The 272,522-nt window shown below is 48.8% G+C and overlaps 13 protein-coding genes and 1 long non-coding RNA gene across 49 annotated transcripts; 6 read left to right on the forward strand and 8 right to left on the reverse strand.

Annotated features, from left to right (window-relative positions):
* The first annotated feature begins 3,258 nt into the window (after nt 1-3,258).
* On the forward strand, nt 3,259-10,165 carry FSCN1 (fascin actin-bundling protein 1). Its single transcript, XM_015876616.3, has 5 exons — nt 3,259-4,115; nt 7,604-7,760; nt 8,148-8,269; nt 8,395-8,562; nt 8,683-10,165. The coding sequence occupies exons 1-5, from the start codon at nt 3,293-3,295 to the stop codon at nt 8,883-8,885; spliced, it is 1,473 nt and encodes a 490-aa protein (XP_015732102.1). The 5' UTR covers nt 3,259-3,292; the 3' UTR covers nt 8,886-10,165.
* A 602-nt stretch (nt 10,166-10,767) lies between these two features.
* On the reverse strand, nt 10,768-75,986 carry RNF216 (ring finger protein 216). Of its 15 annotated transcripts, none has more exons than XM_085513882.1 (20): nt 70,276-70,348; nt 67,620-67,731; nt 66,892-67,443; nt 66,483-66,582; nt 62,935-63,063; nt 61,847-61,992; nt 60,633-61,481; nt 59,343-59,419; nt 55,993-56,095; nt 55,201-55,365; nt 54,073-54,187; nt 53,660-53,799; nt 52,930-52,980; nt 51,761-51,898; nt 50,632-50,780; nt 50,115-50,193; nt 22,355-22,452; nt 19,656-19,878; nt 13,857-13,926; nt 10,768-13,441 (listed from the first exon to the last, which is right to left on the reverse strand). In XM_085513882.1, exons 5-20 carry the CDS (start codon nt 62,999-63,001, stop codon nt 13,122-13,124), a joined length of 2,790 nt encoding a protein of 929 aa, XP_085370008.1. In that variant the 5' UTR covers nt 63,002-63,063; nt 66,483-66,582; nt 66,892-67,443; nt 67,620-67,731; nt 70,276-70,348; the 3' UTR covers nt 10,768-13,121. The 15 variants fall into 15 exon arrangements, with proteins under 15 accessions (XP_085370008.1, XP_085370011.1, XP_085370010.1 ...); XM_085513885.1 differs by lacking the exon at nt 66,892-67,443 and adding an exon at nt 67,487-67,537; XM_085513884.1 differs by lacking the exon at nt 66,892-67,443 and adding an exon at nt 67,487-67,537 and having other exon boundaries at nt 66,483-66,585.
* Nucleotides 70,658-73,629, forward strand: LOC107320729 (urotensin-2 receptor-like). The gene has a single exon (XM_085513892.1). It carries the CDS (start codon nt 71,912-71,914, stop codon nt 72,962-72,964), a length of 1,053 nt encoding a protein of 350 aa, XP_085370018.1. The 5' UTR covers nt 70,658-71,911; the 3' UTR covers nt 72,965-73,629.
* Nucleotides 75,630-117,735, reverse strand: SMURF1 (SMAD specific E3 ubiquitin protein ligase 1). Of its 6 annotated transcripts, none has more exons than XM_015876900.3 (18): nt 117,528-117,735; nt 93,596-93,634; nt 92,841-92,949; nt 92,097-92,230; nt 91,913-91,978; nt 90,973-91,048; nt 90,392-90,630; nt 89,515-89,599; nt 87,152-87,298; nt 86,046-86,250; nt 85,238-85,341; nt 84,706-84,820; nt 84,027-84,205; nt 83,055-83,192; nt 82,578-82,698; nt 80,919-81,120; nt 80,039-80,114; nt 75,630-79,297 (listed from the first exon to the last, which is right to left on the reverse strand). In XM_015876900.3, the coding sequence occupies exons 1-18, from the start codon at nt 117,580-117,582 to the stop codon at nt 79,198-79,200; spliced, it is 2,190 nt and encodes a 729-aa protein (XP_015732386.1). In that variant the 5' UTR covers nt 117,583-117,735; the 3' UTR covers nt 75,630-79,197. The 6 variants fall into 6 exon arrangements, with proteins under 6 accessions (XP_015732386.1, XP_015732385.1, XP_015732384.1 ...); XM_015876899.3 differs by having other exon boundaries at nt 80,039-80,123; XM_015876898.3 differs by having other exon boundaries at nt 90,392-90,645.
* Nucleotides 117,736-118,777: 1,042 nt separating this feature from the next.
* KPNA7 (karyopherin subunit alpha 7) lies at nt 118,778-124,800 on the reverse strand. The gene is given in 11 exon segments (XM_015876901.3): nt 118,778-118,944; nt 118,946-118,966; nt 119,578-119,727; nt 120,218-120,400; nt 120,730-120,963; nt 121,312-121,575; nt 122,339-122,421; nt 122,739-123,007; nt 123,614-123,699; nt 124,224-124,358; nt 124,735-124,800. Coding segments are annotated over 11 exon segments (1,542 nt in total). The 5' UTR covers nt 124,792-124,800; the 3' UTR covers nt 118,778-118,884.
* Nucleotides 124,801-135,283: 10,483 nt separating this feature from the next.
* On the reverse strand, nt 135,284-151,653 carry LOC107320634 (uncharacterized). 9 transcript variants are annotated; one of them, XR_014933807.1, is made up of 6 exons: nt 148,274-148,408; nt 146,968-147,188; nt 146,578-146,639; nt 146,342-146,461; nt 136,381-136,524; nt 135,284-135,622 (listed from the first exon to the last, which is right to left on the reverse strand). It is a non-coding gene; the product is annotated as an uncharacterized LOC107320634 (long non-coding RNA). The 9 variants fall into 9 exon arrangements; XR_014933808.1 differs by lacking the exon at nt 148,274-148,408 and having other exon boundaries at nt 146,578-146,648; nt 146,968-147,103; XR_014933809.1 differs by lacking the exon at nt 148,274-148,408 and having other exon boundaries at nt 146,578-146,657; nt 146,968-147,102.
* On the forward strand, nt 151,017-165,820 carry ARPC1A (actin related protein 2/3 complex subunit 1A). Its single transcript, XM_015876666.2, has 10 exons — nt 151,017-151,156; nt 153,833-153,914; nt 154,485-154,589; nt 157,227-157,449; nt 159,346-159,453; nt 162,357-162,569; nt 163,347-163,422; nt 163,609-163,802; nt 164,473-164,563; nt 165,427-165,820. The coding sequence occupies exons 2-10, from the start codon at nt 153,851-153,853 to the stop codon at nt 165,463-165,465; spliced, it is 1,113 nt and encodes a 370-aa protein (XP_015732152.1). The 5' UTR covers nt 151,017-151,156; nt 153,833-153,850; the 3' UTR covers nt 165,466-165,820.
* Nucleotides 165,821-168,006: 2,186 nt separating this feature from the next.
* Nucleotides 168,007-173,417, forward strand: ARPC1B (actin related protein 2/3 complex subunit 1B). Of its 2 annotated transcripts, none has more exons than XM_015876668.2 (10): nt 168,007-168,106; nt 170,022-170,131; nt 170,765-170,869; nt 171,185-171,407; nt 171,801-171,908; nt 171,994-172,200; nt 172,480-172,555; nt 172,627-172,823; nt 172,898-172,988; nt 173,148-173,417. In XM_015876668.2, exons 2-10 carry the CDS (start codon nt 170,068-170,070, stop codon nt 173,184-173,186), a joined length of 1,110 nt encoding a protein of 369 aa, XP_015732154.2. In that variant the 5' UTR covers nt 168,007-168,106; nt 170,022-170,067; the 3' UTR covers nt 173,187-173,417. The 2 variants fall into 2 exon arrangements, with proteins under 2 accessions (XP_015732154.2, XP_015732153.2); XM_015876667.3 differs by lacking the exon at nt 168,007-168,106 and adding an exon at nt 169,337-169,540.
* Nucleotides 173,418-174,168: 751 nt separating this feature from the next.
* On the reverse strand, nt 174,169-181,416 carry PDAP1 (PDGFA associated protein 1). Its single transcript, XM_015876674.3, has 6 exons — nt 181,357-181,416; nt 178,737-178,828; nt 176,779-176,883; nt 176,263-176,384; nt 175,741-175,892; nt 174,169-175,059 (listed from the first exon to the last, which is right to left on the reverse strand). The coding sequence occupies exons 1-6, from the start codon at nt 181,367-181,369 to the stop codon at nt 175,001-175,003; spliced, it is 543 nt and encodes a 180-aa protein (XP_015732160.1). The 5' UTR covers nt 181,370-181,416; the 3' UTR covers nt 174,169-175,000.
* Nucleotides 181,417-181,694: 278 nt separating this feature from the next.
* Nucleotides 181,695-183,865, forward strand: BUD31 (BUD31 spliceosome associated protein). Of its 5 annotated transcripts, none has more exons than XM_085513895.1 (5): nt 181,695-181,939; nt 182,163-182,308; nt 182,737-182,859; nt 183,099-183,265; nt 183,608-183,865. In XM_085513895.1, exons 2-5 carry the CDS (start codon nt 182,215-182,217, stop codon nt 183,656-183,658), a joined length of 435 nt encoding a protein of 144 aa, XP_085370021.1. In that variant the 5' UTR covers nt 181,695-181,939; nt 182,163-182,214; the 3' UTR covers nt 183,659-183,865. The 5 variants fall into 5 exon arrangements, with proteins under 5 accessions (XP_085370021.1, XP_032303635.1, XP_085370020.1 ...); XM_032447744.2 differs by having other exon boundaries at nt 181,695-181,788; XM_085513894.1 differs by having other exon boundaries at nt 181,695-181,767.
* Nucleotides 183,866-184,172: 307 nt separating this feature from the next.
* PTCD1 (pentatricopeptide repeat domain 1) lies at nt 184,173-188,689 on the reverse strand. The gene is made up of 8 exons (XM_032447690.2): nt 188,270-188,689; nt 187,382-187,522; nt 186,971-187,189; nt 186,596-186,697; nt 185,473-186,231; nt 185,178-185,294; nt 184,710-184,892; nt 184,173-184,510 (listed from the first exon to the last, which is right to left on the reverse strand). Exons 1-8 carry the CDS (start codon nt 188,660-188,662, stop codon nt 184,316-184,318), a joined length of 2,109 nt encoding a protein of 702 aa, XP_032303581.2. The 5' UTR covers nt 188,663-188,689; the 3' UTR covers nt 184,173-184,315.
* A 99-nt stretch (nt 188,690-188,788) lies between these two features.
* On the forward strand, nt 188,789-195,260 carry CPSF4 (cleavage and polyadenylation specific factor 4). Its single transcript, XM_015876672.3, has 8 exons — nt 188,789-189,058; nt 190,382-190,432; nt 190,822-190,974; nt 191,768-191,863; nt 192,014-192,107; nt 192,546-192,618; nt 193,088-193,180; nt 194,192-195,260. The coding sequence occupies exons 1-8, from the start codon at nt 188,956-188,958 to the stop codon at nt 194,258-194,260; spliced, it is 732 nt and encodes a 243-aa protein (XP_015732158.1). The 5' UTR covers nt 188,789-188,955; the 3' UTR covers nt 194,261-195,260.
* A 933-nt stretch (nt 195,261-196,193) lies between these two features.
* Nucleotides 196,194-197,304, reverse strand: ATP5MF (ATP synthase membrane subunit f). The gene is made up of 4 exons (XM_085513896.1): nt 197,269-197,304; nt 197,087-197,194; nt 196,656-196,772; nt 196,194-196,363 (listed from the first exon to the last, which is right to left on the reverse strand). The coding sequence occupies exons 1-4, from the start codon at nt 197,282-197,284 to the stop codon at nt 196,335-196,337; spliced, it is 270 nt and encodes an 89-aa protein (XP_085370022.1). The 5' UTR covers nt 197,285-197,304; the 3' UTR covers nt 196,194-196,334.
* A 41,887-nt stretch (nt 197,305-239,191) lies between these two features.
* Nucleotides 239,192-267,208, reverse strand: LOC107320769 (ATP-sensitive inward rectifier potassium channel 12). Of its 4 annotated transcripts, XM_032447653.2 has the most exons (3): nt 250,734-250,750; nt 248,784-248,851; nt 239,192-244,542 (listed from the first exon to the last, which is right to left on the reverse strand). In XM_032447653.2, exon 3 carries the CDS (start codon nt 244,382-244,384, stop codon nt 243,095-243,097), a length of 1,290 nt encoding a protein of 429 aa, XP_032303544.1. In that variant the 5' UTR covers nt 244,385-244,542; nt 248,784-248,851; nt 250,734-250,750; the 3' UTR covers nt 239,192-243,094. The 4 variants fall into 4 exon arrangements, with proteins under 4 accessions (XP_032303544.1, XP_015732461.1, XP_015732462.1 ...); XM_015876975.3 differs by lacking the exons at nt 248,784-248,851; nt 250,734-250,750 and adding an exon at nt 266,166-267,208; XM_015876976.3 differs by lacking the exon at nt 248,784-248,851 and having other exon boundaries at nt 250,734-250,822.
* Nucleotides 267,209-272,522: the final 5,314 nt, after the last annotated feature.

Here is a 272,522-nt window from a genome sequence, read left to right on the forward strand (position 1 = left end):
GCTGGGGATAGGGTCCCAAGGAGGGGATCCTGGGGATGGGGTTGCCTTGGTCGTGTTGGGGCTTGGCCTTGCTTGGTTTCTCCCCCTGTTGCCCTGCTGCAAGAGAGGTTTGCACACAAACCCACACATCCCCAGGGTTCAGGCTCCTTAAAATAAAGGAGGGTCTTTGTGCCCACCCCTGCAGCAGCAACCTACAGAATGTGCCCCAGCCCCAAAGCTGGATCTGCTGGCGAGATGCAGGTATCAGCTCCATCCTTTTTCTCCTCCTCCTCTTCATCCTCCAAACCCAGCAGCTTCCTCCAGCCATGCAGGAAGTGCTGGCATCCTCCTGCAGCCCTGACTCATTTCCAGCCGCTTTGAGGCTCCTCTGTTCCTCCCAGCTCCATTTTGGGATGCAGCACACCATGAGGATGGGACCCCCTCACCATGAGCAGTGACAGGGCTGTGATGGGGACCAGTGTCTGGGATGGAGACTGATGCCTGGGATGGGGTCCCCAGTCCTGGCCGTGCTTTCAACCACCCCACGAGTCCCAAAGGAATGGGTTTAGGGCATGGCAGCTCTGCCAGCAACCCCCATCCATGGGGGCTGGGTGCTGTGGGCTGTGGCCAGGAGGAGCTGAGCCTGCAGGGCCGCCTGCTTTGGGGTGCTGCGTGGGCAGGTGCTGAGCACACACTGCAAATTCTTCTGTGCTGACTCCTTGATGCTGCAGTGCATTGAGAGACGTGCACGACAGAGTGATGGGAGCTGTGAGAAACCCTTCCCTGGCCGCCTGGCAGTAGAAATGGAGCTCTTTCCTGCCTTTGTGTCCCTATCAGAAAGTGTTCTCCCATGGGACTGGGGGCACCCAACTCCCATACCAGGGGATGCACAGCCCCACCCCACCTGGGGTCTTCAGGAGCAAGGGATGCAGCCATGCAGCACTGCCCCATCTTCCTTCCCTCATTTGTTTGATGTGCTTCAGCCAACCAAACTGCATCATCCCCGATGCTCCCAGCATTTCCCTTGCTGGATGCAATTACATTAAGATAATGCAATAAACCTGGTTAATAAAGTGTGAGCAGAGCCCCGGTTGCATCACAGCTGGGAGGGGGCACAGCGTGAGCCCCCACTGCCCCTTAACACCTCGTGGGGCTGAGTGATCCCGATGGGGCTGCATCCCCGGGGAACCTCCACAGCACAATGCCAGCCTCTGCTCCAGGACCCCCCCACCCTGGGGCCACCCTTTGTTTTCCTATTGCTGCTGCTTTTTGTTGTTGTTTTGTTTTGATTCTGCCTAATACAAGTTTAATGAGGCCGGACGCCTGCCAACTGTCAGGAGAGCCTCTGCTGGGGGCATATGGCAGCAGGATGGGGCTCCCGGGTGTCCCCAGCCCTGTGTAGTGTAGGCATTGCTGGAAGGAGCAGCTTCTGTGCTGGGTCTGCCCAGAGGGACTCTGGGGACACCCCTCCACCTCAGTGGCACACAGGAGCGTGGTACCCCCACGCACGATCACCCAGTGATGCTCCTCACCCAATAATCCCACTGCTCAGCTCTGGGTTTTAGGGCTGGGGGGGATTGCAGAGGGCTCTGCAGCTCCCAGCAGTGAAGCCCCCATGCATTGCTGCATCCCCAGTGCTGGGGGCACTGCGGTGACACATGGGGACATCTCGCTGTGTGCTCAGCCAGGCACTGCCACCCTCCCTGCTGCTGGGGAGAAAACTCCTTTTTTTTCCTCCCGTGCATAATTGCTTTTTTTTTTTTCTTTCATTGAGCAGAAAAGCCGTTTCTTTCCCATCCTCACCATCTGCCCTCTGCAGTAGCAGGAGATCCCACAGCTGCACAGCCCTGTGCCCGGGTCCTATTGCCCCTCTGCTCCCTGTGAGAGGAGCAGAAGTGCTCCCATATCCCAGCAGTGGAGTTTGCTTCCAACCACCCTCGGGGCTGGGAGTGAGCTGGACTTGCAGGAGCAGAGCAGGGCAAAGCCAAGCAAACCCATCCAGGCCTGCCCACACATCCTATGGGCGCAGCCGGGGGGGCAGCTGGAAGCAGTAAGCAGTGCTCCTGGGGCAGAACCAGTGCGCCCAGTGCAGAACCAGTGTGTGCTGTGGAGGTGAGGAGGTGGCTGGGGGTGTGCCCCCCTGCAGCCCATCCCTTGTTCCCCTTCAGGCAGCTCAGTTCCCTGATCCACCCTTTGGTTTTCCATCCCAGTGCTGCCCCACTTGCCTTGCAGTACCCCCATGCTTTGCTTCAGCATGGATGCTGGGGAGCTGGAGGAACCACTAGTTCCCAGCCACCCCCTGCCCAAGGGGGGATAGATCTGGGTCCCCCCACTCCCAGATGCTTCAGCCCCAGTGGTGCCTGGCACAGGGCTTTGGGGTGGCTCTGTTGGTGTTCAGCACTCACGGTTCTCTGCTTCAACCCTGTTGCACGGCTGGGGGGTGCAGAGAGGTATAAGGGGGGCATGCAGTGTAGCACAGGTCCTGCAAGAGGAGGGGGCCTTGCATTTCAACAGGGAGTCTCGCAGCGCAGGGGCTGGTGCTATAGAGTGGAGGCGGGAGGCTGCAGAGCACTGTGGGCTGGTCCCACAATTCAAGGAGAGCATTGCTTTGCAAGGAGGGGTCTCCCAATACCGCGGGGTCTTTGCATTGCACAGGGATCCCTGCAACGTGGAGAGGGCCTTGCATTGCAGAGAGGGGTCATGCACTGCAGGAGGGGGGTTGTAGGATGCCACGGGGTTCATGCAACGCCGAGGGATCTTTGCAATGTAGAAATGAGTCTCATGATGCAGAGAGGGTCTTGCGTTGCAGGAAGGGTCGTGCACTGCAGGAGAGGGCAACCCTGAAATGAATTGGGAGGGGTTGCAGTGCTGAGGAATCCTTGCCACGCAGGGTGGGCATTGCCATGCAGGGGGTAGTCCGGCAGCGTGGGGGTGATCCTGAGATCTGGGTGGGCTCTTGCTCTAACAACAGGGGGGCTATTGCAAGGAAGGGGTGTAATGCAGCAAAGGGCCACTGCAGTCGGGGGGTATCGCAGTGGCGGTACTGCGGGGGGTGTATTGCGACATGGAGGTATCGCAGTGCGGGGTTATGGCAGCGATGGGGATGGCAGTGGGTACCGTGGGTGGAGGGTATGGCAATGTGGGGTTATCGCATTGATGGGGATATCAGTGGGTACCGTGGGGGGGCTCCGGCGGCGCCGGGGGCCGCGCGGGGCGGGGAGGGGTCGTGGGGGCGGCGCCGCGCGGTGCTATAAAGGCGGCGGAGGGGGCGGGAGCGGCGGCGGCAGCGCGGAGCGGAGCCGAAAGTGCCACGATGACGGCGAACGGAACGGCGGAACCGGTGCAGATCCAGTTCGGGCTGATCAACTGCGGCAACAAGTACCTGACGGCGGAGGCGTTCGGCTTCAAGGTGAACGCGTCGGCCGCCAGCATGAAGAAGAAGCAGATCTGGACGCTGGAGCAGGACGGGGAGGATTCCAGCGCGGTGCTGCTCAAGAGCCACCTGGGCCGTTACCTGGCGGCCGACAAGGACGGCCGGGTGAGCTGCGACAGCGAGGAGCCGGGACCCGACTGCCGCTTCCTGGTGGTGGCCCACGGCGACGGGCGGTGGTCGCTGCAGTCCGAGCCGCACCGCCGCTTCTTCGGCGGCACCGAGGACCGGCTGTCGTGCTTCGCCCCGTCCGTGTCCCCCGCCGAGAAGTGGAGCGTGCACCTGGCCATGCACCCCCAGGCCAACCTCTACAGCCTGGCCCGTAAGCGCTACGCTCACCTGGGGCCGCGCCGCGACGAGCTGGCCGTGGACCGCGACGTGCCGTGGGGAGTGGACGCGCTCATCACGCTGCTCTTCGTGGATCAGCGCTACAGCCTGCAGAGCTGCGACCACCGCCTGCTGCGGGCCGACGGCCGCCTGGTGCCCGACGCCGAGCCCGGCACCGCCTTCACGCTGGAGTTCCGCTGCGGGAAAGTGGCGTTCCGCGACGGGGAGGGCCGCTACCTGGCGCCGTCGGGGCCCAGCGGGACGCTGAAGGCGGGGAAGAGCAATAAGGTGGGGAAGGACGAGCTGTTCGCGCTGGAGCAGAGCTGCCCGCAGGTCGTGCTGCGCGCTGGGAACGACCGCAATGTGTCCACCCGGCAAGGTGAGCGACGGGCGGGGAGCGGGACGCGCGTGGGTGACTCGGGGACGCGGAGCGTGGCGGCCCCGCGGTGCTTCTGCTCCTCCCTCGTCCCTCGGGCATCGATCGCTGCTCACGGTGCCCCCCCGCGGCACAGCGGCCCCCTTCGCTCCTCTCCCGCGGGGTCCCCGCTTCCCTCCTTTGGATCTCTGCCCCCTGCGAACCTCCCGTCTCTCCATGACTCCCCCTCCTCCCATTCGCTTCCAGTACGGCGCTCTGGGTTCCACCAACCCCGCATTCCGCAGCCCCCCGTCTTTACAGCACAGCATCCCGGACGGGGCGAGGGGCACGGGGAGGGGGTGCCATGCTGAGGGTGTATGGGGGTCTCTGTGGAGTCTCCCATGGCCGTGGCGGAGGCAGAGCCGCTCATTGTTCACCAACAAAGCCTCTCCCAGCCTCCACCCCCCCATCCCTGAGCATCGTTCATCGCACGGAGCGGGGCTGCAGGATGCTGAGCTCCCCCATAACTGCGGGCCGCAGTGCCGCCCCCATCCCCAGCTCTGCCGGCGTTACACGGGGAAAGCAAAGCTCTGCCCGAGCGGAACCCGCACAAAGGCGCGGTGCCACCGCTGTGTCCCCTCCGTCCCCTCGAGGCCACCGCCATGTGCTCGGCTCCCCACGGCCGCGTGGCAGCTCCGCTCCACGGGCACCGAGCCACAAACACGGGGTTGGGAACGTGGGGGGGGGGCAAACCCGGGAGCCGCGGGGCACAGAGAGCAGGGATGGGTGCGGGCACGGGGCTGCTGCACAGAGAACAGAGCCCGGATTTTCTTTATATATATATATATATATATATATTTAATGATGTAACATTTCAAGGTTGCAGCATAACCCTGATCTGCACGCGGGGAGCTCAGCACTTTGCTGCGGGAGAGCGAGTGCTGCGTGCAGAGCAGCCCCTGAGATAAAGGGGTTTGGCTGCGGGGGGGACCGATGTTGGGATTGGGGGAGAGAGGATGGGGGATGGAAATGGAGGGAGGTGGAGGGGGGATGGAGGTGAAGGATGGGGGGAGGATGGCGGTGATGGGAGGCTGAGCAGGAGGTGGTTGGAGGAAGGAGGGGGATGGAGGCAGGATGGCGGTGGCGGGAGGAAGAGGAGGGTGGAAGGAGAGGAGGATGGTGGGAGGCTGAGCAGGAGGGGGATGGATGGAGGAGGTTGAGGATGGCGGCTGTGGGAGGCTGGGATGGATGGATGGATGGATGGATGGATGGATGGATGGATGGATGGATGGATGGATGGATGGATGGATGGAGGACAGGGGGGATGATGGAGGCAGGCGGGCGCTGCCGCAGCGCAGGGGGAAGGGCTGCTGCAGCCCTTTGTCACCGGAGATGGGAAAACCAGATGTGGGGTGAGGTGCGGGCTGGGGGCCCCGCGCTGGGATGCAGGGAGGGGGGGAAGCAGCCCGGCCCCATGGCTTTGTGCTGGGCGATGGGGGCGGGGAGGGAAGGGGGCTGCAGATCTCCCCAGCAACGGGGGGGTCCCTGCAGTGCGAGGGCTTTTTCTGAGGAAAAATACTGCAGGGAGGGATCCGTAACAGTGGGGCTCAGTGTGCCCAGCAATGGGGCTGCATCCATCCCTTCGGGGTCCTGCTCAGCACCGGGGCTGGGGGCTACCGGGGGGTCTCTCCCTGCACCCAGATTGATGCAGAGCCCCTGGCCATGCTCAGAGTGGTGCTGAGCCCCACACTGGCCCCATTGCATTCATAAAAGAAAAAGCAGCAGAGCAGCGTGCAGCTTCCTTCCCTGCTGAATGGCTGCTGGTGGCTGCAGCAACAAAGAGCCCTTTGTGGGATGGAGGGTCCCCGAGGGCAGAGCGCTGCCATCCTCCTGCCCTGCCCCCCTCCCCTACAGACCCCACACCCTAAAGGTGGGCACAGGGTTGGGGAAGGGATGGAGTTCCTGTTGTCCCTCACTGGGCTGCACCCCTGGTGCTGCTTCTCCCGGATGAACATTGGTTGGGATTTGTTTCCTGGTGCAGTGTATTTCTGCTGGAAGGATGGGGAGGGGACGTGCAGGGCTCTGCAGGGGGATCTGAGCCATCCTGCTGGCTCCCAGCAGCATCTCAGGGCACACAGCAGGGCATCCTCTGAGCAAATGTACATTTATCCAGAGAGCCCTGAATGTGCTGCCCTTCCTTGCAGTTCTTCCCACAGGGCAGCACTGGGATTTCAGTTGCTTTGGGAGAAGGCAGTTGGGTGAGGGTTTGGCCATCAGTCCTGAGATGCTGGAACCATCCACGTCCCTCCCAGCTGCCCTTGCTGGGGGCTTAGCAGAATATGCTCTGTCTTCACCTCCAGCCTGGCTCCATCCATGGTCATACATGTGGGGGCCCTACAGCCACCCTTTGGGTTCCTCCCCAGCCGTTGGGTGCCCACGCAGGGAATTTTTTGGGGCCCTCCCCCCTCCTTGCCTCCAGCTGTAATTAGCAGCTTCGTCAAGGTCAGGGAGCGTCGTGCTGGCTCCAGACTCTGCATTTACCAACAGCAGTAATTAAAGAACGCCCGCAGCGGGGAGCAGAGCAGTTCTGCTGGGGGCAGCAAGTGGGGACACGTGGCTGGGATGGGGGGGGAGGGAAACAGAGGGACATGGTCGGGTTGCATCCACCCCCTGCAGCCCCAGCCCTCCTGCTCCCTCACAGCCCTTTGAAGCCTCCCCCCCTGCAGCCCTAATTGCATTCCTTTCCGCTGACATGCAGTAACCCAACCCTGCATTTGGGCTGGGGGGTGGTGGGAGACCCCCCTCCCCCTCCACATCCCCCCTCCTCTCTGTGGGCCCTGCGGCTGCTCCCCCGCCTGGCAGAGGATAAAGCAAAATCCCTCCCCAAACCCAGCCCAGGTGGGAGCTCGGGGGCACCTCCTGCTCCTCCCTTGCAGTGCAAAGCAGCTCCAGGCTGCGCACTGTGTCTGCAGGCCCAGGAGCCAGCAAAATACCCGGCACAGATAGAGCATGGAGGTGTGCACAGCACAGGGTCTGTGCAGGGGGCTGGAGCTGTCCCAGCATCCCGCTGGGGGCTGCAGTGTGCAGGGGGGGCAGCGAGGTTTTGCTCTCAGTGCTGAACAAAGGCAGTGGGTTTGGCACTGCTTTCCATGCTGGGAAAGCAAACATTCCCTTCCAACAGGCAGCTCCTGCATGCAGCGTCTGCAAGGCACAAGGCCGGTCCTGTGGCAGATACACAGAGTGGCTGCCCCATCTCATGGTCCTTAAACACAGCCCTGAAGTGGGGATTCATGGTGGCACTGCTTTAATGGCTTGAGTCACCCTGCTGTCACCTCCCACGGCAAAAACAACACACGGCCTATTTGCATGTGAGATAGGCAAGTCTGTCTCCATTGGATTGTGTGCTGGAGCCCTGAGCTGGGGGCTGGCCCTGTGCATGAGCATCTGCATGGGAAGCTGGGGTTGGACCTGGATGCTTAGAGGGAGACCAACCTGTGTGCATATGGCTGCAGGGATGGACCTGTCGGCCAACCAGGATGAGGAGGGCGACCAGGAGACCTACCAGCTGGAGATCAACAAGGACACCAAGAAATGTGCCTTCCGCACCTACACGGGCAAGTACTGGACCCTCACCTCCAATGGGGGCATCCAGTCCACCGCCTCCACAAAGTGAGTCCCTGCCTCGTGCCCCCCCGCTGCTCTGGGACCCCTTTGCCTTCTCCATTGGGTGCAGGGATTTGGGCAGCAGGGAGGAACCCAGGTGCTCACCCCAAAATGAGAATTCCCAGGGCCTTGGGGAAGGCTGGAGCTGCCAAAAACATGGAATCATTGAGGTTGGAGAAGATCCATTTCCTAATAGCCAACCTGAGCCTCCCCCTGTGCATCTGAAGGCCATCATGTCTTGTGTTGCTGTTACCTGCTGTCCTTGGGGTTGGGGTCTTTTCTCACACAGCTTCCCCCATCCACCATAATCCCAGCCAACCTGGACACCCCCCTTTGGCTGTCCCCAACCCCCAGGGGTCCCCATATCCCCGCTGAGCCACTCTCTGCCCTTAGGAACGCCAGCTGCTACTTCGACATCGAGTGGTGTGACAAGCGCATCACCCTGCGGGCCGCCAATGGCAAATATGTGACAGCAAAGAAGAACGGGCAGCTGGCAGCTTCCATGGAGACAGCAGGTAAGGGATCCGGGGCTCTGAGGCACCCTAAGGGGGCGGGTGGGTGACAAATGGGAACACCACTCACCATGTCTATGGTGCCACCCATGGGACCCCGCACTCACGGCTGCTGTCCCCCGGTGCAGGTGAGACGGAGCACTTTGTGATGAAGCTGATCAACAGACCCATCATTGTGCTGCGTGGTGAGCACGGCTTCATCGGCTGCCGGAAGGTGACCGGCACCCTGGACTCCAACCGCTCCTCCTATGACGTCTTCCAGTTGGAGTTCAACGACGGAGCCTACAACATCAAGGGTGAGCCTGCGGCCTGGGGTGATGTGTGACTGTCATTGCTTGGAGGGTCTGGGGGGATTTTTGGGGTTGGATGCCCCATCTGGGCCCTCATGGTGGCTCACAGCTCCCATCTACCCACAGATACCACTGGGAAGTACTGGATGGTGGGCAGTGAGTCGTCCGTCACCAGCAGCAGCGATACACCCGTGGACTTCTTTTTTGAGTTCTGCGACTATAACAAAGTGGCCATCAAAATCAATGGCAAATACCTGAAGGGTGACCACGCCGGGGTCCTCAAGGCATCCGCCGACACCATCGACGCCTCCACCCTCTGGGAATATTGATGCACTTTAGCGTTACCTCCCATTGCCAACCTCTCTTTCCCCCTGTCTGTTTGGTTGGGTTGGGTTTATTTTGGGGGTTTGGTTCTTTTTTTGGTTTAATTTCTCCTCTCTGTGCAAGGATTTCCAGCCTGGCTCGCCCTCCCCATAGAGCCCAGTGCGTTGTGTTGGAGGTGGTTGCCCCCAGGGGCTGTTGTGCCCACTCTGGCTCTGAGCATCACCCCAGTCCTTCTATTTTCCCTTCCCCTATTGGAAAACAAACAAGAAGGAATAACTGCCCCACATTGGTGATAAGAGGACGGTGTGGGGGCACACAGCCCCCATTCTCTCCCCATTGCTGGGCATGGGCACCAGCTGGCAGCAAACCTGCAGCTGTCCGTATGCAGAACAAATTCCTTCACAAACGTTGCACAGTGAGATCTGCTCAGTACTTATTTTGGGTTTTTTTTGGGGTTTGGGTTTATTTTTTTCCTTATTGAATACTGGAACAGTGATGCCAATCACTGAGTGCCCATTGCCGGGCTGGGCGGCTCCTGTGGGTTCCTCCCAGGCTGCGGCCGTGTGCCACCTCCTGACTGGAAACAGCAAGAAAGATTAATGACCAAAACAGTATTTTTGTTAGTCCGTATTTATGTACGCTGTCGGCAGCACTGTGCTCTGTGCTCATGGAACGATGCTGGCGATGCCCAGCTGTTCCTTAAGGTGTTGGGGCACTTCATCCTTCGGGCTCCCTGCAGACACCGCAGCCTTCCACCCCCAGCTCCAACCCGAGGGCTGTGGCGGTGCCACCGCTGTGCCATAACCCGGGGCTCTGCAGCCTTAAAGCTCTGCCATCCCTCCAACCAGGGCTCGGTGCTACGCTCCCGCCGCCCCATCCCCAGCATGGGGACACCGCCTCGGCTCCAGCACCCGCTGCCTCCCAAGGAAGAAGTGTCCTGATGGAGCCCGGGTGGCCCCTCACCCTGGCACACACTTTGCTGCCTTGTCACCCACTGTGTCTCCTTTGTCCCCCCCCCCACCCCGCTCTGTGTGACTTTAGGTCCTCACCTCCCGTCTCCTGTTGTGACCCTCCGTAAGCATCTCACTCTGAAGTTTAATTCCATGGGGGGGTTTTTGTTTGTTTTGGGGGTGTTGGTTTTAGAACTTCTTGTTGTTTTTTTTTTTTTTCCTAATTATTATTATTATTTTTTTTTGTAAGTGCCATTTGTATAACTTAAACAACAACAAATAGCTACAAACTGGAGAAAAGTGAATAATAAAAAGAAGCAAGACCTGCATTCGGATACGAGCGGTGACGTGTGGTCTGTTGGGGCTCCGGGGTGGGGGGGTCCTCACCCCATTGGCATCTATGGGGCACAGCCTGTCAGCTGGAGCTGTGGGTCTGGGGCCAGGCAGTGCTGGGTGATAGTGGTACCCATTGGCTCCTTCCTTCAGCCTCAAAGCAGTTGCTGGATGGAGGCTGGGGTGCATTTTGTGATGCCCTGCAGCCCCCTGGATGCTACAGAGCTGCTGTGGGTCAGAACTGCTCCTCCTGTGCACTGGGGAGATAAAGAAAGGGGGGGAAGCAAAGCACTCAGTGCAGCACATCCCAGAGCATGTGCAGGACCCTGTGCTGCAAACAAGGGCTGAGCAGAGGAAGGATGCGATTCCGCTGTTATAAACAAGGCCAACATTAAAGCTGTGCAGGAAACGTCAGCACTTCTCGCCTTCAGCCCCGCGCCCCGCTGAGCCGCGCTCACACCTCCTGGTTTCCATTTACAGCAGCGACTGGGAACCATTTTCTATTCCATTTCTCCCGACAGCATTTGGAGAGCATTAAGTTGAGAGGGGGGGAATGGGGATGTATCTGCTCCCCCCCACCCATCCCATAAGCACAGCCTGGAACTGGAAACCAGAATGCACAGATTTATTTACAAAAAAAAAAAAGAAGAAAAAAATCCAAGTTACAATATAATACAGGGCAACCTCTGTACACACCGGATATGAGAAGGGTTTTTACTACCAGAAGGTAAATAAAAATATTCCTTTATTTTATTTCAATAAACCAACCTATTTGCTTTCGGCTTAATGTTATACAAAGTTGCAGAACATGCACGTCTTTACAGGGTTTGTTTCTCTTAACAGGACATTTTGCTAAGTGCAAATACTAAGGTTTCTCTTCCCACCTTTAAGGCAAGTTAAATGGGACACCGCAATTAACCATAATGAGTACCTGGTAAAGGATGCAGCCACGGCTCCTCCAGGGCACGAGGGGACACAACCAGACCCAGGGCTCTGCCAGCTGTGCAGGGCTTTTGCTTTTGTAACAGAACAACCCAAACCAGCAATGGACTCAAACATGATCAGGAAGCACCGCTGGGCATCTCCCAGGCCAGAGGGAAGGAGCAGCCCAGGCACAGGGCACCATGGCCATGCAGGGGAACAGCCCCATCCCTGCCCCTCTCTTTAACCCACCACGGCTCTCCCTGCAGTGGGACATCACTCTGGGGCAGCAGGATGAGCCCTGTGCCCCATGGAGGTGATGGTGCTGACCCACAGACATGGGGACAGAGCCCCACACTCCTGTCCCTTCATCTCTGCGCTTCTCCCTGCCCAGGCTGAGGTTGCAATGCAGCCGTGCATCTCTGCAAAGCATCAAGAGGGAATGGAAGCCCAACTTTTGCTCCCCCTGCGCTGAGGGGGCACACAGGAGCTGAACACGAGAGCAGCAAAGGGTGACACTGTGCCTGCAAGAGATCCTGCAGTGCTGCACCAACGCAGAGCAGATGGAGCCAGATGAGCTGCAGCAGAGCACTGAGTGCCACCTCCACCCCCAGGGCAGAGGCACTCTGAGCTCCCACCACCCACCTGTCAGAGAGGTGGGCAGATCTCAAGCACATCGGCCTTGGGGCTGCCTCTGGGAATTAACTAAGGAGGAAAAATAACACAAATTATATTAAAAAAATAGATATAAGTGACAGCAGCAAGTAAATGCCACTGAGTTATTAATGTTAGAGACCATGGCACTGAGGGATGGGAACGCTTGGTAGGATACATTCAACCCACAGGAAATGTCTGAGAACAGACTGAACTCTGCAAGGCAAGGAAATGCTACCTGACAAACAAACAGCCTGGGGACACCTGGATGGTGGGACGTGGGGGAAAGGCAGCAGGGAGCTGCAGGCTGGTTCTCAGCAGGGGACAGCAGGATGCAGCACAGCCCAAACAACCCGGGAACTACTGCACACGGGGTGGGTAAGAGCCAGCCTGGAGCTCCTGCTGGGTTTGCCCCTCTTGTTGGGGCTGTCCCAGACACAAAGCACAGCCACTGTGAGCAGAAGATGCTGGTGGTTACCAACACTTACACCACAGCACACATCACACACAGCTGCCTATTACCTATCCCTGACTGATGCCAGAAACTGGCATGTTCCGCATGGGAACAGCAAAAGGAAGGGCATGTGCTGGATGCTGGGGGCAGCTTCCTGCTGGGGAAGAACACCTGAGCCCCCAGGAGGGGCAAACTGTGCTCTCAAGGATCGGGGTGGCCGAGTTTTCTGCTTCCTGGAGCCCTGAGATGGGACGTGGCTGTGGGCTGCAGGACAAGAACTGAGCAATGAAATGGCTGCTGCATCCCCTCACTCCTTGCAGAGTGAGAAATGCTAAGTACACTACGTTAACTTGGTTTGGAACAATTTATTTCTGCTGGGAGGTGTTAGCAGGTTACAGGGATGCTGGAGAAGATGGGAACCCCAAACCTTGGGCTTAGGGCAGCCGAGTCCCATTACCTTGTTCCTGAAGGTCTTACTCAGGTGCCAAGTCCCTCCTCCCTTCCCACAGGACTCAGGCTGTTGCAGCTGCTCTGGCCAGCAGGGAGGTTGGAGTTTTGGAAGACTCCCAAGGATCTTCTGTATCCCCTGTGCTCCATAAGTCTCATTTTCCCTCCCAGCAGCTGTCTGAATAGTCTTTGCCAAATAAAAATAAAAATAAAAAAACAAAAAAAAAAAAAAAACCCAACAAAATAAAAAAGGACTCCCAACATAGGAAGAGACCTTGGAAATGCAGCACCAAGCCCTGTTGCAGGACAGGTTGAAATGTTTGATTGTAAAGGTCCGGAGAAGCTATAGATAAGGGTGTAGTGCAGGTGTGTGTGAGTCACAGCAGCTCCCCTTGCAGCTGGTTATGGTGGGGGCTGCAGCAGGACGGGGTGATGTTACTGGGGGGCTTCGTCCTGCAGTGACCAACACTATTCAAACCAGGTCAGAAGCGGTGCCGAGGCTGAGGGCCGAAGTGCATAGGCAAGTTGTGCTCCAGCTGAACGTTGATCTGGGGAAAATCATAGTTCACCCTCATGTTGGGCAATGGGGGCACGTAGGGGGCGGGGATGGGGCCGATGTTGAGGGGGATGTTGTTGTACATGGGACGGACGGGAGGCAGAGGGAAAGGAGGGTGCACAAAGGGGTAAGGAGGCATCCGTGGCTGATGGAGGTTCTGAGGAACAGGTCTGGGGATGACTTCAATTCTCTGCATTTTCTCCATGGGCTTTTCCACCGGAGGGCCGATCCGCTTGAAGCTGTTCTCTGCAGAGGAAGGAAGCGGAGGAACCAGTCATCCTCCTCACCAGCCTTGGCCTGCAGTCTCACACCCACCATCCCCAGCACGTTCCTCAAGCACTCTTGCCCCTTCTCCTCCCAGAACATCCTTGCTCTCACTCCCTGCATGGAGCATAGGCACGAGGTTGGAAGGTTGGCTCCTTCCATCAGCAGCACAGCACGAGCACACTCATGTAGGGCTGCCCCCTGCGTGCCTCTGTTCCCTTTTCTCCCCACTGTCCCACCAACACCTGCAAGCAACACCACTTCAAAGCCAGGCAGGTTCCCAGCAGGAACAGTGCGATGGTTTGCATGCAGTGTTCAAAGAAAACAGCAAACCCAGAGCTGGGAGCCCCACACTCTGCAGTCATCCTTGGTCTGATCTCAAAGCAAAGCAACTTACCTCCATTTTTCTTCCTCTGCTCCTCTTCAGCCTCCTTCTGAATCTCTTGAATTATCTTCTCGTCATCCTCCTAGGAATCAGAGCATAAAGAATCAGAATAATTCCTGCTGAAGCTGCTTTCTATTCTCTCAGCACAGCTTTTGGCATGAGTTTGTACAGGAAAAGAGACAAATTCAGCTGGGTTGTCTTTGTCCAGGATGCCCCATGGTCAACCCAAAGCAAAGCTGTGACAAGGGACTGCCATACGAGCAACGTGCACAGAGCCAAGCTGGCTCCATGGAATATACCTAAGAGGCTTAGATCAGCTTTCCAGGGAGATCACTGCTAAAATTCATTGCCTTGATGGAAACCAGAGAGCTGCAACCCAGCTCCGCCCATCCAAAGAGTTGCTGGAGAGCCGTTAATCTTCTCAATGGCAATCGTCTATTAAATATTTACACTGTGCGAGCACTTCTTGAGTTTTTGGCCCAGCAGCTGGAATTAACACAACTTAAATCCTGGCTCTAGTAGCTAAACGGTGCCGTAACGAGGCCATTTAGATCTTATCTGTAACTGTGAGGAGGACATAAATCACAGCACGGTGCTGTAATATCTATCCAGATGTCATAGCTGGAATATTCAGACCCATTGCTCAATGGGAAATTGAAAGCATCCCTCTGCACATCACCTTTTCCTTTTTCTCAACCCAACATCTCAGCAGTCAGACCCAGGGTCACTGTTAAGCATCAGGTGGCTGCAGGGACCCAGCACTGATGCTGGCACATCCTTGATCAAGTGAAGGGAGCACGGAGAACAAAGCACTGGAAGAACACCATGCAAGTCCTGAGCTGGCCAAGAAGGACACCCATGGGTGGCAGAGCCCCATTTTGAGCAGTGCTCTGGGACTACATTCAAAATATGCTGCAGGTGCCTTTGGCACAGCCAGCCTTCCCAGCCCACTGCGCAGCCCCACACATGTCCGGCAGCACCAGAACCTTGCTGCTCTGTTCCCACCACAGATAAGGTTTCCCCGGGAGACAGAAGTTATCTTCATCTGCACAAAGCCACTGAGCTCAGCACCTCCCTCCCTTGGATTGCTCTTTGAATCAATGGTTAAATGAAGGCCTTCCAGCACGCGGTATTTCATCCAAGCGGGTTGTTTCCATGGCCCGTTAATTACAGCCTATCCATCTCCATAAAAAGTGCTGAAGAATGGCTCTTGTGAGCCTGCACGGAGCTTCTGATCGCCCTACGAGCATCAGATTGCAGCTGGAAAGCAGCTGAGCCAGACAGCACAGCTCCTCACTGTCCAGGCAGTGCAGGGATGGCCCCGAAGCTTCAGGATCTGTTCAGTTTTGTCTCATGGATATTGTTTTTCAACACCATTGGAAACCAGATTAGCTGCCTCTCCCACCCCACTGCTCTTAATGGAAACATCCACCTGTGGGTTGGTTGTTTTTTAGGCTCTATGGAAAGAAGATAACAAGCTCAACAGAACACTATTCCCTCCATTCCCTTTCCTCACACAGAGGTAAAAATCTCACCTCAAAGCCTAGAAATATGCAGGTTCTCTTCTACTTAAAGTCTGAGTCCAGAATTAGCTTTCTAAAGCAGTGCTTTCCAGATGCTGCCATCCTACTGCCATCAGAGTGCTACCAGCCACGGGTCCATCCCATCCCATCCCATCCCATCCCATCCCATCCCATCCCATCCCACCCCATCCCATCCCATCCCATCCCATCCCATCATCAATCCCTGCAGAAATCTGAGGGCTCAGACCAGCAACAGCCCAGCTCCATAGGATCCTCCTGCAGCAGGGGCCACTTGACCCCGCGTTACCCTGCAGCTGACCCCTGCACCACATTCAGCCCTACAGAGCCATCTGCCCGCACCCCCGGGATGCTGCTCCAATCACTGCAGCTCCTGGAGCGGAGCAAAGGCACAAAGCAGCAAACCCCCATCTGTCAGAGCTGCAAAGCGAGCCCTGTCCGCAGGGATAACATAAACCACATCACCTTAAGTGCAGAGCCCATCTGCAGAAAGGGGCAGACCTTGCAGGCTGGGACCCATTAATATCAAGGGAACAAAAATACACCGCACAACATGCACCTTCCTGCTTAGAAGCAGGAGCTGACACACACTGGGTTTGGCACAACACACTGGGTTCAGTAGCTGCGGTATTTCGCTAAGACCCACATTCCAGCTGGAACAGAACAGGGAGGGGGATGCATGCAGTGAGGTAACTGGGGGCTACTTGGAAGGACAGCTGATGCCATGAGACCTGGCTATTGCATTCTGCACCGTCAGGAGCAAGAAATAAGCCTGACCCCTCTGCATTTCTAGGGATTCATTTAGGAGCAAAGGGCCCGCACCAAAAAATAAGGTTTTCTTTGCCACACTCGGGTTGGTTTGGTGCTAATGTCACATGGGGTGGAGGCACCATTTCAAAAGCCTCCTGTGTCTGTTTGCTGAGAGGATTCCCAACCCTTCATAAGGGCTGGATTATGATTTTCATCACCCGCTTGCAAGGAGGCATTGATCCCATCGAGTTCACAGTCATCTTCCCGTCAGCTGCCATCGCCTACAGCAAGAAGAGATGAGGAAGGGAAACGGCAGAGCCCTGAGTGCTGGGGGGTTTGAGGTGTCAGAGCAAGGAGGGGTCCTTTGGCTGTGAGGGACAACATGAAGGGTGATGCTGCAGCACGGGAGGAGGGGAAAGGCGAGGGCTGCTACCCCTCCCTATCTGCAAGGGCTGCAGAAAGCAAGTGAGGTTATTTGCAGCACCTGCCACAGCACTGACTGACACAACAGGGCCGTGCGTGCCCACGCTGTGAGCAGCATCACACAGCAGTGAGCTGGGCAATGCCTGGTGCTGGGGGCTGCACCCAGAGCAGAGCTGGGCACGGTCACAGAGCTGCTGGGAAACATGGGAGGAAGGAAATGCAGCAGTGAGAGATAATGAGAGCACTGCCAGCCACGCAGGGCCAAGCCTCAAACAGGACCCCCCTGCTCAGAGCAGCATACCCACAGAGCTTTGGAAAGCGCTGCTTTTAGCTGTTGTGCTTCTCACTGCCTTCCTTAGTTATTAAGTGCTGGAGGAAAACGGCTGCTGCCTCCTGGGATGGAGACCAGGACTGGGGCTGTTTGGGCTGCACTCCCTGCCCGGCCTTCAGCAAGAGGCTGGGGGTGTATCTGCCACCGTTACCTCCTCCCACTTTCTGCCATTCCACATATGTGTGGCCACAGCCGTTCCCAATCAACTCGCAGTGATTTTCAGGCCAAAGGACTGCAGGGTTTTGTTTCAAATCATTCCCAGATCGGCTGCAGGGCGGTGGGGGCTGCTCCTGCAGTGCAGAGTGGGAACAGGAGCAGTGCTGTGGGGGGGGAGCAGAGAAACACAGTCCTTTTAGCAACAGCCGTTGCTATTGGTGCATCTTGATGGCTTTCTGGGCATGCCATGAATTCACCATATGCTTCTGATTAAGGCATTATAGAGCATGTTGGAAAGAAACTGAGTTTGGAGGGTGTTTCCCCACCATTGCAGACTTCCCTTCAAACACTGAACTCACTGCATTCCATGCACTTCCTCGATGCAGCTGCGTTTTGTCAGTCTTTGTTCAGCAGCTCCTGGCAGCAGTGCTGGAAAGAGGGATAACTGCATGGCTGCAGCAGAACATTGATCGTGGTGCGATGGCTGAGCACGGCTGCAGCTCATCTCCGAGCCTGCAAGCATCGCCCAGTGCTTGTGAAGCATTACAGTGCAGGCAGCAGCCTCTCCTTACAAGCAGTCAGAAGGGTCTGCTTTATTCTCCCAAGATCACGGCAGACAAAGACGCACAGATGCTGCTGCTCCCTGAGTCCTTCATTCTGAACCCGAGCCGTGAATAGGTCCATTGATCCTCCATCAAGAATCGCTTCAGACTCAGAAAACCTTAAACGGACGGTGAAGAACAAAGCTGCCCTATTTTAAAGGAACTCAAATTCTGCCTTCAATAATGAGGGATTAAACCCAGGCAGATTTTGCCACCAAAGTGTGAAACTACCCAGCCCAGGTCTAACAAAGCTGCAGCCTGTGGCCGTGAAATAGAAACAGACGGTGCTCCTGTGACTGCACCATGGTCTGCTGTGAGCACAGCTCTGCAGAACAGCACCAGCCCATCACCCTCTAAAAGCCACATTTTGGTGGCAAATGTGTGCCCTCCCCATCCTGCAGCAGGAGATGCTCCTGGGCAATGGGCTGCAAAGCCCACCATGGGCAGGCCTGTGTCCTCTGCCTTTGTGCACACACTGAACAGGGCTGCAGCTATAACAGATGCACTCACACACGGACAGCACAAGGCATCCACTGACCTCAATGGAATGAAAGAAACGGAACAAAAAGAGGAAATGGAAGCAAGGAAGGCCCAAGAAGATGCCATGCCAACAGCCCCGGGGTTGGACAGCATCACCCCAGACAAAGGACAGGACACTGCAATGGCATTTTGCAGGTTCACATCCCCACGTGCAGATCCACACTCACATCTCCCACATCACCTCCTGCTCACAGAAAGCAGATCACCAGGAAGGACTGCACCACAGCCTCTAACAGCACCACTCACAATGGACAACGCAAACCGAAGCTCATCATTGCACCCTGAGAAGCCAACAGCTGAGTTTCACGTTATTCTCTGCACTGCAGCGAGGGCACTCACCCTGCTTCAACTCCCCAGAGGACCAAAAGCAAAGCAGGCAGTGCCAGCTCTTTGCTGACGGTGGGAAATCTTTCTCTGCCACAATATTGGTTAATTAGAGAGCTGGAAAGGGCCCGGTGACAGTGCCTTCTTTGTGCTGCCTGCTTATTTATTTATTTTAAAGTACAGTATGAGCTTTTTTGAGAGGCCCCATGTTTTCTCTGGCTCGGAACAAATGCCATTACTGAGCACAATCAGCATCCTGATGGGAACAAAGGACTCAGCACCACGTTGTGTCTCAGTGGGAAACAGGGAGGGGCTGTGGGATGGCACAGCCATGTGTCCCAAATGGGGGTACCTGGAAGCAGGTGCCTCTGTTTAGAGTAACACTTATCACTGACAGATAACACACAATACAAGCAGGCAAGAAGAGGACTAAGAAGCTTGCTCTGGTAGAAGGAAGAGATGCAGTGCCTTTGCTTTTTGCTCCATATGAGCTCAGGATTGTGCACGTTCCCAGCAAGAGATGCTGCGAGCAGGCTGGCAAGATGCAGCATCCTGAGACAAAGGAGCATTGGAACAAGTGAAGCCCAAAGAAGCTCTGAGAAGGCAGATCCACACTCACACTGCTCTGCTACTCTGCTGAAATCGGGAGATTCAGCCCCTGCCTTTGGATTTCTGGTACGGACAACCTCTACTCATAGAGCTGCTGCATGAAATCGCCCCATCCCGCAGCTACAACAGCATTACAGTGCAAAGTTTCAAGTTTCTTACTACAGCTTCCCTCACAGCACAGTGGTATTTCAGTTCTTCCTTTGCAGCTGTTGACAACAGCCGTGAGAACGGACACAATTGCAGCTTTGGCCCTTTGGCTCACAGGGATTGGCAGAGAGAGAGAGAAGCAGATAAGCAGAGCTATGGGGCACCAGGAGGACAGCAGGTGCAGAGCCACAGCAAACAGCAACCCGGATGCAGAGCTAAGAACAAGTTGTGGTCAGATGGGACTCTGTGCTGATGTGGGCTTAGAGGAAAAATGTCACACTGCCTAAAAACACTCGCTTCTCTTCATTGGAAAGCATGCATTGCAATGGCACTGAACGATAACTGAAATCAGAGTGCAAACTGCTCCCCAGCATCTTCCTTCACTTACTGTGGGATCCGTCCAGAGAGAGCACTTGGTGCAGTCCTGGCAGGGAGCACCAGGTGAGCGGGGGTGCTGGCAGAAGTGGTCGTAGCCATTGATGGCAGCCCTGCACAGGTAGCACATCTGAGCTCCGCAGCGGCACGACATGCGGTTGCAGCCCTCTGATTTGATCAGGCCGGTCCCACACTTGTGGCATTTTCTGATTCGAGCTGCTGTCATTTTCTCTTCTCTGCGACACAAAGAGGAGAGGAAGGAGGATTAGAGAAGGAGTGTCTGCGTTCACCAGTGCACTACCATTCCTGCCACTACATCCCAGCAGCCCCACAGCCCCGCTCCCACTTCTTTCCTCCTACACCATCTCCACAGTCCGATGCTGTTCCAAGGAGGTCTGGGCTCAGCTCCACTTGGAGCCAGCCCATGACAACTCGAGAACAAATTAAGTGAAAGAAAGTCAATGGCAGCCTGCGTGCTACAGCCCTGATTCTGGTTTCCATGCGAGCCAAAACACAGCGGTGCTGGGCTCCGGATCGGGAGGAATTCACACCATAAGTCAGGAGACCAAAGGGCACACAGATTCCTGCCTCGGCTGGGAAGAAATACAGTCAAGGAGATAAAGCTTGGGAAAAGCAAACTGCTGTGGTCATCTGCCAGCTAGTTTAGTGCCCGGCTGTTGCTGCGGCTACAAAGATGCCATGATCGCATAGACTGCTTTCAATCCCAGCTGCTGTGCTACAGATTTATTTGGCTTCTGTTAAGTTTAAATCAGTGGCTGAAAAATAATCACAATTTTCCCCACAGAAACTCAGCTTTCCCAAGAAGATGCTCTGCATAATTTTTCCAGAGGTTATTCCTTTAGGTGTGCAAGACAGGGAGGGGTGGGAAGGCAGCGCAGGGCACGGTCCCTGTCCCCAGCCCCTGTCCCCAGCAGGCAGCCAGGAAGGGACACGCTCTGAGCAAAGGTTTGGCTCGTGGCAATGCTGTTTTGGCACAGAACTGGAGGAAAGCATCGGTCACTTAATTAAAAGACTTAAGAATACAAGTTGTCAGCCTGAGGGCCAATTTTATGACCGCTGGGGATCACGTTACAGTTTAATTCGCAGCCGAGAAGTGAAATTTGACGACAGCAGAGGGAAGGGACTGCATTTGGACAGAGGGAGGCACGGCCCCTTGGCTGCGCTGACCCTGCAGCACAGAACCAGCAGCCAGCATCTCCACCCAGCTGCTCCAGGGGATCAGCAAAGCCTGCACGCGTTTGGGAGATGACAGGGTGGGATTTTTAAGGAGGATCCCAGCAACAGAGCAGGCAACAGCACAGCCCCTCAAACTGCTTCATACACAAAGCCAGAGGAGAAGTGAATGGCGAGCAGAAAAACGAGCAGCCAAAAGTGGGGATTTCAGCTGCCTTGCAGCTACACCAAGCTCCCCTGCAGCTATATCCAGCACGATGCGTGCCCAGGCTTTGGGAAATGGGCTAAGAATAGACAGGAAGGAAAAAAATCAACTTGAGCCTGACTGCTCTGAGCAGCAGCTGCTCTTCCCTCCTCTGCTCAACAGGATGCTGCTGATGCAGACTTTTTTTGGAAACTCTGAGCGAGGCAGGAAGCTTGGCCTGAGCTCCAGCTGTGCTTCCCTTTCCTTACGCAGGGCTTCAAAAGGAAGCTCTCATTGTATGGTGCAGTGCAGCTCACCTATCTGCTGCAATGATCTGCCAAAAGTTTTCAAACCGATTTGCTTTTTGTGTTTTTTTTTTCCATATTAGGGACATGACAACTTGTTTCTCCTCCTCCTCACCCCTCTTTCCTATAGGGAAAGGAGTGGTGAGAGAAAGAAGCCATATCAAATCTGTAACAACGTTCCGCTCTCAAGTACAGGCTGTGGGATGAGCAAGCAACAGTCATTCAGCTTCACAGCGGTGGAGCTTTCCAACCTCTACTCATACCAGACAGACTGAATCAGAGAGGAAAGGATTGGGCAACACAGGCAGTTCCCGTCGGGCTGTGCCAAACATGCTGAGCCCCGCGGCTCAGCCCTCACTCGTTTCCTAAAGCCAGCGGATTTTGTCATGTACTGCAGCAAGGAGAGAAACGAGGCCTTCCAAAGACATGAGGGACACATCTGGGTATGTCAGAAAGCGACTCTATTCCGTAAAGATTCCTACCAACCAGTTAATAGCACAGATGAGCACCTCCGCTTCCACAAAGCCAGAAAGCCGTGGCTGAGTAAGCCACTCTTCAGCATGTTGTCACCAGTTGAGATTTTCAAATGGTCCTGAGCTACTCTGACTCAATACACATCCCTGCCTCTCACAACACCTCCCTTCTGCCCCAGGCGAATGGAGGCAAGACTCAGCGGGCTTTCTCACCTCTGTGAGGCTCTCCAGGTGCTGGCCTGTGAGACATGGGGCCAGCCAGAGCAACAGGCCACGCTGCCAACAAGTCTCCCACGTTCTCAGGTTACCACCTGGATCCGCTGCCAATTACCTTTCACAGAAAGAAATCCCATCCCAGGGGCTGTCTGCCCCCTCCAGCTTGATGTCTTCAGAACACAATGGAAGGCATTGACACCCAGCAAGGCTTCAGGGCTTCCAACATTTACAAGAACAGCTGAGTTTCTTATCCCTTCCTCCACACCAGTTCTGTGCCTGGTGTATCGCTGTTATAATTTTACCCACTCCCCATCTGTGCCAGCTTGCGGGGTTCACTTACATGGATGTCCTATACTTGATGTCGTCCTTCTCAGCCAGCTGCTCGCAGGTGAGGTTCATGTGCTCCTTCCACAGCCCCTGGCACTTCCGACATGTTTCCTGAGGAAGACAACAAGCATTAAAGGATGAGAAGACCCAGCACACCACTAAGAGCATCAGGGACTGGAAGAATTCCCATCTTTTCCCAGTACATTGCAGATTCTTACTTGAGGATGGGGCTGGCAAATCTGTGTAGAAATACGAGGGCCCAGAAGGTCTGTCCTCCAGTATAGACCACAGCGAGTCCATCAATAATAGGAGCAATGGGGTGGTCTTCAAGGCATGAGAACCCAGGAACAAAACACAACTGGAGCTACCAACAACAGTGCAAAACAAGTCCATCCATACCAGTCTACCTAAGACTCATGGAACAGCCAACAGCTCGGCTGCAAACTTGCAGCAGCAGGCTGCAGACATGAAAACACGATGCTGAAGGTCAGCAGGCCTGTGGGTTTCCTGACCCAAACCTTTCACCTTCACACAAGGGCCTTTCAGATCAGCACACGCTGCAAAGCTTGTCAGTGTTTTGCTGCTGCATTGAGAACTGCTTCATCCCACAGGCATGAGAGTCTACACTCAGCTTGGTGAAACCTCACTAAATAAAGTTAGGATGGCTTACATGAGTAAACAGCTGAAAAGCAGGATGTGGACACACATCCACAGAACAGAGGTGGCATAGCAACAAATATTTATGAATTGAACCAGAACAGCTGAACTAAATTTAAAGCAAGTGACCAAACTCTCTTGTTCCTATAAACTCTCCAGCTAAAAGGCTCAGCCTGGCTGGTAGAGCTGCACGGAGCAGGAGCTGTGGAGGCTCTGCTGGCAACAGAACTTGGACCAGCACTGGGACATGGTTGATTTTCTTCATTGGCCATCCAAAGAAAACATAATTTTGTTTTGGGTCAAACAAGAGATTTTCCTTTAATTTGAGAGAGATTAAAAAACATCCAAATCAAACTTGGAAGAAGCGCGTGTTTTGTGATCCAACTGTTTCATCTTCAGGATGGCTGGGACTCAGCCTTTAAATCCAACCTCCCCTGGCAGGAAAACCATCTGGCTGCAAAGCATCCTCCCTCCCTCCCTTCCTCCACCACGCGGCCCCACCAGCCTTGCCCTGCTCCAGTCATACAACCAGAGCACTGAGACAACCCCCAGTGTGCTTTTAACAAAGAAACTGGACATTCAGTGAACATATATCACCATTTGCTGCTGTCTGACCAAGTTCTCCTCTGCTCAGAGACACACGTAGGCAGCAGAGAGCTTTTGATCAGCCATCAGACAAACAGGACGGAGACCAAAGCTCCCAAGGAAGCTGCCCCTAGGAGGGTGACAAATGTTGACTTGTTTGTGCTCACCAGGAGATGCCTCACAGCTTGGGCTTTCATCTCAGGAATTAAGGGCCCCTCGTGCAGCTTAGCAGACAGGATACTTCCGCACCTTGCAGGGCACGGGGCTGTAAGAAGGCGAAAGCCATGCATCCCAAAGCATCGCCAGCCCTCCTTCCCCTTTCAATCACCACTCGGGCAGTTTCAAGATCAGAAGTGCTGGATGTCCAGGCACAGCAAGGGTTAAAAGCAGCCCTGCTACACGGAGCCACTTTCACATGCCAGCAACAAAGATCTAACAGCTTTTTGCCAGAAGGGTTGGCAGGCTCTCCAGCCAGGAGCCTGCAATTCCCAACTACTTCACTCCAGGAGCCTCTTTCGCTGCCCAATTAGATGCCCGTCCGCAGCAGATGGTGCTGCTCAGGGTTTGGTACCAAGCCCCCCCCTTTGCCTTTTGCTATTACACCACCCTCATTTCCAACACCGTGGTTAAATAATGCCTTCCCCTTGAGCTGTTGCTGCTTGCCCAACATTTGTCTCCTACACTTGGGAAAAAGGATTCCTTGACAGTCGAGGAGGAAGAAAACAGGCACAGCACGCAGCCTCATGAACACCCCACATTCCTCCCTTTGGGGTGAGCACCGTGCAGTCAATGCCATGGGTGCTGGGCTACGTGTGGATCACACGTGGGGTCCTGCCCATAGGGAGCTGTGGCTGAGCACTACAAAGAACAGACCCCCACCACTTCAACTCCTGACCCCAGCTGGGTTCATCCCATTCCAAGTACAGCCCCTGACCCCGCTGCCTCCTCCCAGACTGAGATAGGACGGATGTGAGGATGCAGGAGCTGCTAACAGATCTGCACACAACTCCCCTCCCTGCTCTCCCAACACAATGGGCCATTGTCTGTGGGTACAGGAGCTCCCATTGGATCCCTCTGCACAAAGGCCTATGGTTCAGGCAAAGGGAGCTGCTCCAACGCCATAACCGCAGTCAGAACAGCAGAACAACCTTTTGCATTTCTATGCTCCCCTGATTCAAACCTGCTTGGCCGATGGGAGGTTTTGCACCTCTCATGCAATAACAATTCTAATCTCGACAGAACTTCCACAGAGGGTTCTTTCATTTCAGGAGCAGCTTTTTGCTCGATAAGGAAACGTACTCCACCATTTCCATATTAATGAACCTAAACACACAGTAGGACGGCTGATTTTCTCTATTGTATAACCTTGGCACCAAGACAGGCTACCACACAACAAGGCAGCTCTAAACCCACATAGAGGGGGAATGCATCCTTCCCACCCCCCGCAGCTTCCACACCCACCCCAAACCTAAGAGGCCTCCGGCTTCTCCTTCAGTGCTTGGTGAGCAATAGGCAGTGCTGCAAAGCACGCTTCACTTGGCTTTTAGCAGCACGTCAGTTCAATTCCTCATGAACCCACTGCATTTCCCCTGCAGTTCCCAGCCCACACCTACAGGCAGGTACAGATATACAGCCCACACTTCAGGTTTGGAGGAGCTTTGGCACTGGGAACGGTGCACGGATGCAGGAGATTAAGCATCTCCCGCCTGCTGCATCTGCCCCAGCCTGGCAGGCAGCCTGGGACAGCCCACAGGGCACCGGGCCGGGACAGCAGAGGGGAGGATGTGATGGAGAGGGTGTTCCATGGCTCTGTAATCTCCTCGCCATGCAGCTGTTGGAGGCAGAGCTCTGTTTCCTCTCCCCGGCCGCCAGGAAGCAGCCGGGATTAACACAAACAGTTTGGGTTCAGGAGGATCCTTTGTTCCCAGGGTCAGCAGCTTTCTGTGCTGGTGCAGCCTGAGCTTCGGGCATCACAACCTTTGAAGGCCCTTCTTAATTGCCCCTGCACCTAACGAAGGCGGAAGGAAACACCTTATGGGAATGGCCGTTCCTCAGCACTTCCACTGCTCCTCGCACTGCAGACGCTGCAGTTTTAAAACACAGCCCAAACTTATTTTCCTTGTGCCTCCACCCTCCACTAAAAATAACCCTGTGAGCTCCAGCCCACGGATGGGGGGAGGGGGGGGGGAAGCCTCAGCATCCCCCCGACCCCACATTGCTGCCAACCTGGCCGAGCTGCATGGGTAGAAACAGAGGATGCAAACAGATGAGAGGCTGTTTGCACGGCCCACGGCATTCCTGTGTGCCTGCTGCTCCTGGAGGAGTTCACACGAAGCCATTTACTGACTGAGCAAAATGCAAAGAGGGGCGGCCAAGAAATAAAAACACGAGACAAGCTCAGTGTAACCAACAGGCAGCACACGGGGCTGTCATCGCCGCCCTCCAGCTCGCAGCGGTGGCTCTGAGCAGAGCCCAGTGCTTCCTTAACTCTCCATATGCTGTTAATTAAATCCTCCTGCTGCCGCCCCACGGGTCCCCCCAGCCCTATGGATGGGCACACGGGGATGCTGGTGGCTGTGCTCCCTGCTGGGAGCCAAGGGGAGGCGAAGCACATTGCAGCCCTTTGACGCTCGCTGAGACCCAGATCGATTCCCTGCTCCTTCCTGCTCTTAGAGACACAATAGTGCAGGGCTAACCTCAAATCAGCCAAGTTTTACTCCAAACCAGATGTGAATGCAACAGGCTCAGAATAGCAACTCCATACTGTGCTGGTTTAATTAAAGGGCGGCAGCTCCCAACCAGAAGAGTTAATGGGAAAGCACAGAGAAGCACTCAGCCTTCCTCCCCACTGAGTGCCCACTGCAATGCCCTCATCTACAAACGGGCACAGAAGTGGCTAAACAAGGGCACAACAAGCACGGATAAGCTGTTGTGAGCAAGCTCCTGTAGGGCTCTGCATGGGATTTCCCATACATTAAGCTGGGATTGAGAGGATACAACCCAGCCCGAGATGATCCACTGAGGAGAGAGCCAGCTTTATGGGTGTACGAAGAGAAGGGACCGCAGCTCTGCAGGCACGGCTCCAAGAAGTGGCACTGCTCCCAGATGCACAAAAGCCGCGGTGGTTTCCTGCTCCTCCTCCTCCCAAAGCCCCGTTCCTCGGGCAGCGCTGCCGCTCAGTGGCTGCTGCTCACACGGCAGCACTGGGAGAAGCACCGGGACTCAGGTCTGCCTGCCTTGCACAGCACTGGTTCAATGCAGCAGGAGGAATACAGCAGAGATGCAAGCATTGGACTGGTCTGCTGGTCTCTGGATGTGCCAGAGGGCAGGTAAACAGAGTGCTGTGGGTGATGGGGAGTCAAACCTGGATAAGGAAAATCCACATTGATACCCGAACACACGTCAGCTGTGCTGCATAAAGCTCTTACAGCCACATAGCAAACAACGCTACCAAATGTGACAGATCCAGCCAATACTCTTGTTAAACTGAGCACCTTCAAAACACTGCAGACACATGGTGCCCTTCTGCTTCCAGCAATGCACACGGAGGGTGAAGATACCTACAAGCTTATGAGGTTTGTGCTGTCCAAGTCAGCGCTTGGCAGCTCCTTCCCTGTGCCTGCCTGAGGTGGTGGCATCTGTGTTATCCACAATTTAGAATCATGAAGGTCAAAAAAGACCTACCCAAGATGGCCAACCCCAACCCATCCCACCACGACACCAAACCAGTTTCCTTTGGAACTGTTCAGCAGTGCCTGAACGCTCATCCAGAAAAGAAACGTGTCCCTAATACCCAACCTGAACCTCCACTGCTGCAACTCAAGGCCGTTCCCTCCCATCCTGCATTTCCCAAAACATCTACTGAAAACCCAAGCAAGCCTTTCCTCCCCCAGAGCTCAGCTCTAAAGGCCGGATTAGCTGCAGTTTGGTTGTGGTAGTCAGGCACCCAGAACAGAAATATCTGCAGCTTCACACAGGACGTGCTGTTCTGCACCAGTATCACAGTGCTGGTCACAGGGGAAACTGCTACACGAGAACCTGCTCGCCTACCAGAACACACTGAGAATAAGAGGAACAGCCCTTCTGTTGGTGCTTTCATTTCATCTATAAAACCTTGAGGAATTGTGCAGGCAGGGGAGCCCAGCCCTCAGTCGCTTTACCAGGGTGGGTTAAACACAAACCTCATGCTGAAGATGGTGTTGAAATCAGCATACCTGAATGCCCATCGCTCTGTCTTAGGGCAGGAAGCCAGAGAAACTCAGTACGTGCTATTGGAGCCCTGCGTGTAGCTTTAACCACAGGTTGTAGACCTGTAGGACTGACTGCAGATAACAGCTATACGCCTTCCTGGCCACAGTCAATAATTAAATAGCAGCGGATGGGTTCAAAGCTCCCAGAGCTGACCCTCCTGTATCACCCCCCGCTGCAGATTGCCTCTCTCCATTTGGCAGAGGAGATCTACGAGGTTATCTGCTTAATCCTATACACAGCCCTGCACAAAATGGGATGCTGCTTCCAACAGCTTGTGCTCTAAATCACAAAATCTAGCAGTGCTAAATAACAGCAGTGAGGAAAGCTGTGGGGTTGGTGGAACAATGGGACAGGGATGCATTCAGCATCAGGTGTTAGGATGGTAACACCTTATCTTATTTGCAGTGCTATCTGCTAAGGAAGCATTGTGACACTGCAAGGAGGAACAATCACTGAAGTGAATTTTGAAACTTCCCTCTTGCAGCACCACACAACAAAATAATCCCCCACCTCCTCACCCCATGCAAATCCCCAGCCAAGACTGCACAGACCACCTCTCCCAGCCCTGCTGCCCATCTTCCTTGCTGCTCCCCAGGACTTCAACATGGCAATCCTGGCAGCAATTTAGCAGTGCCAGCACAGCTCTTTGCCAATTCAGAGCTTTTCCTTCTTTTTAAGAGTACAGCAGAGATGAATGCTGCAGGTCACTGTAACACATGGGATGAGAGGTGAGAACTTTGTGAGCAGGAATGCTACACCAGCAACTCGGCACAATGGAACCTCAGGAACTGCAAGGCCAGCTTGTTTTGCCAGGGAAATTAACCTTGAAGGAGGGAAAGCCCCACCAGTACGGCGCTCCTACCTTCAAGCCAGTCATAATAAGGAAAACAATAAGATACAGAGAACCAGCAAGGATAAGAACTACAGGAAAACATGAGCAAAACGCTCCGTGATGTCTCAGAAGTTTAGGAGGCTTGTTTTGCTTTCATGCCTACATGGCACAAAGCTCTCTCCTACCCATTCCTCTCCATACAGGCTGTGTGCTGCCACTAACAGAGGAGGACACACAGCCCCTGAATTTGGGCTGTACAACAGGCAGGGCATAACAGACAGCCCTGCAGCATTAGCAGCTATAGCACTTACAGCAGTGAAGCAGAGCAGCCCTCCGACCTGCACACCTCCATCTTCCAACTTCTCCACCATGACAGCAAATCACCCGCAGCCCATCTGCCAAGCTACAGTAAGCTGGTGGTAAAAGCAAAGGCTGAACCCTGCAAGGCTTCATAAAACCCAAAGTATAGAGCACAGCAGCACAGGGACAGGCCATACCAGGCTGCCTCCCCCCAGCACTATTCAAATGCCTGCTAAATGAGAAAAACAGACATCAAGCAAATGAGCATGCACCACAACAAAGCCCAGCAAAGCATTAAGGACTAATCAGGGAAATGGATGTGCAAGCAGCTGACCAGTTCCTCTTTCAGAGCCCTCAGATGTCATTTTCACTTGCTCTTCTTGTGCCTAAAGCACCCATGAGTCCACACCAACAGCTGGACTTGGGTTTGTTCTCCATTGGTGCAGAGGTGGCAAGGAAGCCCCAGCACTAAAGCCTCAGGATGGCTTTCCAGGCTCTGTGACAGCCAGGTGCTGCTCCAGAGCTTTGGAAGATGCAGCCCCTGCAGGAGCAGGGCACTGGATGGGAGCTGCTGCCACGGATATTAAAATCTCTCATGCTAAGCTGAGTTAGCCCTAAAACAAAAGCTGGTAATGCAGCAAGGCAGCGTGCTTCCCTGCAGCCAAGTCAGACCATGGAAGAGCTGGGAAAACGAGACCAACACTGAGCTCTGCAGTGCTCAGCATCACTCCGGGGAAGGCTCAGCTGAACAGAAGTGAGAAGGGAAGAGAGAGCTGCAATGCTTTTCATTGTGAAATCCCAAGTAAAGCACTTCCCTTCCTGTTATGCCTACAAACACTGATCAGAAATGCTGGTTCCCCTCTTCTCTCCTGGTTCACTGCAGCACCGAAGCAGTTTAATTAAATGCACTAATTATTTGCACAGCCTGACTGCTCCATGAAGCAGAGATGGTGCAAGCCTGCTTGCTGTTAAAGACAAGAAAAAATGTACAAGCTGCCTCATCTCCAGTGAACTGCTTGAGAAACAGCACTAAATCCTGAGCAGCAGCAGCGGCAATTCCTGCCACAGCCCAACCACATCAGCCAAATCAACCAGCATATTTCACACTGCACCATCACTGTGAGGTTTCCATGGAAGGGTCCTGCCTTGCTCAGCAGGAAAGCAGCTCCCACTGCCCTGCAGATGGAGCGAGCACTGATGCTTCTGCTGCTGGGGTGGGCCCAGCTGTGCTGTGCCCTCAGAGGGTAACCCAGCACCAACACAACCACAGCGTGGGATGCTGAGGGATGAAACCAATGCATTTGGCAGCACAGATGAAGCATTTAGAAACAGGATTGGTTGGGACCATCTCCCCGCAGCCCTAGAGCAGTTTACAGATTCTGTACTCTTTTTCCTCGGATCCCTATTGTATAGTTAAGGGGGAAAAAAAATGCACTCACAAACACACTATTGTTAAAGCAGAGCTGAAGAATGTGCATTTGCTACTGAAAACCATTTCCAAGCTGCTTCGCCATCACAGGGGGAAGCATTTAGCTCCTACAGACCAGCTGGCAACCACGAGGACGAGGTTCTCCGTGTGAACAACCCTCCCTGCAGCCGGCTGGGAAGGCATCCAGCCCTGAGACACCTTTCTGAGAGCTGTTATCTACCATTCAACATGGGACCTGCAATGTGCTGAGATATGTGAGCCTACATCCACTGCTGCCGCCTTGGATACCCAGGTCACTTGTTCAGAGATGCACACAAAGATGACACAACCTGTTGGGCCAGCTGAGAACAGCCCTCCTGCTGCCTGCTGGGGGAATGGGGATGGGTTCACTTACCAGGTTCCATCTTGCTAAGGTCTGCAGCCACTGGAAGCAAAGGAGCTCACCAGCAGCCCTGGGAACTGGCTCTCCCAGCCAGGTTGCCTTTTGTCTCCCAGTTTCAGAGTTCAAGGGTTGAATAAGAACTGAAACTACAGCAGCAGCCAACGTGTTTCGCTGAGAAGAAACAAGAGCTGCACCACTTTAAAATGGAGCAGTTGAAACAACTGCCAAATAAACCATTTGCATTTGAGTCGTGAAACGGGATACAGAGCTCTTTGTAGCAAGAAACAGGAGATTCACTTTATTAGAAAAATACTTTTAAGGCTCAAATTTATCAAACCATTCGTGGCCATGGGTGATTTGTAAAAGACATTATTGGCTGAGAAAGTTGACTTTTGGCTCACCAGCACCATCTGCAATTACCACCCAGAGGGACGTTACCTTTCAGCTAAGGAGTGAAGCCAGTGCCCATGGCCTACACAAAGAGCACATTAAATTCAGTATAAAACAGCTCCTTAGAGGCCAGGAATAAAACTATTGAGATGTCCATAGAAGGCTGGGACACCTCACTTGGTGCAAAACACTGCACGTAACTGTCACAAAGAAGGTATTGTCCTCATATCTAGATTCAATCAGAGTTACCTAGGCTCAAATCAGACCACCCAGGATGGGCAGATAAACTTTACCCCATGAAACTAAGGGTAGTCAGGATTCCTAATTGCTGTCTTAAGAAACAAGGCCAAAGCTTAAGTGCACTCCTCGAGCAAACAAACCCAGCACCTCTGGGTAGATGTCGTAACTGGGTTTATTTTAGCCCAGAATTTGCTGTGTTGCAAATCCCATCTCCACCCAGCGGGAGCGGGCAAAGCCATCCCCTTCCCTGCCCGCATCCACCTCTGACCCAGGACTGTACTGGGAGGAGAAACCAGCACTACTGGCCATAAAAGGAAAAGACCCATTCTGTCACATATCTACAGAGGAGAGTCAGCGAGGAGGAACTTCAGCCACTTCCTGAAAACAACGGAAACACCGCAGGCCACCACCGGCACTGCAAGGATTGAAGGGTTTTCCCCACTTCCCGCAGGGATGCACACTGACAGGGCCAGCAGGGAGGCACAGCTGGCTGCTGCAGGGGAGACAAAAGAGGAGGAAAACAAAAGGGACAGCAGCAAACAGGCAGTGAGGACACCTGGGATGCACAACAAGGACACTTGGGATGCACATCATCAGGAGGGGACCGAAAACCTCCTTCCACGCAGCCCTAACTGTGCATTCTCCATTTAACAAGCTGAGAATTTCATCCACATCAGGAATGTGTTTGTCCTTTTAGATAGGGCATGTTTGCGTTTGCTTAGCAAGCCCACGTTTCTTCCATCTGATATCGGTCTGAATTCCTCAGCTCTAAGCAGGCAGGCTTGTTTCACACATAAGAGCAGGCAGGAAGGCTTTGATTTAGAAATAGTTTGGTGGGGGTTTTTTAATGAAAAGGCAAAACAGCATTTTCTTACCTTTACAGCACACAAGACAAGCACATGTTAACCTGCCTACACAAAATGAAGGCTATATGGCTGGGCTGTGCGCTGCATTTCAGACATACCCAGAAGCTGATGGCACAATTCCATGTTTTGTTCAGCACTGGTTTCACTTTCAGAATCATCTCAAACAATGCAGCAGGAGTTGGGTGAAAGCCATAAAACTGATTCCGAATCCAGAAATAAAAAGGAGCCTGAGCTTCAGTTTGTCAAGTCCCATTAGCTGAGCTAACATAAACATGATGGCATTTGGGGGAGAAAAAGCAGCATGAAGACTCCACGACATCCACACTTTGTGGGGGAGGCTGCTGCCATCGCTGCAAGAACAACACAGCTGAAGCTTTGTATGAGAAAGGCATTTTGAGAGAGAAAGGGAAAGCAGCACAGCTTCATTCTCAGTGTCTCAGAGCTTCCCCCCTACCGTGGTTCCCATGCACACGATTGAGGTGCAGCCCCTCGCCCAGCACAGCCTCCCAAAGCAGGTGCTGTACCTCATCTCATCATCTCCTGCCCCAAAACTCCACTAAACTTTTGTCACATGAGGCTGCTAAAAATAAGCCCTTAAGAAGCCCTGTTATTTTTACACAGTCACAAGAATCACTGGATTGCTTCTAATTATCCCATCCTTCCTTGGAATTTCTATTTGTGCCTAACAAGACACAACAGGCTGCCTCAGCAGCGCAATCAGCCCACGTCTTGATTACAGGCAGCTGGATAACTTTGGTCTCTCCTCGTGAACAACTCTGGGAGAACAACAGCTACAAAAAGGCAGCTTTAATGTGTTCCTTGGGGTCCGTGTTAGAAAGGGAGAAGCCCTACAGCCAGGTGCCAGAGCTAAGTGGAAACGTGCTTAAAAATACAGCTGGAGTTGGACTCCATGTTCCTCATGGGTCCCTTCCAACTCAGGATATTCTATGATTCTCAATAAGAATCCACTTCACCTACACACAATCAACGAGCAGACTCCTAAAGAGCCCCAGGAGTAGAACTGGGTCTGTTGGTGTTGCCTCTCCTTCCCATATAACAGCCCTGCAGACGTTGACTTTCCCTCCAGACAGTGGCATCATGGAGGAATCTGCTCCAGGCACAACAGCAGTATAAATAGCAGACCATCTGCACTGTGCTGGTGTACCAGCCTGGCAGCTGGAGCCTTGCTGGTAAACACGCTATCAGAATGTGCACACTCTCACAATATCTCTGACGTTGCAAGTCAGCAGAGAATTATTACTGGAACTCATTACTACACGGCCAGAAATTTGCATGGAAGACTTGCTGGATGCTCACTCACATGATTAGTGGCTCCTACACAATATCCCTAATGTTCCCTCAATGCCCCAAAGGGAAAAACATTTCCAGAACCGATCTCTGCAGCCCCACATCCTGCAGATGGAACTCACCCTATTCCCACTGCTGCCATTTCATACAACCCTTCTGCTTTGAAAACCTCGATGCTGGTACCTGAAAAGCCATCCCTGGTGACTGATGTTATGGCAATATGCACACCTGGCTATTGGGATGGATGCTGCCTCCCACCTGTCCTGGGCACCACCTGCCTGCAGCCATGCTGACGGCTCTGTGACGTGGGTACAGCCAAATCCCCTCCTTTCTACCATTGCAATTACGTCAAGTTTCTCCATTCAGGCAAAGAAGGGAGCTTACAAAGCATTTCTGTACTGTTTTCAGTGATACCTGTTGAAATAAAGAGGTTGGTTTGCAACAAGTCTGAGCAATGCAAGAAAGATTACAGCAGGTGTAGAGTTATCATTGGTGGTAAGGCTTTTTTTTGTTTGAAAAGACAGCTTAAGAGGAAGATTGCTCAAGGAAGAGCAGGGCTCTGGAGCCCTCTAATGGCAGCTTCCCAGAGCAGAACCCCATGCCCACACCCATAGCAGTTCTTTGTATACAAGGGTGCAACGCTGTTCAGATAGGATGGGAAAGGATATAACCCAGCTGAGGCTGGATTTTGATAACACAAGCGTTTAAATAAGAGACAGAGCACGCTCCCAGCTGCCTCGCTGCTCCTGGTGTGTGCATGAAGGCAACCCGTGTGTCTAAGAGCAATGACAGAAGGCAGTGAGATTAACAAAAAGCAACACATGAGCAGTGCTAAGGCAATTCCAACACTTCCTTCTCCATTGCTGACCACCTCGGGCTGGTTAATGGACTGGTTTTGAACAAGCCCCATCTCTGCAGAGCCACAGAGCTGCCAGCAATGGCTGGAAGCCGAGTATGGCACTGAAAGAGTTACAGCGATTCAACAGCAAGGAAATATTTATGGAGGGAAGATGCTGAGCTGTGCACGTTTCCAGGCAGGAGACGGTTTTAATTTACCTCTTGCAAAGGCTGTGATTATTTGCTGCTGGTTTTTCTTGACAGCAACGCTTGGAGGCTCACTTGCTCCCTCTGCTGCCACAGCTCAGCAGCCCATTTGGAACAAAACACTCCTAAACACAGAACTACAGGAGCAGTGCTGCTACATGCACAGACATCTGTAGGAGATGCTAAGTGGAGAGTTGCAAACAAAAGTACAAAGAAGAACCCAGCATAGGACCTCCCTGCACACCCACACCTGCATGCACCAGCTCATAGCAGGGAAACAACAGATCCTAGCTAACGCCATAACCTTCCCCTCAGTATACACATGCAGAAATGACTACCCGTGGTGTGCAACAACAGCTGCTTAAAATAATGTGCTGAAATGAAGGCTGTTCTGCAGAGTTCAGGCCCGAAGTGGAGGCACAGCCATTATCTACAGCCCTCTGCACAAAGATCTGATTTCTGAGCATCAACACGCTGCTGGATTTTTAGCAGCAAAAATCAGTGTGACTGAGAGCACAGTGTGTTCTGCTAGGATGCTGCTGCGACTGTGTTGTTTTCAGCACAGGAAGACAAAGGACACACAGCAAACCCGCTGTGGACAGGGCAGGCATTCTGCACCATTGGTGGCACTTTATCTCAGAGCTCCCCACACCTTTCTCCCTGAGTTTGTCCTGAGGCTTTTCCATCACACGGGTTCCAAGACCTCTCTTGTGGCAGCACTAATTAACACACTGTAAGGTCCCCAGGAGAGCACTGCCTATGGGATCCAGGCTCCCACCTCCTGCAGCCCTTGGCTGTCATTCATCCATCCTCATCTGTTCACACCTAGGCTGGCTCAGCCTGGACAACCTGAGAAGCAGCTTGAAGCAATGGGGCTACAAATTCTAATGGTGCTAAAACCATCGGTTTCAACCCAGAACAAAGACAAGAGTGACCATCAGACCAGGGCATCGCATAACACCGTCTTCTCCCTGCATCAAAAGCTCCATTTACAACTAGATTTAAGATTTCCCTTCTTCTTCCTTAACCAAGGTACCCAACTCAATCCAAAGACACCAGGCTGACTCCAAGCACAGGTTCACCCCATCTCAGTGCTGCCTTGCTGCTACCTGCTGTGTGCAGCTCTGATGGTGCTCATTCACAGACTCCCCACTGACCTCACAGCATTTCTCTTTCAAGAGTTGGCTCCAACAGCTTAATGGCAGGCAGGATTTCTACATCCCACAGAATACATTCTAAAGTTGAAGAGTCTTCTGGCTTCCTGTCATTCTTAACTAAGAACCAGAACAAAACAGTGTAATTAATGCCACTATACAAAGAAAGAAAGACCTGCTTCCTTTGACTCCATACACCCCAGAACGCAAGTCCAAGGACTCCAGCAGCTTTCCTGCTAATTAAGCTGCTCTCTTCCACTTCTCCACGGTGATGTGTTGTGCTTCAGAGCAGTTGCCCAGCCCAGATTTAAGGACAGCACCACGAAGAGACCTGAAGAAGGCAGAGCACAGGGCCTGCGGTACTCCAGGCATTACCAGGCAGGTGCTCTGAACAGAAAGCAGCCTGGAGGAAAGCAAACATTGTGGGGATGCTGCATCTTCCCAACAAATATTTGTAACGAACCCATGTGGGAGACAAGTGAGAAGACATGGGTCTGTTCTGGTACATTGCACAACTTGCTGTATACAAGCACTGTCCAACCAGAGCATTGAGTAAATACTTTCCAGACCAGTGAAGCCAGCCTTTGCCCCACACCCTGCAGCTCTCCTTTGGGCTTTGTGGCACAGAAGTTGCATATCCAGCCTGAAAAACAACCAGAAAATCAGAAGAATGGTGCAGAGCCAGCGGGGCAGCACGTGGTACAGACACACTGATAGTCACAGTCCTTCCACTGGGTGCCAACAGATACCCATTGCTAAAACAAAGTGAAGAATAACACTCACTATCTCAGTAACAACATCTGACCCGTGTCTGGCCATGGCAACTCCCCACGTATAACAGGATGCTGGTGAAGGACAACGCCTTGTATCTAACAGCCACATCATTTAACTCTCAGGTCTCACAGGAGGGAATGGCAGAGCTAAGAGCCCCAACTAATGCACAGCAGCTTCTGCAGCTCTGGCCACCCCATTGCTCACCCAGCCCTATCCCAGCACGATGCTCCAGCTGCCCTCATTGTGACGGATCTGAGCTGGCTGTGATTGGAGAGCACGCGTGTGTGTTCACACGTGGTCAGGCACAGCTATTGATGCCCAGACACGTTCCTCCTTTATGAGCTGCATACACTGGGAATGAGATCTCTGATTTTACACAACATGTTTTATCTGCTTACAAAGGTAATGTGTAAGGAAGGCAACTGCAAGTGTCACTGCGGTAAGAGCTCCAAATGCAGATGAAGAACCCGATCCACATTTCTGGGGAGCACCTGTATCAGTGACTGGACCAGGAAAGGCCACCTTGAGAGCAGCGCCAGTTTCTGAGCTCAGGGTCAGTTCTGCCTCTGTGAGCAGGGCTTTGCTTTCAGAGGAGAGGCTCAGGCAGCTGCATTCGGCCTCCAGCACAGAGCAGGGTTTAGTCTGGCAGATGGAGATGCTCAGCAAAACTCATTAATCTGTTATCACTTTCACCCACCCACAAAAATCCCAGTGGTCTGAAGTCATGGTTTTCTGACACAGATCTTCAAATCTATCGCTCATACAACAGCTGCAACCAGAACCAAGTTCCAGGAAGGAGAAAAAAAAAAAAATCAAGTTTCATTTCATTACACAGGTCAGAGCTGTTCAAGATGGATCTCACAGAAAGACAAAGTTACCTCTGAGAGCATCCAAACGGGTCGGCTGAGGTACCCTTTGCTCCACACACCTGAACCACAACACAGGGGGCCCAACAAAACACTCTCCAGGAGCCTGCCTTGAAAAACAGCCCAGGTCTTGAGTGCAGGCAGAACAGCACACAAACAAATCCCATTCACATAACCTCATCTCACCGCCCTCCGCACAGCCCCAAACACGGGAAGGGTGAAAGCCAGGGCTGAAAACAACTGCAGAGCTGCAGAAGTTGGCAAGCTGCTGCTCAGAGCGAGTTGGTGTCGTGCCTATCTCCATATCTAGAAAGGTTCGATGCGCTCATTCCGGGAGGCCAAGGGAAACTAAATATAGCAGCAGGAGCCAAGTGCTGGCAAACAAAGGGGCACGGGATGCAGCTACCTGAACTCAGTCCTGCTCCAACCACTGCAATCCCTTCCCTTGTTTGGGGGGAGCACCGGGATTGCTCTCAGAGGGATAATTGCACACACAAACTTTAGGATGGAGGTATTACAGTAACACCAACACGCTCAGTGGTGGATCAGCTCTTTCAGGCTGTTTGTATCTTTCTCCCCACTCTGACATCTGCTCGCATATAGGTGGGAGCATCCTCATTTCACATGCTGGGAGCCAAGGGCGGCCCCCAGCAGCATTCTCAGCAGAAGAGCAGAGACGTGTCCAGGAACATCTGCTTTGCTTCAACCTCTGCCCTTCGAGGAGGGCCTAGAAAGGGAACAGCCTCCAGATGCAGCAGGCTCTGCTGTTTTGTGTGGGGCTGGGCATCATCGCGGGGAGGCTCTCAGTATAGAAGATGCCTTGGGGCAGAGATGCTCACCTCCGTGTCTGAATGGCACCTCCACTTCTAACAGCCCACGGCGCTGTGTTTTCAGCAGCAGCCCCAAAGACAGACCCTAATTTTAACGGGGCTTTGAGACGTAGCTTAAAGGCATGAAGGCTTCCAACAGAAAAAGGAAGTCAAAGCAGCTCCTTTTGAAAAAAATAAATAGAGCAATAAAGCATTATCTCGTTGGCAAAGAGTAGGTTACAGCGTTTGGCTTTATGGGAAGTCAGTCGGTTGGGCTGGAAGGCAAACTGCCTCCTCATTGTCTGGAAAAATGCTGCTCTTTACTCTTCTGCTTTTTTTTTTTTTAAATACAAGATTAGTTTTTAAGAGCTGTATGATCTCAAAATGCTGCCAAGTGTGCTTCGCTTCCGACCCCTCACCGCTTCCCTGCGTGCCCCGGGAGGTCCCAGCAAGCCAGCAGCCAAAGCCTGACTGATGCCATTTCCCCACTGATACCCCCTGCCATATCCCAATGGACAGACCCACAAACCTATGGGGATGGCAGAGGCAGTGCCCTCCCTGCACTCAGATGAAAACCCTCCTTAAGCCCCCCACCCTCTATTGGCCCCTTTTAAAGCTGCTGTGAGGCAGCTGAGCAGCTAATGGGTGGCTGCAGGATGCAGCTCCCCCCGCCTCGAATTTCGGCACTGATTTATGACAAGTGGACTCACGTTTCCATTAGCTGCAGCTCTCTCGCCTGACCCTTCTGCTTCGAGAGGCGGACTCGGCATTAAACTCCCATCAGCTTTCAATCCTGCTGACCTCAGCCCCGAAATGCGCGGTGATGTTTTACATCAGCCCAGCACATTCCATTAATGCTCCCCAGGCTCAGGACCAGCAGCTGCTCTGCTCACACCAGTAGGGGCACAGACGCCATTAAGCATCAACTCTGTTCCAAAACTCAACCTGCATTTACTGGCTGTGGCTGGAGGTGCCCAAGGCCAGGGTGGACAGGCCCTGAGCAGCCTGATGTGGTGGGGGCACTCAGCCCACAGCAGGGGTTGGGGTTGGATGATCTTTAAGGACCCTTCCAACCATTCCAGCATCCCAGGATTCTTACCAGGGAAGCCCAACAGCTCTTAAATACCTCTTCATGTAGGGGATGCTCTCTTGGCACTGCCATGTACCAACTGCTCTCAGCGAGTTCCCACAACCTCAAAGTGGCGCTGCTATAAAAATCACAAAGATTAAAAAGAATCACAGCGTCATTAAGTTTGGAATACATCACTGAGATCACCAAGTCCAACCATCAACCCGTCCCTACCATGACACCAAACCAGGTCCCTCAGTGCCACATCTCCATGGCTCTGGAACACCCCACTGCCAGTGCCTGAACACCCTTTATGAGAAGACATTTTTCCTAGCAGCCAACACCTCCAAAAGGAGCTAAGCTGTGGCAGAACTCACACGACATGTTACTCCCATTGTTCCAGCATTAGATGTGCATTAAATTAACCCCAACTCAACCCCGCTGGTGGTGACTGCAGTGGCAGCTATTAGGGTGGGAAGAGAAAACACTCGCATGCACTCAGCCTTCTGTAACACGCTGGGGATGAGTGACACAATTTGCAGGATCCCTCCAAGGTGGCAGCAGCTCTCAGATCAGCCAATTCCATCACAGAGTTCAAACACCGACTTAAAGCGTTTTTCTCATCTAATCCCCTTTTCAACCAAAGGTGAGAAATAAAAACGAGCAGAAGAGGAAGAAGCTGGCACAGGGTGAGATGATTCAAATCACTCCTTTCCAGTTCCTCAATTCACCTGTTAGGGGACTGAAATTGGGAATTTCAGTCTCTGGAGCAATTAAAGGAAATTAAATTCAAGGAATGAGGCCTTATGCACTCAAAGCTTCATTAACCCTGTCACCTTTTAATTAAATACGTGAGCGTGAAATTTTGGATAGAGGAAACGTTTGCCTTCCTGACACTGCTCAATTTTAATGGCAAGTCAGTGCTTACCTCTTACAGAAGAGTGTTGGGGTTGCAAACTTTGGACCTCTCCAGCTCCACAATGATTATATTAAAAATGTAGAAGGAATTACTGCGCTGAACGGAGCGCAGCCCCACCACCTGAAATAGGAACCAGGCTCCAACCCCACATGTTGGTTCATCAGTGAGAAAAACAAAGGTGGGCAGCCCCATCAAGGGAGATGCTTCAGGTTGGAAGGGACCTTTAAGATCATCCAGCTCCAACTATGGGCTGGCTGCCCCCCACCAGGCTGCCCAGGGCCCACCCATGGCCTCAGTCACCTCCACAGATGGGCACCCATCACTTTGGGAGCAGTGCCAGCACCTCAGCACCCTCTGAGTGAAGGATTCCTTCCTAACATCCAACCTAAATTTTCCCTCTTCCAGTCCACAGCCATTCCCAGCAGGCTGCCACACTGGTACCAAAGCCATAGAGAAGGAAGCAACACAAAATCCCCTCCCCAGTCTCCACGTGGCTCTGCAAAGAGCTTACCACCCTGTGCTGGCTGCCTTGCCAAGCCACACACCTCATACCCATCACTGGGTGAGCTTATACACTCCCATTGTTTATCCTTTTCCCCTTCCTCCAAGCACCTTTTGGGGAAGAGGAACTGCCTCCTTTTGCCAGCACACACTACTTGTATCTGCATCTCAGTGCTGACCTCTGTATTTCAGCTGTTTTAATTATTTCAAAGATGACACCAAGGAGAGCATGCATTTAAAGAGACTGCCTTCTTCAAGACCATCACATACCATAAGAGCCACACACTGTACAGCCTGTGACACTTCCCTTCCCACATGCACCCCACGACACACAGACATTTGCAGCAATGCCTCCAAGGGATGTCACAGCCCTGAGCCGACGCTCTGCCCAATGGAGTGAAAAAGCACAGCCCCATTAAGCAGCAGTAGGACGGACAGGCAATTCCTTATGCTTACAGCAGCCCATTATTTGCAGGTTAATTGCTGCACATCCAAAATAATGTTCTCGTTCTGATTTCATAGCAGCCATATTCTCTTATATGGAGCATGGAGAGACGCTTGCTGCTGTAGGATGCCCTTGGTATTACCAAGGACAATTTAAATGCATCGAGCGTGACAGGCTCTTGCTGAATGTGAAAATAAAACATCACTTATGCTTCCTCAGCCTTTGACACCAACAGAAGGGGCTTCGTACTACAGCCCTGCCAACAAAGAGCACATGGACGCTGCGATGTTTGAAGCACACCCAGGCAGAACACAATACAGCCCCTGGAAATCTCAGGTCTATTAACCCTTAGCTGTGTGCAAGATGGTCATCACAAGTAGTAAAGGAGAGAGAAGGACACATGGTGAGCACACATGGGTGTGTTGCAGCCAAGGGAGGCTGCTTCCAATGCAAACCTGCACACACATGGAATTCTGCTCTGCACTCCTGATGCTATCATTTTACAATGACAGTATTTACCAACCCAGCTTCTATCTTGTTCCTCATTCCTCTGCTCCACGTAGTAATTAGTAATGCCAGTGTTCTGGCTGAATTGCTACAGCCCCATTAATAATGCAAGAGTAGTAAGGGAGAGAGCAGAAGAAGAGAGGCTTGAAGGTTAAAAGCAATAAGAGAATGCGTTCTGGGGGGCAGCAGAAGGGAGGGAGGAGGAAAAGAAGGAGTGACAGCCTTCTGAGATTATCAGCCACATACCTCCAACATACCATTCCTTTCAGGTGGAAACAGTGGGTGAGTCAGTCATGCCTAACTAGGAGATAACATGTGAATGCCAAGTGACACATCGAGGAGATTTTTACTCAAGGATTAGAAACCTTCTGTTTCACCTTCCCTTTCCCCTGGCAGCTATGCTGCCTCACCACTCGCTGCCTGCATTTCTCCGTTACTCACCATTCCAAGGCCAGAGGCACTGGGCAGCCCAGTGATGACACACGCTGACGTTTCACCTCTCTGGAGGGTGTTCTGCACAGATCAGCCCACACCTGCCCACCTGCTGCCAGACCTTTAGTGCCGCAGTCAGGCTGCTCGTGGTGCACCTTCACCCTGTGGCTCTGCTGAAGCTTTTTATCTCATGTGCTCTGGACCTGAAATAGGTGCTGGATAGTGGTAGACAAACCAGCATCCCCTCCTGCTTCTAAAGCCAGGGAGTCTCTTCCAACACAGGGGGCAACTCCCTCAACACCAATGGCCCCCATCCCTGTAAGGCACCAAATGAAGCTGTCTTCCGCTGGCTCAGCTGGAAGCTGCTCCTCACCTACATACAGCGCAGAAATAAAAGAAAGCAGGAGTCTTTGTGTCTGGTATTGATTCCTCAGCTGCTCATGCTGAGTGGAGGCAGGCCATAGAGGCAGCATTGCCTGCTGCATGCCAGGCATCCTCATCCTCAGGCAGCTCACCTGGGGCTCATTCTGCTCCAGCACAGCACAACACGCCTCTTCTGAAGGGCAGTTGCAGTTTTCTGGAGGACTTGCACAGCACACTAACTCACTTAAAGGTCATTCAGCAGAACTGACCAGCCACACCATTCCTCCCCCAGCATTTGGCATTTCCACTTCCCTAAGCAGTGCCAGGCCTCTCATTAGTACATCTGAAACAAAACAACATGGGTGCTGCTCCCATTAGCCCAGGCTGGACTTGCATCGCTCTCCCAACATATATTCCCATACATCCACATATCAGTTATTACTTCACACCAGTACAGCTCTCTCTTTCAGTTCAGAGAATTATTTCCCAGACCTCCAGCTCAAAGGACTGCCCAGGAGGATGGAATGCCAGCAGGCTTAGTGGGATGAGCTCATGAAAGAGGGACAAAGAAGGAAAAGGCTGAAAAGATCAGCTTCAGAGCCGCATGGCTTCGTCAAAGAGCCCATTCAAGTATCACTTCCTCTGCAGGGAGGAAGTGAGAAGGGCTGGAGGTCCAGCTTCCCCTCCATGACAATGATATAAAAGGGACCAGTGTTTGAGAAAAGAGGAAAGCAGGCCAGCCCTGAGCATGCTGTGACCAAATTAGGAAACAAACTCAATTGACAGCCTCCAAAATGGACATCAGCTGCGGCAGCGCTGCGCTAGCCCAGGAAGTCTGATGACTGTGTCATCTGCTGAAACCCGTTTATGCGCAAACAGAAAGGAGAAGCAAAACATCTCCTCATGCTGCATAGCTCAGGTTATGGCATCTGGGCGCTCTGGCCCCAAGGAAGAGGCAATCATTCAGCCACCCTGCCACAGAGCTATGCAAAACCTCTGCTGCTGACTCACGGCCCTCCAAAGATAACTCTGCCCTGGAAGCATGATGGTACAGGACAAGGTGTGTGCACAAAGTCTTGTTTCTGTTGGATTGGTGTGTTTTTCATTTTTTTCCTAGTGCTTAACTGCAGCAGATGAAGCTGAGGTTAGAGATCAGTGATTACTATGAGAGGAATGTGAGGGGGAGGGAAGAGAGAGGGAAGATGCAGCATCTTGAGTAAGGTCAGAACAATGTTTTTCAATTGGCTTTGAGAGCAGCCCTTTTCCATGCCCTCCAACCTCCATTTCCACCACAGCAGCAACATGCTGACCCCACCGTGATGCTCTGCAAACACAGGTAGCACTGGGCAGGGCTCTCACCCCAAACTCACTCCTGCTTCCCCAGTGGCACAGGGGAAGACACCCCTCCAGGAGTTGGACTTATCCCCTCCAACTCAGGATACTCTATGCCCTGTCCTGAGCTGACCCCACAGTCCCAGGGCAGCTCAGCACCATCGCTACCTGTTGTGACACAAGGGGCCAGGTTACTTCACTGCTTAAAAATCAAACCAACCAAGCAACCTGAGTGCTCTGCTCCATACAGAGGTTTAGGGTTTCTCCCTGTTAGTGATCATCTCACATTACTCCCCCTCTTCTTGTTGTTCCATCTCATGCTGGGAATAACACTCCTCCCTTTCTCTTTCAAGTAAACCCAGGAGAAAAAGGCCAAGTTCACATCGCTGGCAGTGGGTCCCTGAACTCTGTTCTGCCCCCAGCACTGCCTGCAGGTGGGGGCAGCCTGATATCTGTTCTCATGTTCTCATATAAATGGGTACAAAAAGGGCTGTGGGAGAGGGGTGAGATGCAGCCAGGTGCCATCATACAACCCAGGCTGAAGTTCTCAACCAACACAAAGTCACATCCAGCCCATTTAGCTCTGGCCCTTTCCTTGGAGAAGGGACAAAGCTGTGAAGGAGAACAGCACTGCCTCTTATGGACCTGGACGAGGTACTCACCGGCCAGGAAACAGCAGCAGAATTGCCTTTTCCCTGAATGGATATTGCTATATAAGGCAGAAATGAAGCACAGGAGTGAGCTTTGTTGCTTGAAATTGCACTGACTTGCACAGTCTATTTTTAAGAGAGACCACTTTGAGCTCTTGCTTTCAGCAGCTCTTTCCTTTGTCTCCTTTAAGAAACAGATATCCCATTTACACTGACCTCTTTCTCAGGGCCACTTCCAAGCGTGGCTTTGCCCTCTCCTCTGTCAGACCCATTTATCACATGAAACATTTCCAGACACTGGTGCACAAATGGACCTGACCTTGTAAAAGCAGCAGCACCTGAGCTCCCATGGTGGAACCTTCCAGGTGAGCTGCTGGCACAGCACCTGCAGCCCACTCCCATGCAACCCAAAGGATGGTGGTAGGGACACTGACAAGGCAAGGACTGTCTTGGGTTCGGGAGACAACTTGGGTGCAGATTCTTTTCCTAGAGGCTGCCAACACAGCAACACACCACGATGCTGGGAAGCAGCAAGAGCCCTCAGCACACAGCTTCCCTGCAGCCCCCTACAAGGGCAGGGCACGGCTCAGCACAAGGCTCGGGATGAGATCTCCTGACTCTCAGCACTCCCCGTGTAACTTTGACCCTACACACCCCAATGGGACAAGCCACGTGGTTGGGCACGCGCATATTTCCTGAGCGGGCCTGTACTTTTAAGGCTTTGCTGCATCAGGAGCACCCTCTTCTTATCTACCTTCCTTTAAGGACTTGGCAATGAGGTCTGACAGGGCGTTACCTGTTGCCTGCAATCACCTCAGCACCCGCAATCACCTTCGGCCTCAGTCTCTCCCTCTTGCCCATCCCTTTGGAAAGAGATACGGAGATGACAGGCGCTCCCCACCGCAGCACTGCCGCTGATAGCATCGCCGCTCGCCCCGCTGCAGCACAAGGCTCCTGCTGATGGCTTTCAGTGTCCTTTTATGGAAGAAAAATGAATCGCCTGCCCAGCCACGAGTGCCTCCGAGCCGAAATGACAGACGGAAAGTTGCCATTTGTTGTGGTTTTGGCAGCGAGCGAGCACAGCGCATTCCCATGCGCCGCGCTTGTTTAAAAAGGGCGCAGCAGAGGCACTGAGCTGGAGGAGAAAGCTGGGAGCTGCGGGTTTCCAGGCATGCGGAGCTGAGGGGGAGGATGGCAGAGTCCTGTAAAGAGCCCCGAGCCTTCTGCTGGATCACATAAGATAGGGATGGGCTTCCAGGCAAAGGCATACAGAGGTGTGAGTGCTCCATTCCCTAACCCCACCAGTAAGAGAAGCAGCAACACCATGCTTCCATTTCTCCCCCATCCCCACAATTTCTGCTGAACCACATTCACACAGACATGGGAGGAGGGGAGCTTAAACATGGGAGGTGGGCCCTAAGGTTATTGCCACCAGGGGTTTGCCATGAGCAAATGCCATCGTCAGCCCTGCTCTCCACTAAAGCTGCAGGGCTAAGCCATCAGCAACGAGCAAATCCAAACAACCAGGCTTCAAGGAATAGCACACAGACAGCGGTGATCAGAATGGCTGAACAGCGAGCGAGACAGGACCAGGGGGCCTCTGAAATGTTTGCAGTGCTGTCAGGAAGCTGAATGAGACAGCAAGACTCCCAACAGCTGGGAAAACATGTTGCAAGGCAAAGAGAACCAAGTAATTCTCCATATGCAAATCTGACACTGAAACATTTGGGATAAGCTCAGTTTCCCCACAACACCCCATAATACACCTGTAGCTGGATCCTAGGGGGCAGGGGTTGCCTTGTTTTGTGCCTCTGAACGAGGAACCGCTGTGTGCCCTGTTACTGCAACAGGTAGAGAGACCACAGAGCCTACAGCGCACTTCATCAGCTGCTTCTGTAACCTCAGATCTGGTATGCCATGATTTCTTGTTTCAGCAAGAAATGCTGCTCTCATTGAAGTCACTGTGAACCATGCAACGTGACTTATTAGCATGGGCTGTGGATGCAGCGTTAGCACCCTGCTAAGAAAAGCCATGTTCAGGCACAGCTTGCTAGGCAGAGCTCCATACAAGCTTAAACCTGTCTCACTACCAGCAGAAAATGAAGGTGAAGAGCAGCTGGGTGCATCTGCTCCTAGCCAGCACCTCACAATCAATCCTGAGAAATACCAGCAGCTTGCAAAGAAGTCCTTAAAACATCAAACCTCCGTTCTGCAAATTACAAGCGCACACAAAGACTGCTGTGCTCAGAGAGCCCAAGCCAGAGACACAGAGGTGATGGAGGGGGTCCATCCCACAGGTGCATTAACACCCACTCCTCCAGCACAACAGCAGGCAAACTCAGTCCCTAAGCACAGCCTCATTAGCAGGATGCACTGCAGAGCCCTGAGAACAGGAGAGGCAGCTGCCCCATCCAATGCAATTTAACACTCTGCAGCCATGTATAATCACCTCTTTGCATCCACCCAGCAGACAACTCGGTTCAAATTAGCAAAAATCCTAAAGCGTGCAAAGGAGCTTTAAGGAAAAGTGCTGGAAATACAAGCCCTTGTGATGCGGCTGTAGGTTTCAGCTTCAGGTTTTGAGCTCCCCAGCACCCAGAGGGCCAGCACTGCTTCATGCACACACCATTTCCATAGCAACAGCAGCTCTCACCTCCCCATCTCCAGGCTGGCTGAAAGCCCCGCAGTGCTTTGTGCTGAGACTGCAAAGAGGGGAGAGCCCTTCCCAGGCCACAGCACTGCGCTGGGATGGCTGCGAGCAGCTGGGAACAAAAGCTTTGTCTTCCTGAACAATACAGGAGCTGGGGAGGAGGGAGGCAGAGCAGAAGTAAAGGGTTTCCTTTTCTGATGGGAAACAGACCTTTTCCCAGTGTGCAGAAGTGCACGCTCACTTCCCAGCACTTCAAGCCAGCAAGCAACCCCTGCCTTCCATGGTTTTACCCAACTGCCAGGTTTACTATGTCAGAACACAGGGAGGAGAAATGTGCATGGTGAAGCAATGACAAATTCATGGTAAGATGGAAGTTGACCGAGCTGGCCAGCAATCCTGCTGCTGGGAACCTGCTCAGTGCACACAGTCCTTCTGGGAACAGAGGGACACTGAGCAAAACCCCAGAGCTCCAGCAGACCCTCGTGTCAGCCTGTGGAGTGACAGCTGCCTCCCTCCCACCCCAGCTCAGACAGCAAACACAGCAGGTTGTATTTGTGGGGTAGCTGAGGCAACAGCTCTCCTTGACTAATTAAGCTTCTCCTCCAGCCCGCAGTTAGTGACATTAAGATTCAAGCCGTGGTCACCTCAGAAAGAGCCAAACTTCCCTGGGCACAGCTGGAGCCTCAATGGCCCCAGCAGATGGCATGGGCTCATCTGCATGCTCCACAGGGATCCATCAGCCACAGACAGTGACCAGCAGCTCTGCCCATGGGTGAGGCTCTAACAGCAGAGTTCTGGTCCCTGCAAGGTACCATTGGGTCAAACTATAGGAGATGTGGGCGAGATGCACAGGGAGTAACTTGTGTATGCCTACAGCTCTTCCTCTGTTGAACCCAACCTGTGTTCAGCCAGGACTGCTCCCAGCTGGCTTCCATCACTTATTTTACAGCACATCCATATCTGCCCCAAATATCCTATGCAAGACTTAAAGGAAAGCCAGAGCATGAACACAAAATCTTCAAGCAAGATGAAGGATCCAGGTGATGGAGCACAGAAACACAACAGGACCACCACCTGGTCCCCCCTCTCCCCACCCTATAAGAGCCTTGAGGCTTCCAGAGGCACCTTCTGACCTTTTGCTTTCTGTACCTCCCCTCGCTGTAGGTTCAGCTGTGCAAATGCAGCCCTTTCAGCCAGAGAGAGACTCCTTCTCCTTCCAGGATCAGTCATCACCACCCCAGAGTCTGCCAGAGGCACTGCTAGTAAAGCCAATGCATCCTCTCCAAACTCCGTAAAGCTCCCATAGAGGAAAGGGATAATCTAGCCCTTTCCTCCCTAAAGGCAGTGGTTTCCTGCAAGCAAGAGCATTGGCTTAAATTCCTCACTCTGGAAAGAGACAAGATAGCAGAGAATGAGAAGAATCACCAAAGTTGCTGCTATGAGAAAACACCACATCCTGCTGTCCCAATTCTTCATCCTCGCCTTCAAATCCTAAAGTCGTTCAGACTTCTAAGAAGAGCCCTAAGCTACTCAGCAGATTTTCAGCTAATGAATCAACACAAGCTGTCCAGGAAACCAGGAATCCAGCCCACTGGAATGCTGCAACCCCAGGGCAGGGGGAGGGGAACGGACAAGCAGCATCCTTCCCAGCATAGGAAGGAAATGAAACAGCAAACCAGAAGGAAAGGAACATTTCAGCACTGACCTCTTATCCCAGTTACTGTGCCACACAATGCATTTTAAGGGGGAAAAATACATAAAACCTTCAACTTATTTTTTTTGCCCATTTGGAACATTTGCATTTCTCGAGCCTGGATTCTGTTCCGTGCTGCTGACACACACACATTTTTAAACCAGTTTGGGTTTTGCAAGAACAGATTTAAAACAAACAAAAAAACCCCAACACGCTGATTTGAACGTGAATCCACAGTGCCACCTAGTGCCCTGCACAGCTCCTACCTGCATTTCTTCCTGCACGGAGGAGGGAGGCACTACAAAACGAACCTGGATCTCAGGTCTGTGATAAGGGATCTGTGTAACACTAAAGAGCATCCTTCCCTCACCCCGACCCCCCCCCACCAGGAAAGCAAAGTTCACTGCTGGCAACTTCAGCCTCTACAAACAACATAATTGACTTTCTCTTGCTTTCCCAGCACAGGCAAATGGCCGTACTGCTTATGGGAGCCCAACATTGCAGCAGCTACATGCATCAAAGTCCAAAGCACCCACAAACTCTTTGCTGCATGAGCATGCAGCTCTCTGAACGCTGCATGAGAATTAAGTGTCGTGGTTAACAGCACACACGTTGCCTTGTAGCTTTGTGACAAACACCAATAGTGCACTGGTCACCACATACGTGCACCAGCAGGACTCTGCTTATGTTGAGGAAACTCAGAAGCAGTTTTTACCCATCTGATCTTCCCCAGAACAGACAGTTTAGAAGCACAGCAGCCAGTTTTCCCCTCTCTGTACCCCCTTTGGACCCCATGATTCTTCTTTGATGGCTACTAGCAAGCTTTGGGAAGAGCACAATGATTTTCTGCCCTTTGAATGGACTCAGACAAGTTTCTGTCCCTTCCAATCAAACACGTATTCAAGTGGTAGCACAAAAGAAAAAGGTAAGATGTTAAGAATAGTGTTTAGGGTTGTCTCAGCCCACTCACCAGAAGGTGTAATAGACAAAGGATTACAATTTGCCTTTAAAACACCTGGCTCCCTGCTCACTTAAAACATTCCTGTATGTGCAAGACAGCATCCTAAGGCTTTGTAGAAGCTTTTGTAGCCAACATCTTTCAAGCCTGCCACATAAAAGGGATTCTGTTGTCTATATCAACAGTACCCTGAATACATCTGTCCAGGCACAAAGAACATCAGCAGGATCCAACAAATACCTTGACCACAGCTCCATGCAGCCACATCAGATCCTCAACTCAGCTGGGGCTGTGCTGAGTGAGCTGCGCTCAGCTCTGCTCATAGCCCTCCAGAAGAAACCCCCAAGGGCAAATGTCACCCGATTACCTTTCTGCAGCGGGGATTAGGGCAGCTGAACCTCTTCACATCGCTGTCCAGTAAAGCTGGGAAGTTACAGAAGGGACACCTGCAGCCCAAAATAAGAGGCTATTAATGCACAGTGCCAACAGTGGATTTAGTCAAAAAGCTCTGTGGTGCTTAACAGTGCTGCCAAGCAAATGTCTGCTGCAAGGATATGCTGACTGCTGTCCTTTTCCCTCATATTTCTTCGATCACTTCCCTGTTTGCAATCAAAATGTCATATACTCAGCACTACTCCAGATTGTATAATATAAAGGATCAGCAAAGAGTTTGCAAGCGAGTCTTAAGGGAGACAGCTCTATTGAGTTTTAATCTGCTCCCAGTCAAAGGCAGACCAACCTGAGTAAAAATAGCCCTGGCAGGCACAAGTCTGAGATAGCAATGCGGCTCTATCCCATAGCTGGCACATATTTAGGGGCTTGGGGAGCCATTTTTTCCTTTTTACAATGGTTAGAGCAGTTTGCACCTTGCACTGGGCACTGACCTGACAAGCTCATCTGCACAGGCAGCAGCCACCTCCTCCTCGGCTTTCCGCTCGTAGTATTTACACAGGATGGTTTCTGGAAGCACCTTCTCCAGTTCACTGGTGGGGAACGAACACGTGCAACTGCCTTCCATGCAGCTGAGCTCTGACTGCGGGTGGAAGAGAGCTCAGTTTCAGTACAATGCCAGTGACAAACCAGTGAGTGCTTGGAATATCCCATGTAAACCAGAGCAGAGCCGTGCTTAGAGATGACAGAGCTTTAACCAGCAAGTGACTGCCAGAAAGCAAGTGTACTATGGTACAATCACGGCTGCCTCATCAAAGCAGATCAGAACTCAAAACATGTACTGGATATGAAGATACTTGCTGATAGTTTGGATCACAGTCCACAAAATCCACCCTGACCTCAAGGCAGCCTGTTATTTCGCTGGGATCTAACGCTTTGTTTGTGACCAACACGTTACATTCTTGGCAATACGGCCATAGAAAACACAGCTAGGTTCACATATAACAGAGATCCCAGAGTACCAAAGTACCCTACGGTGTGATTATTATACCCAGCACAAACGAACATGCACACTTTGGAGCAGGTAATAATTCACATGTAGCTCAGCATCAGGACACCGCTACCATTTGGACCAACCCTGGTAACTGTCCCATTCCTAAGTGACACTGTGGTTGAGGAAACAACCCCCAAATTAAGTTGGGATCACAAGGAAGTGATGAAGGACAAATATTTTTACCTAGGAAGGGACTGGTCAAGTCAGAGGTCACACCACACAGAGCAGACACCACTGGTTTATTAAGTAGTGAATCAGAACCAGATGAGTTCAAGCTATTGTTACTATGAATGCTGTAGAAAGTTCTCCTAGCGATCCATTTCAGTTTGTTCAGCACGAAGCACGTGAGATGGAGGTCAACAAACTAAAATCTTACAACCCAAATCCCATTGGAAAGTTGTTAATGGTGTGACTGACTCATTGGATCGGCATCTCAAGACAGTTCTGATCAAATACTTCCCAGGAAGTGCGGCTGCATCTGGTTTAAGCTACAAAACTATGCAAACAGCAACGTGATCACCCAACAGCAACTCATCCATTTTCCCCTCATCCAGTTGGGAAATTCTTACCTTCCCAGAGCCAAAGACTGCCTCCTGAGCATATTTAATTAGGCACTCCTTGCAGAACAAGTGACCATCTGCACACTGGGTTAGCTCTTCAAAAGCAAACTCCCCATAACAACAGCGGCACTCTATCATCTGACCATCCTGCAACACAACAGAAATATTAGCAACAGCAAGAAATAAATAGAAATCAATAGCTACAGCAACATACCAACACACTGCTGCAAATAAACACCCCGTGATGCGGGGTACAACTGTAAGCCATAAACAATGACAACATTAATTATAAAAAGGAGCCATAGTTACACACCATTCCATCAGATATCCTGCTCAGCGGTCAGAATCCACTAAGCAAAACCAGAAACTCAGTTTTAAGTAACTTAATACCTACACGTCCGGTTTGGCAGATTCCAAAAAGCCAGAGAACACATGGTGTTTGAGTAATTCTTAGCTCACAGGCACAAAAGCATCTTGAGTTGGGGAAGCTGTGATCGCAGAGAAGCAACAGAGTACACACCATCCACATGGGGAAAAGCGAGCTTCAAATCTGTTGCCCTCTAAAAGAACAGCTACCCAGCTGTCTGCAGAAACCCTGCCTTGGCCTCCTCACCACAGTTATGAATGTATACCCGCTTTTTCAAACATCCAATATCTTCTCTGAAGTCTGAAGAGAAGCAGGAATTGAGAAAGAAAAGGCAATCAATCCACGGCAGCTGAACCTACCTTTAACTTTTCTCCACTGAAAAGGAGAAGCCTGATTTTCAGGTTTTTAAAGAGCCTTTTCTGCAAAGGAGAAAGGCCTTTCCGCTGGCAGAGCTCCAAGAACAACAGCAAATCTGCTTCAAAGTCTCAAACAGCCATAACAGCAGTAGCAAGAGCAAGCCTGGTGCTATTCTATTGCAGTGTTTGTTCTGCCCGGTAAAGATACAAGTAGTAGCTGACTGAATTACTGCAGATCATTATGTGCATCAATACAGTCTTTGCTGGACTCAGCTCATCTACTCTGTCCAAAAGCCAGCTAAGAAATGCTATGCCAGCTCAGCAAAAGCAGCACAGTGCAAATGCAGCTGGTCAGGAAAGCTCCCTTCCAGAAGCAAGGAAATTCTGAAGTGGTAAGTGCAAAACAACACCTATACATGAGCCGAAATCAAGGATCATGTTATATATACACTGACCTTCTGATACTGCTCCTCATTCATCTGCAGAGCAAGGAGAAAGTCTGCATGCTGTAAAAGAGATGTGCACCTTTATTTACAGAACAGATAAAGCAGTTTTCCAGCCTTTACACTCTTATGTTATCTCAAGATTTACAGCCCACCACAAAAGACACACTGTCTGCTCCCAACATCACTCAGCCCATCCCTCCAGTCCATTAAGATATTTATGATTCAGCTAAAACAGATGGGGGGGATGGCAAAGGCAGCAAGAACAAAGAACCAAATTCTACATTACGAGGGGCTACTTTTCATGTTCCTATGGGCAAAGCTCAACCCAACGGGCCTCTCCAGTGAAAGCCCCAAGAAACACTATCATTGCTTTCAAAAGGAGACTCTAACTATTTGATTAGCAGAAGCTGATCTTTAAGAAGCTACTTCAGAAAGGAGTGTATGTGCAGAAGGGTGAATTCCCTATGGAAGATAACACTGCAGCGGGTGTTGTAGGGTTCTGCTTTGAAAGACACAGACCTCAGCAAGGGAGGAGATGTTCTGGAGCCTGGAGTGCCAAGCTCTGCAAGGCAGTGAATGAGCAGACTGCCCTGGGCCTGGCAGCAGGGAGGTTAACATGGTGAGTGACTCTAAGTTCCATTCAGTGTCTGAGTTTCAGTAAGAGGCAGATTTCCATGTTCTGGGCAAAGAGCTCTGCAGCCGTTTGCACTATCAAACCAAAGTGGCTCCTCCCACTCACCTCTGCCATCTCTTTAACTTTTTGCTCATAGAATTCCTGCTCCAGTAGCACTGGTGGGAGAAGTGAGAGCTTGTCATAGGTCCTCCAGTGCCGCCTCTTATTCTCCAGGAAGAACATCCGCTTCTCAATCTTCACGTCACCTAAAGCAGAGTTACAGACACCATGAGGCAGGACAGAGCAGCGAGAACAAAGCTCAAATCCTTCCTCCTCTACACAACTTCAAAACCTCATGCACCACAGTACCAAGCAGATGTACTAATGAAGAGCATCTCCAAAACAAGATAGCAGACAAGGACAGAAACGTTGCTGTTTTGGGAACATATCCCCTTTCAAGGACAGCCCTTCTTAGAGTAAAGCCTGTTCTGCTTACAGTAATCATGCAGAGAGAACAATAAACACTGCTTGTTATTTACCTTGCTCAAATTTGAAGTCGATATATGAATACTGATTCATTTCTTTTCTCCTTTTTCGTTTCCCACTGGTTTCTGGAGACAGCTCCTGCCATTTTTTGATGGCATCTGAAAAGGCCTGAAAACAAAACAAAACAAAACCCAACATGCAGATTTTAAGTCCCTTCTGTTCTCTGGGAGAAATCAGAAGCACACAACTCTGTACAAACAGGAGAGCCAGGCACCACACAGAGGCATGCAGACCTCTTCCCTTTGTCCACCTTGCTGCTTTATGTACTCATAAAGCAATCATTCCACTACAGCAATGGAGCCACCAGGCAGAGCTGAATGGTACCTTGCACTGCCTCAGCTATTAACACTACTATGGCTGCCATCCACACTGGTGCAGAGCTGATCTTTTTTTCTTCAAATTGAATTCCTTTTCTGAAGGTCTATAGTTAGAACCTGGTTTTGTTCAATTCAAGTACTCAGTGCTCAATCAAACAAAGAGGAACAGTGGGTTTTGCTTTAGTCGAGTACAGAGAGAAGCTCAAGCAAGAGAAGCATAACAGAGCACATCCAGTCACAAGCTTCAATCTATATTCATGTTTAGCCTGGTGATACTCCAGAACAAATTTCTTTGCAGTTCCATTACTGTGAAAACTTCCACAAAGAATTTAATGATTCATTTCATAAGTCATAATTGTAAGAAACAGGGCAGGGAGACTTGGCCTTCTCCTCAATTACATGCTGTCACTTACAAACTACTAACAGCAGTTGAATTAAATGTTTTAAGACTTGGCTAAACGTCTTGGTTTTATTGGCCATTCCACCCCATTTCCGCAAAGTACAGGAGTACCTCTGAGTTTAATGCACCATTTATCATCAACTAACTATCATTTCATCAATTATTCTGTTACAGAAAAGTAAAAGCTTCCTGCAGCGTTCTATCTGGCTGATGAGCTTCGCAAGAGTCTACTAAGCAAAGACTTCTCGAAAAGAAAGGAGGATGATTAAAACAAAAACCCACAGAGAAACCCCACATAACCACACAGCCACAGAAGCAAGTGGCACAGTAAGGCTAAAAGACATCACACTGCTCCCCACAGACAGCACAAATAACCCTGGGAAAGAAAACAAGAACAGGAGAACCTTTCGTGTGATTGCATAGTGTCCCTTGAGTTCATGTAGTGCCCACTTAATGTCTTGGCTGCTCAGCATCTTGAAGTCTGCCATGAGAAGGTCAGCTGCCTGAATGAAGCACCGCTGATCGAGCGGGGCAAGCTTGGAGAAGTCAAAGTAGTCCACTTTGGGCACCTGAGAAGGAAATGCAGAAGATGAGGGAGGATATAAAAAGACTTGCTATACGTACACACACATCTCAAACTACTCTTTGCAGGATAGGAGCCTTCTGCAGGGCACCCTGTTCTGAGCACACACCTAAGCAGCAGCTGGGAGGACAGCATGGGTGTGAAGGCGTATGCTGTGCTCCAGGCAGGACACAAGACAAGTAGCTTAAAGCCACTGTGTGCATCAAGCAGGGAGACTTGCACTTCAGAGGTTGAAAAGCAATGCATCAAGGTCACACAAAACAGTCCTCAGGCCAAAGTACTTCATGTGACAGAATGACCAAGAATTCCTACAATGGATGTCACATTGAGTCCTTCAGCCAGCGGGTGGCTGACAGGCAGGCAAGCCTGAGGGGCCTGCTGATGGCACAGAGCAGACAAGAGGCAGCTGTGCAACAGCAAAACAGGAGAGTCTTGAAGTCATCTTGCAAGCAACTACTGCCATTACACACCATCTGAATTGCACCCAGAGGCCTCCTACCAAAGCATGGCTCAACCAGGACACTCTGCAAGTACACACAGAACCACACACCCCAAGATCACTTCACATTGGACAGGCTGGAGGTGTGCTGTAGGTGAGGATATTCTCACTTGCCTTTGTCTCATCTTGGCTGGCAAGCAGGCTGCTGCTGGGATTTAAAACCATCCTGCCTTCCTTCTTCGGGTAATCTGGATTTTCCAGAAGGAAGTTACAAAGCCTGGAAAGAAAACTACAGTTAGTTCAAGTTTGGGGAGCTCAGGCTCATTCCTCACTGCTACAGTTGTTAGCATCCTCTAACCAAGAGGCTGGGCAGGCAAGCCACGGCCTGCCCTGTGACAACCAAGAGAGGTCTCAGGCTGGAACAGACTGAAAATAAATGACTGAGAATTAAGCAAAGAATTATGTGACTCCATCCTGCACCACTGCAAGTTGAGGAGCCCTCATGTTCTGCTATAAGGAAACTAACATTGCAAGGGCTAAACAAGGAACAATGGCAGCACAGCAGCATTAACTGAAGTAGCTGACATAAAACATGCCACACAGATCTATGGAAAAACAAGCACACAAATCCCTATAACAACTGCAATAGGCCGAGATCTTCCTGGTCAGAAGATTACTGCATCAAATTTTAATTGAAGCCTCCGGTCTTTAACTACTTTCCCATAAGGGCAGAGGCAGAAATATGCTTAAAATTGTTTACATCAGATACATACTGCAAACACAGCTCTCATTGTCACGGAGCCTGAAATCACAACGGCGTTGTCCAAGTGACACTGCAAACTGCTTTAGTGGGAGCGGCGTTCAGAAAACCATCACTAAAAATAGTTGGGAAATGACATCCCAGACAAAGCGCCGCGTGCCTGAGGTCCTGCTGCAAACAATTCTAACTCTGTCAGGAGAATTCAGCTGAACTGAGCATTTCAGCTCCGGGAACCCTCCAGCAAGTGGTTTTGGAATACCCCACTGCTGAGATCCACACCCACTGCACACAGCCCTGCCAAGGGGCTCTGCTTGTTAGCAGCCCCCAGCCCCTGCTGGCTGGGCCAAGGAACTCAGGTCCTCAGTTTCCCCTGCTGCAGAACAACCTCCTTCTGAAAAGAGCTAGGAAGAGCAATTAACATTCATAAAACTGAATAAGAAGGTGCATGGTTGCAGCTGCTAATTTACATCCCTGATGTCAGAAATCAGTCCCTAATTAAGAGATCTGATCCACCATCAAGGCACCATTGCTTCAGGCCTGCACTCACACTCAAAGCGGAGGCATTGCTTTCTGTTTAATCAGGTATTGACATCTTGAGCTTCTGGCCAAGCTGAAGGCTTCGGCACACAAAAGCTGAATGGATGATACCCAGCTGGGAGCAGCTCTCACAGCACATCTTTCACATCAGCTGGAAGTTTTAAGACCATCCTATCGGAAAACAACAAAACATCCTGGCACCGAGAGTTTAATAGCTTCCATCTCCCTGCTTTTGTCAAGGATAACTGTTCTAATCCAGCGAAACAAACCTCAAGGAGCTCAGACACGAGGGCCTCAGCTGCAGCACAGCACATTTGAGCTCTCCTGCATGCTGCCTTTTGGAGCTTGGGATTTTCAAAGATGTTAACCCTCAGCAACCAACAATGAGTTCAGTGGGCCCCAGCACACACACACTTGTGGCACTGCTCTGTAATATCTGCACCCCGGGACACAGAACCAGCTAAAAGCCTCATCCCTGGCCAAACCCAGCCACCCCCAGTTATTATATACCTCGAGCCTGATTCAGCTTGACACGCCGTGGAGATCAAAGAGCCCCTGCCAGCAAGGCTGCCCAGTGCCACGACCCATTTGTTCCGATACAAAAGACACGGTGACAACTCAAAAGACAGTTTGGTTAAAGGAATAAAAATATGGGGAAGAAATCTTTATCATCCTGCAAGTCCGCCACGCGCCACTGAGCAGACACTGTGGGCAGCCTGCGGGGCAGCCTGGAAGCACCTTTTCATCTCTCTGGTTCTGCAGCACACAATAGCAGAGAAGAGATTCCGAGAGCAAAAAGGGAAGGAACGCATTAAGACTTACAGAAGCCAGGGTTTAATTCCACCAGGCTTCACTAAATCCCTGCAGGATACAATAACGGGTTTCACATACAATCCCTGAGAGGGTCCTGCAGCCACACACCTAACTTCAATGGCCCGACTGCCCCAGGGATGAGTGCTGTGTGCCGCCTGCATTTCCAACACACCCACCCACTGCTGGGTGCAAGTGCACAGCGTGGGCACCTGAGAGCTTCTCATCACTGCTGCAGGGAAAGGAGAAGGGCTGCGACCTGATGAATTCCCAACCAAGCAGCATTTCTCCCAAGGCACAATTTCACAACACAGGCAAAGGGATAAGAAATCCAAGGATGATCGCATTTACTGGGCTTAGCTCCGTGCCACTCATTTATATCCAGGAAGCCTCACATACTTGAATACAGCTAACTGTAAAGGCATCAGATCCATACAAGATAGAGTGAATCCTATGGAAATCAACACCTATTCATTTTTGTGCCATGTAATAACTACACTGAATGTGTTTCATACAAAGAGAAGAGAGGGGCCACCCAACATCAGCAGTCATTTACCCCACACCGCCCTCCCCCCGAGCTTCCTGGTGCCAACACACACCATCTCTCACTCTTCATCAGCACAAGCTTTACTCAGCGGGGTGGGGAGATGATGCAACTTATCAACAAGGCAAAGGACTTGTTTTAGTCTTTTGATTCTAGCGTGACTCCTAGAGATGCCAGATATGATTCTTAACAAGGAGCCTGGAGTTGCTGGTACAGTCAGCTAAGCAGCAGACCTCGGGGTGATTTCCCATAGCTTTTACTTCCCTCACTGGCTCCCATTCCTGCCCAATTTGATCAAAATCTGTCCATCAGCAGGCACCTATATAGAACAGATCCTACTGGTCCTCAAAAAGTTCTTATCTGCAAAAGGTGGTTTGAGAGGAACTGAAATGGTACCACTGCTATCTATTCAAGGGGATAAAAACCCCTTACAAATGAAGTCGTCCAGACCAGTGTCAGTTTTTACCTGGAAAAAGGCATGAAGAGGCAGGAAATGAAGGAGGAAATTGATTTTTATGATTCAAAACTCACCAACTCACCTCTGAGCTCTGTCCTACAGAAGCCAACCCCTATTCCTGACACTCATCTCTACCAAGCCCGGTAACAGGAAGAGATGATGTGTAATAGCTTTAGATCTTCCAACAGCTAGTTAACAGAATGTGCAAATTATCTTAAAAAGCAGAGAAGCTGCAGCATGATGTCAGTCATACAAGCTTTAAGACAAGCTCTATTACACCTTTAAAAAAGAAATCCATGCTTTTTGGCACTCCCAGCCTGGATACACTCAACAGCATTATTAGCAGGAAGGAAATGGAAGTGCGACTGCAGCCAACCTGTTTTATGGTATTCCCTGGCTCTTTGATCCATACTTACACATTTAAGTCATAGCAGTCCTTGATGCTGATTAGCTCTTCGATGTATTCCTTCCTCACATCTGGAAATCTCGCTTCCTACAGTAGGAAAAGCTAAGGGTTATGCAGGTATTAGAGGAGCTGCATAGTACAACCTTGCAACAGCACCAAAGACAGAAACAAATGTAAGAGCAGTTTTCTAGCATGCTCCCAAAACGGGGGTTAAAATGGGATCCAAGAGACCGTTTACATCCATACAGCTTGGATAGTGCAAGCTGCTGGCTCTCCTGGCTGCACTTGATAACTAATAGCTCTTTTTTTATGAGAGCATGGGTAGTGGTGGGAGTGCCTGGCTTTATGAGTGATTCAGGGTAGATGGAAGGAGGAGAGGCACAGAGGTACAGACTACAACACAAGCAAAGTTAATACAAACCCCAGATGGAAGATAAAGGACTTTGAGGTTGTGTGCTGGAATGCATTCCAAAGGCAAGAGGGAAAAGAAACAATACACAAACTCTTGACGAGAGCAGAGCAGACAACAAACCTTTACTGGCATTAGCCATGTAGCCAGGAGCCCTTTAGTGCTCTCTCATTGGGTTTCCATATGGGTATTGCAATTGGTTGCACCAGAGAGCACTTCTTGGCTTTGCAAGACTGAACTGGGCAGGGTTGTCTAGCAACCTGAACAACGTAACAGTACGTACTCATCCACCTCTTAGAGCAGGTCAGCAGTCACCAAGGTCTTACACTGAAAAGTGACTGTTGACGGTGTGCTACTTGCAGAATAACAGTATTCTCCCCCATCTTGGTTTCCCAAATTGAATCAGATGGAATTAACACACAGTAAGATGCAAGAGATTTGTAAAAGATAAGCTAGCAGGCAGCAGGATGACTGTATGCAGAGGGGAGGGGAAACCACCAGGTGTGAAACATCACCAAGCACTGTTTCCTGCTGCTTTTGTACTGCTCACTGTGCTACCCAAGCTAACAAACACATCACAGGTATGGAGAATAAACCCGTGTCACTTTGCCTCACCACACCCCAACACACTCCATACGTTTCTGCTACATTTTCCTGGCCAGCCACCCACCCCAAAGTGAACACCATTGGGATTCGCATCCATTCATCACTGCTGCCACAGCAATGGGGTTAATCTTCTTTAAACCAAAGTTTGCCAAGACTGCTCATTGCACACTCATATTGCGCATCTCCAAGCTTCAGTCAAAGAGTTGTGCTTTGAGCACGTGCAACACTGCATGCCTTGAAAAGAACATCTGAAAGCAACATGAATGTAAAAATAGGGACACTTACTGTCTCTCTGATGAGCAGGGCTGTGAAGTTCTGGTCCTCCTGTCCAGCAGCCCCTTGTTCTGGCACACTGCTAGAACCCAGTTCACGTGAGCCCTGTGCAGGGAAGGCTGGGCCCGGCCGCTCGTTGTCTGTCGCCTGCTGACCCCTCGTCTCCTCTGGTGGATGTGCTGGCTGTGGCGAAGCAGGACCCGGGATGCCATCCTGCTGCGGCTCCGGTCTGGGGAAGGCCGGCCCTGGAGCCTCCTCTCCAAACGCCCTCAGAGATGCTGAGCCTGCTTCGGGCTGCCCCTGCTGCGGAGCACAGCCACTCAGCACAGTGTGTGGCTCTGTGTCCAGCAGCTGGAGGCAGGGGGGAGCCAGTGGGCTGCTGTCCTGGGTCTCCTGAACTGTGGTCGCAGCAGGTGTTCCATCAATGTTCTGTGAGAGCTCTGGCTTCAAGTCCTCCCCTTGCCAGCCCTGGGCTTCCACCTTTTCCCCTTGCTGTGGAGGAAAGTCTGCTTTCCCCAGACTAACGATCTCCCTGTTAACAAGCTGCGGGCTCATTTTTATTGCTGGAAACAAACTCGGACCAGGCTCAGGGTCACTCGTAAGTTCAGACCTGGGGCCATTTGGCTCAGGTGGTCCAGGCTGCCACAAGGCAAAGTCTACGCTCTCCTCCTTGCTTGGTCCAGCACTGCTCTGCACTGTGTGGTCTTTCTGGCACAGCAGAGCTGAGACATCCTGCACATACACGCTCCCCAAAGGCCCTGAAGCGCTTTTAGATCCTCCTTCTCCCACAGCATTTGCACCCTGCCACTGAGCAGCAGGTCTGATGACGTTGGGGCGCACAAGCTGCTGAGGTTTGGAGGTCTGAAAAGAAGACACAGGAGAATAAGTAGAAGTTCTTTTCCACTCACCAGAATCCTTGTTCCAAATGATCTTTTGCATCTCACCAGATTTCTGATGGGAAACAGATGAAAAGCCAGTTTAGCAATGAGCGTAATAAAGCATAAAACTACCAGCTGGATATCTTTGTTCTCCTTTCCTCTGCCCAAAACATGATTAAAAACTCAGACCCAGCAAAATGCTCTCGTGTCAATGCTCACTTCAGACATCCTAAGGAAGCCATTTTAACTTTAGGCAGGACTCCCACAGGAATGCACTGGGTATCTGCACGTGAGTTGTTTATAAAGGCTACGAATAAAGCAGCAACACACATAAACATGAAAAATTACCTCTGCCAAGATGACCACATCTTCATCATCTTCATCATCATCATCATCCTCGTGCTGCTGCTCTGCTGGTGATTCCTGCAAAGGTAATTCTTCATCCGAGGAATCTGATATTGTGATAAGACCTTCATCCCTGCGGTTTATTCGGTCTGTAACAAGATAAGTCATGTTACCTGCTTGCAAATTACCCAAACATCTGCAAAAGCAACCCTCACGTTTGTGCTGCAGCAACAAGGGAGAAGCACTTTGAGGTCACAGCCACTCCTATGATCCTCAGAGCAAAGCCTTGCACAAACTATAGGTCAAGAGATCACAATGGCACATGCCCAGACCTCTTCTATGCAGAGACTCTTCCATCCTAAGCGTTAGCATGAGTTAAGCTGCTGCAAAGTGTTCCCAGTAGTTCACAGAGTAATTTTTAGAGATACCCTGAACTTTCAGCATCTCAGGCACTACACATTTTCTTTTATTAATGTTCAGTACATTCTAGAGGACAGATAAGGTTCTGTGTGCAATGTGGCATCTCCTGAAAGAGTGACTTTGTGGGAGCACCGTATGAGAGCCTGAGATAGGGCCCCTGATTGAGAGTGCAGATGATATCCTGCTATTAGATGACAGTCCTCAAGGTTTGTTTCAAGTGTAATAAAGACGCTGCCGAGCAAAGCTGCTGGAAGTAGGGAGGGAAGAACCAGTCAAAAGCAAAGGATTTCTGCACTACCTGAGCAGCACACATCCATGCTTTCCCTATGATCTGAAATCTCACCCCTTTCCTATCAGGTTGTTAAAGGGTGGAAAACCACGAACCCCTCAGATCTGCTGGAGCTCCTTTGCACAGTCAAGGAGTCAGAACTCCGCCTTAAGGCAGTGCAACACCAGAGGGGGAAGAGCCAAGCACTTTGCATGCCAGCATAGATCAAGAGGCTTTGCAGCTCTCTATAGAAAATTAAACAGCAGGGTGTGACACGATGGGACAGGCCACTAGGAGTTTCTATTAACAACACTCCTGCACATTTAATATCTATTATTCCTGCTCCCTGTAAGCAGGGCTGTGCAACTGTGACTTTGGGAAGTACGCAGACATCAGTGCTCACCTTTCCCTCTGTGGCTATGGAAGCTGCTTAGATGAACTGCTTCTTCATTTCCAGCTCTCTCTGCCATTTTCAATAGCTGTTCCTAGAAGCATCAAGGCCCAGGCATGGCACTCAGGCTAGCACGAGGAACTAGAAGACAAAAACAGAGGAGGGTAAAGTGTGTAAAGTGTGTTTCAGTTTCAGTTCTGATTTCCAGCACAGCACAACCAGGCTCACAGAGGGGGAGGAGCATGGAGATGCTCAGAGCTGTGCAGCTGCAGGAGGGCAACACAGCTCTGCCCAGCCAGCACTCGGACCCTCAAAAGCTGTTTTCTGTTTCCCAGAAGTCAAAAAAGTCAGAGTGGTGTTTCTGCCACCACCTGCTGGTAAAAGGAGTGAAAGCTTCAAAGCAGAGCTGTGTGCCCCGCGCTCTGCAGCCTCCACAGCCAGCACCCAGTGCAGGGAACAGACCGAGCACAAGAAATGTTGGCATCAGAGCCCAGCAGATCTGAAAGCCTGGCTGCTGAGAAGCTGAATGCAAAGCAAGGTGCTGCTGGAACGAAGACAAGCACCCCAAACCCTCAGTGCCTCACGTGAAGGCTGAACTGGGGCTGCAGAGCAATCAGGGATGCTCATCTCACGCCATCCAGGCACTGACCCTTGGAAAGAAGCTGCACCCCAAGGGCAGTGTGTGACCAGGCCCAGGGACAGGCAGCACTTACAGCAAACACTGCGTTGCCATGACCTGCCGTTCTGAAGAACAGCCCTGCCTGCTTTGTGACACATCCCCTCCTCTATTAGAACTTGCTGGAGATTCCAGGACAACACCTGTACACAAACCAGAGACACAGAAGGGATGTGGCTCCTTCCCAGGACTGAGCTCTGCCAGCCACCTGCTCACAGCCCGGCACCACACAGGGCTCCACGATGGGATGGGATCACTGCGACCTGAACAGCTTCCATTTTGTGCTCTGACAGCCCACAGCTCCAGCTTATCACACAACAGCTAAACACAGACTGAAGTTGGAGCAATATTTGGTCACTGGAACACAACTGGAGGCCTTTTATTGAGAAGTATTCATCTCATTGTCAGAGCATTGAGGAATCTGTATTATTAAATATTTACGGCTGCATACGTTGGAAGAAAATGGTGGGTCTGCTCTAAAATCCTTTTGCTGGTACACAAAAGCAGCGTAAATCCCTCCTCAGTCATTCTGACTAACTTCCCCTGCAGGGAGCAGGATTTGCAGCTGGCACAGCATGACAAAACCTGCTCAGATACACGCTATGAACTTCAACATACACATTCCCCCCCCCAGGAACTATTCATCCCCATTGTGAAAAGTCAGGAACACACGTACCCTGCAGAACTTGGGGGTTATTTCCACAAGGTGCCTCTGCTTTATGTGCAAGGAGAAGCAAGCCTTGCTCTGAGAGGCACTTTGGTGTTCAGAGAGGTGCAGAAGTGCTGCTCCACTCCTGCATGCTATCAGTAAGCACGCCTGCTGAAAGCACCGTCCTTTTAAAAAGGTCACATCCACATGATCCCAGTTCCATTTGCCTGGCACTTGTGAATAGCTATCGCCTTGCCTCGCCACTTTCCCATCCTCAGCCCTCCAAGTGCTTTAGAAAAACAAGATCAATGTTGTTCTCACCACTTACAAGATAGAGAAACAGAAGCACTGGAAGGAGCAATGTGGCCAAGGTCAGCAAGCAGGCGAGAGGCAGCACCAGGAATAGCACCCAAGCCCCTGCAGCCAGCCAGGTGCTTCCATGCCCATCAATCCTGCAGGCTGGTCCTGCACAGCACGCCCTGCAGTGCCCACCTCAGCCCCACCACACTGGGAGCAACGCACTGAGCAAGGAAAAGCCATTGCTGGAGCCATCACACAGCAAGGGATCGTTCTGAGGCTGGTGAGGAGGGAAAAGCCACAAATCAGCCCTGCAGCACTTAACAGTGCAGACAGAGGCTGGGCAGGTGTCTGCTCAGATCTGCTCTCTGCAGAGCTCAGTGGCTCAGATATTCTCCCCGTGCAGGGACACGCAGCGCATCAGAGTTCAGTCTGTGTGGGTCAGCCAACACTGTGACTGCTCCGCGCTGTCCCGGCTCCAGCTGGGACGGTTATCTTCCTTCCCAGCAGTGACAGCAGTGCTGTGTTGTGGGTTGAGGCAGAGCAGAGCTGACAACACCCATGTTTTGGCTCCTGCTGCACAGTGCTTACACTGAGCTGAGGAGCACAGCCTGGGAACTGGCTGGGCACTGCTCAGCAGGTGCAGCAACAGCACCATGTGCCATTTGTCCCATACATCCCATCGTTAATTTTCTTTCCGTTTTGTTCCACTCAACTGCCTTTATCTCAACCCATAGATTCACCCTTTTTTCCCCTCAGTTCTCTCCCCCATCACAGCGAGGTGGGAGGGAGCAGAGGGCTGGGAGGTGCTGAGCTGACCCACCACCCTTCCCATTTGGCTCTCAGACACCGCTCTCCATCAGCAGCTCTGGTTTCATCTGGCAATCGGCTTGTTCCTTCAGCATCAAAGCAGAGGGGTAGGAAATGCTCTGTAAAGCAGCTCAGGATCACAGGCTGTGTGTGCCCCCTGCACAGCACCCACAGACCAGCACCCATTGGCGCTGCCAGTTCTGTCCAGCAGCACAATCACAAGTTTTTCACTTGTGTGGCACCGGGCTGCAAAGAAAGTGAGCTAACAAGATCAAAGCCCCCCCAGGGGCTGCCCTACATAAACAACACAACCAAGGCAAGCAAAGCACATGAAAGAAGCTATTTCACACCACCTCTGTGACTTCTATGCCTGGATAAGGCTACCTATAACAGAGCCCCAGCACAACTATCAGCCTCACAATGCAAGAGCAGGATACAAGAGCCATTCTAAAAGGAAGATCTGACAGCTGAAGGCATGCACACCTCCCAGGCAAGCTGCACACACACAGATGTGCCCTCTCCAAAGGCACTGCTCCCAGCCACCCCAAGCAGACAGTTCTGCTGCTGGGATGTGAAAGCAGGTCACAGGTGCAGGCTGATTGCTTACACATGAGTCCCCAATCCCACTCAAAATCCCCGCAACCACCACGTTTCATATTTTTAGCCTAACCTAAAAATAGCAAGCAGCAGCACGGTGCATCTATTCCAACTCCCAGCACAGGCTGAAGTTTCCGGCTTGCAAGAATTGGAGCAGAACCCGAGCAGGCTCCCTCCACCTCCTGTTTGTGCTGTAAAAAGCATCTTCAGATGGTGCTGGGATTGAAAGCGACAGTCAAGGGGGGGGACCTCTCCTACCCACCACATCGTAGCCTATTTATTCCTACTTAGAGCATTTGAAATCTTGAACTCCCACATACCCGAGATGGGAGCAGACACAAAGTGCTCTGTTCTGGCTCTAGCTCAAGGCAGGAGGACATGCAGGAAGCACTGCAGGGGAGGTTGGAATTGAAACCCCGACCAAATGGAAGTGGGGGGGAAAAAAAGAGCAACTTGAAAGAGATGTCAGCAGCATTAAGTCTCAGTGTGTTTTAGCCTCTCCCCCCGCACAGCAATACCACTGCTGCTCACCTATGTTGACAGAAGAGCATCAATTCCTGCCTTCTGCCTACAGGCAGCACCGAGGCTTCTGGTCGCCTGCAAGCAAAGTGAGGTTCTGGCTCGTCTCAAGCTGCTAAAACAAAGAGAAGCTGCTTAAATAATGCATGGCTTGTGACAAGCCAGAAACAGAAAAGCTAAAACTCAGCCCTTAAGAAAAACATAACAACACAAAATAAACTCCGCCTGACCCATTGCTAAGCTTTCAGCGAAACATTTCAAAGGGTTCAATCTGCTCCTTGTAACAGCTGCCCAGCAGAAGCAGGGAGAGCTTAGCAGTGCTTATCACGCCAAGCAGCCTCATCGCAACTGAAACAAGGCTGGCAAGAAATGCCAGAAGATTGTTTGCTGTGTGCGAGGAAACCAGTGACACGGTGTACACCTTGCAAAAGAATACAGCCAGAGCTGCCAGAGCAGCTCACATCACCACTGCTTCCCCAGCTCAGGACGCCAGGCTCCCAGTCAGCCTCACTCATGTGGATGAGCCATTCGGGCACAATGATCGCTCAGCCACAGCCCAGGGACGTGCTCCATTGCCATCAGTTCATCTGCCAACACGAAGTACAGAAAGAAAGGAACCTGTCTGGCTTTATTTTATCCACCTACAACATACAACGGCAGCAGATTTCCCTGTGGGCTTTCCTAGGGAAGGTGAGAGGGCTTTAAAACAGGTGCATTTATTGTCCAAGCTGTGATGGTGTGTGCCTGACACCTCCAAGAACGTGTGCACAGAACCAACATCTCAGGCTCACAGTCCATCGTTTAAAGAACCACATTGCTCTGATTTTGTGGTCTAAGAGCACACAGCACCATGTGAACTGCAGCTCTGTCACTTCCAGGGCAAGTCTTTATCCTTTCTTTCAGCCTTGACCTCCCATGTAAGCCAACCAAAGGCCCTTCCTTCTGAGCAGCACCGTTACTGAGGTGCTGGTATCTGAAAGACACAGACTGTGCAGGAATGAAGGTGTGACACAAACCTGTGTGTGCCCAGCTGGTGCTGATGGCACTGCCTCCTCCTCCCTATCAGCCTGGGGGGCCCACATAGAACAGAACAAAATTAGCAACCTCTGTGCCTGGGGATGTACGTGAGAGTGTTTCTCTGCTACTTACAGCTCATAGAGTGCTCCAGGAGAAAGGAGGCGGCGCTTCCTCTCCAGATCCTCAGTAGTGCCTTCTTTGTCTCTTCTCTTTTTTAAGGAAACCCAAATGTCACCTTTAAAAGCTATAAGAGAACAAAGAAAGTGGAGTGCAACTCTTGCAGCAGTCATTCAGCAGCCGGGACACATATCTTCAACTCAGTTTTCTATTGTAAGCAGAGAAATCAAGGGAGAAATCAAGAGTAACAAGGGATTGAGTAGCCCAGACCAGGGGGCTGCAAGGCACCAAAGTACTCTGAGCTGTGGGAACAGCCACAGGGCTTCAAAACCACCACAGGCTTCACGGTGATGCACTGACTTGGAAGTTCACACCCAGCCATCCTTCTGAAGGCATCAAACATCTCAGAACTGCAGGCTTCCCAAAGGAACCACCTCACAGCTCACATCCTATTTACTACAGCACTGCCCTTTTCTGAGCAACCCACATGGGGGGGTGGCCAGGAGCCTGGTATGCTGACACCAACACACAGACACGGATTTATTTCAGCTCAGACACTTTGCTTCCAGCACAGCTCCATCAGGTCCTGACAGCTCCCCCTGCAACACAGGCAGGGAACCACAGCAGAACAGTGTCAGTCAGCAGCATTTCCTACTGCTAAGCAATTCAGCTTTCCCGAGGATCATTACAAGTCTGAAATGACCACAAGCTCTTCAGCACCGACCCTGAGGAAACAACACCACTCTGAGCTGGTTTCAAACTAAACTTGAGGTTCTGTGACATGAAGGCAGTGAGGGCACGATGGCCTCCATCAGTGAGACAAGGCTGCTATCTCCATCTCAGTGCTTCAGAGAGCAGAGCCCACCCCAGCTCCCAGGATATTCAAGGGCCCCTCCTCTCCCTGCCTGCCTCCAACACAGCGCAGGAACTGCCACAGCAGAACAGCAATGAACTTATTTCCTGGGCTGCTGCTGGTGTCCTAAATCAGCTGCATGCTTCAAGCTGTTGGCCATGCACTCACCCCAGCGGGCAGAGATGCTGTTAAGAGCAGTTGAAATCACTCAGGGCAGCTCAAAACACATCCACCCATCCACAAAGGCACACTGTGCACAGAGCTCCAGTGTGTGCACACACTTTGGAGGCTGTCAGAGCCTCTCCTTTAGGAACAGGGGTCCTCTCCAGATCAAATCCACATGCATAAGTCAGGCTCCTGACACAAAGAATTAGTGGCGTAGCTCTGACTGTCCCATAAAGAATGTGGCTTCAGCAAGCACTGACACCACAGCTGAGCCTTCCTGAACACACTGCTCCAGCAAACCACTCACCGTGGCTCCCAAAAAACAAACCCAAAGGCACCTACTGCAAATGAATAAATGGGAGCCTCTTCCAGCAGCAATGAGCAACACCCAGAGGGTTCTGCTTCCCTCTCAGTGGTGCCTGTGCTGCTCAGGTGTTGCTAATTAGCCCCCAGTCACACTTCCTGCTTCTCCCCAGCTGTGCTGGTGTTGCACTCCACCTATTTTTGCCACAGGACTTTTAAGCAATTTGTGACCAGCTTCAAAGCACGAGACACGACGCTGTGAGCAGAGCTGTCAGAGGCAGCGCTGGATCCACACTGCTGGCAGCAGCACACGCTGCATTCCCAACAGACAAAGCAACGGCCTGCCATGGAATTTGGAGTTCTGGGGCAGCTTCTGAGGCTGGGACAGACTGCCAGCACCTTGTTGTAAAGCAAAACATACCTTGTCGTCAGCAGAGCCCGCCCCAGCCACTGAGCTGGGAGCAGCAGCCCTAAAAAGGAACATGTGGAATGGCAGACAGGAAAGTGCTTGAGGAAGGGAAAGCGAAAGGCAGAGGGGAACCGTCATTGAAACTGAAACAGCACCGAGTGTTGCTGTAGGAAGTGGGGGAACCTCCTCCCAGCCCCAGGAGCCCAGCCCCAAGCTCCTGTCACGGTGATCACTAATTATCCACGCTACACAGACACCCAGCGCACTGAGACGCTCACAGCATCAACAGGGTGAGGAGGGTGCAGAGCTTCGTGCAGCGCAGGCCCTAGAAATGAGGACAGCAGGTGAGAACGGTAAATGTGCACACAGGGCCCATGATACAGACTGCAGGGTGCTGATACAGCACGGGAACACAGCAAGAACCACTCCATGCTCACACAGAGCCATGGCCTCACACAGCCCCTGTCCGTGCTGTCTGCAAGGCACCTTATGCACGGTGTAACCCAGCCCTGCTCTGCTGCACACCTCACATCCTGCTGCGACCAGGACCCTCCTGCAGCCGCTCCAACAGCCGGACACACGCAGCTATTGCTTCCCAGCAGCTCGGCACGCTTCGAACCAAACACAACACACTGCAGCAGTGCCACAAGTACAGCTGAACAGCAGCAGCATTTCTCAATGCAAAGCACCACGAGTCCCAAAGCAGCGGCTGCACCACAGCACTTCACAGACGGGCTGGGAGGACACAGCGCTCACAGCCGCCCCCAGCACCACACAGACGGACGGGAGGCACCGGGGAGCAGGGCCCGGGACAGGCCCAGCACACAGCGCCCAGCACGGCGGGGTGACGGGGAGCGGAGCCCGAAGCAGCCCCGAGGTGAGGCCGCTCTAACGGCTCCGCTCTAATCGCTGCCCCCCGCTCTGCCCGCAGCGCTACTCACCGGGACAACAACCTCCCGCCGGCCCCGCTCCATTGAGCCGCCGCTGCCCCGCTCCTTCCGGCCTGACAGAGCCACGTGACCGCCCCGCCCCGCACCATAGAGTGGAACGGCGGGAACTGGGGAAATGGGGCGAGAGGAGAGGGACAGAAGGGCGGCCAAGGAGGTCCCGTCACGGAGAACGTACCATAGAGTGCGGGGGGGGCGGTCCGCCAGGAGCAATGCCACCTTCCGGGCAATGCGCGGTGACGGAGGGGGCGGGGCTAAAACACAAGGGGGCGGGGCTAAAGGGAGGGGGCGGGGCTAACAGAAAGGGGCAGGGCTAACGGGAGGGGGCGTGGCTAACGCGGAGGGGGCGGGGCCATCACGAGCGCACGTGGTGCCCGGCGGAGCGAGCTCTATAGGCCGGCCGCACCATAGGGAGGGCTGTGGTTATATGGGAGGGCTGTGATCTGTATGGGAGGGTTATGATCTATATGGGACCCCCACCTCCAGCTGCCCCACACACTCACCGCCCTCCCAAGGGTCGCTCTCTCTGGAATTCTTCCCCTTCTTCCCCCATTTCTGAGCCTTTGCTGGGCATCTTCTCTCCCATCACCTCGTTCCAATTAAAACCCTTCCCGGATTTCCCCCCATCTTCATTTTGGGCCTTTGCAAGACTTTTTTTCCTCCTAATCTAGACCCTTTTTAGCCTCACTCCCCCTCCTCCCCTTCCCATTCCCAGAGCTATCACAGCATTCCCCAGCACTCTCCAGCCCTCAGCACTCCCCCATCACCCCATTTCAGACTCCCAACTAATCCCCCCTCCTCAAACCAACACGCTCCTTACAACCCCCCAGTCCTGCACCTCTCTCCCTTATCCCATTGCTGTGCTGTTTGTGCCCAGGTGATGGAGCAGCAATGCTGATTTCCCTTTGATACCCAACGCCTTCTTGCAAGGAGTGCAGCCCCATATGGAGCCCTTTTGCTCTGCACAGTCCATAGCACAAAGTCAACCAGCCTGGGTGCATAGCTGGCAACACAGACCTGGATTGATGCAGAGGTTTCTGATGTGACTCCAGAGGATCCTGCTGCATTTTCCTGGCAGCGTCACTCATTTTGTCTCTGCTCGAAGCAGCTTTTTGCTCTCTGCCTTAACGCTGGAGTTGCAGGGAGGGAAGATCCCATAGGGGTGGGTGCCAGCACAAGGTTCCCATTGCCATCAGCTCTGGGGTGATGGTGTTTGCTCTTTTCTCCTTCCCATCCTCTGAGAAGGAGAAAACCCCAAGGAAAAGTTTCTGACATGGAGAAATCGGTGTTTTTTTCCCACCTCCCTCCCAGTGAGGAGCTGTGCCAGCATCCCAGTGGGTGGCAATGGGAGCAGCCGCCGTGTTCCATCCCACTGGAGGGCAGAGGGACAAATCCCACCTCCGTCCCTGCCTCGTCCCTCCTTCAGCTGCAGGAAGGCGGGTGCATGGAGGATGGCTTTTCCAGGCTGCGCAGGAGAGAGCCACACATTGGAGCTGAGCGCTACCACTGCTGCGGGTGCTGCAGCTGGGACAACACAACCAGGAGCTGCAGCTCAGGATTCCCTCCAAGGCAGTGACCTCAGGGGTGGCTGCTGGCGAGGTCCTGTCCCAGCTGCGAGGGGGCAGTGAGGATGGAGCCTGGTGCGTGCACCCCAGAGCTGTGCTATCCAAAGAACGGCAGCACCCAACTCAACGCTACGTCTGATAGCACCAGTGACCTCCTGGCCACTTCCTTCCTGGGCTGCATCCTGGGCACCATGTGCGTGGTGGGCACGGCGGGGAACATCTACACACTGGTGGTCACCACCGTCTCCATGAGGCGCAGCGGCTCCATGTATGTTTACATCATCAACTTGGCCTTGGCTGACCTGCTCTACCTGTCCACCATCCCCTTCGTGGTGTGCACCTACTTCGTGCGGGACTGGTACTTTGGAGACCTGGGCTGCAGGATCCTCTTCAGCCTCGACCTCCTCACCATGCATGCCAGCATCTTCATCCTGACCATCATGAGCACTGAGCGCTACCTGGCCGTCGCCCGCCCTCTGGCCACACTGCGCGGCTCAAGGGACCGTCGGCGGCTGCTCACCTTCCTGGCATGGCTGGTGGCCTTCCTCCTTGCCCTGCCCAGCATGATCCTCATCGACCTGCGTACCAGCCACCACCACGGGGTGACCAAGCGTATGTGCCACCCCACGTGGCGGATGGGGCCCTATAAGGTGTACCTCACTGTGCTCTTCAACACCTGCATCCTCGCCCCGGGGGTCACCATCTGCTGCGTGTATGCCAAGCTGGCCAGGACCTACTGGAGATCCCAGAGGGCTCTTGTTGCTCACGCCAAGCACGCCAGCCACTGTCCCAAGCAGAAGGTCTTGTACATGATCTTCAGCATTGTGCTCGCCTACTGGGCTTGCTTTGTGCCCTTCTGGCTTTGGCAACTCTTCAGCCTCTACTGGCACGAGCGTGGGGAACGGGGCAGCTCCACCATTGTCCCCATCAACTTCCTGGTGACCTGCTTGGCCTACAGCAACAGCTGCGTCAACCCCTTCCTGTACACGCTGCTCTCCAAGAACTACAGTGAGTACCTGCGGAGACAGCACCGGGCAGTGCAGCGGGGCTCCTCCGCACAGCCGCCAGCCCCCATCCCACCCCTGGGGGGCTCTAGAGAGGATGACTGCGGCCTGTGAGAGGTGGGTGCCCATCGGGCAGGTGGCAGAGATGCAAATGCCTTTTCCTCTGTTGTGGTTCAGTTTCTCAGCCCTTTTGCTGAGAGCTGTGGCACATCATTGCTACCTGGGTGAGGCTGATAAGATATCGGTTATAGCAATAAAGGATGAAAGGCTCTGATCACTGAACTCGCTCTGAGCCTTCTGATAAACGTGCTTCTTGTTATTATGTTTCTACCAGGAGCTCTACTGAAAATAATCTATCACTAGATTTGTTAGAGGAATCATTTCCTGGATGAAAATGGCACCCCGGACCCTCTCCCATGTCAGGTGCTCTATAGTAGCACTGTTCCCAGCTGGTTCAGGCAGACCTTCAGACGAGCCCATGCTCCCTGCACAAGGGGACAGCATCTCTGCTCCCCACGGGTTCCCCAGAATGGGTTAAATCTCCCCTTTGATATCCAACAGAGCAAAGGCATAAGGAGCCCTAAGCAGGGGGGACTCTGAGCAGTGTCCTCATGTCAGTCCCACCTGTCTGGACTCATTTAGCCAGCATCCAATTAACATTTCACTCCAAAGTCTCTCAGACCAAATACTTGCCCAGAACGATTCAGTGTCTGTAGCTTTCTTGGATCAAGGTTAGCTCCGTAGAAGAGACCAGGTTAAGTTCACATTGCTTTCTTATTCTCTCCTCACCACCACATCCAGGTTTCTCTGGCAGATCTTGTTCTAGAACCCAACCAAATACCGAGAGTGATGCCAGGGTCTCCTGGGTCCTCCAGGAACGTCTACCTCCATCTCCTCCCCGTACCAGAACCGCCACAGCTCAGCCATATGGCTTCCACGCACAGCCCAACCCCTGGTCAGTTTGCCAGCTGCTGCTGAATCTGGGACAGAGCTCCACAGACTTGGCAGGGCACAGCAGCAGCTGTCTGCAAAGCCACACTAACCCTCCCTTTAAACACCCCTCTTCTGCGGTCCATAAAAGCCAGGTTGTGGTGGAAGGAAAAAAAGAAGTCATTCTTAACCTGTTGATGTCTAAGCCCCCCTCCTGTCATCTCACAGCCAGCCCTAAGGGCTCCAGGCAGATTTTCTTTTATTTCATGTTGAGTAGAGCACAGGTCCCAGGTTAAGTGGCTCCTGCTCTCCAAGGGGGGATTAAACCATGAAACAATGCTCCAGCCAAGGCTGGAAAGGGATCCGCAGGACACATGGGCATTGTTTGCATTATTCACCCAGCCACTAACTGCAAGATTGCAGACAGGGGTTATACATTTAGGCTCGATGTTATTTCAAGTCAGCCAAATCAGGAAGAGAGGCATTATCCCTTCCTGCCCCACCGCACCTAAAGGGATTTTGTCTGTACGTGTTTGTTGGCAAAGCTGTAGGGTTTTAGCAGTACCCTAAGCCACATGTGAAAAACAATGCCTGAAAAAGTAAAATGATTATGAGGGTTTATAGCTAAGCATCAAACTGCAAGCCACCATGAGAATATATGAAGAGGGCTGTCAACAGAAAGCATTCATAAATTAAAATACGTTCTGGTGTACCTTGGTCAAGTATATCTCAGTGTACAGCAGGGGCTGCATTCCCCCAGGCAGGCGGAGAGCCGAGGACACGGGAGCATCATCATAAATCAGAAGACAAATCACCACTCCTAGAGCAGTGCTCCTCACAGACTGTTTTTGTACATCCTGCAGAAGGAGGCAGAGACTGGAAAATTTAACCTGAGGAATTTAATCGACCTGCCAAGCTTCTGCAAAAGAGTGAATTACTCTTTTAAGTTCTGTAACATTTCTTAAGAGAAACTGGGATTTGTTAATCAGTTTCCCAAAAGCTCATGTAGCGCAAGAGTCCTACTGCAGCCCCTCTATTACCACTAGGTTAGTCCAGAGAATCCGCTCCAGTGGTGTGTCTGGCCATGCTGTGAAGTTGCTCAAAGAATATATCTATTAAAAATAAAGAAAACCAGAATCTACACAGATGAAGGAAAGCCCAGCTTTCAGCTTGGGGAGGGAAGGCTGTGCTGCAGCGCTGAATCACGCGTGCTGACTGCCAGCACTGTCTGCGTGCAGACTCATACCACTGAATCTCCACTCACAGAAGTACAGGAAAGCAAAGATTCATCAGCATTAATCAATCTTTCCCCAGCTCTCATTAAGATTTTCCCCCCCGCCCATCCCAACTAAAAACTGAGATTTTGGAAAAATAATGGGACATAAGAGGAGAAATGGATGAAGGGTGGTAAACAGAGAAGAAATAAAACGCACTCTCTCAAAAGGAGGAGTTTTAGCTGAGCCATCAGTGTAAGCCTCTGAAACCAGCTGCATTTTCACAGCTCATCCACCGAGCCACCCCAGCTTCCTACTGCAGGTACCTGTACTCAGCACAAGGTGAGGCAGTTCTGTCAGACAACGCCGTTGCTCATTAGTCACAAGTCTGGTCACTGCTAATAGCGGCAAAGCTTCATCGCACTGCACTCGGGGTCTGTAAAATAACGGGATTATTCATTAACCCCAATGAGCATTTTGTAATGCTACAGGTTTTTTTGTTCTTGCCTCCTTTAACACTGTGACTCGGTCAGTCCTCCACCCCCAGCTCCAGTTGAGCTGAGCACATTTCATTCCGAGTACCAGTTTTCCTATGGCTTCCATAAATACGTTAACAAAGCGGTGGATACCAAGAGTTTAAAGTTGTGAGTTTATTGCATATGTAACAAAAATGAACATGACCTCCTGGGTCCAGCCTACTATACAATCACTGTTTATTCCAGCTGGTTCCATAACCACATTAAATAGAACTAGTATTTCTTTAAATACTTTGATTTAGACATAAAATGAAACATTAGTGTACAACTTTCACAAAATAAATCTGCCATAAAAACAGTGGGAAGAATAACAAGGATAGCAGCAATACTTAAACATGACATTACAAAATAATAAATTAAAAAAAAATACATTATAAAGTGGTCGAGGAACAAAAATTAACAAATTCAAAACAGATCCGTACTGTGTTTCTGGGAACTTGCTGTGCCACGCGGCCCTGAACCTGAGCTACAGAAGGGCCCTGGTGGCCAGATCACTAATTTACAAAGTCTATTGGATTTCACAACCACCTCAACTTGAACAAAGTACATACTGCTGAGCAAACGTTGATTTCACCCCCTGGAGCTTCAAGCAGCCTTTCTGAAGCAGGGTCTTGTCTAACATAATGCCCAAGTTAATGCCAACATCCATAAAACAGCCTCATTTCTTCCCGATTTAAAACACGAGCAAAGTGGTGGTTTCCTACATCCCTGAGCATATAGTATAGGCTGATGAGCAGTATCAGGGCAAGCACTGAAGGTCTGTGCCAACGGACCAGCTTTTAGGTTTGCCTTTAGGACAGGAACGAAAGACACATTGTACCTTGTATTTCCTTCAGGTCTGATCCAAGACGCATGTGTGCACAAGGTGGAACGTGGAATGACTGAACGAACACCAGACTTTATGTTATTCTTTGGGCAAGTTTGAGGAGTAACAACCAGTTCAAGTGCTGGCAGACCAAGTAAGAATGAACACACTCAGACAGACTCGGAAATTCAGACAGCTGAGGTTATGAGAACAGCCCACAAAGCCTCATAGAGTCAATGGCTTGAGCCATGCAAACTCTTGTTTGCATTTCATCCTTCCCTGGCCTTGAAATCAGCCACTGGAAGAAGAAATCATCACTTAAAACCCATACTGCCTCGCTTCTTTATTTCCTCCATCTATCCATCCATTCAGCTTTAAGGCCTGCCTCAAATGCATGTACAGAACAATACAAAAAAAGGGTCTTTATCATCACTGAAGTGGCACAAAATTGCAAAGACGACACAATGGGAGAGGTGGTGAAGCTGTATAAAAGAGAACTAAAATAATTAAAAAGATGGTGCCCTATTCTCATTATTGTCAGCAAGGAGGAGGTACCTTGACAAGGGCTTTTAAATACAGCAAACAACAATCCTTGCCTATTCTTATTTTGTGCATTCAATAAAACACTGACCTAGAAAAGACATTAGGAACTATCATATGTCAACTGTGTCGTTGACATAAAAGCTACTTGACCTATAGACTTCCAAACCAAGGGCCCTTACCTTCACCTCACTTGGTTTTCACTGACCCAGTTATAGAGCTTGTGTGATAGGATTTCTGTTAGTGGTGGGCTTTAGCATCTGTTTTTTCAACTCTTTTAGTGAAAAATTCACATGAGACTACATGCAAAGCTTTTGGGCAATAACCCATTCTGCATTTTTCCTATCTGACTGGTTTATTGCACATTCAAACGTACTGAAAGGATTAAATACACTCTATGAACAGGTACGACTTCACAGCCATTTTGAAAAGCCAGGGCCATGGGGATCCTGCTGCTCAGCCCAAGACTGTACAGACGTTCACCTACAGACTGTTCCATTTCCTTTCTGCAAAACACACACATGATTTCACTTGTGTCCCAATGATCAGAACTGCAGAAACCCGTCCCCAGCTGCACCAAGATTCCTCCAGAACATGGGTGTAAATACACCTCTCTCCTGTACAGTCTCGCTGGCTGAGCACCTTGAGCCACCCTGTGCAAATCTCACACTATGGTACAATTTTACACCTTCAATGCAATCCTCACTCCCAACCACAAACCACGAGAGTTATGGTCAATGGAAACAAACAAAACTGAGAATGATGCCAGAATTTCGACAAGTGTCTACCTTCTGTCCTATCACAGTTTAAAGCTATTATCAAATTCAATTTAAAAAAGACAAAATAGAAGTATTCCAGTAGACATCTTCTAAGAACAACCTCTTACCCACAGCTGAATTTCAATGCACTATTCCATAAACAAAAACATCTGTTAAATGTTTCAGTAATGAATTTCTCTAAAAATCAGGCTTGCCAAAGAAAAAAGTCCTATACAAGCAAGCCTGCTTTACTTAAGTTTAGACATGTTTGACAGATAACTGGGGCTTTCTGAAGCTGTGTTATTTGTTAAAACGCTGTCTCATTTTGGTGTGCAAACTGGAAAAAATGTTAGTGATTCGGGTGTTTGATTTGCTTTTGTTACCCCCGGGAAGTTATCTTAGCAATGTGTTAGAGAACCAACCTTTTAATATTAGTTTCAGGTATACTAAAAAACAGCCTTATATGGCTCTCTGGAGAAATTCTTATCCTTACAGAACTGAAGTCGTAAATCCTTTCAATAGCTTTCCCTAACATTTAAAATGTATTCACTGTATAGTTACCCTTTTACCACAGCCTCCAAATAAACCTTTCACACGGCCAAAAACTTCAGAACAGAAGTTAGCTCTGTTGATGTAGCATTTGGTGATTTCCATTTTGAGTCTTCAAATATGAAGTCGCAAAAACATCTCAGGTAGAACAGTGGCACAGAAATCACAGCTTTGGAATTGAAGTAATTTTGTCCTCCGCCTCCTCCTTGCAAAGCTTTCTCTGTAAGGTAATTATATCTGAGCAAACTACGGAAAGTAATTCTGCAGGAGGAAATAACTGTTTTCATGTGCAAAACAATTAGGTTTCAGCCAGGACAACCAAAAAGAAATCATACAATACCATTTAAGCTGTCCCCAATTCTTTCGCTTCTCTCAAGTTAAGCCACAGCTTCCACTGGGAGCTTCCTGCTAAGGCAGAACTAGAAATACTTTGCCTTTCAGTTAAATGCTCATATGGAGGTAATTTCTGCTAGAAGTTCACTTTTTAATCAGGTTTTTAGAATGTGCAATGCAAATTCTAGCGCCAGTCAGACACACTGCACCCACTGGACCCTACAGGGCTCAAGCTTGATTTTAGACAAACTAACCAGGCACTCCTAACCATCTGCAAGTCCTCGGCAAATCAAGCTCATTCTTAACTACACTGCGATTTTCCTATTAAAAAAAAACAACAAACCCACAGGTCATCGACCCATCACAATATGTGTTACAAATCTAGCAGAATATCCTGTGTATCCAAGGCCAAATGCTGAACTTGGCTGCATTACATTTTATGGGGATGGAAGAAGAGGGAAGGGCTTATTGTAACAAAGGGGGAAAAAAAAAGAGTTGGAAACCACCAACAAAAGCCCCTGCCCCCACCATCATCCACCAACAGTGGAAGGGAAACAAGCCATCTCCAAGTTGTCTAGAGTTCCGGTGCTTCAGACAGCTTAGCAGGAAGTTCACAGCAAGCTTCTTCTAGCTTTTGATTTGGTGGTCCATGAGCTAGCATCTGTTTCCTTTGGTTGCTTTTTCACTCCACAGCAAACCCACATGTCTCTTCCACAGCTGTCAACAGCTTCTCGTAAAGCTTCTCATATGACTCATAAGGCGGAATGTCAATCCGGTTAAAGCTAGAGATAAAATAATAACACATTGCAGATTATGAACCTAACATATATATTGAAATTAAGGAAAAAAAACAACAAAAAAACTAACATACAAACCCTAGATTAGCTACATAAAGATAGAATTTGTAAAATTCATGTCAAAGCCTCAGCTCTTTCAATGGTCAAAGGAGGCAACATCAAAGGAGTAACTGTACTTCTGCAGCAGGAATGCCTTACTTGGGCTGGGTCAGGGAGGAAGAGATGCAGGAGACTTGCAAAGAAAGCAAGACACCAGGCAGGCCCGCTCCTTGCTCTGCCTGTAGGTAATCTGTGCTTCTACTGAAATCATTTCTTTTCCCTGATATTCCATACGAGAGCTCAGTTTTGTATCAAACAGAACTCTTTTCTTACATTTTACACCTAAAAACTACTCTTTCTAATCCTCAATGAAGATTCATTGCTATGAGTAATTTATCAGTGAATACTTTTGCTGAATATGTGGACATTAACATCTCACTATTCAGAATAATTGATCTCAGGGCAGACAAAAACCACAGGTAGAACAGAAGACATAAGCCAAGCATCAAGCAATAAGAACTTCAGTCAACTATTTTGCTGGCTGCAGAGTACAGGTATTTCCAAGCTAGCAGAACATACTTGGATTCATCTAAGCACCTCACACGGGTTAATCCATAGCCAGGACTAAGATGGCTACTTTAAGACAAAGGGAAAGTACACACTGACAAGTGGAACATTTCATCTTACCAAGTGTGGGCTTTTGGAAGGTTGTCTGTGTTTGCATCTATTAAATGGATGGTAAACAGTCTGGGTCCTGCAGCGCCTGTAGAACCTTACAAACAGACATTCTAGTTAATGCACTTCAACAAAATAGCATTAATGCACACATATTTTGCTATTTATAAAAAGGCAAGAGAAAATCACAGTTCCAGGTGCAGATACAAGTGTGCTATAGCCTGTCTGCAGATCAGATTTGCAGCTGGTGAAGAGATAATAGAAATGATGGGTCTCTTAATGACAACAAACTTGCAGAGCAGTATTTTGGAACGTGGTTAAACTTCACATAGTTATAATGAAAAGGCTCAAAAGTAAGAAAACTTTTCTTGCAAAACAGAACTATGTATTTCAATTCTGAAGATCAGTTTGCTGTCAGCTAACACAAGCAATGCTATTAGAAGAACCACAAGTCTAGGACACTGCTACCTGTTATGACAACCAAAACTGCAACTTTCAGGAAGTTGTTTCAGTCTAATGGTCTGTTGCCAAGCATCAATGGGGATACACTTCTCATGTAAAAGAACTGCTCAGTCTGCTCTATAATCACGTACATGCTCTCATGCAGTGATACTAACAACATCAGTCCACAGAACTGTAAGAGACTGATAAGCCAGTACTGACAGCAGCCTAAGTGCTACGTGAGGACAGATTGTCCAGCTTGCATGACTTGTTAGCAACAGCTAAAGTGGTCACCAGCAGCCACTGATAAACGTAGAACTGCTCTTAGGATGAAAAGCTTGCAAGTGATCGAGTTATCCAGTAATGATATTGCTGATATTCCAGAAGGGCCCAATAAATTCCACACAGTCTTCCTCCCACTGCATGTTAACTCAGCCTCCACATCAGTCACCTTGTAAAGCCTTGAAACCTTGAAGTGGGACACGCGTTGAACCTGTCACAAACTGCAAAAGCCTTGCCCTTCTTTCTTCATCAAATGTTTCCACCGCTTGCCAGAACCACTTCACAATATTGCTATCTGCCATGCAGTGCTTTAGGCGTGTGTTTGACTTCCAGTCATTCAGGTCTATCTTATCCAGGCCTCCTATGATTAGCTGTTAATGGATTAGAAAATGCTTTAACATTCAAAGTCATTTCAGTTTTGCAGCTATGAAAACATACATTCAGTTATTTCACAATGCCCAGCATTCTTTATGCACTCGAGCCACCTTCCTGGTACACAGTAACCCTCCAAAACAGTTTAGAACAGGAAGTAAATCTCCCCAGTTAATCTGCAATGAAACTGAAGCTGAGGATTGCACCAGAACTGGAATTTTCAGAAGAAATCAGATTCAAATGCCCATTCAAGACCTGCTTTTTAAATCTACCCCACCTGAAAAGTACAGTGAATCTCAGACTTGGATGAAGGCATGCCATCTATTGAGTTGACACAGAAATCATTTTCCTGATCTGGCTTTATCCTAGAGCTGCTAATAACCCACTACAAGAAAGTGCTGCTCAGTTTATGGTTACAGCCTAATTGGTCCATTGTCCATAACTAACCATTAAATACAAAAACTTAGCAGCTGTTTTTTGATGTTGTTTATGAGAGTGTCTGACAAAGACTAGACAGATTACTTCAATCTCTTTTCCAGATGAAACCAGGTTGCAAAATATTGAAAGAGGAAGTCATTATTGGCCATGAATCTAACCAGCTACCCTGGCAACGACAAACAAATGGCATACAGGAGACATCATCACTCAAAACAAAATGTGTGTCATATTCTAAATTTCCCACAATATTCCATATTGAGAATTCCATTCTAAGAGCTACCATTTAGCAGCTGTCTTTTTGTGACACCAAGATAGTACCCACTTAGACTAACTTACAGTATTAACGCTGTTGTAACTATCCTAATTTGGACAGAATTGAAATATTAATTGGATTTACAATCTGCCTTTTTAAACAACTAACTCATGGAACACAGTAACTTTGTGTGAACAATTGGTCTGCACAAACTACTACCATTAAACTATTTCTTCCAATACCCCAAATAGTCCACTGCCTTCTTTAAAATAATAAACAAAAAACTGAAAGAAAAATGGTGCAGAACTCTGTACCTCAGGATTAAATGCAAAGTTAAACTGATTCATTTTCTATGTGCTCTCTCACTTATACTTTAGCTGCTGTAAACCGTGACTTATGTGTCTATAGAAACAGACGTATTAAAATAGTTATTGAAGAAAACAAGTTCTGGGGCACATAACAGGTTAGGTCTTGCCAGCAGCTCTTCAGGCTTGCAATTCTCCCTCTCTCTGCCCAGACCACCTGCTTTGAGCATTAGCGATTGGTTACACAGCACGGTGTATTCATCTCCCCTGTCTGAGCAGTCCTCTCACTAACACTAACCCAAAGCACATCTAGAATAAAACAGAAAGTGTTCGGTTTAACAAATGCATAACCTTCTGGTATAGAAACTGTAATAAACTATTGTTATTTACTTTCAGATCAGTGCTTGAGTTTAGAATGTACAAATTACAAACTAATATTCCAAGAGGTTAAGATGTATACCTCAAGCTCCTTCTGGTCAAAAGGCTTTAGGAGATGTTGGGGAATGAGTTCATTAAAACCTTTCTGCAGAGCCAAGAACTGTGCTTCTATGCCTCTCATAAATCGCCAGTTCACATACAACCTGGGGGAAGGCAAAAAAGGTCAGAGTGATAAGCTGGATAAGAATGGGCTTTTTTGAGCAAGGCTGGAAAAAGTTCATTTTACAGAGGAATTAGTTTTAAAAGACACCTTATGAAAGAAATGATTATTAATTCCTTTTGCTATCGACAGTTGATTATTATACCATCAACAGACAACACAATGTACAACTTACAACTTCTTCCCAGGCTTTACTACATTACATTGCATGAAAACACGTAATTTATGAATCAGGTATTTCCCTCTGAAATACCCATACCATTAGTTACACCATATAAAAAGAAGCAACGTGTTCACTGCCTTCCTTCCACTACATTTGCAGGATATGTTCTGCAATACCTGACATATTCTTTCTTGTTCTCTTCTGTCACTGGAATGTTCCTGCCATTCGGTTTGAGTTCGTGCTGTAAAATCCTCCCAAAAGCATTGTGTTCCACACAGAAAGTATGGTCCAGAACCGGGGTGATATCGTTCTCTCTAACAAATGAAAGACAGAAGGTAAACGTTGTATTTTTGATCACTTGCAGTGGCAATGCTGACAGCTTGTTATTTGAACACACAGTGTCAGTATAAACCTGGTAAGCATCCATCTGCATTCCACACCACTAGAGGAATGCTGCCACAACCACTGATTTCCATACGGCTTAATGTCTGCTGAGGAGCCCAGTCAGAGGCGCCATTCTCACCATTACAGTTGTGGTAGTATTTGGGATAATGAATAAATGATTAATCCCTAAACACACACACATATATATACACAACAATAACGCAATCTGCTGTCATCTACTGAGTGCAGCACAGAAGAAATCAATTATTTTCAATAACATACCAATAACTTCAAACTGAAATTTAAAACAGCCTTTATGAAAAAGGAACAATGCGAAGAAATGCTGAAGAATCCCAAAGCTTCACCTAATGATGATGGGTTTGTTTTGTTCTAAACTGTAAGTGCACAAAGTTCAAATTAATTCAATTTATTTTCTTTTTAATCAATACTGTTGTTTTTTTGTTTTTAAATCCACACTTTCTTAAGGCCAAAGGTTGTACTTCCAAACTCAGGACGGAGTTCTGAGGATTCTGATACTGTGGTATTCTACCACACTCACGCAACTCTTAATTCAGAACCTAATTTACTACGAGGAGGCCTAACACAGTTTACACGAGAACAATTTCCTCACATAGTTTGAGCTTTTTGACACAGAAATTGTTCCTTGGGAATTTTGTCCCCATCTCCCCCGTTACAAGACCCTTCTATTTTCTGTAAAGCATTATCTTCTCCACAGCAAGACAACCAATAAATACAGTACTTACAGAATCCAGACTAAACTTTTGTGTAGTTCTGGGTCAACAGATTCCAGATCAGAGAGCTGAATGGGTTTCCCCAGGAGCTGTTTATAAAAGGGAACCGTGAACCCCCCATTGATATAGTGTCCATGGAACACAGCCAAACCCATTATCCGACCAACAAAATGGAAATAAGACAAATGGTCCTGCAGGGAGAGAGGAGAAAATCAGGCAGCACAAAGACACTCTAACACTGACATCTCGTGGCTATTTAAGTGCAAATCATCTGCAGCCCCTCTGGGCAAAAGGAACCACAATTTTTCCTCATAACATAACCAAGAAGAGAAACATTTAATGATTAAACATATCAAACAAGTCTCTGCACTTTACCTAATAAACTACATACAAGTACTTTAGACCTTGCAAGCAGAATTGCTTCTCCTTTTAGGGTTTATATCAATACAAGTCCTGCAATAATGAGGAAGCAAACACCCAAACTACACAGCAGCTTATTGAGAGGCCTCTCTCATGCTTTTCCATTTCTGTGCAAACCCTGCTCCTCTGCATTATAACAATACAAGATGTGTTAACACATTTTTACCTCACTTCACTGTCTATGTTCTCATTGTGAAGGAATTAGCTGCAATTATAAACTGCAAGGGACAATCTCTTAAAATACACACATTGCTCAGAAGTCAATACTTACGGGATTGATAGAGGAGTCTGGATTGATTTGCAGCATGTAAATATTATCTGTAGAGTACTGGAAGAGTCCATAGTATGGATTCAACATTTCATGGCACAGTAAATACAACCATTCTCTGCCAAAAAAGAAAGTGTTATTTTAGAAGAATGCAACTTCCACTTAAGTTTTAGATAACACAGTTACTGTGAACCATTAACACAGTTATCAGTTTCTTATTTCAAATTAAATCTTCTACTGCTTTCCACCTGCAGAAGAAAGAAGTACACTTAAAATCTTACTGTATTTTTCAACGTACAGGTTGCTTGGTTGTAGTTTATAAGTAGTGAAGAAATTAACATGAATTAACATAGCTAGTAAGCAATGAGACAATGCCATCTCATTCCTTACCCATTCCCTAAACATGGTCAGGGGCATATTTAAACAAATCAGGTCTGTACAAGACTCATTGAAAAGCACACACAAGAACACAAACACATACACAAAACCCCACCAGTTTTACAGCTAAAAACTGTCAGAAAAACAAAAATCTCACCTTGCTACTCCTCCATAATCCAGGCCTTCCTCACCTCGAAATTTTACCATAAGCCTCTTTTTCAAATCCTTGGGCCTCATCTTCATTATCTGACGGTAGGATTCCTGTACATGTGTAGACATATTTATTGGTTGGGTTGGTGGTTTTTTTTTTAAACAGATTAGACATTTTATTTCTTTTCTATAATTAGCTCTACTAAGAAGCAGTAATACAATAGATTTTTTTTACTCAGCTGCAGAAAACATTCTGTTAAAGGGCTAATCTAAAGCACATTTCAATGACAAGACTAACATTTGTTGGTATAAAGTCCACAAAAAGCTTAATTCCCCTTTGCTACAAAAGTACTTAAAAAGTAATCCGATCTAAGAATAGAAGAATGCCCAGTTAGAGTTACTTTTTACATGCCCACACACACAAGCAGTAATAACAAGCAGATCCCATTCCTTTTTAGTTTTCAACTTTTGTCATTTCTAAATGAAAAAGAACGCTCAAATTTGTCAGCAAAACCCATGTAAACTTTACATAACCCAGCTTTCCCCGTGTAAGGTGAAAGCCTTTTAGCAACTAAACATTTGTATTGGCAAAAGAGCCCCAAACTACTCAGAATTTCTTCTTATAAATGGCCAAGTTAAAACATGAAACTAAAAGAATGTTCTTTTTCTTTATTTTAATCAGAGTTCTGATAATCTGTATGATACCACCAGATTCACCACTTCTCCCATTAAACTGACTTGATGTAAGAAAAGACCAGTTTTATTAAACTTGAATGAGAGAAATTGATATTTGTAGTAAAGAGTCCATCAAATACCTCAAATATTTCCTCTCTGGACACTTCAATTCGGCAGTGACCTGCCTGCGGCTGCTGAAGGGAAAGCTCATGTCTAAGAACTTTTAGCTTTTGCACCAAGTCTCTTTCATATCTCTGTGCAGGCAACTCCTCGCCCTCTTCCACGGACCCCTCATTTGGAGCTGGCAGAGGCTGCTGGCTGGGCTCTTTTAGCTGGCATTGATGGCTTTGAAAGAAAAGTAAAATATTTATTCTAGAAGCATTACAAAATGACACAGTAGAAAAGAACTACCTCTACGATTACTGGAAGAGAAATGTGTACTTCTCCTACATAGACAAAGCCTCAAACGTTCATCCTCATTGGTCATGCCTTTATGTGGGTTGAGGATCCATTTCATATTTTAAATAAGAGATTCTGCAGTATATTCTTCAAGCACAGACTGATTGGATCTAAGGCAAATTCTGAACTCAAGCACAATGCACACACACCATCAGGCTTCTTCCAGGGCCAGATCTGTAACAGTGCAGCTGCTTTTGCATGATGTAGAGCTTGAATTTATTAAATCCTGCTAAACCTGAGCTGGCTGTGCACTGCACCAGGAGACCAGACTCCACCTGGCTTTATATTCCTGCTGTCTCGAGCTCAAAGGAGCAGAAAGCCAGCTCAGATCTACCAAGAGCTAGAATAGAACTAGAACTGCTAAGCCAGAGAGACATGAGCAGAGTGCTGTGGAACTGCCTGGCAGATCCTCTACTCTGCACTGCAACATTTCTAGATCTGCATATTTTCTCCGACACAACTTGGTGCAGTTTTGTCAAACCAACTTAAAAGATCAGCATTATGCAGAAATATGCAAGCCCTCCCTGGGGACTGCAAAGCATAATAAAAACAGTTTTGTAGAGTCTTTGCATGAAGGTCAGACAAAACTAGGGCTGACAACTAATATTCAGACCCTGATTAGACTCGCACAAAAATTCACCTCCTTGCATCTGTTGCCTAATATCATTAAGCAATGGGGTTTTGTTTCAGCATCTCATGACTCCCGGACTGTAATTAAAATTGTACAAAAATAAATGGCTTAAGAATCCAAACTTGAGATGAATTATTTATCATACAAACTTCTTACTTCATGATGTGATGTAGTCGTGGATCTGTGAATTGTGTGGTTCTGTTGTTATGATCTACAAAATATATTCTTCCTGAAACTGTACTTCTAACTTCCCAACCTGGAGGCAGAGGTCCCAGTTCATCGCAATTCACACTGTTAAGGTCTCTAAGGAGAAAAGTAAACAAAGTTAAAGCACTCCTGAAGTGAAGGTGGAACCAATTACATTCAGGGAATGGGGAGGGGGAGTGAATTTGGCTCTTTGTGATTCCAGGCTATGAAAGCCTCAGGAAAGCAGTACACTGTAACTACTTTAATGTTGCCTTTTTAGAATCCTTCATCTAAGCAGTGCAACTTTGTAATCTGTCCTTGAGATTAACAAAGCCATGCAGCTTAAAAGTAACTTCAACATGCAACATCATCATTTAGGCAGAGCTGCAAAAGGCCAGAGAGATCTTCTTTGTAGCAAAAAGTTAGACAGAAAATAAAAAATCCTATTAACACTAATGCAACCCATGTGCAGAAAACCTAAAAATGAAAGGCCTCTAAATCAACCACTGCCTCCAAATACCCAGGAGGGTAAGAAGCCAAGGCAGCCAAACACTAAAATGGCTTCAAAAGAAAAATTCACCTATTTAATTAGCGAGGTTAGAAACTTAAGTATGAGAAATCGCTCACAGAAAGGCTTCTCTGACACGTTCATCCCTTTCATTCTTGATAGCTTTAAGGTGCCATCCTTTGTAGGCGCTGCTAAAGGCAATCACTCACCTTCAGGTAGCACAATAGCGTTTAAATTCAACACAGAATGTATTTACAACTCGAGAATTTAAAACGCTTTAAAGCTGCCCCATATAGTAAAATACCAACAATGGCAAGAAAAAGAAGGAGGGGAACCTGGAGACCGTTGTTTTGACAGGAACGCTGTTAAGGGAGGTGTTCTCTAGACAGTTGAGGTGGGTTTATCTATTATGCAGGGCTGAAGACATCACTCTATAGATTTCATTACCTAAATCTAACAGCCCAACATCAGTATAAGGGTATGAGAGGCTTTAGAAAAGGTTTGTACATCAAAGGCTTCATTACTGTCAAGGGATGGCAAAAGCCAGCATGGGGTACACAGGGAGACAGACAAGCCTTTGTTAGGCTCCTTGAAAGAAGATTATAGTTGTAACCATTTGTTTCAATCAGCTGTGCATCTGAAAGTGCTTTAGAGATCTGATTACACCAAGTTTTAACCTACATCTGTGCTAAATGCCAAGGTTACATTTTTGCACTGTAACTCTGTGGCAAAGAAAAGCCATCTCAACCCAAAGACGGGTGACCACTGAATCTGAGACACTGCTGTGACCACCTACATTGCTGGTCCCAAAATCCTGGCTAAAATGTGCAGCAAAAAGAAGCAGCAGCTTTCATTAAGTAAACCAGGATCAGTTGGAGAAGAAACAAGGCTTTGGGCATCCAAGCCTGACTTGACTGACATGAAGAATGAGCACTGTCATTTTTTCTTCCAACAGCATCAGCTAATCTAACATCAGCGCTTTTATCTCTCTCTAAACCTCATTTTTTCATATCCTCCCATATACTGTGGTTATATCTACACTTTTGCCTACACTACTGTATATAATTTTTCTAATATCCTGTACCACACCGGTCTATTACACAATGAACACAGCAGATGAAGAGTTACAAACGCTGTTCTTTACTACCGAACTGGGTGTACAGGCAGCCCAGTGAAACAGCCCAGATTCAGAGCTCCTCAAGGAAGACAGACCTTAGTCACAAAGACCTGGATTAACTGCAGGTTAAGTTTTAAAGAGGCTTTACTAAATTAATCATGTGGAGGATTCAAATTTCCTAGCTGCAAATCATTGGTCTGAAGCATAAAAACCCCAGCACTACTTCAAGTTTAAAGACTGGAGGTAATCTCTGCTTCAGTTGTACAAGAATGGGCACTATTATACAGAAATTACCAATTCAATACTCAGGCGGCAGTCACCTTTTTATTTAATTTGTAGTCCAAACTGTTTCTAAAGAAAAAAATTTGATTCAGAAAACCAACTTTATAAAAAACAATAACAAAGTCACAGTGACATTTTGGAAGGGTTTGCCAAATGGTAATTCCTGAAGGACTACATGCTTTTCTTTGCTTGTTTTACATGATTCACTGGTAGATAATTCTCCCTTTCAAAGTCATCTTTAATATACAGTGCAAAGCTAAATGGAGAGAACCAAAATCACCCCTCTGCTCATCTCTCTCACATTAAATTTAGATAGTCTATTTCATAATTATTATTCTTCAAGATTTCACTGATTTTTGCTCTAAAAGATTCAGCTTACATCTGTACACACACAGAATCCCACCCCATCGCCCTATAAATACATACCTTGGTATCCTAGGGTCATGCCATGTGCTAACTCCAGTTTGCGTGTGCAAAAAATAAACCTGGCCCTGTACCGTTGTTCTTTGTTCTGTGAAAATGGATGGAAGATTACTTTAAGGCACAAACCTAAAAAAATCCAACCTGAATAAACAGTTAGTTTGAAGCCATTGGTGTACACTGTCTTTCTGTCAGAGCTAGGAGAAACTACTTGAGCCATCCCACCTGATCTCTTGCAGCAGGGACTGCTTTGCCCTTAAACACAGTCCTCACAAGTTTACTTGACGACACAGTTCAGCAATCCTTTTCAAACTCAGAATTCCAGCGTGTTTCAGTTTGTATTTTTATTTTTAGATCTTGAGACATCTCAAACCCCCCAAACTGGATTTCTTTCCTCCTAGATTTGGCGTGCTCTTTTCCGAGCTTTAAATTCTCCCTAATCTTATCCTTCCTAATCTTCTGTACTACTGGCTTCTTTGCTTTTATATTTTCCTGATCTTTTCTCAAATGTGGGCTCAAACCTACACGATATGCCAAGGGGGAAGGAAAAAATAGCACTACTGCTCTAGTTTAAAGAGCTCTTTACATTCATTCTCCCTAGATACAATGCCAAGATTAGCAGTGAATTTTCTGTAACAGCATCATACCACAAACTCATGTTTAATTTACCATCAACCTCTCAGTGTATCCTGGAGTAGACAACTGCTAATTAGACTCAAACTTGCAGCTGCACTGCTTAGTTCCTTTTCCAAAACACAGACCATTAGATGCTTATAGATACTTCACGTCCTAACAGGTAAACCGCATCGATTTGGTAAATTGGGATAATTTTCCTCTGAAGTCTTTTGAAAACTTAAATTGAATGGCTCTGGAAAATTCTTACCATAGCCTTCAGGTAGGTCAGGAGACTGGTGACCATGAGGTCTGTTCTGAGGTGTCTGGACATGACCTCTGACTTCAGGAGTCCGAAGTCGCTGTGCCTGAAGCCTCTGATCTTGACTGGGGGACTCTACAAAGCGACAATTGCCTCCACCTGCAGCCCCTGTAGTGTCTGTGTAGGGTGCTGGTTCTTCCATAAAACAACTCAGTGGCCTCCCCGGTCCGGAATCTTCATAAACCGTTCTGAAAATGGGGAAACTTCAAGATTTTCCATCACAGAAGTGAATGCAGAAATAACTGCTTTGTTTCTGTTTGCTTTTTTTTCCTCTCTCTCCATTACTTTAAGTAACTTCCAGCCCAAGGTACATCACTTTCTTACACCAAATTTCCTACCCAAACAGAAGTGCCAGAGGCATTGGTAACAAGAAATATCAAGTCCTAGTCAGTTTAGATGATTTTCTTCTGAGGAAGCATTCAGCTACAGCTTTACTACCTGTTACGCGTTCCCAGAGAAGATAATAGTCGTTATATTCTTTCCACATATGAACTTGTTTTCTAAGTAAGTGTAAAGAAAGGAGTCCTTACCCTTCATTCTCCAAAAGCCCTCTACAGTCTACTACAGAACCTCCGGTGCCTATTCTGTCCCGTGTCTGTAAACTGACTGAAATAAAAACCAAACACAAGTTAATAATTGTTCCCTAAGCAACAACAAAAACCAGACAACCTATATTTACACAGCATAAAGCACTGAGGAACACTAAAACCATACTGCACATATGAGAGCACATCACTCACGCCAGATCCTTCCATAATCCTAACACACCATTGATTTTTTAAAAAGGGTGAAAAGGCATCAGAGGCATCACATCATCAAGGCTGAAGCTGAGCCTATTTCTGTGAATGTCAAAAGGCAGCTCCCACATCTGCATTCCATGAGGATTCGGGAAGGTTATATGGGAGGAAATTGCTCACCACTAGATGTCATCATTACAGTGAGAATTTAGATTTTGCTAGACATATTGATGTACATATATTGAAAGATTTGGGTGCAGGGCAGGGCAGGGGGAGGCAGAGCAATGTGGTGATATGGGTTAAGTTAGAGTGCAAAACTAGCACTGACAGAAGTGGGGGAAAAAAACAGACATAGACAAAAATCAAGGATGGTATTAAAACAGCAATTCTTTAAGTAACTCTTATCCAGGTAACATTCTGTTTGCCTGCCATCTTGGTCCAAATGCAATTAGTTTTACAGTAACATTCACCCTTCCAGAGCTGTAATAGGAACCTTGCCAAATGCACTCCCTCTTTTTAATATTGTTTGCCATTATTAAATAAGAGCAAATCAACTCATTTGTAAGAGTACAACAAAACAATTTGTGTTATGTAACCTAATCCCATTAAAACCCGAAGAAACAACACAGAAAAGGCTCTGAAGCAACAACCATGGATTTCTTTTTCAATACATCATTTGCCCTCATAGTGTATTTATCTAAACAGATAAATATTTAACTAAGAGTATTCTTACCCACTATTTGGCCTCGTACAGCATCAGTATCTGTGGGATTTAGTTTGCATAGATCCAAACGCTGGTCTGCAAACAAGAATTGAAAACATCAACAAAACACCAAGGGGCTGGGAGAGAACACTACTCACTACAAGATACAAGGCAATGAAGGTTCTTGACTGTGCCAGATAGGAGCTGCTCTTACATCCAGTATCTTTTAGCCTGCTGATGGCATTGGAGAGGAGTCGGACACACCCCAGGAAGCCAGCTCCCTGTTTCTTGTGGATTTTTTTATGGTTCCATACACTGATGGTTATGGAATCTGTCTTCCCAACATACCTAAAAAACATACATAGCAGAAGAGTGATTTTAGAAAAAAATACCACTTGACTCCCCAGTATTTCTGTGGAACAAATTCTGATACACTGGAGTACATTGGTCACACTCCTCTATTACAAATACAGAAGCGCTTAAGCCTGGAATGGTGTTATTAATGAATTACTGCACTATGATTTTACACAGCACATTAAATTGATATTGCTGCAGCACAAATTAACCACAGACAGCCTCATTAAAACCTAAGCATCAAACTCATTGAGGTAGAAAACTTTTTTACAATTTATATTTCTTATATTTTGAAGACAATGAATCACTACAAGGACAGTGTGCTGTAAAAGCTGAACTGCACTCGTCCTGTAGAGCTCAGTACAAGCAGAGGTGCTCTGTACCTAAAATACACCTATTTCTACATTCAAACACAGAAAGCAAACAGAAGCAAACCTTTATTAGCAGGTAGTTTCTCGTTATTGCAATAATTAGTCCTCCTCAGTAAATATGATTCTTCTTGGTAACACAGGATGAAGCACCGGTGGCAATTCTCCTATTTCATTTATCAGACAGATCTATATATACACATACAGGTTTACATATGACCTAATGAACAACTCACAGATCATAATGCTGGTTCCATTTGGGGTCCAACGTGTTCTTCACAGTGTCAGTTGAGTGGCACTGACCTGACCCATCAACAACTATTTTTGCAAATGGGTCAGGAAGTCCTGTGGAAAGGAAAAGGGGCTGTTACACATAATAGATTTTGGTTTGTTTCTTCCCAGATAACAACATCATGAAGTCCTCTCAAGAAAGGAAAGGTGCCATTATCCCCAAACTGAAAATAGAGAAAGCAGTTCCTAATTAAAGAACAAGGTACTTCTGCCCTACACATTTGTATCCGCCATAAATAGTAAAATAATTTAGGAAACAGGTTAAACATGCTTAATTTAACAGTGCTTAAATGGTATAAGCATACTAGTAAGTAGGCATTTTAATTCAATCCTTAATGTAACATTGAAACCACTGCTCTGGGATACTTGCACCCTGGGCATGTTTAGCATGTACTTCTACAAGGGATGGATGTTATTGGTAACCCACAGAAAGAACTGTAAGTAGCATCCTGCTTGCAGTCTCATCAGCCAGACTTTCAACAAGAATTTGAGATCCTTGGTCTTTCCCAACACTGGAGCCTGCATCACCCAAATACAGTTGAGGGCAATGCGTGTTTAAGTAGTGATGCAATGCTACTGCAAGACAAATGCAACCACAGAACAAATCACATCCAAAAATGAGCCAAGACTGTAAAGCACAATCTACAGATAAAACCTGGTTAATTAAGAGCAGAAAGTTAAAAAATTAAGGCATACTTACTGAAGAAATCTTTCTTTGCAAGATTCTTGGCACATAATACTGCAAAACAAAATATCAGATTAAGAAATCTTAAGAACAAATAAAGCCTTACAGCAATCACACCCCTGACAATACTGCCTGATTTTAATTCTTAAAAGAAACCCAAATATTTAATATGAGCATCGTTTTCTTTATCTGTGATTGGAACACGCACTTTGTTTGCTCTGTTGTTGCAAAGTACAGATTTAGTGAATCTCTTCGTACCAAAGCCACCTTGTTTTCTATGCTACATGCTTACGTGCTTAAACAAGGTTTTGCTGCAGTTGTTTCACCCATCTTACAATGAGGACTAAGCAGGTTTTGGGCCAAGAACGGTTCAGGGCTCCTGGAGGTGACCTCTGCAGCAGGTCCTGTAGGACACTGTGCAGCCTCCTGCTCTTCATGGCGTCAGTACAGGCAGCTCTTGGAGGTGTTGCTCTACCAGCCTCAACACCTCACCAACACAGAAAGCTTTTGTGATGGACGTCACACAGCTTCATTCAGGAGACAATAGAAATACTGAGGAAAAAGAAAGCAGCAAGATTTTTTCCTTTATAAGGGCCACAACTGAGACTTCATTTCCCTCTCTCCGATTCTACTCAATAACAGAGTGGTTCAAGCAAAGATAAGATCAAGAAACTTGTACCAGTCTCCATTTCTATTAAGTCTCTCACCAGCTACAAGCCTAAATTCTGTTGCTTAGTAAGGACTGCTCAGCACAGCCTCAACAATTCAAGTAGCTCAGTATCCATCAAGTTCTTATAACAAGCCAGGAACAGTAACTACAGAGCCAAACATAAAAATATGAGAGCTCTGACTTACCTAACGCCAGGTGAAAGAAAAGAACCAAGAAAGGTATTTCTAAGACTCAGCCTTTGAGGGAGTCTCTTCCCCACCAAGTTCTTTCCTTCAGCAGGAGAATGAATGAACTCAAGGTGGTCATTGCCCCTGGCAGAGACGCTTCTTATCTGTCTGGCCCTGCACTTCCAGTTGCCCCAGGAGCATTCACACCCATTAGCTCTATGCTGGGCACATTGAAGATGTGTATTAGTATATATTTCTCTTGCACTTCCATTGGAATTCCACAGCAATGGCCCATCAGCTGAAACATCTAGCAGAATATGAACTGCTTCACCTCACACATCAAGGCAACAGACCAGAGCCATCCCAGCTTAGCACAGATGTCCACAGAAAAAAAAAAACCACACACAAATCCTTTGATTTTATGACTAATTAAAGCAGCCACTACACGAAACTATTTCTAGAATGGATTAAAAATTATGTGCTTCTGAGATTGGTGAACTGTACGATGAGGGAAAGCTCCTCTTGGGCTTTTAACAGCTGACCAGAAAGGAAAAGTCTGCAGGACTGTGGCAGTCTGGTTTGGAATAGAACAGGATGGCAGAATCAGTCAGCGGCTGGTCTATGGAAGCACTAGAGAGCAAAGCTTAATTTCCTCTTCCAGACAAGGAAAAAGAAGCAGAAGAGCAGGCAATGAGCACAGGTAAAATCAGAACCGGAATGTTCCAGCACTCACCAAAATGAATCTGAAAGTTCCTCTGAGTGGCGGAGCTTTTTCTTTTTTAAATCAAATAACTCATACCACTTTCCATCTCCAATCCTAAGAATCTGTTCTCACGTTGGATATGTACACCATCTGTAACAACCTGCATATTGTCTGACTATATAATTATCACATTTATTCTGTGTTTCAGGTGTGCTTTCTAGAGCTCACCAGCAGACACAGCTTCTAAACCTGTTACTTATATTTTTCAGTTAATTCTTTCCTGTCTGCCACAGTCTTGCAGTCCATAGCAGAGGAGCACGGCTGCCAATTTGCCAGTTGCAGCCCATGAAACCCTCAATTTTAGGTTGCAAAAAACCATTATTCTTTCCAGTAAGAACACTGGCATAACAGCTAATATTAGCAGACAGATTTTTATGAAGCAACCTCTAGGAGCAGGTGACCTGGGAGGGACCTTTGGCTTTGCTCCACTATTTGCACATGAAATTCACCGAGGTAAAAATATTTTCAAGTGCCCTATCACTTCAAAGATATAAATTGCTAAATTCCAGTAAAGCAACAAGTGACAGGTCAACACTGGGATGCTTGGACATGAAACCAGGCCAGCAGTGGGCACACAGCCCTCCTGATCTGTAAAGCTGTGCCCAATTTGTTTCTTCAATGTAGAGCCCCCAACAAGACCTCAGTGGGACTGTTCTGGGATCTGAACTCAGCTGGATTTACCTATAAAAGCTTAACAATTTGTTAATGTTACCCTGCATGGCAGGTCGCTGCCCACAGATGAGGCACAGGGAAAGAGGTGGATGCTGATCTGCAAACTGGCCACTCCGCTCAGGCTTTGCACAAAACCCAGCATCCAACCTTTGCAAAGTGCTTTTCCTTTCTTTCAAACAAGGCTTATGGCTCATCAGCAGGAGAAATCTGCTCGCATTTGTTGCAAAGTTACAAAAGGCATTAATTCTCCTGTCTCGGTCATTTGCATTCCGCCATCTGAAAGCCAACTGACTTGTTCCAGCTTGACACACTATTTGTTTATGCTGCACTCCGGATTGCTATGCAGCACTCAAGAACTTCTTTTTATACTGTAGAGCCCAAGGAACACTGAAGCAACGTCTTTACATCCCTATTATAATATTTATAAAGGGATGGGAATGTTTTTTTAAGCACCTGACATTACTGAGATAATTTCAAAGGCCAAATTAGCCAGCTGGGTGAAGCATTAACGTGAAAGCATATTTGGCAGAGGGTGAGGAAAGGACGAGGCTTAGACAAAGTCAGGATTCACCCTGCGGATTCAGCGCAGCCCGGGGGAGGCGAGCAGCTCTGTGCCAGCCCCCGGTTGTTCACCCGCTCCCAAAGCGTAAGTGAATCATCTGTAGGAGCTGCAGCAGGTGTAGGAAGGGAAGCACGGCACAGCTCTGCTGCCTGCACTGAGCCAGGCTGAGCATTGCATCAGAAAGCTGCTGCTTTAGCAGCGAGCGGCCTCTGGAGCGTGACCGGCCTTCCTGGGAAGGAGGAGAGCCCGGGTGAGGAACAATTAAATGTCCCCAAGTAAACAGAGCCACCTACAAATCTGCTCAGGCGCCAAGTTCCTCCTCCCCACTGCACTCAAAGGACAGCTGCTGGTCTGCAGGGAGCTCCTTCACACTGCTGTATCTGCATCGACGGTGCTTTTACTCACATTTAACATAGCACTCCCTCAGCATAGCGCTGTTGCTGCTATCGTTGTTTTCAGGTAGATGAGTTTTGCAGCAGCATGTAAAGATTCAATAGACACCAGTCTGTACAAACGCAAAGGAGCATCTGCATTAGGGACTGCATTAATTCACACTCTGCTCCATGCTCTGAGTTAAAGGTAAGCACCTCCTGGATGAAATGAAGGATCTTTACACGTGGCTCCGATCTGAGCCAGCAGCAGCATTCAGCTCAGCACTCCAGTTAGACTGGGAGACGAGGCCGACCAGCAGCACGTCCACATCTTCCTTGGGAAAGGGGGAAGGTCGTGCTGGGGGATGCTGGCAAACAAACCTCTCAGCCATCCCTGGCCTTCCCTTTGATATTCCAGGTTAATCATTTGTGCTTGTGCAAACGCACTGCTAGATTCCAGGATATATTCATTTTACTTTCTGACAGAAGGTAAACACAAGGCCAGCGGGCTGATGACGTCGAAAGGACTTCACTTAGTATTTCCTTCTGAGCAGACCATCTTTAATCATGGAGATATGGAGCACAAGCATTACAAGCACTGCAAGTTGTTGGGTCTCTTTCATCCTGAAAAAGTCTGCAGAAGACTACACCGAAAAATCACGGGCAGAAAATCTTCCACAAACAAACAAACACGCTCAGACAGAAAAAGCACAAGCATCAGCTATTTACCACATGCTGCTCTGACAGCCCAAAGCACCACAGCCCACAATTAAAACCTTTGCTGGATCTATGATGGGAAATCACTTCCCTTCCAAATGCTTCTACACCATTTGTGTGGAGCCGCCATCCCCCCCAGGGCGCCTTGGAGCAGGACTCTGCTTATCGCCCTTCTTCTGTGCACATAACCTTAAATGAGACTTTGCTGCAGATAAATGTTTGTTTTTATTTCTACTACTAGGCAACCCGGGAAGGTTTTTTAAGTGCTTTGTTTTTTTTTTAAGGCTGACAATCATTTATGTTTGATAGGGTACAAGAGGAAATTTAATGGAAAAGGAAAGACGGGTAAAGTGTGTCAAAATGTGGTTTCTATGCAGCAAACCACATCACTGAACTGAAAGATACAGTTTTATTCACAAATCGAAGCTTAAACTGTCACCACAAAGGCCAAGGTTTCTATTCTAGTCCTTTTCTTGTTTGCTTTAAGAATACTTGTAGTCTTCCTCTGTCTGCTTCAGACTGCAATGCATAAATCCACAGACTGCTTTAACCTTACAGTAAGTGAATCCCTGCGGTGCTTAAAGCAGAAAAGGAACCAAACTGAGTCTTACATCTGCCAGAGAAACCAATTACCTGTACAGAACTAATTTTACACACGTATCTGCTGATGTGTACGTACACCGAGTGACCTTCATGAATGCCCTCAGTGCCACGGTGCCAACCAGACCTGCAGTGCACCACAAACCAGCCCCAAATCCCTGACATTGGGGCTGCCACACATCACACCCCAGCATTTGCAGACTGCCTGTACCGAAGCTGAAACCAAACTTAACTACCAGATTAAAGCGATGCTTCATTAGAAAACCTCAGTTCTCAAAGAGTTGCTGGATTTGATGCATGAAGCCTTTTTGTGGCCCTTTTGTGTAGGCTGCAGTGAGAATCAAAGCCTCTTTTCAAGGCATGCTTTCCTCGTGGGCTGGAACTTGGCTTCATGCAGCCAGTTGCAAACACAAGACAACTTTGAAGAGCTCTTCAAAAAACCACACACCCAGAAAAAGCCATTTTTATGAGTCCATTAACATGTCATTAAAGTCTCCACTTTGCCAAGAATCAGATTTCCATCCTACCTAAGCATAAAAATGTCATGCATGAGAGAGAGTCCTCACAGCACAAATAACAGCGAGTTGACAAAACCCAACAGTTTCATCTCCAAGATTCCTAAAAATTACTCAAACTGGAAAAGTCCTCCTGGGCACCGACTGGCTGCAGGTCTTCACATCTTGTATGTATTCTGCAGCAGGTCTGATTAACCCTCCATAAAGAAAATCACTAAAAAAAAATCAGTGCAGGACTATAGGAAGAACAAATGCCATTACATTCCCAGTGACCTGAGACTGCAACACGACCAGAAAAGCAAGTTTGAGGGTGAACTGAGATATAAACCTTGCAGAAACACTAAGAGTTATGGAATTAGCTGGGGAACTTTGCAGGGATTAAATAAAAAGAAGAGATCAATAGGAAGCTGAATTAACGCCGATGCTGAATCAGAGAAAGGCACACAAATTAGACAAGTAGAAATAAGCATATCCAATTATCTCTCATACTAACTCTTCTTTCCCCTTTGTTCACCGTAACAAATGCCTGATACAAAGGCTAACTCCCAGATTACATTTTTCATTAAATCCTATTATTGCATCAGTTTTCTTATGAGATTGCTCTGCCTTCCTCTAGTGCAGGCCAAGAACTTCCTCATACTCTCTATGCAATCTCCTATGTTCTACTCGGATGTAAAACCCAGGTAACCCCAACAGCTGCACTGTTTGTTACAGCTGTCCCCAGCCCAGCCCCAGATCTGAAGCAGAGGCCACCCAAGAATTTCTTTAGCCCTTGTACAATGGGGCAAATTCCAGCTACACGGAACTCCCACCTCTCACTCAAACTAGTTTCAGGGCATTTTTGTAGCTGTTGTTCAGGGCAAACCTCTCCAAGTGACCTCAGCACCTTTAGCTAACCATTTCTCTTGCCCCTACAATGATTTCTTAGCTGTAGGGAGCACAACCAGGAACACTGGAGCAAGAAGAACACAGTAATTCTGCCACCAAGAAGTGCCCTTGCAGCACGACCTTCCTCCATGTCCTTGGACCTTTTCCTTGCAGACTATCTAGCACCACATTCAGAACACAACCATGTTCTTTGCAAACTGGAAGTAAGAGCTAAGTTAGCTACTGCCATCCCCATTTCACAGCAGCTGGAAGACCCATTCTCAATGAGAGCCATTCTCAAAAAACACACAATTGATCCCCCTTTAACCAGAGAAAACATTAACAGAACATTAAGTTATATATAACTACTCCATGGTCTTTAAAACTCAGTCCTCTGCCGCCAAGACTCATCAAACTCAGTCAAGTTTTGATTTCCTAGAGTGTCCACAAATGGTCTCCCAGCTCCCTGCAAACAGCCCATATGCTCAGGCTTCAGCTATAGCATCAACTTCTACATACACTTGCAAGAAACAGAAGTACCTGGAAAGAACAAAAACATTCTCATTAAAATAGCATAGAATTTGCCCCGAGATCAGAATACTGTTCTATCTCCTCGCTGACAGCTAACTAAAACAATCCAAATGACAAAATTCCTACTGGAACCACAAATCAGCATTTTACATTTACTCCACACTCGATTGTGCAAGCTGTAGTTATTGGGAACAACATAGTTCTGCATTTCTTCCCTTCCACATCTCGTGTCCCCAACCACATGGACTTGAATAATGTCTGTTTTCAAGCAAAGAGTATTTATCAAGACAGGCTTATCTGCATGGCTTGCACATACTTGTGCTCACATTTTGAAACAGACACCAACATGTATTGTGCAAGATCGCTGCTCTGAAGTTGAAAGCTTGCCACAAAGCTATGTGGCTCCATTTTCTTAAATTACATTTAAATAGAAACTGTGCTGAGGTCTTAATACTTCGCTTTTATAGTTACCCAAGTGCTGAAAAAGCATCTGGAAAAAAATTCCTAAAGCATGAAAAACATGTTCCTCCACCCACATGCACTCATAACTCAGATTCCAAACTGAATTTTACTAAGATGGCCAAAAATATTTTGCACTTTTAACACTTGGAGATTTCAAAGCACCTTTTTCAATGCCACGCAAGTACCTAAGGGGACTGAACGCTCAACCAGTGCTGCTCACAACAGGTGGAGCTGAGGACTGAGCTCCAAGCAGTCCTGATCCCCTGCCCTCAGTAAACAAGAGGTCTGTCCTAGAAAGGCTGGCCAAGTCTTCACAAATACAGAATTGTTCCTCTGGAAAGCACCGGGTGAACAGCAGGGAATTATGAATCAAATACAAGAGAAAAAAGCAACAACCAAACACTCTAGAAATGATTCCTAAACTACACTGGTTTTCACTACTGCCTGGGCAGAAATTACCTTCTAACTGGTTGACACTCCTTCATGTGAATGAGAGCCCTTTGCAGCACAGTCTGCTGCTAAGCCACCATTTAATTTAGGTGTGTTTAATTTAATTTCTCTGATCTCCACTTTCCCAAGCTAAACGTATGAAGTGTTAAACACTATATTTTCATTATCAAACAGAGGCTCGCAAAGACTCTCCCTTGCAGCTGATCGCTTGCTTACTAATTCAGTACATGAAAGTCTTTTCCAATAAGCATCCTGTGCACTATAAAACACTGAAATTTAGATCCCCCTCTTCCCAGATACTCTCTGTGGGGCTACCCACACCATTAGCACAAGTAGATTTTTTATAAGCAGTTTGTGAGACTCCAGTTACGACTACATTTATATACGATTAGCAGCTTTTTTTCCTCCCACAAAACACCATCCAATTTAATGGACTTGGAGTTTTTACAAGACTCGCATTTCCTAAGTCCAATAGGAAAGGCAGCACAACTGCTCTCTGCTGCTTTATCAAGGAGGGAAAAGAATGAAACAAAAGACCAAAACCAGAAGTAATACGTTTGAGGACGTTTGTGTCTAAAACCAGCCAAGGAACAAGGCAGCCATACCAAGGAAAACAAACCCAGCCTTGGGTTTGTCCATTGACCACCTTGGGTTGGTCCATGCTGCAAAACATTTCTGGAATAATGATACACAACAAACCTGGGTCAGCCGTTACACCCAAGGCTACGGGGTACAACGATGGCTGTGTTTTCTAGCCCAGCATCACCTCCAGCTCCTTGCCCATATCCTGCCCTGCTTCAAACTATCTTCCTGCAGATCAGGAGGAAGAAATAAGTCTGCCCTTCCACAGCAGGACCTGTGTCAGCAGGAAGCACAGTACTAAGGGTCTACAGCCAAGTGCCATTTCAACAGAAACACCAAACTCCAAACCTAAAACATGTTTTCTGTCCCAAAAAGCGGTTGGTATTTATAGTCCCTCATACACAGGCAGCATCAATACTTCAATATAACAGTTTGAACGTAAAACGCTATTCTACGGGAGGAAAAATGAATACAATTTCACGCATACTTAATCTCAATTTGAAAACTGAGATTTGTTTTCGCAGACAGAGCCAATATTGAGCATTTTTGATATCTTACAGCAATTAAATAAGGTACAAAATCAACTCAATAGGAACCAAATTTTCCAATTAGCTTATTTTAATACACAGTACAAAACTCACGTCTGGTTCTCATCAAACACTAAGTAGATTGCTCGCAAGCAGCAACACTGTTATTTCAAAAATGAATGGTGTTAAGTCATGTGGAAGTTGTAAACTACGTAAACGATTAGTCACATAGGCTCAAATGCATCAGGAGAACAATTTCAGTTAATTCAGATGGAAACCTGCATTAAAGCTTTACCTGTGAGTTGGGCTCCTGTCAAAGCAGGACTGCTTGCATCCATATTGAACTAATGCTGCATGGGGAGCTGAAGAAAGGCTGCTGGTAAGAGAGATGCTGTGGTGACCCAGGACACCTCCAACTTTGACATTAATTGCCAACAAAATGAACAGCAAGAAAAAAAGTCTTTAAAGGCACTGAAAATAAGAAACAACAAACGTTGCTATTTGTAGAACCTGTAAGTCTCAAACATGACCAACGTGGTTAAACCATTCACGAATCCACATTTCTTCATTCCTTCTGAAACATTATAGAATCCAGGAGAGAATTTTGGCAGAAAACTCAGTTTTGGTAAGGAAATGAAAAGCATTCTTTATATTAATACCAAGAGAGGCATCAGTGCTGCCTCACTGCTTTCAAACCACATACCTCAGGTAACAAACGCCTTACAAATTGTCCCCAGCTTCTAACACATGTAGTTGTTTTCCATGCTCATATTTTAAGCGAGGTATGCTGAGTGCTTTTTGGCATGTTTGGAAAGAAAGATAAAATGTCTCGAGTCTTAAGTAAAGCTTTTCAAAGCTAAAGGCTCCACTGCCAAAGGAACCACTTCATGCCCTTGCAACTTTGCCTTCCTTATTGGTAAATCTGCTGCTCGTTTTGTGGTAAGCATGATAACAACCAGATGAGCTGGAGGAGAACTTTCTGAACAGACCCAAGAGCGAGCTCGGATTTAAAACCAGGACGCTGAAAATCAATATTCACTGAAGAGTTAACAGCGTGCAAAGGCTATGAGCAATGAGTTCATTTTGTTCTGGGCTACTTAGCAAAGGGACAGCCAAAAACTGAACCAGATGGAACTCATTCAGAAGAGCTTCTTTCTTCCCACGGCTCCCCAGGCTGCAGTTATCAACCTGAGGATAGCGAGCGTGCGGATCATCAAGATGGAGCTGGTGCTTGAAGGAAGTGGCACGGCCTAATGGCCCATGATAAATGATGTTTTGATCCTAACCTGGACCTTGGTACTGGGTTATAAACCATCCTTGTGTCTTGTAGGAATAAAACCTGTAGGATTTGCTCAAGACAGAATTCAAGCATTCTACTGACTTCTCTCTTTGATGATGATCTCATTACCAGTTCTTGTACGGGCATAGCAAGCAGTTCTAACCACAAATCTTTTGCTGGTTTGTACCGACAGCATCTGAAACCAAAGAGTATAGAGCACTGAAGTTTTAAAACACATTTGTTTTAAAGCACTCCGTTGAGAAAAGCTATTACTACAAAAAAAAACAACCACATCAGGTTAGTTCAAAATACTCCTTGGTACTTTGCTGTAGGAAACCTATACCAGAAAAACGAAGTGAGCACTTTGATTTGTTACACACAACTGACGCTGCGTGCCGTGAATGAAGCAGGCATCCCATGAGCCCCATGCAATGCCCTCCTGGCCTGTTCTGCTGCTCACAGCTGAGCCACATGCAGGAAATCACCTCCCAGCCTCTCTCTTTGCTTTCATTAACAGCTCACATTCAAATCACATCCATCAAGCCTCACAGGATTAAAGAGGCACATGCAAAAACCCAGGAAAACGTTATCAGATGTTCAGGTAAAATTCCCAATTAACTGAAGCTGATTATTTAAGCACTTAGTTACAAGAAAGGAAAAATAAGGCAGTAACTTAAACACAAGTGAAAATAAAGGTGCAAAGTTTAAATGCAGGAAATGGAAAGAAACCTTTTGTTTGCTCAGGTTCAATTCCTGGCATTGCTTCTGATTTTGAAGAAATTACACTGGCTGTTTTAGGATATTGGTATCAGCTACTGGAAAAAGCGAATTCTAACATCTTATTTGCCTCAGTTATCCAGTCTGTTATAATCTCTGTCAACATCTGCCCAAGATGCTACACAAAGTGCTCTTTACTGTCTTTCTGCATTTTATCACGTTTAGAAAGCTCAGTTTCAACCTTTCTTGTTTACAATTGCAAAAACATAGCAAGTCCCAGAGCCACGGCTGTGCCTGCCCCAGCTGGCAGAGGGCACCAGCACCCAGAGCTGAGCAGAGGTTTGGGCGGCGTGAGGACAGACAGCAGGAGGTGACAGCGGCTGCACCATCAGCTGCGTGGGGAGGGAGGGAGGACAGCAGTAAGGAAGCTGTGGAAGAGAGGGAAAGGAAGAGGATGGGACAGAAGTCAGGCTTGTTCCATAAAAAGACTGTAATTACAGAGATATAAATAGCTCGTTGAAGCTGAATTTTCATTCATTCACCTACTTTTGCTCTATTAACCCTAATATAGAATCACTGTTTTGTTCTGTATGACACGTCTGTACATTGCAGGAAAAACATCCTTGGATTGTAACACACTTGCCTAGGGATTAGTATAGAAGCTTTCCTATGCAGAAAAAAACAAGGATCTGATTTAACAATTGGTCATATCCAGAAAATATAACAGAAGATGAGAACAATGTGTAGGAGACTTTTTTGTGCTGCTGTTCTGCAGTCAGCCCTGTCCACAGGAAGCACTCACGCACTCTCCAAACCTACCAAACCACCTATTAGTCACCCTACAAGTGCTTTGGCTGAACCAAACTCCCTTAGTTCTTATCTGATCTCCAGGCGAGGTGATGTGCCTCCCAACGCCAGCAGGCACATGACTGCATTCTGCCTGAGGAAATGTGGGTCAGTAAGCACACACCTGGCTACTGGGGTTGCCTGCTATCCAAGGACTGGTAGCAGCACGACATGGAGCACTGGGCTGTCTGCAGGCACACGGTGCAAGCGTTTGAATTCCATCATGCTCACACCAAACGCCAGCCCTAGAAGATCAGCACCGAGTCCAGCAAAACGCTCTGTGTCTTACTGTCATGCTGAACAGCACTGAAAATGTTAAACTGATTTAGAAGGCTGACAGACACATCACAAATCAGCAGCCATTAGAAGGAAACATCTTCCTTCAAAAATAATTAATCACCCGTTGTGTTTGAGTACAAACACCCAGAGCTCGCAGGCGGGTGTTACGCTCAGCTGAGCAGCAGCAAGATGGACAATCACATTTTGCTGCTTCTGTGCTCGGGTAATGCTCACAGCCAGAGCTGGTGCTGCTGGTACCCAGTCCCCAACACCCACCCCCAACACACCTTGACCAAGAGATGGTCAAGCTGGATGTGGTTAACCAATAACTTCACGTGGCATTTTAGTGAGCCCTTCTGCCAAACGGCATTTCCAATGAGTAGCAAAGTTCAGCAGATCCACATTGTATCAATATCATCCCTCTCTTGCACAAGCAAAGTGAGCTGCTTCACTTCTGGCATTTTAAACAGAATGTGTAATTCTTGTGTGAGCCATGGGAGGCGCAAAACTGAATAGCACCAAACAAGATTTCATGACAAGAAGGCTTTTATTCGGAATAAAGCCGTATCAGCCTATGTGTTACTCCCTTGTTCTAATTATATAGGACAGAATCTATTTAAACTGCCAAGTTAATGACTTCAAATTTGATCAATAGTCTCTGTTTATTCAGCCCAGCACCACTGACAGTCACCGGGAATGAACAGCAAAACAAACAGCCTGGCTGGGGCAAATCCATGGCTGAGGTGGGTTGAGTAAGAAAAAGCAATCCACAACAGCAAACATCCTTTGATTTAGCTGGGAGGTGGGGAGGGAAGGCTCTTCCCTCTGAACACATTGAGACAGCCCGATCCCTTTGTGGCCATATGACATTTATCCATATTATTCTACTAATGACCGAGTGGTGAGCTGGGAGCTCAAGCATAACTAACATCACAGACACAGAACGAATCCAAGCCTTATCTTGTACCATCTAGCTATGCTAAATATTTCACATTTGTTTTCAGATTAAGCCATGGTAGCACATGACAACAAGAGGAGAGCTGTAAGCCTTAGGATTGCATGCAGGAACTTCCCCCATTGTCACCATACCCACTGCTGAAGGAAATTTGCTTTGGAGCGGCTCGGAGAAAGGCCGGAACCAGCGCCTTGAGAGCAGGATGACAAATGTCCTTGACTAAATCTTCTGCCAAAAGATGCGAGGAATGTTTTAGTTACAGACTAGCTTCAGAGAGCAAAATAAAAATAGAGTTTAGAATGAAAGCAGATAGCGTCCAGCGTGCACATAGCGTTCTAGCAAAGATGTCTTTAAATGAAAAAGCTTTGCAAATTCAGTTTCTCAACAGTGGCTTAACAGCAATGTATATGGAAACCCTCCAGCAATTTTTCAAGAATACCTTTTAAACTATCCAATAAATGAAACTCCCTTGCTAATCCCAACCTGAATCTGCAGGCTGCGATTGTGATGAAAAGGCTTCACTGCACAGCTCTGACCAGGATGTTCACCATTTTCTCAGCGCTATGCTTTCATCACTTTGCCTGCAACACCGCCACGATTTGCCTTGTACAAAACACTGGCATCCATTGCATCAATAAAAGATAAATCATTGCTGCTGAGATACCTCGATCAAAGGCCTTATATAAGTAAGATGGAGAAGGTGTCATGCTTCTTCCTATCCAGCCTTTGTGTATACCTTTCATACTCCAATATGACTCTCCTCCAGTGACAACACTCGGCTGCTGGATCACATACTAATAAAACATGAAGTTCTCCTGAACAAAACGTTCTTCTCAAACCACTACATAAACACAACCAAAGTCTAAAATGTAATACTTAGAAAAACAACACGTAGAGACAGTCGGTTCTGTCAAAGCCTCCCAAGTTTGCTCTCCATTTTAAATTGATTAAATAGGTTCAATACATTACATTTCGCATGGATGGTTAGCAGTGCTAACGCTCTACATAAAATGAAATGCTCTGTGAGGAACACTCTCACCAGGGCTGGCTCTCACTGCATGCATTACTTGCTCTCACAGTAATTTAGTATAACAGGGCCTAGCAATTTCACTGAACAGCATTACAAAAGCCATCTCTTCACAGTTCATAACACAGAAGCTCCTAGAAATACCTATTTCTTCGCAATGGACTCAGCACAGGGAGTGCAGCAGGAGATAGGCTGACACTTGGTTTACAGGAGCTGCAGAACATCACTTTTTTCTTCTTTTTTTATTAAGAAGGCAGTTTCTATTTATCAAGGAGTCAAGATATTAAATGCAAACCTTTATTTCCATTCATATCACTAACACAACTCACACGCCAGGAAACTGATACTGTCCAGGCGCTGAATGACAAACTGCTGGGGAGAAACAAAGGAGAGCAAGATTTAATAAACAATTTTCATAAGAAAAACCCATAAACAACATTTCTCTTCCTGGCTAAAATAAGCTGCGTGGCATTAATTCGAAGTGATAGCGCTGTACTTTTAATTAAAAAATGCCAGTAGGAGGTTGATGCATTGTCTGATGCTGCAAGCAACACACACAGGACACAGATAGATCTCTGTGCAAGGAATTAACACACAATTTCATCTGGGTTAAAAAGCAAAGCAAAACTCCTAAGTCAAAAGCAAAGTACGCAAGGGGTTATTACAAGTGATTGATAAAGTCATCTGGATGTTTCTCCCAGAGAATATCATGCTCTGAGAAACAAAAAAAACCAAAAGAGACAATGCTGGGAGAACAACTCTGGTTGTTCACTTATGAGAGAAACGAATGAAGATAAACTTACTGTAGGTAGGTGGTGGATTGACACACACGTGTCCTTCCTGTACCATCCCAGAACTGCTCTCCCACTCCTGCTGACTCCCTCCAGATCTCCAAATGAAGAACCTAATCTTATTTAGATGAGAACGAGAGGTGCGATGCCTTTTGCAGCCTTGTTATATCTCTTCCAGTCTGAAAAGAAGCTTAAGTTTGTCCCTTGATTTCATTCATCAGCCTGATGGAGGAGACAGCAGTACCCTGGCTCTGAGATGCACAGACAGCTTGGTGTGCCAGGTTTCACTGCTGAATTGAGGAACCACCAACCACTTAGGAAATGGATCAGTATCAGCCTTCTCATCTAGAAGAAATCCCCACAGAAATTTTTGCTGTGTCCTTTTCATCGCTTTTCAACTATGCCACAATTCTTTGCTGCTATCCTTAAATAAAAGAAGAAAGAAAAGCTCTGCAGCTCCACAGAGGCATCTGGAAGCACGGCTGTCTGAACAACTGGCAGCTGCTCTGCAGCACAGAAGCACCCCAGGAACAAGCAGGGCATTTTGGTTTTCCTTGCTGTAATGACTATGAGAGAGAAGCCGCTTCATCCCAAGGCTTCTAAACATATTTACCCACCAGCCCTATGATGACTATTTCAGTCATGTTTACACCACCAGCATCATCTTGAGCATCACAGATTACTCTGATTCCTTCTGCTGGTTCAAAGTCTGTTTTCTCTCTTCACATGTGTATGATTTACATCCTGAGGCAATGGTTAAAAAAAAATAAAGGAAAACCGCTATTTTTCAGCTCAGCTTTATTTCCTTTTCTCCCCTCTTCTATCCAAAATAGTTCTCATCTATGCCCTAGTTCAGTTTGGAAGTAGCACATGCAGACTTGATAAGCATCCCGCGAAGGAAATGCCTTGAATTGCAGACTACTTACGGCAGATTTTCCCAAGCAACTTTTTATAAACCCCATTTGATGGGCGCTTCGCTAATTCCTATTGAAGTTTATCAAAACATTACTTGTAGACAAGTCAAATTACCCCTGTGATTGAACAACAGCAAAAAGATCACTCGCGCCCAAGCCAAAGCCAAGCTGTTGGATTACACAGGAGCATTATTTATGCTGCTACCAAACAGACTTTTCTAATTCTGAGAAGGTATTTAATTTTAGACTAAAGAACGTAACACATGCACAACACCCATGTACACGTCCCTTTTGTCTGCCTGAGTCTCGTCCTAGCCCAGGGAAAAGAACTGCTAAAGCGGCCTGGTGACAGCAGCACTGCTGTGATGCTCTGTGCTCCCTGTGTAGCAGTCAGGGCCAGCTGTGCACCTGTGCTGTGTTATCAGCCTGTAACAGCTGCATCTTATTCATATGGATTGGGAAAAAATCTGTTAACGTTCTGTCCCCTAAGATGAACGTTACAGTATGTGACGAATTCTGAGCACCTTTTTAAAGCCAAGTTTACCTCAGTTGCATCACACAACCACCAAGCTGAGCAAAGCCATAATGGTTTGCAGTCACATCCCTTTGTGCACAGTGGGCCCTCGCTGCCTCAGACACCTCTGCTCCCTGCTAGCTCCACGGATCCTCCTGCAGCTGAACCACAACGTGCTTCAGTGCTCACCTGTAAAACATGGGGAGCCCAACAGAAATATTGTCCTCCTTGCTCAAAGTATTTCAGGAATAGGTTAAATGCATCACCAGCCCCTACGGTGTAAAACCTCTTCATGTAAAAAGATTCGGAGATGAAAAATTGGTTTTCAGAAGATCAGACTTTCAAAATCCCCAACGCTCCAGGCTTTTTGTTTTGTTTCTGTTCCCTCTGATCTGTTGCTTAACAGGGTATTTACACACATACAAGATCGTAACACGCTCATCACAGTGCTTAGCTTGACACGTTCCTCTCTGCAGTCACTAAAGAAAGTTAAGAGTGACTGCATGTAATTTCTGCTGTTATAATAACTTGAGGTCAATGTCATCAAGATATTGTCCAAGTTATCCCTTCAAAGGCTGACAGCACACCTCTACCTTATGCTGAGCTGCTCAACTCAGACATTCCCAAATCTGATGGGTTCTCTGCCATTCATGCTAGAAGTTCCAAGAAGCCTTGTTCCACAACAACGTGTCCATTAGCCAGGCTCACACATGTTCAATACAACATCTACACCTTCAGCTTCTCAGTTTAAATGCAAGATCCCATATTCTTACAAAACAACACGGGAAAACCCCAAACACATCAGCTGCAAGAATAAAGAACAAAGCGTCCATTGGAAGTCTATCAACCACTGCAAATCTGAATCAGATTGAAACTGTGCTTTTCCAAATAGTTCACTTGTGAAGGAAAAAAATAAATCAACAATCAACAGCACAATCCATACACTCAGTTCATTGTCAGGCTGATCTTTCTTATTCATGCTCTGCAGTAAAATGGAGCTCGCATATTATAACAGATGCATCCACTGAGCGCATGGAATGAGGCACTGAGGTCCATCCCACGCTGGGGACGTGACATGGACTGTGGTCAGGGCTGGAGGAATGAGATCAGAGCGATGCTGGCAGTTGTCTTCAAGCTGAAACAAATGCAACTATCTTAAAGGAGTTCTGACTTTTGAAGAGAAAAATCCCAATGGAGAGCTTCTGAGAGAGTATCTTGGAAATTTAAGGAGATTAATTAGAAGAACGGGTTTTCTACAACACACCCTAATTTAATTTTGTAAAGTAAATGAGAAAGGGAAACTTCGAACTGATAAGAATACATGCATTTCATTGTAGTCCAATGATTAGAGAAGATAAGCAGATTTTGATGGAAGACTGAAACGCAAACGCATGGAAAGGACAAATAAAATGCTATTCCTTCCATTTTACTCATTAAAAAATGCTACTTTATTCCAAATACTAAAATGTACCAAGGTGGAACTCATCAACTTGAAGGATAAAATGGCAACTTCTTCACAACTATCATTATACACTAGGAGTTAATGCAGAAGCAAAGACGACCACAAGACCAGAAAACATCAGGGCACCTCTGAAAGAGAGGCATCCAATCAGCTTCATGTGGGGCTTCTTCAAAACCTCCTGGGAAAGAAACATCTATTTGATAGGAAATAACAATCATGGCTAAATCTGGATGCTAGAGAGGCAATTCAGGAATACTCATTCTTGAAGCATCCCAGTGGTCACTAACACCAGAAGTGAGTCATGTGGACTAATGCCACCCTTCCTTCTTCAACACGTAGCAGTGTATACTTAAGTGACAATAAGGAAACAAAGCATAAAACATAAAGCTGGAAGGCACACCTGATTCCCCAGCATCTCTTACAGCCTTAATGGCACGGATTGGGATGAGGAGCGAGGTGCACAGAGGTGCACACAGCTGGTGGGGCGAGCGGCGCAGTCACCGCATCACAGCTCCCCAACAATCCAACATTGTTTCACCCCCGGACAGATGAACAAACTCCCCATTTAAATACATGCTGTTGCATTCTATTAGTATGCATAATAGTGTCCATATTCTGAAAAAAAAAAAAAAGGATTTTTCATGGGGGAGGGGAGAGCGAACGAACGGTGCTCTGCCGGCTGTGTGTCTGTGCTGCGAACTGGGTAGCCTTGGGGATTTCTGCCTGCTGTGCTTAGTGTCCTTGACAACAAGCCAGTTTGAATTCTGGCCTTTAACTTGACAAAAATGACTTAGTGAAGAGGAAGGCATCAAGCTATTACAGCCCTGTGGAGAGATTCTTTCTAAAGCAGCATGTGAGCTTATTCTGCCAATTCAACTGGAGCGTCATCGCATTTATCACCCAGCTCCAGCATCCCCAAATATTCCCAATGTAGCTCCCAGTTCATAAGAGAATATTTGAAAGAAAAACTCCCAATGCTTTCCCACTGTCCTCTCGTTGCATTTTACGACTTCCACAGGGATGACAGATGGAAACAGGAGAGGAACACGCCCAGGGATCCCCTTCAAAAACGGCAAGGTTTCCTTTCCAAGAGACGTGAAATGAAGTTTATAAGCAGTGTAACATCTTAACCCGTCACCCAGCACTGGCTCATCTTTAACCAACCAACAGGCAGGTTTCTCCTGCTGTCACATAAATATTCAGATACATCTTTTACAAATGGATATATATCAATATACACCTACAGTGAACCTTGCTGCAGGGTTTAGGAAATCACCATCTCTCTCTTCTTTTCTCTTCCAAGCTCAGCTCCTCCCAGCAGACGACAACACACACTCATACCCCAGCTTTTCAAAGTCCAGCCCCTCAGCTTAAATTCTTGATAAAGACTCAATGTCAGCAGCTGAAGTTGCACAGATGTGCTCATAATTCATCTTCGGGTTTTCCTCCACCAGTTCCCTGCAGTGAGTGACAAATTCCTGGCAAAGGGGGGTCAGCAGACGAGCAAGGAGATAACATCTTCAGTTATTGCAGCAGCGCCTGCAGGAACTCATCCGTAAGCATCTGAAACATCATTATCTGAAAGCAGCACAACTTCCCCACTACCAGCAGTAACATGAGTGCTTGCATTAACCAGCTGCATGGCTAACTGCAGGCTCGCTAATGTGCTGGCTGAAGAAGGGGAGATGGTATCGAGGCAAAACTGCAGGGAGTTGGTCAGCCGTATTGCTGCTCTCCCCATCAATGTCCTGCTGTTGGCCAGGGCTACACTCGAGACCTCAGCATGTACCTTATAATGCCTGAACAGGTCACAGCAGGAGAAATGTCACAGCGGCTGTCAGCAAATATCCTGAGATTTCACATCTCCCTGACACGTTCGCCCACCCAAAGCAACTCATGGTACAGGAAAGAACAAACCATTTCCAGATCGTGGCACTACAGCTTTGTTTCACTTCGGGACCATAAATCAGCATCAGTGTTTGGTTCCCAAATGCAAATGATCAAAGCACTAATACAGATAAAAGCTTTCAATGATATTGCAGAACCCATCACAAAAAGGTCTCATTGCTCACTCACAGAAAGCACTGGCTGACAGAACAGCCTCTTTTCCTAAAACCTTCTTTAATATTCTCTGCACCCAAACATGAGTTTCTCCAAATGAACAGGGCAGCCGAGTGAGTATTTAAGTCTGGAACCATAAATAGCAGCAAGTAATCTAACCAGACTAATCCAACTTTAAACATGTCAGCTGGACTTGCTTAAAGTTGGGCGGCAATCCAGCCAAACCTCCAACACACACAGTGCCAGGGCCAGCAGCAGAACCAGCCGCAGTGCTCCCACTCCTATTTACCTGCAGGGCACTGGTGGCTGCTGCTCTGGTGCTGTCAGCAGGTCGGGACCAGCAGAAAACATCCCAGCACGAAGCTCACTTCCTCACTGGGAGATCTCTCCATTTTACAGCACGGAAAGAGTAATGCTACAATGTTTTATAACACGATAAAGCCATTTAGGGAAGAGGATGAGAACGCTGTAAGGAATTAAATAAGAAATCATTAAGCAGCTCCGCAACAACATTCCAAATTACATTCCTTTATACGAAGGCACCCAGTTTGAGAAAAGAAAGTTTCAAGTTTGGAATAAAGTAGTTATTGTCTCTACTTTCGCTGCCTGAGGGAACGTTCATGCAAACTCCTTTTGGAGACGTAATTTACTTCCACCAGGACAATGGTGCTGGCACAGCTCGGACGTACTGAGAGAGACAAAGGCAGCAAGTCGCAGCCCACCCGCCTGCTCTTGGTTCCCACCCCAGCAGCCCAAAGATACCAGCTGTCCATTGCAAGTTCCCCCTGCTCCATGCCCCAGATTTCCATGCCTTTCCTATCAACAAGCCCCTGTGCAGCCACAAACAAGGGCAGACCCAAATGGCCGGCTGGCCAGCCTGGCCTCCTCTCACACCAGCACCATCAGTCTGCAGCCAGGACTCTTTCCAACATAAAAACATAAAACGACAGACAGCCCATGAGCTATTTACTACTTTTGATATGGAGATCCCTGCACAGATAGTCATTGTTTCTGAACACGGGACATAAAACTGTCTGGGTGGCCAATATTAGTGTTGCTATTGATCAGTCAGTTAACTCTGCTGAACCGATCAATACTACATTAGTCATGAAAGGGAAGCATTTGTGACACTTTTTAACGTATGCCTTCATAACAAGCTTAAGTGTATTGCTTTTAAAGAAACGTCATATTTTACTTCGGACTTGAATTCACTTCATTCTTTAATGCTTTCCTTAAATTACCAGTGAACGTCTGTGAAACAAACCCAAGGCAGCCATTTATAAGCACTTTGCAGATGGGACTTCCCTAAGCTGTTCTAAGTACAGGGAAATGAAAGTGGGGTTTTGGATACTTCCCTGCACCACCTCTTTGCCTTTCTTTGCCTCTGCTAACACAGAAATCAAACATTGCCTGTGAATGCACTCACCTCACATAAACCATGCACTTCCTCACCACCTTCCTCATTCCTCCTTGACATTTCTGACATCAAGCTCTCCTTCCTCTCGCCCTCCATTCAAATCCTCTACAGATACAATAACAAGCAGCAACCCAACAACCCCCTACACTGGGGCTGCCAAGAAGGAATGCCTTTCTTAAGGCTGAGGGATGACTGTGCTTTCCTGTTACACCAACTGCTGCTCTTCTGCTCAAGAACCTGCTTTGGCCATCTACACGTTTCCATGGGCTGAAATGCTTCATGATCCTCTCCCCTTTCCTGCTCCTTCTCTGAAACGATTCATTACATTTGAACTAATGCTTTTTCCTTCCCCATCTTTTCTCACTTCCTTCTCCAGCATCAGAAGCCAGACTGCTTTTAACACCTCTGCTGCAGCAGTGATGATAAAGCCATACCGATGAAGTCAGAACAGAACCTCGAGGTTTTCTGGTAGAAAAGCTGCACACTTAGTCCATTTCCTCCCAGCCTTCCCAATTGCATGGGATTTTCCCATACGCAAGTTACCCAGAACAAGAGCAACTCTGAGATCCAGCACAATGAGACTGCAGTTTTCACGAGTACTTCTGGGTGAAATAACAGTATGAGTAAGAAGCACATAAAGCTTTGGAGTTGATCAACCCTTTGGAACTGCCCCCAGGGAGCAGCGACTGCAGCAGCAAACAAAGGTTTTAGAGGAGGACATCAGCTAAAAAAGGGATGTGCTTCACAAAGGCCTTTGGACCACATTCCTCCCTGACCCAGAAGAACCTAAGCAGACTCCTCAAGCACTCACAATACCATTGCATTGTTCCCATCTCTTTTTTGAGTCATCTGTCATGGCTGCTCTACCCGCTGACAGCACGGATACAAAGAGACTACGGATATAATGACAAGTCCTACCTTCCTTTGCCTAGAGCTGCTCCCAGCAGTGAGACAAGGCCATAAGCACCCTTGGCTGCTCTATCACCAGCAGTGGTGAAAACAAAAGGAACCCTGCACATACTTTAGGAGAAAGTGAGATATCAGGTTCATGAGCCTTGAGGTCCTTTCCAACCTGGGCCATTCTGTGATGAGCGTGTTTGAGGACGCAGACATTTTAACCCATCACCCAAGTTACCTGCAGTTGGATCTGTTGATTTATTTATTTTTCCTTTCTAAACAGAACGTGTCATTTACCATTTCACTTCATTGCAATCTGCATCATGGTAGGACTGACACCACCCCGCACGAGCTGGAAGATCTTTTCTAATATATTCATATGACTGAAATGCTTTTAACACAACGCTTGTACAAACACCATGCCAATAAACAAGGAAAATGAGAACAATGCCTTTAAAAGTAGCAAGATTCAACCACCATTTGCTTTTCCTAATGCTCACAGGCACCTTCAGACTGAGCAGTATTGCACTACTGAAAGTAGCTGTGTGAAAACAAATGATTTCTAATCACAGGAAACACAGCGCAGGTAGTAGATCGTAACAGAAGACGTTCCCTGTCTTGAATTAACACCACTCAAAGCTCCCAGCAGCAGAACAGATGAGGAAGCAGCAGCCGCGATAGCTGCAGTGCTTTGGAGCAGGTAAGTCAGCCCAGCAACCTCCAGCCACGTTGAGGATGCAGCATTTCTTAACAACTCCAAAGGGAAACCTCTCCCAGAGCAATTCATTTCTGATGAAACGCAGCAATTTTTGTCATACCACCCAGGTCACATGCTTGTAAAAACCTAAAATGAGTTTGAGAGAGCAGAGTTCTCCAATATAATTAATTAAAACAACAAAAGATGAGTGAGAAAATCCACCAAGTTGCTCAATAAGCTGCAACTTCAGCCTCTTGCACAAAATGCTCTCAGCCAGGCAGGAATAGCACACGCTAAAAGGCAAAGAACACTTTGACGCTGCATTCGCTCTTTAGAACTAAAACCAACAGCTTCTAAAACCAACAGCTTCTGTCTGTTATTTAAACGATACCTGCCCGCTCCACAGGGCTGCGACCACAGCACAAGTTACTCAACTGCCTGCGTGTTGATGGACTGACTGGCATACAAACAAGGCACGTTAGTGACTGCGTTGGCATTTAGCACACGGCTCCACAAAACTGATTTCAGATCAAACATCGTCTTTACACCCTAAAAATACTTGCAGCCTGCTCGTGTCCGAAAGGATTTTCAGATTGATATTTTCCTTGCCAACTGCAGCCTCCTAAAGCATGAGCAGCACGGGATCAAGGAAGGATTAAAAGCAAACCAGGGTTTTATGTTGAAGAGTCGCTGCTGACTGATTGCAGTGCACACCAGAAGCAAGTTCACCTGGAACTGGAGTTCACCTTGTGCCATTTCTCTTATTGTTTGGCAATATCTCACGCTCCCACAGCCACAGTTCCATAAAGATCAATACCTGTGCATGGGTCTGAATGAACCACGGCACCGAGATCTCCAAGTATCCACCTGTTGCCTTTAAAAAGGTCAGATCGGGTCTTATTTATTAATAATTCACCCCACAGCCTTAAGAATCAGAACCTGTGCCTCTTCCCATTAGAACAGCAGCTCAGCATTAGCTGGAGCAGCTCTCAGAGCTAATCCAGACCTCGGAGGGTGCAACATAAATTGGTTTATTCATGTGTGCACACAGAGTTGATGAAGAGACACAGAGTGCAGTCATTCATTGGCACCTTTGGCTCAGGGGAAGGACTGCAGGAGTTGGGTTTGGGAGAGAAAGCAGGAGAGGAGGAGAGCGAAAAGGGAAACAAAATACAGCTAAACAACAGACCCAAAGCAATGAGACGCACACAGAGAGAACAACGGGGCTCTGCAACAAAGCCTATGGAGCCCAGCGGAGGCAAACGAGATGAGAGGAGGGTTCGGACAGAGGGAACCTGAGGGAACGGCGGCTGCACTGCACACTGCAGGGGGCGGGTGGGAACCGGGAACCGAGAGGGGGGAAAGAATAATAATAATAATAATAGAAATAACTTGGAAACGCAGCAGCACCGCGGGCTGGGAGCGGGAATGGGGGAAGAGGAGCGAAGGAGCGGGGGAACAGCTGGGCCCCGCCGCCACGGCCCGGCCTCACCGGCGGCCACGGCCCCCCCGGCACACACAGATATACACACACATACACACACATATATACACACACACATACAGCCGCCCCCTGCCCACAACCGGCCCCTCCGCACCGAGCAGCGCCCCGGGCCCCTCCCGCGCCGTTATTACCTGTGAGGCGGATCTTGATGCTGGAGCCGTTCCGACGCGTCCCGGGATTCGACATCGCGCCCTGAGGCGAGATCAACCCGCTGCCCCGCTCAACCCCATACGGGCCCGCTCCAACCTCCGGCCGTTCTCCGCGCTCCGATCGCGGCCGGACCCGCCGCCGCCGCCGCCTCAGCCCGACCCGGCCCGGACAGCGGCTCCGCTCCGCCTCAGCGCCGCCCCGCGGCTCGGCCGTGACGTCAGGAGAGGCGCCGCCATCTTGGGGAGGTCGGGGATGGAGGGGCCGAGTGCTGAAGGAGGAGTGCAGCGCCCCCTAGTGTGTGGGAGGACCTACAGAACACAGCTGCACTGCTAGGCCGCAGCAATGCGTTCCACACAACTCCAGCTATCACTGAGCTCAGCACTGAGATCCTCTTTGGTCAGAAAAGTTCATCTCAATGAAAGGTAGAAACGCTCTGGATTAGGAAAGTAAAGCATCACCAACTCAGCACGGCACCCATAGACGCTTCTCTTTCAATCCAGTGCTGCAAAGGTGAAAGAAAGCAACTTACCTGTAACAGCCTCAAATAGACGTGCAGGAAAAGCACTGACCTTTCCCTTTTTAGCTTGCTCTCAGTCAGCAGAACACCAGCACACAGCAGCCCTGTGTCCAGGCTCAGGAAGAGCAGGAGCCCAGCTCCGGTCCACATCTCCATTTACACCGAGGAAGCATCAACCTCAGGCTCCTTTTACCCACTGAAATCCAATCATTTCCAGATGCTGCCTCAGCAGCACACTGTAAGGTGGTTCTGGCAGCAGAGCCCCCAGGGCTAACCCACAGCACAAAGGAAGGATGCACACAGGCACTCATCTCCAGAGCACACTCAGGTTTTGTGCTATTCCAATTTTCACTTCATAGTGTCAGATCCAGGAAATAAATCGACTCCAGCACTTCAACTACACTCAACAAGCTCAGGGCTGTGCACCTTGTACAGACCACAGGCTCTGCTTCCTTCTTTCTAGGCAACCTGGAGGAGAAATGCCCTCTACCCTGCAAGGAGGCCCAGGAGACACAGCACAAACACAAAGGCCAAGCAGGGTTCAGTTCCTTCTTAACAGTTAACAAGAGGTTACACACTGCAGGCAGGCAATGTCTCACACATAAAACACTTCCAAAAACTCCAATATGTAATTTTCCCATATGTTTAAGGAACCAGAGAGCCGTGATCTTCACCACAGCAGAAGTATGAGAGAAAAGGAATAGAAGCAAGAAGTACAAATCCACAAGTGCAATTTATTGCTAAGGTCCACCTGTAAAAGGGCTATACATCTCTACTCCCCTTGGTCAGGACACCCAGCCTCCACCCACCAAGTCAGAGCTTCAGCCTTTGAAGTCTTGCTTCTCCACTGTGAAGTTATATACCCCTTCCACATCCGTTCCAATGCTGCAGATCAGGAGTCTCCTAGGAGGAAGTTCACAGCCATCAGTTAATGGGTCTGCATCTTTACTTGCTTAAACACTGCAGGCAACTTTCAGACCTCAGCTCTGGGGTCTGTCAGACCACTATAAGCCTCTGCTCTGCTGTTCCCTGATCTGTAAGAACAAGGCTGGCTCCAAATATGGACTTGTGACAGTTATGGAATTCCCTTAGGACTCCTTGCTGAGGTCCTGTACTTTTCTCACAAGTTTAACACAAGAAGAGTCAAGTAACCCAGAAGGAACTTGAGCACAGTTATCAGTGAGTAGGAGGCTGCCCTTCCTAGCAACAAGCCAGCCAGGAAAGAGGAAGCCTTCTCACATTTGGAATGCATATCAGCAATTGCAGTGATGCCAGCTGATGCCATTGGAAATTCCAGCAGCAAGATGCTATCAAAGCATCTCTAATGCACAACAGTCAGCTGACAGATCAGGGTTCTATAGACCTCTGGAAGGTAAAGGGAGTAAGCTATAAGAACTACCCCATTCAAATTCACGAAGATACCTAAGGACTTATCTCAGCATCTTTAAAGGATGTGCTCCGCTTCGGCACACAACAGTTCATTTTCTAATGAGCAGCAGCAAGAGCTCACATACCTCACCAGAGAAGTACTTCTCTATGATATTCAGGGCAGCTCTATAGACCATGATGTTGTCGTGGGTTTGCAAGGCTTCAATTTTCTCCAGACCATCAAGTTCTTCCACCAGCAGACACAGCCTCTCTGTCTCTCCCAGCTTCTCAGCTGCCTGCAAACAACAGAGGCAAGTACAACCCATGTCAGTAATGGGGTCAAGGTGGTTCCTGCCTAAGGGCTAAGTGACTGCAGGTAGGAACACAAGGGTCTGCACTGTGTTCAGAGATGCCTAGAATATGACTGTAGTATATATCAAACTGTCCCTGTTTTTTCACTATATTGTGGTTTTGCTGCCAACCAAAACACCTCCTGGACCCTTGGGAGACCTTAGCACCATCCAGTTCCTCCAAGACCTTCATTTTCTGTATGGCTCAGTGATTAGCACACTGTTTCTCCCTTTGGAAAGGAGAGGATGCACTCTGGAACTTCATGTCAAGCCCTTTTGGCAACCCAAAAGGACCCAAGAACAAGTCAGGCATGAAGTCTAACTCACTCCTGCAAGACTAACTGCTGGGGAGGAGCTGCTTCAGCTGCACCTGCATCATGCGAGCATCCCTCTCACTCCTCATTACTTCTTTGGCAAAAGGGATGTAAGATCTTACCAGGAAGAGATTTGAAATCGAATCCAGGATAACCAGGATAGTTTTGGTGTCTCTGACCAAAAGCAGGTTGAGCAGAGGCTTGAGGACCCCAGACTGGACAAGCTCCACCACCTGCTCCACAGTGCCACCAGTTGTCAGGTTGGCCACTGCCCACACTGCCTCCTTCTGGGCCCTGAAATCCCCCTGGAAGAGCAACAGAAAAGGCATTCCCAGACTTTAGAATCCCTCAGAGCAGGCTGAGATGCCAGGCAAGGAGAGCCACTCCTTGTACATAATGCAGACTAGTCTGCTTTCCTAGCACTGGTTGGACACACAGCAGAGCTGCCAAGACCAGCTCCAAGCTGTTTCTTCATGCAGATGTATTAAATACAATGCTCATGCTGCTCCTCAGATCCCAGCAGCTTCACAGAACACTGATCAGGTGGCTCTTGGGCACAGCATCTCACAACAAAGCTGCACAGAATGAAACTGAGCACTGCCCCACGTGCACAGAGCTATGTCCATCCCCTTACCTTATCAAGCAGCTCCACCAGAGGTGGCAACAGCCCGCAGGTGATGAGCTGCTGGATCTGCTGGCAGGGCCCAGCTGCAATGTTGCTGAGTGCCCACGCTGCCTCCTTCTGTATAGCTGACTTTGTGTGTCCCAGGAGAAGGGGCAGGATAGCCAGGACACCAGCATCAATAGCTGCCTGGGTCTGCTCATCAGTCCCTGTAACCACATTCCCAATGGCACGCAGAGCTGGAGTCTAGACAGATTAGAGCAGATGGAGATGAGAAGTCTTATCTCAAGGGATACACACCAGAAAAACCAGCAAGCACCTTCACTAAGTGCCTGAACCTTCATTTGAAGTCCCATGGATGATTACTGCTACGGTTACAGACCTACCTACCAGCCTCCTGTTCTGATCTAAGCAGATTTACAGGCTCTTCCCAGCCACAGCAAGAAGGAACATAGCACTGGCTTGATCAGCAACAAGCAGAACCACAGAGTGAAGAGGCAGCAGACCACAGACAGCAAGGAGCTGCTCCCTCCCTCTCCCCAGATGTCCCTACATTAAAGGCCCAGAGATCAGGAACTGACAGCTGCTCCTTACCATGATGATAATCTCAGGGCTGCCCATGAGCTCCACCAGCCGTGGCAGAATCCCTGTATCCACCACAATCTGGATACGGTCATTGGAGCCATCAGTCAGGTAGGACACAGCCCAGCAGGAGTCAGAGACAATGTCCTTGTCCTCGTGCTCCAGCAGGCAGGTGATGACAGGCAGCAGCTGCCTCACTGCCTCCAGGGGTGGGTATGGGTTCTTATTCCTGCAGAGGTTTGACAGAGTCCATGTGATGTTCCTCAGGAAGCCAACCTGGAAGATGAGGAAGCTGTGAGATCCTCCTTGCTGAGCCCTCTGGTGCAACCAACACTGCTCCACAGCAGCAGATGTTATCAGCCAAGAGCAGCCTCTTTAATAAGGGCTGAGGCTTGTTTGAAGCAGAGAGATAAAAGAGCAGACCTCCTCTCCTCCAGTATTAAGTCCCAATAACCTCAGATCTGATGGCATGACAAGCCACTGTGACTAACAAAGGCACAAAACAGCTCACTGCCAGGTCCCCAGGACCAACTACAAAGCATTCTTTGGACAAGACCAAGGGTGTTACTTTAATATTAGCAGCCCAGCATCACAGAGAAGGGTTTGAGTTCCCTCATCCCAGTGAGAAGAGCAGTGGAGCACCATTGTCACAGGCCCGTATTTGCAGCCCACCTCACACCACTCTGGGAAGGTTCTTCTTCCCCTGAAAGCTGTGGGGCAGGAGGGCAGGGCACAGCAGGAGAAAGCAGGAAGGACAAGTTCTGCACTGTGCATGCATATGCAAGTCTGCTGTGCACCAATTGCAACTTACTCCTTGCTTGAGATGGTCAAAGCTGGATGGAAAAGCTTTATTTAAATCACTACATTGACTTAAGATGCATCTACCTGGCATCTTGTTCAGGGTTAGGCTCATTAAAAGCAGTGTAGACAAGAGTCCCATCCAACTGACCTAACAGCTGGTTATTTGTGAGTCACATCACCATTCACCCATTACCCAAGTGAACAGGAGTGCCAAGTCAAGAACAAGAAAATTATTTACTGGAGTTACAGGTGACACCAGAGCCAGCAAGGGAGGAATCACATTGCAATTGATAAGAGCATCTCTGTACAGAGGACCATCACCTGCACAGATAAAGAGGGTTATTTATGATACATATTTCAGTCACAGACAGGCGACATCCAAGAGCAGCCATAGGCCCCACTACTAATGATGCTGATGGGTTGGACCAGCCCAGCAAGATGCACTCTTGTGTTTGCCTATGGCCAAAATCCTCTGCAAGACCAGCCCAGGGTTGGAAAGGCTGCCAGGCCATAAGAATAGCAGAACAGAGCTGCAGGGTGATGGGCCCCATCTCAAGGAACACCGCTGTTCATCACCCCAACAGTAGCCGGGGCAGTGACCATGTCCTAACCCAGCCTTGCCTGGGGTCCCCACTCACCTGCAATGTTGCCCAGTGCCCACACAGACTGCTCACTGATGTGCATGTGGGGGGAGGACAGGAGGGAGACGAAGGCAGGGATGGCCCCTCCCTCCACCACTGCCCTGGTGTGCTCTGAGGTGCCGGATGCGATGTTGGTCAGTGCCCAGGCTGCTTCAAACTGCAGAGCAGCATTGTCAGAACGGGACAGGAACTCAACCAGCCTGGGGATGATCCCCAAGTCAACAATCTGATTGAGAGGGGGGTCCTTCTGCGTGGACAGGATCCTCCTGTAAGAGGGCACAGCACAATTTATAACCATAGGGATCCACCTGCATAGGATACCATCAGGGCCCTGATCTAGCCAAGAACAGCTAGAAAAGGGAGCACTTCCAGCTAGATCTAAATTCCAGCCACAACACCTGTGCTGACAGAGGAGGGAATCCATGGTTTAGAGCTGTGCTGTCACCAGATCTCACCATGGTGCAAGCTCAGGGTGCTGCCGGGACACCCCAAGCAAGGGCAGGCTCAGCTGCAGTGCCAGCTGTACTGCACACCAGGGATCTACCCCAGGAAAACCCCAGGTGCAATGCAGCTTCCCCTGGACCCTGGGGACAGATCCCTGCTGATGGTGACTCAATGGGGACAGCCCTGTTCAGCCACATCCCTCTGCAGAGCAGCCCTTCTTCTGACCCAGCCTCCAGCACCAGGTTCCTTCCCATCCACCTCAGGTGACTGCAGCCAGCACAGCCCAGAAGGCACCACCAACCCCAGTCCCCAGGGCTGGCAGGCTCCTTCCCCAGCGCACTTTGTGTCTTCAACACCCCCCAAGCAGGAACAATGTCCCCTGGCCCCCAAACCCCACAGCAGCCCATCCCTCCCATCGAGCAGCATACCTGGCTGCCTGAGTTGCCCGCAGCTGGAGCAAAGTATCGCTCCCATTCACAGCTTCCACTATTTCCTCCAAAGACAGTGGAACAATCTGCGTTGGGATGATTCACAGTCAGTCTGTAAGTCAGAACTCCAAGCCAGGACTCCCTCCAGCGTAATCTCACACTCAGTCAGCTGTCTAGACCCAAGGCAATCACTGCTCCATATCTAAGGTGCTGTCTGCTCTTTATGCAATGCAGTTTCAGGATGAGACAGAGGAAGAGAATCCCACAAATGCCTTCCAGGCAGCTGATCCTTGTAATCAAATGCAGGGGAGTCCCTGGCACCATAATGGGGCCATGAGCACGGTAATTACCTTGCTCCGGTGCCTGGAGGTGCACCCAATTCTACCTACCATCAAGGGAAGCCACATTACACATTTCCATGCAGAACAGCACAGAGGAGGGCTGGACAGCACTTAAATCCCTTCCCAGTCCCTGCATCCTGCTCCAGCTGTTAACCCAGGTCACCAGAACTAGATGTGGGGCTCATCCAAGTCCCAGAGCAAACAGGATGTTCTACACCAGCCACGTGCTACAACACTGACCCACCCAGGAGCAGACACCCAGCACTCACTGTGTTCATCTCTTCTTCTGGTGAGGGGCTCTTCTCCAGAGAGACGATGGAAATGCTCCTGCGCTTCAGGATCTGCTCATCCTTCTTGGCCTTCCGCAGCTCAATGTTCACCTCCACCCGCTGCCTGCGCAGGGCCTGGGGGCACAGGACATCACATAAGCTCCAACCCAGCTCCCCCCACACACAGCTCATCCCTATGCCAGATCTTACTTAACAACCCCAGGACTGCTACAGAGAGTAGAGCTATCTCCTCGCCACATCCAGGAGGGTCACAACAAAGCATCTGTGCCCCCCTCAAGGATGCTGGCAGCAGTGACAGCCCAGAGCCACCCACCCAAAGCCTGTATCCCACTACTACCATATCCCAGCAGCTCCACACCATCTCTCTGAAGCAACCCAACAGTCTATGCTAAGATCTGAGGGTGAGTAGGATTCAGAAGCTCTCATATAGGCTTCAGCTGGCCCCACTGTTCTGGAAGGAGGTGCCACAGACAGCAGGGTCTGTACTTACTTCATTGTCCTTGCCCTTGTTCTTGAACCTCTTCATCCTCTCATCGTGCTTGTCCATGACTGGCACCTCAGCAGGTCAAGGATTGATTGCTGCCAGCTGAAATCTTCCACGTGCTCTGGGGCAGCACAGGGCAGAGTCAGGCCCCAGCCACACCACCTCTACCCCAAGGACCTGGGACCCCACAGCAGCACCCCACATCTGCTGCCTCCAGCAAAAGGGATGTCAAGTCCTCTGCCCCCAGCAGATCTCAGAGGGATCCACACACAACAGCTCAGCCTCTAAACTAAGTACAGGCACAAACCACCACTTCACACCAGGCTGGGGAAGTTTCAGCTGTGACCCCATGAGGAAGCAAGGCTTGCCTCTCCTTGTGGAGATAGGAATACCTTCCTCCTGCTCTGGGTGCCACTGATTTAAACAGCCTGAAACTAGCAGGACCACCAAAGGCTCCTGGAAGCACCAGCTCAGGGTCCTATCTGAAGAGAGGCAGCCACATCCCAGCCCAAATCCCACCCCACAACCCAGAGATACCCATAGCAAAAGCATCAGGTCATGCACTGACCCAGTGTGACCAAGCTCAAGCAAATCCCCTTCAAGCACATCTAATATAACCCCAGGTGAGAGGCATAAGCAGGACAGGTAACATTGCTTCTAAGCTTCTCATAACAAAACCCCACAGGCATACATAAAACATGCACACAAATGAGACAAAGGCATCCCTCCAAGCAGGCAGCAAAGCATGGTTTCACCCAGCATGCTCTCCCACTAGTCAGGTACCACCAAAAGCACACATTAAAAACACATACAGCAACCACCCACCACTAAAGAGGACAAAACCACTCACCCTCAACCCTTCCTCTCTTGCTCCCAAAACCCTCAGCTGCCCCTTTATTGCCCCAGTGGAGCCACACACACCCCAGGCTGGCCCCAACCATTGGCTCTCCCCAGACCACCTCATTAGCCCCAGCTGCTCCTGCCACAGCAATTTGGGTGCACCTGGAGCAGCAGTATTTCCTTCTCTGAGCTACTCTCCTGCCTGGGCCACCCTGACACCTCCTCCAATTCCTCTTTCACCTCCATCATCACCTCTATATCTTCCCCATACAGTGCACAGCACTTTGCCCACTTTGGCATTATTACTTTCTGGGGATATCCTTATACTATATGATTTGGGGTAGCATGGAGAACCCAGCAGGGTCCTACAGTCTTCCCAAGTCCATCAGATTTCAGACAGGGCTGAAATTCCATTCCATTCCCAGTCCCCAGCAGCCTCAGCCCAGAGCTGGTTTGCATTTACAGCTCCCAGCCCCGTGCACTGCTGCTGTAGGGAGAGAGAGGATGGGGGAGAGTGATGGCATGTGAGGTGACACAGCGGTGCTGAGCTCACCCCATGCTGAGGACACGGGCAGATCAATATTTGCCGAGTGGGAAAGGGGACAACCGCTGGAGGAGAAAACGGTTCTCTTTGCAGCATAATAAGAGGGTATCAGAGCTAATGGAGAGGAAAGGAGATAAAACCCTAAATCGACACGACAGTGTCCCCTGAGCTCAGCCATGTGCGCTCAGGCTGAAAATCCACGCGGTGACAGGTAGGGAAGCTGTGGTTCTGGCACAGAGCTTTGCTGCTCCCTCTTAGCCTGCACTCCTTCACCCAGCTGCTCCCATTGTGGCCCTGCACAGCAGTGGGATGGCAACCAGTGGCAGCTCTTTTAAGCCCCCGAGACAAAAGATTATTCCTGTTGCTGTGTCTCTTTAATAAGCCTTGCCCTGGGGTCAGAAAGAAGCCAGCATTGGCATCTCTGCAGCCCACACCTCCCCATCACATGGTGAACCCATGCACACTGTGCCCAGGGCCTTGTGTAGGATAGAGGCTGGAAATTCCCTGTGTGGGGTTGGGATGAGCCCTCCTGGCACATCCCACACCCATCCCTGCATCCCAGTGCCATCCTCACTGCCAGCCCCAGGGATTCATTGCAGCCCCAGGGTCGGTGCAGCCCCCATCTGAGCTGCAATCAGAGCTGCGTTGTGTTCAGCACAAAATGAGCACATAATAAGTGACAGCCCCTGTCCGTTACGGTCTGTGTGATGGGGACATGCAGCAAAAAGGTGGGAGAAGGGATTTATTGTTACCATTGACTTGCTGTTGAGTTACAACAGAGCTGAGCACTGCAGCTGGGTTAGGGAAGGGGAGGGAAGGGAAAGGAAGGGAAGGGAAGGGAAGGGAAGGGAAGGGAAGGGAAGGGAAGGGAAGGGAAGGGAAGGGAAGGGAAGGGAAGGGAAGGGAAGGGAAGGGAAGGGAAGGGAAGGGAAGGGAAGGGAAGGGAAGGAACCACTTTCCATCAGTTTGGTTGACAGTGCCATGGACAAGGAGAGATGTCAATGATGATGGGTAACAACATACTGTGGTCCTTGGTCCAGGTGCTGTGTCCCTGCAGGGTGATGGGCTGGCATCTGGAGTAAAGCAACCTGTCCTAAAGGAGGCTCAATTTGCACCCAAATATATGGGAATTTGCCTCTGTTTGATAAAGACCGACTGTGCCATGGGCACCAGATGCACCGTGGGACATCTCAGCTTGATGTTTTCTTTGGGTGAGCAAATATGGTGTTCACATCTGACACCCCCATGACCAAAACACTGGTCCTTTCAGAGGGGGCTTCCCAAGGCAAAGAGCACTCAGCAAATGCAGCTGTGGATGTCCAGAAGAAACCAATACCTCAGCAAATCACCATGGCCCCGGGGGCTGTAACTGCACACCGGGCTGAAGGCGAAGGAACTAATTTTAACTGCTGAGCAGCATCCTTCCTGCCAAGCACGGAGGGATTAGAGTAACGGTTCTTGAAATTGTTTAAAAATAACATCAGACTTAATCATAGCTATTTATTAAATCCATTATCCTCTGTCAGTTAGGGGACGCTGATTCATTCAGCTGTGGAAGTTCTTAAACCTCTTACGGCCAAAAGTCTTGCAGCACTTTTTTTCTTTTCCTAATGGGGTCCCAGTAGCCATTATTCCTTCAGTCCCTGAATCTCTAACTGTAGGAACTGAGACAGAAAGTCTGACAGTGAATATGGAGATGGGGAATAATGGAGCAGTGGAGAAACACACATACCCAAAATCTGCATGCTGCTCCCCATGGCAGGAGGTCTGTATGGTGCTTCTTTGCCCCATTTCCTGAGGCTGATGTTCATGGCTCTATGGGATGAAGGGAAAGGAGGGGAGGTGGAATCTCAGAGCTCCCTACTGCCCCCCGATGTTATGGATGCTCCAGCAGATCAGCGTCCAGACACACTGTCTGCCTGCAGACAGTGAAGCTGCTGACTGCCCATGTCCTCCTTTGGGGCCTTTCTGCAAGTTGGGGCCCACCCAGCTTAGAGTTATAGGTTCACAGAATCATAGATAGAATCGTTAAGGTTGGAGAAGACCACTCAAATCACCAAGCCCAACCCAAACTGTTGCACAGAAGAGGACAGCGCTGTGCCCATGAGTGAATCAATGCACCCCATGGCCTTCTCAAAGAGAACTGCTGGCAGTCCTCACTCCCAGATGCAAGGTTTGCAATAATTGCTTACAAAAGCCCCAAACCACGACGTGCTGTGGATGCTCTGTCTCCAAACGAATTCCCTGCATTTCTTTTGGGTGATATTCACAGAAGGTGATATTGATCTGTGGATGCAGCAAAAATGCCCTCACACAGAGCTCAGGGCCCTGCAGGTGGTCTGGAAACTGCAATAAATAGTGGTGGGAGGATTACTGGCAGCGGTTGCAGAGAGCACAGTGATTCAATGAGAACAGTGCAGCCACCCGGGGACCCTCAGCCAGGTGGGGTTTCCCAGTGCAGCGTTTCCTGCCAGCTGCAAAACCAAAACAGAGCAGGACGTGATTTATCTGAGTAAACAGAGTTGTCCAAGTAACAAAAGAAGTTCGTGCATCCATAGTCGGGGAGCGAAAGCCTGTCTTTTTTTCATTATAGCAATATTTGCTATAGAAAGGAGCCTTCTGTGCTGCTTCGGCACACACAGATGTTGCAGCTTCCAGGGCTGAAAGCAACAGTCCCCTTCCCTTCCCTTCCCTTCCCTTCCCTTCCCTTCCCTTCCCTTCCCTTCCCTTCCCTTCCCTTCCCTTCCCTTCCCTTCCCTTCCCTTCCCTTCCCTTCCCTTCCCTTCCCTTCCTCTCCCTCCCCCTTTTCCTTTTCCTTTTCCTTTTCCTTTTCCTTTTCCTTTTCCTTTTCCTTTTCCTTTTCCTCTTCCTTTTCCTCTTCCTTTTCCTTTTCCTTTTCCTTTTCCTTTTCCTTTTCTTTTTCCTTTTCCTTTTCCTTTCCTTCCCTCTCACCTCCTATAAGGATCTCCAGGATCTCCCTGCAGTCTGGCTGGGGGGCTCTGAGCATCTGCAGGTGTCCCTGTTCAGTGCATGGAATGGTACCAGATGGTCTTTAAAAGGCCCCTTCTACAATAGAAGGAAATAAACCAGTTCCACCAACCCCAAATTTGGGCCCTTTCAGCACTTCTGCAAAGTCTCACAATGCTTTGATTTTTATTTTCACGTGTCTTTTTTTCAGATCAGTATTTCTAAAGCTGAAATGGACAGTGAAAATGGAAAACAGCACTATTTGCAACTGCAGCCTCCTTCCTCTGTGTGCTCCATCCTGCTGCCATATGCTGCAGAGAAAGGCGGATTTCTCTAAGCTCTAACACAAAATCCAGGAAGAAAGAGGTGGGTTTTTTTAATAGATCTGATCTTTGAAATGATGAAATTTCCCCTCCCTGACTTGCAAACTCACCCCTATATGCACTGCTGTCTGCCCCCATTGAGCGCTCAGAGCCTCCCAGCCACTGCCTGTTATCCAGCAGGTACTGCAGTCCTATTGCCAGGCTCCCTTTGCTCTTCCCACCCAGGGCTGGCATCCAGAGAGGGAGGAACCACAGAACTCCTCACACTCTTATTTTTTTGGGTGTCAAACACACCCTGTTCTTGAGTCATTGGGTGCATGGAAAGCTGAAGCAGATTCTGTTCATTGGAGGGATTCGCATTGTTGTGGATGGAACCAAAGTTGGGCCCCACTTCCCCTCCTTTAGTGGAGGACAAGGTGTTTCTCCTTTCTGTAGCTGCCTCTGAGGCTCTTTGGGAGCACATAACCACCTCCCCCAAGTGCTGCACAGCCTTTCCTTCTACGATTATCCCGTAACCATTACTCACATCCACCAGCACAACACTGTGATTGTCTTGCAATCAAGATCCTAAGAATAGCTGTCCAGAGAGTGGGCGCTGCTCTTTGTTTGCACACATGCACCCAAAGTTCCTAAGGCAAAAAGACCCCTCGTGTTTCCTGACCCCTCAGCCTGCAGAAAGAGCAGAGAGGAAACATATGGACCAGTTATTCTTTAATGTGGGATTGTCTGCATCCCTCCTACTTTCAACTCATCCCAGATTTGCATCCCACTGGGTGGCCATATGGTGGGTTTGCCTCTCTGGACAGAGAGCTGACCTGGGCCAGGGGTTGGGAGAGGTTCTGTGCAACAGGGGCTCGTTGCTTATTATCTGAGGAGTACAACCAGCAGCTTCTATGTAGGCAGCTCGAGGAGAAGAAAGCTGTCTTCCCATATCCCAGTCAGTGCTCAGCGAGGTCCCACTTGATCTGGCAGCACTGCCACTAAAATAACACAGATCATTTTCAGATGGCAACGGTGAGCTGCCTCACGCCCATTGCCTACATCTCCCCCAGGCAGGGAAGACAGCCAGGACAGCTTCTGCAATACACATTGGGAAGGCTTGAGTGCTCAACCCCACTTGCTTCAATGCAGCTGCTGTGTCAAAACCTCACAGGCAGCCTGAGCAACTCAACCCAAAGGAGAACACTTCAAAACCTGCTCAGGAACAGAAGCCCCAAAGAGTTCCCAGCCTTGGCTAAAGCCCGGATAACCCAGAGCTGCATTCTGCCCTCTGTAAGCTGAAGGCTGGATGTAGATATGCTCTGCACAGCTCATCAGTGCGGCATTGGGGTTTCTGCTTAACAACCACCTGCCTGGGCTGTGTGGGGCTCCAGGCAGAGCAGCTGCGGTGCTTTAGCAAAAGCTGCTGCAGCGATGTGGGCTGGAGCCTGCTCGTCCCACAGACAGCTGTATCTCCAGGAGGAGCTTTTGAAAGAGGAAGACCCGACCCTTTGTCTGCGTATGATGCACATTTTCCTTTTTAATATCATTTTGAAGGGTATCTGTTACCAAAAAGGGCTTATGGGGAATATCTGCTGGCTCCTGAGACGGTTATTGTGAGCAGGACTCGAGCTGCAGAAAGATCAAACGCTCTCTGGCTGCTGAACTCGCAGTGCCCTTTCGGCAGCTGTCAGTATTGTGCAGCTCCTGGGAGCTGCTCCTTGCAAACCGGCAGCTCCGACTTCCACAGCCACCACCGCAGGCAGCTCCAGCTCATGGCTGGTGAGCACTGTGCCATCTGCAGGCTCTGCTTCCCTCTGGATGCTCCCTTCTCTGGTCACATTTTCCCTGTGCTGCCAATGGGGACACTTGGGACAGCTGCTGTCAGAGCACACAGCCCTTGGCCAGCAGAAATCAGAGACGCTCTGTCCCACATCAGCTCATCGAATTTCAGTGGGCTGGAAAATGGTTGTAGATGCGTAGCACGATGGGCTGGTTCCAGCTTATGGAGCAGATGAGACCCAAAGCCCCTTGCACCTGCAGTGGTGCTGGGTGCAGTGCTTCGCTACTGCAGATGGATGGATGGATGTCTGTGCCTTAAGGAAGAGGTTGGCTCTGCCACCCAGAAATGTGCATCTCAGAGATGCTTGTCAGTAACAACTGACTGAAAACACTGATTGTGAAAACGCCTGATGGTGACGCAAGATTTGGGCATTTGAATGTACAAAGGACAGTGAGGCAGCTTTGTGACTCTTCAGCACGTTACCACCGCCTTTGTTAGGAACAGAATCCTTCCAGATAGCCTGGAAAGGAACAAAGCCCCCAGACTCAGGCCACAGCTTGTTTCCTGTAACACAGAGCTGCAGGGAAGCTCCCCCAAAGGCACAGCAGCCAAAGGATTCAACATGTTTTTGCTTTGGCTCCCCCAAGGCCTGTCAAGCCTTTCCCAGTGTGCACAACTTGCCTCTGCCACGCTGTCAAGTGGCCACGCTAACACTCAGCAGCAGGAGCAGTATTTAAGTATATTATCAGTCTCCACCAGCTATTCACACCGCTCTGTTGTGCAGACACACAGAGCATGATCAGAGCGTGGACCGTGGCCCTTTGCTCCCTCTTCTTTCCCACTTAGCAGCTATTTTCTCCCTTTGCTCCCAAGCAGGCTTTGGAAAGTGTCGCTGTGCTTAGACACGTTCTGATTGCACTCGGTTGCACCAGCTTATAAGCCACGTTGTCCCCTGTCAGTGTACCAAAGCCTGAGCCTGAAAAGTGGAAACAGAATCTTGGGACATTCTTCCTTTGCCAATCCCTCTCTTGGAGCACACGTACCTCTCATAGCAAAGGGCCCAAGGAGTGAGGCTGTCAGTGTGATGCTGTCTGTGCCCAGCAGTCAGTGTCCTTCTGCTGCCCAGACAAATGTCAGCCAAAAAAAATCTTCCTGCCTATGAGGGTTGCCATCAGCTCAACTTGGGGCTCTGCGGTTGAAAGGTGAATAGGAAATACTGTAGGAGAAAGCGATCAAAGAGACGAGGTCAGACCCTGTTCCTACTTTGCACAACTCCATCTCAGCCCATTCCAAACTCAGAAAGCAGCACCAGCTCCCCAGCAAGGAGGTGGGCTCAGCACAAAACCTGTGTGTGCCAACGCATTGCTGTGAATGCAGCTGCCCTTCTCTCCTGTTCTGTTTTCCAAGGAGTGAGTTCAGTTCTGCTTTGAGAATTTCCCTAGTGCAGTAAAACAAACAAACAGCCTCAGAATGCAGGCAGGATGCAGGTGAAACGATGCATGGCTTTTGTTGGCTGAGCTGCTAAAGTAAGTCCAATAAGGCAGATTGATGCTGGAGGCTGCAGCACACCGCTGCAGTGTGACTCCTCTTCAGGAGCCTCCCTCACATCATCTGTGCACTGATATTGATTTATCTGCTGGCAGCAAGAGACGGGAGTCCTCTTTGTGACCACCTCCAAATTACACAGGGTCAGGAACCATCCATCCTCTGCATGAGCGCTGCCCCCAGTGTCCCACACCCAGCGGCTGCTCTGCCTGCTGCCTGGCTGGTGCTGCTGCCCAAGCTCAGCAGTACAGAATTGATTGAAGGGTGCTGGTTCTGACCAAAACTTTGCCACCTGATGTCGTTGGCATCATTGTAAGCACCCTTGGGTGCCAGTGAGACACAAAATGCCCCTCAGTGCTGCTGCTAACTGCGTCTCCTACACCTTTGTACCCCCTGTTCTCATTTTAGATGCCAGAGATTGAATCCCAGCATAATGCCTCTGGGGTTGGTGAGCAGTAACAGCCATCAGAGCTGCTGCTTGGATCTGCTGACCCGGGGCAGGAGGAGCATAGAACTGGACATGTCACTGTTCACTCCTACCAGCCAGAGCCGAGCAAATTGCTGGCAGTTCTGATTCAGCCTCTGGTGCAAAGCTGCCGAGTTAGGAGTTTCTACAGCAACCCGCTTCCTCATGCATACGATGCTCTCTCTCACACGTGTTCCCAACCCTGGCTTTTAATCAGGCAGTAGAGCTAATATAATGCAAATAAAATGTACCTTGAGCTGTGTAATAAATCTAACCCCCTGCTGTGTGCAGGGTCACCAACCAGCAGCCCAGGCTGCCCAGAGCCACATCCAGCCTGGCCTTGAATGCCTGCAGGGATGGGGCATCCACAGCCTCCTTGGGCAACCTGTGAACAGTGCGTCACCACCATCTGGGTGAAAAACTTCCTCCTAAGATCCAACCTAAACCTCCCCTGTCTCAGTTTAAAACCATCCCCCCTTGTCCTATCACTGTCCACTGAGTGCTGTCAGCCAAGGCAATGCTCTGTACTGGTAAGCTGGCCATGCTGGGAGACACAAGAGATGAACCTCAGGAAAAGGTTGTGGCTACTTTGCATGTCACTCCTATGGTTTCCCTGAGGAGGATGCTGGAAAGAAGGCATTCCTGTGGAATAAATCAGAGCCTGTTCTGTGAAACTAAGGCAGTATTGCAGACTAAGCACTCTGCGCATTCATTTACTAGCAAGGACCATGAAATGGCACTGGGACTGTTGTGAATGATTAGGGATGGGCACACACCTCCCCTCCATTCACTGCCTGGAAACGGGGCTGTTTGTAGGACATGCATGTTCTGGCAAGCCATAGGAATGTCCAGAAGTTTTTTGCAGCCTCATTTGTGATGCAGGTGGAAATTGTTCAGTAAGGTGAGGAAAATACCTCAGGTTTATAGAATTGAACAGTGGCAATTGCAGGCAGGCAGAACCTTGGGGTCTCTGTGCAAGATAAGCACTGGCTGTGTTCACTTGATAAAGACACTGGTAGAGAGCAGCTTTCTTGTTCATTATTAATAGGGCAGAAGGGCTGAATGGTTTCGCTCCAAATCAATGCAAAAATAAATACATTAGTAAACAGGGAAAGCCCTGAAATCTGAGCCTTGGGGAGCAGAAAAAGAACATCTTAGATATTCAAGAGCTGGACTTCCCTCTCCTAGAAACAGCACAGAGAGAGATGGCGAGGTTCTGAGTGTGGGAATCCAACCCTGTGCTATTCATTATCTTTTAAAATCAAACAGGACCAGAACCCTCTGAATCGAGGATGTTCTAAGAATGATGCTACACCTCTACCAGTTCTATCTCTGGAATACAGCCCCAGTTTCAATGCAAGGCACTCAGATCTGCGATGATGCACTAAAATAACCTTTTCCAGTTCTTGTTTGACTCACACCATGGACCTGAAATCCTCTGTTCTAAAGAGGCCTTTCAGGAAATGCCACTACAGCACTCACTGGTGTGCAAAATAATATTAGAATCTGGTCACAAAAGGAGAACCTCCAGCTTTTATGGAGCACCACAGCATGAAAAGCCTGTGTTAGGAACCTCACTGCTTGAGCTCCTTACTTCCAGGTGAAATCTTCACTGAGTGTGGCCCAGCAGAAGGAACTGTGATTGAAGAGGAGCTGATTAATGCTGTGCCACAGACTCAGGGGTGCAAAAAAACACATCAAAGAGCAGAGGAGATGGCAGCCATCCTCACCCAGGAGGATGACCTCACCATCCAGATGCATGCTGACTGTTACCAACAGCGGATGGTTAAAGGCTTAACATGCAGTTAGGCAGAGCATCAGGTTTCATAAGAGCCTCATTTGGAATGAAAAATGAGCATATGGGGATGATGCATAAGACTCACAGGCAGCCTGACTACCTTAAATACAGGAGAATAGCTGGGCCCATGGCTAAAGCAGCAGAGCTGCTCTTATGAGCTCCCTTTCTGTCAACCACTGGTGCCCAGCTGGGACTATAGCAAAGCAGGTGTCAACGTTTTGAAGCATGAGCCTTTGCAGTAAGGAGATGTGTGTATGCGTATCTAAACAAAACTGTTTGTGCTTAACATTGGGAGGCTGCAGTCTGGAGATTCGGATCAATAACAGCAACAGTTTTATTAAAGAAATCTTTAATAAATTCCACAAAAGCAGCAAACACAGCACTTGCAAATGGAGGCTTGCTGCTCCCAGAGGCAGGAGGTGTAGCAGAGAATGCAGGATGAACACTGGATTCCCATCTCTTCAGTAGGAATGAGCAGACTCGCTGGGTGCTGAGGTGTCCCTGGGCCAAATGATGAGAGTAAAGATGGACTGTAGCACTGAGCTGCATCCTGGCCATGGAAATGCTGCCCTCAGTATCACCAAGTGGTGCTGGAGGATGAGTTCAGTGACTTGAAATTCTGCTTGAAAGGGCTGGAGCCCACCTCTGCCTAAAACCGAGAGGAAAAAGCAGATATGAGACACAACAGAAGTTCTTCGTTACTGATTCTCCAATTCTTTCTAAAGTAATAGAGGTTTCCATTGACATTCTGTCCTGCTGCTGCAAACCGGCGGTGTGATCCATAGAACTCGTGTGATGTTTTGCTTTCCTGTCTGCAGGCATTAGACCACAGAGTTCAAACTCTGACTTTCAGATCTCTGAGCTCAGAATGACTCAGTCACTCAACTCCAAAAGGAAAAGAGGCTTTGGAGGAAGTTCATCAGGCAGAAATAACTGCTCCATTTTTCTTTGCTCTCTCCAATTCTCCCAGTCTGGGAGAAAGAAAAAAAAAAAACATAATTCATTGTCTGCTTGCTTAGATACTGTGAGACCACAGTTTGCTCCACAAACAGGAAGGCGGCTGTGTTTTTCTAGGTATTAACTTATGGCAGCACAGTGAAGTGCTGCCAATTTGTACCACTGCCCAAAGAGCGCTGTGAATTGCTGAGAGCGAGCGGGATCCTTCTGAAGCAGTCAGTGTTGGACCGAGTCCCTCGAGGCCTATTGAAAACGCACACTCAAAGCTCATGTTGCTTTCAGGAAGCACCTCAGATGAATGTATTTCTCTATTCATTTTCAGTTTAATACCAGGACAGCGTTAGTTTCTCATCCACTTCTATGCACCAGCCTTGGTATCTCCCTTCCTAGAAAACTGCAAGGAAGGGAAAAGGTGGTAAAACACATCGCCAAGAGCAGCAGCAAACTTACCTCACATGAGCTGTGTTTGCAATGGACTGTGGTCCCATGCAGAATGCTTCTGAAACCTTGGGCCCTTCTGACACCCACTGCTGATGTGTGTGCTTCAGTTACTTCTCACATTGATTCCATGTTTTTCAGTTAGCTGGAGGGCATCTGGGAATGAGAAAACATGCACGGTAAGGCAGAGAAATCTTGTCATAAAGCAGAGATGACCTCAAAATTACAGTTGATAACCTCCATGAGATGGAACGAGCCAAACTGATCTTGGAAGATCCTGTAAAGAAACGGCAGCTTTAAGGGAATTAATTCTCCAGGTTACAGAATCCTACTGAGGGCAGCTGTGCTACATCAGAGCTCTGACAGCATTAGCTACACCTGTAGTGCTGCTCAACTAGAAAGTCACAAAGGAAAATCTACAGTCATACCTTGATCTCGTCAGTAGTAACACAATGATGAGCAGAAGTACAGCTCAGCTGCTCAGGTAAACCAAGTCAGAAACACACGGTTCTGTTCCTAAGTTTTTCTCTGACTCATTGTCTGATATTTGTAATTCATCTTCCACAGTCACCCACATATGAAGTGTGTATAATCACTGGCAAGTTATGAGGATTAACTATTCTGTGTTTATATAAGGCCTCATGATCCTCAGATAAAAACTGCTTTAGAAATGCAGAATATTATCACAAATTAAATTTATTTTAGTGCCATCAATTAGTTCAGTGCTGGGTCTGCCAGCACTTCTGACAAACCTCCCCATAGAAATAAGCTTTGCAGAATACATATTTACAGCTCTATATTATCCAAACAGCTGATCTACCCTGTTACCTAATACAACATATAAAACCATGAATAAACACTGGCGTGATTTGCTAACACAAATCCTAACACAAAGCTTTCGGTGAGTACAGGTTAACTGTGCTTCAGAGCAGAGCCATTGGAAGTCTGAAATACAGATGGAAAAATGCCATTAAGTGCTGATGTTTGTGCTTCAGGCCACAGACCATCCAGCTCCTTCGGGTGCTTGCACCTCTACTTACAGACGAGTTGATGGTGGGGCAACAAAGAGCTTCAACAAAGGGCAAATGGACTTCAAGGCCAGAGACAGGACACGAGATTCTGCTTTACTCTGAATAAAGATTAACCTGTTAGCTACAGAGAGTTAACACTTACTTGGCTTAGCTCACATGAGATAACATCCTACCTTTTCTTAACCCACGGCAGCCTGCTCATGCAGCTTTATCTTTTTGATATGATTGAGTTGCATAGAAGAACAACACAGACCTTTCAAACCTACCCTGTTAAGATGGATTCTGGAGCCAATGGCTCTTTACACTCTTAAGCAATAGAGCCAGTTGAGATATGGGATTTGTCTTTCCCTACGTAGAACTTGACCTGTTTTCCCCTTGTTCCTGCAAGGTACTGTTCCACTTACTATGGAAGGTGGTAAATAAAACCAAAAATGGGAACACAGCTCACAAAGTGCTGCCATTCCGAATTCAAATGTTGTTCAGCAGGCATATTTCAGTGCCCAAACACTTAATCTAAGCCTCAGCATTTCTACAACAACAACACGACCCACAAAAACCTGGGTCTGCAGCTGTTTCTGTGAACAAGCACCTATTTCCTTCAAGTAACCAAATCAACTTCATTATATCCCAATGGCCAGATTCCAACACAGCAGAGCAAGCTATTGATGCTGCACATAATACCAGTTGTCTACTGAGACACGTGGCCACACCTTTCCTGTTTCCTTGGCTAAGCATTCCCAGCTGTAGACCTCTCCCAGGAAAAAATAATCCTGTAGACCTGGCAAGCACACAGAGGAGGGAGGGAAGAAATAAACTTGTATGGATACAAACAAGTCTTTATCTCGCATCTCTTGGTCATAGACACTGCTGTGTTTGTGGTGCACCCTCCAGGCCCTTATACCGAAGGGCTGGAAGAAGACGTGTAAGCTAGGAATGCTGTAAGAGCACAGATAACAGTGTCTGTCTAAGTCTGATGGGGCAGTCCTATGCAGAGCCAAAGTGCAGCAGGTTAGGGAGAGTAAGCAGCTCTCTGTTTTACCCCTCAAGCCACTCCACTTACTTGTACAGTCCTACAGTGGTAGACAGATCTAGTCTAATAAATCTTCTGCAAGTTGCCAGGACGTGGATGTTAAATGTGTCATCTGATCTACTAACAACGGCAAGTCCTGAAGATAATTTAGTTCCAACAAGTTAATATTTTAATAGAATGCTCTGAACACAATCTAATGACTAATATAGATTAATAATAACTAACATTTCCATTTCAATTCACTCTATAAATGCTAATCAATTCTCAACCATATCAGGAGATAGGTCAGTGTTAGACACCCCATACAGATAAGAAAACAGATAGAGTGCCAAGAAGTAGCAGTGCTCCTTAAAGCACTCACAGGCTTCTCATGGGGGATAAGAATTTCTTTCCCTCTTTCCCACTAAGTGGAGAACCAAGGTAGAGAACCAAGCTAGAGTTGGATATGCTCTGCCTGCTCTTTGCTCACTGTCCACATCAGAATAACACATATTGCTTCAGCTCTCACAAGGGAAAGTTTTCCTCATACAACTTTTGGACTTGTTACCAGCTGATCTTGGTAAGGGCACACGGGGCATGAGCATCCTGAGGTTCATATGGGGCATATGAACAGAAGATGATCTCCCAGGAGCCAGAAGCAAAGAGCAGAACAGTCACCTCTTCGTTCTCAGTCCACTGTCTGCTCAGTGGATTGCAGTGCAGTTCGTTTGCATAGGTCACATATGTCTGGCTCAAAACGTAGCAGCATTTCATGTCTCCATCTGACATGTCTGTCCTGGAAATTTTTCTTATCTCCAAAGAATAATTCTGGTGCTGCACCTGCATATCAAAAGCCTGGCAAGAATTCTGTGCGTTCAGAGCAATCACAAAATGGGTTTACTATTGTAATTCTTTTGAAACGCTTTCAGAGAAAACAGTGATGATGACAAGCCAAGTTCTGCTTTCAGTTATATGAGCTCAATTCAATTCACTGCAGTAAAGCAGGAAAAAAAACACCCAAATCAAAGCAGGTAAGGAGAGCAGACACTTGGATCCTGACCAGAAAGATGTTTTGGAATGTTTCTAACTAATCCAGAACTAAGTTGCTCAAGTGAAGCACTGCAGCTTAAGGGAGCAAGGTCAGGGCCTTCATACTTCCAACAGGAGAACAGCACAGCCATTACTATTCATCCATCTCCAGTCCTGTACTGCTGCTGTGGTAAGCCTGGCTAATACCAGGAATTATTTGGAGGTGATGAAAGAGAAGTTGGAAGAGGAGAAAAAGAGCAAAATAGAAGTTCAGTGTCTGGTCTCTGAACTCAGAACTGAAACCTCAGTCTAGAAGCACAACATGAAGAGCCTTGGAAGAACCAAAGAGCTGGAAGAAACAAAGTGAGCACACAGCTTTCAGGGAGAATGGGGCAGGACTTAGGATGGTCTGTTATTTAGTTTGGCTGCTGAGTCACAGCTTATAGATGTGATCTGTTAGGACTCATTTTGGTAAGACAAAGGAAGGAGAGCACTCCTGCCAAGAAGAAAAGTACATTAGCAATAATAAATAGGGACTACTGAGACCTAACCCTTGTATGCTGGCAACAGAAAACCAACGCTGAACCTTTCAGGAAAGGCTTTAAGTTGGACTTCCTTACTCCAACAGGAGCTTTATCTTCCAGCAGCCCTACAAAAGCCACTAGTATTTCCTGAGGATACAAGAATGCACCCAAATCAGACTGAACCCCCCGGAATCTGCTCCTTGAGATCTGGTAAGGTAGACAAGAAGTTAAGGCTATCTTTGTAACAGTCTCTCTCTAGCAGAGCTAACAAAGATGCTTTCATATAACAGAAAGAGAAGTTAAGGAGCCTGGACGGTTTTAACCACATGTCTGAGACACGTCAAGACAAAATAAGCTATTCTATCTCTGCTTTGGTCCATAGACAGTCATAGGGAGTGAAGCTACCTTGTTCTTTACTATTATCATTGTCCTGGAGATACCTAAACAGAAAGTGGAAGAGTCTAACACCAAGAAACAACCCAGCAATGAGGAACTGAGCTGCAGTCCAGTACGATGTTTGTAGCTGGGGAGAAGATCCAGCCACATCATTCATGGTTTAACAGTCACTTTTCTGATATTGCCTACAGGATTAGTGGTGAAAGTAGCAATAGTGCTCACGGAGATGACAAGTGCTGACTCCCAGAACTCCTCACCCCATGAACTACTATGTTATTTCAGCCCCCGTTCCTTTGGGACAAAGTTGGCTGCGAGGTTCCAAGAAGCAGAGCAGACAGCTGAATCAGTCCAAGTCTGCACAGGCAGCTCTAAGCAGAGGCTTCAGACCAAAATGAAGAAACTCACTCTTGACCTGGAAAAGGCAAGAAATTAAACCATTCAAGAATACATCTAGCACAAGCCTGACCAGTGAGGGCTGATGGTGGAACCCCAGGGAGTCAGCTTTGGGCTGATACCTTATTTCTTAACACTTTAAGATCTCTCTATCAAATGTCACTGTAATCAGTATGACCAAGAGAAGAAAGGCGAAGATGAGCCACAGCTAATTCTTAGGAGCACGCTGCAGGCTTCTTACAAACTCATTAGCTGCCTTCCAGAAACAACAGAGCAGCTGAAGTAAAAGCCCTCCTCAACTGCAAGGCAAGGAATTCATCTTCTTTTTAAGGATAATGAAATCCTGCTTTGAACTCTTCGGTGCTGCAATACCAGTGGGTTGTTTCACCATCGCTGCCTTTAATGAAGCAGTTCTTTACTCTTCAGCTTGTGGCGTTCTTATCACCATGGTATCTGACTGCACGTACTGATCATAAAAATACATAGAATATTTGTGATTAAAGGCTCCTAGGAAAGAAAAAAAAGTTCCTTCATTCTTTCCCCTCATGACAAGTCATTAAACACAGTCTAGAATAGTCTTGAATAACACCTTGTTTCTAACTGAATATTCTTTGAAGCAGAAAGTCACACTAATCAACCCAGGCAATTACTAACAGCACATCTGCACAACGAATATCTGAAGTGGAAAACATTTGCTCCACAGCAGCATCATTATAACAGCAGGAGCAAGGGAGACTATCACACTGATGGGAACTGGGGGATCTTGTTAAATTCCTAATGGTGAGGAAAGAAAGACTTGTAAACATTTTAATCACCCATTCAGAGCAACCAAGAGAAACTCTGCCAGTCGTTACAGTGGGTGCCAATTTAACTGTGACTGGCTGGCAGGACACACAGAGAAGTGAAGTGCAAAGAAAACTTGTGTCCATTGAATGCTTGGCTTTATCTTTCCAAGCCAATGCTGCTTGTGCTGCTCTGAATGAAGGAGAGAGCCTTTGAGAGGATGCTGGCAGAACGGCAACAAGAAAATATGAAGAGCTACAGGTGGAAGTGAATATCTCCCTGAAGCAATGTACATGACTGGATGAGGCATCTCTAAGTATCAGTTCCAAGGATGTCACTTGAACTCCCAGAGCCTCCCTTACTTGCTATACAGGCAGATGAGCTGCCTTGGCTTTCTTTTTTTAATAAATAAAAATATGCTGTAAATTGTAAGAATTGATCTCCTCCAGGAGGCTGAAAGATGACACTGTCAATATTTAGAAGATGCAGATTTAGAATCTGCCATCCTTGCAGCCAAGAGAAAATGGTGATGGAGTCCCTGGCAGAGATCCCAGCCAGCTTCCTGGGCTGTCTCCCCCAACCCATTACTCTGGCCTACATCACCTGGCAAAGTGCCTCATTCTGTTGCATAGAGACAACGTGGAATCCTATTTTCATTTTGTATGAGCAACCATCTGAAAACGGGAGAGGGGAAGACTAGGCTAAAAACTGGAGCAAATTTCTCATGATTTCATGGGCTTCATTCTTCTGCCTCCATGATCACATTGAGCTCATTCAGAAATCCAGGATAATATTTAGCCATGAGAAAAAGGGCAGCTAATGTAAAGTGACTGGAGCCATTTCATGCCATTTCTATTCAAAGAAACTGTCTGGTGCACTTGGTAAAGTTCACAGTCCTGAAATAAACCTATCATGTGAAATATCTATTTTCTTCCCCCTGGAGGAAATTAAGGATCTAATCCATCAGCTGAGGAAGGGAGGACACAGCATTCACCAGCTGCAGAAGATAAGATTGAAGACTGATAAGGATGAACTGCAGGTGGCACTGGAGGAAGCTGTCTTCCCTAGAAGTACCAGTGCCACAGAAGTAAGAGCTGCACACAGGCCTGACACCGGCTTGCACACATTCCACTGGACAGATTTCTTCCAGAGCAGCTTTGGTTGTTTTTCTGCTGCATTTCTCCTTGCAGATTTGCATTCAGCTTCAACTGGCTCAGGTTAGCGGTCAGAAGGATGAATCTGAAATAATGTGTAGCAATATGACATTAAGTTGTATGCCAAAGCTGCAGCAAGGTTTAAGTTAGACACTACGTTCTCTAGTTGTAGAGGGAATTACTCCTGGGACAAGATGGTCTGGAGATCACAGAGTCTCCATTACTGGAAGTTACATACAGTCCAGTCTCATGTCCAGGAGCTGGTTTAACAGATAACCCCAATTTTAGATAGATTTTTAAGATGATTTCTTGAAAGCTCTCCTAGTCCTGTTTACAAGAAAGTATTCATAACTTAGTGCAAAATCTTAGTACCTCAGTTTTAAACAGGCTTAGAAACTGGCTGTTTTTATTACTTGGTGGGCAATAATTTGATACAAAGGCTGGATTAGATTCAACATAACAGAATGTTGTGCCATATGCTTCACTGCACTCCGCAGGAAAATCACCAGCATGCAATTGAGTCTCCACAGGTGAGTCTGGAAATTGAATCAACAGGGCATGCTGAAAGTCCCGAGCTCAAGAAGATGGAAACAGACCCAAACAAAATGGAAATCAGAGGGGATGTGCCAACAGTAACAATAATGAGCTTGTCAAGATGCTGAATCAACTGCAACAGAATGTCAAGTTAAACTGCAGAAGGTGCAAGCAGGACCCTGAATAAAAAGCCATGCCAGTTCTATCTTACACCTTAAGCAACAGAGTAATAAGTTATGTAGTCTTGTTTAGACAGATATCTTGAAAAACAGAGAATTTATATTCATTAGTCCCAGCTCTCCCACTCACACCAATTTCAACCCGCAGTAGTTCCAAACCTTATACAAGATATGCATTAATATCAGCTTTTCTCTCCACTCAGGTGTGTGCATATACACACACCAGTCTAACTCACCCTCTGTTACATCTGCCTCAGTCAGGAGAGCCTCTCACAGAGCACATGGCTACAGCAACTGCAAACAGGCACAAATGATACCAGGATAAAGCACAGCTTTTTTGTTTTTAATCTGGTAGCACCCTAAAGAAAAGCCTTGCAGATCGACCTCCTACATCTTTCAGCTTCTTCTCTGTTCGTTATTTTCTCTTTCACCTGCTTTCAGGACCTCTTGATTCAAATAGATGAAGATGCTTACCAGCATGAGAAAAGCTGCAGGAAGAGCTCTTCAGCCTGATACTGACAGAGCTGGAAGGAGCACAAATCAGAGCAGCGGGTGCCCTCCAAAACTCCTGGACAGGGCAGAGGTTGTGGAGAGACCCAGTGAAAACAACGGCTATGCATAGAGAAGGTTATTTATGCAACAGCTATTTTGGCAGAGTTTATATGCAGGTTGTTTAACACTCAGTCTTACCTTTGAGTAAAAAATGCAGGGTTAGGCCAGTAATGGACAAACATAACACTGCCCTCTAAGGAAATTCTGTGGAACCTGAGGAGCTCAGCCATTAGAACAATTCTACTGATGGATGGCAAGATTTACTTAAAGTCTGGACTGTCTTGGCTCAGTTTTGCTTCTAGCAAGGCCTATGAAAAGGCTCTTAGCAGATTTGGTGGAAGAGTTAAGACAGTATTGAACACTTCTGTAAAACCTGCCCTAAAAAGGGCACTATCAAATTCTGCCTCCATTGAAACTATAGTCTTGTTAGTTGTTTCTATGGTGCTGGGACTTCTCCATGGAATGCAGCCCACAGCAAGATCTACTTCAGTGAAATTTTAAGCATCTTTGCACTACAGATTGCAGTCTGAAATATCATACCTGCCATTTCATTCCATGCATAGACCTAAGAAGCTATTTTAACATCCACCACATTGTGCAGTTCATTTCCATGAAGGATAGACCACACAGACAAACATCTGCAAGGAAAAGAATATGAGTTCTGGAATGGACTGGTGCCATGAGGAGCATTTCTCAGCTGCAATTATGGGACACCAGTTATAAGAACTGAGTCATAAATGCAGCTGTTATTTAAATAGGTTAGAAACTCCAACAATACATTTACCTGCAACTGACTGGTGATTAAAGGATACATTTTTAGCAGGTGAACTGCAACCTCTATGCCAAATTTGGAGTTTTAAGCTTTGTTAATACAAAACCTACATAGCACAGCAGTGGTGCAGCATTCTAGCACACAGCAGCACATTTACTTGATGCTCTTCAGCTGAAGAGCAGTGTGTTGTTAGAATGCAGTCTTTCTATTAAAGCCCTTGTAGTTCTTCTTCCTTAGAGTGGAGCTTATTTTTTATTATGATTTCTTTTTATTTTACAGCAACAGCAGTCCTCCAGTGATTCATATCAGTAAACAGTGAGCACTAAACAAGCCATGGCGCTCATATTTTCCATGAGATAAAAAGCCACGCATTGTAAATTCTGGAGCAGAGACTATATTTGTTTGTTGAGATTGCAATCAAACACATTTTCAGTCAGGTCTAAAGCCAGCTGCTGCTACTGCAGCTTAACTTTGAAATAAATAATATTGGTATATACACTCAAATCCATGTACACAGATATCCAGTAAAACAGATTCAGACTCGAGGACTCTGTAAACAACGGGGTCTATTTCTGCCTCCAAGGTGTATCATCATTTTAGCTTTCATTTAGTGTTAAGGCAAATACAGAGTTCCTAATGTTCCATAGCACAGATACAGTGGGGGTGAGAATCCCAGTCGACTTCGTAGTGCACAATCTTATAGAGAAAAATAAGCTACTGAAAACTAATCCACAAATCACTTAATGAGATAAATGGAAGCCCCGGAGCTGAGCAGTTAACATTCCAGGAATCCAGTACTCCTTTATTTTCTAGAAGGAACCTACCTGCTATTAGATGAAGGCAAGATTCAATTTTTACCACCCTACTAACAAGAATGAGGAAATCATCCCTGAGCACTGAAAAGCTGATGAGAAAGCAAGGAAAGCTGGGGCTGATCCAAATTACGTCTCCACCCTTCTGCCCTTTATATTGGTAAATGGAATATATATCCTAAGGCTTCCAGCCTCTCTCTCCAGCATTTATTGGAAGAGCACTGTTAATAACATGTTAGCACTTGCTTTGCTTTTCACAATCCTGAAAAGCAGCATGCTTGTTAGTTCACTGATTGCAGTCTGGCAAAATTAATCCATGGAAGAAGAAATCTCCTTTCTCTGTGTCTCTTTGGTAATATACATCACAGATGGCACACTGAGGAGTTCCTCCATTTCCTCTCTTTTTACCCCTTCTTCCACTTATTGCACAGCTCCACCCATCACACTTACCAGGTCTCCAACACAAGAGGAGGCTAGTTTCCCTCTCTAGATAGTCAATGACATTCGTCATTGGCACAGAGGGGAGAAAAGTTGCCAGTACTGAGCAGATTGCTCCATTGGCACTGTGCTGACAACTGACACTTCAGAAATATCAAAGCTAGATGTGAGTTTAATGCATAGCATTTTCTCCCCGAGTAAGGATGAGCATCCTGCCTTCCTGCTTAAGACTACCTCACTTTCAGACAATACCTCCACCTTCCATCCACTGCGTGCCCCTAAATCACATTTTTCCACTCAAAGGTGGACATCAAAGCCTGAAGTGTTATTAGAACAAAGTTATTGACTTAACAGATAGGGATAATACCTTTGAGTATTCCAGAGGTACTAAGCAAGCATACTGGCACCTGGTTTATGGTCTGATCTAGCGCTGCCCATGTCAGCTGGGATTACTTCTATCAATTTAGATCCAATTGAGAAAGGCAGCCTATGATAAAGAAAAATTACAGATAAGGCAAATTCTCTCAGAAGGCAGCATACAGGTCTACACTCCTACTTTTCAATAGCCTGTATAAATAGTTGCACTGTCATTCTGCTTCATACCTTCCTCAGAAGCTCCATGCATGGCAAAAGAGCTGTGTCAGGAACAGGACCACAACATGCACCTGGAAAATCTTAAAGAACTAATTAATTGTAGTTAAAGATCTGTAAGTCAAGATTGAATAGGCTGAGTAGCTCACCCTGGAAGGACAAAAAAAGCAACACAAAAAAGAGCTACCATGAAACTCCAGCTAGGCAGAAGAGGTGCATGTAAGATGCTCTCAGCCCACTGGAGCTGAAGGAACTTCAGCACTCTGCACCCTGAGCAGAACATATCAGTCAGAATCTTCATGGTGTTTGAATAGAGCAGCAACAAGCGACCGATATCAGCAGCTGATCTACACCCACAAAGGAGAACTTGCAAGGTGTACTATCAGCAGTGGCAGGACTTACCCTTTATTTTTGTGTTGCAACAAAACTCAAGAGTATGAGCATCGGCAGATCCCGGGGTAGATTCCATCTTCCAATTTCTTTTCCTGATCCTCATAATTCCATATCAACACTTCAAATCCCTTGTGTTATTATTTATACTGCTGTTCCTTTTTAGATTAGTAACTGGATATAGAGCTGTTCTCCAAGCAGAAACATCAGGGTCTTCTGCAGAAATGAAAACACTGAGAATTCAATTGAAGCAGCTGTATATATCTCCTGTCCAAGCTCAGTGCTTCATCACGTAAATGCATCTAGATAATTTGTGGAAGGATCACATCAGACATATCCTAAGACACTTATTTTCCAATGCAAACTTCTCTCTTGTTAAATATTTGCTGGTCTAGGAATAGAAGGATAACCAAAGCCTATCCAAGTACAGGAAGGCCAAACACAAACTAGATGACAGAGGAAAGGGGTGGGATGGCCAAATCAGCTCAAAATGCACACCAGGGATTTTCTCAGCAAGAAAAGAGCTCACTTCTGGGGAGATACCCAAGTGACAAAATCCTTTTCCTCCATGTTAGTGGCTCAGGAACAAGCACTGAAGTTGGAGCTCATGTCTGAAGCCACCTGCCATGAATTTATCATAGCAGAAAAGGGTGTGGAACCAACATGAGGAAAACAGGTATGTTCTCAACATAGATACTCCACAAGCCTGTTTATGCATGGAGATAAGGTCTGAAATGGCAACTGTACAGGGGCGTTTTCACTAACAGTAAAAAAGAAAGGGCTAATAAGCAGCATCCTACTACTTCCAAAACGGATGACCAATAAGGGCATCTTTATGGGCACCAAAATTGCACAGGAAGGCTTTTCTTTAAGAGAGATTCTATCTCATCTGGGGGGCATGGTATATAGCAAAATTGCACTAACAGGCTTGAGATCATTTAGATGTCTACACAGTAAATACATGAGAGGACAGAAAGAATGCAGCAATGTGCAGATGGAAGAACTATCTGCGTGAGATCTGAGAAACTGAGAATAAGAGTTCTCAAGTGTACCCTGAATGACAGAAGACACCATCAGTACTTGAGAAATACCTGCACTGAGAGGTGTGGGGCTTTAAGATACAAGGTGGGATCTGGGCTATTTCTTGCAAATATTGATAATAGCTGTAACGCAAAGCTCTTGCGTTATATATAATAATAATAGCTCTTGATAATAGCTGTAACGCAAAGTCTTAATAAAGGTTATTATATAGAAATAATAATAATTGAGATTGTTCACAGTGTGACAGCAAAACAACAAACCAGGATGCTGCTCAAACCTGTTGCCACAAGGTGCTGCAATAGGATGATGGAGGAGCACAGAAGCAAACTCTGACAGCCTGGGAGGTGGGCACAGCTCCTGTGGGCATGAGATTATCCTGGTTGTGGAAGATACGTTCAGGAAATAGCAGGGCTGGCTCCTAGTAAGTGCCTCGAATGAGGCAGTGCTTAAAACAGCTGGGTACAATTTCACTGTCAATCTAAAAAGAAAAAGCAATAAATATTGCCACTGTTTCTTTTCTCTGGAAAGCAGGTTAACAGCAGGGCAGGCACTGCTGAGCATTGCACACTGGACACTTAGTTCTAAAGATGGGCACTTGGAGCCCCAGCCCTACCAGCTTGAGCACAGAGGCTCCCATCTTCTCTGACAGGAAGGAAAAAGCAGTCAGCATTGAGCTTATCATTACCTAGAAAGCCAGTATGCAAGAAGACCACTCAGTAAGCCTGATCAATATGCAGTCTGCCTTCCTTCTTATTTTGTGCAACTGTTGCACAAATTATATGAAGTTCTAACAATTGTCACATAACATTGTATTAAGATGCAAAATAACCAACAAAAAAACAACCAAAACAAAGCAGGACAATTGGATACATGGACTTATCAAGCTTTAAACTCATGAATTTGCAGTTCTTTCAATCAGTGACTTCATCTGACCTTAAGGCAAGCACTCATCATAATTCAAGAGTATTTCTGATGAGAATCAATCTTGATAAATAGTGACCTAAATGGCAGTTCTAGGACTGCAGAGGATGCAATTAGGAAAAAATGACCTTTCATGTGTCCCCCTTTTAAGCATCAGATATGATATAATGCTCAGTGTCAGAAATTGCTGCGTTTTCCAGTAGTGAGATGAATAACACACATCTCGAAGGCCTCTCAAACTAAGCACTGTTATCTGCAAATACCCTTTTGTTATATAGCAACCCGCTTTTTGAGTAGCTGTTACCAACTATATGCCCTTGCATACAAAACAATGTCCCAGCTCTTCCTGGCCTCCCCCCCCCCCCCACCAAGTATATCCTAAGGCCATACTACTATACTACTTTTATTACAATCAGTTTGATTTGGCTTGCAAGGCCTTAATCTCCAAAACATTGGCATCCTTTCTGGATTACCACAGTTAAATTGCACCAGCAATACCACAGGAACAAAGGTGGAACGTGCTCTGGAAAGCTATGCTGAAGATGAAGCCTTTAATGCTTAAAAGCTCTGCAGAGTTCCTCATTTAGATACTTTCACCCCATCTGCTGAAAATGGTTTTGAAAACATAAAGCCATGCTTAAAGTCAATTTCATTCCCGTTATGTAACGTTACTTGGCCTAGTTGAGCATCCTTAATCTGTGCAGCTGAACTAGTTTTATCGTTAAGCCAATAAGGGCTGCAGCCATTACGTATCTCAGGGCTGAAGAACCACAGCAGCACCGGTTTAGGAGCCCATTAAGCAAAGTCTCCTTCCTGAATGAAAGACCTTCCATTGTACTTCACCCATTGTGAGAAATATTTGTCTGATCTATTCTTAAAACCTCTAAGAAAAGCCTCCATGTTGCCTAGTCATCTGCCTGCTACTTTAGCTTATGGCTCCTCACCCTACTATCCCCAATGGACACGAGAGAACAAATTGTCCCTTCCCTCATGGCAGCATCCTTTTATCTATTTGAAGACTTACGTCTGTGGCTCTCTGTTCCCTCCAGCTCTGTAACAGTCATGTGTTCAAAGACTGAGCATTATTTTTACCCTTTTTCCTCTAAATCACACGAATTTTGCTCATGGCTCAGCACTGGACACACCGTTTTAGCACAGCTCAGCATGGCAGGATGCCTGTATCCTATTAGCACTATACAGACCTGCATGGCATTCACTGCTCTAACAGCAGGACATTGCCATTCAGCTTGCAGCCCACAGCAGCTCCTCCATCCCTTCCTATAACACACAGCTGCCTTTCCTAACATCAATACAACCAGCCCCACAGTTATAAGCACACAGTACTACCTGATGCTTTTTCCCATAGAGTTCCCCTCTTTGCATTCTAGCCCTCTGACAGTGCATTAATACAAGCTCAAACTTGACCCCATCTCCAAACACAGCAATTACAGGGGCTGTTTCATTACAGATGAGTAATGGACTAAAGGTATTTCCCCAGACAAGCGCTGACACCAAGTACATTGTACCCCAACCAGCTCTGCCATGCTGGACACAGCTTGCCTTGCTCCCTCCATCCACCGAGGCACAGCATGCCCCCCTCACACAGCCATAGAGCCCTCTTACACCTATAGACCCCCTTCACACAGCCATAGAGCCCTCTTACACCTATAGACCCCCCTCACACAGCTACAGCCCCCGTCACACAGCCATAGAGCCCCCTCGCACAGCAAGAGACCCCCTCTCACATCTATAGACCCCCCTTACACAGCCATAGAGCCCTCTTACACCTATAGACCCCTCTCACACCTATAAACCCCCCTCTCACACCTATAGACCCCCCCCTCACACAGCCATAGACCCCTCTTACACCTATAGACCCCCCTCACACACAACGTGAAGCCCCCCCCCATGTGTGTGCCACATCCCCACACTGCGCATGCGCCCCCAACCCGCCCGCCGCCTTTGTGTGCGGCACATTCCTCCCTCCCCCCCCGCGCATGCGCACAACGCCTTCCCGTCACGCCCCGACACCCCCCCCTCCCTGTCAGCATGGCGCACGCGCATCCCGCGGGGTTGGCCGGCGGGCGGCGCGCATGCGCAGTGCGCGTTTCCTGGCTCCCTTGTCAGTGCCGGGCCGCCCCCCTTTCCCACCCCTCCCCTCGGCCGCCGCCGCCGCCCGGAGCGGAGTCGCGTTGACTGCCCAGAGTCCGCGAGCCCCGCTCCGCCCCCGCAGCCTCAGGTGAGTCCCGGCCCCGACCGAACGGCTGGCCGCCCTCAGGCCCAGCTGCTGAGGGGGCGGCGGCTCTGCAGCACTCAGCCGCGGCCTGCCCGCCGTGCGGGGCCCATAGCCGGCCCTGTGCTCATAGAGGGGCGGGTGGGCCGGGAGAGGGGGCGGCGGGGCAGCTCCGTCCTTGTCCGCACCGCACAGCGGCCTCAGCACCGGGCACCTGTGTGGGACGGCACCGCCCGGCTGAGTGCGGCCACCGCCCCGACGGGAACGGGCCGATATGACAGCGGGGGGAGGCAGCGATCAGTCACAGGCAGCTCTGGAAATAGGCAGAGATTTACAGCAGCTCTCACACTCACACTGTCTGCAATTTGGAAGCATCTCCTCGCTGTTTCCCTACCTCGTGCTTCTTGAGAGGTGACAGCAGCTCAGTCCTGGGCTTCTCAGGGCTGAGTTTCTGAGGGGCCGTGTGGGTGAGCAGGAGGAATTTTGTCATCCTGCCCTTAAAAGAAAATATTGAAACAAGGACAATTAGTTTGCATTTGAAAGGAAGCTCTATCTACCTAACAAAGTTACCTTGACACTGCCTTTCCTATGTTAAAACCTGAGCTTGGCAGACAGGAGAACACTGTGGGGTTTATGCTGTATTGGCTACATTAAGTCATTCAGCCACTGATAAGAAATAAATCTTCGTAAGATCTTACAAACAGTATTTATCTCCCCAAAGGAAATAATATTGCAACGATCAGATGGCAAATATTTGTGCTCTTTGAGATTGTCATCACTGTTCTTTCTTAATGAACGTTACCTGCTTGCTGTGAGTTGTGGTGCTTGAGACGAAGGATGAGGATGCATCATGTCCCTTGTCCAGCTGTAAGCTTTGGGAACAGCCTGTAGGTTAGTGAGCAAAACAATCTCTGAACTAGGAGCTGTTAGGATGGGACAGCAGTGTTTGTACAGGGAGCCAATCTGTGCAGAAAGCACGAGGATTGCATTAGAAATAGCTGCATTCTTCAGGCAGCAGAGATTGGATAGTTTTACTTTGTATTTGGAAAGAATCAAAAAGGCTGAGCATTCCCTGTTGGTAGAAGAGCTCGTCAGCTTTTCCTGTATATGGAAATGCACTGCTACTGAATTGCTGGCATGTATTAAAGCAAGACTGGGGAAAAAGCAATTTGCTGTGATGTTTTGCTTATGTTAATGCATGGAATCTCACACCATAGCTGCCCAAGGTCAGAGGTAACTTGGATCATGGCAGTTCTCTCACATTAATAAAAATAAGTAATTATTCTTCTGAGGGCTGTACTCAAATAGCAGCTTTATGTGATCTTTAGCATAAGGTTATTAGAAGAAAATTAGAATAGTTACAATTATGAACTGGACTTAAAATGAAGTTCAGCTAAATGAGCTTTGAGTACATTTGATGACACTGCAGATCATGGCTTTCATATATAATATAGATTATTATATATATATAGGAACAATGCTGCATCATCTCTACTCAGGACTTTAGGCATATTTCTTAAAGCAGGGGAGTGCTCAGCTCTGTAAGGGGTTACTCATCTCTCATTCACTCCTGAGTTTCTGTGGGACTGCCGTTCATTTCCTGTTTGCTTCCAAATTCCTACCTTGTCCTGAAGTCTCCACCCTCTGCTAACATGGCCATACTTGGCTATGTTGTAATTTCAGGCTGCGATGGGTGTGGATGTCTTGGAGTGACATCACAGAGATGGTGCTTTTTAGATGTATGCAGTGGGGCAGACCGACAACGTGCCATCAGCCATGGATAAATTGCTACAAAAGTTTGTTTAATATGTGAAAGGAAGAAGAAATGGACAAATCCAAGTTGTGTGTGTTGAGCTGTGCACATTGCAGCTGTTGCAGGTGACCTTGAGTTGTTACAGTGCTACCTTCCATCCGTTTATGCTGTCCTTGATTAACACAGGACACAGAAATAAGATCTGATATTTTAAACAGCTTCGCAGTCACCTGTTTGCACTGTCTCTTTCATAAGAGAAAAGAAAAACTGGGCGTCTCGCTTTGTAAGAAAGCATTCACAAACCCAAAGAATTCAATTTGATCTTTCACTGTTTGAGTCTCATAAGGATGGAAGCCATAAAGCAGTTAATTGTTAGGATTAATTTGAAGGAATTAGTAATTAATTACTGATGTTAGTAGTTTTTCCCTAGGATACACATAAGTAGTTTTATCAAGCAACACATCAGCAGATTACAGTCACATCTGAGCACATCAGCTTAACCTCCTGATGGATGGAAAAGAAAAAGGCTTCACTGAGGCTCACAGCACTACAATACACACCAGAATGTCAAATCAGTTCACTGAGACATCACTGAATTTCTTATTTAAGTATTCTAATTCCCCAGTTAAATTCTTAGGTGTGTTAATTTCATAAGAACCTGTTTCCTCTTATGAGGATACAGGAAGAAGCAAGTGCATACACCTTTTAGAGCAATTCATTGACCTACTAAAGATCTTGGGGCACACAGGGAAAGGTCTTAATCTACAATGACACATGCACAGTAGATAGATCATCATAATGGACTGAAGCAGCCTTTGTAGATGTTCAAGACCGATTTGTTTTTATAACTGTTTAACTTTGAAGTGCTTTGTTGTCATTTTTACATCTTTACGTTTTCCCCCCCCCCCCCCCCAACTTTTACAACATAGGAATATCTTTAACTCGGAATGTCTCTACATCAGTTCTTATTGGAGCCAATCACCTGCCATGCATGGAACAGAGACCGTACTCGTAAGTAACCTTTTCATTTACTTTTTCAACTGCTCTTTTCTCTGTGCTGTCAATCGGATCATCTTGAAACCTTCTGGACCACATTCAAGAAAGATGTGGTCAAATACATAACGCTACACTTATAACCCAAAAAGCACGTTACATTCCTAAATCTGGTTTTGATTTTTAGACCCTCTTTTGAAACTTTGACATATGAGCAAACCCAGTCTTAGTGGAGCTCCAGAAAGTTTTGCCTTGGTCTTTACCTCATGAGAACATGACTTATCTCATACTCTTTAACCTCTTATTTCCCAGCCCCAAACCCAGCCTTTTCTTTTTATATATAGTCTTCTGCTAAAGAAGGATAGTTATATTCTAAATGCACTGTCTTTCTGTTCAGTGTACTTACAATTGTGTTACAACCATCATTATTTGATATTACCCAGCAGGGATGTTAGCCCATCATTTACAAGGCCTATGTACTCTTAACTTTCAGAGCATTACAAGTTTTAGACTGAGAAGTTTTCCCCAAGTAAAAAGATATTAAAAAGAGCTTTCTGTACTAATGGACTGTTTCTTTTCTTCTACAAGAAATTGCCATTAGTCCTAATAATCATGAAGTTCACATCTACAAGAAGAATGGGAGCCAGTGGGTAAAAGCTCATGAGCTAAAGGAACACAATGGACACATTACAGGTAAGCAAAGAGCACACTGTGCCAGACAGCAATTTCCCTGCACCCTTCTTTCTCTAGCCAAGCATCTGAATAGGAAATCTGCAATAAATAGATCTCCTTGTATGTTATAATTCCTACTTTATGGGGAACTTTGTTGCATTTTCCTGGCCTGCATGCAGTAGACTGTTGGGTCGTGGCTTCTGTCTGCATCTGCAACAAATAGCCTGTTTCAGGGACTCATTTCACCAAGTTTGTATTGGTACATTTCTCCTTTCTCTTTGCTACAGTACACTGGCTATAGGATCTTAAGTGTTTTATGTGCCACAGATGCTGATAGAAAAAGAGTCCTTCTCTTTCTCAGTGCTAATGCAGAGAAACATTTGTGTAGCATTCTTAGTGAACAGAAAGAGCAGTTCTTTCAAGCCAGACTCTGAGGAAAGCTTTAAGAACCAACTTGACTGCAAAGTGAAAAACAAGTCAACAAAAAAAAATAACCTGCTTTGGCCATGTTCAGGAAAAGATTGGATTCCTGAAGATTCATATTTTAACACTTCTCTGGTGGCTGTAATTTGGTCTTACAGGGTGTTACAATCCAAAAGATCAACACAGTGGAAGGGTGATACAGGAATGCAATAACAAAGGGAGTAGCACAAATGGGATGGAGTTAGAAAGGAAAGGTGCTCACCTGTCTCTGAAGATTCAGGCTCACAAGGAAAGCTCCACAAGAGATGGGGTCTCCAAGCAGAGATCCTTCCCCTGTGGCAGTCAGCCTTTAAGTGAGGTCTACAAGAGGTGCAGCCAGGTTCTACCCCTTCCTATTACACAGCTGAATTGCCTTCACCTGTGCTCCCTGGGCTGACCAGGTCCTTTCTCCAGGTGCTCAATCAGTGGTTCAGGCCGTGACTCAACAGCTCCCATACATAAGGACAGTTCTGAGGTACAATTGCATTTGAAGTGATAAGTCTCAAACAGCACAGACAGCCAGTGAGCACATGTTACTACAGAGCCATGTACAAAAAAGTTGGAACTTCCACAAGTCACAAGGTGTTAATTTGAAAAAATAAAACTGTCCTGTTGTCTTTTTTTGGTACATGTGATACTTCGATAAGGACTTAATCCTCTAAGGAAATGGAAATAATAAAAGAACCTGACCAAAGCAGGAGTATCCTTTACTCCATCCTCAACTCACTAATGGCAAAGCTGTCTGCCTAACAGCATTTTGCAGGAACTTTATTCAGTTGATCTAGTTTTTATATTCAGAGCACAACTGCACTTGCTCTTTTGTGAGGAGTTATTTGGGTTGAATTTACAAATGATGTACCATTCACCCAGAGGCTTTTCTCTACATTTTACTTCTACCTGTTGATGTTAGAGAGAAGCCAAATATTCATAACTTGGGAAAAGAGCTTGCACTCCTTTCCAGCGTAGCTTATACCTCTGGAATACTAAGTGCTGCAGTTGCCTTATAGGGTGGACCTAAACTGTGGTTAGGCACAGGACTGTTCAAACCACTTGTTGCCTCTGACAGGAGGCTGCTGCCACTCTGAATCCTGACTATAAGGGACAAGTTTCCTAGTGTTGCCTTCTTGTGTCTTGAAGATTATTCACTCTTGCAAAGTTCGTTTCCTATTAAAGATCTAAGGCAAGTTCAGAATCAGAATGCTGGTGCTAATGTAAGGGAGATGTGAGAATGATGGAGAGAGTAAAAAAGGGCACAGTGATGTCCTTTTCAAAAGCAATGCAGGATTGACTCACGTAACTCTAGTTTCAGATTAACAACCACTTCAGAAATTGAACTTCTTAAACATAACCCTACTTTGAAGGGGATCGTATATGAACAAAGCAGTACAAGTTAGTTCAAATAATCCCTAATCCTTTTTGTAGTTTGTGCACTTAAGGGATGTTTTTAATACAGAACACAGGGAAAACAGTTCAAGTACAGTTCTGTGGCAGGAGAGTTTACACCCTGCACCTCAAAGAAGGGTCTTAAAGGATAATGTTGCCAGGAGATTTTCCAGTTGAGAACATCTTCCTTTGCATAGGAAAGGAAAAGAAGCAATAACAAGTTTATCAAAGGTTTTGATTTGTTGTATCTTATGATTTTCATTAATTTTATATTTGCTTGCTAGACTTTCTCATGGCACAACTTAAGTAGGCATGGAATAAGGGTAAGGATTGCACTAGTACATGAAGTTCAATGCCTGCTAACTGAAAAAACCTCAGCACCTTGTTAGCTCAGCTTTCAGATCATACTGCAGTCTGGCATCAAGCAGACATTAAATGCTCGTGCACGGCTTTAGAATTGCTGAGTTTCAGTTGTTCATAATGAGCCTCATGCAGAAGTCAGTGGTTCAAGGAGTGCCTGTGGCTGGATTTTAGCCAGCCTGCAGAGCTCCACCTGTTGGCAAGCTGTTGATCTACCTTGTCCAGTAAGCAGATTCTCTGCTCAGAATCTTAAAGTTTGAGGTCTACAGTTTTGGTGCAAGTTGGATGGAGGAACTGATATCCATAACAGTTTAAAACAGCACCAGGAGAATAAGGGAGCAAGGGGAATGCCAACACAAGACTAATAACTCTCTGGGGGAGAGAAGTCTGTGAGACTTTTGAATCACTGTAAAGCAAATGGGAAATAATACTAACATGAAGACTGAATTGCAGGTATTGACTGGGCTCCCAAAAGCGACCGCATTGTAACCTGCGGTGCAGACCGCAACGCCTACGTGTGGAGTCAGAAGGATGGTGTGTGGAAACCAACACTTGTAATCCTGAGAATTAACCGTGCAGCCACCTTTGTGAAATGGTCTCCCTTGGAGAACAAATTTGCTGTAGGAAGTGGAGCTCGACTTATATCCGTGTGCTACTTTGAATCTGAAAATGACTGGTGAGTTGTTTGATTTTTTTTTTTTTTTGTTTATACCTGTGAGGGCTGCCTAGGGAAGATAAAGGCTAAGTTACTATTTCTAACACTTAACATGATGGTAAGGACAGCAATAATAGCAGAATGGCAAAGTCTTTGGCTGCAGCAAATGAAGTCAAGCACAAACACAGCAACCACAAACACAGAAACAAAGAAAATTTGCTTACCTTTGAAGCACCTCCAGCAGACAGAGATCTACAGCAAGATCCCCTTACCTTCACTGCCAGCCCTTAAATGAGGTCTGGGAAGGGGTGGATCCTGCCTCTACCCTTCTGATCACTCAGATGTATTGCATACACCTGAGCTCCTCTGGGTTGGCCCTGCCTTCCCACCGGGTGCTCAATCACTGCTTCAAGCCATGACTTAGCATTTCTACACTTAGCATAACTACATTATTTTACTAATTCTAAAATCTTCTGGCAATAAAGAGGAATAGGCTTTGGCAGTTCTTTCATTTACTTCTTTACTGTAGTGTAGTACCTAAAGGTCTTTGATTTAGTGTGTTTTCAGGTTACGTGTGTTGATGTAGGTGTATCCTCATTGACTGCCATAAACTGAAGTTGCTCTTTTAAAAGCACAAGAATTTCTGCAGAGCAGACATCTCTTTACCACTTGTTTCCTCCTGCCCCACACTCATTCCTGACTGAATAAATAACTTGGTCTTGCATCTTCTATACTGGATCATTTCTTGTCAATAAAAAAAGTCAGATATCTGTCAGATATCTCCAGGGTGGTCTAATAGCAGATATTCAAGGTTGTCATTTACCTGTTCTGTGTGCTGTTGTTTATTCTCATCATAATTCATAGATATCAGACAGGAACATCAAACATTTCTACTACTGGTATTATCTTGGTAAAATTGGAGCTTCTGATTTTAAGAGACCTACATTTGTAGCTATATGTATCGGAGCTATGTTTTACCATATCACGTATAGGTGAAATCACCACCGCTCTTGTACCATCTTTGCATTGTTGTCACTATACATCACTGTACAAGTGTCCATGTGGAGATGCTAAACAAAGAGACCATCTGCAAAATTCACTTTAAAGACTGTTTGGGACTTTTACACTTTCCAATACATTCAGATATTAACGTTTTCTCTACCTCAGTTGGCTGTAGAAGAATCAAGACTCTCCCGTGCTGAAGATGCATAATTTAATGTGACCCTTAGAACTGCGGATGGAAGTAGATTCAAAGAAAAGCCACCAGCATCCCAAAGTCCACCCAGTGAATAACAGATTCACCCACTGTTTTGTAAACAGTTCAAAGAAATTCAATCTGCTGATACACATTGAAGTTAGTGTTAATGCATTCAACAATAGGACCACTTTTTACTGTACTTCAGACAATTGAGATACAGACGTTGGCCATATCATTGGCAGTTCACCCATTTATGTGTTGGATTTTGTAGCTGTTGTACATTAGAAAAGTTGGCAAGCAGAGGAGATGGCTGCGTAACTCAATGGAAGAAGCAGGAGAGGAAGTATATTCAGTGATGTAACAAAATAATGCTGCTTCGCTCAACACAGTGGTCAAAACTGAGTTCTTGGTCACAAGATGGAAGGGACCGAGAAATTACTGTGCAAAATTCATGTGAAGGAATTCAGTCTGGTGTATTATAAATGTAAATTAAAAGATGAATTAGATTCAGAGGAAGAGTTGCATATTTAATGTGACTTTGTAGTACTTATAACCACATAGACAGTACATAAAATATGCAAGGCTTGGGCATAATGTGAGTTTTCTAGCAAAGCTTGTGTTTAGTCATTGAGAAAAGGTGATGTTTTTGAGGCATATTTCTTCGGTTTTGAGAAATGGGGTGAAGTGTTTGCGTAAAAATCTCTTCTTTTTTAATGTAGGTGGGTGAGCAAGCACATTAAAAAGCCCATTCGTTCTACTGTCCTCAGCCTGGACTGGCACCCCAACAATGTTCTGCTGGCTGCTGGATCCTGTGACTTCAAATGCAGGTGGGAGAAAATAAAACATCTCTAAATGAGTTTGGCTCACTGGTTCAAGTGAGAAGCACAAGCATGACGACAGCATTTGCTATCGGAATAGAAGACAGCTCATCACATAATGATGTTGTTACCAAAATAAAATACCCAGCTTAAGAGACTTTGCTGCTGATGCAGCATGAGTGCTTAGGGCTACTAGCATTTATCTCTTGGGGTATACAACTGAGTTTAATGAGCTGGTGAGTTTCTTTACTAGCAGAGCATGGAAGTACTGCTATTACAGGTGTAATGGGTACTGAGCTTTTAGTCTGAAATTAGACTTACAGATGCTATCTGGTAGAAATGTACCATTGCTCATTAGAGTTTAAAAGCAATATCCTAGTGCAGCTTGCAGAGGAGGTGTCTCACCTTTCTCTTCCCTGAGTCACTCATTCACTTTGCCTGTTCTAGCCTTACCATTTGTGCATATGGTAAGCTAAGTCAAGGAATTGATGCACCTGAAACTCAGTGCAGCAAAGCACCATTTTTGCAGAGCAGACCGACATTTGAGATGGATGGGGTTGTGAAGTTACACCACGAGGGAGGGTTCTGCAGGCCGCTTTGTGCTGACTTACTGGAGTCGCTGCACTGAAGCATGCATGGGGAGCTGTATACAGAGCGATTGACTTCAGCTCATACTTTACTTAATAGCTCGTTCCTTGAATAGTAATGAAAGCTTATTTTCTTAATTTCTTTATGTAATAGGGCAATTTTGAAGCTCCGAGATGGATGCTAAAAATAACTAAGAAGGAGTGGGAGAGGGAGGTGGAGCCAACTGTTGCATTCCTTGTTTCAGAATAAAACACGTACATCTGAAGTCAATCCTTTGTTACTTTTTTATGTAAGCAGAGATGTTAAATGGCAGATGGGCAAGAAGAAGAGAATTGTCTCTCTTTCCTGCCTTATCTCCAGTTTTAATTAGATAAACTGTAAGCATTCACTTCCATTCCCAAAATAGTGTGGTGCAAAGTACTCATTCATCTTCTAGAAGCAGCTGCTGTTCACGTGGAAATTTTTTCATGTGTGTTCATAAAGCATCTTGGGACTGTGATGTCGTGTCAACTGATCTATGTTGGTCTTGTAGTTTGGGCTTTAGCTCTTGTGTCTTCAAAGTTTGCTCTGGAAGAAAGTGGTCTTTGCTCAACAAAGACTAAAGATCTCCAGAATTCCACCTGTAGGGAACTTGCAATTACTTGTTAAAGCTAGAAGACGTGTCTGGGCTGAAGTACGCATCTGTTCTGATAGGTGGTTCTGGAGAAGACTAGGAAATGGATTAGCTGGAGACATTGCCAGCTTATAAGCAGCTGAGTGGTGGTTTGGAAAAATAATGGAGGGCAGAAGAGACTCCAGGTTGATATTCAGCAGTTTTACAGAGGCTGAGCTCCTCTTACATTTGTCTTTAGAAATAGTGCTTGTATATGGTTGGACTGGATGATCTTCTAGGTCTTTTCCAACCTTGATAATTCTGTGATTCTGTGATATTATATATAGAGCTACCAGCATGGGTGATAATTGTATATACTTGCTGGAACAATGTTGCTATGGGAATGAAAGTCTTTTCCCAATGTTCTTTGAAGGCTGGGGCCTTCAAGCTGAGGTGGTTCTGAGAGGGAGACTTCAATAAGTGAAAAGACGTTTTTTTTGCCAACAGTTCTGTTCAAGGTCTCTTACTACTTAGGAATGATTTTTCTGCCTTGTGTCAAAGGCTGCTGCTTTAAACATCTTGTCCTATTTCCATACATTAAGAGAACCATCCTTTCTGGTTTCTCTATAATATTAAGTTTCTGGAAGGATTATCCTTACATTATATTTAAACTGATAGAGCTGAGCATAAATTCTTACTTAATTCTCGGAAAATCTGTACCTAATATAGCTACAGTTAAACCCTTCTCATTCCAAACGAACAGCTTTATTTGAATAAACTGAAAGTAGACACCTTTTGAAGTCCATATTCCACACTTACAAGATTAAAAGTACAAAATAGGGTGGTGATGGTACGGGAAGCAACTTTTCCTTCAATTCACTGTAAAATAATTTCATTTAGTTTGGCTGCAGCCATGAATGTTTGATCACTGCTTCTCCTTCTTACTGTAATATCTCTGGTTGTAGTATGGCACCACTCACTTGCTTCTCCTGTTCAATGGACTCTAATCGTATGTCTGTGACGTGCGAGTAACTTCCATGGCAACAGTTGGGAACACCATATTGTGGCACGTCTGAATCATGCAGAAGGAATCTAATGGAAGGGGGGAGGGTTTTCTATTTAAACATATCTTGAAAATTGTAGTGCTGGGAAAAAAAACCACCACCATAAAAACACTGTGTTATTTTGTGCTTTCAAGGCATTCCTTCCATAAGGAGCCAGATTGAGGTGGTTCAGAGCCCCTGTGCTGGCAGCTGAACATCCGTTTTCTTTCTTTGAAACCCTGCTAAAAAGCGAACGTTCTTAAAAAGTGGGTAATTTTCTATTAGTCTGTCTAAGAACATAATTACATGTGGTAGATCTGGGTTCTTCTCTAACTGGAGAATTGACACTGAGAGTTAATAGCGCTGCAGAGGGATGAAAGGGAAATCAGCGCAGCAAAAAATGTAAGGACGTTGTGTGTTTTTGTGCCATCTTCTGGAAACAAGTGGAGAGATTAGAAAAGAAACAAGCACTTGTGAGCAGGCGACCTGCATTACATCCTTGTGTTATTGCTTCCTCTCTGTGTACTTGAAACTTCCCAGCCTGTGTGGGTTACTGGTAAAAGACACTGTACTTATTTTCTTTTGGTACAATTAGAAAGCATCCAGTTGTTTCCAATGTGAAATGTATGTGCAGCTCCCAGCTGTTTTTTTTTAACATCTTTGTTCATGCAGAAATCTTGTATTTGCAGGGTGTTTTCTGCTTACATCAAGGAAGTGGATGAGAAGCCTGCCAGTACACCATGGGGCTCCAAAATGCCTTTTGGGCAGCTGATGTCAGAATTCGGGGGTGCTGGCAGTGGTGGATGGGTGCACAGTGTCAGCTTTTCTGCCAGTGGTAACCGCCTGGCCTGGGTCAGCCATGATAGCACTGTGTCAGTCGCTGATGCTTCAAAAAATATGATGTAAGTTTGCTCTTTCTGTTAACTGTTCCATGGTGGACATTAGAAGGAAGCAGTGTGTGCAGTGTTGTGCCTGCAGCAGCAAGAGGAAAGCTGGCGCTGCTGTTTCCAGTTTACTGTATGTTACAGGAGTCACTTTGAGGCCTGCATAAATAAGGTAGATTCTTACAATTCTATATTTATAATTCAAGTTTCTTTTAAGACATCTTCAGTGAGGATACAATCACTTGTTTCCAATCCATCAAAGTATTTAATTAACAGTTCCCTCTTGATCTTAATAATTTCTCAGTCTCCATGGTTTTCCAACTAAAAAGGAAGAGACTTCATGTGCATTTTGATAGCACAGTTATCTGGTGGATCATCCAGGCATTGTCGTGCTTAGCTTTGAGTTTCAATTCTGATGGCCTCAGCTGTGTAAGTTACTGGCAGAGAATATCACTAAGTATAGATTGTTCTAGAATTCCTTACTACAAAAATCACAGAAACTGACCTAATTTAATGCACAGGCTTTTTCATCCTAAAGAGCTGATGCCAGGAACTTAAACATCAAGTGGTTTTATATTGTAGATCAAATTAATGGCTTCTGGAATTTGAACCTTTTTTAGGGGGGTGGGAGGGTGAATTAATATGGATTTCAGCCTTTTGGTGCCACCTCAAGACAGCTGAGCTCCACTGCATTCTATTCCTGTAATCCTTGTCTGGGAATTGTCTCTTATTTTTTTGCTGGAACCAAAGATGAGAGATTTCACTGAGATCCTTAACAAATATTCTTGTGTTCAGGGTTTCGCAGCTGAAAACAGAATTCCTTCCACTCCTGAGCGTGTCATTTGTCTCTGAGAACAGCGTGGTGGCAGCTGTAAGTGCCTTTATTTTCTCCTTGTAGAGTGTTGTAGTGTTTTGGAGAGGGAGAAAAACACCATGAGTTGTGAAGTTAGCAATAAGCAAGAGCTTCCATGGTGTCAAGCTTTACATTTCTGCAATTAACAACAGCAGAACAAGAGAAAACTCTGGTTCTTCACATGTTCTCACGTTGTGCTTGCAGGGCCATGATTGCTGCCCCATGCTTTTTAACTGTGATGACCGTGGCTTGCTGACCTTCGTTTCAAAACTGGACATTCCAAAGCAGAGCATCCAGCGCAATATTTCTGCTATGGAACGCTTCCGAAATATGGATAAAAGAGCCACTACAGAAGATCGTAACACTACCCTGGAGACTCTGCACCAAAACAGTATAACGTGAGTGTCTTGGCTGCCAAAGTGAGGGCAAGGAGTGCTCCTCATCCCTTTGGTACCACAGGGTGTACCACAAAGCTGGTATCACATATCCATCCTGGCCTTTCACTAACAGCTGTGTGTTTCTGGGAATGGTGGAAGCTGTTAATGTTAATTATTAACATTGGGTGCATGCTATTCCTGTTAGCTCGTGTTTAATGTGTTCTGTAACTTGAATGCAGTTTATCTTATCAAATATGTGAAGAATTCACAAGAGGTTGGTAGTACTACAGAACACAGTTGGGAGAATTAACCTGGAAGAGGAACTCACATATCAGCTGCTTATTTCAGATGTTATTTCTCTATTCATTTATTCATCAGAAAGGATTGATTCAGGCTAATTGTGGAAAATGTTGTTATATTTAACAAGTGTGTGAGCCTAGAAGATGATAACATTTCAGAAGCAAACTGTCTTTGTCCAAGTAAAATGTTTAGTCTTCAGGCACTGAGTGATAAGAGCGTCCAGCATCCTCTCTTTGCTTATTTTCCTGAAGCACGATGTCAGAAATCCAGCATAAGCTCTGCTTATACTTATGTTTCCCTTTGGAAGAGTAGGAGTTGAACTCAGCCCAAACTTGGCAGCTTTTTGGCTCTCAGGGGTGGGTGTCTTACAGCTCTTGCTCTCTGCTTTCAGCCAGGTGTCCATTTATGAGATAGACAAACGGGACTGTCGTAAATTCTGCACCACTGGCATTGATGGAGCAATGACCATCTGGGACTTTAAGGTATGCTTTTACTGCTGTGTTTATGTGAACTGGTTGCACTGATTACTTTTTCAACCTCTAGCATCAGTTTCTGGGGCGCAACTCTAATGTGAGTTTTGCTAACATGAAATAGGAAATCCAGACTGGAATGTGGGGTGCATCAGTGAACTCCATGAGCAAGGCAGAGCCAGGATCCAGCTTAAGAGCAAAGATGTTTTGCCTAGCAGATGGTGCTGACCCAGACTTAATTCTGTAATGAAATTGCTTGCTGTACCTGCAGTAATCCCACCAGCTCTTTGCTCCTCCAACCTGTGCTTAGCCACAGTCAGGCTGTAGAACAGTTATTAATATGACAAGGCTCAGTGTCTCTCCTTGTTCCCATCCCTTTGGACTCTGTTCACTGTCTTTCTGCAGAACATGCTCCTGCCATCTCTTAATTAACTTACCAGGGTAGTACATAGTTACCTCAAACAATTGACAAATACAATAAGCACTGTATTGAAAACCTCCAAAGATTTAATTCAAGTACTTTGCTTTGCTAAGGATCTACCAACAGAGGTCTCCGCTGACCTCCCCAAACTTTACACCAGCTTTTAGGACAGTAATTATTTACATTATGTCATGCCAGAATGTTTGGCAGGAACAGGGGCCAAGTGAGAAACGGAGGCAATGTGTGAACTGTTTGGATGCTGTTTCATTAGGGAGGGCGTGGAACTGTTGGTCTACATGTGAGATTGAGATGAATGCTTACAGCGCAGTCTGGCTCTTGAAGAAGAGCAATCCCGAGTCTTGTGCATTGCTCCTTTCTTAACATCAACCTTTATAAGGAGTTCTTTCACATTGGATACTCAGCACATTGTGATTACAATTTTCTCTCTTCCAAGACCTTGGAGTCCTCTATTCAAGGTCTACGAATCATGTAAAGGTGGATTTCCAGCATCTAGCAGGACAAACTGCTCGACAGAACACAGCTCCCACGTCTGCACAAACCTGAGGAGGGAGGAGAAAGGTGGAAGATTTGGAAACACTGAGAAAGAACAGCTTGGCAGATCTTTACTGAATCGAAATTTGGTGAATCGTGTCGGTTTCAAAATCAGCTGTGATTGTTCTTTAATTTGTATTTGTATTTTTCGGTTGGTTGTTTCATTCCATTCTTTACCAAAGCTGCTCCTTAAGTAGTTTATTGCAGGAAGTTATGGATCACTAACTTAAAAGGGGAATTTTATGTAAATTGTCTGCTAGAAATAATAATAATAATAAAAAAGAAAGAAAAAAGGATCCTTTGTGTTTCGGTGCCCATTAATAGAGATTAAAAAGGGGGTGTTGTAGGAATGATCTCAGCATAGAAATCTTAACCTGGTACTTTATGGCCTCAGAACAGGAAGAGTTCATCTTAACTGTGCAGCTGAAGACCAAGAGCTGTGACAGGCTGGATGTGAAGGCTGAGCTGGGCTTCGTTCAGGGCTTGTTCCTTTGAGGTGGTGATACTGGAGGAGGATCGGCTCCATCCTGCTGACTGTGAGTTCTGCCTGGCACTCAGAATGGGAATGGCAGCAAATTAACCCGGATGCCTTTTCCATTGTGCAGAGGGTCATAGATTTAGATGACCAGAATTATCTGTGGTTGCCTTTTAGGATTTGTACAAAGCCTTTTCGCAGCACAGGCTGCGGTGTGGAAGGTGGCCTGTGGACAGCAAGGCACAAATCCAGATCTTAGGGACGACAAATGGGAAGCAAATCACTTTGTAAGCCCATGACATGACACAGATCTGCGTGTCGGGTTGGAGCTGAGTGCTCAGCACATAGAGCTCCATTTGTAATGACTGCTGGAGTAACAAAGCACATTTAACAGGAGTAACAGCGAGCAATGGCTCTGCACTGATCCTTTGTCTCAGGTCAGTCATTTGAAGTTCAGTTCTGAGCCTGGGCAGCGTGCTGAGGCCTTTACACAGAACTTACTTTATTCATGTGGTCTAATTAAGGTTCTCTGTACCACTGCCTTAAGCTTGGTTCAGGCTGTGCTCAGGGGGTGGATTTTCAGGCTCGAGGCATTGCTTTATAAGGTCTGAGACCTTGTCATCTCTGTTCAGAATGCAGAAGTGTGTTAAAAACAACCCAACAACCCAGTGAGTAAATGTCACCACTTCCTCTGGAACCGGAGTGCTGCATCATCCCCTGCTCAGTTCTCAGCTCTGAGGGACTGAGCAGGAAGGGCAGAACACAGGCTCACCCAGCCGGCAACTGCTCTGAGAGCAAACGTTATCCCTTACGGAGCTGCATCATTTCCAGCTGCAGTGTTTGTTGCATGCAGAGCCCTGTTTGTCAGCTCCTTCTGCTTTCCTTTCCTCTGCCACCTTTTCCCCTGGCACTCAAGTGTAGCTTTGCAATTTCCTCTTCCTTATGAATGTAGAGTAACGACTGCTTACTCAGCTTGCAGCCTGACTTGGGTGGCACCAGGTTTATCAGCTAGAATGGAGTTAAATGTCTTCTGGATCAAAGCGATGCTGCCAGCCGTGGAGGATGAACAGAGGAGCCCGGCTTTGGCTTTGTTCATCTCTATGGACGCGTTTCTTCTGAAGCAGCTTTTGAAAGTGTGATGTTTCAAACGAAATATCTTTGTTCTGAGATATACAGCACAAATAATATGAAAGGAGGGAGGAATATAAACAACAGCCACACCAAGCATCGCTCAGCTGCGCTCTGTGCTGTGTGCTGTGCACCTCCAGCTCTGTCTGATGGCTGATATGTCCCGTATCAGTGCAGTGATGGCCCATCTCCAGCCTTTCTCATTGTCCACAGGCCCCCTGAGAGCAGCAGTGGGTGTGGGAGGAACTTTCCCTGTAAGGAGATGAAGGGAAAGCAGCTGGGGGATCGATCCAGGCCTTGAGCTGGACTGGTCCATCACCCTGCACCGAGCAGCACTGCTTTCCTCCTCCATGGGCAGCTGAGCCCTGGAGAAACCCAAGTGATGTCAGTGCTTCCAACAGGGCACTGTGGGGGTTTGCTCCATAGGGGCAGCTCCGTCCCTCCTGCAGCAGGGAAACCCATGGGCCCCTGCTGTGATCGGTACGAGATGCATCGTTCTGTGCATGACTTCACCCCGCTCACTGCAGGGCCGTCAAACCAAAGCTCTCCAGGCGCTTACAATCGGGAGTCGTGTTTCTGAGGGGAAAGGGATGCAAACCAGATGGCTGCGAGGCAGGAGGAAGAAAGGGACTCGTGGGGTGAGCGTGGGCTCAGCGGAACCAGCGGGCAGCCCTGCTCAGCTCCGGGCACAGCGGGGTCCCACAGCCACGGGGGCAGCGCTGCCCCGTTTGGTTGGTGCTCCCCGGTGCTGGGGCGGCCCCGCTGCTGGCAGCGCACAGGGGCAGGGCGGCTGCCGAGCTGCTGTGCGCTCCCCCAACGCCCACGTAAGGAAGTGGTTGCATTTCTCGGAGAGGAAAAGGGAAGTGGAGCTGCCTCGGCGGGGCAGGCAGCCACTCTCAGCGCTCAGTGCGCTCTGCCCGGGCTCCGCTGTTCGTGTCGACTGCCCAGAGTCCACGAACCGCCCTGCCCTGCTCTGCAGGTAAGGGGTGGGAGAGCGGGCTGTGGGGCACCACCTCCCCGCTGCCAGGAGCTGGGAAGGGGCAAAACCCCTTTGGGATGGGGTTTGGGATGGGGTTTGGGATGGAGCTGTGTTCACCGCTCGTGGATTTGTCGCCGTGTTTGGGGCGCTTTTTTCCACCGTTGGGTGTTTCTCTCGTGGTGGGGATGGGGAGCTGCAGGCAGCGCCCGGGGCTGTGCTGCCCATAGAGCCGGAGCTGCGGGCCCCTCTCGTCGGGGAACTGCCCCATATGGGGAAGAGGTCCGGGCTGCCCCGTGCTCAAAGGGGCGGCGATGCCTTCATAAGGGCCGCGGGGGCACCCACACCGAGACAGGGGTGCGGTGGGGATGGGTGTCCCCTAGTGACAGCCCGCAGCTCCAGGGGGAGGACGAGGGCGCGCCGGGCTTCGTGCTTCGGCCTCAGGGCTGAGCGGTGGGTGGGAGCTTTGGGGTGATGGGGGAGTCCCGGGGGGTCTCTGCTCTGATGGCTGCGCAGAAGGTGCAGCACAACTGAACCCAGCGCCGCTCCCAGCCCCCGTCTGGGTTTGGTTCTCTCTTCGAGCTCCCCTGGCTCTGAGCTCAGCGCTGGTGCTGGAGATAAGCGAGCAGCCCCGGGCCCAGCCTCACCTTCTCCTCCTCAACCCCTCTCCCTCCTTTCAGACGCTCAGCTCAGGGGCTGAATGTGGCCGCGGTGCTTTGCCCGCAGCGCTGTGCGGGGCAGCTGGGCGCTGTTGGGGCTGCATGAAGGCAGGGACGGAGCTCACACTGCTCAGCACATTGCTCAGCACAGCGCTGACCGCTCCCCACGCAGCCAAAAAAGAAAGTTCTTTATTTTTTTTTGCGCTGTTTGTACCGAGCGCTTCCGCTCCCGCTTTGCCGGCTGCGCAGAGCCCGTCCCCGAGGGGCGGGGGGAGCACGAAGCGTGGGGAGGGAAAGCAAACAGCCCCCAGCATCCAACCCGACCCCACAACGCCGCTGCCCCACGGCGCGTTTCGTGGCCCAGAACTGTCCGAGCAGGAGATCGATGCGGCTCGTCCCGGTGGTACCCGCAGCGCGTCGTTCCGCTCCACATCTCCGCGGTGCATCCCCACCATCGATTTTACCCCGCGCTGCCCAATCAAAGGCTCACGGCATGATGGGCTTGGAAGGGACCTCGAAGCCCCCCCAGCCCCGCCCCCGGCCGTGAGCTGTTTGCCCCCCTTCAATCCACGCCTCCCCCAGCCCCACACCCGTCGGGCTGTGCCGGGCACCCGCTCCCTTTCCAGCTCCTCGCTGCCGGCCCGTCCCGCAGCTGCTGGCAGCAGCAGGGGAAGGGATTACTCATGGATGGGATGGAGGCGTCTCCGCCGCGAGGCTTTGGCTCTTCCTAAATGAGAGCTGGGAAGGAGCGAGCCCTGAGCGCCTCCGGCCCCGCAGGGTTTGTAGGGGCAGCCGGAGGGAGGGAATGTGCCCTGTGGGGTGCGATGGGTGGGGGTGGCAGCGGGGTCCTGAGACACCCACCCAGGGCCGGGGTGTCGACGTGGGTAGGAAGTCCCTGGAAGCCGCCCCACGGCAGCTTCCTGCATCGGGGTGTTACGGGTGAGCTCACGGCTTCCTCCTGCCTCTCCCGGTGCCAGGGCTGCGGGTATCAGGGTGGGCACGGATGTGGCACCCACTGGGATGTGGGACCCACTGGGATGTGGGACCCACTGGGATGTGGCACTCAGCTGTTGGATGCTCAACGTGGGGTGCCTGGCCCTGAGACAGCACCGTCCCCTCCAACATCTCACCCCAAATCTGAGTCCCTCAGAACAACCATCAGCCTCACTGGGGTGGGCTCTGAGCTCGGAGCCCCCAGGGATACCAACAAGGGGGTTGTGGAAATGGAAAAGGGTCCCCCATCGGGTTTGTCCCCACAGCCAGGTGTCCTGACAACATTCTCATCCCAGTCCGAGCCCCTACATCATGGCCTACCACAGCTTCCTGCTGGAGCCCATCAGCTGCCATGCCTGGAACAAGGACCGGACCCGTAAGTACCCGACCCCCAAACCTCAATGGACAGCCCAAAGCAGTGGCAACACAATGTTGGGGGTGGGCATCACATCCTGCCAGGACCAAAGGTCCCCACTGCAGCGTCATCCCCTGCGTGGGGCTGGTCCTGCCATGGGGCTGAGTCTGGGGCAGCGCGTGCTGCCCTGCACGTTGGTTTTGGGGTCAGCATAGGATACGTCCTGCTTCCTTGCTCACTCTCCCTCGGTCCCACTGCAGGGGAGGGAGTGGAGCAGAGCCGGTGATTCATGGCCGATGGCATTTCCCGGCCACGCACAGGGGATGTGGGAGAGAACAAAAAGGGCTTTCTGTGATGGGGCTGCAGTGCAGGCCAGGATGAGGCCAGCGGGTACCAAACGCTCACAGCCACCCCAGCCCATCCCTCCCAGCAGAGCTCTGGGACTGGGGCACAGCAGAAGTTGAGCTGTGGGGTTTGGGGGAGGTGTTCCCTTTTCCCCCAGCACAGTTTGACACCAGAGCCCAGTGCTGGGGCAGGACCCTACTGTGCCTTCAGGGCTCTGGGCATGGGAAGGGCTGTGTTGGTGACAGGGATGCATCAAACCTGGGCTGACCCTGCGAGCGTGGGGCCGTCAGAACTGCTTTCACCCCACAGAGATCGCGCTGTGCCCCAATAACCACGAGGTGCACATCTACCGCAAGGACGGGGCCAAGTGGAGCAAGGTGCACGAGCTGAAGGAGCACAACGGGCAGGTGACAGGTGAGTGCATGGGGATGGACGAGCCCCGAGGTCAGTCCCAACCCCACTCGGTGACACTGGTGGCCTCGGGACAGGGGTTGTGAAGGGGAGGAAGGTTTGTGTCTGGTGTTCCTGGTCCCAATTCAGTGTGTCAGGAGTCACCTGGGGATGGGATGATAAGGTTGTAGAAGGGTTGGGATTAAATTGACTGGGGGAATATAGCAGAGAAGGACTCAGGGGCAGAGAGCAGCCACATCCCCACCTCCAGATGGCCCCCTCATGCCCTGTCCCCATCCACACAGCTCCCCTCACATCACTGCTCCCCCCACCTTCCAGGCATTGACTGGGCTCCTGAGAGCAACCGGCTGGTGACATGTGGGACCGACCGCAATGCCTACGTCTGGACCCTGAAGGGCAACGTCTGGAAACCCACCTTGGTCATCCTGAGGATCAACCGAGCTGCCCGCTGTGTGAAGTGGTCCCCCAAGGAGAACAAGTTTGCTGTGGGCAGCGGCTCCCGGCTCATCTCCATCTGCTACTTCGAGCAGGAGAATGACTGGTGAGCGGCATTGAGGTCACCATCCTGCATTGGGTGGGGATGGATGGAGGGGAATGGGGCGTATGTGTGGGGAAATGAGGGTGTATGTGTGGGGAAATGGGTGTAGGGGAGATGGGTGGATGGGGAGGTGGGGGAGAGGGATGAGAGAGGGGATGAGAGAGGTGAGATAGGGGAGTCATTGAGGAGACGGAGGAGGAGCCTGATGGAGAGGTGGACATAAGTGCTGCAGGACCTAAGAGCTGGGGACACAGCACTGTCCCCATGGCCCGGCTGCTGACACAGGCTGGGAGCCAAGGGCAGTTCCTGGGGGCCCCAATCACCCCCAGACTGCGGTGTGAGAGCCATGGACTGTACCTGGGGGCTTTAGGGGCACCAACGCCGCTCTCCCTGCAGGTGGGTGTGCAAACATATCAAGAAGCCCATCCGCTCCACAGTGCTCAGCCTGGACTGGCATCCCAACAACGTGCTGCTGGCTGCCGGCTCCTGCGACTTCAAGTGCCGGTGAGTGGAAAAGGGGGGGACCCCAGGGGGCTCTATGGGGTGAGCAGGGATGGAGCTTGTTCCATGGCGATCTTCTCCTTCCCAGGATCTTCTCAGCCTACATCAAGGAGGTGGAGGAGCGGCCCAGCCCCACGCCCTGGGGCTCCAAGATGCCGTTTGGGGAGCTGATGTTTGAGTCAAGCAGCAGCTGTGGGTGGGTGCACAGCATCTGCTTCTCAGCCAGCGGCAACCGAGTGGCCTGGGTGAGCCACGACAGCACCCTGTGCCTCGCTGATGCCAACAAGAAGATGGCGTAAGCAGGGCTGGGGCTGCAGGGGTCTGGGGGAGTTTTTGGATGGGATGGGCTACGCAGTGATTTGTGGCTGCCCACGCTGGGGAAGGCAGCTGCTTTTCTGTGGGCTGGATGGTCCCCAAAATGATGCAGGGGTGGAGCTGGGGTGTGGATCAAGGGCTGAGTGGAGCCGGGTGCAGGAGGAGGCACAGCCTCTCCTTGCAGCATCACAGCCCCACTCCCACGTCATGAGCTGTGCTCAGCAGGACCTCAGCTCACTGCTTTCTCCCTCCCTTTCAGCGTTGCCTCCCTCTGCACTGAAACCCTTCCCCTCCTGGCCGTCACCTTCATCACTGAGAGCAGCCTGGTGGCCGCGGTGAGTTGGGCTGGGCTGAGGGCGGGCAGAGCACGAGGTGATTCTGAGCAGGACCACCACTTCATCCCCAGGGCCATGACTGCTACCCCATGCTGTTCACCTATGAGGAGGGCTCGGGCACGCTGAGCTTTGGGGGGAAGCTGGATGTCCCCAAGCAGAGCTCCCAGCGTGGCCTCACTGCCCGCGAGCGCTTCCAGAACCTGGATAAGAAGGCGAGCTCTGATACGGCCAACGCTGCGCTGGATACAGTGCACAAGAACAGCATCAGGTGCTAATGGGGCATCCGTGGGAGGGTGGAGGGTCCGGGGCTGCAGTCTGACCTCCCTCCCCTGCGCTCCACAGTCAGATCTCTGTGCTGGTGGGGGGCAAAGCCAACTGCTCACAGTTCTGCACCACGGGGATGGACGGTGGCATGAGCATCTGGGACGTCAAGGTGAGGCCCCTCCCGAGCCCCCCGACCACACCAGTCCCTCCTTAGCCCCAGCTCAGTGTAATCAATGTCCCCATTGATTACAGTCTGGGGTCTGCACAGCTCCACTCACCTTAGGAATTAAAAAAAATAAGGCAGTTGTTGAACAACTTCTTGTTTCAGAGCCTGGAGTCGGCACTGAAGGATCTCAAAATCAAATGAAGGACGCAGCCAGGAGGTCCCAGCCGCAGCTGCCCCGCTCTGCTGCTGCACTGCTGCACTCCCTCTGCCCCGCGCTCCCGGCTGCCAGCCAGCCCTGGGCTGCTCTAACACAGAGATAAAGGTGGTTGTTGGTTGGGTTGTTTTTTTTTAATACTATTTTTGTTACCATCCTAACCGATGCTGGTCATACATCGCTTTTTGAATTCAATAATAAAGATTTTCCCATATAAATCTGATGTTTTTCTTCTTTTCTTTTAAAGCATTTTAATGTGAGTACACGTGATTACAGCATGCTGCAGGGTTTAATTGCATGTGCTCAGGTTAACACGGCTCCTGGCAGCCCCTCCATGCAGAGCAGCCCCTACACTCACAGCCCCAGGACGGATCCTTGCTGGCAGCACTGGGATGGTGATGTTTGAGTCACTCCATGATTCCGAGCTCTGGTCCATCCTCCCACAATGGAGCTGTGTTCTACTGGGCAAAGATCTCTGTGTGTCACCCACCCCAGTGCACCTGAACCAGCCCCTTTCTCCCTCCCCTCCTCCTGTAGGCCCCAGCCGCCTCCCTTTGCTCCCAAGGCTCACCCCAAATTTCCACCTGATCCTCTGACACCACCTCAATTCTCGATAAGGCTGAGAACTGCTGGTGCCCCACAACCACAACGTACCAGACTGAAGCATCTCCTGCCAGCTCCACACTGTGGCACAGCCCAGGGATGGCCTAACACACTGACTGAGCCCAACAGCAGCCTGAAGGTAATTGTTTCCTCCTCTCCACTAACCAGATGGTGCAAGACGTCCATCAGAGAAGAGCAGGAAAAGCTTCTTGCCTTCGGGCTGCAGCTGCTGATAGGGCTCCCAAACCCTGAGCCAAACTCAACATCGTGAACAGCAGAGAGAAGCAGCAGACACAGAAATCACTGCAAGACCACACTGTGCTGCACTGTGTGTTCTATCAGTTCACTTACACAAGGACATGGCAGTTCTGATCGTTTACATTTTAATCAGCCAAATATACAAGTTCTGTTGTTTTTCCTTTCTTTTTTTTAACTTCATCAAGGTGGGTTTGGGCTTTTTTTCCATCTGGGTCCAATACAATTCATGATACATATACCTGTTTTCCTTTAAACAAAGGATAATGTGGTTAAAAACTGGCACTATCCCTAATCAGGTGAAGAAAACAAAAAATAACCAAGAGGAGAGAAAAGGGGGAGAGAATGGCTGTGAGAAAGGAGGGGTGAAAATGAGAAGGAACAGAACAGCCCAGATGTCCATGAAGTCAGGCTCCCAGATTACACTGCAACACCCTGCAGTAAAAGTTTAAGGGCCGTCTGCCCAAAAGAATTCCACAGGTACCTTATCCTTTGGGTTTTCATGAGCAAGTCAAAGCTCCCCACCCCACGCACCCCACCCCACAATGACCCCACAATCTATTTTCTTGCAGTCTAATAGTTGAAGCATCTCCCCTCCCACACAGCTCCCTCCCCCCCATGCCCCCTCCCATCCCATCCCACCCCCCATTCCCGTTCTATGAGTTTTTAGACCTAAAAACAGCAAAAACATTCAGGTTTTCAAACTGTTACAGAGAATTGCTGTTCAGCACAGTTTTGCACCGAGGATAGCAGCTGCCCCTAACCCCAAATGGAAATTGTGCCAGGATGAAGACAAAACACATTGTCAGTGTCTCTTGGAGGTGAAGGTGACTTCGATGCCGCAGTACACCCTACGTGGCATCTATGGTATGCAACACGACAGAGTTCCTGGCAGGCACCAGGCACGGATCCCTGGCGTTTCCTCCTCTTGCATGTCCTGTGCTTACTTGTTAAGGGATAGTGACTGCAGTCTTTTACCTGCCATGGCCGCTTCATCTTTTGCTGGGGGAGGAAAAGAACAGAGGTGTCATCGTTTCACAGTGTACATCAGGGACTGCTGGTAGCCTAACAGCTGCAGAGATTGAAATCTTGCTATCTACATTGAAATAACTGAGGAACAATTCTGACCCACCCCACTCATCCCTGGTAGAGTCCCTCCAGGCTTCACAGGATCAGCCCCATGGGGCTCTTTATGTTCTGTGCCTCTCTTCAGACTTCTACCCTGATTCTGCTCCATACATTTCCCTGAGGAAGCCACTAAGAACACATTCATTAGAGTTCTGTCTCACATCTATCAGAGCCAAAGAGGAAATCCAGGCAGGGGAAGACTGCTGCAAATTCCCTGTGCGATTTACATCCCCAGCACGCAATGCAGATAAATCACACCCAGTGCAAGGAACTCTATAAATCCCTAGATATCCCTAGCATTGCCTGGGAGGCTGAGCTTGCAGATAGAGATGTCAGAGCACTTCCCCTCCTTTCTCTGCCTTCTCCCAGTTCAGATATCCTACAGCTTTTATAGGAATGAAACAGCCAAACCTGGCTTTGATGAACAGAGCTGCAATGACACTTGGCACCACCGTGCAGGAGGTGAGGGATTACAGCATGTGATATCAGGAATCGCGCCTCAAGGCGGTGCAGCCATTGCAAAAGAGAATAGGATATGATTAATTACTCTCTAACCTTTTCTTTCTTCTTCTTTCTTCCTGGCAGCTTCTTCCCTTTGCTTCCGAATGATGGCTAGTCGGGCAAGATCTGCCTTGGCTTGCTCTGTTTTACCAGCTAGGTGCATTTTCATGTATCTTTCTTTCGCCTTTTGTTTCTCTATTTCCTCTCTGTTTGAGTGAAACACACCAGTTGTTAGAATACACGGGGAAGCAGACAGGTACAGATGTACTCTGTGGAAGGCTTTCTGACTGGGGTACCCTGGGGTACCTCCTGCAGCAGGATTAAAGCAGACCCAAGTGTGACCCCAAGGTTAATGAATTTTAGTTACATCAGATTTTTGGCATAAAACTTCATGGAAGTAATGGACTACATCTGCTGCACAGCAACAGACCTCACTCAGCACAACTGGCTGAGCTGCCTGTCTTCAGTATGGACCCAGCGACAGACACAGAACAGACAACTTCAGTACAGTCTGTAAGGAAAGGCCGTTTGAATGGCAGTGAATTCTGCCCGTTTGCTGCTGCAGGGAAAACTCACCGCTCTCGTCGTGAGAGTTCCTTGGGTCCATCCAGGTCCAGCTGAGTTACTTTTTTGGTTGTCTGAATTACACGATTGGGATTCTCTATGTCTATCAACCCTTCCACTCCTTTGCGCTTTTGCTAAGAGTCAAGAAAAAGAGGAAGGTGAAGAAGCTCTGTAACACCCCAAATTATCTTGCATTGGAGCTCATCAGATGCACTGCAACACACCCCAGGAGTAGCATTCAAAGTGCTTTCACTACTCAACAACAATCAAGGTTTGTACTATCAGATATCTTCAGTCTCTTTTTGAAATCTTCTCACCTCTGCATTTTACTCACAAAATATACAAATCATCACTTTGAGAACAAGATGCAGTCAAGTAAGTTTTTCTGGCTTCTAAAAGTGGCTCTTCCAAGAAATACTTACTGCAAACGGATCTCAAACAGAACTCCAGTCCAAGAACATGCATCTGTCTCCCACCCCAACAATCCAAATAGTGAAAATGCACTAGAAGTCTTGAAAACTATAATACCTGATAATCTTCATCATCTTCATCACTCTCATCTGAATCTAAAGACTTCTTGTCCTTTTTTGGGTCCCCTGTTGCTCCTTCACCTTCTTCTTGCTCCTCTTCTTCCTACAGGACCACAGGAAATGAGATACAACATTTCAATATGAAACCCAAATCCTAGTGTGACTTTAAAGAATCTTAATTTTGGAGGGGTGACACACAGCTTTGAGAACGCCGGTGCTCCAGACAAGGCCCTTACAACACCAAGGGAGCCTTGCTCTTGCAGAATAAGAGCTGCTTCTCAGCACAGTAAGCATCACCTGCCCCAGCAGATCTCCTCTAAACAACTCTGTTGCTCTTCCCTATGTACCAGACTGGGAAAGTTATTGTAGGACAAGAGAGAGACACTTTGCTTTCCCCAGATGTAGAATCCCCAGGATAATTTTGGTCTGGGTTTCCAGCAAACAGCATCTCAGGGACTGCAATCTGCAGGGATGGAGCTTACAGATGCACTGGATAAAAGAATCCAGAGAAGAGCAAATCGCCAGCCACCAACCAAAACAGTATTACCTCCAAAAGGCAGCCTCTAACATGGGTGTGAATAGCTTGCTTTACCATTACCAAATATCCCTCAACAGAGTAATTGTCAAAGCAGATGAAGTACAGGCAGAAAAAGGAGTGATTCTGTGAAGTTTTTATAAACCTCCTCTAATGAAACTGCACTAGCACTCCAACATTACATGGAGTGGATGACCACAAAGAAAGCAGCAAGAAATCCTTCTCATAAAAAAGCCTCGGAGGAGTGCTTCATTTGCAACAAGACAGACACCTCATAGAGGGTCCTGCAGAGAGCTGGTTCTTTTTCCAGTTGCAATGTTATTAATAACTTGGAAACAGGGAAGTTAGTGAACTTAAAAGTTGTGAATGACACAGTACAAGCAGGAGCTGGAATCATTCTAGAAATGGGATTGGAATGATAAATGACTTCTGTAACTGAAAAGATGGCATGAAACAAAGGAGATGTGATCAGAAAACAAACCAGCAGGAGCCATACTTTGGAAGACATCAAAGTTGGAGTATCTGGCTAAGCAGCAAACCACACAATCACCCTGAGTTACAGCTGGTCAAAACATCCAAAAAGGAACCAGCAATATGGCTCAAAACTGCTTGAAAGACCCATCTTTTTCTGGGGTTTACTCATCAGTATTTCCTATATGGGCTATAATTATCCTGCTGCTGCCAGTGGTGTGAGGGTTCAGCTGGAAGAGTGTATTTGGGCTTAGGCAGCATTTCGATAAAGTCACAGTAAAATAGCAGCAAGAGTGCCATCATAGCTGAGATAATCTGGCAACACAAGAGAGCAAGTTCTGCAAGATGTAGTCATGCCTTTTTTAACACCAGACCAGTAGCTGCAGGGGAGGGAGGACTATGATCCTGTGCTGGGGCACAGGATGCACAAAAAGGAACTCAAGCCAGAAAATGCTATTACATCTTCCTACAAAAAAGAGCCACAGGAAAAAATCATGTATACAGAAAGAAATCAGAGGAACTTAGGTAAGATTAGAAGAGAAAGAGCAAATATGGTGATTTCTGTATATGAAAAGAAGTCAAGATGTGAGTTTCTCCATAGCCAAGCTGCAGAACAGGAATGAAAAAAAGTGAGCTTAGACTGGAGAATGATGGATTATTATATTGAGGGATAGGATGCCTAGGGCTGCAGTGTGACTGCCTTCCTTGTCCTGCAACCTTCACAGCGCTGGCTGGACAACCAACCCGGCCTCACTTCCATGAGGAAATGGGCTGGACTATTCTTTGGGGTCCCCCCAGCCACAGGGGTTCAGAATCCATGCTGCAATCACTGACAGAATGACATTCATGACAATCATGACTAAGCTGACATTTCTCATGATCTGCAAATGAAGCATACTGTACAAGGCAGGACTTACAACACTAAGTACATAATCAAGGCAAATACATACCCTTGCCTTTTGCTTCTCTGCTTGGAGCTGTGCATCAATCTCTTCAGGACTTGTATACTGTCGCGCTCGGCCTTTGTGGCCTCCTTTTCTACCTGTACAAACAGAAATAATTAAGAAAAATAAATAGTTTAGTGGTAAGTTTTCAGGAAGCTCAACTCCTCCTTCAGCAGACACTCTATATTTTCAATGCAAGTAAGGCAATCCAGAAGAGCTGCTCTGATAAAGAAACAAAGACATGTGGAACTTGCCTGTCTTGGTGAAATACTCCAGGAATTGTGAATATATCACATAAAGAACAGGGATTACTACTTCATAGAAAGACATTCAGAGAATCAATTCCTTCTGTTCATGTGGGTTGGATTTGGAGGCACTGGAGCTGAAGCAGCCCATCTACACACTGCCTCAACTATGTGCAAGCTTGCTCTGCAGAGAGCAAGGCAGGAGGGGCTGCCCAAAGGGATTGCTGGCAAGCAGTTCTCAGCCCCAGCGCTGCTCTCTGCATTTCCAACACAGCAGGAATCGCAGCGTGCTCCTGTAGCAGCAGCTGTTACAGCTACCCTGACAAACTCACCTCCTCAGCCCCTCCCCTGCACTGAGATGTGCCAAGAGAAAACAGGAAGCCAATTAGACAAAGCTTTGGGAATGATAACGAGAACTGAGGAATTGCTAAAAGGAGCCTCCACGTTTTACAGCTTCATAAGGAAAAATGAAAACAAGCTCCAGAAATCAGGAAGAGGGGAGAGCCAGATTAGCTGGTCAAACTGCCCAGCTAAGTTCAGCTCTCAACCCTATTACTGCTTCCTACAAGTTGCTGCTCCATTTATGTTGAGGCTCAAACACCTGCTGGCAAAAGCCAGCTGGGGAGTTCAGAGCACAACTGGTGCACGGGACGGGCAAAGAACAAACAGCTCAGGTGAGGGAGCTCTGTTACTGCAGGTGTCTCCATCTGCCAAACAGCAGGAAAGCCACGTGCTCTCTCCTCTCCCTCCCCACATCACCTGCAAGGGACAGGGAAACCTCACAGGGGTGCAGAGAGGGGAACAGGACACATGGGAGGGATCCATTGTGGCCACACTGCTGCATCACAGTCATACCTGGATGCGTTTGAAGGACATGATGGATCAGTGCAGACTGGCCTTACAGGCTTTAGAAACTGATCATTTTCTGACCAACTCTCTTAGCTCAGCAAACTCTCATATACTAAGCTTGGTAAAAGCTGACCCATGGAATAAGTTCTCTCCAAACCCTGCTATACAAAGCCTTACAGACACCTTACAGTTTCCTGGTATGAAATGAGGAAAAGTAGAAAACAATTCTCTATATTCAGTTTTGGAAGCTCGTGGGTGCTCAAACCTGAATGCAACCAAAGCTCTGCTGCAGCCCAACACTTGTGCTTTCAGCTCGTCTGCTCCCAACCGCCCCACGTGGCACCATCAACATGATGGGAACGAGAGCTGCCAGGAGACATTACATCACTGCCTGGCAAGTGACATCACTCGAAAAGGAACAACGCTGAGGTACCTGACACACCACGCAGCACCATTAAATCTACACAAAGAGAAGCAATGCTGTGCTATAAAGTTAACATATGCCAGACACCCTCCTAGTGCCCCCCCCCCCACACTGTTTTACATTGAATTGACTACACAAGTCCACTCCTCTGCTACCATTAATATAATGACAATAACTCCTCCCAACTTTTTTGTGTGGTTAGAAGCAAAGATCCCTCTTTTTCCCCCAGAAAAGAAAAGTTGGAAAGAATCACTTTGAAGCCTACAATGAAACAGAGGGAGCCCAGTTACGTGGCATTTACATACGGTAACCTCAGCCATTTGCCTCCACAAATACAGGAAAGCTTCAGCCCCACCTCCCAACATCGTGCAAATGAATAGAGAATAAAGAGCTTAAAGAAAAGAGAAACGGTTTTCATGAAATTAAAGCTTGGGAAATGCTAATTAAGTAAATTGGCAAAAACTACAGAGAAAGATGATGAGGCCGGGCTCCCATTCATGTATGTGCCTGGGATTTCATAAACGCTCACACAGGAGCCAATTATGCAGATGGTGCATCTGGAGAAGGTTCTGGGTGGATCCAGCTCAGCCCTGACGGTGTCATCCCCTCATTACAGCTCCTTAATCGCAAGAACAAGTCGGTACCCGCTCTGTGCAGCCACAAGGAGCGGCGCTACGAGCCCCCAAAGCCGGGCCAGGCTCGTGCTGCCGTGAGCGCCCCGGGACGGGCTGTGAGAGCCCCGTGGGTTCGGACAGAGCCCAAAGCTTCTGCCGGGCAACGAGGAGCTGCCTCTGCGCGGTTACAACGCGGGGAGCCCCGCACAAAGCCCACATCGACACAGAGCTGAAGGCTGGGGGGAATGGAGGGGACAGAAAGCGGCCCAGAACCGAGCTGGATGGGGGGGACACCGCTATTCCGACCGATCGGAGTTAATGGAACGAGGCCCCTCGAGAGGCAGCGGGGAGCGGCTCGGTGCCCCACGAGGGAACGAGGGGCGGGATCCTGCGCTGTGCGATCAGTATGGCCGGCTCCCCATCCCGAAGCGGGGAAGGCCGCGTTGTCCCCCCGCCAGCCCCGCTCCCCGTCCCCCCGTCCCCCCGTTCCCCACCTCCTTTCGGCATCGCGGTGATGGCGGTTGCAGCAGCTGCAGCGAGGCCCCCCCGGCCCCAGCCACGACCCGGAAGCGGAAGCCGCCCCGCCTCCCTGCCCTCCGCCCGCACAGGCCTTGCAGCCCGCAAGGCCCCACCGCGGGTTGTCCCGCTGCTGCCGCCACTCAGCTCGTCCACAGCGAGGCCGTGCCGCTCCCCGTACTACCGCACTGCCGGCTCGGTCCGTGCTGAGCGGGAGGAGCTGAGGGCTGCGGGGCGGGGAGGGGCTTTTGTCATCAGGCAGCATCGCGGCCACCTTATGGGGGGGCAGTAAGCCCCGTGTGACGTCAGAGGCGGCGCGACGGGAGCGGCGGGGCTGGGCCGGTGAGTGGGGCTGGGCCTGCACACCTGTGTTATTCCCCTGCACAGCTGTATTATTCCCCTTCACACCTGTATTATTCCCCTTCACAGCTGTACTATTCCCCTTCACACCTGTACTATTCCCCTTCACACCTGTATTCTCCTTCCCATCTCTCTTCTCCTCTCTCCTGTGCCCCCCGCTCTGCTGGCAGCACGGCACGAGCCGCTCCGGGTCTCGGGACCGTGCGGAGCTTGGCGGCCTCTGCCGGCTGCAGTTGGGGAGGGGGATCTGCCGTGGGGTGAGGGGGAGGTTGAGCGCTCAGTGCAGGCTCCACATGCCATGAGGGTCCGTTGGGTATCGATAAAGCTTATTACATCTAAGCAGAATATGACAAAGGGGCACGGAAATCTTGGGAGGGATGTCCATAACAACTGTCTTCGTTTCCTTTTTCCGGGTGTTTTCCAGAGCTTTGAGGCATCCAGGTACATCCTTGTAAAGCTTCTTCGTTCCCGAGGCAATGCCCAAAGTGAAGCGGAGCAGGAAGCCGCCCCCAGATGGATGGGAGCTGATCGAGCCCACGCTGGATGAGCTGGATCAGAAGATGAGAGAAGGTGAGACAGCAGAGCTGGGTGCTGAAGGGGTGGATGCCTCAAAAAAGCTTTGGGACCTCCATGAATATGAAGCAGCATTTATTATATCTGTGCCTGCAGCAGTGAGGTACAGGTGTCATGGGGCACTCTGCGGCCAAGCTGACTGAAGCTCATTGGCATGTGTGAATGGACTGGTAGTTCCTGTCCATACTGGTCTGACAAGCCGGGTCATACACAGTCACCTTCCATCCCAGGGGAGGTCACATCATCCTTGGTGTTTTTCTGTTTTCATTTCCCCAAGGAACCACATCACTGACGTCCTGCTCTTAACTCTGTAATCTACTAAAGTTAAGAATGTTCCTAGAACAGTTCATTCTAAAGTGACTGAGGGAGTAAATTGGCAGCCTAGGAAAATTAGCTGCTATGGTGATGTTTGTATTCCCTTCCAGCGGAGACTGAGCCTCATGAAGGGAAGAGGAAAGTGGAATCCCTTTGGCCTATCTTCAGAATCCACCATCAGAAAACACGTTACATCTTCGATCTCTTCTATAAAAGAAAAGCTATCAGCAGAGGTGAGAAACACAAATTGGTTGGCACTGAATAAGGGAAAATGGGACATAGTGAGATGTCTGCCTTCAGAAGCACAGGAACTGGGGTGCTGAAGAGAAGGATTAGTACTCTGGGTAGGGAGGGTAGAGGGAAGGCCGGCATTTGTGCAGCTCTAACAGCTAGTCAGTATAGCTGGGAGTTCCTCATACTGGGTCATCTTAACATCTGATGGGAGCTACTTGTGGTGTCTGCTCTTCTACAGAGCTGTATGAATACTGCATCAAGGAAGGGTACGCTGACAAAAACCTGATTGCAAAGTGGAAGAAACAGGGTTATGAGAACCTTTGCTGCCTGCGGTGCATCCAGACGCGGGACACCAACTTCGGAACCAACTGCATCTGTAGGGTGCCCAAAAGCAAGCTGGAAGTGGTAAGAGTTGTCAGCTTGTTCCTACCCTTTTGTCTGGAACTTTCTAGTCTCACACAGGTCAGGGACAGCAGAGGAGGTGATGTTTTTCTTTCTGGTAGCATCTTCAGGTCTAACACTTTCTGCCTTTTTCTAGTAGTTAACATCTAGTTGCTTTTCGAGTAACTGTCAGCTTTGGCACGCGGTTGTTTACAGTTATTAATGTACTGAAAACAACATCAACAACAAATAGGCTGTTTGGAAGGGCTTCTTCCAAAAGGCAGCCTCTGCTTTGAGGTTTATGCCTGCTGGCCTGTCTGCTCCCAATAGCCTGCCTGAAATATCCCTGTCACGTTTCTTTTCCAGGGGAGAATCATTGAATGCACTCACTGTGGATGCAGAGGCTGTTCTGGGTGAAACAGACAGACTTCCTTTTGAACTCTCAGCGATATCATCCAACACAATGGACTATGAATGCAATTACAGCTACCTTCTCTGTGTGATTGGATATTCCTGTACTGCAATTAAAAGGGCAAATTCACCTGGATCATACAAACAAAGGATGTAGTTTCAGAGTAGCTTTTTGTGTAGCCGCTTATTTTAAAATAAAGACTGCCTTCCTGAGAGAGTGGACCGATCTTTTGGCAATACCGTATCCCTGTTGTGAAGGTGTTTGGTCTTTATGCTGACTTAACCTTGAATTATTAGTGCAGAGATCTAGAAGGTAATGCCAGCAATTTAGGGACTTGCAGGATATATTCAGATGTTCAAATAAACGTAAGAATGCAGGAAAGACAAAACTAGCACTGAGCAAAACTACTGTTAAACTTGAATTTCTTTCTCCTTTGTCACAAGACTTGTTTAGCATAGAGTTTGCTAAACTACAGCCTGTGTAACCCTCTGCAGTTGAAGGAAATTCACTGACAGTACATTTGCTTCTCCTTAAAACAGGACAAATATTTTATTTAGTTGATATCATAAGAACTTGAGTTCCTGGAACTACAACACAGCTCTACTACAAGGAGGCAGTTTAAGGGAGAAAAGTCCAAGTTCTTCCCCTCCCATATGCTGGACTCAGCGATCAGATGGAGCACTGTGTCCAACCTGCCCCTGCACAGCCTCTTCTTTAGTTTCATCTGTGGAACGTTTAGCTGTTCTGTATTTTTCCCAGGGGTGGGGGGTTTCTTCTCCTGCCATTACTTTTAACCACCGGTAGTAGTAGCCACGGAAACCATCAACTTTCTCCAGGTATGGGTTCTTTGACTTATACTGCAAACAGAAATCCAACAAAACAAGCTTCTATAGAGTTCATGTTGTACCAGTGTGGAGAAGCTACAAGCTGCTATTTAATAAACAGCTACTAAGGAGCCACCAGACAGTGCCTCAGGAAAAAGATTAGGGCAGCCATTTACACTTTGCCTCCCATATGCTGGCATTCTTCACCCTGCAACCAGTCATGGCTACTCACCCGGTCAAACTTTGGAGGGTACTGTGCTGCAAATTCCAGCTGACGTATGATAACTTCATTAGGGGGTACCTCATTATTCCTCATGTCTCGCAGGATCTCTGTGAGGTAGCTGTAATTCAGCTGCTTCACAGCAGCAGAAATAAGGGCACTGTAGATGAACTTGTTGGGAGTCACTCCAGACCTCTGAAACAAGAAGGGTGGTTGCCAATTAGCACAGGACTTCCAGAATGACCTGCACAGCAGCTTCCTAAGGTGCCAGCCAACTCTTCCTGTTGACCTTTTTCCTATCCCAGTGTACCTATAAGTAAGAACACCCAAGCTGCCAGCAGCTGCTCTACAGTTGCATTTTTAGGGAATAAGAACTCACCACAGAAACCTCAGCAGATCTTTCTGGAAGCATTAATGCTTCACTGACCTTTCCTCTTTCTGCAGTTTGAATTCTAAGCAGGGGATCAGTTATTTATTTACCTTCAAATCTGAGAGTAACTGCAGTCCATCTTCCTTCTGGTGGCAAGCAATTGCTAAGTTGCAAAACGTCTGGAGGTTAGGTGATATTCTTCTCTTTGCAAGAGCTGGCAGAATGCTCTGTAAAATACAAATGATGGCATCAATTCCCAAGTTCCACCATAGTGCTGGTTAGCAAAAAACAGTGAGATTCTCAGTTTCTCTTGTGGACAGAGAAACAAGTCTCACAGTGAAACACAGGCATCGCTGGAGGCCTGGGACTAGATGACAACAACAGGATTGGTTCTGAGTTCCTCACCTTTGCTCCTTCTAGGTCTCCGCATTTACTTTTCTTCCTTATTAAAGTGTTAAAGAACGTCACATCTACTTTCACTTTATGTTCATCAAGGAGTGCCAGCAAAGAAGATTCTGATGGGCTCTGGGGTTCCACCAGCTCCGCCAGTAAAGTAAAAGTCTTAATGTCAGGTTCTGCATTGTCCTTTTTCATTTTGTTCAAGAAACCCTCCACATCTCCCATCAAAGACAGTCTATCAGATGGTGTGGATACCATCCCCAAGGAAACCACGCTTGTATCAGTTATCTGTGAATCCAGCAGGTTGGGCAGGATACAGAACTGCAGCTTCTGGCTCAGATATGCTTTTTCCTGCTGCATCTCATCTTGGCCTCTCCTCATCAGTGCTCCAGTCTTGCTGTGACTTACATTAGGGCTGTAAAGACCAGTTGGTACTGGTTTAATTTCAGCCTGATTCACATCTTTGTTTTGTTCCATAATCAGTTCTTCAGGCTGCATTGAACTTTCCTGAAATAACTGCTTTTCCATGGCTTCCACATCCAGCTGGACAGTTGGTGCAGCCTCTTCTCCCTTCTTTCTCTGATTTTTCACCTTCTGCCTGCCAGGTGCAAGCCTTAGTTGAGATGAGTTCTCATCAGTGGGTCTCAGCAATACTTTAGAAGCCACAGCTGGATCACCTATTCCACAGTCTCTTGCAGCACGCAGCATCAAATTGTAACTATGGCTATCAGCCTTTATTCCCAACCTAGTCATTTGTTTCCAAATCTGAAGAGAGAAAAAGGAACATCAAACATGTAACAGCAGATAACAGGAGAACTTCTAGCAGATTGTAAGCATGTTTACAGTGCATACTCTTACAGTATCTAAAAGGAAGTTTGTAGCATGATGAAGTGAGATGCCAGTGGGCAGCAAGCAGCCAACTCAAGCCAGTACAGCCCTGTGAGGCCCTGTAGGGTTCTCCAACTGCTTGCACAACATCCTGAAGGATGTCTGATTTGCAGAACTTGCCCCAGGAGGAGCTGACAGCTCATTTCATCAGCTCTGTGAAACTGCTGCCCTCTGTACATTTCACTGACAAGTGATAGTGCTGAAGTGCTTTTTCCTTGCTATTTAGTACATAAAGACAAACCTGTAAGGCATATCGGAAGCCATTTTCACTGTCCTTTATGCAGCTCATTAGAAGGAAGCTGAAGGTCTCAGCTGTAGGAACGTGGCCCTTATGCACCATTTCCTGAAACACAGAAGAGAGAACATTAGACTTCACAGGTAGTCAAACAGCCTGTCACAGCTGTTGATGCCTGTAGCTGCCTCATTTTATGTACTAGAACTTGGTAAGTAACAAGATAATTAATTGAATGAGACCAAAGGTCAATGAAATATGAACATCTGGTCAGTAATTATCTCTGCAAAAATGACCCCAATGTCATAACGCAATATTGCAACTTTAATTAGAGCTTTAATTAGAGCAGAATACACTCGATACAAGAAAAGTCATAATATTTACCTTCAGCACATCAAAACACATCCTGAGATCTGAGCACAGCGCACAGACTTTCAGCAGTGCATGGTAAGTGATCAGGTTCAGCTCCTGGTTTTTGTCCTTCAGCTGCTGCCGTAGTTTGAGAGCACTCTGCAGGCCTGAGTCTTTCCACGGCGATTCAGCACAGGCATTGAACAGCGCTGTGTATGTGGGTTCAGTAGGAGTTAAGCCTCGCTTCTTCATCTAAGAGAAGAGAAGACATGGAACTAGGTTCTAGGAAAAGAGTTATTTCATAATTTGGTTTTAAGAGCTTAAGGAACAGTGAGCATTAGCGCAAAGGCATTTTGGAGAGAAAATAACACGACCAGATGATAGAAACAGATTTAGCTGAGTGAACCTAATGAAGGCTTGAGAAAAGAGAGAACGTAAACCTACATCGTTGTAGAGTCTGAATGCCTTTTTCACGTAGCCAGCCCTGCCACAGCCTCCAATGAGAACAGTGTAATTGATTTCTTCTGGCTTTACTCGCTCTTCCTTCAGCATCTGCACCTCAAACAGCTCCAGGGCCTCTGCCAGCTACAGAGAAAAGGAAAATCTTTTATGAAGCAACAATTCAGTTACAATGAATAGCCTTAGCTGTAGTCAGAAATCCTACAGAGCACAGAATTCCTCATAAATTCTTGTTTTCCTTCTTTTAATAAAGATGATAATGAGTCAGAAAAGACTTCTAAGATCATCAAGTCCGATCTGTCAGTCCTTCAGTGCCACATTTCCACAGTTCTCAAACACCTCCAAGGATGGCGACTCCACCACCTTCCTGGTCAGTCTGCTCCAACACATTACCACTCGTTCCAAGTATGTTTCCTAGTATCCAACCTGAACCTCCCCGGCACAACTTGAGGACATCACCTCACATCCTATCACTGCTACCTGGATCAGAGGCCAACTCCCACCACACCACAACTTCTTTTCAGGGAGCAGGAAGCAATGAGGTCTCCTCAGACCTTGAACTGCTTCCCATAAGACTTGTGCTTGTGGTTTTATTGCCATTCTCTGGACACACTCCTGGGCCTCCACATCTTTTTAGTAGTGAATGGTCCAAAACTGAACAAGTACTTGAGGCATGGCTTCAAAAGTGCTGAGTGCAGACAGACAGCTATAGCAGGAGGCAGGAGTAGCAGCTTTAAAGGCAAGTTTAACCTCAGTTAAAGGCCAAAGGGACCTGATGATCACTTCAAGCCCCTCCCAAGCGAACCATTCTAATCCTAACAGCAAAGTGCTCGTTCACAAGCACCAAACGTTACTAAAACCCCCAAATCCCACCTTGTCCTCCTTGATGAGGGCCTTGCACCTTAGGAAATACCAGTACGGCGTGTTCCTGCGGCCGTACCACAGCCTCCTCTCCCCTTCTTCCTCCCCATCCTCTTCAAGCTTCAAGTTCCGAAACACTGCCGTGGTTTTGTGGTAATATTTCCTATGGGAGAACTTAGCAGACAGCGTCCCGAACTCCACACCTTCATCATCATCATCACCAGCTTCGCCTTCAGCACCGCGCACCTCAGGGGGCGGCTGCGACGAGCTCAGCGCCCTCAGGCCACGCAGTGCAGGGAAGCTGGGCCTGAGGTACCGGAACAAGGCGGAGGGAGGCGGAGCAGCGGCCCGGCAGCACCGCCAAGGGACGGGCTGGAGGCTGAGGAGGAGCCGTGCAGGCCGCATCGCGAAGCGCGGCGCACACACCGCCCCGCCCCCTCGCGGCCACCGTAGCGCCACGGCGCATGCGCGGCAGGAAGAGGCGTGTTCAAAGCGGCGGCCGGAGCCGGAGGTGTTTTCCCGGCATCCTCCGGGACGGGCGGGCGGCGCGGCGCGGGTCGCGCGCGGCCCCATTGAGTGTTGAGGCGCTGCCGAAGAGAAGCAGGCTGGGTCGGGCCAGGCCGGGCCGGGCCTGGCCACAGCCGGCCCCAACCATTCCACCCCTTCCCACCCGGTGCCGTCGCCCCCCGGCTGCAACCATGCAGGAGCTCATCGCCAGCGTGGACCACATCAAGTTCGACCTGGAGCTGGCGGTGGAGCAGCAGCTGGGGGCGCAGCCGCTGCCCTTTCCCGGCATGGACAGTGCGTGTGGGCGCCGGGCGCGGCATAACCTCTATCCCTGAGCCGGGGTGGTGGGACAAGGATGGAGCCTAGAGAAGGGATCAGCCTAGAGAGGAGAAGGTTGTGGGGTGACCTCAGTGCAGCCCTTCAATACCTGAAGGGAACTTAGTCCCAGGAGGGGAGTAAACTCTTGGAAAGGGCTGACAATAGCAGGACACGGGGAAATGGTTTTAAGTTAAAAGAGGGAAGATTTAGGTTCGATGTTAGGGGGAAGTTCTTCACTAGGAGAGTGGTTATGCCCTGGAACAGGCTGCCCAGGGAGGTTGTGGATGCCCCGTCCTTGGAGGTGTTCAAGGCCAGGTTGGACGGGGCCCTGGGCAACCTGGATCTAGTAAAGGTGTATGTTTGGTGGCCCTGCCAGGCAGGGGGTTGGAACTACATGATCCTTGAGGTCCCTTTCAACCCAGGTCATTCTGTGATTCGGTGGTGGTGGTGATGGGGCTGTTCCGTGCCCTGTGCTGGGCTCCTCGTGTCCCCTCAGCTCCTGCTGCCCTGAGGTGCTGCCTCGGGCCGGGTGCCGTGTGTCTGTAGCCGTAGTTTGTGCCGTGCTGGGATGGAAGGAAAGTTGAGGCGTTCATGTGAATAAACACTGCTGTCCCACGCTGTTGTTTGATTGCCCTTTTGATAGGTGAGGTGTTTTGGTGGCAGGGAAGGTGTAGGTGGGTTCACAGTCTGGGATCAGAGCACTTTCCTGCATTAGTCTGGAGATGGGGGAGTCAGGGGAGACCACATCACTCCCTACAACTCCAGAAGGACATGGTGGATGTGGTGAGAATGGGCTGGTTGGACTTGGTCATCATAGGGGTCTTCAACCTGTCCACTGATGCAAGTAGTCCTGGGAGACTCGACAGTTTGCTGATGTTCTGTGTCAGTGCTGCTGACCTCACGCTGCTCCCTTGAGTGCTGTGATTCCTGTAGGTCAAAGCGAGGGATAGCACAGCAACAACTGGGTCAGGCTGATCTGCAGAAAAAGGATAAGACTTTGAGAGCCAGGGCTATAAACATGTTTCACTACAGCAAGTGGTTTAATAGTCATTGCCCAACCTGAAGTCTGAAAGTCTATAAACAGAACTGCAAATTTCCCTGCTGTGTATTCATTGAGGAGAATACAGACATTTGTGAAGGCCAGAACTGAACAAGGATTCATGCAGGGATGTAAATTCCTCAAACCAAAATGCTGTTTCTCTTTTGAATTTGAGGACTCAATCGTTTCTTCAGGCAGAAAATACTTTGGAAGCTCCTACAAAAGTTTGTTAACGTTTATTTTGTTTCTTCTTTCCACAGAATCAGGTGCAGCTGTCTGTGAATTCTTTTTAAAAGCAGCATGTGGGAAAGGCAAGTTGTATTTCCAGTACACTTACACTCGTATTGCAGGGAGGAGAAATAGATTTGCTGGCACGTTCTACGTTAATCATGGCTTTTGTTAACTCCACAAATTGTGTGGGGTTTGCTGTGGATGTGGCTGTTTTAGTGTCTATGGGTTGCGGCTGCTGGGATTTAGACATGAAGACTACAGTGCTCAGCTCATTAGAGGGTAAAACAGGACTTGTCTGGATGTCCTTGTTTATCGTTACCATTAAGAACTGAAGTCATAAGGAAAAACTGAGTTCTTCTTAAACCTCTCTTGTAGAGGCGAGTGAAGCGCTGCTGTTGCTGTGTTCCTGCTTGAACTGCAGAGTTTAATTGTTCCTCTTTTTCATTTCCCTTGCCCCATCCTTGTGCAGGAGGTATGTGCCCATTCAGACACATCAGTGGGGAAAAGACTGTCGTTTGCAAACACTGGCTACGAGGACTATGCAAAAAGGGAGACCAGTGTGAGTTTCTGCACGAGTATGACATGACCAAGATGCCTGAGTGTTACTTCTACTCCAAATTCGGTAAGAAACATTGTAGCTCCTACGTAGTGTTCCTTGCAAGCGTGGGAGTCTGGTGAAGAAGATCCTGGTACATCCTTCTTATTCCATCCTCAGAATATTTCAGTTCTTCCATGTCTGCTGACACTGTTCCATTGTAGTTTTTCAGGTCTGCTTAGCTCTTTTATCTTTTTATTCCCCTAAATTCGCCATGTGTTGTAGATGTTTCCTCTCTCAAGAGCTTGTCATGTTGGGGAAGAGGGAGGAAGTTCACATTGTTACTGGGTTTTGTGCTTTATGTTCTCTTTTTAGTATGAGTTGAGTAGGCTGAGCAGGTGGTCTTTGCATGACTCTTGTTTTGGGGAGTTGATGAGCAGCAGAGGGCATGGGGGTGCAAAACTTTTATGCACTTGCTTTCCAGCTCTGGAGATCTGGACATAATGAGGCAACTTGCTGTCAGAAACTTACAGTCTTGTAGGTTTCCTTGGATTGAGGTTAGTGCGCAATTTGTAGTTTCTCCACACTTTTGGTGCACTAAATGTTTGGTTTTTGTTATCATGACTCTCTTCCAAAAATCAGTTTCTGCATTGTTTTTAAAAGCACACATAAATAATCCAGTCTGGTAGAAGTTCACTCACTAGGGGTGAGTGCTTGGTGTTCATCCTCTAGGTTAAGTCAGGCAATAAGACCGTTGTGCCTGAACTTATGAATGCTGGTAACAGCTTTGTGGGAGCTACATGATCCAGGTAACATTTTAGGAATTACTTGATCTTGAACCTGCATCATTAACTAAGAGATGCGTTTGCCTTTGGTACAGGGGAATGCAGTAACAAAGAATGCCCATTCTTGCACATTGACCCGGAATCTAAGATCAAAGACTGTCCCTGGTATGACAGAGGCTTCTGTAAACATGGTATGTATGTTGTGTTGTTGCATCTGTGGCTATAAATGAAGGGTAGGGTGTTGCTATTCTTTCTTTACATTAGCTGCTTTGTGTACCTGCTGCTACTGAATGTTGGAGCGTGTATATATAGTACATGAACCATTTAACTTTGTGTTGCAGGTCCACTCTGCAGACACCGACACACTCGAAGAGTCATTTGTGTGAATTACCTAGTAGGATTCTGTCCAGAAGGGCCTACCTGTAAATTCATGCAGTGAGTTTGTTTCCAGGCTTGCTCTTTGATGATGTTTCCACTGTAAACTGATGCATGTCAAATGGGGGTGCTCCAATACTTCCCAGTGGTTCTGTAAAGATAGCCAACACTTAGTATAACAATCTGTCTTTGATTGGAGGATGTGGTGTATGTCCTCCTTAGGGAATTATCAGTAAGACACTGAAGTGCTTGGATGCCATGGTGGGCTTGTATGAGCTTACATTAGACTTTTCATTACTGGCATATTGTTCTTGTAAGCATAAATACCAAGCATAAGAATGATAACTGGGGAAAGGAGGTCTGTTTTCTGCGAGTCTAATTTAATTTGCTGAACATTTTGTTGTTTTTGAAGTTGTTTCTTTTTCTTACTGAGCTGATATGAAGGTGTTGGCATATAATTTGAGAATCTTTATTTCTCTTTGTCTCTGCCTGAAACAGCCCTCGATTTGAACTACCTATGGGAACCACAGAGCAACCACCACTGCCTCAGCCAGCACAAACACAGCAAAAGGTACACAATTCCCCTGCATCCTACACACACCCACTCTCAAAGTGTTTTCCACAATGCTTTAGAAGAGGCCATTATAGCAACAGAAGTCTTGCAGTTGCTATATTATAACGTGAAGATCTAGTCACAGAACACTCCTGTATAACAGAGAAGCATGCCATGTGTTGTTATGCAACAATCTGCCAGTTTCTGTAATCTGCATGACATCTCAGTCATGGCAATGATATTTTAGCAGCCCAAACCAATTCTCTAAAGCTGCTTTTCAGAGAAAAGCGGGATTGCTGGGGTTTGCAATCCTTAGTTTTTGGTTTCTTCTCTCTGGTGCTCCAGCTGGCAGATCACCCACACAGACTGGGAGGGAAACATCATTCAATATGTGGGGTGTTCTTTTCTCTTGTTAAGAAAATAAGGACTATAAAGATCGTTATCCTTGATGTACTTAATGAGTCAGAACTCTTCTCCTAACTAACAGAGGACACCCCAAGTTATTGGAGTCATGCAGTCTCAAAATAACAACACTGGGAACAGAGGACCCCGGCCATTGGAGCAGGTCACTTGTTATAAGGTAATTCACAAGGAAGGGAGAGCAGGGGTACCACATTTAAGTAGTAAGAGCACATATCACCTGGACTACCTCATGCTGCTTTGTCATGCTGCTTTGCTGCTGGTTGCTTGCTTGAGAAGCAGTTATTGTGATTGGACAAGGATCTTAAGAAGCCAAATCAAATCTAGTCTTCTGCAAATTCAGCTTTCAGAAGCCACATCTCTGTCTAAAGCTACTTCATCTCCTGTAAATAAGTACTTTATAGCAAGGATTTAAGGAAGCAAGTGAACTACATACATAGATATGGAGCTATAATGTAGAAGTACAGCAGTAATAGCAAAAAGGCACAATCCTAGGCTGTACCAAATAAGAACAAGCCCAAATGCAGAAGCCAAAGATGCAGAAACAAAGGAGGAAAAACTGCTTACCTTTAGAAGGCCTCCAGTAGGTAGGGATCTCCAATGAGATCCTCTTGCCTCCACTACCAGCCCTTAAATGAGGTCTGGAAATGGGAGGTTCCTGGCTCCACCCCTTCCATTCAGGTGCATTGCATACACCTGAGCTCCTCTGGGTTGGCCCTGCCTTCCCACCAGGTACTCAATCACTGCTTCAGGCCATGACTTAAATTTCCACTACAGCGGAGAATGCTGTAATGTCAGAGGCTGATGTTTCTCTCTGGCTTTGAATAGCACTAAGGTGCAACATCACAAATTTCTTGTTTAGAATACACTTCTAACTGTGTAATCCAGGTTCAGCTGAGCCCCCTGTGTAAGTCTGTGTTGCAGTACATATTAAGTGGAGTAGTCTTGGAAGCCTCAAATACTGAAATGCACATTGTATGCACATATGTAATGCTCTTTGCATTAGTGCACTGGGATCTGTCCCTTTTGTCGTTCAATAACGTGGCACTGGTTGATACCAGCACAGAAGCAGCTTTTACTCCTTTGATTGAACAGTTACTGGGTGAATTGTTAAAGGCAGCTAGAGAAAAAAAATCTGTAACCCTAAAAACTCCTCTCTCTTTTTTTTTAGTGTGGTGAAAAAGGTCATTATGCCAACAGATGCACCAAAGGACATCTGGCCTTTCTCAGTGGACAGTGAAAGAGCAGAAAGAAGAGTGCAAGGGAGCTATTAACACTGAGAAAAGGTTTCTGCCTTGCACTATTCCTTGAACTATTAATCAGGTTGGTTTTTTAATGCCATTAGTGAAAGAACTGGTCAGAGGCTGGCTGCTGCTAAGCAACATTTTTGTAATTGTCCACAACTTTTTTTATGTTTTAACCTTTTTAAAATAGATTTTGGCCTCTGTCTACTTTCATTGAGCCCTGCTGAAAGGTAGATCTAAAAGCAAACAGATACTCAAACCCTTCACCGGTGCAGCATCCTGTGTAAATTCCTCTTACCCTGGTGTTGTTTTTTTTATCGTGTTTTCCTTCTGCCACTTCTCTTTGGAGAACCTGCAGCATTTCAGCACTCCCTGTGGAAGCAGAAAGACTGACTGGGAAAATTAGTACTTGAAATGCCTTCCCTTCAGCGAGGAATTCTGCTCTCCCGCTCTTACAAAGCAAAGCTGTGTTCCTCGATCCAGTCTTGTAGTTGGGAAGCTTGTCCTGGTGATCAACTTAACACCTCACACACACCAGGCTGTAAAACTCTCGTCCACTTGCTTTGTTTCTGTGTTTCTTGCTATACCGAAGGTTAGAAATTAATCTTCTGGGGCAGAACTGATTTGGGAAGAATAAATTGGCATCTCTGTAGTTGGCCAAATATGGAAGAGAAGTGATTTTAGGAAATTCACACCTGTGCTCATTATCCATTTGCAAAAGGCACATAGGGAAATGAACACAGTTTAAAGTGTAGGAACAAAGGAGCCTTTTCTCAGCACCCCTGTCATTCAGCTCACACCAAACAGATATTTCCATAGCCTAGAGAAGACCAAGAAGTGGAGCTGTGTATTTTTATGGAACACTGCTTTTAAAAGTGGTAGAACATTCTTCTGAGCTCGTACCTCTGCAAGCCAAAACCCCTTTGTTTTGTAAGACAGCAACTTCAAAAGGGCCAATGACGAAATGTGAATTAAAAAGAAAACCAACAACTTGCACCTACGTGAGCCTTATTGATTATAACCCCTCTCATTCGCTGACTGCCTTTACATCTTGTTTTTATTGAAATGTAAGGATGGAAAAAGCTGTCTGTGATCTTTTTATTTTTTTAAGGGGGGTGGGGGGTAACATGGTAACAGATATTTAAAAGGTTATTTATAAGGAAAAACTCACCAATATGGATGCCTTCACTGGGAAATGCTGAGACAGTTTCCTCCAAAAGATGCTGCCTTAGCGGTGGTCAGCCCTTAAATGAGGTCTAGAGGAGGTGGAGTCAAGCTCCTTCTGGGAGCACAGCTAAATTACTCTCACCTGTGCTCCTACAGCTGACCCCACACTTGCCCCAGCTGATTAATCAGAGGTTCACGCTGTGATTACCAATTTCCCATACAGAAGCTAATTAGGTGGGCTGCATCCACAGCTGCTCCTTTAAACTGCAGTTGTACAATTAAGGACTGCATTTAAGTCAAGAAGCAGCTTTCCATTTTTAACACTTTCATTACATTACAGTTCCTTTAGGCTTACACCCATCCAGCTTCTGTAAGTTATGAACATCATTATAGTTTTGACAGCAATGGGTTAACAAGTAACAAACCCGAACCTGTCTTAGATGGTGGAAAGTTGTCCAAGTGCCTATGGAGGCACCGGGTGGAGAATGAGAATTACACAGCCACACCAAGCCTCTAAAAGCTCATGTATTCTTCTTAAAAGTATTATATCCATTCATCCAGTTGTCCAACCTTTAACAGCTGTACCTACAGACGTGCTTCTTATCAAAGAGTTAAATACAAACCGGTTGTAATAATTTCCCCAATTCATAATGCAGCCCAGGGAGCAGAAACCTTTCCTGAACTTATCCTTGTGAGGTGCACAACCGAGAAGACAAACTCACCCACATAGTAAAATGAACAAGCAATTTACGACAGCCTCAGTTCAGTAAGTGTAAAGTGGATGCACTTTATTGGTCACAATACTAGAGATCTCTGTTTTATGAATGGCAGCTCAGTTGCCTCCTGTCAGGGTGAATGTCCTGGTAGCCACAAGCTGCACCTTCACTTTCTGAGCTCCGTGTTTCAGTGATACTTCCTGTGACGGTCGTGCTCTGTATCAAAATAAAAACAAGAAGAAAAAACCAAATAACCCATGGATTTCACATGTACAAAACAAGCACCATAGGGGAAATCCAGGTGTGTAGTTTCTAAGCACCAGCAGGTTAAAGAGGCAATAAGATCCACGCTTCCCTCAACACCAAGGAAATACGGGTTATCTATTAGCAGTATGGCATTGAAGCGGTGACACTGAACACACTCTGGCTCCATTTCTAAGAGCAGTTCCAAAGCTTCCTGCCCCCAGCAACCCACCGAGCTGCACATCCAGCCATAGGTTTTACTTACTGATGTGACTGTAGCTCCAGATGTAGCTGATGACAACGTACCCAGCGAGCGCCATGCTGATACCACCAATGCCCCCTTTCTTCACATTGATATACTTATTGTAATACCTCTCATAACCTAAGGAGAAGAAAGGTGGTTCTCAGGTGAGGGGCTCAGAACGAAGAGGGGCTCTTTCTCAGATAGAAAGCAATGTGTGTGTGTGGAATGGTCTCAGACAGAAAGCAGTGTATGTGTAATGGTGTCAGATAGAAAGCAATGTGTGTGTAATGGTCTTGTATAGAAAGCAATGTGTGTGTTTGTGTAATGGTCTCATATAGAAAGCAATGTATGGTCTCATATAGGAAGCAATGTGTGTGTACTGGTCCATGCACAGCACAAGGCATCGCTCATTTGCTATACCAGGCCCCCCCTCAGCCCCCCACCCCACTCACCTCTACGGAAGGCGCCCGCGATGCCGCCGGGTGTGTAATCCCTCATGGCCAACCAGCTGGTCAGCTGGCCCAGCTTGACGTCCAGCAGCTTCATGTCCTTCAGAGGAACTGCGGGACAAAGAGACAGAGCGGTCAGCGGGTCCCATAGACCAGCGGTCACCTTGGCGGCCCGCAGCACTCACCGGGCGGCTGCGCCATCTTGTCGTGCTGTGCGAGACGGGAAGGGGGCGCGGCCAGGCGGGCTGACGGGAGGAGGGTCGGTGTGTGGGAGTGGGGGAGCCGCCATGTTGGGTGGGGAGGGTGCTGCTGATGGCGGCGGGCAGCCCCAGGGCCGGGGCCTCCCAAGGGCACAGCAATGCGGTGCTCTATGAGCTCCTCTGGCAGCTGTGCCCATGGCCGGGCAGCACCCAGCTCACCCCATGTCACCGCTGCTCTGTGAGGGCTCCGGCAGGTGTCACTGTACGGCAGCGCTGCTCATCATGCCCGGAGCTCGCCCGACCTCTAGAGGTTCCCATCGAATCGTTCAGCTCCGGAGGAGCCTCAGGTTCGGTTCTATGCTGAGCTGAACTCGACCTGCGAAAGCCATACAACCCTAAAGAGAGATATCCCAGGTGTTCGACCTGCACCTCAAAGGGGCTGTGTAACACAGCAGAGCAGTACCCGACCGCTTGGAGAAAGTGTTCTGAGCATAGTCACTGTTAAATGAGTTAAAAATCCCTTTATTGCATTATCCTTTATTCTATTATTGCAGTTACCGGCAACTGCGCTTTTATTGTGTCCCCTCATGAACTGCTCGCTGTCCCTTTTTGCTGCTCTTGCATTAAAGCAAACTCTAAACTTGCTTCCCTCAACCTGTAGTTTTCAATAGGATTACTCACTCAAGGCAGATTAATTCACCTGCAGGAGAAAAGCCAATGGCAGGTGCCTCATTTTGAAGAGCTCCATGTGGAGCCTGTTCCAACTGCTTACAGCAAAGCCTGGGGCGGTTTGATTTGTTGCTATAGGCCATAAAAAGGATCTATTCCCAAAGCAATCAGGGCCAGCAGTGTCCTAAACTTCATCCCAAACTGCCCTCGCTGGTGAACTGAGGGAGAAGTGCTGCTGTCTTTGTGCCATCTTCATCCCAAAGAGTTAAATGGTGCAGATGTGTGGGAGGCTTTGCAGCACATTTCCTCCCTTTGACCTGCGCTGCTGGCTAAAGTTCAAGGTCTCGCTGGTTGATTCAGATTGGAGGAGGAGGAGCAGTGATGAAGGAAGGTATTTCTGTTGTATTTCTGTTGTATTTCTGTGTGCTTACAGGAATGCTCTCAGCCCTCCTTTCCTGAACACAGAAGGAATCACACAGCTGTGAGCTTCCTTGCTTCCAGCTCCACACCTGTTCCTGGCAGCACTGTGACCCCAAACCCCTCTGTTCCTTACGCTCAGTCCAGGTTTTGTATCAGCAATTGTTCAGGCTGCTCGAAGCTTCCGTTCCCTGCCTATTTCAACACGCTCTCTTTCTGTCTTCTTTTCCACCTGAACCATATTGTCCATCTAAACAAAATCTCTTTCCTTTTAATGTCCTGCCCAAGACTGTCCCCTCTGAGCCTTCAGGTGCACGAGCCATCTTGCATTGTGGATAGAAACACAGACTTAATGTCTCCTTCAGCGACCCTAAAGAAAGGAATGCAGTTAAATCTACCAGTTTCAAGAAGATTTAACCCAGCCTATAAAAATAAAAGCCTAATGGATTGTTGCCCTGAGGTTTTCATTTTGCTCAAGTTCCCTCCAGAAAGTGCTGTGAAGTTTATAAGTAATGGCATGGAAATAATAGCGAGTACATCATTCAAAAAACCCAGAGTATTTTGTAAAGGACGTCAGTAAATACCAAAGAGGTTTCCTTTCTCCTGTAGCAACCGTAGCACATAATACTGCAGCTTTCACTCTGAAGATGCAGTTGTGGATGGAAAAGTTAAGTAACGCTCTTCATTAAAAGGCGAAGCAGAGCAGAACATGACCTCTCTCAGGCTGTAAGATGTTAGGGCTTGTGTCATATTGAAATGCAGGGTCTCACCAGGTGGGGATGGTCAGCGAGGCTACAGGCTGAGGCAGACACAGCCTCCATAGCCATAGAAAGTGGCACAGAGTGGCCTTCAGGAAGGTCAAGAGACGAGGATTTACCTCCCTGATCCTGCGCCCACTCAAACTGATGACAAAGCACCCCGTGCTTTTAATAAAGGATCAAACCTACACAAGCGGACAGATAAAGTTCTGACACAAGCGGTTTGGCATAGGATGCTTCTTGGCTCCCAAACAGTTATTTCGAGCCGACGTCTTCCCACTATCACAGGCTGAGTGGCTGCAGCCACCAAGGAGAGAAAGAAATCATGGAATACAAGCAGTGCCAGCTCAACAGAGAGCTGCATGTTTTATCAGTTGGCAACCTGGGGAAAAAAGGAGCTTGATCCAATCCTGTTTTGAAACAAAAGTAGTTTGATGTGGTGAGAGCAGCGCTGCTGTGCTGCATAGGTCTCAACCTGGTTTGTCTCAGAAGTGCTTGCAGTGAAAGCTGCCTGCTGGGAGGAATAGGGTGAGAGATGGGTGTGGAGTTTGGGATCTCTTCCATGGCCACACTGACAGCGTTACCTAAGGTCTGACCCAGCAGAAGCAGTTGAGGGAATGAACATAGGAGTGTAAGATTGCTTGCTGTGCATTATTGCAGAGCCATTTTCCATAGTCAACCTCAAAACACTTTACAAAGGAGATTGCTTACCAATAATTAATAGTTTAGCACGTACATTGCTTTCTTCTCCTTCGCAGCACTTAAGTATTGAGGCATCTTCACGCTTCTCTGATGAAATGTGTAATTGAACATTATGATTACCTTCTCCAAATGGGGATATTTAAGTCCTGTGTTAAGGAATGCCCACCTCCTGTGGTCTCACCTTGCTGCCCTTTGCTTGTACGTAGTGTCAGTTGCAAAAGCACTTTATTTTGTAGGTCCTTGATCAGCCTGCTGGTTCACTAAATATATACCTGTGGGGAGATAATTATATGCTATCAGTAGTAAAGCGTAGTAAAATAATTTACGTTAATTAAAACACTTGTAAAACCAAAGCAGGAATTTTCACTAAGATTAATCTGCAGCAACGACAGCTGTATCTGAGGCTGCCTGCTTCCCATAGGCAAACATGAAAGTAAACCCAGGGACCAGTAAAAATCGGTTTCTTCATGCTGAAAAGAGGAAAGGCATGTACCCACTGGGAACACGATGGTGGTATGAATCCCAAAGGGCAAGGCTGAATACATCTTCCATCTGTGCCTGCATTCCTGAGCATGGGGAAGGTCAGCGTGATGAATCCCATCTTATCACTGTGCCTGTTTTCGAGTATGTGTGAGTGACCCAGCAGGAGGGCTGTAAAAATGGGTCTCCTATTATCTGGAGAGAGATTGGAGACCAATTAAATAACGTGATAGAGGCTGAAAAATCACCTTGTTACCATAGTTGTACCCACTGTCAGTAGCTCCTGCACAGTCCTTGTGCCTTTTCTTTCTTTCTTCCTTTGCCACCTCTATGTCTGATGAAAACCCACAGCACTTGCACAGCCTTGTGTGGAAATTGGCTGGCTGGCTTTCCCAGCTGAAGCACTCAATGGCTACTGACCTTTTTTTTCTGCCATTTTCTTGACATCTCTGCTTGCTGCTGACATTGAGTCCTAATTCATACCAAAAGCACTCGTGTATTTGGGACTTTAACACTCCTCCAGCCCCACAGAGATACCCATTGACGTTGCTTTCTGCAGATCTCAGAATACAGCCAGTCTCCAGCTCAGCCCAGTGTCTCCCACTGAGCACACCTGGATGTGCTCCTATCTGGGGTTCCTCCTTCCTGCTGGCTGGGGTCCCTTAGTGACAGTGAGACAGCAGCAGTGATATGGGTGTCAGATAGAAACAAGCACTCAGGAGACACGAAGGACAGTGATTCATTTACATCTCATTCTTTTACCACTGGGTGAGCTAAGCACCTTCCTAGAGGACCCAAAGAAGTCAGGAGGTTGGTTGAGTTGCAGTGGGAAAGCCACATCTCAGCCCCACAAGCAAATTGTCACCACATACGTAGCCCAAGCTTTTCAGTTTGATACTTGCACATCTGGAGAACTAGACCGTGCTTCTTTCTCCCTTAGTTCTCCAGTGAAAACGATGTTGTCACTGTTAGAGGATTTGCAGCTGTGTTGGATTAGCTGGTGAGTCAGTACGATACCTACTTGTTAAACCATTCTCTTCTCGGTGCTGCTCTGTGATGCAGTGTGGACGTACACGTGCTTCTTTGCATCATTCTCTCCCCACGTGTAACTCTGCATTTTGTTGTCATACTTCACTCCCCAACCAAACAACTCCTTACACCCCCTTCACAGCTTGCACCAGATCCGATTCCAGCTTTTTGCAGAGCGGTGGAGGAGGCATAATTCTGTCTAATAGTGGCCATGTCATCCTATATACGTGGTGAGAAAGGAGCTTAGAGCCATGGTGAGGAAGAGATTCCTCTGCAAAGATCAGCTAGGAGTCGGGTGGGATTTCATCCGCGGCTCTGACATTCACACAGGTCAAACTGGCAGCCCTGCCCCTTCTGCTGCCTCACAGTGCACACCACGGGATGGCAAGGCTGGGATGGGGAGCAGAGCTGGAGCAGGGAGCTGCAATATATTTCATGTCAGGGTGACCTTTAACAGGTGTGGATTTACTGGTGGGGAGGGGAGAGGGAAGTAAGCAAGGGATTAAGGGGACTTTGCTCCCCCTCCCTTTAAGCACCAGCTTGCGTGGCATTCCAACACTGCGAGTTGCAATTTGTGGTGCATGGTTTTGTATCTCCTGCCTCCCTTGGCTCTGGGCAGGGCTGTGGTGCCCCTGGTTTCAGCAGTGCTGGGGATTCATTAGATACATACAGCTTGCAGAGACAAGGTGTGCCCCATTGCAGATATAAACCTGCGGTTCTCAGGGGGGTGGTGTTGAAATTCCCCTCTTTTCTGCAAGAGCTGGGATTTAACCTGAAGTGGAAACACACAGTGCAGGCAAACATAACGCGTGTAGTACACTCCCTGGGTGACTTTGCCTGGAGATCTTTTCTTGTCCTAGAGCTGCTGCATGCTGTTGGTTGAACAGCTGCTTTCCTCTAACACAGGGTCTGCTGCATTTCAATGATGGATTAAGGCAACTCTTCATTTTCCTCATCCCTCTCCGAAGGGAGCCATAAAGTTTAATTAATTACATTGTGTAAAACATGATGAGATTCTCGGATGATAAATGTTATACAAATGTAGAGTATTTTTTAATGAGCCCTGCATGAGCAGCAACAAAATGCTTGCTTAATCAAACCGATCTGAGCTGCAAAATATCCTCACTCTGCTGCTATCAAGCAGAAATGATGCCAAACACTCCATCTTCCATGGGCTGTTTGCTTTGAGGGTCCCAAGGCATTTTTGGAAGTTTGAACAGTGTGAAAAGGCAAGGACTATGTGTGTTTATATGCACGGATATGATAGACTTTTCATTTTTATGTTTGCAGTTTAGATTATATAACAATACCAACAATACCACTCAGCACCAGGGAAGGGGAAGATCAGTTCACAGCACTAAAGGCAGCTTCCATAACGAAAATCACAGCCTGCTGTAATTGCAGTGCCATTACTTTTGCTGGAATTTGGTCAGGACAAAGAGTGTAATTTCTCAAGCTGAAAGAACTGCCTTGGGCTCCTCAGTGGCCTTACAATTCCTCCTGAAGGCTGCTGCTGCTGCTGTTAGCAGGATGTTAGAGCATCGGATCATTAGTGAACTGAGGAGAGATACGACTTGAAGAAACATTAAAAACACAGCCTGGAAGAAGCAGTCTATAGATTTCCACCCAGTGACGATGCAGCCCACTCCCACTCAGCCTTTGGGATTCAAGCAGGCTTTCAACACAAGAGACTATGGATTCTAGCATTGGTGTTGTAGGAGTGAAATGATGCGAGCAAGCAGCCTGGGCCTCCTGTACTTCATCTGTTTCATTAAAGCTGCTGCTTCACAAAATTTGCCTGCTCTGGACCTTTTGTAACCCCTGCTTATTTTGCTCATCTGGAGTTTTCCATAAGGAAAGGAGAAAAAGAGATGGCCTCAGTGCAGGGGTTGGCTGTCAATGCCTGGAAGGAAAAAGGAGGCATAAGAAGTGCGCTTTTGAACTCATAGAATCCTAGAATGGCCTGGGTTGAAAAGGACCGCAATGATCATGTGGTTTCAACCCCTCTGCTATGTGCAGGGTCACCAGCCACCAGACCAGGCTGCCCAGAGCCACATCCAGCCTGGCCTTGAATGCCTGCAGGGATGGGGCATAGTGAGCGGGGAGGGAGGAGTGGGACATTTTAGGGAATAACCAACCCACCAACCAGCCACGAAAACAAGTTCTCTTTCCTTATTATTAGGCAGCATTAGAGTGGTGGAAATGTAGGACGGTTCTCCAGAAGATTTATGGCCCTGTAGCAACTGCATGGGAAAACTTTAAGCACTGAGTAGAGCAGGGAATTAGAAATAGATAGCACAGTCTGCAGCTCAGCAAAGATCTGGTGTGGAAGGAGAACAGTGGAGTTTCAAAGCTGGCTCTGGTCTGCAAAGCTTTCTTAGTCCTGGTGAAGAACTGCTGTCATTTTGGTTAGAGCTGGTGGAGGCTTTGTCGCTTACTGGTCTAGATAATGAGAGCATCCCACAGCACTGCTTTAACCAGCACAGAGAGAACACCTCCCAGTGCTGTGCTGAGCTCAGTGAGCCACATGCACTTGTGTGAGCTAGAGGAGTGTACAGCACTTGTGACAAGAGCGGGTGCCTATGTTTCCTCCCTGTGAACATATCTCATTACAGCCCTCTGTATGTACAGCATTTTCTCAGAAACCAGCCTCAGGGACAATTATACATTAATAGCTGCTTCTTTCAGAAGCAGCCAGCCCTGCTCCTGAGAAACAGCTATTTTCAGGCAGTCTTGTTCCTGAGGAACTGCTATTTTTAGTGAGTTCTATTTCTGAGGCCAAAAAAAAAAAAAAAAAGAAGAAGCAGCAGCCATTTCTGTATCCCTCCACCATGGCCCAGACCCACTGGCTGTGGTTGAGTTGCATTTTGCAATAAGCATTTCCTCTGTACATCTCCGTGGCCTGAAGAAAGTGGTTCTCCAGTCATTACGGAGAGCAGCAATCTGAGCTGGGGGCTAATTGCAAGGGAGGGCCTGTGGGAGGCAAGCTGTGCTCACATGCTATAGATTCCATTAGAACGAAGAGAGAGATGTAATGGGGCTCTCCTGGGAGATGCAGGACTTTTAGATACCTAATTTGGAAGTCCGTTCTGGTATCCATTTTCAACATCCCAAGAGTAATGATTAATCCTGTACTCCAGGTTTCTCTGAATCAGTTTGTAGCTGTAGTAAATATGGGCTGAACAGGATAACGTCATTGATGCTATGGATAAATGACTCGAGGCAAGAGATGCTCAGGTTTGTGGCCATTAACTCACTGTGCACAGTCATCTGGCAGCGATTTTTGACTCAGGAATCTGCAGATGAGATAAAAGAGGCTCTGTCAGAGCCGAGGAATGTGGTGTTTTGCAATATAGGGATCTAATGGGCTGAAGGCCCCATAAAGGCACCCCAGAAATGCTGTGTTCTCATTCTTACAGCATCCCAGCAGCATGGACCCAGAGACCTTGCATATATTCTTGTGATCATGGCCTTTCAAGGGGCTTTTGGTAGATGCAAGCACATGGAAATTCCTATAATACCTTTCTGTTATCCACAGATGTAATGCAAATACTGGCGTCCTAACACAAGTGTGAAGTGATTCTCACCAGGCTAAGTTTCATTACAGCCTGTGCAAAGTTCATCTCAGGTGTGTTAGGATCTGCTCCCTGTGCCTCTGGTGGGTGTTGTGGACAAGGGTAACATATTTCAGTATCAGATGCATCACGAAAGAAAATACGCTGTGACTACGTCTTGTATGTGCTAGTTGGTGTTGCTATCTGAATCCAACGAGAAAGCCAGCAGCTGTGCATGGGTTGATAGTGACAGGACAATGGGAATAGCTTTAAACTAAAAGAGAAGATATTCAGGTTAGTTGTGAAGAGGAAACTGTTCACTCAGAGGGTGCTGAGGTGTTGGCACTGATGCCCAGAATGGTGGGTGCCCCATCCATGGAGGTGGCCAAGGCCATGGATGAGCCCTGGGCAGCCTGAGCTGTGGAGGGGAAGCCAGCACACAGTAGGAGTGGGGTTGGGGGCTGTGAGATCCCTTCCAACCCAACCATTCTGTGACTCTCTAGGCACTGAATAGGGCCACAGCAGCAGTGAAGAGCTCCAGCTCTGTTTGCTTGGGGGCTTCTCTCTGGAGGGCTGCAGAGTGTGTGTGGCCTGAAGGTCACTCTTTCTCACAGAGCCTTTTCTTTCCTGTCTGAGTGAGGAGGGGAGGCTGTTAGCGTTCAGCCTTGTAAGCAGTTTCCCTCTGCTCTTGTGCAGGCAATACTGATGAGTTTGGTCTCTAAGTGCAGCTTATTTATCTTGGTTTTAACCCCATACAGGGGGGAACTTGGCTGTGTTTGTCCTGCAGAAACAAGCGCTGATCCCCATTCTCTTTTGCTTTAAATATCCCTCCTATGCTCCCATCTCCAGGAAAAGTCATTATCTCTGGACTGTTTCTTGAAACCCAATTGCTTTTGTATTCTGGTCATAAGCAGAGCACTGTTCAAAGCGTGAGTGAGTCGTGGCTGCTTTTATCACAACGACAGCCCATTATTGGCATTTTTCCCTTTTTAGTGCTTCGCTAGAGAAAGGCAGGGGAAAATGGGACAGAAATCTAGGAAAGGAAGGGTAATTTACAGTTCACAAAGGAGCAGTAAAAATTAATTAGCTGTCTGAGGATCCATTCCAACCTGGGCCACAGAGCTTGTGCCAGCACTTTGCATGGTATAAGCTGTCTCCGCTGCTCTGGGCTGCTGGGATTGGTTTTGTGCTGGGAAATCAGGGCTCCGTGCTGAGGCAGGAGTTCTTCAGGGCATGAGAAATGTGTATGAACACCTAATTTGGTGTGCCAAGGAGACACGATGGTGCATATAACTCAGGTCATTACATGCTCAACCGGCTACTTATGACGTTCTCTATTAGTTGTCACAGTAACTGCTCATGTAAATTACAGATGCATTTAGCCACGTAAATTAGCACTTTGAAAATGCAGGCCTTGTTCCTCTTCTTTCTCCACGCTGGTGTCTGCACATTGCATCCTTATGGTTCAATTCCAAGAGGGGACAGATCCCCAGAGGAGCCAGAGGGGCCAGACAGGCTGTGATCCAGTTTGGATCTGCTGTGGGATGCAGGAACGGAGTGACTCCAGCATCTTCCCAAACCATATTAGCAGCCCTGCAGCCAAGCCTGAGATCTCCACCTGGAGAAAGAACTTCGCAAATCAGAAATGTCCTAAATTGGATCCTTTTTTGGTGCATCATTTTCAAAACTGTAATTTCCATTTGAGAACTATTTGTCCTGATCCTGAACGTCAGCTGAACTCATTTTTTTTCCTGTTTTTTTTTTTCCCCCTGTCGTTTAATTTAGGCAGCAGATGCCATCAGAATGTTAATGCCTTCTTAATTCTCACCTACATGCTTTTATTCTTATTAATTTGTTATCTGGGGCTTTAATATTCTATTTTATTTATTTTTTTCTTCTACTTTGATCAGTTGAAATAATTTGATGGCAGCATTTCAACAGGGCTTGCAATGGGAAAGTGGGTAATGGTGCATCACCAATGTATGTTGCTGTGTATCCTGCAGCGTGCTCAGCTGTTGTACTGAGCGAGCATGAATCATGCGATGTTTTTAGGTGATTATAGATGAGGCCTCGCTTATCCCTGCTGTGAATACCCAGAGAGGGAACAAGCTCACAGGGACTGTTTTCCTGGCTGAAGATTTTGCAATGGAGGGGCTGGTCTGTAGAAGGGTGGCTGAGCTTGAGTTCAACTTACTGGGCAGCTGCTCAGCTGCAGTGGGTGCTTTTGGTCAACATTTTGAAACCATTGATGGGGAGAGGCAATGGAGAGGTACACACATGTACCCCTCTTTTCATCTCAGGAATGGCAGCAGAGACAGATTGTTTATGCTCTTGTTGTCGTTATTTAGGGTATTTCTCTAATATCTCTCATTATTATTATCTAGGGGATGGAACACACTTCTTGGGTTACCCCCAGACTGTCTGGGAAAGCACAGGGTCAGGTTTCATTTTACTCCACCAATATTACTGCAGATAGCAGAGGGGCAGAGCTACATCTCGTTGGATCAGCCCATAGGATGGGGGGTGTAGAGAGCTGCAGAGTCACATGGCTGGGTTTAGTAGGTTTACAAAGAAGTTTTCAAAGCTGGAGGCTTGTATTGAAGTGAGAAGTGGCCTGTACTGTGAGGCCCAAACACCTTTGGGTGAAGCCCCAGTCCGGGTATGCTGTGCTGACTTAATACCTGGCAATTCTGCATGAGTTTTTGCACAGTATATGAGATCCAAGCCATGCAAATGTTAGCAGATCTATGTGCTCAGAAGTACTGACTGCATTCTCTGGAGCACAGTGACTCCACCTCACAGCTTGCTTATGCCCAGGCAGCCTAAAGGGTGACTGGAGTAGTAACAAGCTTGTGAAAGAAAATCTGTGCATTTAGAGCAAAGGCTTTACAAGTCAGAGGCCAGCGTTCAACTGCATCCAACAGCTGCAGTTTGGTGGGAAAAATCTGAAACTGTGGCTTTCATTTGGGCAGATGCAGTTCATCTGCTGATAGGATCAGGGATAGGAAAGCATCCTCTGGAAAGCTGGGATTAGGATGAGCAAGCAGCGCATGCCAATTAGGCATCAGATTATGTGCACAAGAAACACAATGATCTTTTGGTATTTTGGTTGTCTTCCAAATTCTCATTTGAAGTCCTTTCTTTCTGGCTCACGAAGGCCCCAGTTTCCAACTCCAGGTCCTTCCACAGGCTTTGCCTTGTCCATCACCCTTGAAACTCAGTCGCATTAAGAGACGATAGATTTCTGACTGATGTGAACTACTGCATGGCGCTTCAGATATTGTGTGTAAGAAGACTTAAAGAGGTCGATGAGAGCCATCTGAATCATTCATTACCCAGTGAATGTTTGCTATTGTCCTTATCCTTGTAGAGAAGGATACTCAAGCATGCTGAGAGATTTATTGAAGGTACCTGAGGGAAGCACTGCGCAGAAATAGTACTTGGTTCCATGCTCAGACAATTAGCCTCCACCTGTTTCTCCCTGAAAGTCATAGATAGGGATTACTGTAACTACAGACGGCCACTTTATTGCAGTAGAAAAACTACAGTGTGAGTTTAGTCTTTTCCTGCTGTTCTTTAGAGGTCCATGAATCAATCACAGTTTGATAAGCTCCTTCTCTTATTGGGTTTTCTGTGCGCTTGGAATTTTGTTGGGTCTAAGTGGAAGTTTTCCAGTTTCTTGTTCAGAGGAACGAGGCTCTTTGTGAAAGCAAGGAAATCCTAAGTTTGAGATTAGTACTCCCTGGGGCTGTGGGGAAGGATTCATTCTCTATGCTTCCTGAAGGGTTCTTTTCTTCTCAGTAGCTTTTGTGCTCTCATGAACAATGCTTGTTTGTGTTGTTATTGCAACCAGACCTTGACTTGGGCACCAGTAGTGTTAGGTGCTGTGTAAACACAGAGCAGCTGGGTGGTCCTTCTCCTAAAGAACTTAAGATCAAAAGAAAAGGGGATCAAGATGTACAGTGCTCAGCAGGTCAGGTCTTTCTTTGACCTTCCAGCTCTAGCACAATCATGAGAGGTAAATAATGAAGAGAACAGAATGGGGAGAAGGTCTTCTGCTTGAAGTACATGTCCAGTGCAATTCCAGGGCAGTGGGAAAGAGAGAAATTAATATGCAAACACTAATAAATGTGTACAAATGAGGGTCTTAAAAGAGACCTTCTGCCTATTTGGAAACAACTACATTCTCACTACATCAGACTCCGCAATTCAAGTATCTACTAGGGTGGTCTTGACTTCCAACCAGCACAAGAGCCAACCTCTTGATCCCTGCCTTTCCTGCAGTATCTGTTTCTTTCTCTCTTTTTCTTCTACTTTTCCCAGCCTAATGCTCAAGCTTACCCAGAAAAGCCTATTCTTTTCCCAGCTGGCTGCATCTCGGCTGAGTCTGTGGCTCTCTTCCATTCCAGGCTTGCTTGACCTTGCCTCGTAACCAGATGTTTCACTGGAGAACTTACACTTGGGAGAGCCTGGGCTGCATTCAGCTGCTGCTGAACTCTGCCTAGGCCAAGAGGCTGTAAACAAAAAAAGCCCAAGAAAAACAAAGCCTTTTCTAAATGGAGTTGGCCAAGGACAGAACTGAATCCAGAAATGCCGAGGGATATTTGTGAGGTTGCAGTGAAAAGCTCATCTGCCATCCTTGATCTTCAAATCTTCATTAACTGAAGCATAGTTTTGGGAGGTTATCTGTCTATCTATCTGTCCATCTGTCTGTCTATCTTTCTATCTATCTGTGTATCTATCTATCTATCTGTTTGTTTGTTTTTCAGATATCTGGTTTCCAAATCCAGTTTGGAGAACTTGACATGGAGATTCCTTCCAACACTGCCTGCGGTGCATCATGCTGGTTGCAGCTGCCTCTGCAATTCAGTGAGTTTCTGGCCAAGAGCACTGAGAAAGTGGTGGCCTGAAAGTCACAGGACCAGGAATCACAAGAACTCCATAGCAGAACAATTAGTCAGAAACATCCTTTCTTCTGAGAGGCATATCACGATCTTGCCAAGATTTCCTCTTTGCAGGGCTTTCTACTCTGCCTGTCCCTGAACATCTCCTACCGCTCAGCAGACACCCAGCACTGTGTTCAGACACATTCCATACTCAGTGTTCCCTCAGAGAGAAATGTGCCATTTCGTACTCCTGCTTGTTTAACTCCACTCCTTGCAGCTCTATACCAGCTAGACCTGAGGCTATTGCTGTAGGAAATCTGGAGATGCCATGGCCATGACCCGTGGCTGTTTTCTCCACTGATCCACCTCTGATAAATCACTTTTAATAACCAGCATGCAGTTCTAATGTAATCTAGATCAGTTGAACCTAATCGTGAAGCTGTTTGCGGTGATATCTGAGCACCTGCGACTTCCTCAGTGCAGCTAGAATTCAGGCTTGTCAAGCCAATGGTTTTTCCAGCTTATGCTGCACTGACACATCCCTCTTTGGGGTGATTAATCACTTCCAGAGATAGCATTAAGATCAGTTACACCAAGGTAAGGAGGAGATGATCAGGGCTGTGGGGCAGACATGCCTTTCTAGTTCTCAAATTGAAAAGTTTTCTGACTTTCCAGACGTTAACTTCAGCATCTTGAGGAGACATTCCTCTTTTGTAAGGAGTTCTGGGGTTGCATTGCTCAGCACTCTGGGCACAAGGAGAGAGCTGGAAAGAGGAAGGGATCCAATAACGCTATTTTGCCCTCCGTGCTTAGCTCAACACCTCGATCTGTTTTAAACATCCACTTCATCATTCCTGCTGTCCAATATCCCCCATTGGCCCCAGCAAGAGCTATTTTAATCCCTCATCATTCATCAGGAGGCCCCTTCCTGTTCCCTTTCTGTCTGCTGCTGCATGCATGTATGTGCATCTCTCCACCAAGAAATCCCCTCCGCTAGCTCGGAAAGGTCACCCAGGGATATTAACAAACAGCAGGTGTAAAATTAACAGCTGGTACGGTTCCAATCATCTGGCAGGAAGGAAAACGTTGGACAATAGGTAGAGCCAGGGTAAAGTTTCCAGCTGAAGGTTGATTGCCTGATATAGGGCGGCAGATCGGTGGGCTGGGAACTCTCCTAAGAATGTGAAACCGATAGGGTATTAGCAGGCCTTCTCTTCCCCTCCAACACAATTGTTTTCAGCTTGCTCAAAAATATTTGGAAATGTTACCAAGAGGGACGTGTGGGTGAGAAGGCGTCGCGCAGCCAATCAGCGGGGGAAGATCGCAGTCCTCCCCTTGAATTTCAAACTCTTGTCTTCCCTAATGGAAAGGGAGGTGAACCATCCATGGTTGGTTTTGGGATCTTAAAGCATTTTGGATGAGTTCCTGTAGCGCTGTAACGAGTGGTGCTCTCAAGGATTACAGAAACCAGAGAGAGATGGCAAGGTAGAAGAATGGAGAGAGGATCAGTAAGGAAAGTGTTCTGATCCCTTGTTTCATTAGTTTATCTGCATGAAACAATGTGAGTTTTCATGAAGAATGGCTTCTCTGTGGTGTAAGGTTTTTAGAAGCATAAACTGTTATCTGTTAGACCTTGACTGATGTCAGAACATTGGTTTGAGTTCATGAGCACAGGAGTAAGATCACTGTGTAATTCAGGCTGTGGGTATACCTGGGAAAGCTGGCAGCAATGAGAACAGGGAAGACAGAGGAGAAAGGAGACGGATGATGAGAAGGTTGAGTTAAACCCTGGCGAGCTGAAGTGCTCTGCAAGCATGAGGGAGAACGCAGGAGATGGTCCTGGTGCAGAGAAAGAGTTTGGCCAGATGTTTCAACACACTGTCCTCACTCTGCTGGTGTTCAAACACCAAAGTCTTGCCTCTGTGGAGTAAGAGAAAGCAAGCGGGAATCGCTGCCCCCCTAGGTCAAATAGCTGACACGTTGTCTGTCCTCCACTTCAACAGGTTTGTTTCATCCACCATGACACAATCAGTGTTGAAAAAGTGTTATCACGGGTCTCTGAGGTTACATAGGGACCCCACTGCTCCTGCTTAGCTGGGAGCCCACGCACACACTGTGCTGACAACGATGGCTGTGCTGGAGGAGGGCTGATAGCGCCGTGTAACCCTGACATACGTTGTCAGCAGCACTGTCACCATCAGCGAGAGCAGAGGGGAGGACTGAAATTCTCCTGTGCAATTGGGCGAACCTGACACCTCGTTCTTGTGTCCTCGTGGCTCGGCCACTTGACATTTCTAAACAATCTCAAGCAAGTTCACTGGAAAACTATCCCATGTCAGGAGCTGATGATGTCAAGGCTAATAACAGTCCCGGGTTCCGATCCTCCTGATCCTTCAGACAAGGACCTCAAGATTTGGCTCCAGCTCAATAACAAGGTCTGTCACGTCAACGGTGGCTTTTTATGAATCCCGGTGCAAGTGGTTCCCAAACAAAGCATGCTCCTTTGGTTTTCAGTTCAGAAAAAGACAACTGGATATCAAGGGCAGCATCTCTCCTCCTTGTCTGGAACAGCAAAAATTGGTGGGCATGGAATGAGCTACAGCATTTGGCCTTAGAGCAGGAAATGGGGCCAGGGATAAATCTTTATCTGGGAAACTTTTCTCCTCTGGAACAGTGCAAACAGATTGTCTTTGTCTCTAAAGAAGATGGGGTTTTCCATGTCCTCTTCTATCATTTGGATGCTAGCAATGCCACTTGGCTGCTTGTGTTCGTGTTACAATGGACCTCAGAAAGAAGGAGCTGAGCCACGCTGGGAAATGAGGGAGGTAGCGGGGATCTTGTTGGCTCACTAAAGGAACTGTAGGATGACATTTGCTTGGCTATTACATTCTAATCCTGACACCCCGTTGAGAGTAATGCCACTGGAATGGTGTCCAAAATGATGATTATAACCACTTCCTATTTCTAATTTCCTCTTAACAAGAAAAACAATGGTCATCATCCAAGCAATAATGATGCTGCTCTGCCCTTCCAGATATCAGAACATAAGAAGGCACTGGTTAATTAACACTGATGTTTCTCTACAGGCCTTTTGCTCAACTGAGGACTGCTGCACAGCTCAGCCCAGCAGGCACAAACCAGCAGGTACCAACAGGGAACTACAGAAATGCTGCGCTCACTTTTCCCATGGCCTTATTTTACGAAGGAGCGTTTGAGTCACAGAGAAATAAGGAGACTTGCTCTGTGTCCCTTGGTGAGTCAGTGGTAGGGAACAGATTCCACTGTTCACATCTCAATGTTTTTCTGCCAAATGGCCTTTTTGCTCTATTTTTTTTTTTAGATGGCATTTGTAACGAGGTTCCTAAATATGTAACCTGATGTTCAGAATTGCTGAGTGCTCACTAGTTCCCCTCCAGGCAGTACCTAAATAAGATATCCATGGGGGAATACTGCCGTGCCATGAACACCAGCAGCCTCTAAAAGTTCTTTCTATTTGTGCACTCCTGTAACTTTCTGCAGGTAGACACCATCTCTGCACACCCATCTAACATGGACCAGCTCAAGACAAGGAAAACCACATCAGATAGTTTCAGTTTTCCTGAACTGCTATTCATAGTGGCGTGACTATTTCACATGTTCATCTTAAAAACTCACCTGAATTCCTTTGGCTGAGAGGGTTTGAGTTACAAAAAAAAGCTAAGGGAAGTTTGGTCCATGCTGCTTGGACGACTGGAGCTGTGTTGATGGACTGTTCCTGACCATGGAGTTGCTCCACTTGCAAAGCACTTCTTGCTGGCTTGTAGGAATGTTCTGCAGAATCTCTCTCCATTGAAGCTCCTGAAGGAGATTTCAGGTATCTCCTGAGATCCTAGAACTGGGGCTCTGATGTGCTAGAAAAGCAGAAAGGAGAGGACAGCATGTGGTTAGCAAAACAGTGTTCATGGTTCAGACAGCAATTCCAATTACCCAGCACTTAGGCATCGGGAAGATACAGATAAGAGGTCTCAGATTTAGCTCCTCTCTCCTTCTCTCTGCAAGTTGATGTTCTTCTCTCTTTTGTTTCTTTTTCTTTTTCTTTTTTTTTTCTTTTTAAGCAGACAATCAAATCTGTGACGGCAAATTCTGAGATGAAAGGAAAAGATTGCTTCTGCAGAGAATGGAAAGAACCATTTTGGCTGTGGGGTAAGTTTAGCAATCCATTTGGGGCATGGGTGGCTGTCATTCCACACACATTAAACAGGAACTCGTGAGCTTGTTGCAGGAGTAACTGGATAAAATCCTGCAATTGTTTTACATACAGGTTATCAGACTGAATGGCTGATCCTGTCTGGCCATGAAATATTTGTGTCTGTGATATATCATTTACTGTACTGGGTACACCCTAACTGAGCTCCTGTTATGCTTCCATCAAGTCTATTTATGTACTGTTAGAATGCAGGAGCCTAGCTTCTGACTTCTGTGAGAAGAGTCAATTGAAAATAATAAAGCTCCTGCAGTATTAGATAATATGAAGACCTTAATGGAAGCTCTGGTTTATAGCTTCATCCATTTGTTCTCCATTGCGAGGGGCCAGATTGCCAAAACAAGAGGTGTTATCACCAAGCTGATAGGAGCCATCTCCTCTCCTTTCCCTGGAGTATTTATTAGTTCCTCTAATACACAAGCTCTCATCTGCTGTTGGTTTTCTCATAGGAGAGCTTCCCAGTTAGTTTTCTCCTCTCCTCACTGCACAGCCACCCACTAACATCTTTACAGTCATCAGAATTCTGGTAGACCTCCAGCATACAGCAAAGCTTTACGGTGCATCAGCAAGCAACACATATGTTAATCCAATGGCACCGTGTTGAGGCTTGTATTTATAACTGTCATATTTAGAAGAGTATCTTCCTTAACATCCTGCTTCTAAAAGTCCATCAGTCCATCCAAGCCTGTTTTCCACCAAGAACGATGGCTCTGAGCTCTGTTCTACATACATACTTTATGATATGGGGGGGTGATGTGCATGGCACTCACCCATTCTGACTCCTCGTTAGCTGGGTATGTCAGCAAAAATGTCCATCTCCCAACATAGGGTCTTAATACCCGATGCGAGGGTCAGGCAGCAGAAAGCCTCTGCTTCTCTAAGCCTTTTCTGTCTACCACAGAGCTGCTTTAATCTCCCCCTCCTTGCCCTTTGCAATAGGGTGGAGAGGAAGCAGCCCTGTGAATCGAAAGCTCTCCTTGCCTTCCTTTCCCACACAAACCAACTCCTTGCCTTTGCCTGCTTCTGCTCCAGCCCCCTTCTGAGCGTGCTCTCATTAAGACCCCAGAGGGAGGAGGTGATGCTCTGAAATTGTCTTAATTGCTCTTGTTTATGCTGGTTACGATGGCAATAAGTTGCCATGCAGAGGAGGCTTTCTTCAGATGTGCAGGCTCTCCATTGTTCTGCATTCTGAAGGATTGTCTGTAGGCAGCTCCAAGTCATTTACAACAATAGACTAAGATGAGGATCGGTAATACTCAGTGACTCACAGTCACACACACAAGAGATCCACCAATGGCTGCGACCTGCCACCGGATTCGAGGTAAGGTTAAACAGTGCTGGTGTGCTCTTGCAGGATGCTGACAAGGTAACGCTCTGCACTGGCACAGTTTCTGCTCCCCAAGCATGAATGGAGAATGCAGTGTTGCTGGGGTAGGCAACGACACGTTGGAGATGACATTGGGATATTCCAGTTGTGGACTTGGCTCCTTCTCACTGTTCAGAGTTTGGGCTTCAGCTGGGGCTGATCACACTGGAATCGAATACTTTGCTTTCCATTCTTATTTTTCTGAGTACTCCCATGTGTTGGATCATTATCAATGACACCTTAGAACCTACGGAGCCATCCCTTGAACTAAGAAGTCTGAGTGCCACCTTTCATAGAATCAGAGAATCATTAAGGTTGGAAAAGACCCCTAAGATCATCAAGTCCGGCCACCAACCCACTAACACCATGCCCACTATACCCTCTACATCCTTGGCTAGGGTATGTACGTGTCCTTCCACCACGTCCCCACAGACTCCACACTCTTGATTCTAAACGCTATGGAGTTGTATCAAGCTGCTAAAGATTCTCAACTCTGTATCCCGATTTTTGCCTATTTTCAGTGTTTGGATCTTGACAACATCCTAAATTCCAATGTTGATTAGTTGCTATGCTTGTAAATGTAAAACTTGCCTTGTTCAGTCCACAGGTTGCATGCTTCATTGGGTCCAGCTAATTTTCTTGCCCATATAAAGCAGGGCAGTTTCTGTATAATTTTATGCATTACAAAAGCACCAGATCTCAAGAGCCTGATGGTGGGCCAGGCCCCAAGTGTGCTGCTGAGCAATTACTGAGACTCTGCCTGCCTCAAGATGAAGAAACCTGGGAGCAGCAGCTCAAGACCTGACCCCTGATTAGATCTGTGCACTTTTCCATATTCATAAATACAGGAGTATGCTTATATGGGGTCAGCAAAGGGCCATCTGCTTTAGCATCTTGTCAGACGTAACCCAATGGCAAGTGCTAAGGAATGTCCAGGAAGACTCTTCTTCCATAAATATTCATTTCATTTGGAAGCATAGCTTATATACACGGTTACAATTCAATGTAATTAGTAACTCTCAGTGGACTTCTCCTTCACAAAGTTTCCCAGATTCCCATAAGTTTATCGACATTTTTGGCTTCTGCAGTGTCCTGTGGCCAGGAGTCCTTCAGCTTAAGCACACATCTCCTTTCATTACAGCCCGAAACGACTGTGCTTCCTGGAGGTCTGGAACCATCACCATCTCAGCCAGCAGTGGTACAGCTTCACTAAGATCTTGAGTTAGTGATACATTTGGTGGCTAAGTGACAAAGTTCTGCCTTCACCATCTGTTTGAGTCCACTGGCTGCTGTGAATCTACACTGCAGTTTGGTCACCACGATGGAAGGCGAAATGCAGGAGAACCTTGAGACCTTTCAATGAAGTCCTGCCAATCACCTTCATGAGGCACCAGCAGTGACCTGCAGAGCTGTCCCCTTGGAGCTCCTGTGCTTTGTCATCTCACAGTGGTGACATCTCCCAAAATTTGGAGCAGATGGGATTGTGGATCCAGAAGAGGGCAATGGTGACACATCCTCACCGATGCTCTGAGCACCAAATCAGCTGAGGACATTAACGGTGGGAATACGGCCAAGTAGCCAAACCACCTTGGCTAGCAAATCTGTGCGTTCCTGGCTGTTTTGTGGCAAGCAGATTGAAGTGGGAGGCAGCTTTCAGCTACTGTCTCAGGTCAGATGGGACTGTCAGTCAATTGTTAATTATGACTCTTCTCCTTACTAATTTCTGTAACTTCTATCACCATGGCAGCTAACTGCTGTGGAAAGATTCAGCCAGAAAAAGGAGAAGACAACCAAAGTTTTCATAGCGAGGGAACAGGAACTAGCTGCAGAGGAGGAGGGGTGGAGGAAGAGATCTGTGAATTGTTTTCTAGGAGAGTCTGAGCCATACCTTGAAAGCTGGGCAGGTTTGGTTTGCACAGTCCTACCAAGGGGAGGGCAAGCTGTGTTCTGTCTGCCCTGCACTGAGTTTGTGCTCAGCTCCTCTGGCCCCAACAGGTGATGAACATACTGTGCCTTTTCAGTTCACGAGATGCTTGGCACAAAGATTTTTCTCAGTCTACACCAATTACTTGGAAACGGCCTTATTATCCTGTGTTCTCTACCCTGACCTGGTCAGTCAATCAGTTTTAATCTCTGGTGATAGCTGCGTGTCTGTACAGAGAGAGAGGAGGAAAAATTTGACAGCACTTTAAACCTGATTAATTTTTAAACTTCCTCCCTTTCTGCTGATCGCATGGCTTTTGCCCTAATGCTGGACACATTCCTTCCTCCATGTGTCACTTCCAGAGGAGCACTGTGAAAATGAAATGCCATCACCTGGCTGGACTGGATGGAAAGTCCAGTGATGTGAGCATACAGGACCTTCTTCTGTCACTGCAGCGGGTCCACAGGAACGTCATAACACAGTGCAAGAATACATCAGTAACACGGGCACAACAGCTTGCTGGGGAGCATCAAGGCAACAACCATTTTCTTGCTGTTTTGCAGCCACACAATGCTATTCTTGCCCAAATGACTATATCTGGCCTGCTCAGCAACGTTCATTTCTGATGAAGCTTTCCAGCCTGTAGGTATCTCCTTTCACACCTGTCTTACCATTTCCATTTAGAAGGATTTAATTTAGAAACCCATTGTACCCGGTCCTGCACAGCCCAAGCCAATTTATTTTGCATAATGCCTCAGCACTGTTAAGGAAACGGGCTGTCACAATTGTGTGCTGGAGGGAGGGATGAGCTCTTGCTTCAGGCACTGGTTTGAGATCCAGGAGGAGCAGACCTTGCTCTGACAGTGCCCAGGGATTTCACAAGCCCTTTGTCAAATCAGGTCGCCACAAAGCCAATGCCTGCAATCTGGAAAATAGTCAGCACAGTGACTTATCTACCTCTGGTTTAAGGGGGATGAGCACAGAACCTAACATGCACTGAAGTCCTCGTGCCATGTGTTGCACAAACTACAAAATGCTGATCCCTGTACTGGGGAGACTTGGAGGTCAGTGCAAGACTGCTGAGAAGAAATGGAACAAAAGAAGCAACAAAGCGAGGTAGAGCTGAATGCAAAGAGACCCCAGGCACTGCCCACTGGATGCTGCTGGCATTTCTATCAGCATCGTGCTGGGGAGGGATGGGAGGGAGGGAACAGAGAACCTCGTGGGCACCTGCAGGAGAATGCCCGTGGGTGCTGCCCCCAAAGAGCCCGGGGGACAGAGAAGCCGTGATATGCCGGAGGGAGGCACAGCCACCCCCTGAGAGAGCGCAGCTGGCAACGTTGGATCTTCTCATTCATTCGTGTGTTCTGTTTGTTCTCTAAATGTCTCCGAGCTGTGCTTTGCTCGTTGCTGTTCCTTCCTTCTCTTTGTCACTGCCACAGCAACGCGTGAGCTGGAGAAGAGTTTCTCCTACCCCAAATGGGTGACTGCACAGAGGAGGAGGACACAGACAGCAGCAGTGCTGCCCTTCTGCAGACCTGGAGCAGCTCCTGTGCTCCCCACGCACACAGATCATGCTCTCACTACCCTCAACTAAGCCCTTCCCCACAAAACAGGAGCAGAGAAGCTCAACAACTCTTGCTTTTTAATTTCAGTGCTGCCACACTCACTGACGTCCTCACTAATCCTCCTGCAACAGCAGGCTGCTCATCAAAAGTCTTCACTTGCCACTTTGGCATCATCCTGAGAAGCCAGCAGAGCACAGAGATGCTCGATTCCTCCCCCTCCACACACCTTCCATTGTCTTTAGGACTGACAGCTTTGATGGGGAGCGGTGATAAAAGCTGATGCTGTCAGGGCCTGGTACAATTGCACCACAGGGAAAAAGGCAACCGGCTCTGACTCATCGTAGCCACCTGGAGCTGGAGATGCCTGGCACACATGTTGCCTGCCAGCACAACTCAACACAGAGCAACACACCTCGAATGGCCTCTGGTAGGGGTTGACTACGGAACTTTGAAAGGGCAATTGCCTAATAGTGGCCCAGCGGCTCAGCAGCCCTTGAGATTGTAGAAAAACCCATTGAGAAAATAACAGAATAAAAATAAAGGACTAATTTGCAGACCTCTGCCAAAGTTTTTATTGGCAAAGGCTGCCCAGATGGTGGGGTCAGTGTCCCTAGAAGAGTTCAAGAAACATGGAGATGTGGCACTAAGGGATATGGTTTGTTGCCATGGTGGGATGGGTTGGACTTAATGATCTGAGAGGTCTTCTCCAACCTAAAGGAATCCGTGACTCTGATGCCTGAGTTGAACATCTCAGGGCAGGGGATCCAGACTTGAAATGCTCCAGGAGTGCCAGGCAGAGGAGGAGGTTTCAATGGGGGAAGCTGATCTGTGATATGAGCTTCTGGTGACTTCAAAGAAACAACAGAACATTGCCCATCCTGGCCAGGGCAGCAGCTGAAATCTCCATTACTGAATGTAGGAGCTCAGGGGTCATTTCTATTTCATTTTTGAAACTTTTTCCCAAACATCACATTGAATGAGAGGATGAGTTCCTTCTATAAATAGGATCAGTCCTGTCACAGCTGGTTAAGTCATACCCTGCGTCAGGCCCATAAAAAAGGTGCCTCTCAGATGCACTGTTTACAGGGCACAAGGGATATGCACGCAAGTTTGGCAGATCCCTGTTTGAGCACTTGGAGTTGAGACACAGCTATTTCCAACATAGCAAACACAACAAACCCAGCTCCCAGTCTAGGCAGAGTTAGAAGCCCTGTGCTTTCTATTGACTCAGTTTCCCCTGGAGGGAGCTGCAATTTCCTTGCGCTTCAGAGCAGTCCTATTCTTTAACTCCACAAGAAGCAGCAGTTTTAGTGGATTCATCACAAAGCAGCTTTGCTGTGCTGGAAGTCAACTGGCACAGGACAGAGAGACCTGGGACACAAAGCAAGGCAACTCTACAGCAAGGGAGTTCATGGATCCTCTACACCAGCTACAGGGATATGTGGATGGAGCTGGCCTGGCTTGCAGAGTCACCAGGGTAATGCAGCACAGGTGGCCCCACAGCAGAGCCCCAGAGCAGCAGGAGGTGGTGGTGATGCCCTCTCCTCTTCCCTTCTCACCCCTGGGATTTTCTTCCCAACTCATCTCCAAATTTGGCACTGCTCTGGGACTGAGAGCTGTGAGGAACCTGTTCTGCTGAAGTGATGCAAGTATTAAAAATATATATATTAAAATAAGATCATTTATGTGATCTGATTTCCCCACAGATCCACAAGCAATTGCATCAGCACAGCTGAGGGGGTGGGAAACCAAAGTGGGGGCAGAAAGGAACAAAAACTTTGCAAGTCAGCTCTACCAGAGAGAATTTCCTGGAGCTGTGCTAAGACCCAGACACACTCAGCCTTTCTGACCAGGAGAGCCTTTGGCTTTCATGCATCTCTCTGAGACACAGCCAGGACTTGGACAGGGGGAGAGAAGATTTGAGACTGAACTGGGAGAAGTTTAGTGGGAAGGGAACTGCTGCTTGTTCTGGGATAGAACAAGTATATTCTGTATTTGGAAGACAAACCCTTCCTGCTCTGCTCACATAATAGAGATCCTATGGCTTAGCACAGTAGAAGGGTTCTCCTCCACCCCACCCCTCCCATCACCTGTCCCACTACCCCCAGCCCAGGGGCTGATGGAGCACTTAGGTTTCCATCTCCAGGAAATCCATTTTATAAGAGCAGGGTAGAGTTACTCTCATTCCAGGTTGTTTGGGATCCAACCAAAGCCTTCTGCCTAATGGGGGATAAGTGAGTATAATGCAGCCAGTCGATAACTTCACACACAGAGCCCTTTGTTTCACTGCTTTCCAAAAGAGTATCCCTCACAAACCCTGCACCACACTGACTCAGCCCTCATCCTTTTCACTTTGTTTTTCCTTCCTCACACAGTGACTTGTACTTTTAGTCCCCGCCTCCCCCCCCCCCTCCCCCCCCCCCCCCCCCATTCATTTTTTTTCACCCAGGAAAGTTCTCAGCTTATCAAACAATGCTCCATCTCCCTGTCTCTTTTCTCTTTGCCTCTTGCAGTGGGAGGAAAGATAACAATAAACAGAACCATTTTCAAATAAAAGGCCCCACCTGTTACATGGGAGCTGTCTCTCAGCTTCCCTATACCCAATGGGGCAGCAACCTCTTGGTTGGTATCTACTGGGCACTGCACGTGTGGGGCAATCCTGGGGCAAGCAGGATGAGCTGGGCCTTGTAAAATAGGATTTTGTAACATAGGGCTTTCCTTTACACCTCTCTGCTAAGCACATCCCTCTCTTTCCTTCTGAGGGGGGAAACTGCTGCTCCTGCTGCAGTTCCCAAAGTGAAGGAACAGTTCTGCCTGCCCCATTGCTCCTCATCTCAGCATCCTTTGGTTGTTCTTAGCATCCTGGTGGGAGGTGGGGGGCAGGGGCTGAAGGGAATGATGAGGCTGTCAGACCCTGCTCAGCTTCACCTCTCTTCAGAACCAATCCATTCTGGCTGCCTTTTTATGGCCATAGAGGGCTAAAACTACAGGATCCCCAAGCCAATTCCTGTAAGAGGATGGCAAGGGCTCCCCTGGGCCCATAGATGGATGCAGGCAGATGATGGCCCACTATGCCTTGCTCATCCCAGCTCTCTCTGTTCCCTCTCACTCCAGCACAAAGCTCATTTGACTTTTATGAGGGCTGGAGAGACCAAGCAAACAAAGCCTGAGGGTTTAGTCAGAGCCAGCGGGTACAGCACGTGCCTGTGCCTTTCTCCCCTCCTTTATTCCCACTGACAGCTCCAGCACGTTGCGCTGCTCAGCTCTGGAACCTCTCTGAGCCTATTGAGAGGGGTAGGATAATTTCTTAGCATCTCAGATAGGGCTCTGTTCTTCCAGCTACAGGACACTTTGTTACCCTCTAAGCTTTAAAGAAGGCACAGAAGAAAAAAAAAAGGGAAAGGATGCTGGGAGCACCTTAAAACACGCTCTATGGAGTGGAAAAATGATTTGTGAAACAAACAGCTTTCCAGGTAGAAAAAGCATGGTGTTTCCAATCCCTGCTCTTTCCCAGAGCCCTGCCTTGCAGCCAGACCTCCTATTTCCAATCCAACAACACTGGAGATATCACACAGTTTGAGTTGTGGTTCCCAGAGCTTCAGCCTTGCCTGATGGGCTGCACCTGGAAGGTGGTACTGGGGACAATACTTAGAGTCAAAGCAGAGGAGCTCCTGTGCCCACACACTGCTGGGCAGCGCTGACTGTTACTGCTGGGCCCATGCTCCAGGACAGGGAATGAAGAGTTGCTCACCCATTCATTACAGGAGTTTTGGAAATCTTTGTAAATGAGCCAAGAACATGAGAAATAGGAATTCCTCCCACTCCAGGCCTCGCCTGACATTACACAGAACCTTTATTCTTGGCTCCTTCCTCTCTCCCAAAGCCTCAGAGAAGTTCTAACAACACAACACCCTGCTCAGCCCCTTCCACTGATGAGCAGCCATCCCTTAATTTGCCATTAACTAGGCCATCTCCAGAGGCTTTCCTTCCGCAGGTGCCAGCCACACCACTTCAGCACTGCAATGCTATAGTAAGATGCTAATAGCAGGGTGGCAAAACCTTTAGATACAGCAAATGAGAATGAATCTAAGTGCAACAGCCACACATACAGAAAGGAAGAAAAAAAAGCTGCTTACCTTTGGAAAGCCTCAGGTAGATAGGAATCACCAGCAAGAGATGCCTTCACCTCCACTGCCAACCATTAATGAGGTCTGGGAAGGGGTGAATCCTAGCTCCAACCCTCCCAGTCACTCAGGTGCATTGCATACACCTGAGCTCCTGGGTTGGCCCTGCCTTCCCACCAGGTGCTCAATCACTGCTTCACACCCTGACTTGGCATTGCCACTACAAGCACCAATAAGGATAGAGACTCCAGCTATGTGGAAATATGTGGATATATGCACCAATCCTTACAGCATCTCTTTTTCAGTTGGCTTCACAGTGCTCCTGCTTCGGGCTAACAAATACATTGCTCAGGGTCAGCCCCATCCTTACTGCCAAGAGTCCTGTGCTGACAGAGGGGAACCTGACCGTCATGGTTTTGGTTTTCTTGCTTCTGTTGGGGGAAGTGCAGTATCCTGGGGCCAGACCAGGTGTGAAGGATGAGAAATAAAGAAGAAATCATCTGTATGTGTTGTAATGGAATCTGCTCAATAAAATAAATGTTTTCTAAAGGAAAATGAAAATAGCAGAATCTACTGGAAGAAAGGGTGTTTCCAGTGGCTTGAAGGGAAATCTGAAGAAAGATCCTTTTCAAGTGTATAATGGTGCAGGGAGGAACACAGTGCTGCTGCTTTGATCAGAGCAGGTGGCTGTGATGGGAGGGCTGGAGGGCTCTCCCAGAGGGGAGGATGAGGATGCAGCAGTGCTATGGAGGTTCCTTTGATGTGTTCTGGCCCTACAGCAAAGGACACGTTCCTGCCACCTGCACAGCAGGAACTGGCTTCCAAGCACACACCCCTGTCCTGTGCTCAGCACCAGTGCTGCAGGGCTGTGCTCTGGGCCCTGCACATCCAAGCTTGGAGTTTCCTTGCAGCTTTTCTATGTGGTTTCTCCTGTTTGTATGCACTGACACATGTCCACTGCTTTGCACTTGAAAGCATCATTTAATGACTTCTCTCTGCCCTTTCCTGAGTATATCCTTGTGCTTTGCTTTGCTTTGCTCGAGCTGCAGATTGCTGCTGGTTTATTATGTTCTCTCAGTGCTGGTTCTCTCTCTGCTCAAAGTGGGCTGCAGTGACAGAATTGAGGTGCAGGAGGAGGGAACGGCCTGGCCAGGGCAGCTCTTCAAGTCTGTGTGATGGTCTTGCAAGGGAAATGCTGAAAGCATGGAAGCTGGAAATACTCCAACCCAGGGTTGGGGGCAGGAAGGGAAGGTTTGGTTATGCTGTACTTTGGCATCTGCTTTTTGCTCTCATCCCCTCCAGTTTTCAGCAGGGCAGCTGGTATGACTGGGGCTTCATGTGCTTCCACCTCCCAGGAAGACCTGTGGGATGTGATGCTGCACGTTGAATCCCCGGAATCCTTTCACAGGGTGTGGGATCCATGGCCAGCTAATTCCCTGTTCCCTAAGGCAGATACTGAACAGGTGCTCCCAAGCCTCAGGAGTGAGCTGCAGGTCATGCCCAGAGACCAGGGATGCAACTAGGCTGTGTGTGTGGTTCTGCTCAGGCAATGCAAAAGGGAAGGAAGGGGGGGGGCTGCAAATTAATTACTGCTAACAATGCCACCTTCCTGCCGAGCACAGCAATCTCAGCAGAGGGCACAAGGCTCGGTGTCAGTGAGTGCCCAGGCTGTATGGATGCCTTCTGGCAGCCCTGTGCTGCCCATGGCCCATCTGTTCACAGCGGGGCCATCAGGCAGCGCCGGATGGAGGCATGCTTTGACTCACGGGGCACAGAGTCCATCATTCCCAGTCACCTCGTTAATTGACACAGTGAAAGAAGCCACATCTCCTGCCTGATTCTGACTGGTTCTGTAATTGAATTCAGCTCGACATCTCTGTTCCAGCCCCCAGGGCCCCACCGATTAATGATGGATTTTTTTTTTTCTCACCTTGGGAATTCCGAGTTGCTCCCATTATTTCTATTTAATGGGATCTATTGAGAGAAGCAATAGTAGTAAACATCCCAGCCCCATTTCCTACTTTCCCCAAAGGTGCACTGTGAAGAAAAGTGCTTGTGCAGTAAGAGAGGGGCAGGTGAATGTCAGGGACTGAAACCTGCACAGCATTCCTGTCTTTTGTTCCTTCATCCTTCCCCTTGCTCCTCACAAGTCTTCAGTCTCCCCTTGCAGAACTGCTTGCGTGCACTTTGCTCAGGATCTAACGAGACTGTTTTAGAAACTGCGGTGCTGAATTGGATCCTTCATTTTCCCCTCGGAATGCAATGTCTCTTTAACCTTTCTCCCTTGGCATCCATCTCTCCCAGCAACCTATTTGCAATCCCTGTTGCTACAAAGAAACCTCAGTGCTGACTGAGTTTGGAGCGGGGTTTGCTGGGGACTTGGGTGCACAACTCGGGGCTGGCTTAGCCAACTCCATCCATCCCTGGCAACGTGTTGAGGTTTTTCACTGCTCCTTGAAAGGGAAAAGCAATTTGCATGTCAAAGACTGGGAAAGGGCAGGGGACAGCAGCTCTCCAAACTCTTTTGCGCCCCCCCCCCCCACTCCCCGCTTCCCCCATGCTTTCCGTTTGGCATTCCTCTGCAGCTAACGAATTATCTCCGCATTAAAGCATCCAGTCACCGTGGGAGAGAACTTGGGGTTTCATCCCTGTTAGCTTCACCCCTCCTGCGGCGTGCAGAGCTGCCCACGCTGAGCTGTTCGGTGCCAGCCCACCCTTCTCCTCCGCACGCGGTGACGCTCGAGGCTGCACGGGGAGGCGGTGAGGGGACGGCGTGGGGAGGACGTGTCTGATGCTCTGACTGCTGCAGCCTGCAGGGATGGGTGGGCTGGGCTCGGGGTTACCCAGGGGAGGGCACAGCAGCTCCAGTCCCTGCTCAGAGAGAAGCACCAGTGTATTGATGGTGGGTGGCTGGGTGCCCGAGGCCAGGCTGGGTGGGCACTGGGCAGCCTGAGCTGTTGGGGGACACCCTCCTCATGGCTGACCTTTGAGGTCCCTTCCAACCCAACTGTTCTATGAGACATATATAGGAAAAGTTGCTCAGGTGTTGTAGGACAGCTGAGTCTGCTCTAGGTGATGTCTTCCTTCATGGCTGAAGGCAGAGTATTTTTCTCTCCTCCTCTTTACTCTGTGATTCTTTCCCAGTTTCCAGGAGTTGTTTTTTTGTTTTTGTTTTCCATGTGCTTTTTCTTCACGTGTGGCTGCACAGTCTGTGCTTCTTTGGGGAACTATTCACCACCCACATCTCCTAGAGCAGGAGAGCCAGAAATACGCTCCTGTACAAGTGTACAAACGTTGGGATCACAGAATCATAGGGATCTGAAGTGATGTTGCTTCCAGCCCTGAGAGGCAGTACTTGCACAGGATGCTGAGTTTGGTTACACCAGGATCTCATTGCATGGCATGACTCAGTGATGTCCCAAAAATACCAGCACCTGCCTCATCTAGCAAGAGCAACAATTCACCACGCATTCATGGCCACCTTTCAGCTGGCCAGAACAACTCTGGTGGCTGGGACAATTGTACCTACTGTGTGTTTATCTATCAACTATAAGGAGAAGGGAATGCTTTCTACTTACACTAGGGAGACATGTGTGTCTGTTTTCTGTTCATGATGTCTTGCTTTCTCAGGCAGAGAGCAGAGAACCATCTGCAGATCTCAGTTCAGAGCAGTGGGAGCAGGGCTATAGCCCAGAGTTGATCTCATGCCTTGTTTCCTTTGTGGACAGAAAGAAAGTTATCAGGAGGCTGCACCTGCTTCCAGCTGAGGAGAGAATATGCTTCTGGAGGGGCAGAGGGTGATGATGGTGATCAGAGCTTTGGGCTCAGCGTGGTGTAGAGGGATAGAAGGACACTGTGATCTCATGGCCAGGATGAATGGAAAATCATTGTCATCAGCAGCAGAGGGCTCAGAATGAAAGTCATCATCCTGATGGTCTGTAGAACTGAGCTTATTGGTGTAAGCACTGTAAGTGTGAGCAGCCTCAAGCCACCAAGGATATGTCTTCAGCCTACAGGACAGCTGTCTCACAAACAAGGAGCACCCAGCTGCCCTCATCTCCCTCCCTGTTGCTTTGGGACCCAGCTATGGTTCTGCTCCTAGGGAGACTCCATTCTGCTCTACTGCATCCCAAGAACCCTGGGGGTCCAAAGGAGATGTCCATGGATTGAAGCTGTGTGGCCTGAAGGATGGGAGGCAAATCCATCTGGGCTGGGGGTGATCCTGTTAGCGTGGTGCATTAGTGGGGAAATCGAGTTAAAGGGTTGGATGAGGGATGCTGAGGACTCTGTGGAGACTTCCAGTCTGCCTAATAGGCACTGTCCCCTGGGTTTTCTGCCCTCTCATGAAGCGAAGACATGATGTTTTTAGACCGTGCATTAACTCGACACTAAGTGGCTTCCTAGGAGCAGGTGGATGAAGAAACTGAAAGCTGGAGGGAAGCACTGAAGAGTAAGTCTGATGCTGGATCTCAGCTCCTCTCTGTTCCATCTCTGAGCATGATGAGGAGCCTGCATGCTCCAGCCATGGCTACGATATGGTGCTGACACAACAGCCCCAGTCCTTCCCTAGGACTGCTGTGCCCTTGGAGGCACCTTCCTGTATGAGGAGTTGGGCAGCAGCATCACCAGGCTCCCCCCGGCACAGAGCCCCTTACCTTTGCGTAATGAGGTTAAATCACTGCCTCATTAGAGCCCTCAAATTAAGTCACCACCTTGCTGGATCAATACTGTTTTCCATGATGCACTCGTGACACTGAGCCTGGGAGATGGATTGATGCTGGGAGGCTGAAGTGCTGCAGGGCAGCTCCAGTTAGACCCTGGGTTTGTTATCGGGGGAAAAACAGCAAATTTCCATGGAGAGGAAAGGCAGGAGGTTGGTGGAGTGGGAACATGAGTGGGGAAATGCTGTTAGGTGGGGTGGTTCTGCATGCCCATATTTCCCAGGCTCAGGCATTGCGTTAGAGGTACAGGGCAACAACATGAACATATGATGGTCCTTAACACCAAGTAGGTCACAGAAGCAGTGATCTCAAGCAGTGTCTGAGCTGGCAGCTTGGCCAAGGGGGCCCTCCATCTGCCTTGGCACCTCTGCAAAGCCATTTATTAGTGCCCACCAGGTTTGCTGTGGTTCACCTGGGGACTGGAGCTGGACAATAAGTACCTGGGCTGACTTTGGAGTGAATTTCAGGGCGTTTTGGGATCTGTACTCTGATCTACAGCCAGGCCACAGCAAGTCTGTGACTAGTATGGATCCTGGCAGTCCCAGCCAGTTCTTGCAGCTCAGCCAGCTTCCCACACAGTGGATCAGAGTTGACATCCCATTCCTTTCTAAGGGACTAGAGACCATCTGCCCTGCCCCAGGTGCCATGGACCCCTCCAGTGGTTGGACTGGGGGCAGAGGTTTAACCCTCCCGGCCCAACTCTGCCTCTGCAGAATATCTGTGCACAATCAGAGTTTGCTGTGCAGCCAGCATTTCCCAGCCCCTCACTGGGGTCAGAGGAGCACCATTCCTCACCTCTATCCCACAGGGCTGAACTCCAGCTGCCCTCAGGATGCCCAGATCTCTGCCAAACCAAAACACCTGGGGGGTTGTTGATTTTTTTTTCCTCTTTTTTTTTTTTTTTCCACTCTCTTTTCCACTCTGGTCTGCCCTGAGCAGCTGTGGCAATGTGGATGAAGTGGCACTGCTATCTTCTGCCACTTGCTTTGTACCTTATTATCTCTGGCTTGCTTAAAAACCTTTCTTCCTTCTGTGTTAAGGGTCCTCTTAGAAGAGGACGGTGGCCAGGAGAGCTGGGATGGCACTGCCAGGGCAGCAGGTCTGTCCCCAGGAGGCAGAGCTGAGCTCTGTGCTCCTCATCCCCGTCTCGCTACCAAGGAAGAGAAAAACACTCCTGCTGAGCATGGCCAGAAATAGCCCAGGCCTTGAACAGCCAAAAAGCTTCCAAGGGGGAATTTTTCAAGTGCTGAGAATTTGGCCTCTCGGCTGTGCTGTGGGCGCTCTCCTAAGCCTTTCCGCCTCCCAGCACCATCCCATTGCCATCACTACAGCTCCTGCCTTGGAAGGGCTCAGGCACTGGGGATGGGCAACTCCTTTCCATGGGATGTGCTTCTGGGACCCCAACACCCCCAAAAGCCCATCATTGGTATAGGATGCCCCTGAGATGAGGCTGCCTTGGAGTGAGAGTTCAGCATGTGGATGTGTCTAATGGGAATGAGATAAAGATGGATAAACCATCAGTCCCATTGCCCATGGGAGGGAGAAGGAGGGGGTAGCTCCCATCTTGGGGAAGGGCAACTGATCCCTGCACTTTCCAGATGGGATCTGAATCACACTGCCAAGCAAATGGTCTCCCAGTGGCACACACTGAAGGCTGCAGGGAAGATTAACATCGCTGTGTTGCTCTGGTCCCACTGCTCACTCACCCACAGGGACCTCCTGACCAGCATTTCCATGAGTCAGCATCCTCTGACCACCCCACAGCAAGGGCACTGCACGGCAGATGCTCAGAGGAGACGCCTTGGCACATGGCAGCAGCTTTGCTGCAGATCCTGGGGCAGCTCAAAGCTATTGCATCTCTTTATTTGGGGATGTGACCCCACGTCCTGCCAGGCTTTGGGCACCTCCAGGCAGGGTGCAGCCTATGGAATCTTGTGTCCTCAGTCAGTCCCTGTACATCCCAAACTGGACCTGAGCACCACACAGTGTGGGTGCATGTAGGAGGTCACTTAAGACATGCTGGCTTTGCAAAACAGATCCCGTGATGAATATAGGATCGTCTATTTTAAGTTTTATAGGGGGCATTTTCCTTTGCCAGGAGCTGGAGAATAGAGGACCCGGGTACCATCTGCCCAGGGGACTGGTGAATCATCCTATTTTCCAGTTAACCGCACTTGTTTGCTTTGGGAGATCTCCAAGTGAAGGGGGAAGAAAAAGAAAACCCAACCCGTGGATCTTTTCCCACACAATAAGAAAAATGCCTTTTTTTTAAATTATTATCTTATTTTGGGGGCTTTTTTTTTCTTTTATTTCTTTATTATTATTTATATATATATATATATATATATTTTTTCTCTACAAAACCCAGCGTGTGTCAACTCTGCTTTTCCTTAGCAGTGGGCTGGATATAAATAGGCAGTGAAGTCATGACGCCTTCAGAAGAACCAGGTATGACCTGGGGAAGGGTGAGGGGATTCAGGTTTGGAGAAGAGGAATCAAAGCCAGCTCCATGGGATTGCGTAGGATTTTTGTCCCATGAACACAGTGGGATGAGGGGAGCTGCTTTCCCCACTGCTTCCCGGTTTCCCAGCATGCTGCAATGATGGATGTCCCAAAGTTCAGGTCCTCATCCATGTGACCATGGTGGGCCCAGTGAGCACCAGGTGATGGGCATTTTATAGAGCTGAGCCACACAGAGCTGGAGGCACGCTCAAGAGCAAGGGTAGCAGTAGGGAAGGGATGCCAAGGGGCTGGGTTCCTGTCTTCTGATGGCTGTGTTCATGCAGCCTCCTCTCTTTGTTTTCTTCTCAGATCTGTATCTCCTGCTATATCACCATACCATGCAGTGAGAGCATGCTGGGCTGTTTGGAAGGAGAATGTTTGCATGGGACTTTGATGTCTCCATCTATTCTGGAAGACACTTGGCCTCCTGGAGCACCAGAGGTACAGCTGAAGCCAGCATCCCAAGTTCTGCTAGTGGGAGGCTCTGGTGACCAACCCTTCACAAAGAAGGTGGGAATGTGCTGGGCTCAGCTGGGCTCTATGCCTGGGGCCTGCAGATGGAGAAGGGAATGTGGCAGCCCAGTGTGCAGCATCTCCCTGCTCCAGGAATATCTCAGCTGATTAATGAAAAGATCCCAAGTTCTCAGTCTTCCTTATTGCAATGAGACTCTTTGGTGTCCTTGCCTAAGCCACCACCACCTCATTGCTTTGTATCCTCAGGACCAAGTGTCACCATAAGTTGCAACTGCAATAAGTTTGTCTGGCCTCAGCACAACCTTCCATGGGCATTTGTTTGTGTGCTTGGGAACAATGTGGTAGCTGCAAGGAGATGCCAGTTTTACATAGCAAGAGGATGCTGTACAGCAGGGAGGGGCATCATGCCCAGCCAGAACTGGGGGCTGGCTTTGATCCTTTTGTTTCCAGATTGAAGGTGAGGACATTTTCTCCCTTCTACTTAATCAAAAACTTGCAGTGAAAAAAACAACCCATGTGGAAACTTCAGCCTCGCCCACGAGGAAGGAACCTTCCATCAACAAGATAATGCACACGGGGGGGAAAAAACATGTCGTTTTCTGCTTGGCTGAGGGCTTCAGGGCAGGAGCACCTCCGGCCATGGTCTTTCAGCAGCAGGAGGCTGGCAAGGAGGATATCTGCATTACTGCTCCATTGCTCACTGGGAACCAGCACTACTGCTGGGACAATGGGCTCAGCCCACACCTTGCCAATGTGGCTCCGCAGCAGCACTCCCAGATTTATTTTTGTCCAGGCTTGGAGTGGGATGCAGAGATCAGGTGACGGTGCCCGAGGGGTGCTTGGCACTGCTTGTCCCGGTGCCGCGTGTGCACTTCCATGGAGCACTGAGCAGGCTGGCTGGCGGCCGGGCACCGTGCTCTGCTGCCTGGGTTTGCTCCTCTCTGCTCAGCTCATGGGATCTCTGATCCTCCCATCCCCCTGCATGCGTCTGTGTATGGTGGTCAAAACCTATGGTGTTGCCTTGACACTGAAATTAGGACCTGGCAACCAGTTTATGGTGAAATAGAATCATGGGAGTTAAAGGAGGTGACCAAGGTGACACACAAAGAACTTCCCAATAACCAGTCTATATCACTGAGGTTGCCTCCTTCCAATGTGGTTTCCATAGTGGGATGTGTTTGATCCCAGTTTGCGCCCAGTTCGCTATCCTCGAGGAGCTCTCCATCTCCTGGTTGAGATAACCCTGAGCAAGCTCTTTTATCATAGCAGCCGAATCTCAGCATGCTCAAACACAGCAGTAAATGTTTAGAGTCCCTGGGACATATTGGAGAAATTCAAACTTCTTGCTCAAGCCTCCAAAAGCACCTGAACACCAGGGCTGGGGGCTGGAGCTGGGCGAACTCTCCAGCCCAGCCTGAGGGATGCTCACATGGGGTGATTTTGCCTCTATTCCCTCTCAGTTCCATGGGTTCATGGTGCATTCCCTGTGCACAGTGGCCAGTAAGATTCACAGACACCACACTGGATCCAGTATCCATAGCAGCACAGGGGCACTTTGCCTCCAGAACCCTTCCCAGCCTCATCCACAGCCTCAGCAACAAGTGTGGCCACCACCAGCACGTTCACCCCCTGCTTCCTCCGGCAGCTGGAAATGATGCACATCACCGGAGGCATTTATTTCCCAGGGGGCTGTGGAGAGAGCAGAGCCTGCAGTTAATCAAAGCCTGGGGAGCGTGCAGAGGAAGCTCCCAGGGAAGCAGAGCTGCATTGAGGTGCGAGAAGCCCAGGGACATGTGTGGGGCTGGGGTGGCCCTGAGCCCTGCGGTGTGACATGGATCAGAGGGAGCCAAGCACACTGCAGTAGGAGCTGAGGGAGAGAAGGTGGGAGCAGGGAGTGATGCTGGCCCAGCAGCACCGAGTTCCCATGTCTAGCAGGGACACAGTGTATGTCCTGCCCTCCCTGCTGCTCTGCGTGGTTGTGTGGCATGCTGTCATGCACACAGCAGATGATTTACGTTGATGCTGTGGCTCCGGGGGCTGCATTATGGCTTGTGGCATATGGAAATCTATGGACCCCTCTGGCAATGCTTGCATTGAGCCTAACACAGTGCCAAGGGACTGACCCTAGCAGTGCCTTTCAGCTGCTTGGATGCCTGTGAAGCTGAGATCAAAGGGCCTCTGTTCTTCTGTAGGATTGGAAACGTAGCAGAAGGGACGCGGGCGCAAAGCACCATCCTCTGCACTGTCAGCACAAGTGTCACATCTCTGCACACAGAAAGTATGCAGACACACACATGGGAAATTGCAGATACCACCTTTCAGCCCTTCCATATAGAAAATGGCTCTGCTGCTCTTCTGGATGAAATCCTGCAGCCATTTAATGGAGCTACCCACACACACGCAGGGGTGCTGCTGGGAGAGCTGTGTGCACCCCTCAAAGCGCTGTGCCTTTCTGGGCTTATTAGGGAAAGTGTCAGGGATTTTGTGGAGTAATGCTGTGGGGCAGCCAAGACTGACAGGCTGGGACTTCTCCAAGGCTGTGCCACTAATTGCAGCTTTCTCTAATTAGGAGTCAATGCTGGCTGCAAGCCAGGTCCCTAGGGTGAGCTCTGGGCAGTGGGGAGGGCTGGGACCAGGGGGCGCACAGAGCAGCCAAGGGGCCAGGAGGGTCCTTGCAGGGGATGGAGAGCAGAGCCCATCCAACTCACAGCAGACTCACAGGCATCAGTGAGTTGTCACTCCTGACATGTCTTCAACCCAAGCACGTGTCCCACTTCGCACAGGCAGGGGGCAACAACGTGACTTGGACCTTTCCATCACCATGCATGCCCTGTTTTGAAATCCAGGGGCCAAGAGGGCATTAATTCTATGCCAGGAAGGATGCCAGCTAAGGGTACTATAAATGATGAGACTAGAGCCCTCATCCCGAGAGGCTGTGCAAGAGGAGGCCTGGGGAAGGGGGAGAGGGTTTGGAAGAGGGAAACCTGTGCAGCAGCTGCATCCATGGCAGAGGCAGGACGGGCTGCACACATGGGGCGTGGACACGTGCCAGGAGCAGAGCAATGGAAGCCTCCAGTATGGCCCATCCGCTGGGAAGCAGGATGATCACACACAGGTCCCCTTTCCTCCCTGACCCCGGCCCAAGCCTGGGGACAGCTCACAGATAAAAGCTGGTGGCTGTGCCTGGGCTAAGAATACTCCAGGGAGAAGGTCAGGTGGGCAGCAGTGGGGCAGCTCCAGTTACAGGGCTGACACGCATCACTCTCGGCTGCCAGAGACTCCAGAGACATTTGGGGACGTCTTGGAGTGGAGCTGGTATTGCAGTCCATTATCTGTGTAGGTGACAGCAGCCGAGCACAAGCAGCTCCTCATTGCCCACCACCACTCCGGGCTCCCTAACTATACAGCACATCCCAGTGTCACTGCACAGTGCTGTGGGGCCGTCCCATTGCAGCCGATGTCCCAGCAGAGAGGGTTTTTCTTGCTGAAAAGCTGCTTATCAGCTTATGGAAACAATAAAAGTAGTATTATCTTCAATGACGAGGCAGATGGTTTGGATGATTGGTTTGACTCTTAAGCTGGATTTCAGCGAAGGATATTCTGATTTTTAACAATTTTTGGCTGGTCGGACTCTGTCAGCCTAATCCCCAGATTCCTGCTCTGTGTAAACCTGTATCTGTACTGGGGGCTGTGGGATGGATACCTGCCCTGGGGAGCAATGCTGGGACCAGCATGGGTGGGGGCAGTCGGACACCAAACAGCCTCAGTGCCCTGCTGTGACCAGCAGTGCCACCACCTGCTGTCACCATGGCCATCGCAGCCTGGTCACCATGACCTAGTCAGAAGACAAGGTTCCTCTCTTCCTATTCAACATGGGATGGAGCGTTCTGCAAACACGTTGCTGGCAGGAGCCCAGCACTGAGCTTCCTTGTTCCCCCACATTGTCTTCGCAATGAGATTTATTTAGTCTTTCTCCTAATTATCAGGAGCAGTGGACTTCCCCCCACCATCTGAGCACTGCCTCCTGCTGACACCCAGCTCCTGTTCTCGCTGTCGCCTCCGCACAGCATCGCTGTGGTGCTGATGGATGGAGTGATCAGTGGGCAGTGTCTGGCAGGGGGCTGCTCCAGGGGACCCTCTGACAGTGGGAATCCATCTCAGGGTCTGCCCTGGGGAATAAATCCAGGACTGTCCCCATTGGAGCTGGGGAAGGGCAGTTCCACCCAAATCAAAACCACCCCCTCGCTGATGGTCAGCCTCAGTGCTGAGGGTTGGGCCTTGCCCCAGTGTGGTGCATTGGGCTGCAGGGATTGATCCCACAACCTGAGCCTCCCAGGCACCTGCATGAGAAAAAGCATCACCCTGCACATCCTTCCTGTTAGAATCGTTTTTATTTAGCAAATGTCCAGAGCACTAAAATAAAACTCCATCCCTCGGGGGAAAAAAAAAAAAAGAGAAGAAAAGAGAAAACTGAAAAAAAAAACCAAAAACCAACCCAAAGGGTCATCTCTGCATTTACATTGAATCTGTAAACTGATCAAAAGAGGAAGACTTCTACAGAGGTCAAAAGTCACTCAAAACATCCCTTTAAGAGAAATAAGCATCATTATTTCCTGGTACAGTCGCGTGCTGCGGTGCTGGTTGGTGGTACAGCCAAGGGTGAGGGAGGGGGAGAGGTGAGGATGAAGGGTGAGGTGGGGATGAAGGATGCTCTATGCCATTTGGTGCAGCCCTGCAGCCAAAACCACTTCCCTGTGCTCCCAGGTAAGGAAACGACAGAATAAAATATAATAATAAAGTAAAATAATACAGTGTTTTAAGGAAGAAGGGTGATTTCTGTGATGTTTGAGGATAGCTTTAGGGAGGTGACGCAGCACCAGACCAAGCAGTGATGGCAGTGGGTACCTGGGAGCAGATTTGGGGTGGTGGCAGAGGGATGCTGATCCCCAGCTCCTTTCCCCTGACAAAGCAGTGCCAGCACTGCCAGGCTTATCTTTAGCGCTGTTCCCTCCCTCGCCCCCGCGCCCACCTCCTCACCGCGTCCCCCACCAAAACACACTGTTATATAAGAGCTCACAGCAACCATCTGGGGCTGAGTCAGCCACGAACCCTAATGGACAGCGAGCCCACCAGGTGGGGGGCAGCCCTCAGGGAGTGGGGTGGTGGGGTCACCCTGTTGCTGGCACCCTGGTGATGTCCCTGATGTCCCCTTATGGGTGGTGCAGCACAGCATGCAGGGGTACTGCTCTGGAAGGGGACAGCCCCAAGCAAGTTGCATGGGGTCATCAGGCAGCAAAGGAAGGGAGGGCTTCATTACACACCGATGAGGTATTGCCAAAATAAACATGCCAGCTGGAAGAAGAGGAAAGCATCAGATGCCTGGGGAAGGGGCTCCGGACATAGCTCCTCTTCCCTTCCCATCCCTTCTGCAGCCCTTCCACGTGTCTTCCCTTAAAGCAGCACCACTGTGCCAGATTTGCCTCCAAATGTGCTCATGTGGGGGTTCCTTCCCTGAAGTCTCTCCTTCGGTCCCTCCAGGAGCTGAGTCGGTTACGACCTGAACTTGGCAGAGTTGTGCTGATTCATGACGGCTTGTCACACAGAAACTGCCTAAAACCGACAGAAAAAGGGACGCTGACTCATGTGTTTGCCTTCCCTGAGCGGGGAGAAATGTGAAAGGTGAACAAAGTACTTAATGGGTGGTAATTACATTCAGGCTGTATTAAGAAGCCAGTGTGCTGTTTCTAAAAGAGGCCGTTTTACAAATAATTAAAACAAAAAGAAATAAATAAAGAGTATTTCAGATTTTAACCTTGATGGTGACCTTTTAACAACAAGTGTAAGGAAATGCTTTATTTTGTCCCACTGACACTCATAAATGTGTGTTAAGGAGAAACCCTGGGCGCTGTGCTTATGGTCTCCCTGCAGGATGCTGGGGGCAGTTCCCCCCTGTATAACAGGGGGATAAAACAGCGTGGGATGAAGAGAAACGTGGTGCAAGGAGACACAGAACAAAGCCCTCACTGGGAGAGCTCTGTTGGAGGAAGGAGTCAGAGAGGGTCCACCTTAATGCAGGATGAAAAAGCAAATTGTTGGCAGGAGAGCAGAGATGCTGCTCCGTTGCTATGGTTATAAGCGAGCATCCCTGGGTATCGCCCTGTGGTACCCGAGCTGCTCCTGGCTGCCTGTGCTGGTGAAGGGGCAGTTTGGGTGGGTGATGGAGCAAATGCAGAGGAGTTTGGGGGGGCTGAGCAATGTGAGGCAGCCAGGAGGGAGGATGCATCCAGGCTGCATGCAGATGTGTTACTAGTGGGGTCAGGGCAGAGCTCTCCAAAATGTGCTGGGAAGGATGCGATAGGGAATGCAAGGGATTTGGTTCATAGAGTTTGTGGCTGGTGCTGGCCTGACTCAAAGGAGCCAAGCAGCTGCAGTGCTGCTGCTGCCAGACAGCAGAGCCCATTCAACAGATCCCCCTGCCTTGGAGAAGGAGCCACGGAGCTGACTCTGCACCCCCAGCCCTGCCCAGCACACAGCACACTGACCTTCATCAGTCCCATCCCAGTGCAAACCCAGAGCTGGCAGAGCCTCACCGACCCTCCTGCCCGCACAGATGGAAAGACCAAAAATCTCTGCAGGGCACAGAGAGCTTCTCGAGTGCCTGGAACTCAAAGGCAGAAAGGCAGTACAATGGTGAGAGAAGAGAGTGTTTAAGCAATTAAAGACAACTCGAGTATTAGAAGTGGAGGTTGCCATCTAAGAAACAGCCCCAACCTTCCTGCTGGCTGCACAGCATCCCTTCCCAGCCCACTGGGGATCCCTGTGGGATGGCCGACATCCCTGCCTGCTCCTGCCCTGACAATGAAGATTGCCAGAGAAGAAACAAAGTGAGGACCGAACACCCTGGGATGATTCCCTGCAGTGCCAGCCTCAGCTCAGCTCCCTGGGGATTTCTGCCACCAGCAGCCACTGAGGGAGGAATTATCAAGGCAGGGCAAACTGTCCCTAGGGGAGCTGCCAACTCCTGAATCATTAAATGCTTCCACAACTAAAACGATGGGCTGCAGGGCGAGTCAACACTGCATGAGAGCAAAAGCTGAAGCAAGTTGCTCACCCCCAGCAGAGCCCTGCAGGGCCTCCCTTTGCCCTCCCTGGGGCTCTTTGAAGCCAATCTGCAGCCTGTGTTGTGGGGAGGTTTCCCTGTTACCTTCCTCAACAGCTCCTGCTTTGCTTCTCAGTGAGAGAAAAAGATTCCAGAAAAGCATCTGGTGCAGATTTAAAGGCATTAGGAGACAGAGATTGGTGGCTTGTTCTAATAGCTAATCATTATTAAAAGATCACTCCTTGTTTCTAAGACAGATTTGTCTGGCTTCAGCTTCCAGGAAGAGGCTGTTATTATGCCTCTCCCCGGTAGATTAAGTTACCTCCTTGGACTCGTGTTTTCTCCCCATGACAAATGCTGTAATCAAGTCACCTCTCAGTCTCCCCCTGACAAATTAAACGTGCAGAGCTCCCACCTCATGCCCAGCCATCACTACCTGTGCTGATTGCAGTGAGGAGCTGGCAGTGATTTTTCTACATTATGAGCAAAAATCTCTGTGTGAGAGAAGGGATGGAGCTGTCTGGCCAAGCAGCAATGGCTGGGAGCTGGTGGGCACTGGTTGTCCATCCCACATTGTGTGACCAGTCGGAAAAATCAGGGTTAACAATCTCTTCTTATTATCCAGGATGGCCCATCCTGCCCAGCTGCCATGAACCTCCAGTGCACAGCATCCCACATCCTCACTCTGCCTTCCTGTGGCTGAGATGTCCCATTAAAGAAGTTTGAACATCCACTTGGTGTCTATGGAGGAGGCAGTGCCCTTAGGAAGCAGATCCTTGTGCAGCCCAAGGGCAGACAAGGTTGCCTGGGAAAGATTTGTGGGTCAGCTTCGGATGGCTGTACTCCTTCTGTCTGGTCATGTCTTCCCATCTCCAGGCTCCCCGCATGGTTGAGCTGCTGCCATCCGCTCTCCATGCTGTCTCAGCAGCTGATTTTAGGTTGCATGGGCAGCATCCAGCGCTGGATGCACGGAACAGCTCAGTTTTAGGGCTTGGTTGTGCTGCTTTAACAGCACGGAGCCCTATTTCTCCATTCCCCCAAATCACACCCAACTTGGCCAACCTGAGCATCCTTCCCATCCCAGTAAGCTCAAAGCCCAGTGCATTTCCAGCCATCACCTCCCTTTGGCAACAACTGAGACTCAAACTTAGGTTCTTTCTCCTGCCTAGATGCAGCAAGAGGGTTGTTTGCTGAGAAACTCCTATAGACCTCCCACTTTTACCCTGGAGCAGGGCAGTCCCACTGGCCCCAAGGCATGCTCAGTGTTTACTGCACATATAAAATCTAAGTATACTTTAGGATATACCAACAAACAACCTACAAATCCCATTTCCAGTACTCTACAGCCAGACTTCTGCATGGTCTTTAAAATACACAGCACGACGCGAGATATTTTAAATAGATCAAAATACATTTATTACATATTTATATTATTTTCTCTATTCTATTTATATCTTTTGGAGACTCTTATATATAATATATATAATATATTTAAAATAACATAAAATTGGCCAGTTTTTTTTTCTTTTTTTTTTTCTTTTGTCATTTGAAATACATTTTACAAATATATATATACATTGTCACATATATCTCAAATATATGTGCAATGAGACAGAGAAACACTGGAGGTGGAGAAGGTACAGAGACTTTCATTGCATCCATCACTTTGCTACTGCTGCACATCACTGTGGCCCCAGCAAACTGACGCTGCCATTTAACCCCTGGGAAACCAGTGCTCCCAGTTGCCAAACTGGGGGCCGGCCTCAGTCCCCACATTGCATGGGGCAGAGCCTGAGGGAGCCCTGAGGTGCATGTTTTGGGGGTGGAGGAGGGAAGATGGGGCTTTTCCAAGGTGGTACCCACCCTGGGGATGGGGGCAGCAGGACAGATGTGCACAGCTGGAAGGTGTCCAGACCCAGCCCTGCGCCCACCCCCAGTGGCAACATCCCTGAATTGGGGGGGGGGTGGCAGAGCAGAATCCAGCCACGCACTCAAGCACAGAAATGGGGCAATGGAGTGGGGTTGGGGGGAGGGGGGTTCTTTTGGTTGTCAGCACACAAAGAAAGGAGAAGAGCAGGAGGGTTTAAAAATAAAACGTATCTGTTCTGCCTTATTAAAGATAGAAAAGGTGGCTCTGGATTCATTTCCTACAAAAGGTTTGAAGGTTGAGCAGGCACCACATTGTGGGAGGTGAAGCGCTCAGTGATTGTCCCAGCCCTAACGACAGAGAAGTGCACTCCGTTGGGTTATGAGGACCCAAGGCTCACACTGACCCAGGGCTGCTGGGGGCTATGGGCATGCAGCATAGGATGCTGCCAGGCGGGTGAGTGGGGATGTGCTTTCCTCACTTCCCCCATCCTCCAAGGATCAGTGTAATGCCAGCTGTATTCCATGGTCTTGACAGGGGATGGTTGGGGAGTCCCCCACCTCAGCTCTGAGCAGCCCTCCTGGGGGCTCCCACACCAGAACCCAGACCCTGAGAGCACCCCAATGCATTCCTTGGAGCTACCACCACGTTGGGGCTTTTTGTTGTCTTTTTTTTTCCCAATTCTCTTTCACAATGCATGTAATAAAACCACCAACTGAGGCAGCCTCCACTGTGCTCCGTGGTGGTCATAAAGCAACCAGGAGCTCTGAGCATTCACAATAAGCAAAAATGATATCTGTACACCATGTACCAGCACACCCATGTCTGGAATAAGGACTGTACTGTGCAGATACAACAACTCACCAGAGCTAGAGCCTCACAGTGGGGTTTAGGGGGGGGATGCATCCACACAAACAGAGGAGAGCCCCAAATTGGCCTCTCTGGGCTCAACCTTCCCCCCCACCCCCCCACCTTCCACCTCCCTATGCAGTAGTTTAAAAATACTTCTGTATATATTATTCTACTCTCCCAGGTAACACTGTACAATCATATAAGTTCCTTTAAAAGCAATAATTTACTTAAAGACATCTCTATTTCTCTTCCCCCCCCCCCCTCCCCCCACTTTTTTTTTTCTTTTTGTACAAATATTTACCATGAGATATATATATTTATAAAGAAATTAACCCTCTGAGAATCCTACAGCAGCAAGATGTGCACCTTTTAATAGAGTTATTAGTTATTCAAAAGAACCTAAAACCACTTAAAAGCATTTCTTTAAAAAAATAAATAAGTAGTGCGCACACAAAATCTCTCTGCCCCCTCCCTGTTGCCCTGCCCACCCCCCTGGATGCTGTGGGGCAAAACACGGGGGGCAAAACCATCCCCCTTGGTGCAAAGGGACAGATGATGGGATGGCAATGCGTCACTTCATCAGAAAGATGAAAGTCGTGGATGGTGCCCAATGGCAAGTCCCAGTGCATCCCCAGTTTGTGGGACAGCCCTCTTTGGGACAGTCTTTGCCAAAACGAGATGGGGGATGAGGGCTGAGGACAAATCCTGCCTGTGCTGCTGGCATTTAGACTAGGCTATAACGCCTGGACATAGCTTGCCTGTAGTGGGATGGGGAGAGGAATGTGCCAAGAGCCCAGAGAGCTGAAGCACTGCTGCAGACCCCTCTCCCAAGCCCTTATGGCTGAAGCTGGGTGCAAGACCCCAGCCCTTCTTGCAGCACAGGGAGCCATATCCATCTCCAGCGTGAGGGGAGCAGTGAGCTACATCTTCCCAACTTCCCTCCTTGCAAAGGGAGAGAAAGCTTCCCATGCACGGCACAGTTTGCCTCATGGCATAGTAGGGACAAGGTTTGGTGGCATGGTGGTGGATGGGTTGACGGTTGGAACTAGTAATCATAGTGGTCTTTTCCAACCTTAACGATTCTATGATTCTATGGTAGTAAAAGGCAAACCAGCGTGCAAACAAGACCAGCCCAAAGGGCAGCAGATGGTGGGACAGAGTGATGGGAATGGGTGGGATGGGTGTGGGATGAGCGCGCATGAGTTTGCATCTCTAAGGCACAATCCACCTCAAGGCTGGGACATGGGGACGGGGTGATGTGCAGGACACCTGTGAGTTTCCTGACTGGCATCTGTTGGTTTTGGAAAAGAATCCATCTCCAAACAGAACCCTCCAGTGAATGGGGAATTCATAAATCCCAGCCTGGCAGAGGCGGCACGGACAATGCTCACATCCTACTTCTGGGCTACATGAGATGCAACCCAGCAAAGACACATTTCACCTTGATTTCCACATTTCAGATAGTTCTTTGAAGGAGAAAGTACCACATTGGTTGGTGGAATGGGAAAATACCCAAATTCGAGAGCTTTCCAGTCTGCCTTTTGTGCTTTTCATTTTTTCATCCTAGTTCTGGTGGAAGTTATGAATTCCCCACTGGAGACGCAGCACTTCAGCAGCTGACGCCCCAGGCCCAATTTCCACCCTGAAGATCAATATTTCCAGAATGTGGCTAATTATTGTGTTTACAAGGGTTCTCTCTACAGCAGTCTGGCTTTTCCTTATTAGCTACTTTGCTGGTAATTACACTACTCGCTTTCACTGCCACGGACCTGCAGCCACTTACATCTGTTTTCTGCCTATGAAGCAGTGCCAGTGGAAAAAAAATCCACCCCAAAATCAGATGCTGCCTTGGCTTTGAGCTCCTGCATCTACCCAGCAAGTCACCACTCAAGAGACCCCTGCGGCTTATTCATTCCCTCGCTCGCTTTTAAAAAATACCAAATCATTTCTTTCAGATTTAATATTATTATTATTACTAATAGTAATATTATTGTTATTATTATCTTGGTAAACAGTCTCCCAAAGGTTACGTTGAAAAAAAAATTAGAAACCCTCTCGCCTCCCTCCCCTCACCTTTCCCCAAATTAAAAAGAAATACGTTAACGTTGCATGGTATTTCAAGTGTTGTTCTTGTGCAACTGAATCACACTGCCTGCTGGAAGGAGCAATTCTTATTGTGTTGCAGCTCAGTTATAGGAAAAAAAAGAAAGAAAAAAGGAAAAAAAAAAGAAAGATAAAGGTTTGTTTCCTGATATTTCCTCTATTTGGATCTCGACTCCAAGAAGACGTTCGCGCTTTCCCCATGGGGAGAGCCCAGCCCTGCAGCCAGTACGGGACACATGTGCCCCGGGACCCCTCCAACCCCCCCAGGGTGTGGGGAGCGCAGTGCCTGCCCCGTCCCCTCCTGCAGACCGCTCAGTGGTTATTGCGATGAAACTGAAAACTAGGAACAAGACTAATTTCTCAAGCATTCCTATGGCACTTGCATTGTTCTGCATAATTTGAGCGGGTTGTAGGGGAAGAGATTAGAGGAGGAAAAAAAATACCCTCAGAAAAGTCAATGAGAGGATCAAGAGTCATATTTCTGACTCCCTCCGGTATGACCTCTGATCCAACGCTATCGTTGCCTGAAGCCGGTCGAACTCGTGCCTGTTGTCTGGGCTCAGGTCATCCAAACCCCTGCTGTCATCATCCTCCTCATCCTCATCACGGCTCATGAAGGCCAGCTCGTTCTCATAGCAGAAGGAGTTGGTGCTGGGCAGCAGGAATTTGTTCTCCACCAAGTCCTTGGCGCTGCAGCGGGGCGTGGACGGGACCTCGTATGTTTTGTGGAAGTGAGAATAGTCTACTTTGTACTGGTTTTTCTCCTCGAACAAGACAGGCTCGAAGCGATGGCCCCACAGGATCTCGCTGGCCAGGTAGGAGCTCCGAGCTTGTGTCGTCATCGCGGTGGCTTCTACCATGCCTTCGAGGATGACCACAATCTCAAAGTCGTCCGTCTCCAAGTCCTGGCGGCTGATCCCAAACAGAGGGCTGTCTTCGTTGATCTCATGGAGAATCGTAATGGGGGACACCAAAAAGATACGGTCCAAGCCTTTATCAAACCCCACGTCGATGTCTATTTGGTCGAGTGGGATGTACTCCCCTTCTTCCGTGATTCTGGGCTTAATTAATTGAGCTCGTACGTGGGCTTCTACTATGTGGCTTTTCCGGAGATTCCCGACTCTCCACATCAGGCAGAGTTTTCCATCTCTCATTGCCACAACTGCATTATGACTGAAAAGTAACGTCTGGGCCCTTTTTTTGGGCCTGGCCATCTTTGCCATTATTGCACCAATCATGAAAGAGTCAATTATACACCCCACGATGGACTGAACCACCACCATGAAGACTGCGAGAGGGCACTCCTCTGTCACACAGCGGAAGCCGTAACCAATAGTCGTTTGGGTCTCGATGGAGAACAGAAAAGCAGCCACAAAGCCATTGACCTGCAGAACGCAAGGCTTGAATGTATCATCTCCACCTGGGTTTTCTAGATCTCCATGAATGAGTGCAATTAGCCAGAAAATCAGCCCAAACAATAACCAGGATACCAGAAATGCCAGGGAGAAGAGCAAGAGCATATACCTCCAACGGATGTCAACGCACGTGGTGAACATGTCTGCAATGTACCTCTGTGGCTTGTCATCCATGTTGGTGAACTCCACATTGCACTGACCATTCTTCTTTACAAACCTGTTCCTGCATTTCCTCCTGGTGTGGATTTTCCCATTGCCAAAACCGTTAATCCCTGGCATGGTGGTCAACCTCAGTCCGTCTTCCTCGGAGGACACTATGCTGTAAGGGTTGACCCTGCCTGCAGTCATCCCTGAGCCAAGCCCACAGTGAAGGGGAAGGGTCTTGTGACTCCCGGTGTCCCCCTGGCCCACCCCTGCCCACCCCCCAAATTCTGGTGCAGTGGAGGAGAAGTCCCACACTTCCACGTCTTGGCAGCCACGTCACCACAAGCGTCCCGTGAGAGGCTCTGCAATGAGAAAACAAAGAGCCATTAGCTCTCATGACAAAAATGGGGTCCATTGAGTGGTGGCTGCATGCAGGGTGGAGACCTCCCTTACTGCCTTTCCCTTGCTTACTATGGTAAGGCTGCTCCCCAGAACTACATGTGAGGAAGGAAGACGTCTTAAATTTTGTCCTGAGAACCACAACAACACCAGCAAATGAGAAAACTTGGACTGTACTGGATTCTCTTAATACCATTCCCCTTTGCATTCCTTGTGAGCTCTGCTGTCAGAGCAGGGTCAGGTTGCTGGAGAGGAGAGCAGAGAGGCCAAGCTGCTCTCCTTCCTCAGAGATATTAATAAAGGTACGCTTGAAAGCGGCTCCATCAGTTCACATCGCCCATGCCAGATGGACTGCTGCCCAGCACATCACAGCAGCAGTCACTTGACCTCCCGAGCACCAGCTCTTCTAGGGTCAAGGGAAAACATAGAGAGATGTGGATACATCCTCCATTCCCTGGCCCAGGGGTGGGAGAGGACACAGCCAACGTGCAGCTGGTTGGAGATGGCCTCGGGAAGGCACTCGCTCTGGGCAGATGTCCTGGGGAACAATTTTCCCAACGTGTCCACTGGGATGTGGAACCATCTCTGGTCACAGATAGGCTTAAATGGCCAAGTCTTATGAAGGGAGAAGTGCTGCTAGGGGACAAGGAGCTAGTTTGATCCCACCTGGATGGCTCAGCTGCAGGGTTAGGGACTTGCACTTGCCCCATGGTGTGGGAAGCCAACCATATCCTGTTATCCTTAGCACCTCTGGGGTGGCAACAGGAGGCACATCATGCTACAAAAGCAACTGCAGAGAAGCTACATCCCAAGCATCCCAAAGAACTGTCTCCGAAACCACCTCTGCCATCATGAACACTATTATTTAATGATGTGGGGTTTGTCAAGGGAGATGACACCTTGCTGCCATACCCCCCAGAGACCCCCACTGCCCCAGCCCTGAGGTGCCTGGCTCATGGCTGTATGCTCTGTTCTGTACCCACTGGCCTGATCGATGCGCTCGATCCCTGCAATCAGCAAGAGCCCTGGGGACAGGCAGGGACAAGCACACCCTTTCCATTACACACAGGCCAAGCTGGGCGGCCAGCCCAGCATCACTGCCAGCACCAGGGAGCATTGCCAGGCACTGCCTGCCTCGGGCTGCATCAGCCCGGATAGCAGTGATCTGCTGGGCTTCCTTTTACATAAATTCTCCCCAAATCCATCCTGAAACTGGAGGATCATTGCAGAAGCCCAGCAGGAAAATAAACAAACTACCCATACTTCCTATGTTCTGGTAAAAGGTTGATGCATGCCTGCATCTTGTACACCGAGTCCCTTATTTCCACTTGCTGCTGCCCAGATGAGCAGTTTTATGCCCAAAGCTGATTTTTCAAGCACCTTGTTCACAGTTTTGGGTATCAGCAAACAGAGCAATGGCTCTGGAGGTAAAACTCAGTGCAGCTTTGCTGCTGGGAATGCCCAGACATGAAAAGAGCAAAACAGACATTAAGAGTTAATACCAACAGTTATCATTAACAATTCCTATTGAAAGTTAATATTTACCACACCGTGGACACTGTCAGCTAAAAGGACTGAGCAGGTGGCTCAGCCAGCCTGGTCCCCAGCCCACATCCTCCTCCCAACCACACTGCCTACACCTACACAGGCTTTCTCTCCTTTTTCAAGGAACTGAGCATTTGGAGACACACCAGGCTGCCTGCCCTCCATCACCCCCCAGCTCACCCCACAGCCCCATATGAGTGCCCCAAGCAATGTGCCACATATTTTTGTCTCTGGATAAATCTGTTGCTTTTTTTGTTGTTGTTGTTTTGTTTTTTAATTAATTCTAGATACATTTGAGCAGTGGACGAAACGCAATGAGCTCCCGGTGACCTGCGAGAGGATTAGCTGGGGCTGGATTAGCAGTGCTGGGGGGAAGACGTGCCTGGGTGGTGTGTAGACACTGCCTCAGCCCAGTGACACTGCAGACCTGGGGCTGTCACCACCACCACCCCTTCACTGCCCATCCCCCCTTCTTGCTTCCTCTCCTGATCCTTCACCCCTGCTTCCTTCCTGTCTTCTCCTTTCTTCCCGATCCTTCTTTCCTCTTTTCATCCTTCTCTATTTCTCTATTTCTTTTTTCTTATTTCTTTTTCTTACTTTATCTTTCCCTTTTCCCCTTTTTTTCTTCCTTCTTTTTTCATTTTTCTCTTTATAACTTTTCCTCCCTCCCTCCCTTCCTCCCTCTCTTCCTTCCTGTTCTTTCCCTCTCTCTTTTATTCCTTCTTTCATCCCTCCACTTCTTTCCCTCTCACCCTCTCCTCCCTTCCTTCCTTCCTTCTCCCCCCACCCCCAACATCCTACAGCGTTTCTCCCCACCCATGTTTACGGGACACCCTGTGCTGCAAGCAATGTCACGACACCCAACTTTTCCCAGACCAGATCAGCTCTTGTGGCACTGCCAACCCTCACAACCCTCACCACGACACGGGATCAAAGCAAAGGGGGGGGGGGGGGGGAAGCTGGGAGAGAGAGGGGAGAGCACAAAACCACAGCCGGGAGCAGCTCCAGCCCCGGGGACAGCAGCAGAACCCCGGGGAAACCACAGCTGCACTGAGCAGCGCAGCGGGGCTGTGCCGGAGCACGCGCTCGATCGCAGCTCTCACTTTATTTAGCACAGCTTTGTTTTGAAACACAGAGTTCGCTGAAAGCTGAATTTGCTTTTAATTTCAGCACTGAGACCCACGCTGGTGGTGCTGCAACTGCAACGAGACTGCCAGAGCATCCCAGCCTGGGAAGAAACTCACACCTTAACAGAACCTGTGAGCCCCATCCCCAACACACACAGCAGAGAATTAACGCAGAGAAACCCCAACAGGATTCCTGTGCCCTAATAGCAGGAGGGGGCAGCCCCCAGCTCCCCACGGGCTCTGTACTGCGACGGCCGACGCCAGCTCGTTAGCTGACATTAGAAACAACGACGCCTGCAGCCACCCAGCTCCCACCGCAGAGCCGCTTCCCGCAGAGCCCCAGCGTCTCAACAACCCGCCGACAGCGCTGCTAGTTTTATTTATTTTTCTCTAAAAGGGCCTAAATTTTACAATAATGAACAGCGAGAGCGCCGGGAACAGTTGGTTACAAGCAACTGAGTGAGCTGCTGTCATTTACCATCACACCTTACTCCGAAGAGCAGCCCGGGGTGCGTGGATTCAAGTGGCATAGCAGAGGTGACAGCCCATGAGCAGACGGGACAGCACAAGGAGGTCGCTGCTGCCTGCCCTGCTGCAGGAGATAACGTCCTTATCTCCCACAGCGATGCCCTTCATGCCCCAGCAGTGGGGTGGCAATGTCAGTGTGAAGCAGGCGTCCCAATGGGGAAATCCAGAGATGGGGATCTGTAAAACTGTGGGTTCACAGGGCTCCCATGCAGGGCACGGTCTCGGTCTGGGGGAGAGAATTATTCTGCCTGAATCATTCGCCTCACAGCCATCCCATCTTTGCGCATTTCCAATTAATTAAGAGCCGACGTGAGGCGAGCCAGGCCCTGACAAAGTCCCAAAGATAAATGGTCCCCTGCATCCCCCGTGCTGACAGGGAGGACGGGCAGATCTCCACCAACAGTGCATTCCTAATGAGAAATATCTGCTCCGTTTCAGCAGGGACAAGGTGGGGAAATAGCACCTCTCTCACTAACCTCACTAGAGCCTCATGTCACTGCCAACGAGCCTAAATGATGCACGCAGGAGGGAAACTGAGGTACAAGGACATGGTGGGACCAGGGCACCCAGCAGTACCCATACCGATAATGGGGGGCCCTGGGAGTGCCTTGCTGTAGCACGCAGGGGGGTCAGGAAATGCCACAGCACCCGTGGTCCCCCCAGCTCGCAGCCACCCTGCTGGGTCTGAAATCCCATCTCCTGGGATATTTCAGCTGTTTGTCTGTCTGCTCACATCCGCAGTGCCGGATAGTGAGGGGCATGGAGAGGGGTGAGGATGAGGGCAAGTGGAAGGGTGGGGGGGAAGTGCTGAAGGCTTTGGCAGGGTTGACAAGCACTGAGAGACACACGAAACCCCATGGGATGCAGCCAGACAACTGCACGCACACCCAAACCCCTGGGGTTCCACAGCCCCTTCCCCTCTCCCCCTTACTCAGTCCTGGGATTAATTACCCCCCTGGCAAACCTCCCCCAGGAAATCCTCAGGGTGATGTGTCAGCCCTTACCTGGCTTGAGCCCGGGGGGGTCTCCCCTCTGCTCCCCAGCCATGGCTGTGGGGTGCCCCGTGGCCCTGCTGCAGCCCAGGAGAGAGACAGAGAGTTTTAATTGAATTTCTAGATTATCCTGGGGGAGAAGTTGTAATCTCCTTAAATCCAACCTCTGCTTGAGTCCCGTAACCTACTGTCCTGCGCCAGGGAAGGGATTTAGTCAGGGGGAGGGGAGGTTTCCCAGCCTGCTCACACCCACCAAGCCCCCAGCCCCACTCAGCACCCCACATCCTGCATGATGTGTCCCACAGGGATTTTATCCTGCAGGGTGGGCTCAGCCATGATCCTGCAGGCAGAACACATTGGTGTTTCCCCCAGAGCTCCTTGAGCTGGGACAGGAGTGATGGAGGTGCCTGGTTCTACCTGGCCTTGTGGAGTAAGGCAGATGGCTATGTGGTCAGTGAGATGTTGGGGAAGATGAGCCTGTTTTTGGGTACTTGTGACTGAGAAATCAAATGCAATAGCAGCCAGCCAAGCTGTGCTGGGTGCTTGCAGTCCTGGTGGGAAGCGTAGATCCCCAGCCACAGTGGTCTCCATCCTCCCCACAAAAATCCTCCCTGGACACCATGAGCCAGAGGGTGTTTTTGGGTGGGTGACCTTGGGGTGTCTCCACCCTCACCCCATCCACTCCCCTTTACCACGTGGCCGCCATCAGTCCCGCGTGCCCAGCGCGTGCCGCTGTCCCCAAATCAAGATACATGTCCGGCTCCTTGCCAGGGCATTGTCTGAGCCAGGCTGTGCCCCAAACTAGTGGGACCAGGGGCACATGACTGCATGGGTGAAATCATCCAGCCCCAATTCTGCCTGTCCTGTGCCCCAGTTGTGTCATTGCCCAGAGACCCTATGGTGACACGAGTTCCCATCGGAGGATGAAGTGTTCTCATCCAGCCCATGCCAAAAGGTTTGGAGAAACAGTGCTGACCCTCCTGCCCAGGCCCAGGAGGATCGCCCGACTGCTAAAAAGCACCATTGGAAGATAGGGAGCAATGGGACCAAAAGCACAACTGCCTTCAAGCAGATTTCTATCACTGGCAGAAAGAGATGGGATGCAGCGCTGATGGGCTCTGCTGCAGCTAGCAGTCATGCGGGAACTGCTGGTTCTATCAGTGCAGGCTGTCACAGGCACAAACTATCTTAAGAGTCACTGCACAGTGCAATAATGCCTGTGCCATAGGGTCCAGTCCAGGTTGGATCAAAGTCTCTTTCAAATCCCATAAAGAGAAAGCCCAAGGTGGAGTTTCCCATGCTCTCACTCAATGCAAATCACCCCAGGAGCCATCTCCAGCTTGAAGGAAATCTGTGTGGGCAGAACCCACGCCCAGGAAATGTTTATACTGAAAACAGGGCGCTGAGGAAGGTGCCATGGGGAAAGTACCACTGGAAGGTGCCAAGGGAAGGTGCCAGGACCATCCTATGGGGCACAATGGATCTGCTGGCCACAGCGGTAGAGCTGCTGCCACTGCGGGGAGAACAACTTTGAGCTGCGTGACATCATACTCCTGGTGGGAAATCTATATCTTTCCATGCTTCAAGAGCAGATCAGGGATGCTTGAGTCACTTGAGCAAACCGAGAGGAGACACAAGCAAGTCTTTGCTATGAACTGCCACAAACCAGGCACAGCCACTTTCCCATAAGCATCCTCCACCCAAGCATTCCTGCTCCAGACAAGCAGCAGCGATTCCTCACCCCTGTATAGAAGCACAGCCCATCTCCGTCACCCCACACCTCCTTTCCCAACTCCTTCACCACGCTGGGACAAAACTCCAATTTCCACGCAAGAAGCGGCCACATTTCCAACACCCCTGAGTATCACATTGCCAGCAGAGCACAACCCACACTCCTTGAGCCCAGGAGGATGGGGACGTGGGGAAGGACGCACCACGCTGGGCTCTCCAGGCCCTACTTACCTCACGGTGACAGCACGAGCGGCCGAGGACGACGCAGATGCTGAGCCCAACGCGGAGGCTGGCGGGGACTTCGCCGCGCTCCCAGCTAATTGCTGCAAGCTCAGATTACAGCTGCTGCTCTTCCCTATATGTCCAGGATCTGGCACCTCGGCCGCGGCCGTGGGGAGCCGGCGGCAGTGAAGGGGACGCTCACCTTCGGGGAGATTGTGAGCAGGAGGGACTGGAGCGATGTGGGAGACTTCAGTGGTAGAAAGCCTGAGATATTTTGGTGGGAATGTGCCCAGGATGCAGCGAGTCTCAGGGGAGCAGGAGAGGAGCAGCTTGAAAGGGATTGCAGAGGTTTTCAGGAGGGCAAGGAGCAGCATGAAGGATGCAACAACTTCAAGCCTGGGGAATCGGACCCCAGACTGGGGCAAGGCAATCAGTGGCCCAAAGCAGGACAGCGGTTCTTTGCATCTGCAATTTAATGATTGCCATGCCCCAAAAACATCTCCAAGCCTTTCTCAGGGGAGGAAGGAAAATCACCCTCCTCTTCCGCTGGGGCTGATAAACACACAGCATGTTGCCTGATATCTTCAAGATGAAAGAGGGCTTTTCACAGCTTGGCTGCTCCCATCTTTCCCCTTGCTCAGTCTCCTTTGCACCCTCAGAGGGTTCCCCTCATGGTGCTGCTCCTACCAGAGGAGCTCTCCTTCCCAGGGACTTGGTCAGGACGCAATACTGAGCAGTGCCACCTTCCTTCCCCTCCCATTGCCGGGCACCCTCAAATTGTAGGAAGGACCCTATACTCAAAATACACAGTCAAGTCATGGTATTTGGGGCACAACAGAGCATCTTTATCAGATGTGAGGAAGATTTAGTGCAAGAGTTGCATAACACTGGGGAGGCTCAATGCTCCCCAGCCCCTGAGCCATCAGGGATCAGCAGCTGCATTAATCCCCCTCATTCCCTGCCCATGGGTACCAGCCCGGTGGCCTCGGCAGCAGGACGTCAAAGCTCTGCCCAGTGTCAGCATCTGCCATGCTGGGAGCACGCAAGCCCAGGTCACCATTCAGGTGGTACTCACACTGCACAATCACATAAGCATGAAAGCAGAAAGCCAGAGTACTATTTTCTTTCAGACAGCCCTACAAAAAAATCCATCCCTACAATAAACAAAGTCTGATGTTGGTGAGACTATGCACTGCTGTGAATGCACACACAGCTCTGCAAGGTGCAGGATATCGCCTCCCCAGAAAGTGAAATCAAAACAGGAAGATTTTAGGGACAAAAGTAATGACACATTAAAACAACCTACCTAACCCCCAAGGTCCTGGCTGTGCCCATCTTCTGGAGATGCCACACAGTGGGTGCCCTGCAGATGGGGCAGCAACTGGCCTGGTGGCATTGTGGCAGGTGGGATGCAGGGACGTGCCCCCAGTGAGCAACCATGCACAGTTACACAACAGCATATTGATGTGGCCCTGGCTGCCCTCCATCACCCTATGGGGAGGTAAATTTGCATTGGCGTAAATGCAAAACACCCAGGAGCAGAGGGCTCCTGACCTCCACGGGGCAGTGGCGATGTTTGGGGCTGAGCACCCCCGGGGCAGGCTGTGTCAGAGAGTCTGGGGGAGGAGGACAGGGATGGTCACCCCCAGCATTCTGCAAACACATGCACAGACCAGAGGTGGGGAGGTGAAGGAGCAGCCTGAAGGATGCAGAGCAGGAGAATGGTTCTTCAAAGGCACAGCTCAGTGATGGGCATTACCCAAAGAACATCTTCATGCTTTTCCCAGGGTTAGAAGAAAATCCACCTTCATTTGCTGCTGGGGTTGAAAACAACGATCTCCCAGCGTTCACACTGGCAGCAAGGAGCCCTCTGCTAGCATGGCCTCTATAGGGAGAAGGAAACTTGAGGCACAGTGGCTGGATGGGCATGGCACAGGGACCAGGCCATGCCACTGCCTTCCCCCAGCCTGGCGAGGCCGAGCTGGAGGTATTTATAAAGCCGATAAGGGAGCAGAAAGAATTTTCCAAATGCCAAAGTTACATAACCTCCCCTTGCCCTCCGCTGCTGTCATCTATAATTATAGGCTCCCTGGGGTGGTGGGACCTCTGTGGCAGTGCTGAAGAGGGCATCAGGACCACCACCTCAAAGAGCTTCACCCTGCTCTCCTTCACTGCAACATGTCCTCAGATCTGGGGGGAGCACATCAACCTTTGCCATCACTGTGACCTTGCTGGTCCCCAACTCCAGAGGGCCATTCTTGGCACTGCAGCCAGTTGGGGACAGTGGGGTGAGGAGCCCAGACTTTGTCTGGGAGCTGGGTGACCTTTGTGCCGAGATGATGCACCAGCACTGCCCCCACTGAACATTGATTCTCCCCCCCAACAACTCCATGCAACCATACCAGCCCCATCACAACTACTTTTTGCCCCTTCACAGCCAATGACATCTTCCAAAACCTCCTCCTTCACCTTCACCTCCACCACCACCACCAGCCATGCCTCAGTTTCCCCAGCCCTGCTGCTGGCAAGGTACCGTGCCCTGGGGTACCTGTTTCCTCACCCAATTTGGGCCCAGCAACGGAGCCGGGAGGATGCTGAGTGCGGCTCTGTCGCTGTGGCAACCTACCACGGCCGTCTCCAGGCGACTGCCGGCACAAGGATGCTGCAGAGCTGCTCTCAAAGCACAGCACAGGGGTGGGGGAGCTTTCTATAGGGATGCACCCCTCCAGTTCTGCCCTCCAACCAAAGATATAGCCTGGGTTTTGGTGGGGAAAAAAAAGGACAAAAAAGCTCAGCACCGCGACAGGCTGGTGGCGATGCCTGCGGGATGCTCCCAGCCACAGGCCCTGCTGTTTTCAGGGACACCTGCAGGGCTATGGAAATAATTGCTGGTAATAAGCCTGTTAGCCTCTTAACCCTCATTAAGCAGCTTAGGGGGGACACGCGCCGTTAGACGCAAACCCGGAGGTGGAGAAGGGCCTTGTCAGGGCAAAGGGGCATCCGTGCTGGGATGGGATTGCAGTGGTGCCGGAGGGTGGCAGAGGGGGGCACAGCCCCTTTGCACTTATGTGAGGTCCCGCCCTACAACCAGCCCTTCTCAGTATGATTTGCTGGCTGGAAGAGTGAGTGGGGATGGTGAGAATGGGGGGCCCACTGGTGTGATGACTGTGAGCAGTCTCCACTGCAGAAGGGAACTGGGAGGATGCCTGGCCAGCATCCTGCACCATGGATGGGAGTGGAGCAGGACTTTTCTAATTGCTCTGGTTGGAAAAGGTCCCATTTTTGCATTTGCTAAATTAAAGGATGTCATCATCAGATGCCAAGCACAGGCTCCCTTGGAAATTCAAGCTAATGACAGCTAATGACAGCAAAGAAAATGAGTTGAAACCAGAGCGCAGGCATTCACACATCACCCACTGCCCAGCCATGCCTGTGATAGGGTTTTGCCCTGCAAAGCACCAACCATCCAAAAAGCCCCAGTGTTTCACCCCCAGATGAGACAAGGCCCACTCCTGCTCCACCACAAAGCTCACTGCTGGTACCCATCAGGATGAGCTGCTGTGCTGGGCTCCTTGGTGAACCCCATCATCCCAAAAGCTTCTTCAGGGTAATGTCCTTTCTTTATGGATGCAGTGCTCCAAGCATGGGGCTCTTGCTCACGGTGGGGTGGCACAGGACAGCTGCTTGCTGTCTACATTGCCTTCTAAGCAGAATGATAAGCATGATATTCAGACTTCAGCAGCTTTGGGGATGGCCACAGGCAGCTCTTCTCACCCAGTACCATGTGGGAGGGTAGCACGTGCCAGCAGGAGCAGGGACATCCAGCACTGAGGACATCCCACGCTGCTGCCACACCAGGTGCCCAATTCCCCAACATAAATACCTGTGTTGGGTGAGGGCTGCACACCCCAGCACTCTCCAGGCTCAGTTGGGGCATTTGATGCTGCAGCTGAGCAAAACCACAGAGTGGTTGGTTGTGAATTTCTGGTTGTTTTTTTTTTTCCCCTTCTATAATTTTCTCTGTGAGATAAAATTAAACAAACAAGTCCTTCTGGGAGCGCTGCGAGGAAGGGAGCCTGCTTTCCTACAGATGTGTGTGTCTTCAGCGATTACAACCGCCAAATTAAGCTTTGCTTGTGGCTGGGACGTTTGCAAGCTCTCCCCGTTCTGCCTCCCGCGGTTTTGCTGGTAGGAGGGCAGCTCTGCAGCCTCCTCTCCATGAGGTCATCGCCCAAACACTGCTATTTCACGAAGGCAAAGAGAGAGAAAGTGCTTTTGGATACCGTGCTTCCCCCAGGGGCTGCAGAGCAGGGAGTGCTATGGCTCACAAGTGGGAAGTGGGCTCTTGTTGCCCCCCCCCCAGGTGAGAGAAATGGCCACGGCACGAGACTCACCAACACCCTTCAACTTTTTGCACGACTCAGGAGCCGTTGCCATAGCTCTGCCGACCACTGGTGGGCTTTGCAGCACAATCTGGACCACGGATCTATGCAAATCCCCAAGGCAGAAGTCTTTATGGAGGCATATGACAACCGAAAAAGAATAGCGCTCAGTGCTCTACTCCCACATGCCACCCCCCCAGCTTCACCATCATTTAAATCAGCCTTAAGTTGGAAGAATTCAAATCAACACTGTCGTCACAGAGCCAAGCGGAGAGGTGACACAACTTGGATGCTGCCAGGGAAATTGCCCCCCTGAGGCACAAAACCCATCAGCCCATCACTTTCTGAAACCCCATGGAAGAAAACAAACTGGCAACGCAGTGTCCCCATCCATCTGCCTGTCCATTCACTCTGGGTAGGTCTGCAAGACAGATTCGCAACCCTCCTTCACATCAAGATCAGAGGGGAGGAAAATATCCAAGCCTCACTGCTGGGGCTGGAGAGCTGCCATTGGAAAGGAGATCAAAGCTTCCAAAGAGAAAGACCCCAGAGAAGCAGGATATTCCTCCCCGAGGAGGAGGAAGGAGGAGGAAGGTTCATGGCACCCATCTGAGCCATCCACCTCGCTGCTCTGAGGGCTGCCTGCTCCCCCTCTGTGCCATGCTGCAGGCACAGATGGCAGCGCACCTACTGACTTCAGTTGTTGCTTTTACTTTATTTTAAAACAAAAACAACAACCGAAAAAAAAGCATGCTTCCGATATGGGGGAAAGTTTGCTCAGTCCTACAGCCAAACAGGTGCACTGATGAGCTCCCGGTGCCTGGACACCTCCCTGTCTTTTGTGGGGTCAAAGACCAGCCTGCTCCTCAGAGCTCTCAAGGGAGAAATTGGTAGAAAACGATGCTTGGCTACCACCAGAAATTCCCAAATCAGGTCCCATTCCAGTGCAGAGGATAAAGGATCAGCGGTTCAACCTCTCCTCGTGAATCATTTTGTGTGTTGCTGCAGGACCAAGCTAGAATAGAGTATAGGAGATCGCCACAATGCACTCCTGGTTCCTGCCATGGAAGCCACTGAGTCAGCTCAGCTCAGTGCTGTTTCCACAGTAAATTGCTCCTCCAGGAAGTTTTCCACCTGCGCTTTCCCCTTGGGCAGAGTGCTGTCAGCTCCTGCACTGGGAAGGAGCTATTTGGCTCCTGAAATGCAGGCAGCGAGCTCCTGGGGAGGGTGAGGGAGAGGAGGGCAGGGAGCAGTGGCTATACATAGCCCATGGCACAGAACTGGGGGGGAAAGCAGCGTACAGAAAGCAGTGCATCCAGGAAATGGGTCCAGCTATGGGCACTCTGTGCCTACAGATCTCATGCTCTATGATGCCCTGCGTTGTACACCACAGACAAAGGGATTGTGGCAGCAGGGAACAGGATCCAGCCCAGCACTGAGCAGCACAGAGCCCGACCCTCAGGCAGCGTGCATGGAGCATGGCAAAGCCTCAGCTCTGTTTTGTTAAGGATAACGAAGAGAAAGAGCAGTCTTAAATTAATGGACCGCGCTGATGAAGAGTTGGTTCATGGTGTCACCATCCCTGAAGATGCAGCAATCCCATCCCAAAGTGCCAGCGGGCTGTGAAATAGCCTGTGCTTCAGGCTGTCATTATTTGCAATCTGTGATCCTGGAAGGGAAGGAGAAAAAAAAGGGCAGAAAAGGCAACTTCTCATTTTTTATCAATAAACAGGAATTGCAGAGGCTCAGTGAGCATGTTGGCCAGCGGGTCACCACCGGCAGTGCTGGCGTGATTCATCCTGACCAAGCTGGATTTAGCCATACCAGCCTGGAATAGCTCAGAGAGCGCAGCTCGGAGTTGCTGCCCGGAAAGATGGGACCAACAGAGCAGGACCAGCCCCAGAGTTGCCTTCCCCTCCACCTCCAGAAAAATGAATGGAAAGCTCCAATTCCAGCCCCCGCATCCGCTCCGTTGCAGGTTGCCACACCAAATCAACCCAAATGCACCGCATAGGGGTGATTTCTTCTTTTTGTCCCAGCTCTTCATTCCCTGACCCCAAGGCTTCCAGCAGAGCCAGGCACCAGGTACTGCTCTGCAGCATCTCCTTGGCTGCTTTCCCCCAGCAAAGTCAGCTGAGCCGCTCCAGCTCTGCTTGTGTGTAACTTATTATTAAAGCCGAGCAAATAATTCAGGGAGAAAACTCCAGGAACGACGTTTTGCCTTTTCATTTTCTGCTCTCGAGCTGTCTGCAATTTCCCCGGTGCTCAGGGATGATTTAAGGACCTGTCTCTGGCCGGGAGCGCCGTGCGCGATGGTGGCTGCGGGTGTTTGATAGCCTGAATTTCACGTGGGCAGCTGAGGACAAGCTGGATGTGGAAGGATGGATGAGTCTTTCCTGGTACCCTAATTAGGCAGGCAAGATTCACAAGTGGGCTTTTGGGTGTCTTTCTGTGTCCAAGTGCTGCTTTATGGGAACGGCGTTGCTCACGTCCTTCACAAATCCTGCCAGGGAGTGCGCTCAGGGTGCAGACCCAGAGATGAGAAAGGCAGAGAGAAGAAGGCTGTGAAATGCAAGGACTGAGGTAATGACCACTGCTTCATTAACCCATCACTGCTTTGCCTTATGGCTGATCGATTCCCCGCCAGAGTTGCCAGCCCAGGTTCAAGGTGTGCACGGAGCACAGACACAGCGCCCGGACACTGTGCCTGCCCCAGTGTTCCCTTCCTCATTAGTTAGAAATTAGAAAGATTATGGAGCAGCCCTTCAAAAACACCTCATCCCCATGTCCCTGCTGCCACCTGCTTTGTGCGCTCTGGGGACAGAGCAGAAGGTTCTTGTGAACCTTCCATTGGAGGGAGCCCCGAGGGTAGTCACATATGAGATGGCAAGGGGATGTTTCCTGCCCCACGGAACCTGAAGGGGACAGGGACACATTGGGGCCATACCAGGTGGCTGAGCCTGGAATTCCATTGGGCCCCACAGGAAATTGCCAAAGTCTCCTTGCTCTGCTCCCATTGTGTAATTGCGCTTTGTCAAGTAAACCCATCTCACAGTGATGCATCTTTTCCACTTGCCTCTATTCTGCCACGTTTTCCTCATCCCTTCCCCTCCACCAAAGGACCCAGAAGTGGGACGGAGAGGAAAACTCAATGCTCACCCTGCTCATAAAGCAAAATCCAGGACTAAAACAGAGGGAAGAAAAGCACAGGCTGGTGTCAGGTGCCTCTCCCTAACTCATCCCCTCGAAGCTTGCCTGTGGTGGCTTGACAAAAGTGCCTTTCAGTTGACAAAATGATTACAGGGTGCCATGGCAGCATGTTGCACATGGGCTTCTTCCTGCATTTCAAGCAGGGTGAGGACACGGCCGCAAAATCAGCTCTGCTAGGGAAGGGTCACAGCAGTACAGGGAGAGACGGGTCAGCAGAAGGGAGGATTGGGGGAGAATTGTGGGGTTATAACGTGGGGTGGAAGGAGAGACTTTCTGCTTGGGAAAAAAAGGAGGAGTAGGCAGATGGGAGCATACAGAAGTGTGCAAAGATAAAGACAAGAGGTGATGCGTGGCCCTGTTGGAGTGCTTGGGGGATGCTCGTGCTGCTGCCCAAATGGGGAAGCAGGGAAGGATGCCCCATCCTCAGCCCCATTGCAGCACAGGGTTTGGCAGAAGCAGTGCTGGGAGCATTCCTGGCGTGAACAATGAGTTAGTGGCTGAGGTGCCCAGCATGGACTTGCCTGTGGGCAGCAGGTGCTGGGCAGGGGGAGGAGGAGAGGAGGATTTCAGTTCCCAACTCAATCTGTTGGAGAACTTGGCCTGCTCCCCATCACGCTGAAAATAGCACATATGTAAGGACGTGCACGTGGTGCTGGCTGCATCCTCGTTGAGCGCTTCCTTCCTGCTGTGCTCTGCTGCCATGTCTAATCCCCAGCCCCACTCATGGGCAAAAGGCTCTGGCTCAAGGCTGGAAGCATCCTTCAGCTTTGTGTACAGCCGTGCTGCAAGCATGCACCAGTGCACAGAAGGCAGACATGGAACCACTGTGAATCTGCAGTTCTGGTGGGACATTGGTCACAGCTCTAAGCGTGGCTTGGGCAAAGACTCTGCCTTCCCTGCCTTGAAATATCCCTAAGGAAACATCCAGGATGAGCACCCCAGGATGAAGGAAGAACAGAACTGAAGTTTATATAGGCATTCCTGGGAATCAAATGACACAGGGAATGCAAAGGGACATAAAGTTAACCTGTATGGGTACATTGCTGATACATAGGAGCCCAGACAGGGCTGGAGCTCAGCACGGAGCTGCTGGCAGCTGGGACAGAGAACAAGAACAGGTTTGAAATGTGCTCACATTCACCAAAATTGCTCCTGAGCAGCACCCAAACCCCACTTCTTCCCAAAGGCTTCTGAGGACGGGCATAGAGAGCGTGTGGTATCAGCTCTCCTGACACAAAGCCATTGTGGTCGAGCCGGAATCCTTATTAATTCTTTCCTCTCCTTAATTTCCCATTTTTTTCTCGGTTCTCTTGGCAGTTCCTCAGCAGAGACCCCCTCCACCTTTACACCCCTCTCATCTGACACCTTTCCTCCGTCACACCCGTGTACCCCATCTCCCTCCTCTGCTGGGACCCCCAAACAGAACTCATTTCCCCACTGCACCCATTGCTGCCGATGCCACCATTGTGCCCCCAGGGGCCACGCAGTGCCCACCCAGCAGCGGTTACATAAAGCAGAGCTGGGGCTGTTTTCATTTGTGCCGCCTCCAGCGCTACGCTCTTCAACTTTATTTGCATAACAACTAATTAATAATAATTAACGACTAGGAGAACGGTGCACATTGCCAGCTTTTGCTAATTAGCAACAGAGCGCGGGCAGCAGCCCCGCAGCGAGCAGGGGGGCACGATGCTTTTGGGGAGGAGGAGGGGGATGTTCACAGGTTGTGGGATGCTCACAGGGTTTCAGTGGGTGATTGCAAAGGGCGTCAATGTGTGGGTGCCTCAAGGTGGGTGCAAGGAGCACGTAACCCCCTAACACATCCCTGTGTCTTCCTGTGTGCGTGCCTCTGTGCCCTGCTCGTTCCATGCCCTTATTACAGCCTGGGACAGCACTGCTTGTTTGTCTGGTGATGGCACTTCTCCATACAATTAACAGCAAAAAGTAACAGCTCGCTGCACAAAAGGTTTTGCTCCAGCACCAGCAGTGGCAAGAGGAGCAGGGGGATTATTCCCATCATATCCAGCCCTCCACAGAATGGGACCCTGGACAGGAGATTTTGAGATAACAGGGACTGCACAGCAGGGTTGTGGGCACAAGGCATCTGAAGCCCCTGATCCCTTGGAATCCATGCATGCTCCATCCCAGGAGGGGACTGTCACCTGTAATGTCACCTGTAATGTAATGCAAGCATTTCACCAGCTGGAAGTCAGCTGCTCACATGCTTGTTCCTCTGTATTTTTGGGTCTTGGGGACACAGAGGTCCCCAGTCAGGACAGTCCCCAAGAAGGGTTGGCAATAGGGGTGTCAAAGGAAAGTGAAGGGGAAGGGGAAGGAAAGGGAAAGATCGGTTTCTCCCTTCAGACAGCTCAGGCACTGGCTGCTGACTGCTGTATCACTCAGGACCATATGTATGTGTACACAGAGCAGTGAAAGCAAGCAGCAGACACAGCCCCCAGCACCTCACTGGCCTGTGCCAGCCCAGGGGAGCAAAGTCCCCTCCTGTCCTTTAACCCTTTAGAACCAGCCAGACAAGCCCTCAGGGCCAGCGCCAGCATCACTCCTGCTGCAGCTCCCAGCCAGCCCTGCTCCACCATGGAAGCGGAGCTGCATGCAATTACGCTTCTCTGCCTCTCTTCTGTAACTGTAATTCCATTGCCACGCTGAATTGCTTCCCCTTCAGCACTACACATAATCCATTGCACTGTAATTATACGGGAATTTTAATATCTGATGCATTTGTAAGATGCATTTAATTCATCAGCCCTTTTAAGTACGTTGTCATCGCAGCCCTCCGTGCAGAGGGAAGGATGACACGCTGTCAGATGGAGATTAGCTGGCCCTGGGTGTGATGAGTTGGAGGGCGTTCTCAGCCCAGCATGCAGAGCATCTGGGGGCCCCCTACGGGCCCCCCAAGGATGAGGGACCCTTGTTTGGGAAAGCCAAAACTGACACAAAGGGAATAGCTTCTACCCAAGGCTTATTTTTCCTGGCGTTTGTTTCAGTGGCTCATTTCCAGACACGTCCTAAAAGGGAACCAAAGGCCTTTACAGCGAGGACAAAGCAATGATTTTCCCGGCCCAGGCAGTAAGGATTCGATCACAGGAGCCCTTGTTCCTGCTGCTTCAAGGCACGGGGTCCCTGTGCCACACAGCTGAGAGGGACAGTGAGTGGCAGCTCCAGATGATGCCTCGGCTCCATCCTACCCAAACAATGAGACACGCACCAGAAGGGAAGGGGAACAGCCACCACATGGACTCAGTCACCATGGGGTGTCACAGGTGGCCCCCACAGGGACACTGGTGGGTGACATCACGCATTTTTGCACTGGTTTCACTCTTGTTTATCCAGTCTAAATCCACCTCCTGTCCTCCCTGTCAGCTGTCCCCAAAGGTGGCACCCATGGGTGGTGGCCTCCTGCCCCACCACTGGGCATGACAGAGCCCCACCAGATCACTGCAGCACTGGGTGACCCCAAACATTCAGGACCAAGTTCAGGGAGCCTGCACATCCCACAGCCAAACCCTGCTCCTGTCTCCCACAGGCTGTGCTAGAGCGGAGCCAGAAGGGGACACTGAGTGAATGCTCCTGTGAGCATCAGGGCCACCCGTGGCTCCCAGCTCCAGGGCAGCTCACAGAAGCTGAAGGTAAGAAATGAGCCGTGATCAACCTGCTGTCATCACCACCCTCCTGTCCCCATGCCCCCAGGTCACGGCAGGTACAACAAGCCCCAGGCCCGCATCTTGCTGCACATAAGATGAGCAATATTGCCAGTGACTCCCTGAACCAAGCAGAGCTCAGCCTGCAGCATGGCATCTCCAGCCCAGGGTACGCAAGTGGCTGACAATATCCCACATCCCCATCCAGGAGGACACTGGTGCCTGCTAGTCCTTACTATGGGAAGTCTCGCTGCTCACAGACTGCCTCAGTTCCCCACCTGCACAGTGGGGATTTGCTCTCTGAGGAAAGCAGAGAATTGAGCACATATTCCAGCAGACCCTTGCCCGCTCTCCCTGACCCAACACCTCTCACTGGGAACAGGGTCTCTCCTCTCTCCCCCTCCCTGTCCCCCCCTTCCTCAGGGTGCTGCCACCTGGGGGGATTTCACCACCCTTGGTCAGAAGATGAAGCTGCTCACACACCCAGCCCTGCCACCCACTCCCTTATGGCTGCTGCCCACCCTCAGGGCCCAGAGCTTCCCCCTCCCTCCCCAAAAAGCACCGATCCAGGGATGCGGGCTGTGCTGCAGCTCTGCCGGTGGCACTGGCGGCTGAGCAGAGCAGACTGCAGCACGGCCGTTACGTAAGCCTGAGCTGCTCTGGGGATATAGGACACAGGGGTTTGTCCCCCAGCCCACCCAGGGGTCCCACCATCAGCCCACCTCAGAACCAGGGCTTGCAGAGACCACTGGCAACTTTGTCTGTGCTGCAAAGGGTGCAGGGGGGGGTTGGGGTAGGTGTGGGGTTGCTGTGGCCATGCCACGGGGTGAACAGTGGTGGCAGGGGACAGCAGTGGGGGGATGAGTATGAATGAGGGTTGTATCACTGTGGGGTAAGGAGTGGGGAAGGTGGTCAGTACTTTGCCCACATACCACTGAGCCCCTTTGAATCCCTTGGCCATGAGCACATGAGTGACAGTAGGGGACAGCACTGGTGACCAGGCTGGGGCTCCCGAGCTGCATCTCCCTCGAGGTGATTCAAGGGAGCAGGATGAACATCAGCTGGGACAAAGGATCCCGGCCTGACTCCCAGCCTGCTTCCACCTGTTACAGCTACATCTGCATCCCAGCATCCCTGGCTCCGCAACTGTGAGCACAGCATACCTGCAGCCTAAACCCCAGAGGACATCCCTAGAGTCAGCATCCTTCAGAGAGCACCCCTGGGGTCAGCATCCCTAGGGGCACTATCCTTGGCATTAGCATCCCTGGGGCCTGCAGCACAATACAGGGAGTCAGGATTGGGGTTTTGTAGAGCTAACTAATTAATTCTTGTCCTGTGGGACAGCCCCAGTTGCACTTGTTACAAAGGATGGGGACAGTGATAAGGGACCCCATGACCCCCAGCCATGTGCCGTCCCCCTGACTTTCCACCAGGAGCAGTCTGGATCCTCCATACAGGGGGAAGGAAAAAAATTATATCTGAGACTAAGGATCCTGGCAATAGGAGCTACCAGAACGGGGAATTAATGTTAATTAATTCATAATGACGCTGAGATAGTGATACCAGATGCTTCAAAAGTCCAACGGGGGAATCTGAAAGAGCTCTGCAAAAAAAATCCATCGCCCACTGGCACTTTTGCAAGTTGCAAGCTGGGAGCGAGGGAGTGAGCTGGGAAACAGAGTGGTGACAGCGGGGCATGTCCCCATGGGGTGAAAGGCACACAGCCAGAGCTGTGGGGCCACCCCAGCACTCTGCAGCCCCCGGTCCCACTCGAGCTCAGATGCTGCAGCGGAGCTGGCAGCTCTCAATGTGCTGGGATGCGTTTCACCTATGGGGTGGGCTGATGCACGGGGTCATGGATGTGGGATGGGGAAATGAGTCCTTCACCAGCTGCTGTCCCCATGCTTGGGTGACACTCCTTCACAGTGGGTTAGCAACACAGGGAATAGGTGAAACTGAGCTCTTTTCTCCTTTCTCCTTCAGAGTCAGTTCACATCGCACATGTGGAGAACCCAAACCCAGCTGACTGCAAGCAGAGAGGAGCTGAAGAGAGCAGGAGTGGACTGAAGCCCCCATGTCACCTCCTGGGGCTGCAAACCCTGGCAGAACTGCAGGCATGAACTCAGCAGAAGGCACAGCAAAGCCCCAAGCACACTGCACCCATCTCCTCCCAGACCTTCTGACCAGTGCTGGGGGGGGTTATACTATCTTCATGGTGGTACAATGGCACCTACACCCATCAGGACCCCAAAATGGGCTCAGAGCTCAGAGAGCTGCCCAAGGCCCTGCAGGAGCAGCGGTGCTGGAGCAGGATGGGGCTTACATAAGGCGTCCGTGTGCCACGTGCCCCAGCACAGTGGGGAGGGGGCCAGACCCATCCCCCACCCCCCTACACACAGTGACACACAGTGACAGCCCTCCTGGTCCTTCCAGAGCCACTCACCCATACTATTTCCTCCCTGGTGAGATTGGGTGAAGCACTCAATCCCGACTCCCACCAAGGAGAAAATGCCATTTTGAAGCTCATAGTGCCGTTGCCTACAGAGTCTCTCCAAAGTTCCCCTGCAGAAGGACAGGGACCCCCATGCTGTCCCCAAGCCGTGGCTGTACCCTGAGCATCACTCAGTGCCTCAGCGCACCCACACTGTGCTGCCAGCACCCAGCCCCGGTGGGGTCACCTCAGGGCTCCCAAAAAATCCACCTTACATTCATAGGGAAAGCTTCCTTTTGGGGAGAGAACAGCAGAAACAACACCGGCTGTCACAGCGTGCCATAGATCAGGGGGGTGAAATGGAAAGTGGCCCTTAAGGCATCCGCTGGAGAGCAGCTGCTGTTTTTTGGGCGCATAGGGGGATGCTCAGTGTTATTCCAGGCCTGAAAGGAGCAGACGGGGATTTTTCTCTTATATATATATACATATATATAAATTATTTCAGCCTTGTTTTCATTATCTTTCGGCAGCTCCATCTCTTTGTGCCTGCACAAAGGGAATCTCACCTGCTGTTCAGAACAAAAGGACGCGGAAAGTTTTCCAGCGCAGAGCAAGGGATGAGGGGAAGGAGCTCGGAGGAGCTGGTGCTGCTTTTGCAGCCAGCAGTGCCACAGCCCAGTCCTTCAGTGCCCACGGGGCACACGAGGTCCCTGTCCCCATCAGGGCCACCCCAATGAGGTCCCCATGTTCTGATTTGGGGTCAGGAAGCACTTCCCATCACTCCGCACACTGCCAAGCGCTCACCATGGGCACAACAGCCAGGGGTGGGTCAACCCCACAGGTAAAGCTGCCCCACAGTCGCTGCTCCAGGATTGTGCCACAGCTTTCCCAACAGCAGAACGGTGCGTGCAAACCAAACCCTCGCTGCGCTTTCTAAGAATGGGAATGCAAAAATCAAACCCTCCTTCGCCGACACCACTGCAAAACAGGTGGTTCCGAACCGCAGGGGCGGGGGGGGGAGAAGAACCCCCATTTGGTGACTGTGTGATCTGCAAAACTGCCCGGGGATGAATGCTGCTAAATACACACCATTTTCTCCCTCCCTTGCTCTATAATTAAGAGAGACTTCTAAAAATACAAACAGCCTCATGCACCCAGAAAGGCGTGCAGGTGCTGCTCACTGAGGCACTCCAGCACAGCTCATTTTCTGGACCATTTTCCCAGCCTGGCTCTCTCGGTGCCGATACTGTTACAGTGATGCAATCCTGCTGCTGCCGGTGGATTGCTTCGCTTTCTCTCTGCGCTTTGCAGTTTGCTTCGAGCCTCCCCAGCTTCCCCAGGAACGAGGATCACACACGGGCTCACAGCCCCACACGGATGTATCCCAACAAGCTGCTGTGCAAAAGTTTGGGCTGAGAAGGTGAGCTGCCCCTGGGGAGAGGGGGGGGATGAGCGTGGCACCAGCGCTCCCCAAAAGGCAGCAGAAATCCTCACCCTCCAGCACTGGGGGGGCCCACAGCACTGACACGGGCACCACTTCCTTTCCCCCAAACCAAACCCATCGTAACATTTTGGGCACGGCCATACATAGGGATGAAGGAGAAGGTAGGAACTTGACTAGCGATGCTGCTGCCGCAAAAACTTCCCCGTGTTATTGTTCCTCCGTGAGGTGGAAGTGATTGACTCACTATGAGACTGCTGTTTTCATCTCCGAGTCGGGATCGGAGCTCCGGGAGCTCAGCAGCCTGCAGCCACCACTTACCTCTCACTGCATCCAGCCCCCCCCGGGGGCCCCGGGGTGGTGCAGGTCCTGCAGAGTTAGCTGGCCGGGGACCCCACGTCCGCACCGCGTCCTCCCAGTGCTGGCGTTCGGCTGCTGCTTCTCAGGCACAGACCCAACCCTTCCATTGCGACCATCCAAAGAAAGAAAAAAAAAAAAAAATCTTCTTCCAAAAGGAGGAGGAAAAAAAAAAAAAAAAAGAGGGAGTTTGAAAAAATAGATCACGTTTTTTTGTTTTTTTTTGTCGGTTTGGTTTCCCCCCCGGAGAAAAATAATGAAAGAGATAAATCCCAGCAGCCAACAGATCCAGACTCAGGTGCATTTAGCTTCAAACTCCCTCTGCGCTCTCAGAGGCTTCACCCTCAGATGGGCTCTGGAAGATGCTGGGGGGCCCATCGTTGCCAAAGTGTCATCAAATATCCTTCGGGTTCAACTCCGCTCCTGCCCGGGGAGGGATGACTTCTCTGCTGTGGAGTTGGCAGGGACGTTTCTGCCTCAGCCCCAGCGTGCAGGGCGGGTGGTTGCCTGGGTTGGTGGCTTGTTGATTTTTTTTTTTTTCCTTCTTTTTTTAATTATTTCTTTTCCCCCTCTGCTATTGGTTTCCTCTCTATCTGATCCTGAGCAGCGCTGCAGCTCGGCGCTCCCCTGCTTTTCCCCAGCAGCTTGACAGGGAATGAAACGCAGACACCCAGCGAGACAGGCTTAGGCTTCTACAAAGCTCCACTCCCTCCTACCGCCTTTGTCCGCGAACAGCAACTCCTCCAACTCTGCCCGTAGACACAAGTGAACCTCTGCATCAGCACTTTCCTAATGGCTGCTTCGCCCGAGCCCTTCGGCCCTTCTTCTTCCTCTCCCACACCTCAATGCTTCCGTTTGCTGTCACCAAACACAGCCCTACCTCAGCGATGCTCCCGGCTCAGCTCCCTCCCTCCCCCCTCACCGGGGGCTCACAGCCCCACACTCCATCACCGCCCTTTCTGGGCTCCTTCCATGAAAAATCAATTGTGGGGATGGCCGCCCCGCAGCCTTTCGTTGGCTTTCGGCTGCTTTAGGGGCAGGGCTGGGAGGATGCTTCTGTTTATGGAGGGCAGGGACTTTTTTATTATATATATATATATATATTATTTATCTATATATATATTTAAGGTTGGTCAGAATCCAAGTTTATTTCATGGCGGTGGATGATTATTTGAGGCTGTATGGGAGGCTGTGGGTGTCTCTGGGTCACCCTGTCCTTATAATAGCGAGGCGTTTGCAGAAAGAGTCAAAGCAAAATCCAGCTCTGGCTTCTTCCCCTGGGAGGGCAGAGGGTGGGCTCCAACCCAGGCCAGCCCCCAGCCAGCAGGAAATGCACTGCAGCCCCCAGCTGGAATATATGCTGTATTCTCCTCCATACTTGGCCGCCCACAAGATCCAGACCACCCAGTTTTTTCTCTCCCCCTGCTTTCTGAGATCACCAATCCCCCCTCCTCCGCCCTTGGACATTATGCCCCCTCTCCCTTCTGCCCATGTCCCATCCCTCCCTGGACATGCCCAATGGACATCCGCATTTCCCACTGCTGTTTCTTTCCAGCACCTCAAAGCTTGGACATGAGGTCAGACTTTGCCACCCTGCTTCCTTTCCCTTTTCTACCCCACGTTGCTTTAACCTCATCCTATTGCCTGCACCAATCCCACAAACACTGAACTTTACCCAACACTGAAAATACCTGGATGGGAAGAGATGCTCCAGCAGTAGCACACCCAAACCCCAAGCAACGCTCAGCTAACCACATGCTAACCCTGCTGTTCCCTGCACCCTTCAGCAACAAAAATAATTTATCTAGCCTGGAAATTGGTGGTGGGCAAGGCATCATTCTTAGAATCGGCTGTGGGTTCCCCGTGTCCTGGAATGGTGCTCTGGCATCACCTGGGACAGAATGTTTCTCCAAGAAGGAAGCCAGCAGAACATGCTTTTGATGTAGGGACAAGGGGAACCACGTGAAACTTTGGGGTCTGCAGCCTTTGGGGTCAGCTCAGAAGGGTCCAAGCATGCTGCACCATGGTGTCAGGATACAGCCAGGCCAGCTTCACAGCCATCAAAGAAAGAGATGGAGGGTGAAGGGGTGCAGCATGCCCCAGCAGGGTTCCTGCAGCCCCCTCCTCCCTGGAAGCCCCTTCCCACCACCCCAGAGCACCAGCACTGCGGCTGCGCAAGGAGATGAGCAGCGAGTCAGCACGGAGCCATTAGGGCTAATTTAATCAAGACGGATGGGCTGGTTGGAGGGCTGCCGCCCATAAATCCCACGCTTGTGCTGCATTAGTGTCAGGGCTCCTGGAGGAGGAGGAGAAGGAGGGAGAGTGGGGCTGTAAAACATGCTAAGTCACCCGTCCTGATGATGGCGTGGGGTCACAGGGCAGGGCTGGGAGCCGGGGGTACCCAAACACATGCTGCAGAGGGCCCCAGTCTGCTGGATCCATCCCAGATCTAGGCTGGCACCTTGTGTCAGTGCACCAAGGGGGCTGCTGGATACCCCTATGGGATGCCAGCCCAGTTTCCTCACCATCCCAATTAAATACAGCCACTGCCCACACTACTAGCATGCTCTAAGCATTCCAGAGACTGTGAGGGCATCCAGCAAGGGGGCTGACCTGCTGCAGAAGACTCATGTAATAAGGGTGGGCACCTACTGGGGGTGTCATCCAGGGAGGGCAGCTGATGACATGGATGGATGCTCGCACACAGCCTCTCTGTTCAGAGCATGCAGGAGCTGTCACTGTGAAGAGCCTGTCCTATGAAGAGCCATGTAGCAGATAAACCATTCCTACCCCACAATGGTGAGCACAGCAAAAAGACATCAGTCCTTCTGCCAGCTGACAAAATGGGGTGCTGCTCACAGCCTGCAAAACTCTGCAAATGGAGCACTGCTCCATCCACTTCCCAGCTGGATTTGTCTCCAGCTCCAGCACCAGCATCCCCAGGGTGGGCTGGCCTTGTGCTGTGGGTTCAGGCTCTGCAAATCGGGCACTGGGATCTGCTGCCACCCTCTGCATTCCTACATGCACCAATTGGATCACACAGCATCTCCAACAAATCTCAGCACTTCAATACGAGCCCTCCTGTGCGTTCAGCTTTCTCTGACCCACCAGAGCTTGTTTCAGGGTCCCTGTAAAGAAGCCTAGGCCACATCTGTGGGATAAGTGCTTGAGGAGACCCCAGAGAGGTGTCAACCTACTCCTCACCTGCAGATGTACAACAGGAAAAGAGCCAGACTGGGGAAAGCATCCCTCCTTGGCATGTCAACATCCTGAGATCTGGACAGGGATCGTGTCACGCTGCGATCCTGTGCAGCAAATATAGGACGAAGCAAGAGGCTTATCTGAAGCTACTGTGACCTTCTGTGGTTGGGGGGGAGGATTTGGGGCAGCAGCTGTGTTCTCCCAGTCCTTGTGCCTAAGCCCAGTTCTAGCTCATGCCCTGAACCAGCAGGGACAAGCACATCTCTGTGCTGTGGGATGTCCCAAAAAGTAAAGTCCTCCATCCCCTCAGTGCTCTACACCACCATCGCTCAGCTCCCTTTTGCTCACCCACAGCACAGATTATTTTAGGACAGGGAGGAGCAAAGAGCTGCAGTGTCCAACGGATGCTCATTGCAAAGCAAGGACCGGGCACCCCAGGGAGCCAGCAGCCAAAAAGTGACCAACAAAACCAACCCAAAAGCTTTCCCAAAGGGCTCCCTGCAGCTGCTTCCTTACATAAACGGCCTCAGGACAGCACCCCATGGACCACCAGCTGCTGTGAGGACAAAATCCACCCTGTCCTGAGCAGACGTCACCTAATCAGCACATTGGCTTCCAACCAACGCGGTCTTGGGACACGCAGTAAGCATCTTATATAACCACCTCTGGATGGGGTCGGATCCAGTTCAGCCCCGTGATGTCCTCCTGCATCCCTAGGCACAATGGGTCTGGGTAGAAAAGCTGTTTCCCCTGTGCAGACCCATTGCATGGCCATGGGACCTCCTGCTGAACCATCTCCATTGCCCTGCTAAAGGAAATAACTGAGGGTGTGGAGAAAACCCACCCCCCCCCCAATGGCACTAAAAGATGAAAGAGGGTCATAGCGACAAATCCCTTCCACCCCATAATTATTTGGCATCCAGAACTTGACAGCTGGGTGGGATGTGGAGATAGAACCTACAGAGCCCAGCACTGCCCAAGCACAGAACAGAACCTTCCCCTCTCTTTTTCTCCATTCTGGATGGTGGATAAGAAAAGACAAAGCAGCAGGAGGCTTCCTAGAGCCTGACCCCCAGGGGGTGCCCTGGCTGAGCAGAAGTGGCTGCTCCTTACAGCACATCCATCTCTCCCCTGGATGGTGAGGGAGAATTGTGGATCTGTTTATCAGGGAGCAAACTGTGCCTCTCCCTGGGGATCTTCCACCACCATTCCATTAAAGAAAAAGAGGAAACAGCATTTTAAAAACCCACTGCTTAACAAGACAGCTGCAGGGAGGCTACTTGACTGATTGAGTTTTTACCTGGTCCTTACGGGCAAGCCAAGGTACTTAACATAGAAATGAGGTTTAGTCACAGCAAGGTGTTTGGGATTAGAGCTGGCTGAAGAAGCTCTGATGGAACTACGGTCCTCCAGAATATGCACTCCTGTCAGAGCTGAAATGCTTTGTGAGACTGAATAGGTTTAACCAGAAGTTCATTTTCGAAAGGAAACCAGGGAGCAGGGAAACAGGCTGAGTGAAAAATGGTGCTTTTTCTTTCAAGTCAGACCGCTGTGTGTGTTGGCTATTCTGAAGTCACACGTTACCCTGAGAAGAACTTGGAGAATTTGTTTTGTCTCCAACAAAAATTTTACTCAAACTCAGCAATTCCCCACTCCCTGCTGCTAGACTTGAAGACATTTATATCTTTGCAAGAGATGCTTGCTGCGGACTGCAGCACCAATGATACTTGATAAAAATGAGCTATCGAAGCCCCCCCTGGAGAAAGCCTTTGGAGATGAGGGCAGCCCATCAGGACTCCGGCAGGCAGTGAAATTGCAAACAGAGCAATGATGGAGCTCTCTAAAGCAAGCCTGTAGCAGCAAGCAATGATTTCTCAGCCAGCAGCTCTTCCACCAAAGCTGGACATCATTCCCATTGGATAAACCTGCTGGCTGAGTTCCGGAAAATGCCAGATGTTTCCCACATCTGAGGTTGGGTTTTACCGGGAGCTGTGACCCCACTCCAGTCAGACTTGCATTGGGCTCCAGTTTGAGCACTGAAATGGGGATGAGGACAGCCTCAGCTTTGGGGAGCAGCAGCCTCCTGCAAGTTCAGCTGGGTGGATCTGGGAGGTTGGAACCAGATGATCCTTAAGCTCTCTTCCAACCCAAAACATTCCATGATTTTGCACAGCTCCACATCGCAGCAAACCATTTACATTGGTCCTCCTGCATCAGTATCCACTCACTGCCTCAGGAAACCACCGAGGTCTGTGCAAGTAGATCTGGGATGTCTGTGAGCTGTCCCTGTAATCCCAGCTGCATGCCTGGCCGTCCAAATGAAACAGTGCTGTCAAGGTTTTTTTTTTTGGTTTTGTTCCACCCCTCCCTTGCTTTGGGATCAGAAGACCTTTATGAATGACTTCCACTTAATCTCATTGCCAAGCGAACATCGCTGCGTTCTGCTATCACATCATGCTCTGAAGACAGATAGAGTTTTCTGCCCGAACAGAAAAGAACATTGTTTGTAGAACAGAGCGAACAACACGTGAAAAAGAGAGGGAGGAAATATATATCAGTGATGTTTTTTGGAAGAAGAAAAAGGTGCTCATCTGTTCAGACGAGGATTCTCAGCACGTACAAGCTCTGCTCAGAACAAAAAGAGTTGCTTGTTCCCTGCCGTGTTTGCAGGAAGAGTCCTGTAAATATATTCAGAAATACTCAGGGCTATAGAGCAGATTGCCAGCCTGAGCATCCCAGCACCCCTACAGGGAAAGATGGGGTGCAGCCCTCACACAGCGCCATGGCCCCAGTCTCTTCATATTCCATAGGAAACAGGTGGCACGTTCAACAAGAAATAGCCACAGCACTAAAATGCCTTTGGGCTGAAGTTTGGTAAGAAAGATTGCTCAGGCTGACCTTGATGGTGCTCTACAGGGTGTAGGTCAAACATTTCCACTGCCAAGTAACTAATCCCCCACACACAGCATTTCAATATTTATATTGCTCATACTTATTCCCTTCCGAAGCTGCAGGGGGAAAAGAAATAGCTGTCTGGATGGATAGGCTGGTAATTCCTGCCAAAATACAGCACTGGATACAGCCGCTGGGGCTGGATGGCTGTGACTGCAGGGAGGAGCT

Source organism: Coturnix japonica, chromosome 13 (genome assembly GCF_054131305.1).
Source record: "Coturnix japonica strain WE chromosome 13, WE-NBRP24, whole genome shotgun sequence".
In the NCBI taxonomy this organism is placed as follows: domain Eukaryota; kingdom Metazoa; phylum Chordata; class Aves; order Galliformes; family Phasianidae; genus Coturnix; species Coturnix japonica.

Excerpts from the sequence above, each read along its gene's own strand:
- BUD31 (XM_085513895.1), top strand. The coding sequence starts at position 182,215 with ATGCCCAAAGTGAAGCGGAGCAGGAAGCCGCCCCCAGATGGATGGGAG. Across the intron at positions 182,309-182,736 it reads GGATCAGAAGATGAGAGAAG|CGGAGACTGAGCCTCATGAA; the intron begins GTGAGACAGCAG and ends ATTCCCTTCCAG. Across the intron at positions 182,860-183,098 it reads AAGAAAAGCTATCAGCAGAG|AGCTGTATGAATACTGCATC; the intron begins GTGAGAAACACA and ends GCTCTTCTACAG.
- FSCN1 (XM_015876616.3), top strand. The coding sequence starts at position 3,293 with ATGACGGCGAACGGAACGGCGGAACCGGTGCAGATCCAGTTCGGGCTG. Across the intron at positions 7,761-8,147 it reads CAGTCCACCGCCTCCACAAA|GAACGCCAGCTGCTACTTCG; the intron begins GTGAGTCCCTGC and ends CTCTGCCCTTAG. Across the intron at positions 8,270-8,394 it reads AGCTTCCATGGAGACAGCAG|GTGAGACGGAGCACTTTGTG; the intron begins GTAAGGGATCCG and ends CCCCCGGTGCAG.
- LOC107320769 (XM_015876975.3), bottom strand. The coding sequence starts at position 244,384 with ATGACTGCAGGCAGGGTCAACCCTTACAGCATAGTGTCCTCCGAGGAA.
- RNF216 (XM_085513890.1), bottom strand. The coding sequence starts at position 63,001 with ATGGCAGAGAGAGCTGGAAATGAAGAAGCAGTTCATCTAAGCAGCTTC. Across the intron at positions 52,981-53,659 it reads AAGTTAAAGAGATGGCAGAG|CATGCAGACTTTCTCCTTGC; the intron begins GTGAGTGGGAGG and ends TCTCTTTTACAG. Across the intron at positions 50,781-51,760 it reads CAGTCTTTGGCTCTGGGAAG|TCAGAGCTCAGCTGCATGGA; the intron begins GTAAGAATTTCC and ends TTCCACCCGCAG.
- CPSF4 (XM_015876672.3), top strand. The coding sequence starts at position 188,956 with ATGCAGGAGCTCATCGCCAGCGTGGACCACATCAAGTTCGACCTGGAG. Across the intron at positions 190,433-190,821 it reads AAAAGCAGCATGTGGGAAAG|GAGGTATGTGCCCATTCAGA; the intron begins GCAAGTTGTATT and ends ATCCTTGTGCAG. Across the intron at positions 190,975-191,767 it reads TTACTTCTACTCCAAATTCG|GGGAATGCAGTAACAAAGAA; the intron begins GTAAGAAACATT and ends CCTTTGGTACAG.
- ARPC1B (XM_015876668.2), top strand. The coding sequence starts at position 170,068 with ATGGCCTACCACAGCTTCCTGCTGGAGCCCATCAGCTGCCATGCCTGG. Across the intron at positions 170,132-170,764 it reads CTGGAACAAGGACCGGACCC|AGATCGCGCTGTGCCCCAAT; the intron begins GTAAGTACCCGA and ends TTCACCCCACAG. Across the intron at positions 171,909-171,993 it reads TCCTGCGACTTCAAGTGCCG|GATCTTCTCAGCCTACATCA; the intron begins GTGAGTGGAAAA and ends TCTCCTTCCCAG.
- PDAP1 (XM_015876674.3), bottom strand. Across the intron at positions 175,893-176,262 it reads GAACTCTCACGACGAGAGCG|AGAGGAAATAGAGAAACAAA; the intron begins GTGAGTTTTCCC and ends TCACTCAAACAG. Across the intron at positions 175,060-175,740 it reads GAAAGAAGAAGAAAGAAAAG|CAAAAGATGAAGCGGCCATG; the intron begins GTTAGAGAGTAA and ends TTCCTCCCCCAG.
- PTCD1 (XM_032447690.2), bottom strand. The coding sequence starts at position 188,662 with ATGCGGCCTGCACGGCTCCTCCTCAGCCTCCAGCCCGTCCCTTGGCGG. Across the intron at positions 186,698-186,970 it reads TGTGTTTTGATGTGCTGAAG|GAAATGGTGCATAAGGGCCA; the intron begins GTAAATATTATG and ends TCTGTGTTTCAG. Across the intron at positions 184,893-185,177 it reads AGTTACTCTCAGATTTGAAG|AGGTCTGGAGTGACTCCCAA; the intron begins GTAAATAAATAA and ends TTCTTGTTTCAG.
- ATP5MF (XM_085513896.1), bottom strand. Across the intron at positions 196,773-197,086 it reads CGCGGGCGCCTTCCGTAGAG|GTTATGAGAGGTATTACAAT; the intron begins GTGAGTGGGGTG and ends TCTTCTCCTTAG. Across the intron at positions 196,364-196,655 it reads CTGGAGCTACAGTCACATCA|AGCACGACCGTCACAGGAAG; the intron begins GTAAGTAAAACC and ends ATTTTGATACAG.
- LOC107320729 (XM_085513892.1), top strand. The coding sequence starts at position 71,912 with ATGGAGCCTGGTGCGTGCACCCCAGAGCTGTGCTATCCAAAGAACGGC.
- ARPC1A (XM_015876666.2), top strand. The coding sequence starts at position 153,851 with ATGTCTCTACATCAGTTCTTATTGGAGCCAATCACCTGCCATGCATGG. Across the intron at positions 159,454-162,356 it reads TCCTGTGACTTCAAATGCAG|GGTGTTTTCTGCTTACATCA; the intron begins GTGGGAGAAAAT and ends TTGTATTTGCAG. Across the intron at positions 163,803-164,472 it reads CTGCACCAAAACAGTATAAC|CCAGGTGTCCATTTATGAGA; the intron begins GTGAGTGTCTTG and ends CTCTGCTTTCAG.
- SMURF1 (XM_015876896.3), bottom strand. The coding sequence starts at position 117,582 with ATGTCGAATCCCGGGACGCGTCGGAACGGCTCCAGCATCAAGATCCGC. Across the intron at positions 92,950-93,595 it reads TGCAAAGAAAGATTTCTTCA|GACTTCCTGACCCATTTGCA; the intron begins GTAAGTATGCCT and ends TCCTTTCCACAG. Across the intron at positions 84,206-84,705 it reads CAGACTCCTCTATCAATCCC|GACCATTTGTCTTATTTCCA; the intron begins GTAAGTATTGAC and ends CTCTCCCTGCAG.